Source organism: Hypanus sabinus, chromosome 19 (genome assembly GCF_030144855.1).
Source record: "Hypanus sabinus isolate sHypSab1 chromosome 19, sHypSab1.hap1, whole genome shotgun sequence".
Lineage (NCBI taxonomy): Eukaryota > Metazoa > Chordata > Chondrichthyes > Myliobatiformes > Dasyatidae > Hypanus > Hypanus sabinus.
The window spans coordinates 73,316,724-73,605,081 of record NC_082724.1 but is presented as its reverse complement, the minus strand read 5'-3'; the positions used below and the strand labels follow the sequence as shown (position 1 = coordinate 73,605,081).

At 42.6% G+C, this 288,358-nt stretch overlaps 2 protein-coding genes across 7 annotated transcripts; one reads left to right on the top strand and one right to left on the bottom strand.

Annotated features, from left to right (window-relative positions):
• The first annotated feature begins 73,118 nt into the window (after nucleotides 1–73,118).
• LOC132378059 (uncharacterized) lies at nucleotides 73,119–203,610 on the top strand. Of its 5 annotated transcripts, none has more exons than XM_059944728.1 (9): nucleotides 73,133–73,249; nucleotides 99,372–99,536; nucleotides 100,282–102,202; nucleotides 103,126–103,260; nucleotides 165,079–165,156; nucleotides 171,012–171,142; nucleotides 175,722–175,849; nucleotides 200,268–200,457; nucleotides 203,416–203,610. In XM_059944728.1, exons 3-9 carry the CDS (start codon nucleotides 100,330–100,332, stop codon nucleotides 203,524–203,526), a joined length of 2,646 nt encoding a protein of 881 aa, XP_059800711.1. In that variant the 5' UTR covers nucleotides 73,133–73,249; nucleotides 99,372–99,536; nucleotides 100,282–100,329; the 3' UTR covers nucleotides 203,527–203,610. The 5 variants fall into 5 exon arrangements, with proteins under 5 accessions (XP_059800708.1, XP_059800711.1, XP_059800709.1 ...); XM_059944727.1 differs by lacking the exon at nucleotides 73,133–73,249 and adding an exon at nucleotides 190,357–190,416; XM_059944729.1 differs by lacking the exons at nucleotides 73,133–73,249; nucleotides 165,079–165,156 and adding an exon at nucleotides 190,357–190,416.
• Nucleotides 203,611–219,014: 15,404 nt separating this feature from the next.
• LOC132378058 (protein disulfide isomerase Creld1) lies at nucleotides 219,015–271,311 on the bottom strand. Of its 2 annotated transcripts, none has more exons than XM_059944723.1 (11): nucleotides 270,500–271,311; nucleotides 268,375–268,562; nucleotides 264,923–265,005; nucleotides 258,873–258,983; nucleotides 244,973–245,064; nucleotides 242,523–242,699; nucleotides 237,207–237,302; nucleotides 233,493–233,576; nucleotides 232,749–232,844; nucleotides 221,666–221,806; nucleotides 219,015–220,222 (listed from the first exon to the last, which is right to left on the bottom strand). In XM_059944723.1, exons 2-11 carry the CDS (start codon nucleotides 268,528–268,530, stop codon nucleotides 220,005–220,007), a joined length of 1,254 nt encoding a protein of 417 aa, XP_059800706.1. In that variant the 5' UTR covers nucleotides 268,531–268,562; nucleotides 270,500–271,311; the 3' UTR covers nucleotides 219,015–220,004. The 2 variants fall into 2 exon arrangements, with proteins under 2 accessions (XP_059800706.1, XP_059800705.1); XM_059944722.1 differs by lacking the exon at nucleotides 270,500–271,311 and adding an exon at nucleotides 270,116–270,476 and having other exon boundaries at nucleotides 268,375–268,556.
• Nucleotides 271,312–288,358: the final 17,047 nt, after the last annotated feature.

Sequence of the window (288,358 nt, the reverse complement as noted above, 5' to 3'; positions counted from 1 at the left end):
CACTTGGATCTTATTTAGTCAAAACCTGAGTTTATTACTAATCTTTGCAATATACTAGTGCAAAGACCAGCATTCGTTTTTGTTGTGACTGGGGAGAAAAGGTGTATGGCTATAATCATGCTTTTAATGTAATTGTAATATTTTAACACTTAAATACTGTAACAGGCTCACTTTTTAAGAAAACTTGGTTAGTCTTGCACAACAAGAGGTTAACAAGAGGTTGCTTATCATGAATCTCAGATGAAAACTTCCAAGGACTCTCCTCTTTGGTACAAGTCTTCACTGGAGTGCTTCTGTGGTACTTTTGGAGAATGGCCCTAAGTTATTCTTTGATCATGGGCAGGGCTAATTAGTCTTGCACCTTGCAGACGGATGAGGGCTCCTTCAAGCATGCTTGGGTGTTGGTGAAGACTGGGCTGGAGCCTGGTGTTATTATTGATATCTCCCCTGGCAAAGTTTGAAACAATCAAATACTACTTTGGTACCATTGATACAGCTGAATGCTGAGACTTTATAAAGAATGTGATCACAGGGACCTCTCAGATATGTTTGCCTGTTGATGAGTGTGAAGAGAGAAGCATGCTTAATAGGCATTGGACATTACACGCTATCATTGAAAAGGGGAAGTTTGAAGGAGAATCCAAATGGGACAGTCCTACTTCTAGTGATGAATAAGTATTGAATCACAATTATGCTTTCAAAATTTTGGATACTTTTTAGCATGAACAGGTTAGTATTTCACTCAAATACACTGGTATTTGCTTGCTTAAAACTTCCATCTAATCTTCACAAATGCTCTATACTCAACCTGAAACATGAACTGCTTTTTCCCTCCAATACACCCTGACTTGTACATTAAGATGTCTAGCATCTGCAATTACTTTTTTCACTTAATGCTCTGTATCAGATTTGAGGACTTCCACTTTAATGCACACCAGTCCACATTCCTCTCTTGTTGTAGTGAAGATTTCTCCACTCCAGGCAGAATAAGAGTTGGAGATTTTTCCCTTCAACCTGATATTCTCCACTCTCTTTGCTTACATTGGCCTCTTGGCCAAATTTCTAAATCGTGGAAATGAGCTCTTTACCATTCAACATAAAATGCAGTTTGTGTGGCATTATATGTTGTGCAGCAAACTTGACCCCTTCATCCGATGTCTATGCTGATCACAGTACCCATCTCTATAAATCCCAGTTATCACGACTTGGTCTTTAGCCTTCTAGGTCTCAGTGATTCAAGTATCTGTATAAATATGGAGGCCAATCTCTTGTTTTAAAATAAACATTGATACTTTTTTTTACTGTGAGTTGTAGAATTCTGAGGTGTTGCACCAAGACTGCTGCAAAAGCCCAGAAGAAATTACCTCTGTCTGATAATGGATCGATCTACCTGTTACAGAAGGGCATTGGAAACAGTGCACGATGATAGTGTGCAGTTTAACAGTGAGTAATTGTCTTGGAAACATATTTTCTTGCAACCCCAAGACTGTTTTGGACAATGGTAATGTAAAACACTGCAAGTCCTGTTGACTGGTTCATTGGCGAGATTGACGGCAGGGGAGCTGCATGCCCTCAGTTGTAGTGAGGATGAGGTTTCATGCTGTGGGCTTGCTTGTTGCTGCCATCCAGGAGGGGAGATGTCACTGGGGATGTAGCATGGAGTCTATGGTGGGTTGGGGGCTGGCTGTTTCATTTGGCTGTATTCATGGGTGTCCGTGTCTGGTTGAATGATAATCAAACTTGAACCTGATAATTAATAAAGTTTTAAAAGTTCTGATCAGTGGCATTATCTGAATCTTGGGTTGAGGTGTTAGTGGGGACTTGCTAAACCCGAAACCAGATGAAGGTGTTACTGCTGTGGGCTTAATTTCTATGTGGAACAGCTTTCGGCATCCTACAGTTTTCAGTAAGCTGCTCTTACCAAATCTGATTGCCTAGCCCTGGTTAAGCAGCTCTCAAATTAAATATTTTGGGAAGGTAGGGATTATGATTCTACTTTCGTCATTAACTACAGACTAAAGAGGTATTTGAGGACTTTGCCAGCTAGAATAACTCCAGTTCACCTGGAGAGCAGTAACAGTGCTTCCTCCCTCTGGGATGAACGCTGGGCAAATTCATTGCATGTCTGGACTGTCTTGTATAAGACAGTCTTAGAGAGTAAGTAGATAATCACTGGATGCAATTGAACCTGACCTTTCATCTGGACAAAATTGGCAGTTTTTCTAATTTACTTGAAAGCCAAAGCCAAGAATCTAAAATGTGTTTTTGATTATAGTAGTTTGAGTTGGTTAATCATACTGTCCAATGATTAATTTTTTCAGAGGGTTTCAGATGAAAGAATGGCCTTGTTTCATACACACTGGACATTTCAACTTATGGAACTGTACATGGAGACAATTTAGCTGCTGGGATAACATTTCCAAGGGGGAAATGTTGCTCATGTTGGTTTTATATAGAGTGGTTTCAAGGGTAGTTAGCAGAAGATTTGCTAATATTGTGGAAAGTTGGTTGACTCCAAACGCTAATGTTTAATGGCAATATGAATGCTTTTGGTTTTGGGTGGGAACATTTTCCAGAGGTCAGTGACTACAGTCAGAATTAGTTCTATTGGCATAATGAATGCTTCTACTGGAATGGATGGGTGGAAGTACAATTAAAGGCCATCCATATTGCAGTGAAGAAGCAGATTTGTAAGATATCACTTTGGCCAAATGGAACGTGAAGCGTATTTCCAGTTGGATTAGTTGAAGAGAACATTGTGGAGAGGCTGGACAATGACAAGGAAGAAGAGACAGACAATGCACATGCTGTAAATCTGGAATAACAAGCACAAAACACTGAAGGAGTTTGGGTCAGACAGCATCTATGGCAGGAAATAAACTGTCAATGCTTTGAGTTGAGACCCTTTATCAGGACAGTTAATTTCCCTCCATAAATTCCACCAGTTTTGTGACTTAACAACTTTGGTCATGTTTGCATTTGTTTCTTCAAATCTACAAATCGGTCAAAATGGCTTCCTTTTACAACATATAAGATTTAAAATCAAGAATTTTAGTATGGAACTTTGGGTAAATGTTGCAATGAAATATGACAAGGAGACCACTAGTCTCAATATAGACGCAGTAACTGTCAACGTACTAATGGCACGTGCACCATTAGGAATAGTGACTAGAACAGGGGTTCTCAACCAAGGGTCCATGGACCCCTCAGTTAATGGTAAGGCTCCATGGCATAAAGGTTGGGAACCCCTGAATTAGACAGATTTGAGACAATTGCAAATAGTATAATCTTTATGAAGCCTGGACTACTGACCAAATTGCCAGGATCATGAGGAATGGTAGTAGATCAATCTAACTTCCAGACCAGCTTTGATCAAACTCCTATTCTAGCTCTGCTAATTGACTAACTGCTGTTCTCCAGTAAAGCTGCAGAGGTTGAGCGTTTATTGGATGTTTGTTGGAGCTGAGTTACCTTTTGCAACATTCTCCAGTTATGGTGCAGTGATGAAGGATGTGAAGGAGTTGCTCATCAGATGAGCACTTTTGTCAAGCTCAAGTGCTGGAGAGAAAGTACATAATGAAAGTCTGCCAGATCTCTTTCTGCTTTGCAAAAACACCATGTACAATACCGGAAATTGAGTTCAACAGATTCCATGAATAGAACTTAGAGTTAATACTTTTCAGTGACAGTTTCAAAAGTTCAGATGAAAAAGTAGTTTACCTGATCTGCATTCATTTCTCTCTACAAAGCTGCTGATGTGTTGCCAACACATATTTTTTTATTTTGTAGTAGGTCAACGTTGAAGAACAAGACCTTCATCTTAATAAAGCAAATTCAAGAATATAAGCAAAACATGCTAGAGGAAATCATGTATATAAGATAGGGTCCCATAGCTAGTTAATGCTAATTTGGTGCAGGCCAATCTTTGTGTAACTTGAAATGCTTTAGGATCTGAAGAGTCTGAAACAAGTTGCCTGATTGAAAATCAAAGTAGCCAGCACTAAGTTGAAGAGACTGGCAGTTTGCATTAAGCTCCTGAGATGCAAGTACAAACGTTTGTATTTCAGAAATGACTAATAGGAGCTCATGGTCTAAATACTATCACATTCCCTGGAAAAACTAACACAGCTGCAGTTGTTAAGGGGTGGTGTAAGTCAGGCTGACTGTTTTATGGGATGATAACAGGTTCCTGGTTTTTTTTGCTGGTAACCAGCAAAATAGTCAATGAAACATTCATCTTAATCTCATAATTGATAGTCCCTTTGAGATCATGGTGTGCTCCCTGTTTGTTGCAGCAGGCTGTGTTGGTCCAAAACCTTATTTCTCCTCCCTGTCCAAAGTGGAGTTGCACATTTATCAAGATCTTTGACACCAAGTAAATTACTTTGTGCACAAGTATGGGGAAAGCTTCTTAACTGCTGCCCATCAACTTTGAATTCCCGAGCATCATCCAAGCTAATGTTGTAACAACGATAGACAGCAATTTTTAAAATGCATTAGTGGGTGCCACAGCTGTGTAACTGATAGCATGATGTTATTACTGCTCAGGGTGTCGGATTTCAATGTCACTGGTAAGGAGGATGGAAAGGCCTACTCCATACTGTATCTCTAAAGTAAATTTATATTTTTTTACTTATGAGGATAGGTTGAGCAAACTAGAGTTTTTCTCTTTGGAGTAAAGTAGGATGGCAGGTGACTTGATAGAGATGTACAAGACACACAGACGTTTCTCGGTGTGGAAATGGCTATTATGAGACGGTGTAAATTTAAGGTGTTTGAAGGAAAGTAAAGGGGGAATGTAGCAGTTATGTTTTTATTTTACAGAGAGTGGTGGGTGCGTGAAATGCCCAGCCAGGGGTTGTGGTGGAGGCAAATACATTAGGGACACTTAAGATATTCTTAAGTAGAAAAATGGAGAGCTATGTGGGGGGGGGGGGGGGGGAGGGGGGAAGGGTTAGGTTTAAAGGGTTGGAACAACATTGTGAGCCAGAAGGCCTGTACTATGCTGCACTGTTCTATGTAAACCCATTCTGGAATTTTCTTTACAAGAAGGGAGTATTCCAGTTGCAGATAAATAGGCATCAGGCTTCAGATAACTAGGCTTCCTCATATTAAGAGAGGTGCTTAATTCTAATTCCCATTTTCAGAGTGTCAGCTGGAGATTTGTTAAGAGTGAGCTGGTGGAAAAATGGTCAAGTATTTGCTTTATAGTCATTGTTCACTCTAGTGATGTGTGGATGTCTTGTTACTGAGTACGAGTTGGATGGCCATGGTCAATTTTTGGGGTTGGGGATGGAAGGGAGGGGTTGTTAGGACATCCAGATGTGAGTTTCTTCCTCCTTTGTCCTCCAACTGGAGGAGTTAACTCTGAATTTCCATCTAGGCTTCACATGCATTGCTGTGTAAACGATAACCTCCGGGCCAATGTTCTCATTGTAATGTGTGCTGCCTGGCAACCACAAGGTAATATTATCTGTGACTAATCTTTGATGACAGACCATCTCCTCACAATGAACCACATCTGCTCAAGCAGACCAGATTGACAGAGCAGCTGTGTGAGGAAACAGCACATTACTGAATGCATTCTTTCCCAAATGCAATTAGCATTTTAGATGCTCCCATTCCTTTCCTCCCTTCCTCTCCCCTGCCCCTCCTTACTTCTAATCTCAGCTCTGTCTGTGGGCATGAGCTAATGGTTTCAAAATGTAAGTTTGCTACATAGCTGCCAGCATTCACGGAATTATGTTAGAGCAGGGGTTCAAGGATCCCTTGCTTAATGGAATAGCACCGTGGCATAAAAAAGGCTGTGACCCCCTATGTTGGAGATCTACCTGCCCCAGAGTGGCTTCCGTGATGCTTAGACTGTGCTGCAACGCACAGCTCGAACCACGTCATCAAGTTCGCCAATGACATGACCGTGGTGGGTCTCATCAGCAAGAACGATGAGTCAGCTTACAGAGAGGAGGTGCAGCGGCTAACAGACTGGTGCAGAGCCAACAACCTGTCTCTGAATGTGAGCAAAACAAAAGAGATGGTTGTTGACTTCAGGAGGGCACGGAGCGAGCACTCCCCGCTGAACATCGACGGCTCCTCGGTAGAGATCGTTAAGAGCACCTAATTTCTTGGTATTCACCTGACGGAGAATCTCACCTGTTCCCTCAACACCAGCTCCATCGCAAAGAAAGCCCAGCAGCGTCTCTACTTTCTGCGAAGGCTGAGAAAAATCCATCTCCTACCCCCCCATCCTTATCACACTCTACAGGGGTTGTATCGAGAGCATCCTGAGCAGCTGCACCACTACCTGGTTTGGAAATTGCACCATCTCGGATCGCAAGACCCTGCAGCGGATAGTGAGGTCAGCTGAGAAGATCATCAGGTTCTCTCTTCCCACCATTACAGACATTTACACCACACACTGCATCTACAAAGCAAACAGCATTGTGAAGGACCCCACACCCCTCATACAAACTCTTCTCCCTCCTGCCATCTGGGAAAAAGCACCAAAGCAATCAGGCTCTCATGACCAGACTATGTAACAGTTTCTTCCCCCAAGCCATCAGACTCCTCAATACCCAGCGTCTGGACTGACACCAACTTACTGCCCTCTACTGTGCCTATTGTCTTGTCTATTATTTATTGTAATGCCTGCACTGTTTTGTGCACTTCATGCAGTCTTGGGTCTGTAGTCTAGTGCAGTTTTGTTTTGTGTTTTTTTACGTAGTTCAGTGTAGTTTTTGTATTATTTCATGTAGCACCATGGTCCTGAAAAACGTTGTCTCATTTTTACTGTGTACTGTACCAGCAGCTATGGTCGAAGTGACAATAAAGAGTGACTAGACTAGGGTGTCTGGGACTGAGATTTCTGCCTTCTGCCCAGTTTCAGTTGGATTTGACTACATTTAGAACAACTGATCAGTTATTTAGTATTTAACATAAACCAGAATATACCAGACATAATCCAGTATTTCTTTTTAAAAGATTAACTTTATTTGTCACACATCCATCAAAACACACTGAAATGAATGAAATGTGCTGTTTGTGTCAATGACCAACACAATATGAGGATTGTACTGGGGGCAGTCCACAATTATCCGATGCCTACATAGCATACCCACAACTTGATAATCCTGACTCATACATCTTTGGAACGTAGGAGGAAACCAGAGCACCTGGAGGAAGCCCAGCATGTCATGATGAGAACATACAAGCTCCTTCCAGTCAGCAATGGGAATGGAGCCTCGCTTTGTGATGACTAGCACTGTAACATACTACTGCGCCATGTCTCCACTCTGTTGGTTATGCACCCTGTCCAATTAAAGGGAAGACTTCTCCGTAAGATGATGATGAATTTACAATATTTATAAAAGTGGGTTTAATATTTCACTACACAGTGTACTGGAGAAACAAATTATAGATAATGTTACTGTCATGTTTTGATTTGTTACTTTGTCTTTCAAACTCTCACGTAAAATCAGTTTTTCTTAAAGCTTCTGTTCCACTTGAAGTTGAAAGTAAATTTATCACCAAAGTTACAACTTTGAGATTCATTTTCTTGCAGGCATACTCAATAACTCCATAATAGACTCAATGAAAGATTGTACCAACTTGGGTGTTCAACCAGTGTGAAAGGTAATCTGTACAAATACAAAAAGAAGAAAATAATAAAAAAATAATTATCAGGAAAATGAGATGAAGAATCCTGGAATGTTAGTCCATAGATTGTGGGAACATTACAATGCAAGTGAAGTTGAGTGAAGTTATCCCCTTTGGTTCAAGAGCCTTATGGTTGAGGGGTAATAACCGTTCCTGAATCTGTTGGTGTGAGTACAGAAGCTCCCGTTCCTTCTTCCTGATGATAGGGCTCTCTGATGTTGGATGCTATTTTCCTGCAACAACATTTCATGTATATGCGCTCAAAGGTGGGGAGGGCTTTATCCATAATGGACTGGAGCCTTTGCTTCCAAAGAAGCTCAGTGGACACGCGTAGAGCAATCCTTCATCGTGTGTCTGAGCACATTAGAGCTGTACATTTCAGTTCAATACTACTCTCCACCTTTTTCCAACAATGTTTCCCTTTATTCCTCTCCTAGATTTGCTATCCTTTTCTACTCTTCGTTGTCATCTATTCTCAGGCAATCCAATTACAGACCTTTCCTTTTATATGGACAGTTGACTTTTCAGGTTGAGTCCCTTCATCAAGGATTTCAACCTGAAACACCAACTATCCATTTTCCTCCGTAGAGGCTACCTGATCACTGAGTTCCTCTAGTTCTTTACATTGCTCCAGGATCTGCAGTCTCCTGTTGCTCCTTCCATTTCATATTCATTCCTTCTTCATCCACATCTCTGTACCCAAGACATTTTCATTCTTTGACTTTTCTCCAGCTCTGCTGGCAGGTCAGCAGCTTGTTCTTCATTGCCCTATGTCATTGTATTGAAATGATCGTGCACAGTATCTACTCTGTGATATTCAGACTGATGAGAATGACAAGCATGCTAAATTGGCCCCAGCAACTTCAAACAGGCACTACTACTACGATGTCGACTCAGGCATAGGGGACCGACGATGACAGACTCTCTACTTCTTCCTCTCCCTCATCAGTGTGTTCAGTTCATCTCCATTAGCTATGCCGCTATTTTCTAGGAGCGTGTTGACCATAGTCTTGGGAGGGCGCCCAGGGTTCATCCTCCCATGTGATGACTAGGCTGGCAGGTGGCTCAGGGTGGCGTAGACAGTGCCCGCTAGTTGCAGTCTTCTGGCCTCGATTTTAGAAGAGAGCATGGGTAGGTCGTCATAGAGCTTGACGTTCGTCATGTGCTGTTGCCAACTCACGTCAAGAGCCATCCGGAATATTCGTGTATAGCAACCATCTAGTGACTTTCACATGGTCTTGGTGAGTGTCCACGTCTCGCATCCGTACGTGAGAGTGGACTCTGTGACTGCTATGAAGATCCTCCTTTAGAGACCTCTGGTCAGGTTCAACCTCCAGATTTCCTTCATGTCGTTCATAGCCCTCCACGGCAGCACCTTCCGTATCTTTATGTCCTTCTCCAAACTTGTCATTCTTGACCCAAAGTACTTGAAGTCTAAGACTTTCCTAATGGTATCATTCTTTACGGTCTTGAGAGTACCTTCATCACAGTTGAACGCCATGTACTCTGTCTTTTTAGCGTTTAGGTGAAGTCCGACTTTATTGCACTCAATTTCCACTTTTGTCAGTATCTGCTGTGCTTCCTCCATCTGGTCAGAGACCAGGACTATGTCATCTGCAAAATCGAGATCTGTGAGCATAACTGGTCTGACCCTTTTGGTTCATCCTGGTTTTATGGTAAAACCAAGCTTGTCATGATCTTTGGTAGCTTGACGTAGAACGTAATCAAGGATGATTATAAAGATGTAGGGATGATCTTTATAATTATCCTTGAACAGGTAAGAAGGAAATTAACCAAAGTTACTTCACTTCTTTTGCCTTCCAATAATCTAAAGGATGTCAGATGATACTGGGCTTGCATGTGAATTCGAGATTCACTCTTGTTTAATATAATTTCCTATACACAAGTGTAAGAACAACAAAGTAATTGTTACTCTGGATCTGATGCAACACCAAAAAGCACAAAAGATTAAAAAAAACAATAATAATAATTTTTAAGAAACACACAATAAATATAAATACATATTTAGGCACCAGCCTACCTGGCATCAAGGAAAAGGACACCAAGGAATTCTTCCATGGTTAAATAATCCAATAGCACTCATTGCCAAATCATAAACAAGAATGCCCAGCCATGAAGCAACTGAACGAGTGTCTCAGCTGAGAATAAGTTTGATTTTACTGTAAGTTCTTTCAAAACACTGGCAATGCATTTATTTATTTGTCTGCATTTAGAGATACAGCCCAAACAGACCCTTCAGCACTTTGAGCCTCACCACCCAGCAACCCTGATTTCATCCTAGCCCTGCCACGTGACAAACTACAATGACCAATTAACCTGCTGACTGGAAACCGGAAAACATACAGACTCCTTACAGATGGCATCAGAATTGAACTTGGAACTCTGATGCCCCAAGCTGTACAGTGTCATACTAACCACTATCTTACTTTAGCACCCAGTTCTTCAGGTGACGATATATCCACAGTGAAGCTAATTCCTCAGTGTTTTAGGGAGTTCGAGGATGTAGATTCAATGAAGATGAAGCACTGGCAATATATATTTCCAAGTCAGGTCACTGTAAAAAATTTTGTATGTAATATTTCAGTAGTATTTAAGTAATAGTATGTGTGTGTATAGTGAGTGATTAAGCATTCTTTGTTATTTGAATAATTAATTATGTGTTATATATAAAAGTACATGAATGACAATAGTCATCATGCCACCACACATGCATACCTCGCTTTAAGGAAAAACGAGCATACATGAGTTATTTCTTGGCACTGCTTTTTTTTTAAATCAGTCTTTATGTTTTAGAGTTACTAAACATACTGAGGATACTGTGGGTCATTCTATCCTAATGTGCTTACTGCCCTTATCTTGCTTTCCCCTGATGGAGAAGATCAATCTGGGACTTGTGGTTGAAAGAGCAGTTTGGGAATATGTAAGGCACACTATGCAATCAATCCTCAGTGCTTATCTTGATCTCTGCAACTGTACCATTAACTACATTCACAATCTGCAATCAGCCATAACACCGATTCCTCAAAGCACGACTTCCTCAACTGTACCATTAACTACATTCACAATCTGCAATCAGCCATAACACCGATTCCTCAAAGCACAACTTCCTCAACTGTACCATTAACTACATTCACAATCAGCCATAACACCGATTCCTCAAAGATTAAACAGTGTTAGAACATCCTTTCTCATTGTGGCTTAACAGACACACATTTCACAAAATGTGTTGCTGAAGCACATTGAAGTTCACCAACCAAAACTTCAGCAAACTAAGAGTGAAAAATCATAACATATTTATTAGATTATGATATCACTGCAGAGTTTATAGTCCTGACATTAAACAGTAATCGTGATTTTTTTTTGTTCTGATGCCATGTGTGAGCTTTAATAACAGTTATTTTGTTAGCTTCTTTTCTAGTCCCTGAGTGAAGAATTACTGGTTCATAACTGCTATATAAGTCTTAATTTATTTTGGATGAGATAGACTAGTGAAGTTTTATTAATTTCCCTCAAAAGGAGAGTATGAAGATTGTAATCACTTAGTTCATTCTGGAGGATTAGAAGACAGTGTGCATATCTGAGAGGGCACTGTTAAAAGACTATTCCCTTGTAGAATAATCCCCAGAGATATCAATTAATAAACATTTATTTTAAAATAATATTTGAACATGTGGTACTGATTGAACATGTCACAGACAGCAGTGAGATACAGTTTCTTTACAAACCTTATTTGTTGAAATGTTGTGTTTTAAATATGGCTGTGACAAATCCTCTGTGTATAAAAACCAACCCAATAGTTGGAGCCAGAAGCTGAAAGCACTGGAGAACTACAGCACTGAATGAAGTTCACAAGCAGTCTTAAGAAAGGAAGCAGAACAGAATTTCCCACATTGCTCTTCTGAAGATGCCACTGCCTCATTAAGGCGGCTACCTTCATGTGCAGGCAAAAGCTGGCTCTTCAGATAGGTGGAGAATCATAGCCATCTCCTACCCAAAGTCCACACTTTCAATCTTAGACCATAAGACATAGGAACATAATTAGGCTATCCGGCCATTGTCTACTCCACCATTCCATCATGGCTGATTGATTTTCCTTTCAAACCCATTCTCCTGTCTTCTCCCTGTAATCTTCGAGACTATTATTGATCAAGAACCTATCAACCACCACTTCAAAAATACCCAATGACTTGGCCTCTACAGCCGTTTGTGGCAATGAATTCCACAGATTACCACTCTTTGGCTAAAGAAGTTCCTCCATATCTCTGTTCTAAATGGACATCCCTCTATGCTGATGTTGTGCCCTCTGATCCTAGGCTCTCCCATTTTTGGAAACATCTCTGTATGGCCTTTCTATATTCAATTGGGTTCAATGATATTCTCACTCTTTGTTCCAAACTCCAGTGAGTACAAAACAGAACATAAAATCTTTCATTCCCAGGATCATCCCTGTAAACATTTGCTGGACCTCCTCAATGGCAGCAGATCTTTTCTTAGAAAATGGGCACCAAAAACTGCTCTCAATACTTCAAATGTGGCCTAACTAATGCCTTACAAAGCCTCAGCATTACATTCTTGCTTTTTTATTCTAGTCCTGTAGAAATGATTCAGCCTTTAGGGTATCTTCTTTCTTTCTTTATTTTAGAGATACAGTGTGGAATTAGTCCTTCCAGCCCTTGGAGCTGTATCACCAGCAACCCCTCACTGCTTCTGCTGTGTATTTAATATTTCAGTAATATTTTAGTAATCATATATATATAGGTTGATTAAGCATTCTTGTTTGCTTAAATAATCAATTATGAGATATATGTAAAAGTATGTTATTTGCATATGGCATCGTGCTACCACGTGGTCACCCTGCTTAGACTCAAAGCTACACCCATATTTTTGGACTCTCCTGAGTTTCTTTAAATTAGTTTAATGTTCTGAATTTAGTAAACATAACACTGTGATGAGGTATTTTAAGATGAACCTGAGACGGCTACTGACCTGTTAAATACAGCAAGACTCTTGGAATGGAATAAAACACAGCCGGAGCATCAGTGAGTAAAGTAGGCACTGCGACACACGGAGAGAGAGTCGAGCTTAAAACAAAAGCACGTGTCCTTTGGAAGGGAAGACACAATCAGGTTTTCCTGAAGGGAGTAAATGAAAGAATTCAGGTTTCATGAAGAGGAAGGAAGGATTCATGGGTTCATAAATTGTGAGTACCAGGTGATACTCATCATTAAAAAAAAATCAGAAATAGCTGGCTACATTGGAAAATTTGACAAGTTTGATTACACAACGGTAATTGGCTTATGTACACTGAGCTATTGGAACAGTATTTTGAAGCAAATGAAATAGCCAATGAGAAGTGAGTGCCAATTTTGCTGAGTGCATAGGGTTTATAGGCATACAGTTTGCTTTGAGGTTTGACTGCCACAACCAAACCATCAGAAAGGAGCTTTGCTACTTTTGTAAAAGTGATGTAGGAACACTTAGAAACAAACCCATTGTTAATTGCAGAGCACTTTAGATTTTATAAGCAGAATTAAAAGGAACAGGAATTCATTTCAGTGTTTGTGGTGGAATTGAAGAAATTGCCTGAGCACTCTCAGTTCAGAAATGGTCTTAATGGTACACTAAGAGATTGTTTTAGTTTGTGGCATCTTAAAAGGAAGCATTGAAAAATGACTCGTAATTAAAGCACCTCACATTTAAGAGCACAGTTGGAATTGATGTTTCACTGGAAACTGCGGACAGAGGTGCGAATGAGTGGCAGTCAGGAATGAAAATGACAGTGAATAAAGTTGCAGCGTCAAAACAGAAACGGGCCCGGGCCTGTAACCATTGTGGCAGGGCTCACATATAACAAGCAAATGCAGATTCATAGGCAAAACTTGCCGAAAATGCAACTAAGTAAGAAACGTACGTGTCAGGCAGACAAAAATAAATGAACCACACAGGGAAGTGAAAAAGAGCACTAATCTGCATGCTGTTGATGGAAGTTCTGACAATAATGAGAGTGACTCACGAATGTGCAGCCTTGAGATTTACAGTGCGAAAACCAACAAAAGAAAAGCAATATGGCTTATGCCTGAGGTGAATGGCAAATTAATTAAAATGGAATTGGACACTGGCTCAGCTGTTTCAGTCAGTCCACAAAGTGAGTTTGAACGGCACTTTGAATGTACTGAACTGATGCCTGCAGATGACCAGTTAAGTACATATTCTGGAGAAAAGATAACTCCTGTGGGAACGACATGCCTAACTGTGAAATACAACAAACAAAAAGCCTCATGGGGCTTGTATGTGGTAAAAACAGAAGGACAAGTATTTGTGGAGCACGATTGGCTGAGACAATCACAACTTGATTGGAGATCCATCCATAAATGGCATGCCACACCCCCTTTAATGATGTCATCTGAAAATTAATTAAGACAGGTACTGGATGATATCTGGCTGGTGGTGTATTAGCATCAGCACTGGACTATGGGGCAAGAGGTCCCGAGTTCGAATCCAGCTGGTTCCCTTGCATGGTCTCCATCCGTGTCTGGGTTGCATGTCAAGCTAGCAACCCAACCTCGTTAAAAAAAACTGGAGAGGGATGGGCTCTGCCAGGTTTCAGATGCCCAAGACACGCTGTATGATGAGCAGTCACCACACACACACACACAATGATGCCACAGCTGCCTGAATGCTGCACACTATGAATCATTGCCCACAAGAGGACAAACAGGTGCTCGTACCAGCCTCTGGTTGGAAAGCATATTGGACCATAAAAGGACCATATTATTCAAAGGGATTATAAACATGACAAAAGCACTGGTCTGACTACAGCAGTTTTTGAAGGCAACTTGCCTGAGAAAGCTTCTGATTTGTTAATCAGGCAGTTCCTTATGAAATGTGCCTTGGTCTTAATCTGGTAGAGAGTTCAAGGAGCTTCAGGAAAGTTGCAAGCGTTCAGCCTTGCATGCATTAAGGTTATTACATGAACTACAATTGGGAGACAAGAATCTGCTTGTAAAAGTAGATGCAAAGACCAAAGCCCAGGCTGATGAATGGAAGGCCGTAAAGAAAGGAGCCAATGGAGATACAAAAACAGAGGATTCATCAGAAGATGTTATGGAAGAAGAAGCCAAGTGAGAGAACAAATCATAAAGGGAGCAAGAGAAAAGAATATTCCAGTGAACAAAATGCACCTTCCCAAGATGAAGATGCACAAACTAGAAGAAGAAAAGGGAGGGAAGTGATGGAGAAGAAAGGTGTCAGAACCACTTCCTACAGTCTCGGGTCAACTCCTACAGCCGCCAAGGAGGAGGCCCCAGACCCTGCGATCGTTTCAGAGCCACAAGTCTCACCGGCCAAGCAGAGTGACTCCCTTGTCAGGAAAGACAAGCCTTCACAGCCATTAGATCTTTCGGCCTGAATGACACAATTTAAAATTTACTCCGCTGTGGGTGTCTTTATAGTAGTTGTGCTATGTAGTATACTGTGTATATAGTTGAGGCACCTTTTCTATTGAGGTGGAGTTTATAGCTAAGCAGGGAGGGTTGTTGTGTATTTAATGTTTCAGTAATATTTTAGTAATCTTGTATACATAGTGGTTGATTAATTATTCTTATGGGTTATCTGTAAAAATGCATTAATTGCATACATCATCATGCTACCATGTGATACATGCACATCTCACTTAAAATAAACTCAAAGTTACACTGTATTTTCAGTCTCCCGTGAGTCTCCTTGAATTAATTTAATATTTTGAATTTACAAAACATAACACCACCAGTTTAACACTAGCCCAATTATGGGACAATTTACAGTGACCAATTAACTTACATACCAGTGGGAGGAAACCAGGACACCTGGAGAACGTACAAACTCCTTACAGAGGATGCCAGGATTGAACTCCAGTGCCCCGAGCTGTAATAGCTTCACACTAACTGCTACGCTACACCTTTCAGCTAGGCTGAGGGATCTTTGATTTCAAGACTGTAGATCTGTCAAAGTTGCCACATAGTTGATAGCGTTAAGAAGGCATATAGTGTATTGGCCTTTGTCAGTTGGGGATCATGTTCAGGAACCACGAGGTAATATTATAGTTCTGTAAAACTCTGGTTAGACCACATTTGGAGTATTGTGTTCAGTTCTGATTGTTTCATTATAGGAGGATGTGGAAACTTAGAATACAAAGGAGATTTACCAGAATGCTGCCTGCATTAGAGAGCATATTTTATCAGGAAAGTTTGCATCAGCTAAGGCTTTTCTCTTTGGAGCAACGGAGCATGAGAGGATTCTTGATAGAGGTGTATAAGATAAGAGACATATATAGAATGGACAGGCAGCACTTTTTCCTAGGGCAGCCATGGTAATGGGGGGGGGGGTAATACAAGAGGACATACTGTTAAGATGATCTGAGGATGTCAAAGGTAGGTTAATTTATACATAGATTGGTAAGCCCTTCCGGAGGTGGTGGAAGAGGCGGGTGTATTTGAGACATTTAAGAGGTGCAAGATGGATGACTAAAAGAGGACTATGTCAGAAGAAAGGGTTAGATTGAACTTGGAATAGGTCACCAAGTCAGAGGGCCTATACCATGTTGTGCTGTTCTATATGTGTCTATTCATTTATTTTGGTAACTGATAGTAATTCTTACGTCCTGCTGCAACTCAACAAATTTCATAACAAATGTCAGTGATAATAAACATGATTCTGATGCTGTTTGAGCTTGATGAAAAGCATGTCTTCCTTCCTCCTTCAGGACTGATTACACCTCCTCCTCTCTTACATCACTTGGCATCAGCTAGCTCGGCAGAGCCTGGCAGATAACCCTGGGACCTCCTGTTGTCTCAGTTACAGAGTGAGTCAATCATCTCCGACAGGAGTGGGTAAAACAGCATGGCAAAGAAGGAATTCATAGTTCTAATTTAGCTCCTGTCACAGGGAGGCAGTGATTTAATACAATGCATTGTATAGTGATAGAATTTGTATTTATACGGTTTTGAAAAGGAAGAGCAGCTACAGGTAGTGTGCACAGAAACCTGAAAGTTGGTCACTTGCATTTGAGTCTCCATGCTCAGAAAGTAAAAACATCAAGAAGATAAGACATAGGAGTAGGAGTAGGCTATATAGTCCTTTGAACCTATGGACATTTTAAAAAAGAATGTGACAAAATTTCCTCTAAAATCAAAAGGGTTTTGGATCTGTTTCTTTTTCCATAGATGCAGCCTAACCTGCTGGGCATTGTACAAGAGAACCACAGCTACTCAGGTATGTTTTCTCAGTGCTGAACCACCACTGCCTTGCATATCTGTTCATACTCTCTGACTGAGGCAAATTTGATTCCACTAGTTGAGCTTGACCTGAAGCTAGCTGGGGTTCGTCACTCTTACAGATTTCTATAGATGGAGAGCATTGCATCGTTGTGTGTTACAGAGACTCCAATGCACAGAATTGCATCACACTTCCCATTTTTTTGCACAATTTATTTCCTTTTGCAATTTATAGTAATTTAATGTCTTAGCATTGTACGGCTGCCACAGAACCACAGATTTCATGTCAATGATAATGAATCTGATTGTGTACTTTTCTCACCATTGAGGACATCTTCAAGAGAGTGGCATCCATCATTAAGGACTCTCACCATCAGGGACATACCCTCTTCTCCTTACTACCATCCAGGAGGAGGTACAGGGGCCTGATTCAGAAACAGCTTCTTGCTCTGTCATCAGATTTCTGAGCAGTTCATGAACATCACCTCGTCGCTCCTTTCTTTTGCATGATTTATTTATTTGTGTAATTTGTGTGGAGATTCAGTAAGCCCTTGGAGTCCGTGTCCATAGGACACTCAAAGCTACTGCGCAGGTTGACAGTGTTGTTAAAAAGGCGTATGGCGTGTTGGCATTCATCAATCATGGGCCTGAGTTCAGGAGTCGTGAGGTAATGCTACAGTTATATAAGACCTTAGTTAGACTGTACTTGGAGTACTGTGCTCAGCTCTGGTCGCCTCACTATAGGAAGGATGTGGAAGCCATAGAAAGGGTGCCGAGGAGATTGATAAGGATGTTGCCTGGATTGGAGACCATGCCTTATGGGAATAGGTTGAGTGATCCTGACCTTTCTCTTTGGAGCGATAGAGACTGAGAGGTGACCTGATAGAGGTGCGTAAGATGATGAGGGGCATTGATCATGTAGATAGTCAGAGGCTCTTTCCCAGGGCTGAAATGGCTAACATGAGGTGACGTAGTTTTAAGGTGCTTGGAAGTTGGTACAGAGGAAATGTCAGAGGTAAGTTTTTCACACAAAGAGTGGTGTGTGTGTGGAATGCACTGTCAGCAACGGTAGTGGAGGAAAATACAATAGAATCTTTTAAGATCCCCTAGTTAGATAGGAGAAGATAGAAAAATAGAGGGCTATGTGCTGGGGAAATTCTGGGCAGCTTCTAGAGTAGGTTACATGGTCGGCACAACATTGTGGGTCGAAGGGCCTGTAATGTTCTGTAGATTTCTATGTTCCATGTAATTTACAGTAACTTTATTTCTTTGCACTCTATTACCACTGCAAAACAACAAATTTCACTTCAGGAATAATAGACTGATTCTAATTTGCTTTACCTTGATTTGAAGCGATTGCAGGTGTGGATGTTAAAATTGAGTGGAAAGAGAGGCAGAGGAGGTCAATAAGATATTCCTCACAACCCTCCTCCTCTTGGTTGTGGGACATTGATGGTGTTTTGTTCTCAAGACTCAAGTAAGATTCCAGTTACCAGACGCATGCAGCTGACAGCACTTTCCAGGCTCATGTTCCTCTGTAATAAAATTCCAGATGTGTGAATCTGTTCCTTGGCAGGTGGCTTACCAAAGAAAAACAAAGTTCAACTGTTGGGCAAGAGACATAGAAGCAGACATTTGTTTCACTTTTATGATTAATCATTTGTGAATTAAGTGGAATTTGGGGATTCTTCTCCATACACTCAGGAGATTAAGTTTCTCAATCCAAGCCCTTTTCATTACAGAATCTTACATTACAGGGGAGGCTGTGAAATCTCATCCTGTCACTGCAAACACACGGCCCATATGGGGGCAAGGTTAGCTGCAAACAGAGAGCAGATTTGGAGAAGAACATCCCACTGGTAGCTCTAATCAAAGGTCAAACCTGGATAATTTTGTAAAGTTATCGGGCAGTTCAGTACCCAGTTCGGGTGACGGGCTTATGTAGAAGGTGATTTATTTATTTAGCGATACAGTAGGCCTTTCTGACCCTTTCAACCACACCACTCCAACAAACCGGATCACTGGAGAATCTACACAGGCCAGTTAACCTACCCGCTACATCGTTGGACTGCGGGAGGAAACCTGAGTACCTGAGGAAAACACACGCTTCCCACAGGGAGGACAGCATTGGAATTGAACTCTCAACTCCAGAATGCTCCAGGCTGTAATATCACCATGCTAACCGCTGAGCTACCACGGGCAGTTGGGTAGTTCAGGTCTATCTAGAGAATTCCAGTCTCTCTGATTTCTGCTCTTGAGTGGAATTGCCATTTGCACGTTGGTTTTATCAGCCGATTCCTGTCTGTGATGCAAGACAAGTGAAGAGGGCCCATTAATAACCAACCTGTCCTCAGAAAGGATTCTGAGGTTTTGTCTTTTTCCCAGAAATGTGATCAATATGAAGATTCTAAATGGTATCTATTAACAGCTAATACAAGGAGACATACCTTCAGTGGCCACTTTCTTAGGTACACCTGTGAACCTCGGTACCACAAATATCTAATCAGCCAATCAGGTGGCAGCAGCTCAGTGAATAAAAGCATGCAGACACAGTCAAGATGTTCAGACCAAACATCAGAATGGGGAAGAAATGTGACCTAAGTCACTTTGACCACGGAATGAGTGCTGGTGCCAAATGGAGCGGTTCGAATACCTCAGAAACTATGTGCCTCCTGTGATTTTCATGCATAACAGTGTCTAGAGTTTACAGAGAATGATGCAAAAAGCAACAAAAAGAAAATCCAGTGAGCAGCAGTTCTATGGGGAAAAGTGTCTTAATAACAAGAGAGGTCAGAGGAGAATGGACTGATTGGTTCAAGATGACTGGAAGGCAACAGCAATTCAACATGTCAATGAAGGTTCTCAGTCATCCAGATCATTGTCTATCAATCAAGGCAACTGGATTTGCTGTGTTGTCTAGAAGGTGTTTTTCCAGTTTATAAAGTCTGAGTTGTTTGAAGGTATAGTAATCACATGAGGGTTGTTAAGTTGTGGAGGTAATGAGGGGGTCACTAACCTTATCTTTGTGTGGATGGAAGTGTGAACTGTGGGTAGAGATGTCAGGAGCTGATAGGTGGTGGTGTACCCACCCCTCTGGTCAGGGATGGGTTTTCCAGTTTGAAATAGATAAACACAAACAAAGCAACATTGTGTATGCAATGAAAACTGCACAGTATATCGCAAAAACAAAACAACCACTTCACTAACGGATGGCCCAACAAAGGAGCGTTCACCCCTCAGGTCAAGACTCGGCTGTCTATCTACACCTAAAGGACAAGGGACACTCCTTTGATGATAACAATGTGCACATTTTGGACAGGGAGGACAGGCGGTTTGAAAGAGGGGTTAAAGAAGCCATCATTGGTCAGACTGGAAAACCCATCCCTGAACAGAGGGGGTGGGGTACAACACCACCTCTCAGCTACTTACAGTGGGGTCCTGACATCTCCACCCCAGCAGGTCACACCTCCATTCATGCAAAGATAAGACTAATGACCCTCTCATTGCCTCTATGACCCTCATGTGATTGCTATGGCTTTAAACAACTCAGAGTTTATAAACTGGAAAACTATTCACCGTGGATTAGAATTAAAGAAGCCTCTCGGAATGAATGGTAAAACATCTTCTAGAGAACACAGCAAGTCCAGTTGCCTTGATTTACTACTGCTTGATAGACAGGAATTCAAATAACCACACGTTACAACAGTGGTGTGCAGAAGAGCATCTCTGAGTACACAACACATCGATCCTAGAAGTGGATGGCCTACAGTGGCAAAAGAGCACACTGAGTACCACTGCTGTATCTAATAGTGTGGCAAGCGAGTGACGAAAGGAAAGTACTGAGGTCGTTGTTTTCTCCAGGTGGAAATAGTTAATGCAAGGGAAGGTATGGAGGGATGTCTGGGGTAGGTTTTTTTTAATACAGAGTGGTAGATGCAGGGGTGATGTTGAGGGAAATGTAAGGGACCCTTATATAGGTGTATGGATGTTAGAAAAAGGAGGCTATGTAGGAGGGGTTGATCTTAGAGCAGGTTAATGAGTTGGCACAACATGGACTGAACAGTTTGTACTGTGCTGTAGTGGTCTATGTGACTTGTAGGGTGCTATTGGTAGATGGGGGAATAACAGATGCTGGATTAAATAAATTATGAAGACCATGAGTAGAAGACAATAAAACAATTACCTGGGCTTTTTTCATTGCTTACACATCTCCTTCAAAGCTGCTCAGTTTCAAACCGGTGGGAGAAAACAATGCTCCTTTTCAATGTCGAAGACACAGCCATTTCCATCTTCAGCCAGATGAACTGACAGTACTGGGGCTCCTCCACTCTCAGTCGCCTTCCTCTGCCATTACACCGTGACATTGAACCTGACATGGTGCCACTCCTGACGTTCCCAGTACTGGGGCTCCTCCACTCTCAGTCGCCTTCCTCTGCCATTACACCGTGACATTGAACCTGACATGGTGCCACACCTGATGTTCCCAGTACTGGGGCTCCTCCACTCTCAGTCGCCTTCCTCTGCCATTACACCGTGACATTGAACCTGACATGGTGCCACACCTGATGTTCCCAGTACTGGGGCTCCTCCACTCTCAGTCGCCTTCCTCTGCCATTACACCGTGACATTGAACCTGACATGGTGCCACACCTGATGTTCCCAGTACTGGGGCTCCTCCACTCTCAGTCGCCTTCCTCTGCCATTACACCGTGACATTGAACCTGACATGGTGCCACACCTGATGCTCCCAGTACTGGCTCCTCCACTCTCAGTCGCCTTCCTCTGCCATTACACCGTGACATTGAACCTGACATGGTGCCACACCTGACGTTCCCAGTACTGGCTCCTCCACTCTCAGTCGACTTCCTCTGCCATTACACCGTGACATTGAACCTGACATGGTGCCACACCTGATGCTCCCAGTACTGGGGCTCCTCCACTCTCAGTCGCCTTCCTCTGCCATTACACCGTGACATTGAACCTGACATGGTGCCACTCCTGACGTTCCCAGTACTGGGGCTCCTCCTCAGAACAGCCAAAGGTTCTTCCTCCTTAATCCTCTTGTTTACATATTTTTGTTCCATAGAGTCAGCTTTAGATGCATGGAACCTTCCTTTGCTCACATCTCCATAACCACCCTGTGCTGTCCAGTATTAGCAAAGGGAAGATTGAAGCCTTTGCTATATAACCTACTCTTTTACCTCAAACATTTTACCATTCAGACACTTAGACAGTCCAGCAAAGCACTTGCCTAACCTCCAACCTTGTTTGAAGCCTTTGATGCTGACAATGTGATCTCCACTGTAGTGGAGAAGGCAAACACAGACTGAACGAATGGTCTGTACTGTGTTCTAATATGGACCATTGTGAGGCATGGCTTGTAGGGTGCTATTGGTAGATGGGGGAATAACAGATGCTGGATTAAATAAATTATGAAGACTGTGAGTAGAAGACGATAAAACATTATTCAGCCTATAATGTTCACTCCTTCTTTTCTCTCCACTTGACCTCTGGAGTGTTCTGTATCTCTCCTCTGTCTTCATTCATCTCTTGGTACTTATACCTCAACCAAACAGGTCCTTTGTAACTAAACAAGCTTAAGGGTTTGATTCTGAGCTGTTCAAATACTGGAGGAACTCAGCAGCTCAGGCAGCATCTATGGGCATGAATAAACAGTCAACATTTCTGGCTGAGATCCTTCTTCATGACGAGAAAGGAAGGGGGAATTAAAAGGTGGGGGTGGAGAATGAGGATCAGCTAGAAGGTGAAGCCAAGTGGATGGGAAAGGTAAAGGGCTGGAGAAGAAGGAATCTGCAGAATCTCTTGTGTTTATATTCTGTGCTGTCCAACTCCATGACTCTGTGATTTGGAATCTGCTCTCCCCTCTATCCAAAAGGAAGTAGTCTTTCACACATTTCTGATAGTTACTGGTTCTCTCACCCGCACAATTTGTGTCATACTCTCTCTTGGTTTCCACCAAGATATCTCCGTTGTAGTTCCCATCCTTCTCTGAAATTGAAACATACTTGTTTTCTAACATATGCTTACTCTGATGGAAGCTCACTGACCTCAGTCATTGTTTCTCCATGGATGCTGCTTGGCTTACTGTGATTTCCCCACTTCTTCTGTTTTTACTGTAGATCAGCAGTTGTTCAATTTGACTTGGTAATGTCTGACCACTCTTGAAAGCTGCTCACCTAGTCTGAACTAGTCTGAAATGATCTGTATGGATAACATGCAAACAAAGTTTGCATGTATCTTGGTGTCTGTGACAATAATAAACTGCCTTATCAAATGGCAAAGAAAGTGGTTGAGACAGACACAATAGATCATTTCAGGAGAACTTGGAAAGGTAGATGGAGGGGAGGGGCTGAGGCGGGAAATTGGCACAAGGTGGTCACTAGGGACTGGTTGGGCCAAAGGTCCAGTGGGTTAGAAGTTCTCCTTGAGCCTGGTGGTATGTGATTTCTGGCTTTGGTGTCTTCTCTGTGGGAGAGGAGAGAGCTGATAAATGTCAGAGAAAAAATTATGAGAGCGAGAGAGAGCATTCAGCGGCCTATGTGCCTAATCCTGTCTTCAACCGCTAATTCCATGGCGCAGTATTTTAAGTATTGTTAAGATTCCAGGTAGCTAATATCAGACCCATACCCCCTTTAGGTGTAAAGAGTTTTACTCATCTGCTCTCTCAGCCCACTGTCAATTACCTTTCATGTAAAGATTAGCTTTATTTGTCACATGTACATTGAAACATGCAGTGGAATGCTTTGCTTTGCATCGACACTGAATACGGCCTGAGAAATGAGCTGGGGGCAGCCCACAGGGTCCTCAGGCTTCCAGTGCTAACATAGCATGCACATCTACGAATCTAGTTTTTGACCCTCTGCTAAGGGAAATGTTCTTCCTGAACATTAGTGGTGTTTGAGCGCACCACCTCACAAATTATCCTTTGCTCTATTTGCAGCTGCAAGCATTTTCCATTCAGAAAGCTATTCTGAGGGAGAGGGGAGAGGGTTGAGAGAGAGTGGGTGAGAGGGAGTGAGAGAGGGGAGGGAGAGAAGCAAGAGATAAGAGTGAGCGAGAAGAGAGAGAAAGAGAGATAGAAAGAAAAAGTGGGGGAAGAGAGTGAGCAGCTGTTTCTGAGAAGGCCAGAGCCCCAAGCAAAGCCTGACTCAGCCTTTGAAAGTGGAAGCACAGAAGCTGGGCAGATCACACCATGAGCAAATTAAGTCTTTGCAATCAAAGCCCATTACATTGACTGTGAAGTGTGTGCCAGGCTTCAGCAAGCACTGCCCAGCACATGGAGACCTTGCCCCTACAGAAATGCACTGTAAAACAGTTTGGGCTTTCTCAGCTGGCAGCAGCTGGGGGAGGGACTTGTCTGCTTCACATGTAGTGTCACAGGAATCTTGTACTCTCAGTCTGATGCAAGGAAGCATTTCAGCTGCTGAGCTGGTCTCCTGCTTGCACACTCCAGTTAACACACACTCTGAAATCTGGGTCAAATGTACCTGCTGTAGAAGAGAAGACAGATATAGAACTAGCTCTCCACCTCCAGGACTCTTCTGGATTCGGAAAGGGATTGTCTGTGCCTGGGGACAAGGTGAGTACATTTTAATGAAGTTCTCACTGTAATGCTTTCATTGTCATGAATGGAGCTCTGTAGAAAGCTTGTCACTGACAACTTCAGACAGTTGCTGTGGAGCCTGGAAAGCTGGTAGTGGCTGGTAAGCATGGAAACTCTTTAGCAACAAGATTACAGAGGATGTGGAACAGCAAAGGAATTAAGGGAGCTGACTAATGATTAGATGACTGAAGCTGTGAGGCAAGGCAACGCTGGAATGAGAATGTGTGATAGTGTGTAAAGCATATGTGGGTGACTATTTGTGATAGAGGAAGCTAAGGATATCTGATTGTGTTGGAGAACTAGTAAAGGTATGTAACAATGCTTACGTAACCGAGGGTATATGGTTCAATTCCATGTTTATTGTTATTCATCGTATACGTATATACAGCTAAACAAAACATTCCTCTGGGACCAAGGTGCAGTGCACAACACAGTATATTATCACATACTGCACATGGAATAATATTAACACAATATTATTAACACAGATGTACAGATTGAGATATATAACATGAAGTTATAGTTTTACTGCAACTGGCATTGTCATGAATAGTGTGTATCAGGGCATTCAGAAGCCTCCCACCCTGGGAGAAGAAGCTGTTACCCGTCTAACAGTGCTCGTTCTTATCCTGTGGCAACGCCTGCCTGATGGTGGAACATCAACGAGACCGTGGGACGGACGGGAGGGGCACTTGACAAAGTGGAGGGCTCTGCCAACACAGAACTTCTGGTTTATATCCTGGATGGTGAGGAAAGAGACTCCGATGATCTTCTCAGCAGTTCCCCTCCCCCCAATCCATTGCAGAGTCTGGTGGTCACATGCCTTGTGATTCCCATTCCCGTACTATGGTGGTGGAGGTGTGATATTTGTTATTCAACTGATAGTAGGTGGATGACAATTTCTATACACAGAACAGATGCTAATGCTGAAGTGTTAGATGGTGTCGAGGTCACCAAGGGAACGTGACTATTGCTGGATGAGTGACACTATGAAATTGCAATGGATAAAGGGGGTTTAAAGAAGGTGTGACAATCACACTGTGTCAGTCTATGAACAGACAGCAAATGATTATTTAAGATTCAAAATTGTTTATTATCAGTCTTCAGTAGTGCAAAGGATTGTCTCTCTGAATCTGATGCAGCATTAAAAGCACACAGACAGACAGACAGACATATTGTATTGATCCCAAGGGAAATAGCGTTTCATTACAACGGCACCAAGAATAGTGAAGAAATATAGCAATATAAAACCATAAATAATTAAATAATAATAAGTTAATCATGCCAAGTGGAAATGTCCAGGACCAGCCTATTGGCTCAGGGTGTCTGACACCCCAAGGGAGGAGTTGTAAAGTTTGATGGCCACAGGCAGAAATAACTTCCTATGCCACTCAGTGTTACATCTCGGTGGAATGAGTCTCTGGCTGAATGTACTCCTGTGCCTAACCAGTACATTATGGAGTGGATGGGAGTCATTGTCCAAGATGGCATGCAACTTGGACAGCATCCTCTTTTCAGACACCACCGTCAGAGAGTCCAGTTCCACGCCCACGACATCACTGGCCTTGTGAATGAGTTTGTTGATTCTGTTGGTGTCTGCTACCCTCAGCCTGCTGCCCCAGCACACAACAGCAAACATGATAGCACTGGCCACCACAGACTCGTAGAACATCCTCAGCATCATCCGGCAGATGTTAAAGGACCTCAGTCTCCTCAGGAAATAAAGACAGCTCTGACCCTTCTTGTAGACAGCCTCAGTGTTCTTTGAACAGTTGGTGGTGTGGTGGGTTAGCAGGTGGAGGTGTTGATCAGCCGGACAGTTTGGGGCAAGTAACTGTTTTTGAGTCTGGTGGTCCCGACTTTGAGGCTGTGTAGCCTCTTCCCTGATGTGAGTGGGACAAACAGTCCATGAGCAAGGTGAGAATAAAATCAAATCATGGCACCTTTAGGAAAATTTCATAACCAGTGGCTAAACAATCAATACACTACTTATACTGTATACTTTGCTGAATATTAGATAATCAACATTTTGTTTTTAATAACAAATAAATTGAATCCATATTATAAGTATAAACAGGTTCTCCAATGCTAGGGCATGTAATAGACCTTAATAACAATAATTGTGTGGCATTAATGTCTGTAATCTGGCTGTGCTGGATAACAAGGTCTCCCGCTGCCTTTATGTGCATATATATGCTGTAAATTTTCTTTATGGCTTTAATGTTGCAGAAACACATTACTCTTTGAATTCCAGCAAAAACTGGCCAAAACAGAGCCATCACTTCCAAACAGTACTTTATATTCAGGTAGACAAAAGATGTAGTGGTTCTGGCTGATTCCATGGACCATTTGCTCCTACCATTATGATTAAATGGTATGTTTAACCATTTCCATTAACTCTCCTACCATGGCTGATTCACCCCCACCAACCCCTCTCAACATTTGCAGGCCTCTCCAGATATTTTCCTTTCTTGCCCGAGTTACATATGTGCAGATAGACTTCAATCTGAGATTTGCAAAGAAAAGCTGATAAATCCTGGAACACTTCATCTTATTGCGATTTTTAATATTATAAAGAATCTTGTTTTACTGCATTTTTAATAACATTCTTTCTTAATGACTTTAAAAATGAAAATCTTTTTAAGAGATTATTGGCTTTGCATTGGGCCTCTGGAGTGTTATCTGAGGGTTAGCTCAGATTCACTTATGAGTTCATATGTAACCTAAGATCCAGTCAGTCAGCACATTTATTTGTGCTCATGTGAGTTTGTCGACGAGTATGAGGCTGTATTTTTTAAAAATTGGGGTTGAGAGGAAAAACAAATGATGGAATAGCAGAGTCTATTTGATCAGCTGAGTGGCTCAATTCCATTCCTATGTTTTATGGTCTAAAATAGTTTCCAGGTTGTGAACATCAATAAGCAGGACAGTGCTACGTTAAACGGTACACGAGGTCGTTATGGAGGGGACCATTTTCTTGGGTCTGACCACATAGGGAAGGAATGGCAGATATCCTTCTCAGAGGTATGGCACAGAAAGGAGCCATTTTGACTGTCCTTGTTGGTGAATATCTATACTAATCCCATATGTCTGTGTTAGGTCTGCATTAATGTCTAGGCTCCTAGGCGTGATTCGAGTACTCTCAATGGATACGATTCAATATTTCCGTTTCAGCCTGATACAGCAAAGAAGCACAACTGCTTCCAAGGTCAGTACAGTTAACAAAGATGTCTTGATGCATTTAAACAAACTATCGCTGCTCATGGAAACAATACGGATTGTGGTCAGATGGGCCGACGGAGGGCACCTTGGAGGAGGCGCAGGTCTAGATCGGGACTGCAAGTGCATTTAAGGAAACGTGGTTTTAAACTCCCTATACCAACTATCTCGTTGGCAAACGTGCAGTCTCTACTGAATAAAATTGATTATCCCAGAGCTAGGGTGCTGAATCAGAGGGACATTAGGAACGCCAGTATCCTTTGTTTCACAGAATCCTGGTTAACCCCTTCCATACTGGATGCAGTGATCTAAATTGATGGGTTTACTAGACACCATCAGGATAGATCTATAGAATCTCTCAAAAGCAGAGGTGGAGGTCTATGCCTCATGATCAACTCTTCTTGGTGCACAAATATATCAGTGCTGTCCCAATTCTGCTCACCAGACCTGGAACATCCAGCAGTAAAGTGCCGTCCTTTTTACCTACCATGGGAGTTCTCCGGGGTCATTCTGGTAGCAGTTTAGATGATCTGAGCAATGGGATCAACATGCATGAAACAGCACACCCTAACGCCTTCACCAACATTTTGGGAGATTTTAACTAGGCCAGTCTGAAAAAAATCGGTCAGCAATCACCATCAACAGATTACTTGCAATACTAGAGGAATCAACACACCGGACCATTGTTAGACCACCATCGAGAATGTCTACCGTGCTATTCTACGCCCTCACTTCGGGAAGTCTGATCACCTGGCTGTACTTTACTCCCTGAGTATAGGTGGAGACTGAAGACTGCAGCACCAGTAGTGAGGACCAAGGAGGTTTAGACAAGGGAAGCACAGGAGCGCCTACAGGACTGCTTTGAATCAGTGGACTGGACTGTATTCAAGGATTCATCTTTGAACTTGGATGAGTGCTGCTGTTGTTACCAACTTCATTAAAACCTGTGTGGATGTGTGTGCACACAAAGACTTTCTGTACATTCCCAAACCAAAGCCATGGATGAACCAGGAGGTACCTCGTCTGCTGAAGGCTAGGTCTGTGGCATTTAAGTCTGGCAACCCAGGCTTGTACCAGAAAACCAGGTATGATTTGCGGAGGGCTATTTCAAGGGCGAAGAGTCAATATTCAATGAGATTGGAAGTGATATCAGATGCATGACAACTCTGGCAGTGTTTGCAAGACATTACTTCCTACAAAGCGAAACCCAATAGTATGAATGGCAGACACGAGGAAATCTGCAGATGCTGGAAATTCAAACAACAACACACACAAAATGCTGGTAGAACACAGCAGGCCAGGCAGCATCTATAGGGAGAAGTGCTGTTGACGTTTTGGGCCGAGACCCTTCTTCAGGACTAACCGAGAGGAAAGATAGTAAGAGATTTGAAAGTAGTGGGGGGAGGAGGAAATGCGAAATGATAGGAGAAGACCGGAGGGGGTGGGTTGAAGCTAAGAGCTGGAAAGGTGATTGGCGAAAGTGATACAGAGCTGGAGAAGGGAAAGGATCATGGGACAGGAGGCCTCAGGAGAAAGAAAGGGGTGGAGCACCAGAGGGGGATGGAGAACAGGCAAACAACTAAATATGTCAGGGATGGGGTAAGAAGGGGAGGAGGGGCATTAACGGAAGTTAGAGAAGTCAATGTTCATGCCATCAGGTTGGAGGCTACCCAGCCGGTATATAAGGTGTTGTTCCTCCAACCTGAGTTTGGATTCATTTTGACAGTAGAGGAGGCCATGGATAGACATATCAGAATGGGAATGGGACGTGGAATTAAAATGTGTGTCCACTGGGAGATCCTGCTTTTTCTGGCGGACCGAGCGTAGGTGTTCAGAGAAACGGTCTCCCAGTCTGCGTTGGGTCTCACCAATATATAAAAGGCCACACCGGGAGCACCAGACACAGTATACCACACCAGCCGACTCACAGGTGAAGTGTCGCCTCACCTGGAAGGACTGTCTGGGGCCCTGAATGGTGGTGAGGGAGGAAGTGTAAGGGCAGGTGTAGCACTTGTTCCGTTTACAAGGATAAGTGCCAGGAGGATCGGTGGGAAGGGATGGGGGGGATGAGTGGACAAGGGAGTCGTGTAGGGAGCGATCCCTGCAAAAAGCAGAAGGGGGGGGGAGGGAAAAATGTGCTCGGTAGTAGGATCCCGTTGGAGGTGGTGGAAGTTACGGAGAATTATACGTTGGTCCTGGAGGCTGGTGGGGTGGTAGGTAAGGATAAGGGGAACCCTATCCTGAGTGGGGTGGCAGGTGGGTGGGGTGAGGGCAGATGTGTGGGAAATGGAAGAGATGCGTTTGAGAGCAGAGTTGATGGTGGACAAAGGGAAGCCCCTTTGTTTAAAAAAGGAAGACATCTCCTTCGTCCTGGAATGAAAAGCCTCATCCTGAGAGCAGATGCGGCGGAGATGGAGGAATTGTGAGAAGGAGATAGCCTTTTTGCAAGAGACAGGGTGGGAAGAGGAATAGTCCAGGTAGCTGTGAGAGTCTGTAGGCTTATAGTGGATATAAGTAGTATGAATGGCAGTTATGCTTCACTACCGGATGAACTCAACGCCTTCTATGCCTGCTTTGAAAGGGAGAACACAACTACAGCTGTGAGGATCCCTGCTGCACCTGATGACCCTGTGATCTCTGTCTCAGAGACCGATGTTAGGCTGTCTTTAAAGAGAGTGAACCCTCGGATGGCAGCAGATCCCGATGGAGTACCTGGTAAGGCTCTGAAAACCTGAGCCAACCAACTAGTGGGAGTTTTCAAGAACATTTTCAACTTCTCACTGTTAAGGGCAGAAGTTCTCACTTGCTTCAAAAAGGCAACAATTAACCCAGTGCCAAAGAAGAATAATGTGGACTGCCTTAATGACTATCTCCCAGTAGCACTCTCACATTGACAGTGATGAAATGCTTTGAGAGGTCGGTCATGACTAGACTGAACTCTTGCCTCAGCAAGGACCTGGACCCACTGCAATTTGCCTACATCACAATAGATCAACGGCAGACACATTCTCAATGGCTCTCCACATGGCTTTAGACCACCTGGACAACACAAACACCTATGCCAGGATGCTTTTCATTGACTTCAGCTAAGCATTTAATACCATCATTCCCACAATCCTGATTGAGACGTTGCAGAACCTGGGCCTCTGTACCTCCCTCTGCAATTGGATCCACGACTTCCTATGGCTGTGAAGATCCCTGCTGCACCTGGTGACCCTGTGATCTCTGTCTCAGAGGCCGATGTTAGGCTGTCTTTAAAGAGAGTGAACCCTCGCAAGGCAGAAGGTCCTGATGCAGGATCTGGTAAGGCTCTGAAAACTTGTGCCAACTAACTAACAGGAGTACTCAAGGACATTTTCAGCCTCTCTCTTCTACGGGCAGAAGTTCCCACTTGCTTCAAAAAGGCAACAATTATACCAGTGCCCTAAGAAGAATAATGTGAGCTGCCTTAATGACTATTGCCCAGTAGCACTCACATTGACAGTGATGAAATGCTTTGAGAGGTTGGTCATGACTAGACTGAACTCCTGCCTCAGCAAGGACATGGACCCACTGCAATTTGCCTATCACCACAATAGGTCAATGGCAGACGCATTCTCAATGGCTCTCCACATGGCTTTGGACCACCTGGACAACACAAACACCTACATCAGGATGCTCTTCATCGATATTTAATACTATCATTCCCACAATCCTGATTGAGACGTTGCAGAGCCTGGACCTCTGTACCTCCCTCTGCAATTGGATCCTTGACTTCCTAACCAGAAGACCACAATCTGTGTGGATTGATGCTAATATCTCCTCCTTGCTGACGATCAGCACCGGTGCACCTCAGGGGTGTGTGCTTAGCCCATTGTTCTACTCTCTCTATACCCATGACAGTGTGGCTAGGGATAGCTCAAATACCATCTATAAATTTGCTGACAATACAACCATTGTTGGTAGAATCTTAGGTGGTGACGAGAGGGCATACAGGAGTGAGATATGCCAACTAGTGGAATGGTGCCGCAGCAACAACCTGGCACTCAACATCAGTAAGATGAAAGAGCTGATTATGGACTTTAAGAAGGGTAAGACGAAGGAACACATACCAATTCCCATACAGGGATCAGAAGTGGAGAGAGTGAGCAGCTTCAAGTTCCTGGGTGTCAAGATCTCTGAGGATCTAACCTGGCCCCAAGACATTGATGTAGTCATAAAGAAGGCAAGACAGTAGCTATACTTTATTAAGAGTTTGAAGTGATTTGGCATGTCAACAAATACACTCAAAAACTTCTATAGTTGTACCATGGAGAGCATTCTGACAGGCTGCATCACTGTCTGGTATGGAGAGGCTACTGCACAGGACCAAAAGAAGCTGCAGAAGGTTGTAAATCTCGTCAGCTTCCTCTTGGGTACTAGCCTACGAAGTATAGAACATAGAATAGTACAGCACAGTACAGGCCCTTCGGCCCACAGTGTTGTGCCGACCCTCAAACCCTGCCTCCCATATAACCCCCACCCACCTTAAATTCCTCCATATACCTGTCTAGTAGTCTCTTAAACTTCACTAGTATCCAGGACATCTTCAGGGAGCGGTGTCTCAGAAAGGCAGCATCCATTATTAAAGACCTCCAGCACCCAGGACATGCCCTTTTCTCACTGTTACCATCAGGTAGGAAGTACAGAAGCCTGAAGGCACACACTCAGCGATTCAGTAACAGCTTCTTCCCCTCTGTCATCCGATTCCTAAATGGCCATTGAATCTTTGGACGCTACCTCACTTTAAAAAAAAATTACAGTATTTTTGTTTTTGCATGTTTTTAAAAATCTAATTGATATACGTAATTGATTTACTTGTTTATCTATTATTATTTTTATTTTATTTATTTTTTTCTCTGCTAGATTATGTATTACATTGAACTGCTGCTGCTAAATTAACTAATTTCATGTCACTTACTGGTGAACCCGATTCTGATTTGGGGTGGTATGTTAACATAACAGTTAGTGTAATGCTACTACTGTACTAGCAATCCAGGTTCAATTCCCCCACTGTCAGTAACAGAGTTTGTACATTCTCCACATGACCCTCTGCTCTGATTTGCTCCAGCATTCCAAATATGTACGGGTTAGTAGATTAATTGGTTACATGGGTGTAACTGTTAGGCAATTTGTTAGGCCCGTTACCATGCTATATCTCTAAATAACATAAAATAAAATTTCTATTGATTTTTAGGTGGCTTGTTGTTTAGTTAGGATTCTTATGCTGACCACTTCATCTTCTTCCTGGGAATACTTTCCTCCTGGGTGAAAGTAAGGAATCTTGCTCTGTGCGGAAATAATTCTTCACTGGGAAGATCTGTTGTAAGTAAACTGAATCAGAGCAGAATTAGTTTATTATCATTGGATATCAGTTATGAAATGTGTTGTTTTGCAGCAACAGTACAGTATAATGCATGAACAAATACTATAAATTACATTAAGAAATATATATAAAAATTATAAGATCGTGCAAAAAGAGAGCAAAAATAGTGAGGGTAGTGTTTGTGAATTCATTGTCCATTCAGAAATCTGATGGTGGAGGAGAAGAAACTATTCCTAAAATGTAGAGTGTGTGTGTCTTTAGGCTCCTGTGCCTCCTCCCTGATACTGGTTTTCTCACACAGTTCAAAAACATACTGGTCAGTAGGTTAATTGGACATTGTAAACTGTCCCGTGATTAGGCTGGAATTAAATTGGGATTGGCGGGCAGCACGGCTTTAAGGATCAGAAGGGCCTGTTCTGTGCTGTAGTGCAATAAATAAATAATATTGTAGCACTGAGAAGAGAGCATGTTCTAATGCCGATGATGGAACTGGCAGCTTGCAACCCTCTGCAGTTTTTTTCTGATCCTCTCTATACCAGACAGTGATGCAACCAGCTCTCCAAGATACATTTGTAGAAATTTGCAAGGGTCTTCGGTGATGACTAGTTAATGCAATTGTAGGCCACATCTTGGGTAATGATGAGTTGAGTACAGAGTGGAAATTAAGAACCTGGTGGCATGGTGCGAAGACAATAACCTATCACTCAACATCAGCAAGACGAAGGAATTGGTTGTTGACTTCAGAAGGAGTAGCGGACCGTATAACCCCATCTACATCGGTGGTGCGCAGGTGGAACAGGTCAAAAGCTTTAAGTTCCTCAGGGTGAATATCACAAATGACCTGACTTGGTCTAACCAAGCAGAGTCCACTGCCAAGGCCCACCAGCACCTTTACTTCCTGAGAAAACTGAAGAAATTTGGCCTGTCCCTTAAAACCTTCACTAATTCTTATAGGTGCACCATAGAAAGCATTCTTCAAGGGTGCATCACAATCTGGTATGGAAGTTATCCTGTCCAAGACTGGAAGGAGCTGCAGAAGATCGTGAACACAGCCCAGCACATCGCACAAACCAATCTTCCATCCTTGGACGCACTTTACACTACACGTTGTCGGAGCAGTGCTGCCAGGATAATCAAGGATAAGTCCCACCCAGCTAACACCCTTTTTGTCCCACTTCCCTCCGGGAGAAGGTTCAGGAGCATGAAGATACATACGGCCAGATTTGGGAACAGCTTGTTTCCAACTGTGATAAGACTGCTGAACAGATCCTGACCCTGATCTGGGCCGTACCTTCCAAATATCTGGACCTGACTTGAACTAACATGCTTTCCCTTTTCTAATTATGATTTATAATTTAAATTTTTATTATATTTACTTTGATTTGTATTTCAGGGAGCACGAAGCGCAGAAAAAAATATCACTGTGATGATTGTATGCTCTAGTTTCAATTGTTTGGTGACAATAATGTATTTGTACTTTCCTGGTTTGGTTGAACTGACAATCCCAAAAGATTAGAACTTGTTCCTGGACTTGTGGGGATTTGTATCCTACCAGAGGTGGATTAAGGACTGTGACTCCCCCCACAACCCTCTCTCACTCTACTACCACCACTCTGCCCACCCTTCCACTGAGTGCTTGGACTGACATGCTGAAAACAAGCTTTCTTGTATTTAAACCCAATTTGTTCAGCAGTTTCCAAATGGAGACACAACTACTTCAGAATTTTACCCCAACTGAAGTTGGCACCATTTTCCTGGAATATTTCTTAATAGGTGGAATGGTCCTACCAATAAACAATGTGATCATTTTGATTGTTGTAAGTCTCATGCTGGTAATGCTGTAAGTTTTAATAACTAGTTTTTTGGGTAGTGATATGGAGGACTTGTAAAGGGGATGTCATCATTGCTGTTAACCTCAAGCATAGGAATAAGTGTAGGCAAAATGAAACTTGCTATGGGTATCGTATCTGCTGCTGTGATCAATTCCCTCTTCTCAAATGGTCTGATATCACTTCTGGTCGCCTCACTATAGGAAAGGTGTGGAAGCTTTAGAGAGGGTACAGAGGAGATTTACCAGGATGCTGGCTGGATTAGAGAAAATGTCTTATGAGGAAAGATTGACTGAGGTAGTGTTTTTCACTTTGGAGCAAAGGAAGATGAGAGGTGAATTTGTAGAGGTGTGTAAGATGATAAGAGGCATAGATAAAGTGGACAGCCAGTGTGTTTTCCCTGGATGGTGATTGCTAATATGAAAGGACACATTTTAAGGTGATTGGTGGAATGTATTGAGGGATGTCAAAGGTAGATTTTTTACACAGAGAGTGGTGAGTGCAGAATGCACTGCCAAGGGTGTGGGTGGAGGCAGATGCATTAGGGACATTTAAGGGACTCTTAGATAGGTGCACTGTTGAAAGGAAAATGGAGGATTATTTGGGAGAGAAGTGTTAGTTTGATCTTGGAGTAGATTAGTGTGCTGTGCTGTTCTATGCTCCATATTCTATGAGTGTTCATTCCAAGCAGTAGCCACATCCATTGCTTACTCAGGACAATTGGCCTCAGCACTACAGCTGGTATAAGTGAAGCGATATCCCTCTTCATTTCATTGGCCCCAGCACTACAGTTGGTATAAGTGAAGAGATGTCCCCCTTCATTTCATTGTCTCAGGACAATTGGCCTCAGCACTACAGCTGGTATAAGTGAAGAGATATCCCTCTTCATTTCATTGGCCCCAGCACTACAGCTGGTATAAGTGAAGAGATGTCCCCCTTCATTTCATTGGCTCTGCATAATTCCCTATCTCCATGTTCTCTCATATTCTGTTTGATTCAAGAGTAAGGTAGGGACAACTCTTATTACGAGGGAGGGGAACAATTCCAGAAACTGGTACATATCATGATTTTTATAACATTATATGCTGCATCATCAGTGAATGAGTCAAGAAACAAGTTTTTTTTTAATTTATTCGCTTTTTCTCACACACATACTGGCTCCTGCATCAAATATTTGGATTTGGATAGTGCCTTGTGAATTCTGTATGGGTGAATTTCTGTGACCCGAATGGTCATGGTGGTTGTAGTAATGAATGGAATGTAAATCCGAAATGCTGGAGATGTACAGAAAGTATGGCAGCATTTGTGGAGAGAGAGAGAGGAGCAGAATTAATACAGTTCAATGGCTTTTCATCAAGAACAATCTAATCAGTTTTCAAATTCTATGTGAACTTTCTTTGCCCGAAGACAAATAATTCTGCTTGCTAAATATTTCCAGCAAGGGTTCTACTTCTCTTGCTCTTTGTTTAATTGATTTGTCATCCCTTCCTCCCCTATATTTATATAACTTGTGGCATTATGTGATGGATGATTCTCAGAACAGACAGTATAATTAATGTGTCTAAAATTGGAATGATGAGGTTTCAAATCGAGTCTTTGTAGAATTTAATTATTATATTCTGGTGAATCACTCCCAGGATCTAGTTTTAAGGTTTTCTGATTCTGATATTCTCCTGCCTTGGATGTGTCAGTTTGTCCACTCCCAGTCCTTGAGTTATGGCTTCCTGTCCTCTTCCTTCTCTTGCTGAGTGAGTAAGGATTTCGGTCAGCTCAGTGGAAGTGTAAGAATTCCAGCTTGTGCTCTGCTCTGAGGTCTGGTGCAGGGCATCGGTTGGCTGGGAGACTGATGAGAAAACCATGTCAAATAGTGAATTAGACAAACTAAATTGGAGCCTGTTATTGATACGAAACATAAGCATCTGTTCTGAATGGGTTAACCAGGATACATTTGTATGATGAAATCATTAGTTTACATTGTGCTAAAGATTTAACTAAGTGAAGCTAAGAGATTATCAAAGCAGTTCAGTTATCTGCAGTGTCTTCAACAAGTTGCTGCAGGAAACCTCAACGTAAAGGAGAGTGAAATGGAGCTCAGAGAGGAGCGGGAGAGGAGGGAAAGGGTAGGTGGAGGGAAGAATCAGATGAAGGGGAGAGTGATGGGGAGGGAAAAGCAAAGAAGGAAGAGAAAACTAGATGAAGGGAGGGAGGCGAGGGAATGTGAAAAAGGGAGGAAGAGAAGGAGTGTAAGGGAAGAAGGAGGAGAAGAGAGCTGAGATGAAAGGAGAGGAGAGTGAAGAAGATGTAAAACAGAGGAAAGGGATGTAGGAGGCTGAAGGAAAAGAGAGGAGGTATTTTTGGAACATTTGTACTGTAAACAAACCAGTTAATATGTTCTACCTAGAAAATCTGGTTACAAAAATAAAGAGATTATGTGTCCACATCAGAAAAGTAGATATATGTCCATCTGTCTGTTGAATAGGGATTTCCTGTTTTACTTGTGAACCCCATCTTGAATTGTTTCGAAGCATACAAGTGACATGTTCTATATTAGTGTATGGGTACACCTTTCAGGGATTGTTGAACCACTTCTTCTGCTCTCCTGCTAATTACTTATCATCATGGAGTTTAGAGTTGATCTGCTGTTTTCCTTGCTCTTTCTTGTCCCCCTCTCTCCCTCTCCACCATTGGGCACATATCCTTTGTTCTCTGCTACTGTTGGGTAGGAAATATAGAAGCCTAAAGTTGCACATCACCAGGCTCAGTTACAGCTGCTTTGCTGGAACCCTCACATTCTTGAACCGATCTGCACACGGAATACTGTGGATCACCTCTTGGACTTAACTCTAATTAAATATTCTTTTTCCACTTAGTCTTGTTTTGCACAGTTTTGTTCTTCTCTCTTGTATAATTGATAGCGTCACAGTCCTTATCTTTTATTCCCTAGTTTCCTCTATTTTCCTTTGATAGTGCCATGGTTCTGACCACTAATTTCCCAATTGCTTCTAATTTTCTTTGATGACGGCACACCTGGCTTCCATCAAGGCCGGCAGTCTAAGAACCCCGGCATTACAAACCCTAGCTGCCGGATCATTGGTTTTACCTGTGTGGTGATTAACATTTCCCAGCCACTTAGAACCATGTGTTCTAAGTTTTACTCCAGTTTCAGGGTTTACCTATGAAACCCAGTCTCTCCGTGTCTAGGCTCCTCCTGTTTGCTGTCCGATGTTCATGTCCACGTCTGCATTCTAACTAAATCTTCGTGCCTGTGTCCTGCACTTATGTTCACTTCATTCACTCATTGTAACAGAACGATCTGGTGACTATGGACCCAGCCGACACAAAGACCCTGCAACAATCCCTTGCCAGCCAGGGCTCTCTACTGGGTCTGTATGATCAACTTCTCCGGGAGGTCATGGAGAACCTACGTTCTCCGTCTGCTAATGGAATGAAAATCGGTGACCAGGTGGACCGTGTATCCACTCATCTGACCCCATCCTCTCCTGGAACTCAGTCTACTAGCACAGGCAGCCTGTAGTAGCAACCCGCTATGTGTCAGCAACACCCCTGCCAAGAGAGCCCCACATACCTGAACCAGAACACTACACTGGGGATCTGGGGAAGAGCCGGGCCTTCCTTCTGCAATGCTCCTTGGTATCTGACCAGCAGTCATCCATGTACTCCACAGATGTCAAAAGTTGCTTATATCATGAGGTTGTTGTGGGGAAGTGCCTTAGCGTGGGCTACAGCTGTCTGGGTTAATCAACCGGAGATCTGCTCTTCTTTCCCCACTTTTATCACAGAAATAAGAAAGATTTTTGATCACCCGTCTGTGGTAAAGATGCGCTAAGCATCTACACTCTCTCCGTCAGAGCTCACGCAGATGTTAGTGGCCAACTCGTGGTAGAACAAGGCATTCCAAGGGGTATTTCCAAATGGTCTCAGCGACATGGTGAAAGATGAGTTGGCGGCAAGAGATGACACCAACAGCCCGGACACCAGGTTGGACAATCGTCTCCGAGAACGCCATAGAGAAAGATCTGGTTGTCCTCAACCTTTGGCCACTCCACGGCACTCATTACCGTCTCTCATCAGCACAAGCCTTTCTTCTCCTCCTGCTCCTAGAGTAGCTCCCAGCCCGGCCATTTCCACCGCCCCGGGAGAGGAACCCGTGCAGCTGGGACGGAACGGCCTCTCTCCCGGCCATTTCCACCGCCCCGGGAGAGGAACCCGTGCAGCTGGGACGGAACGGCCTCTCTCCCGGCCATTTCCACCGCCCCGGGAGAGGAACCCGTGCAGCTGGGACGGACCCGCCTCTCTCCCGGCCATTTCCACCGCCCCGGGAGAGGAACCCGTGCAGCTGGGACAGAAACGCCTCTCTCCCGGCCATTTCCACCGCCCCGGGAGAGGAACCCGTGCAGCTGGGACGGAAACGCCTCTCTCCCGGCCATTTCCACCGCCCCGGGAGAGGAACCCGTGCAGCTGGGACGGAACGGCCTCTCTCCCGGCCATTTCCACCGCCCCGGGAGAGGAACCCGTGCAGCTGGGACGGAACCGCCTCTCTCCCGGCCATTTCCACCGCCCCGGGAGAGGAACCCATGCAGCTGGGTGGGACGGAAAGGCCTCTCTCCCGGCCATTTCCACCGCCCCGGGAGAGGAACCCGTGCAGCTGGGACGGAAACGCCTCTCTCCCGGCCATTTCCACCGCCCCGGGAGAGGAACCCGTGCAGCTGGGACGGAACGGCCTCTCTCCCGGCCATTTCCACCGCCCCGGGAGAGGAACCCGTGCAGCTGGGACGGAAACGCCTCTCTCCCGGCCATTTCCACCGCCCCGGGAGAGGAACCCGTGCAGCTGGGACGGAACGGCCTCTCCCCCGGCCATTTCCACCGCCCCGGGAGAGGAACCCGTGCAGCTGGGACGGAACGGCCTCTCTCCCGGCCATTTCCACCGCCCCGGGAGAGGAACCCGTGCAGCTGGGACAGAACGGCCTCTCTCCCGGCCATTTCCATCGCCCCGGGAGAGGAACCCGTGCAGCTGGGACGGAACCACCTCTCTCCCGGTCATTTCCACCGCCCCGGGAGAGGAACCCGTGCAGCTGGGACGGAACCGCCTCTCTCCCGGCCATTTCCACCGCCCCGGGAGAGGAACCCGTGCAGCTGGGACGGAACCGCCTCTCTCCCGGCCATTTCCACCGCCCCGGGAGAGGAACCCGTGCAGCTGGGACGGAAAGGCCTCTCTCCCGGCCATTTCCACCGCCCCGGGAGAGGAACCCGTGCAGCTGGGACGGAAAGGCCTCTCTCCCGGCCATTTCCACCGCCCCGGGAGAGGAACCCATGCAGCTGGGTGGGACGGAAAGGCCTCTCTCCCGGCCATTTCCACCGCCCCGGGAGAGGAACCCGTGCAGCTGGGACGGAACGGCCTCTCCCCCGGCCATTTCCACCGCCCCGGGAGAGGAACCCGTGCAGCTGGGACGGAACGGCCTCTCTCCCGGCCATTTCCACCGCCCCGGGAGAGGAACCCGTGCAGCTGGGACAGAACGGCCTCTCTCCCGGCCATTTCCATCGCCCCGGGAGAGGAACCCGTGCAGCTGGGACGGAACCACCTCTCTCCCGGTCATTTCCACCGCCCCGGGAGAGGAACCCGTGCAGCTGGGACGGAACCGCCTCTCTCCCGGCCATTTCCACCGCCCCGGGAGAGGAACCCGTGCAGCTGGGACGGAACCGCCTCTCTCCCGGCCATTTCCACCGCCCCGGGAGAGGAACCCGTGCAGCTGGGACGGAAAGGCCTCTCTCCCGGCCATTTCCACCGCCCCGGGAGAGGAACCCGTGCAGCTGGGACGGAAAGGCCTCTCTCCCGGCCATTTCCACCGCCCCGGGAGAGGAACCCATGCAGCTGGGTGGGACGGAAAGGCCTCTCTCCCGGCCATTTCCACCGCCCCGGGAGAGGAACCCGTGCAGCTGGGACGGAACGGCCTCTCTCCCGGCCATTTCCACCGCCCCGGGAGAGGAACCCGTGCAGCTGGGACGGAACCGCCTCTCTCCCGGTCATTTCCACCGCCCCGGGAGAGGAACCCGTGCAGCTGGGACGGAACGGCCTCTCTCCCGGCCATTTCCACCGCCCCGGGAGAGGAACCCGTGCAGCTGGGACGGACCCGCCTCTCTCCCGGCCATTTCCACTGCCCTGGGGGAGGAACCCGTGCAGCTGGGACAGAAAGGCCTCTCTCCCGGCCATTTCCACCGCCCCGGGAGAGGAACCCGTGCAGCTGGGACGGAACTGTCTTTCCCCCACTGAACGACTCAGGAGATTCAGAGTGGGAGAATGTCTCTATTGCTGCCATTGTGGCCACTTCCGTTCTGCCTGTCCCCTTCGGCCAAAAGGGAAAGCTCGCCAGTAGAAAGGGGGTCCTGATGAACCAGACAACATTCCCTTCCGTCCCCCAAACCTGGATGCAGATCCCAGCAACCTTATGTTATGATCAACAATCCCTGCCTCTGTCGGCTCTGGTGGACTCCAGTGCTGAGGGCAATCTTCTGGATAATGACATAGCTTCCTGGGCCGGAATTCCTCAGGAGCCGTTGAGAGCCCCTCTGGAAGCCCAGGCACTAGACGGTAGACTTCTGGCCTGAGTCACTCACTGCACAGCACCCCGTCTCTTATTCTCTCCGACAACCATCGGGAGCAGGTACAATTTAACCGAATTTCCTCCCCTCGAGCTCCCATAGTTCTTGGGTATCCCTGGTTGGTCCGCCATAATCCTCACATCGACTGGTCCACCGGGAAGGTAGCCAGCTGGAGCCCGTCCTGTCACTCCACTTGTCTTCAATCGGCCCTGCCCCCTGTGAAAGTCACCGCGACGTGATCTGCAGATGAGACCCCCCCCGAACTATCCAAGATTCCATCAGAGTATCACAACCTGGGACAAGTGCTTAGTAAACAACGGGCCCTTTCCCTGCCTCCACAGTGACCTCACGACTTTACTATTGACCTTCTCCCCGGGGCCCCTCTAACCGCCAATCGGCTGTATAACTTGTCCCGGCCAGAAAGGGAAGCAATGGAGGCGTACCTAAATTAATCTCTCCTGGCGGGCATTATCCAACCCTCATCCTCCCCTGTTGGTGCAGGTTTCCCCTTTGAGGGGGAAGAAAGACGGTTCACTGTGCCCCTGCATTGACTACCGAGGCCTAAATAGCATCATCATAAAGGACAAGTATCCACTGCCCCTTATCAACTCTGCTTTCGAAACACTTCACCGAGCCACCATCTTCTCCAATTTGGACCTACGAAATGCCTACCATCTGGTCAGGATAAGGGAGGGAGATGAGTGGAAAACAGCATTTAACACCCCTCTTGGTCACTTCGAATACCTGGTCATACCATTCGGCCTCACCAATGCCCCCGCCGTCTTCCAAACCCTGGTAAATGACCTTACAATGTCCTTAGAGACTTCATTAACTGTTTTGTGTTTGTCTATTTGGATGACATCTTAATCTTCTCCAGCAGTCTCCAGGAGCACACCCACAATGCCCGTCAGGTTCTGTAGATGCTTTGGGAAAACAAACTATCTGTTAAAGCTGAGAAGTGCAAGCTTCATGTCCCCTCAGTCAGCTTCTTAGGGTACACGGCGATTGAGAGCAGATCCCGAGAAGATCTGGGCAGTGGCGGAGTGGCCAAGTCCCACGACACGCAAGCAACTCCAGTGATTTCTGGGGTTTGCAAACTTATATCATCATTTCATCAGGGATTACAGCCGAGTGGCAGTGCCCCTTACTCGACTCGCCTCTCCTGCAACCCCCTTTTCACTGGGACCCCGAAGCGGACACTGCCTTCTCGGAGCTGGAGAGGCATTTCACCTCTGCTCCCATCCTGGTCCAACCAGACCCCTCTTGTCAACTCATTGTGGAGGTTGGTGCCTCCAACTCTGGGGAGGGAGTGATCCCCTCCCAATGTTCCGGCCCAGACCAAAATCTTCATCCCTGTGCTTTCTTTTCTCGCCGGCTGTTCCCCGCCAAATGGAACTACGATGTCGGGAACCGGGAGTTACTGGCAGTCAAACTTGCTTTGGAGGAGTGGAGGCACTGGCTGGAGGGAGCGGAATATCCGTTTATTGTCTGTACCGATCACAAGAACTTTGCATATATCCAAAACGCCAAATGCCTAAATTCCCGACAAACCCGTTGGGCCTTATTTTTTGGCCAGTTCAGGTTCTCAATCACCTGTCCTCTGGGGTCCAAGATCGGGAAGCCCCATGCTCTCTCCTATCAATACATTTCTGCGGAGGACCTTCCCAACCCCAAGACCATCCTTCCATCGTCCTGTGTAGTGGCTGCCCTCACCTGGGAGATTGAGGTCATAGTCAAAGAGGCCTAACGGACTCAACCTGACCTCGGTCACAGGTTCTCCAGTGGGGACACACTTCTCGTTTTGCCTGCCATCCCGGGATTGATCAGAATCTGTCACTTCTGAAGAGACATTTCTGGTGGCCCTCCATGGATGCTGACACCCGTTCCTTCGTCTCTGCCTGTTCTGTTTATGCCTCCCACCGACCACCTGCTGGATTGCTTTGTCCCCTACCCGTCCCTGGCCGCCCTGGTCTCACATTGCGTTGTATTTCGTTACTGGACTACACCCTTCACATGGGAACACTGCCATACCCACCGTGGTGGACCGCTTCTCCAAAGCTGTGCACTTCATAGCCCTTCCCAAACTCCCTACAGCCCGTGAAACAGCCGACCTTCTCATCCATCACGTCTTCCACCTTCACGGGATTCCTTAGCAATATTGTTGTAGCTTCTTCATACCATAAGCACTACCAGCAATTATGGCTACAATACACATGATCACTTCGGCCAAGTCATCTAAGGCCTGCTGCATTTCAATCAGGGGAGGGCAATAAACATTGGCTTTGCCAATGATGGCCAGATCCCACAAAAGAATAACTTTTAGAAACAATGTCTGGGTAATAGGAAATCATCTATAGTCACTTGTGCTAAGTGCACAAGTCAGTAATGGCTCTGTGTATTACTCCGGTTACATTGACTTCACTGGGCAGTCCCACATACACCAGCATGGCTATAGTGATAGACTTCCTTCCCTAGGGCACACTACTAACCTGGCTTGGATTGTAATCTTCGTAAATGATAGTAGTTTTTAAATTCCAACGTTCTTTGGCTAACTACATTTAAGATCCTTAGCTGTTGGAGTATGATTTGAATTTACATAGTTGGAAAACTTGCTTTTGTACACCATTCCATCAATCTGAATCAGAATCAGGTTGAATATCACGGCCATTTGTCGTGAAATTTGTTGTCTTGCGGCAGCAGTACATTGCAATACATAATATCTATAAGTTACAATAAGAAAAATACACACTGTATATATAAATTAAGTAGTACAAAAGAAAGCAAGGTTCATGGGCTCATTGTCTATTCAGTAAATAAAACTAAAAATGATCAATGCTGTTTGGTTATCAGCACTTTGCTGCACTTTACCTCTTTTCCTAAGTTTATTAGTTTCTCCTTTTCACATACCACCCAAATGAAATGAAAACTGTTGAATGTATTTGATAGTAGATTATTCCACCACTGCAAATTTTATTCCTGAATCAAGTCCCTGTGCATAGGCAGTCTTATCATGAAATGCATAGTGAAATATCTGTCTGCCTTGCGCACAGCTTGATCTGAACTGGTTTCCAGTGCGGTGACAAGGTTCTTAAAACAAAACAAGCATGGTTCATTTAATTTCCAAGTGGCTGCTTTTGAAATAATTCCAGCTGCCGCTTATTCCGTCATGAAAATAATTCTGTGAGGCAGGGACATGCCAGGACGCTGCCGTCAACTGCATGTGTTACACATGACTGCCTCTGCAGCAAGATAGGGCCTTATATCTTAATCTGGTCAACCTGTGAATTGACATCACAGTGTGTGCTGAAGCTGATTGTTTTGAAGTCATGTTCAGCCAAGGATAACAACAGTGCTGGGTAATGGGAAACCTTATCACCATTGTGGAAGTAAAGCTGAATATATGAAAAACTGGTTACCTCATGATAGCATCTTGTAAACTGGTGCAAGAAAGTTTTTTCTTTCCCTAAACCTGAATGAAGATTGCTTTTTCCAGTAGATTTTACACTCAATGGCCACTTTATTAAGTACAGGAATGGAACGCAATATGTTCTTCTGTGCTGTAGCCCATCCATTTCGAGGTTCGACTAGATGTGTGTTCAGAGATGGTCTTTTAGACACCACTGTTCTAACATAGTTATTTGAGTTACTGTCTCTTTCCCATCAGCCTGAACCAGTCTGGCCATTCTCCTCTGACATTTCCCACTTTTCCTACAGAACTGCCACTTGACAGATTTTTTTTGTAAACACAGAATACACTGCAGATGCTGTGGTCAAATCAACTTATAGGGCCCCTGCCCCCTCCTCCTTCAGTCCTGATGAAGGGTCTCGGCCCAAAATGTTGACTGCTCCTTTCAACGGATGCTGCCCAACCTGCTGAGTTCATCTAGCTTGTTTGTACATGCAGATTTCTTTCTGTTTTTTTTTGCATCATTCCCTGTAAACTCTTGAGACTATAGAGCGTGAAAATCCCAGGAGATCGGCAGTTTCTAAGATACTCAAAACACCCCATCTGGCACCTACAATCATTCTACGGTCAAAGTCACTTCGATTATATTTATTCTCCATTCTAATGTTTAGTCGAAACAACAAATGCAACTCTTGACAATGTCTGCATGCTTTTATGCATTGAGTTGCTGCCACATGACCAGCTGATTAGATACTTGCATTAATGGGTATGTGTACAGGTGTGCCTAATAAAGTGGCCTGGAAAGTTTGATAAGTGAGTGACATTGAGTCTGAAACAGAAATGGGGTCTTTGTTCAGTTCATTCTGAGCACCTTCCCTATCTATATACAGGTAGCTGAATAATTCTTTCATTTATGCTGGGTTAAATTATTGGACCTCTTTTCCTGATCTTCTCCAAGTGGCTTGGCTCAGTTAAAGTGGTGCTTCACAACTGCTTTATGAAGAACAACAAGGACTGGATAATTAATACCAGCTTAAGAGAAAGAGCTAGATATACTCAGCACGTCAGGCAATGTCTGCAGATAGAAAAACGAAGTGAATGGGTCTTTACAGAGAACGCTGGGCATGTTGAACGGCCTGCAGAGGTGGTGGTAGAGACAGATACATTAGGAACATTTAAGAGAAAGGTACATGTATGATGGAAAGACTTATGGGCTATGTAGGAGGGAAGGGTTAAAAGGTCAGCAAAACATCAAAGGCTGAGGGACCTGTAAACTTCTTGTAATGTTCTATGTTCCACAGTATGTTCCAAATCAGTGACCTTTTATTTAATCAGATCTTGGAAAAATTAGAAAACAAACAAGTTTCTAGTTGCAAAGAAGGGAAAGGCATGGAAACATGATATCCAGAAATCTAAAATAAAAGAGAATGCAGAAAATACTCATCAGGTGTGGAGGGTGAAAAAACAAGTTCATGCTATTGGTCAATGGACTTTCTTTCCTCAGAAGCCCAGAGGGTTAACGCATGCCTAGTCCAACAATGCCCAATTTAGGTTCATCTTCACTTAAATTTAATTTTTCTTTGCCTGAGTATTTACAACTATTTAATTCCAATGATTGTCATTCTTTTGCGCTAATCTAGTGTTTCATACAGAAGCTGGCCTTGTGGCAAATCACTTTAAACCACAATTACACACAGCATTATGTCATTTAAAAGACAAAGTAGGGGTGGTAGGCCTCTTGTTTAGCCAGAGATATTTTATTCAAATGCTCTTCTTGGCTTGGAACTAAAGTATTTTAAAACTGATTTTACAATAAGCATCTCTTTCCATTTGTGTGTCCAAATTAACGTGGCAACAGAACTATGTTGGTCAGATCAAAGACGATGTTTTGCATTTTTCAAATTATTATTCATATGTTTGGCTGGAAGTTGGAAAATTATTTGTCTCTTTAGCTGATGCAATGATGAAATTGATAAGTTTGCTGTAACTGTGGAATCTTCCAAGACTTTTATAAATGCTTTTTAACTGTAAGTTGTATTTGCTGGCCAATATTGCCAGGCACATTTTCTTATATCTACCCAATGACTTCAAGGGAAAGAACCTACACTCAGCTATATCTGATTTGCAAATATTAAATTGACATAAGATGGCCTTTAGTGGTTTGGAATGAGAGTATATTGACTGGTTGTGTCATGGGCTGGTATGGAAACACCAAAGCTCTTGAACGGAGAATCCTACAAAAAGCAGTGGATACAGCCCAGCACAAATACATGGATTGTTGTCACAGGAAAGCCCACCATCTAAGCCATGCTCTCTTCTCGCTGTTGCCATCAGGAAGGAGATACAGGAGCCTCAGAACCCACACAACCAGGTTCAGGAACAGTTGTTACCCCTCAACATTCAGGCTCTTGAACCAAAGGCAACAACTTCACTCACCCCAACACTGAACTGTTCCCACAACCTATGGACTCATTACAGGAACTCTTCATCTCATGTTCTCAATACTTAGTGCTTATTTATTTTTTATTATTTTGTTTGATTCTTTTAATGTTTATTTGTATGCAGGTATTAAAATGAATCTCAGAGTTGCATCAGATATGTACTTTGATAATAAATTTACTTTGAACCTTGATATCTCTCCCGTATATCCAGAGCTTCTGGAATATTGGAGAGATGGTGAACTCTTCAGGCTTACCAGATGCAAGCATAGAGCAGATGGTTAGAACGTTCTGCCATAAATGGACATCTACCTGGTCACATCTCTAAATAATGTTGGCAGCTAATGAAGAGAGCTATAAGGAAAGAGACATGATGCCTTCGTTCATCCCACTGGAGGCATCATGTCAACATCATGCTACTTACACACTGCATTCGGTCAGAATACAGTGACTGTTTTCTGGCCCGTATGTATCATCAGGCCAGGTAACACGTAGAACTATGAAATCTAGAAGAGTGTAGTACTGGAAATCTGAAATAAAAGGGCACCATGTTAACGAGATACTATTACTGTCTGAATGACATGGTAGCATAGTGGATAGCACGCTTTACAGTACCAGCGACCTGGGTTCAATTACCACCACTGCCTATATGTAAGGAGTGTGCGCATTCTCACCGTGGCCATGTGGGTTTCCTCCAGGTGCTCCAGTTCCCTCCCACAGTCCAAAGGTGTACCAGTTGTAGGTTAGTGGTCATTGTAAATAGTTCCGTGATTAGGCTCAGATTAAATTGGGGGATTGCTGGACGGCACAACTCGAAGGACCAGAAGGGCCTATTCTGTACGGTATCTCAATAAAATAAATAAATAAACTGCTCGCGGCATCCAGAGTTCAGAGTTCAATTCCAGGGTCCTCTGTAAAAAGTTTGTGAATTCTTCCTATGACCATGTGGGTTTCCTCCAGGTGCTCTGGTTTTCTCGCACAGTCAAAGGCATACTGGTTAGCAGGTTAAGTGATCATTGTAAGTTGTCCTGTGATTAGGCTGGAGTTAAGCTGAGACATGGCTTGCTGGTCTGGAAAGGCCTGTCCGACTCTGTATCTCAAAATAAATAAATAGCAAATACTGACCAGGTCAGGAAGCATCTGGGGAAGGGGAAATTGGTTAATGTTACCGGGTGAAGAACTTTTATCAGCAGTTTTGAAGCTCGCTGGAAGCTGATAGAGTAAATAGTATACATGGTACTGATGACAATAAATAGATTGATGATCGCAAAGGCACAACACTTATATTTATTTTAATTGCCTTTCTTCCACTTTTGGTTAGGGACCAATAGGGACTAAATTTCATCCTGAATCTCCTGTGCAACAGCATTTTTCCTTAATTTTTCTACAAAATTGTGTTTTATGATGATGTTCCTCCAACCATCAGTAGTTTCAGCTCACTTCCTCAATGCTTCCTTTACCATGCAAACTGATCTTTCTGCTTACCCATTACAAGCTGGGTATTAAGGAGAATGAGAAAGTGCTATATTCCCAAAAAGAGCCTGCAAATCCAGAGCAACACACACAAAATGCTAGAGAAAATCAGCAGACTATTGCTCAGAATTGGAAAGGAAGGGGGAAGAAGCCGGAATAAGAAGGGAAGTGGAGAGGAAGGAGGACAAGCTGGCAGGAGATGGGTGAATCCAGGTGATGGGGAAGTGGGTGGGGTGATGAGTGAGAAGCTGGTGGAGTGACAGTTGGAAAAGGTAAAGGGCTGGAGAAGAAGTCTGATTGGAGAGGATAGTGTGGAGCATGGGAGAAAAAGAAGGAGAGGCACCAGTGGAAAGTGATGCCAGGTGATGAGAAGGGGTAAGGGGGAGACAAAATTGTGGAAAGGAGGAGGCGAGAAATTACTGGGAAATAGATATTCATGCCATCAGCTGGGAGGCTCTTCAGGTGAGAGTTGCCTCATCATGACAGTAGGGGGACCCATGGACTGAAATGTTGAAATGGAAATGGGTGGTAACTAGGAAATCCCACTTTTCATGTCGGACAGAGCAAAGGTGGTCGGTGAAGCAGTGCCCCCAATCTATATCGGATCGCCCCGATTTAAAGGAAGCCACACCAGGAGCACGGGATACAGAAGGTGACCCCAACAGTGAAATGTCACCTGGAGGGACTGTTTGCAGCCCTGAATGGAGATGAGGGAGAAGGTATAAGGGCAGGTGTAGCACTTGTTGTACTTGCAGGGGTAAATACCAGGCTATGACAACCTTAAGGAACCGAGCTAGAATAAGATAAAACAATAACAAGGCAAAACAAAATGTAACAATTACCAACAAAGTGCAGTGTAGATAAAGTGCAAAATCATAACTAGGCGGATTGTAAAGCCAAGAATCAGACTTATTGTACAAGAGTCTGATAACAGTGGGGTAGAGTTTGTCCTTGAGCCTGGCGGGCACATGCTTTCAGGCTTTTGTATTTTCTACCCACTGGAAAAGGGGAGCAGAGAGAATGTCCAGGATGGGTGGGGTCCAGGACATGTGGAGATTAAATGAGCACCAGTGGCATTGTCCTGGAAAGTTTCAGATATGTGTGTGAAACAGAGTCAGCTGGGATTCACAGTGACAGAGTCACACAGCACAGGTGTAAGCTTTCCGGCCCAGCTCATCCATGCTAAGCAAGGTGATTATCTGAGCTAGACCCTGTTGCCTGTACTGGACCCATATCCCTCGAAACGTTTTCTCTCCACGGACCTATCTAAGTAATTGTACCCCTTTCTGGCAGCTTGATCCATAAACCCAACTCCCTCTGTGTGGAGAAAGTTGCTTCTCAAGTCCCTTTTTAATTTTTCCCTGCTTGCTTGAATCAGCGTCCTCTAGTTTTAGATTCGCCCTCTCTGGGGAAAAAGACTGTGACCATCCATTTTATCAAAGTCCCTCTTGGTCACCCCTGAGCTTCCTACATTCCTTGTGAAATTGTTCTACGCGCTCTCCAGCTTCAAGTGAGTGTGTGAACCATGGCCCTGGTGTGTTACCGTAAGGAATCAGCACTATTGAGCTGGGTGCCAAACCATTGGGATAGCTGAACAGCTGGACAGTGTTTTACCTGTCAGTCTAAGGTATCTGCATGTTCTAGCATTGTCCATTGTATAGGGGAGTAAACAAAGTGTATGTACTTTATTCAAGGACTCTTCACTGACCACTCTTGAAAAATTTCTGAGCATCACTGCATGCCAAAGGGCAGTCAGCCACCTTCTACAATCCATAAAGGGTGAGTTGCCTCATTCAGCGCAACAATTATTGTTCAAAACCAATATTGCAAATGGCATTGACACAATTATTTAAAGAGGGAGAATGTGCTAACATAACCTCTTGGCTAAAGCTTAAAATCGATGAACATTGATGATCATTTAGTTCATTGGTGTATAAACTCCTGCTGCAATTCACACATTACCACCACAGGCTTTAAAACTTTTTGGAACAGCCTAATGTCATGAAATGTACTGTGAACAAGTAATATTTCTTTTTCCTTTAGATTCATGCAAGTGGCTTCTAATAAACATATTCCAGAGTACATTGACAGATATGTCAACCTATCACAAGACCAGTGGCAAATTACATTCTTCCAATCTTGCTTTGGGGTAAAGTTCAACCATCTCGCTTCCCCTTGGTCCTAGCGTGAATTTCTCCTTTCTAATAGTGATTGTGTTGATGTTGGTTTTTGCAAATAATGCTTGGGAGTAAAATGATGCGTAATATTTGCTGCTAAATTAACCGCCAGTTTGCCCTTGAGCCCTAAACATGCCAAATTCAATACAGAATTTTATGACAACCTGCAGACCTCAAAGTGGTTTGGCAGCACTCCAGTGTGTTCTGAACTTCTCACTTTCTCTCTTCAGTCGTAGAACTTGGAATTTTCCCTGACACATTTGCTCACTGAGAGACAGGCCTGCTTCGAAAGGGCAAAATATGAAATGACATTGATTATTTTGCATTAGACTATCCTGGGTTGAGTTCCATCCTGTTCTAATGTAGAGTGGCACTAGCTGGTGGCAATTGCTCATTTATGATCAGACTAGCTGCTCTCAAATTTGGATCCTTTTTTGTTTTACAAAGCATCCTGAAAAAGCAATGAGGTTGAGGGAGAAGTATTGGAACTTATACAATGATTTTCATTGTCTTCATTCATTCTAGAGTTTCTGCCCTGAAACATTGACTGGTTTGCCTTCAACAGCCGGAACCTATACTGCTGTGATTTTCCAGCATTTTCTGTTTTTGAATTACTCCTGAGCATTTATAGTCAAACCAGCCCATGCTGTCAGGAAGGACTTACAGCATTTGTCAAAGCACCAGGTTCAGGAACTGCAATCACTCTCTGAGAGTGAACCCTCGCAAGGCAGAAGGTCCTGACGGAGTACCTGGTAAGGCTCTGAAAACCTGTGCCAACCAACTAGCAGGAGTACTCAAGGACATTTCCAATCTCTCACTACTAAGGGCAGAAGTTCCCACTTGCTTCAAAAAGACACCAATTATACCAGTGCCTAAGAAGAATAATGTTGACACAAAGTACACTGCAGATGCTGTGGTCAAATCAACACGTACAAACACACTGGAGGAACTCAGCAGGTCGGGCAGCATCTGTGGAAATGAGCAGTCAATGTTTCGGGCTGAGACCCTATTGACAGTGATGAAATGCTTTGAGAGGTTGGTCATGACCAGACTGAACTTCTGCCTCAGCAAGGACCTGGACCCATTGTAATTTGCCTATCACCACAATAGGTCAACAATAGATGCAATCTCAATGGCTCTCCACACGGCTTTAGACCAGCTGGACAACACAAACATCTATGTCAGGATGCTGTTCATCGACTATAGTTCAGCATTTAATACCATCATTCCCACAATCCTGATTGAGAAGTTGCAGAACCTGGGTCTCTGTACCTCCCTCTGCAATTGGATCCTCGACTTCCTAACTGGAAGACCACAGTCTGTGCGGATTGGTGATAATATCTCCTCCTCACTGACACTCAACACTGGTGCACCTCAGGGGTGTGTGCTTAGCCCACTGCTCTTCTCTCTGTATACACATGACTGTGTGGCTAGGCATAGCTCAAATACCATCTATAAATTTGCTGATGATACAACCATTGTTGGTAGAATCTCAGGTGGTGACGAAAGGGCATACAGGATGAGATATGCCAACTAGTGGAATGGTGCCGCAGCAACAACCTGGCACTCAAAGCCAGTAAGATGAAAGAGCTGATTGTGGACTTCAGGAAGGGTAAGACGAAGGAACACATACCAATCCTCACAGTTGGATCAAAGTGGAGAAAGTGAGCAGCTTCAAGTTCCTGGGTGTCAAGATCTCTGAGGATCTAACCTGGTCCCAACACATTGATGTAGTCATAAAGAAGGCAAGACAGTGGCTATACTTTATTAGGAGTTTGAGGAGATTTGGCATGTCAACAAATACACTCAAAAACTTCTATACTTCTACTGTGGAGAGCATTCTGACAGGCTGCATCACTGGCTGGTATGGAGAGGCTACTGCACAGGACCGAAAGAAGCTGCAGAAGATTCAAGATTCAAAAGCTTTATTGTCATTCTAACCGTACATCAGCTCTGCAGGGCAGAATGAGACAGTGTTTCCCAGGAGCAGTGCAATCATAACATAACAAACGCAACACTAAATAATAAACATAACAATAAATAGTAAAACACAACAACCACATGTCAGTTGAAAACAAGTTATAAGTGTCCAGTGCAAGTTAAAAATGTCCAAAGCAGAGTCAGGTCGAGCAGCTATTTAGCAGTCTGACTGCCTGTGGGAGGAAGCTGTTTCGTAGCCTTGTGGTTTTAGTTTTGATACTCCTGTAATGTTTACCTGATGGCAGAAGAACAAACAGTTCATGGAGAGGGTGTGAGGGGTCTTTAATGATGTACCGTGTCTTCTGGAGGCATCGACTCTGAAAGAGGTCTTGGACAGAAGGTAGGGAGACCCCAATAACCTTCTCTGCTCCCCTAACCACCCTCTGCAAGGCTTTTTTGTCGGCAGCACTGCAGCTGGAGAACCAGGTTGTGATGCAAAAGGTCAGCACACTCTCAACCACGCCTCTGTAGAATGTAGTTAAGATGTTAGTGGGGAGTGATGCTTGTTTAAGCTTCCTCAGAAAGTGCAATCTCTGCTGGGCTCATTTCACAATCCCAGTGGTGTTCCTGGACCAGGTGAGATTGTCCGAGGTCTGCACCCCAAGGAACTTGATGTTTTCCACTCTCTCCACTGTGGAGCCGCTGAGGGGTGTGTGCTCAGGCTGAGACCGTCTGAAATCGACAATCACCTCCTTGGTTTTGGTGACATTAAGCATCAAGTTGTTGTCACTGCACCAGCTCACTAGGTGTTTAACCTCCTCCCTGTACTTTGTTTCATCATTTTTGCTGATGAGCCCCACCATCAGCAAATTTAATGATCAGGTTCTCCTTGAATCTGGCTGCACAGTCATGTGTTAGCAGTGTAAACAGCAATGGGCTAAGCACACAGCCTTATGGGGATCCAGTCAGTGTGATGGAGTCAGAGATGTTCCTGCCAACACGAACTGACAGTGGTCTCTCTGTCAAGAAATCCAGAATCCAGCGACACATGGTAGTGTTAAGGCCAAGCAGTGACAGTTTCTCCACTAGTCTCTGCGGGATGATGGTATTGAACGCTGAACTGAAATCAATGTACAGGATTCTGGCTTAAGTGCCATTGTTGTCCAAGTGAGAGAGAACTGTGTGCAGTGTGGTGGATATTGCGTCCTCCGTAGAGCGATTTGGACGATAAGCAAACTGTAGAGGATCCAGCGATGAGGGGAGGCTGGCTATGATAGGAGGCTTGACAAGCCGTTCAAAACATTTCATCACTATGGGGGTCAGGGCAACGGGACAGTAATCATTCAGACAGGCTACAATTGATTTCTTTGCTACAGGGATGATTGTGGAGGTTTTGAAGCATCTGGGGACAATGGCTTGACTAAGGGAGATGTTGAAAATATCTGTCAGGACATCTGCTAATACATCAGCACATTCCTTGAGCACACATCCAGGGATGTTGTCGGGACCTCCCATTTTTCGTGGGTTAACCCTGGTGTGGTGAACTACATATACCTGTCTGGACACGCCCCCTGCTGACTGCTCCTGTGGCTCCTCCCACAGACGATAAAGGCGATCAAGGCCTGAGCCCGGCCTCTCATTCTCCAGGTTGTAGTATGGTGGTCAACTACTGCTTGTCCTTTCTTCCAGTCAATAAAAGCCGATATCTCGACTTCACGTCTCAGAGAGAGTTATTGATGGTGCATCAATTTTATTGACTGGAAGTTTTAAAACATGGAAAGCGTTTTACGTCCGGAAAGATTGGATTTGGACCCCCAAGACCCTGAAGCAGCTCTTGCCTTTGAAGTCTGGCTTGCATGCTTCCACTCATACTTGGAGGAGGTTTGTGCAACTGAACCCGCTGTTATGCACCGAATTCTCCTCTCGAGGGTCACCCCAAAAGTTTACTCACTTATCAGAGGCCTGCCAACCTACAAAGGGGCACTGGACGCCCTCAAAAGACAGTACCTGCAGCCGGTGAACACCGTCTACGCAAAACATCGCTTAGCTACGCGATGACAGCGGCCTACAGAGTCGAGCACCCAGTTTCTCCAAGCCCTACAGACACTCGTGCAGACTTGCGATTGCAAAACACTCACGGCGGAACAGCGTGCGGAGCTGCTAGTACGAGACACCTTCGTTACAGGAATCAGGTCAGTGTAAGTGTGCCAGCGGCTGCTGGCAAATGCTGATTTTACCTTCTGCTCGGCGATCGAGACTGCCGACATGCTGGAGGCTGCTCTGCACAACGCTGACACTGTCCAGCTGCGCAATCCCCCGCCGGTTCCGTGGACACCTCAGACCCCGCCGGTTCCTGCGAGCGAATTCGCCAACACCACTGCCAGTCACAATTCCATGAACTCCCCGAACCCGACCGCAGCTGCTGCCAGTTGCAAGCCCGCGCAGTGTTACTTCTGCGGATTTGAAAAGCACCCCCGAAAACGCTGCCCAGCCCAAGAAGCAACCTGCTCCAGCTGCGGAAAGAAGGGCCATTTCGCCAAGGTCTGTAAGTCCAAGCCACGAGCGGGGTCGGGCAGCGCTGCATGTGAGTCATGGGGGCCGCCATCTTGCATGCCTGGATGGGGCGGCCATCTTTGTCGGCGTCACCTCGCCCCACCCCCTACCCACTGGCGCTTACCGGGCACCAAGACGGCAGTTCAACTCTGGCCACTGTAACCCTCGACCAAAGCGCTCCACACCAGCTTGCAAGGTCAATGGTGGACATCCTGGTGGAGGGGCACAGGACTAGCTGCCTGCTTGACACGGGCAGCACTGAGAGTTTTATTTGACCCAGACACAGTACAACGCTGCGGACTCATGACACGGCCGGTAAGCCATGAGGGATCACTGACGCCTAGTGGGCTGACACCTCCAGTTAGGCCAGAACCAGCACAACCACCATCTCCAGTGCATCACCACTGGGACCTGTACAATCACAGCCGGTGCTACGTAGATCGCAGCGACAGATTCAACCACCTGATAGACTTAACCTGTAAATATACTTGTAAGAAACTTCGTCCCATGGGGACTCTCTTTTAAAACAAAGGGGGGGTGAATGTGGTGAACTACGTATACCTGTCTGGACACGCCCTCTGCTGACTGCTTCTGTGGCTCCTCCCACAGACCCTGGTGCAAAGGCGATTGAGGCCTGAGCCCGGTCCTCAGTCTCCAGGATGTAGTATGGTGGTCAACTACTGCTTGTTCTTTCTTCCAGTCAATAAAAGCAGATATCTCGCCTTCATGTCTCAGAGAGAGTTATTGATGGTGCATCACTTGGCAAGGTACCTCCGTGTTTGCTCTGAATCAATGATTGGAGCCGGCTGGTCAGATGGTAAGAAGGGACTGGCTCTCCCCCTTGCTGCAGTGTTTGATGCTTCGAAGTATGCAAAGAATTTGTTAAGCCTGTTAGGAAGAGAGGCATCACTGTCATCAGTTTTCTGTCTGATCTTGTAGTCTGTCAGAGCTTTAATTCCCTGCCACATCCGTCTGGTGTCACCTGTGTCACAGAAATCTCCATGTATTTTGCCTGCGTAGGCCCTTTTCCCGATCCCTAGTGAAAGCGCAGACCTGGCTGAGTGAAGCATACTCCTGTCCCCTGATCTATAGGCTGTGTCACGGGCCTTCAGTAGTGAACGCACCTCTGGTGTCATCCATGGCTTTTTATAACCATGTGGGGTGAAGGTTTTCATCACAGTGACATCCTCCGTGCATTTAGCTATGTAGCTGATTACTGCCTCCGCATACTCCTCAATGTCTGTATGGTCATCATAGGAGGCTGCTGTCTTGAATATGTCCCAGTCTGTGTGCAAAAAACAGTCTCGTAGTGCTGTGGCTGTTCCTTTTGGCCAGACCCTTATCTGTCTTTTCTCTGCTCTCACACGTTTAAGCAGTGGTTTACTGTATTGTAAATACAATAATTGAGTTGATGCTGGAGGAAGGGAAGCCCCTTTCTTTAAAGATTGTAAATCTAGTCAGCTCCATCTTGGGTACTAGCCTACAAAGTACCCAGGACATCTTTAAGGAGCGGTGTCTCAGAAAGGCAGCGTACATTATTAAGGATGTTCAGTACCCAGGGCATGGCCTTTCCTCACTGTTACCATCAGGTAGGAGATACAGAAGCCTGAAGGTACACACTCAGTGATTCAGGAACAGCTTCTTCTCCTCTGCCATCTGATTCCTAAACGGACATTGAATATTTGGACACTACCTCACTTTTTTAATATACAGTATTTCTGTTTCTGCACATTTAAAAAAATCTATTCAATATATGTAATTGATTTACTTGTTTACTTATTACTTTTTTTTCTCTGCTAGATCATGTATTGCATTGAACTGCTGCTGCTAAGTTAACACATTTCACGTCACATGCCGGTGATAATAAACCTGATTCTGATGCCTCTTACTCGTCAGACTCATGAAGCAGAGGAGATATCTTCACTCACTACATCACTGAACTCTTCCCACAATCTGTGGACTCACTTTCATCTCATGTTCTCAGAACTTATTGGTTATTTATTAATTATTATTTTGTTTGTGTTTTGGGTTTTTTTGTATTTACTGTGGATGCTTGCAAGAAAATTAATGTCAGAGTTGTAAATGCTGACATATATATACTTTGATAATAAATTCACTTTGAGCACGGCAGTCACTCTAGGCTCTCACTAGCAGAAGGTCATGACGGTAGCTCTTCCACACTTGCATACTTTCTGAGTGAAGAGGCTTCCCCTTAAGTATTTCTCTTTTCTCTTTAAGTATTTCTTAACCTATGACCCTTAGTTCTGGCGTCACCCAACCTGATGTCAATATCTGACAACACACACAGAATGCCGGTGGAACACAGCAGGCCAGGCAGTATCTATTGGAGGAATTATAGTCGACGTTTCGGGCTGAGACCCTTCATCAGGACTAACTGAAAAAAGAGATAGTAAGAGATTTGAAAGTGGGAGGAAGAGGGGGAAATCCGAACTGATAGGAGAAGACAGAAGGGGCTGGGGTGAAGCTAACAGCCGGAAAGGTGATTGGCAAAAGGGATACAGAGCTAGAGAAGAGAAAGGACCATGGGACGGGAGGCCTAGGGAGAAAGAAAGGGGGAGGGGAACACCAGAGGGAGATGGAGAACAGGCAAAGAGTGATTGTGAGAGGGACAGAGAGAGAAAAAAGAGAGGGAAAAAAGGCAGGGATAATAAATAAATAAATAAGAGCTGGGGTAAGAAGGGGAGTAGGGACATTAATGTAAGTTAGAGAAGTCAGTGTTCATGCCATCAGATTGGAGGTTACCCAGACGGAATACAAGGTGCTGTTCTCCAACCTGAGTGTGGCTTCATCTTGACAGTAGAGGAGGCCATGGATAGACATATCAGAATGGGAATGGGACGTGGAATTAAAATGTGTGGCCACTGGGAGATCCTGCTTTCTCTGGCGGACCGAGCGTAGGTGTTTAGCGAAACGGTCTCCCAGTCTGCGTCGGGTCTCACCAATATATAAAAGGCCACACCGGGAGCACCGGACACAGTGTACCACACCAGCCGACTCACAGGTGAAGTGTCGCCTCACCTGGAAGGACTGTCTGGGGCCCTGGATGGTGGTGAGGGAGGAAGTGTAAGGGCAGGTGTAGCACTTGTTCCACCTACAAGGATAAGTGCCAGGAGGGAGATCGGTGGGAAGAGATGGGGGGGGGGGGAATGAGTGGACAAGGGAGTCACATAGGGAGTGATCCCTGTGGAAAGCAGAAGTGGGGGGGAGGAGAGAAAGATGTGCTTGGTAGTGGGATCCCGTTGGAGATGTCGGAAGTTACGGAGAATTATATGTTGGACCCGGAGGCTGGTGCGGTAGTAGGTGAGGACAAGAGGAACCCTATCCCTAGTGGGGTGGCGGGTGGATGGGGTGAGGGCAGATGTGCATGAAATGGGAGAGATGCGCTTGAGAGCAGGGTTGATGCTGGAGGAAGGGAAGCCCCTTTCTTTAAAAAAAGACATCTTCTTCATCCTGGAATGAAAAGCCTCATCCTGAGAGCATCCGGTGCTCCCGGTGCGGCCTTTATATATTGGTGAGACCCGACGCAGACTGGGAGACCATTTCGCTGAACACCTACGCTCTGTCTGCCAGAGAAAGCAGGATCTCCCAGAGGCCACACATTTTAATTCCACATCCCATTCCCATTCTGATATGTCAATCCATGGCCTCCTCTACTGTCAAGATGAAGCCACACTCAGGTTGCAGGAACAACACCCTATATTCCGTCTGGGTAGCCTCCAACCCATCAGCAGATCCACTCCACTCCAGCACATCGCACAAACCAATCTTCCATCCTTGGACTCACTTTACACCACACGCTGTGGGAGCTGTGCTGCCAGGATAATCAAGGACACGACCCACCCAGCCGACACACTTTTTGTCCCTCTTCCCTCTGGGAGAAGGTTCAGGAGCTTGAAGATTCGAACGGCCAGATTTGGGAACAGCTTCTTTCCAACTGTGATAAGAGTGCTGAACAGATCCTGACCCGGATCTGGGCCGTACCTTCCAAATATCTGGACCTGACTTACACTACCATACTTCTCCTTTTCTATTTTCTAATTATGATTTATAATTTAAATTTTTATTATATTTACTTCGATTTGTACTTCAGAGAGCGCGAAGCGCAGAATCAAATATTGCTGTGAAGATTGTACGCTCTAGTATCAATTGTTTGGTGACAATAAAGTAAAGTAACCTGATGGCATGAATATTGATTTCACTAACTTCTGTTAATGCCCCTCCTCCCCTACTTATCCTATCCCTGATTTATTTATGTATTTGTTTGTTTATTTATTTATTTATTTATTTATTTATTCCCCTTTTTTCTCTCTGTCCCTCTCACAATCACTCCTTGCCTGCTCTCCATCTCCCTCTGGTGCTCCCCTCCCCCTTTCTTTCTCCCTAGTCCTCCTGTCCCATGATCCTCCCCCTTTTATCAATCACCTTTCCAGCTGTTAGCTTCACCTCACCCCCCTCCAGTCTTCTCCTATCATTTTGGATCTCCCCTTCCCACTTCCAAATCTCTATCTCTTCTTTCAGATAGTGCTGACAAAGGGTCTTGGCCCGAAACGTCAACTGTACTTCTCCCTGTAGATGCTGCCTGGCCTGCTGTGTTCCACCAGCATTTTGTGTGTGTTGTTTGAATTTCCAGCATCTGCAGATTTCCTCGTGTTAGCATCAATATCGGACTCCTAATATTTTCTCCAAAATTTATTTTAAGTTTGTCTGTGATGACACATAAGGCCCTTGTTTATGATCTTATCTATAAGAGGATATGAGAGAATATAAGAGGATGTAACCCTTCTTCAGAAATTGAAAGGTTCTGGATTATGTTGGATTAGATTATATAATTGCTAAATTCTTTGCAGTTTAACAATTAATTGTCTGCTTGTTTTTTTATATAACTACCTATATACATGTAACTGTTTAGTATATAGTATTTCCAAGTGGTCACAGTATGTGTATGCAATTGTTCAGTTACATTTGATTCTGGAAGTTTCTCTGGTGTTGCATTATTTGAATAAGGGCAACTTGATTGGCTAATTTCTTTCTACAAATTTGAATCGAATTTTTCTAATCTATCATATAAAAAGATCAGACCACTTTATTCATCTTAGTCTTTTTCTGTTCTTTGTTTTTAGCTACTAGTCTTTTGCAACCTTGTGTTTCCAATTCCTTTGTTCTGTTAACGCTTAAGAAAATGATTGGGAAGCAACAAGTTTTGTGCCTCTTTCTTGACTTCTGAAAGACCCTTGGATTAAAAATCTCAGAATCCTACGATTAATAAGGGTGTTAAAGGAGACAGGGAGAAGACAGAAGAATGGGATTGAGAGGGATGATAAATCAGTTGTGATGGGATGGTGGAGTAGACTCAATGGGCCGAATGGCCTAATCCTGCTCCTGTGTCTTCCGTGTTGCAGCAACGTGCCAGTCTAGATCAGTTTGTCTGAACCTCGAGTATACTTGTCAGTAGCTAATAATGAACTTTCACTTGCAACCTCCCATACCGGGAGCTTAGGGGGCCAAGCAGCATCTGAGAAAGGAATGCTGTATAGTTACTTCCAATGTTACTCAAACAATGCATTTAAGGCAACAAAATCACAAATTGGACAGAAGCGTAAAACTTATTTCTACATTTTAAATTACTGGTTCACCTGAGGAAAGAGGCAGCCAAAACAACAAGGGTGAACTCTGTGAAATCTTTTTATTTTCGCCAGCTTATTTCCTTCCCCTCCCTCACCTTCCTATTTTGGCTTGTGGCAGCATGGTAGCGTAGTGGTTAGTGTAACACAATTACAGCACCAGTGACTTGGGTTCAAATCACCTGCTGCTCTCTATAAGGAGCTTATATTCTCCCGTGACCACATATTTCTTCCAGGTGCTCTAGCTTCCTTCTACATTCCAAAGACAGACAGGTTAACAAATTAATTGGTCATTTGGATGTAATTGGGAGTCACAGCTCAATGGTCTGGAACGGTCTTTTACTGTGCTATAATCTCTAAATAAAATTCTTTCCACTTTTGCTGAAGAGAATCTCAGACAAAAACACCAACTGTTTAGCCTCCTTCATAGATGTTGCCTGACCTGCTGAGTTCCTCCAGCATTTTGTGTGTGTTACTCTGGATTTCCAGCATTTGCAGAATCTCTTGTGTTTATGAAAATTGCTGCCATTATAGAAACAGAAATACTCCTAGCAACAATTCTGCTTTGGTCTTATTGGTTTACCCAGTCTGAAAGAGGCAAAGCAGGAGTGGGATTGAACCCACAAATAAAATGTTGTTCTATGATGGCTATAAACAATGGATTAATGACTTTTCACCTTTGTAGTGACGGTCATGACTCACTTAATAGCACTAATGCCTCTGAGTCAGAAGGTTCTGAATCCAAAATCCACTCCAGCGCTTTGAACACAATAATTTAGACTGTCAATTTCAAGCATAATTAAAGAATACGAAGAAGCAGATTGGGGATCTCTCCTCCCAGTTACAGAAGATTTTAGAGACAGATAGGGAGTTATCGTGGTGTACAACCCAGTATTTGTTCATCAATACACTACCTAGTTAGTGGAGTTAAGTGTGTTGTGCTTTCACATTCACATGTTACATTTCAGAACTCCTGCTTCAGCTTTAAAGCTCAATAAAACAAACCTTTGCTATTAAACAAGATCTTTACAAATTTCTTGACTGTTTTGCTCTTTTACAAAACAAAATGGGATCCAACTCCATGTTTCCTTTTATGCTGAAACAAAAGATTAGTTAGTCTTGGCAATGACTGCTGTCTTCTTGTAGAAATGAAATGAACTCCAGGGAATAATCAGTTTGCTTTGAATTGCTGTGGTCTTTGAACAGCTGGCCCTCTGTGAAAACCAATTTGATCAATGATTATGCTACAGAAACAAAATGGGTATTTGGTCACCCGAGACCTCCATGTAGATATTGACACATGTTAAACAATCATCCCAACTGGCACATCTTAACTTTCAACTATTCTTGGAACGGCAAAGATCAGAAAAATCCTGGTTCATAGTGTATCCAAATGAAAATTATTGTCCTTCCATTGCTTAGTTAATGCTTTTAATTATGAATTAAATGCCTGCAACTTCGACTGAACAATTACACTGTTAGACTGTGACAATAAATAATAAATTACATGATGTTATCAGATACAGTAAGAGTTAGTGAACAAAAGGTCTCTGAATTTAATAACAAGAAGCTAAACTTGGCTAGTCATTAGTGACTGTCAGTTAGTTTAAGATATTCAACCTACTATCAGCCCAAAGTAGCATGTTTTCCCAGTCACTCATTTAAGCCTTTAATTAGCATCCATCGTGCATTTCTATCCATTTGTCTATTCAGTTAAGTGGGTGTGATTTTGAACGGGTGTGTTTTTGAAAATGTCCTTGTACAATTGCATTACTTCACCTGAATAACTTTCTGCCAACAATGTGTAGAAACTACAGTGTTACTGATAATTAAAAACCAGTTCTGGCATTTCACCTTTCACGACTCTGGACAGTCACAAAATCCCCCTCAGCCAGAGATTATGAAGTGTAGCCAAACCATCACTGACACCAGCCTATCTGCCATCAAGGATATATACAGTATACAGAGGTGCCAGAAAAGGGCCAGTGACATCATGAAGGATCCTACTCACACTGCTCATGGACTGTTTGTCCCACTCCCACCAGGGAGCAGGCTGCACTGCATCCACACCAGACTCAAAAACAGGTACTTTTCCCAAGCAGTAAGGCTGATCAACATTTCCACCCACTAATGCACCAGTCCACTCTCCCTTCCACCTCTATTTTATCATTTCTATCAGTCATCCTAATGCTAGTGTGCTAGTACTGGTGTGCCTAGTGTCACTTTATGGAGATAGAATCAATCTGTTTATGTAAGATATTTCTGAAAAGTTCCGGTTTTGGGGGACGAAAACGCTGTTTTAGTGTGGACGGAGGGTAAAAACGAAGAGAAAAAGCTTCGGTTACAGATTTATCCGGCATAGTGTGGATGTAGCATCAGTCAGCTGAAATGTTGACTATTTGTCCGTTTATGTATGCCTGACCTGCTGAGTTCCTCCAGCTTTGTGGGTGTACTGCTTTGGATTTCCAATATCTGTAGATTTTCCCTATTTATTGTTTTTTTATCATATTGTACCTTTTATGTTACATTGGGTCAGATTAACAATTATTTTGTTTGCCCTTATACTTGTGTACTGGAAATGACATTAAGCAATCCCTTCAGGTCTGTCTTCCTTCCTTCAGTTCATAATTGTTCCCCCTTCTAAGTTCTCTGTTCCCTGATATTTAGAAATAACTGGGCGGGGAAGGCTGTGGGGCCATGAGGCTTCCCTTGCTGGTGTAGATATCATAGGTGCAGTAGCAACCAAAGTATCTTGATATTGAACCTAAATACAAGAGATCCTGGAAATCCAGAGCAACACACACAAAGTGCTGGAGGAACTCAGCAGGTCAGGCTGCATTTATAGAGAGGAGGAAACAGTCAATGTTTCAGGCTGAGACCTTTCATCGGGATTTGATATTGAACCTTGCTCCTTTAGCAGATAATGTCACAGGAGTACAGCAGTTAGTGCAACGCTGTTACAGCTCACAGTGTCCAAAGGCCTACCAGGTAGGTTGATTGGTCATTGCAAATTGTCCAGTGATTAGGTTAGGGTTAAAAACGCAAACACGAAATCTGCAGATGCTGGAAATTCAAGCAACACATACAAAATGCTGGTGGAACACAGCAGACCAGGTAGCATCTATAGGAAAAAGCATTGTCGACGTTTCGGGCCGAGACCCTTCGACAGGACTAACTTAAAGAAAAGATAGTAAGAGAGTTGGGAGTGGGAGGGGGAGGGGGAGAGGGATATCTGAAATGATAGGAGAAGACAGGAGGGGGAGAGATAAAGCTAAGAGCTGGAAAGTTGATTGGCAAAAGGGATACACTGCTGGAGAAGGGAAAAGATCATGGGATGGGAGGCCTAGGGAGAAAGAAAAGGTGAGGGGAAAACCAGAGGGAGATGGAGAGTGGGCAAGGAGTGATTGTGAGAGGGACTTAGAGAGAGAAAAAAGGAAAATAATTAAGAAATAGATAGATAGATAAATAAGGGATAGGGTAAGAAGGGGCAGAGGGACATTAACAGAAGTTAGAGAAATCAATTTTCATGCCATCAGGTTGGAGGCTACCGAGATGAAATATAAGGTGTTGTTCCTCCAATCTGAGTGTGGCTTCATCTTGATAGTAGAGGAGGCCATGGATTGACATTTCAGAATAGGAATGAGATGTGGAATTAAAATGTGTGGCCACTGGGAGATCCTGCTTTCTCCGGCAAACAAAGCGTAGGTGTTCAGCGAAACGGTCTCCCAGTCTGCGTCAGGTCTCACCAATATATAAAAGGCCACACCGGGAGCACCGGACGCAGTATACCACACCAGCCGACTCACAGATGAAGTGTCGCCTCACCTGGAAGGACTGTCTGGGGCCCTGAATGGTGGTGAGGGAGGAGGTGTAAGGGCAGGTGTAGCACTTGTTCCGCTTACAAGGGTAAGTGCCAGGAGGGAGATCGATGGGAAGGAATGGGGGGGGGGGGGGGTTAGACGAATGGAGAAGGGAGTCTCTTAGGGAGCGATCCCTGCGGATAGCAGAAAGTGGGGGAGGGAAAGAATTGCTTGGTGGTGGAATCCCGCTGGAGGTTACAGAGAATTATATGTTGGACCCGGAGGTTGGTGGGGTAGTAGGTTCTGGAAGAGGGGAGGGGGGGTTGGGTTTTTTTCCTGGAATTGTGTTTTGGATTCTTAGCCAAATCTGTTGCTTGGTTACTTTATCTCAAAGGTCATTGTTAAGTTTTATTAATCATTTCAGCGATTATCCCTCTAACTTTTCTTTGAAATAGTATTGAAATGGATTATACTACTAATTTACTTAGTCTTAACGTGAAAGGGTTAAATCACCCTGTGAAACAAAATCAGATTTTTGCCTATATTAAAAAACTTAAGGTCCCAATTATTTTTTTCTTACAAGAAACTCACGTACATAACTCTGATAATTCATGCCTTTTTAGCTGATGGAGGGGATTTCACTTACACTCTTGTTTTCAGGCCAAGACTAGGGGAGTTTCGATTTTTATAGATAATACAGTTGCCTTTCTTCAACACAAGGTAGTCTCTGATACTAATGAGCATTTTGTTATAGTATCAGGGAAGTTAGCGAATAAATTAATGGTATTTGCTAATGTATATGCCCCAAATATACAAACATTGTAGGTGAACCTCGATTCTTTGAGCGGTTTTTTTTGTTTCTGCCTGATTTGAGTTTGTACTCATTGGTGATGGCAGGAGACTTTAATTGCTGATTAGATCCAGTTCTAGACCGATCATCTTCTAAACCAGCAGCATTTAATAAATCAGCTTTGTTTATTCATTCATTTCTAATGAAATGTGGTATTGTTGATGTATGGCACTTTCTACATCCAGCAGATAGAGAATATTCATTTTTCTCTCATGTTCATCATACATATTCCAGAATTGACTATTTTTTATTGATAGCCAAATAATTCCACTAGTTCGATCTTGTGAATATAAAGAGATTGCTATCTCTGATCATGCTCCTGTGCTTTTACCTTTAAATTTTCCTGGTTTTCATCAAACAGATTCTGGCATTTTAATCTAACTTTGTCATCTGACAAGGATTTTTTAAAGTTCTTGGAGAGACAAATTATTCTCTTTTTTGAAGAGAATACGGTGGAGGAGATTTCTAGCCTTGTTATATGGGATGCCTTTATGGCATATACTAGAGGACAAATCATTTCTTATACTGCAATTGTTAAGAAAAAAGCTAATAAAGAGAGAATTAATTTAGCCTATCAGCTGAAACAATTAGACCAAGAATATGCCTTGGCTTCAGATCCTGTTCTGTATAAAAGATGATTGAAATGTTACGTGCGTGGCCCCCTCCCTTTTGAGAATCGCAAGATTACTATTAAGTCAGTACAGGAGACCCAGGAAATGAGAGAAAGACATGCAGAATCCACAAAGAGTTTGGAATGTGTTTTGGCCTCCGAAAGGCGGAACCATTGATAACGGCTATTGTCTCTTGGAGACAGAATTGTGTATTGAATACTGTACGATGCATCAAAGCCCCCAGGTAATGAACCGAGGTGGGGGGTGGTGGAGGGATTGCATCATCCCAACCTGATTGACATCTGAGACACTATGAGTCAGGATAAAAGAGGGTCTGGGGAACAGCCCCTTCAGACGCACCAGAATAAATGCTAGAACTCCTGTAACAGCGAAAGCCGGTGGAAAAGCCCATGTGAGTCCTTTTCCATTTGCCTCGGAATTGGTGGGGCCTTTACCATGGAAGCACGGTTTTAGCTAACAACAAAGGAGAAATCAGTCCCCAACGACTCTCAAAGGATTGACATCATAAATGGAATGGGCAAGTTAAACCTCCGTCTTTCTCTCCAACCAAAAAGCTGCAGCTTGAATGAACTTGAGTGACTTTTATATTTCCATCGGACAATACATTATCCCCTAGACAACCATAGAGCTATTTCTTACTGATTATTATTATACCCGCACTTTTAGATTTAGTATTGACGACGTATATTATCTGTATGTTTGCATTGATATTATTTTTGTGTATTTTTATCAATAAATACTGTGAAAAATAGTACCATCAGACTTAAACAGACCTCTCTATCTTTGCTGGTAAGTGACCCAGTTACGGGGTACGTAACAGAAATTAAAACTAAATATGATCTTTAATTAACATATCCGATTGAAACTCAACTCCCAAAGGATGAAAGTCAATTTTATATTCACGGAGATAAAGCAGATAAATTATTGGCTAACGAAATTAAATCTTCTATTGCTAAGTGACAGATTAAAGAAATTTGTAAAGCTAATGGTGTCAGGACAACTGATCATTTAGAAATAATTGATACATTTAGAGAATTTTATTCTAATCGTTATAGTTCTGACCCTCCTAAAGATAATACTGTAATGAATAATTTTTAGACCGATTAAATATTCCTACACTTTCTGTGGATAACCGAAAACAGTTGGATCAACCTATTTCTCATGAAGAAATTGCTGAGGCTGTATGTTGACTACACTCAGAGAAGGCTCCAGGCCCTGATGGGTTTTCTGGTGAATTTTATATGGCTTTTTCTTCACTGCTTATACATTTATGTTCAGTCTTTTCTGATTCTTTTAAATTGGGTAGGTTGCTGCAATCTTTTTATGAAGCTTCTATTTCGCTTATCCTTAAAAAGAATAAGAACCCAACTGAATGCTCTTCATACAGACCAATCTCCTTAGTTAATGTTGATACTAAAACCCTATCTAAAGTTCTGGCTTGTAGGTTTGAAAATATCTTACCATCTATCATTTCTGACAATCAGATTGGATTTATTAGAAATCGATACTCCCATTTTAATATTCACCAGTTATTAAATGTTATCTATTCTCCTTCTAAGGAGATATCGGAATGTGTGATATCCTTAGTTGCTGAGAAGGCTTTTGATCAGGCTGAATGGCTATTTATTTAAAATTTTAGAAAAATTTAATTTTGGGCCCAATATTACTCAGTGGATTAAATTGCTTTACTTATCTCCTACTGCTCAGGTTCTTACTAATTCACAGAATTCTAACCATCTAAACTTCAACGTGGAACCAGACAAGGTTGTCCTTTGAGCCCTTTGCTCTTTGATCTGGCCTCAGAACCCTTAACTATCGCCTTTCGAGAATCAAGTGATATCACTGGTATTTTGCGGAAGGGTACTACCCACAAAGTTTCACTTTATGTGGGTGACTTATTGCCTTTTATTTCCAATGTCAAGACTTTATTACCTTATGCACTTTCTCTGCTCTCTTGTTTTAGCCAGTTTTCTGGAAATAAATTGAACCTACATAAGTGTGAACTTTTTCCTTTGATTAACTTGGTATCAACTATTACTAATCTTCCTTTTAAAATTGTAAGAAACCAATTTACTTATTTAGGTGTAACAATTACTAATTATAAATACCTATTTAAAGAAAATTTGCTTACTTTATTAAATTATGTAAAAAGAACATTATCAAATTGGTCACCTCTTTCGTTATCATTGATTGGCTGAATTAATTCTATTAAAATGAAAACACGAGGAAATCAGCAGATGCTGGAAATTCAAGCAACACACCCAAAATGCTGGTGGAACACAGCAGGCCAGGCAGCACCTATAGAAAGAAGTACAGTCGACGTTTTGGGCTGAGACTCTTCGTCGTCGACTGTACTTCTTCCTATAGATGCTGCCTGGCCTGCTGCATTCCACCAGCATTTTGTGTGTGTTGTCTATTAAAATTAGTATCTTAAAAAATTTATATACCTCTTCCAGGCCTCTTTACTCCTAAATCCTTTTTTGATTCTCTTGACTCTATTTTATCCTCTTATATATGGAAAAATAAACATCCTCGACTGAATAAAGTTCATCTCCAGAAAGTTAAAAAGAATGGAGGTTTAGCTTTACCAAATTTTAGGTTTTACTATTGGGCAGTTAATATACGGAATCTTACGTTTTGGTTATATTACATTAATCATGAGAACTATCTAGGGTGGGTTTCTTTAGAAGCTAACTCTGTTAATAAATTTACTATCATCTCTCTTTTGGGATCTTCACTTCCTTTAAGTACAATAACTGAAAATGTGGTAGTTTAACATACTTTGAGGATCTGGATACAGTTTAGAAAACACTTCGGTTTATTGAGATTTTCCCTCTCTAGTCCCATTTTTCTTAATGACTTTTTAAGTCCTCTATGACTGGTGTAGTTTTTAAACAATGGGATAGATTGGGTATTAAATGTTCCCAGGATCTGTTTGTTAGAGGAAGTCTTTCTTCGTTTGACCAACCATAAACTAAATATAGTTTACCAAAAACCCACTTTTTTTTGATATTTTCAAATTAGAGACTTTCTACAATCTCAATTATATACATTTCTTAAAAGTCCTGTTTAGAATTTATTAGATGAAATTCTTAATTTGAAATCTTTTATAATGGCTTAATATCCAATACTTACGATGTGTTGATGGGAATGAGGAATAACAAGATTTACAGACTTCAATTTCTGAAGAAACAGAATGAAATTTTTAAACGGCTTAATACTTCATTATGTGCCCGTCATTCCCTCCTACAATTTAAAGTGATCCATAGAGCTTATATGACCAAGGATAAGCAATCTCGTTTTTATATGGATATATCTCCCTACTGTGATAGGTGTAACAATGGAGAAGCTTCATTCATTCGTATGTTTTGGACATATCCAAGTCTTGAAAAATATTGGAAGGAAGTATTCCAAACTTTCTGTACTTTTTAAAGTAAATTTTAAGCCTAACCCTTTGACCGCCTTATTTGGTATTGTTGGAAGGGAAGATATCTTTTTGAAGAACATCTGACCTGCACATTCTGGCTTTTATCTCTCTCATGGCGAGGAGGGCGCTCCTGCTTAAATGGACGGATGCTGCTCCACCTAATCACGCTCAGTTGTTACGGGACGTTATGGCGTGCTTAAGTTTAGAAAAGATTCGTTGTTCAATTTCTGAATCTAACCAAGATTTTCAAAATTTGTAGGGACCATTTTTGAATTATTTTCAAAACCTTTGATTTCCTGTTAAAGCACAGATGCTGGTTAATAGCATATTTCACTAACTGATAAGTTTTTTTTCCCTTTTCTTCTTTACCAAACAGCTTCAGCTTTGGTAGTGGGTTTAGATTTTATATATATAAATTATTCATATCTCAACATGCGAATGAATCTAATCTACATAAATATAGGGTAAGGATTCCATTAATGAGATTCAAATATAATGTATTTGGTATTATATCTTTCTTTTGTTTTATAGTATGTATTTTCTTGAATTCTGTATTCTTCTATGTAGAAATTAATAAAAAATTTGAAAAAGAAAAAAATATTGAAAAATAAACTATTCACCCGCTGAACTGTAGACCCATTGATGTTGACCGGGCCGAGCCTGTCTCCATTCCTCCTGTTATCCATGATCAGCTCTTTTGTTTTTTGGACACTGAGGGAGAGGTTGTTATCCTGCACCACTGTGTCAGGGTGTCAACATCTCCTCTGTTGGCCGTCTCATTACCACTAGAAATAAGGCAGTCAGTGTTGTGTCAACTGCGAACTTGATCAGCAGATTGGAGCTGTGTGTGGCAGTACAGTCGCAAGCCTAAAAAGTCCTGGTTTTTTTCTGATTTCTAGCTTCAATGCTCGTTTTTTTCCTCCTGGAAATAACTTGAACCCTGTGGATTGTAGAGAGCTGTTTTGTGTAGTTTTTCAAATTAACATATTTAATATTAAATATACCTCTTTTATTCATCTACTATTAATAATATTATATTTTTATTTTATTTGGAGAGACGGTGTGGAACAGGATCTTCCAGCCTAATAAACAACACCACCCAGCAACCTACCAATTTAACACTCGCCTAATCACAGGACAATCTATCATGACCTATGAACCCACTAACTGATACATCTCTGGACCATGGGAGGAAATCAGAGCACCTGGAGGAAATCCATACAGTCTCGGGAAAACTCCTTAAGGATGACGCTGGAATTGAAATCTGTACTCTAGAATACTCTGAGCTGTAATAACATTGTTCCCCACGTGGTGGTTCATATTGATAGAGATTGACTTGGGTTCCTTTAAACATATCAACAGTCTCCTCAACCAAAAAAAAAATCTATTTTGAGGTCCATGCATTTAATAGGCTAATAGGCACCTAATACTCCCCCTCCGCCCTCTGCATAGGGCATGCTGCACAGGCGAACTCTCTGCAACACACTCCATCTATGCTTCCTCCACCATCTACAGAGTCGGGCATTAGGCTGAGGCCACCAACATCAAGCTCCCACCCTATCCTGGAAGATTCTGGAACTCCCTATGAATTGCATTGCTGGGATTCATCACACTTCAAGAAGATGGTTTCTTTTTGTCTTCTCCTTACCCTATTAGCCTCAGGTGGTGAAACAGCTAGTGGAGCTTCTGTTCTTGTGTTCAAAGCTGCAGGAAACATACAGAACAACAGGTAGTCAGCTGGGCTGTGTCCTTTGAGCAACTCCTAAAAGATCCAGTTGTCATCAGACATTTCTCAAGTTTCTGAAGAGAGTTTCATGAAGAAAACATGTTATTGCTGAACTCAATTCTCAGTCACAAGTGTTGTTTCGGTGTAGCTGCATGCCCTCTCTGTAAAGAACAACGATTTCCTGGATGCTCCAGCTTCCTCTAAAAATGCCTCAACTGGTCATTGTGTAAATTACCCCCTTTGTGTAGGTTTGACCATAAGACATCAGGGTGATATTAGATCACTCAGCCCATTGCTTCTGCACCACCATACCATCATGATTTATTACCCTCCTCAACTCGTTCTCCTGGCTTCTCCCTGTAACCTTTAATGTCCTGCCTAATCAAGAACCTGTCCACCTGCTCTAAATAGACCCAGTGACCTGGCCTTCACAGCCACCTGTGGCAATAATTTCCACCTGTTCACCACCTTCTGGCTAAAGAAATTCCTCCTCCAACCATGGTAGCTCAGCAGTTAGCACAATGCTTCAGGGCTACAGAGTTTGGAGTTCAGTTCTGGTGCCAGAATTTTAATGTTCTCCCTGCATCGTGGATTTCCTCCAGGTGCTCTGGTTTCCTCCCGCAGTCCATTGGCGTACTGGTTAGTAGGATGATTGGTCATTGTAAATTGCCCTGTGATTAGGCTAGGGATAAATTTGGGTTGCTGGGCAGTGAGGCTTGTTGGGCCAGAAGGGTCTGCTCTATGCTGTCTCTAAATAAAAATAAATAAATCTCTGTTCTAGATGGACGTCCCGCTATACTGAGGCTGTGCCCTCTGGACCTAGACTACCCCCCCCCCCCCCGTGATAGGAAACATCCTCTTCACATCCACTCTATCTGGGCCTAGGGTGTAGGTTGCCAGCAAATTCAAATAGGAAGTTGATGGGTGTGTGAGAAAAGAGAAAGTAAAGGGAGGGGGTATATAACTGATCTGATTGCTCCCCTGGGAAGTGGCATAGAATAGCATTCGTCTATGTCGCTATCATTTTTAAACTTGAACACAACCGTGTAGCAGATGATTTAATTTAAAAGAAACAGAGCAACATTGTTATTTTTACATGGATGAATTAAGATGGATCTAATTGCTGTTTTAAACTATGATTACCTCAAAATCCTTCACACCATCTTATTTCCCATACCTGTAAGGAAAAAAACAAGCATTTTTTGCTGTAAGAGGTATTTCTGGCAGGAACTGGAATACATTCACATAAAGCGTGTAAGGTCACCAGAAGTAACCGGCGACATGAATTGACGCACAAAGACCCCACTTGGCCTAGCAAGCAGAAGTTAAGCTCAACGTTGTAGCTTCGGAGCAGATATTATTGCCAAAAATTGTTGCAAGCAGAATAAATCTGTTCGAGCCTCAGGGTGAGCCTTAGATCTCAATCTGCATTATACTGCAGTAACTCTGTCATCACCTGTACGGTCTACAATCAGATGTTCTGTTATCCCTTGATTTTGCCTGGCAGCAGGGATTCCGTCTGGAGACTGTATTTTAGTGAAGGTTAGAGAATACGAGGCGGCATTACCTCCAGACTGCAGAGAGCCCGTGGAATAATTGAGATATTATTCGATGACAGTTCGTGCAGAGTCCCAAAAACACACCAGGTATGATTTTGCATTTATATATCTTTCATTCCTTTCTCTTTGTGGGAAAAACGTGCATGTCAAATATTTAAAGCTCTGTCTATCCAAGTATCTCATAAAATTCCTGTGGGTCTTATGTTTGCGTATAGTGGACATTCTCGCAGAATATCTAGAGCACCCTGTCACAATGTTGGGGGGTGGGGGGGTCTCATTTCGATTCTTCTCTACATTCACATTGCCACTGTGATCTGCATACCCTTTGCGAGAATTTTAGCAGCTCGTTTACTTGCTACTGGCAGTTCTGCAGCAGGGGAAAGTGTGAAGGGAATCGGGACCCCGCTAAACTTCGTGTCGAGGCATGGTTTATAAACGGACAGGTTAGATGACATTCTACGCCGCTTGCACTCCACGTCCAAGTCTGCAGTATGGCTGCTGCGGTAGATGGGTTCATTCACGGAAAAGCAATGTCATCATGAAAACCTGGCTTGTAATGAATGCAACCCTGCCTAAAAATACCATTCTCATCCGGGGTGGTGGCAACAAGATGCAAACGAAGCAATTGTTAAAAAAATGCACACGTCTGAAATATAAAAAGAATCGGAATACTCGGAAAAAACTTGGCAGGTAAGACAGCATATGTGGAAAGGGGACTAGGTCAGTGATCCTTTATCAGAACTTGTGTGCATCATTTTTCTCATTGGACAAGGTGACAACTTTGACCCCTATTAGTTAATACTTCTAATTAGTGCTGCTGGATTTGACTCCATCTCCAGCATTCAACCTGCTACCCGTATGTACTGTATATATTTCTTGGTGTTGTGAATTTGTCCGACTGTATTAACTGTCATATAATAGTTCTGGCTTTTTGGACATTAAGAAAGACTGATGACTAAATCTAACAGTCTGGTATTCTCCACCCACACTTTACAGCCTGTGCCAAATCTATTTTCATGAAGGGTGGCATGATGCTGTGGTAACTCTCCAGATAGAGTACATGGGCAAAGATGGGTGGCTTTTTTTTAGCAGTAAATACAAATCATAAACGCACACAAGCACCTCATATTCTGTTTGGATAGCCTTCAACCTGACGGCACGAACACAGATTTCTCCATTTTGCAGCATTTCTCCCCCATCCCCCTTCTCTCCTTTTCCATTTCCCACTCTGGTTCCCTTCTCTTCTCCTCACGTGTCCATCACCTCCATCTGTTACCCCTCTTTCTTCCTTTCTCCTGAGGTCCATTCTCCTCTTCCATCAGTTTCCTTCTTCATCCCTTTTGCCTTCTACCTTTCACCTGCCAGTGTCTGAGTTCAGGCCTTCTACCACACCCACCCACTTCCCCCGCCCCTTTCACCTGCCCATGTCTGAGTTCAGGCCTTCTACCACACCCACCCACCTTCCCCCGCACCCTTCACCTGCCCATGTCTGTGTTCAGGCCTACCACACCTACCCACCTTCCCCTGCACCTTTCACCTGCCAGCATCTGAGTTCGGGCCTACCACACCCATCCACTTCCCCCACACCCTTCACCTGCCCATGTCTGAGTTCAGGCCTACCACACCCACCCACCTTCCCCCGCACCTTTCACCTGCCAGTGTCTGAGTTCAGGCCTACCACACCTACCCACCTTCCCCTGCACCTTTCACCTGCCAGTGTCTGAGTTCGGGCCTACCACACCCACCCACCTTCCCCTGCACCTTTCACCTGCCAGTGCCTGAGTTCATGCCTACCACACCCACTCACCTTCCCCTGCACCTTTCACCTGCCGGTGTCTGAGTTCGGGCCTACCACACCCACTCACCTTCCCCCGCACCTTTCACCTGCCAGTGTCTGAGTTCAGGCCTACCACACCTACCCCCTTCCCCCGCACCTTTTTTCTGCCAGTTTGTGCTCCTTCCCATCCCCTACATTCTTATTCTGGCTTCTTCCCCCTTTCTTTCCAGTCCTGACGAAGGGCTTCAGCCCGAAATGTGGACTCTTTATTCTTCTCTATAGACGCTGCCTGACTTGCTGAATTCCTCCAGCAGTTTGTGTGTTTTCGATAGGTAATATTCTTGATGCCTGTTGGGGTGATGCATCACTGTGCACCTTTGCACTCTCCACTGTCTAATACAGGGAGAAAAATAAAATAAATTTTGACCAATAGCCGCATTTCTTTGCAAACATAGCTGTGCACACTCCCTCATTCCCAACTGGATATTGTTGAATCCATAGTGGAATTATTTATTTTAACCGGAGATATCCATAACCTATAATCCTGCTAATTTTCAGACATTACCCCAAGGTCAGCATCTGGCTTTATTATGTCGCTTTGCATACAAAAAGCCTTTTCAACTCTCACATAACCATCACAGGAGTGACATTCAATACATTTTTTCTGCTTTCTTAAACATTCCTGTACTTGTTCCTAGATACCACTTACTGACTTGAGGGTACAAGAATGAAACTTTATGTATGGATTTCTCTATAAGCCATATGTGGTCACCAGTCAGTCCTGGTATTTACCCTGGCCCAAATCCCAAGGTGGGAATTGGTATCACAGGACGGGCAAGGGCTCGGAGCCATGTATGGCTCTACATTATGAGTTCCCAGGAATATTCTGGAAGCTGGACTATTCTGACAGGGTGGGAGTTCTATTTCAACAGTGTTATTTTACTGTTAGCATTGGCAGACTGGTACCTTGAGCTCAATCCTGCCAGGATGGTAACCTAGCAACATGTGCGCAGCTGCATTGTGGAGACGAAGTTTGTAGTTGGAGCAGACAATGAGAAACTGATAAAGGCATCACCTCCTCATCAGAGGCAAAGATTACTCAAAAATATCATCCCTGTTCAAAGTACGGAAGAGGCTTCATATAGCGTAACAAATGCAAAATGCTGGGTGAACTTAGCAAGTCAGGCAGCAGCTATGAAAGTGAATAAACAGTCGCTGTTTCATCCTTGGGAGAATGGACAAAGAAGTGGCAGATGGAATATAGTGTAGAGAAGTGTGTGGTCGTGCAGTTTGGTAGAAGGAAGAAAGCTGTAGGCTATTTTCCAAATGGGGAGTGAATGCAGAATTTGGAGATGCAAAGGGAAATGGAAATCAGGCAGGATTCCCTAAAGGTTAACTAGAAGGTTATTATTTGTTTTATATTTTCCTTAGAGATACAGGACGCAACTGGCCCTTCTGGCAAAATGAGCCGCACTGCCCACCATTTAACCCTATCCTATTCACAGGACAATTTACAGTCACTAATTAAACTACTAACGGACAGCAATGGAATATGAGAAGGAACCGGAGCACCTGGGGGAAATCCATGGGTTCACGGGGAGGAATGTACAAACTCCATACAGACAGATGGCGCTGGAAATGAACTCTGAACTCTGAACCCTCAAGCTGTAATAGTGTGTTAACGGCTGCACTACTGTGGTGGCCTAATTGGTTATTAGTTTGAATCCGTAGAAAGGAAGACAAATGCAGTGTTAGAATTCATTTTGAGAGGATTACGTTATAAGTATACTGATATAAACCTGAGGCTTTATGAGGCATTGGTCAGATTGCATTTGTGAGCAGTTTTGGGCCCCATATCCAACAAAAGAGGTGCTGCATTGAAAAGGGTTCAGAGGAGGTTTGCGAGAAAGAGCCTGGGAATGAAAGGGTTAACATGATGAGCACTTGATGACTCTGAGCTTGTACTCATTGGAGCTTCGAAGAACAAGGGGGCTTGCACTGAAACCTACCAAGTACTGAAAGGTCTAGATAGAGTGTATGTGGAGAGGATGTTTCCAATAGTGGCAGTGCCTAGGACCAGAGCACACAGCCTCAGAATACGAGGATGCCTATTTAGAATAGAGATGAGCAGGAACTACTTTAGCTAGAGGGTGTTGAATCTGTGGAATTTATTGCAACAGATGGCTGTGGAGGCCAAGTCATTGAGTATACTGCATTTAAAGTGGAGCTTGGTATGTTCTTTATTAATAAAGATATCAAAGGCAAAAAATGGGGTTGAGAGGAAAAACAAGTCCTGGTGAAACAGACTTGATGGGCCTCCACTCACTAACTCCACCACGACTTTATTATTTCCCATCAGTCATCTTATGTACAGCTAATGTCACTTAATGGGCATACAATCAATGTATTTACCTTGTGTGTTTATACATTGTTTTTTAAATTATTATTGTGTTCTTTATCTTTCGTGCTTATTTTGTGCCGCTAATTCCTGGTCCAGAAACTGAAAAGGAAAAAAGGAGGTAAAATAGGGATAGAAAAGAAAGCATAAAAAGGTAAAATGTAAAATATTTAAAATCTGCAACAGTAACTAACAATAGACAGAATGAAATTGTAATTTGTGATCATTGATTTTTAGTATCCTTGTATAAAATCATATTATTTATTGGATTTTGGTTTATTAATCATCCATGATCACCCAGAGAATAAGACCCTATTTTTTTTAGCATGTTACACCAGACAGTCAGCCATTCTTGTCTGGTGCGTGGAGTCAGGATTGGTCTCCCTTCGGATTAACTGGGTCACGATATGAGTGTTCCTGACTCAACCCTTGTATTTTTCACGAGGCCGAGTGGCTAGCTCGACACTCAAGCCGGCACGGATGGAAAGCATGCTTGGGGTGGCCCGAACTCGGGAGCCTTCACTCCGGAGTCTGGCACTGATGCCATTGTGCCACCAGCCAGCTGGAGGCCCTATTAAAGCACTGCAAAAATTGCAAATTCTGAACTGTGATTGGAGGTCTAGCTGTGTGCAACTCTCTCTCGTGTTCATGTTTCTGACCTTCATCTCAGAAGATTGATCAGAATGTAAAGGGACATTACCCTGTTAATGGTAAGACCTGTACTAGTTTTGCTGAACAAGGAGATCTAGCATCCTGAAAATGGCTGCATTGTTTGATAGGGTGGTGAAAAAGATGTATATGTATCTGCTTTTGTTATTTGAGCCTTGGAATTCAAGAGTCAGGAAGTAATATCTCAGACAAGAGAAAATCTGCAGATGCTGGAAATTCAAACAACAACACACACAAAATGCTGGTGGAACACAGCAGGCCAGGCAGCATCGATTGGAGAAGCACTGTTGACGTTTTGGGCTGAGACCCTTCATCAGGACTAACCAAAAGGAAAGATAGTAAGAGGTTTGAAAGTAGTGGGGGGAGGGGGAAATGAGAAATGATAGGAGAAGACCGGAGGGGTTGGGATGAAGCTAAGAGCTGGAAAGGTGATTGGCGAAAGTGATACAGAGCTGGAGAAGGGAAAGGATCATGGGACGGGAGGCCTCGGGAGAGAGAAAGTGGGGGGGGGGGGGGAGCACCAGAGGGAGATGGAGAACAGGCAAACAACTAAATATGTCAGGGATGGGGTAAGAAGGGGAGGAGGGGCATTAACGGAAGTTAGAGAAGTCAATGTTCATGCCATCAGGTTGGAGGCTACCCAGCTGGTAGATAAGGTGTTGTTCCTCCAACCTGAGTTTGGATTCATCTTGACAGTAGAGGAGGCCATGGATAGACATATCAGAATGGGAATGGGACATGGAATTAAAATGTGTGGCCACTGGGAGATCCTGCTTTTTCTGGCAGACCGAGCGTAAGTGTTCAGCGAAACGGTCTCCCAGTCTGCGTCGGGTCTCACCAATATATAAAAGGCCACACCGGGAGCACCGGGTGCAGTATACCACACCAGCCGACTCACAGGTGAAATGTCGCCTCACCTGGAAGGACTGTCTGGGGCCCTGAATGGTGATGAGGGAGGAAGTGTAAGGGCAGGTGTAGCACTTGTTCCGTTTACAAGGATAAGTGCCAGGAGGGAGATCAGTGGGAAGGGATGGAGGGGGACGAGTGGACAAGGGAGTCGCGTAGGGAGCAATCCCTGCGGAAAGCAGAAAGACGAGGGGAGGGAAAGATGTGCTTGGTAGTGGGATCCTGTTGGAGGTGGCGGAAGTTACGGAGAATTATATGTTGGACGTGGAGGCTGGTGGGGTGGTAGGTGAGGACAAGGGGAACCCTATCCCGAGTGGGGTGGCGGGTGGATCTTTAGAAAAGAGTACAGTCAATGTTTTGGGCCCAGACCCTTCATCAGGACTGGAGAAAACAAGATGAGGAGTCAGACTCTTCCATAGATGCTGCCTGGCCAGCTGAGCTCCTCCAGCATTTTGTGTGTGTTGACAGGAGGTAATATCGCAGTTTTATAGAACTCTGGTTAGGCTGTATTTGGATATTGCATTTATTTCTTATTGCCCCATTATAGAAAGGAGGGTGGAGTATTTGGAGAGGGCGTAGAAGAGGTTTCCCAGGATGCTGCCTAGATTAGAGAGCTTGTGCTATGAGGAGAGGCTGGACAAACTTGGGTTGTTTTCTCTGAACAACACACACAAAATGCTGGAGGAACTCAGCAGGCCAGACAGCATCGATGGAAAAAAAGTACAGTTGCTGTTTCAGGCTGAAACCCTTCGGCAGGACTGGAGAAAAAAAAAATCTGAGGGGTAGATTTAAAGGTGGGGGATGGGGAGGAGAGCGAGAACCACCAGGTGACAGGTGAAACCTGGAGGGGGAGGGATGAAGTAAAGAGCTGGGAAGTTGATTGGTGAAAGAGACAGAAGACGGTGGAAGAAAGAAAAGGGGGGGGCACTAGAGGGAGGCGATGGGTGGGGGACAAGAATATGAGGTGAGAGAGGGAAAAGGGGATGGGTAATGGTGAAGGAAAGAGAGGTGGGGGCATTACCGGAAGTTTGAGAAATCAATGTTTATGCCATCAGGCTGGAGGCCAGATGGAATATAAGGTGTTGTTCTCCAACCTGAGTGTGGCTTCATCACTTCTACTGTCTACTCTATTTTTCCTACCCAAGTGAGAGTGAAGTACAAGGTGGTAGGTGAGCCTGAAGGGGGTAGATGAAGTAAAGAGCTGGGAAGTTGATTGGTGAAAGAGACAGAAGACCATGGAAGAAAGAAAAGGGGGCACCAGAGGGAGACGATGGGTGGGGGGGACAAGAAGATGAGGTGAGAGAGGGAAAAGGCAATGGGAAATGTGGGGGGAGGTTTGGGGTGTTACCAGAGGTTAGAGAAATCAATGTTCATGCCATCAGGTTGGAGGCTACCCCAACGGAATACAAGGTTTTCCATAGATGCTGCCTGGCCTCCTGAGTTCCTCCAGCATTTTGTGTCTGTTGTTCAGATTTCCAGCATCTGCAGATTTTCTCTTGTTTGCTTTCTCTGGAGAGGCTGAGTCTGAGGGGAGATATGATTAGTTTATAAGATTGAGATGCATAGATAGAGTAGACAACTAGCATCTTTTTCCTAGGGTCCAAATATCTAGTACTGGAGGGCATGCATTTAAGGCAAGAGCAGATAAGTTCAAAGGGGATGTACGGGATAAGATTCTTTTGCATGTTTGGAATGTGTTGCCAGGGGTGGCAGTGGAGAAAAGTACATCAAAGACATTTCAGCAGTTCTTGTATAGACACATGAGTACGCAGGAATTGGAGAGATATGGGCAGTATGTAAGGAAAAGCCATTAGTTTGACACAACATTGTGGGTTTCTGTATTGTACTTTTCTATGTAAGGGGATAAAACTGGAAGTAAGCCTCTTCGTCTCGTGTGCACAGTTACGATTCAGCGAGATCATTATCTTTTACCTTAGAGTCTCTTTTCTTTATTAGCCATATACTCTTCAAGTCTCTTAAAAGCATTTGCAAGTGTTTGTGTTCGAAAACTAGTGGCTTTTGTCACTGCTAGTTGGCAAAGCAGTAAGACAACGCAGAACTGTTTTGCTCAATGCGTTTTCACGCATTCAGGCGTGGAGATGCCAGAAATGGCTGGGAGTGATAGGGAAACAGTTTCACAACTTCAGAAAGTTAGCAATTACGAAGAATTTGAAGTTATCAATAATCATCTTGAATTTTACTATGAACGTATATATTTGGAGGATGTAGCTGTCAAAAGCATTGTATGAAGGCAGTCCATTATCTGCACTAGAGGTCATTTACAGTCAATCAAAAGAACACAACAGTATACAATGGATGAATTCCTCCAATAACTATTACAAAATGCACTGGTTCAATGTGTCCCAAGTAAATGGAATGTACTTGAGAATCCCAGCCAATTGTTTTCTTCATCCTTTAAACCCTGGCTCTCCCAAGACAAACAGCTGAGGAAAATAGTGGGTGAGATGTTATTGAGTACATCAGACAGCGAGTCTTTATTATGGATCATGGACAGCTGCATTTTTTTGCATTTGTTGATGTAGACTTATATCTATAGATAATTATAACTATGAATTTCTCTATTAATTAAGGCCAATCAGCAGAATTACTCATAATAACAGGAACGAATCTGTAATTGACTTAATTATGTCCTCAGTTAAGATACACCCATGCTCTAGGTTAAACATCATTACCATGACAGTTGTATTGTCATATCATCCTGCCAGTTGACTGGGAGGATTTTTGTGAAGGTTTCTGTAGTAGTATCTCTCCAGCACCTTACGGTAAAAAATGTAGATACTGCTCTTTTCAGAAACATGGAAGGGCAGGGTTCATCACCCTGATCATGAGGTAGTAACTGGGGACAAGAAATGGCAGACAAACTGAATAACTACTTTGCATCATCCTTCACTGGAAACACTAGCAGTATGCTGAAAGTTCAAGAGTGTCGGGGGGCAGAAGTGAGTGAAGTTGCATTGGGAAACTGAAAGGTCTGAAGGTACAGAAATAACCTGGACCACACTCCAGGGTTTTGAAAGAGGTGGCTGAAGAGATTTGGAGACATCAGTAATAATCTTTCAAGAATCACTAGTTTCTGGAATGGTTCCAGAGGACTGGAAAGTTGCATGTCACTGCATTCTTCCAGAAGGGAGAGAGGCAGAAAAAAGGAAACTATTAGCCCGTTAGTCTGGTCTCAGTGATTGGGAAGATGCTGGAGTTGATTGTTAACGATGTGGTTTTGGGTATTTGGAGGCACCTGATAAAATGGGCCAAAGTTTGCATGGTTTCCTTAAGGGGAAATCTGATGGAATTCTTTGAAGAATTAACAGGCAGGATAGACAAAGGAGAATTGGTTGATGTTTTGTATTTGGATTTTCAGAAGGTCTTTGACAAAGTGACACACATGAGGCTGCTTAACAAGTTAAGAGGCCATGGTATTACAGGAGAAATACTAGCACAGATTGGCTAACTGGCAGGAGGCAAAGAGTGTGAATAAGGGGAGCCTTTTCTGGTTGGCTGTCTGTGACAAGTAGTGTTCCTCAAGTATATACGTTGGGACCACTTCTTTTCACATTATAATTTGGAGTATTGTGAGCAGTTTTGGGCCCCTTGTCTAAGAAAGGATGTGCTGACATTGGAGAGTGCCCAGAGCAAGTTCATGAGAATGATTCTGGGAATGAAAAGGTTACCACGTGATGACCCTGGGCCTGTACTCCCTGGAATTCATACAAATGAGTGGTGATCTCGTTGAAACCTACCGAAAGTTGATAGGCTTAGAAAAAGTGAATGTGAAGAGGATATTTCCTATGGTGGGGGAGCCTAGGACCAGAGGGCACAGCTTCAGAATAGAGGGAGTCCATTTAGAATGGAGATGAGTAATTTCTTTAGCCAGAGGGAGGTGGATCTGTGGAAGTCATTTTCACAGGTAGCTGTGGAGGTCAAGTTATTGGGTATATTTAATACGGAGGTTGATAGGTTCTAGATTAGTCAGGGTATAGAAGGGTTATGGGTGAAAGCAGGAGATTGGGGATGAGAGGAAAATGGATCAGCCATGATAAAATGGCAGAGCAGACTCATTGGACCAAATGGCCTAATTCTGATGGTATATCTTATGGTCTTTATAGAACATATAACATTTCAGCACAGTACCAAGCCTTGGGTCCATGATATTGTCCCAACCTTTTGACCTACTCTAAGATCAATACAACCCTTCCCTGTTACATGGCCCTTTATTTTTCTGTTTTACCTGTGCCTATCTAAGAGTTTCTTAAATGCCTCTGAAATATCTGCTTCTACCACCACTCCTAGCAGGGAATTCCATGCTCTGACCACTCTCTGTGTAAAACAACCCCCAGTCACTTTAAAACTATACTCCTTGTATTAGCCATTTCCACCCTGAGAATATATCTCTTGCTGTCCGCTTGATCTATGTCCATTATCGTCTTGTACACCTCTATTAAGTTATTTCTCATCCTCTTTCATTCCAAATTTGCCCCCTAATTTGCCAGATTAGACCTTCCATCAGCCTTTACTTCTTTGGTCAAAGGCTTTGCTGATGCATTAAAAACAATAAATGTATTTCATCATTGATGCCTGCTTTTGCTGAGAATTGGCTGCTGACGTTTGGGAAGTTGTCCACATTTTCCAGCTTCTCACCATTGATCCTTATAGTTGGAGGACAGTGTTTCACTTTGCTGGCAGATTGCTGGAATACTTCCTGTCTTGTGATGAGCTGATGGCAACCTGGAGCTGGACCACCAAATGCACATGTACGCAAATGTCTGTGAACTGCAGTTTGGTCATTGAGATTACGTGGGTTGCCGTAGTTACCTACGAGACCTGTAGGTTAGCTTCACTCCATTGGAAATGAAGTGCAGCACTGTGGTGAGAAAGAATGCATCAGTTTTTTTCATTACTGCAGTCTTGCTTTAAACTGGAGATTGGCTCTGTTCCAGACCATAGGATCATATCTTGCACAGTGTCAAGAATCGAAGATAAAATGGAGGAGAGTTGTGTGGGCAACAATATCGTAAAGAAAGCTTCTTGTGTCCCTCATGGTTAATGGAGTTGGAAACCTTTAAGGGACTGGCATTGCTCCCAGCACTTGAGTTACTATGCAGTAAAGATCACATCCACACTGCTTATGGTCAGATGGAATCCATGACTCTTTGGCCACTGGCAGGAGACAGTAAGGTGGTCGATACCAATGTCTACTTGTGAAATTAAGTCATGGGGTCAGAGAGCACAGAAACCAGCTAATCAGCCTGCCACTACCACATCAACCATTCCCAATTACTTTAACACAATTTGCTCACACCAGGTCAATATTCTTCAGCACCTCGCCTATTTGAGTATCTATCTAAATGTCTCTTAACTTAGTGACTATGCTAAGTCTATTGTCATTGTGTTGCAGATATCAACTACTTTCTTATTGTTCAATTCTCCTTCAAACCTACCTTCTCTCACCTTAAAAACATGCTCTTGTTGTGCCTGACACCATGTTGTAGTCAGGAATTATATCTTGGGTCGAGCAGCAGCTCGAGCCTCTGACTGCATGGTGGTCGCAGCTGTGATCTTGAGCCAGTACTGCTAACCATGCAGGCGTAGCAGAGTTCCAACCATACCATTCACAGCTGCACAATGGAGACAGTGTGCTAGAGGAACTCAGCAGGCCGAACAGCATCCGGGAGGGAAGGAATTGTCAATGTGTTTGTCGAAACCCTGCATTGGGACTGAATAGAGAGGTGGGATGGACAACAGAGAGATGAGAGAGCAGTGGCAAGAGAAGAGTCCAAGCTGATTGGAGGGTTGAGGAAGGTGCAATGTGGAATGTTTGTACAATTCTTTATACTCCTTCTCTCATCTCATTTAATCTCTATTGCTCCCCCACGTGCCCTCCCCACTGCCGCTCCCTCTGTGGCCCTCCCTTGCACCCTCCCTCACCCCCTCTCTCTCTCCTCACCCCCCAGCACCTAACTCTTAACACCCCTTAAACCCTCACCCCTTGCTAGCCCGCCTCTGCCCCCTCACCCCTGCCCCCCTCTCCCCCTCCCCCTTCTCCCCTTTCCACCCTCCCCCTTCCAAAATAGGAGCACTTACAATAGAAGAAAGATTTGCAATTTACTGGGATTTAACGATAGTTCACTGGGTACAGAGAAGAGCAAATACTGTTTGAGATCCTGTGAATTCAATAGCTTTGACTGAATTTGCTTCTCAATTAAACCACAGATGACTTTGTCTTGAAGCACACAGACTAGAAAAATTTTTGAAATGGCAGTGTTGCAAGAAATGCTTCAACATAACATTATATTCACCATCATTGTTAACTGACCTACTGATTCCTCATTCCAAATTTATAGCTGCCTGTAATTTTGGGGAACTTTGGATATAAATGAACCTATTACGATCTTTTGAACCATCTCACTGAATAAATCATCTTTCACTGCCTACTTTTGTCAGAAGATACTCCTGAGTAGGCTACTCGACAGCGTGTGGGAGCTACTTCAGAGATCCGAATATTATGATGTGTTGTGTCGTTGAAAGTGCACAGGCAGATTGATGCTGTTTTTGAGCATAATGAAACTAGTTTTTCAAACACACACGTTATCAACTGATTGTATGTTTGGTGAGATCTAGTGTTAAGAAATTGGATGTTGGAGAAAAGTGGTCTACCCATGTGCCTGCAAGCAAGTTTTTCATTGTACTGTACAAAATTAAAGTTGTTTATTGTCATTGGCAGATGCAGTGAAACACTTATAGCAACGTCAGGGGCACACAATCATATAAGCAACATTCACAAAGAAAACATAAATTAAACACATTATGTTCACATTTTACAAGAAGAAATGCAATTAGAACAAGAAAAATAATTCAAGTATATGTGCAAGTGATCGAAGTTGTCGGTGTTGCTAAACTGTAGTGATTATGGCTGTGTTGGTTGGTTGAAGAACAGAACTACTGAAGGGAAGAGCTGCTTTTGAACCTGGTAGCATTGGACTTCAGTCTTTTGTATCTTGTGCCTGACAGTAACTGTGAGAAGATGGCATAAACCGGATGGTGGGGAATCTTTGTGGATGTTTGCCTCGAGTTGGTGCTTCCTGTAAGTATTCTTGTTGGTAGAGAGGAATGTGCCAGCACTAATTGGCTGACTCCACTACTCTCTGCAGGTGAAGTGAAGCTTGGTTTTGAATGCTATTTGCTTATTTTTATTGCTTGCACAATTTGTTTTATTTCTGCACATTGGCTGTTTGATGTGGTTTTGTTTTGTGACTGCCTGCAAGGTTGTATACCGTATACGTGCTTTGATAATAAATGTCCTTTGAACTTTGAACAACTTGTGTTCCTGTACCTGCAGATTGCTATACCAGACCATAGTGTAGTCATTCTGGACACTTTCAACAGTACAGTTAACTAGAGCAACTATGATAAACCAAGCCTCTGAAGAAATTAAAGATGCTGTATCTTACTGTGCCTGTATACATGACACAGAAGTGTACATAGAAACACATAATCCTGATGAGGGTATTACAAAAGAAAATACCACTCAACCTTTATGATTCCAAAGGGGACTATGGAAGAAATCTCATAAGATTCTGCTGAAGTGAGTGAAGTATTAACATTTTCTTCTTGATAAGAAATAGGTACAATGACATCAAAACAAGGACATAAAGGATTTAGAAAACATGAATATAGGATAAGTTTGTAAATAGTTAAGGCCATATGTAAATTACAGGATGGGCTAAAAAAGATGCAGATGACTTGAAGACAGACAAAATTACAGAAAAGTAAATGTTCTTTCTATTAAAAGAACTAATTTGCAAAGCTCATTAGTCATCTTTGTTATAGAAATGCTTAAAGTGCTAAAAGGTGTTTATGTGGTGCCATGAAATCCCAATTGGACATTATAAATTTTTTTCTGCCAATACACGTTCCTTGGTGGGCTTTAGGTTGTTTGTTTATGTCATCATCTGTTGAATTAGGTGATTCCAAGATCTGGGAATCTTGAAATTTAAGAGACAGGTATATGAAGGAATTTAAGGTGGGGGGTTATATGGAAGGCAGGGTTTAAGGGTCAGCACAACATTGTAGGCCAAAGGGCCTATACTGTGCTGTACTATTCTATGTTCTATGGGATTGGATGGGCAAATAGCAAGCTCTGGGAGCCACTGATCTGGGAATGGGTGAGCAGATTGCAAGCTCTGGGAGGCATAGAAGTGGAATCTAGAGATACTGGAAGTTGAAAAGGGTCAGACTATCTGGCCCTTTGAGATGGAGGTCTAATATGCAACATTATCGGTTTCCATGATTTTTGAACTTTAAGTTGGAAATGTAATGTAAACTGCTTTTGTTTCTTTGAAATGGAGCATAGCATATTTTCTAGCAATGATGTGTATGACATGTATTCACACATGCTGATGAAAGGAAGGTAGTGGAGACAGAAGAGTGAATATTAAAGTTCTGATGGTTCTTCGGGTTCAAGTTCAGGTTTAGTTGTCATTCAACCATACATGAATGCCCATGAAAACGGCCAAATGAAGCAACGTTATTACGGGGCTGGTTTGCAAAACACGGTGGCAGGAGTCATACACGCGGTCATGGGGAGAACATGGGAATATGGGAAAACTCCTTACAGACAGTGGTGGGAATTGAACCCCGGTCTCTGGTGCTGCAAAGTGATGTGCTAACCACTATGCTTCCAAGCCACCCATAGACTAGGATTTACATAATACGTATTCTGCACCCATGTCTTTCAGTCAATGGAGAATACTTAAAACGTCGTCATAGTGGAGGAGGTGTTGTCTTTGTGATAAGGGAGAACATCACAGCAGTATTTAGAGATAACATTCTTGGGGGATCATCTAATGAGACTGTAAGGTAGAACATGGGTTACCAGAGGACATGGGTTAAGGGTGAAGGGGGAAAAGTTTAAAGGGAACATTAGGGGGCTTCTTCACACACAGTGGTGGGAGTGTGGAATGAGCTGCCAGATGAAGTGGTAAATGTGGGCTCACTTTCAACATTTAAGAAAAACTTGGACAGGTACATGGATGAGAGGCATATGGAGGGATATGGTCCAGGTGCAGGTCAGTGGAGCTTGGCAGAAAAATAGTTCGGCACAGCTAAGAAGGTCCAAAAGGCCTGTTTCTTCGCTGTAATGTTCTATGGTTCTAATATAGAAACAAGAAGGGTGGCGGTGTCACCACCATGTACCACTCCCAAATAGTCAGTGGGTACTTGAGGAGCAGTTGTGGAGAGAAATTACTCTCAGTTGTATTGGTGGGAGGTTTTCTTTTCACAATATTGACTGGGCCATCCAGAGTGTTTAGGGCATGGATGAAGTGGAATTCATGAACTGTGTCTAGGAAAGTTTCCCTTGTCAATATACAAAGGGCTCTAATTAGGAATGTGCAATACAGGGCCTTTAGACTCTGGTGAAGTTCTCAGTGACTGGAAGATGGCTAAGATTGTTCTATTGCTTAAGAAGGGCTGCAAAGAACTACAGGCCAATCAGCCTAATCTCAGTAGCGGGGAAAATATTACAGGGAATTTTGAGGGAAGGGGTCTACCATCATTTGGATAGACAGCATCTGATTAGGAGGAGTCAGCGCGGCTTTGTGAGTGGAAAGTTGTGCCGATGAACCTTTTAGAGTTTTTTTGAAGAGGTAATCAAAAATATAGATGAGTGTATGGCAGTGAATACTGTCTATTTGAATTTTAGCAGGGCATTTGACAAAGTCTTGCATGGTAGGCTGGTCTGGAAGGTTTGGGTCCATGGAATCCAGGGAGTGTCAGTTCGTAGATTCAAATTGCCTCGGAGGCAGAAGGCAGAGGGTGATGGGTGAATGTTGTTTCTCAGAGTAGAGGCTGGAGGTTAGTGGTGTGCCACAAGGGATTGGTGTCGGGACCCTTGTAATTGATTATTTATATGTGAAATAATCAATGTGAATTTTGTATGTGAATGCATAAGGCTTGATCAGTAAGTTTGAAGGTGACATGAAATTAGAGATATGGTTAGTGAAGAAGGTTATGGTGGAACGGGTAATTTTGATCAGATAAGTTTGAGAAAGTGTGCAGATAGTGTAGGACGTGTACTAGAAACAGTTGGGCACTATGGAGTGTAATGGTACAGAGGGATCTAGGAATTGAAAGCAGTATCACTGGTAGCAAGGTGATGAAAAAGGCACTGTGCGCTGGCCATCATCTGTCAGGACATTGAGTAAAGATGTTGGGGCATTCTGTTGCAGTTGTGTAACTTATTTTGTGAGGTGCACAGAGTATCGTATGCAATTTTGATTATCCGTTTGTTATATGAAAGATGTGGTTAAACTGTAAAGAGTGCGGCAAATATTTATGAAGATGTTGCCAGGACTAATTGGCCAGGCTAGGTCGCTATTCATTAGAACACATGAAAATTAAGGGGCAATCTTATATTCATGTTTTAAATTATGAAAAGGATAGATGAGGTGAATAATCATAGTCTTTTCCCCAAAACAGAGGTGTGTGAAACTAGGGGGTAAGGGAAAGAAGGTTTTTAAGGGACCTAAGGGGCAACTTTTTGCACACAGAGTGGTGAGTATATGAAACAAGCAGCCAGAAGAATTGGCTGACGAGAGTGTCATAGTGTTTAAGAAGCACTTGGATAGGAACACAGAGGGGATGGACTGAGAGGTGTTTGGGCCAAAAGTAGGAAACTAGAACTATCTGAATGGGTACCATGAAGGGACTGTATCCATACTGTATTTCTTTATGACTACATGATTGACTCTTGTGTTGTCATATTGACCGTTTTCAGGTAGAAATGTCCTTGAGATATAAGTAACTAGTTAATCCTATATATTTAAATGACACTAATTGGGGTAGAAATGTTGACTCTTTGAAATAACCTCTTGTTCTTCAATTATTCCCATATATATGATCTTATTTCGAAGCCCTTTTTGGAAATACTGGCACCTCTCACACTGCACCATTCTCTCCATAATACACTTGATTGTCGGCTGAGGGTCATTCAAATCTTATCTGGGTTTTGGAAACAAGATTCTGACTCAGAGGTTAGAATGCTATGGAGTCAGAGTTGTAAAAAGGCTTTGTGTGTACCCAGTTGCTCAAGTAATTGTGTGGCTCAGTCTTTTATTGATGTTTGCAGTGGCAAGGTACCAGACTAAACATTTTAACAAAATGGAAGAGACTCCAATAAAGGAAGTGGAACAATAAACCATTCTCATTTTATTGCCCATTACTAACAAGCTATAAATGGTATGATTGGGTGGTCATATTGCGTTTGTGAGCTTATGGCAGAGACCAAAAGTCTTGTGAAAAAATGCATGCTCAGGGGGGTGTCAAAAAGATTGATGGGTTTATATTGAGTTATCATTCTTTTTGACCATCAGGGAGGAGGTACCATGGCATTAGGACAATATCTGTTAGGATGGGGAATAGCTTCCTCCCGCAGGCTGTAAGGCTGCTGAATTTCTTTCCACCACCTGAGTCTCATCACATATTCGACACCAGTAGCACTGTACTGTTTACTTTTGAACTTATATTGTATATATACCTTATTATTTGTTAATTTATTTGTGGTAGTATTACTTCATGTGCTATGTGAGTTACATGTACTGTGTTGTGCACCTTGGCCCAGAGGAACGTTGCTTTGTTTGGTGCTATGGCTGAATGACTATAAACTGAGCGTGAGCTTAAACATTCAGTTCATCCATCATCAGCTCTTGGGTGTGTCTCATTCCCTCCGTATTGCTTCAATATAATCTTTGTATTTCAGTGTAGAGCACACCCTCGTTTGCACTCCGCATCGCTGTTATTGACTAAGTAAAATGCATCCAAAACTCTGTGGCCTCTCGGTTAATGGTAAGGTTCCATGGCCTGAGAAAGGGTTGGAAACCCCTCCTCTCGGCCGGACTGAAGAGGGGCTACACTGATGGAAATGGCTATCGTATTACCAATTATACATTAAGCAAACCCCCTGCCTCACTCCAAAATAGAGACATGGAATACAGCAGAGACAATGCCCAAGTTTCAGGAACTTCACTAATGATGTTATAGTGTGCACCCATCGATGCAATAGAAAACTGGATTTGCTGTTATCTGCGGATAATCATTTGATTCTATAATCAGGACCTAGTTTCCTACTCATTTGTCCTCCTGTCACCACTATTATGTTAACAAATCCCAACCCTCCCCTCTTCTCTCCTCAGACACTACAAACCCCCTTCCCGTCCCCGATCCTAGTTTTCATCCATGCCAGGTCTTCACCCTTCCCTCTGACCTTCCCCTCTCTGAGGCAGAATGTTCTGTTCAGTAGGGGCCTCAGTGAGTTCCACGCCCACTGTAACACTGGGCTCTTCCACCTCCATCTCAGTGCCCACTTCTTTGGCAAGGACTCTCCAGACCACACTGATGACCCCTTCTCCTACTTTTAACTCTTCTCCTCTTCCTGGACACTCATACCCTGGTCTTCTGTTGGCTCTGGATCTTCGCGTTGCTAACTGTTGATGGGACATCAACCGTCTCAGCTTCACCACTCCTCTCCAATTCTGACACTCCTTCTGAATTCACTGGTCTCCACTAATCCTAACCTCACCATCAAACTCGCAGATAAAAGGGGTTGCTGTAGCAGTCTGGCGTACTGACCTTTACCTTGCTGAGGCCCGGCAACATCTCTCAGACACCTTCTCTTACTTACCCCTCAAACAAGACCCCTCTAAGGAGCACCAGGCTATTGCCTCCCACACCATCACCAACCTTATTGACTCTGGGATCTCCCATCCACTGCCACCAACCTCATAGTTCCCTCACCCCATACTTCCCATTTCTATGTCCTTCCCAAGATCCACAAACCTGCCTGTTCAGGTACATCCATTTTTTCTGCTTGTTTCTGCCCCACTAGACTTGTATCTGCAAACCTCAACTCAGTTGTTAATCCCCTGGTTCAGTCCGTTCCTGCCGACATCAGTGACACTTCACATACGCTTGATCTTTTTAATGGCTTCAAGTTTACTGGTCCCAATCATCTTATTTTCAACATGGACGTCCAGTTCCTACACAGCTCCATCTCCCATCAGGAGGGTCTCAAAGCTCTCCATTTCTTTCTGGACACCAGACCCAACCAGTTCCCTTCCACCACTGCTCTCCTCTGTCTGGTGGAACTTGTCCTCACTCTCAATAATTTCTCCTTTGGCTCCTCCCACTTCCTTCAAACAAAAGGTGTAGCCATGGGCACATGGCTATGCCTGCCTGTTTGTTGGCAATGTGGAACAGTCCGTACTCCAAGCCTATACTGGAATAACTCTCCAGCTTTTTCTACACTACATCAACGACTGCATTGGTGATGCTTTCTGTACCCATGTGGAGCTTGTCGATTTTTGCCTCCAACTTCCACCCTGTCCTCAAATTTACCTGGTCCATTTCTGACACCTACCTCCCCTTTCTCAATCCCTCTGTCTCTATATCTGGAGACAGGTTATCTACTTAAATACACCCACTGATTCTCACAGCTACCTGGACTACACCTCTTCCCACTCTGTTACTTGTAAAATGCCATCCCCTTCTCTCAATTCCTCCACCTCTGCTGGATCTGCTCTCAGAATGAGGCTTTACATTCCAGAACAAAGGAGATGTCCTCCTTCAGTGAAAGAGGCTTCCCTTCCTCCATCATCAACTCTGCCCTCACCACATCTCTTCCGTTTCACGACCGTCTGCTCTCACCCCATGCTCCTGCCACCCCACCAGGGATAGGGTTCCTCTTGTCCTCATCTACCACCCCTCCAGCCTCCACTTCCAGCACATAATTCTTCATAACTTCCATCTCCAATGGGATCCCACCACCAAGCACATCTTCCCCCACCCCCCCCCCACTTTCTGCTTTCCACAGGGATCGCTCCCTAAGTGACTCCCTTGTCCAATTGTTTCCTCCCCACTGATCTCCCACCTGGCATTTATCCTTGCAAGTGGAACAAGTGTTACACCTGCCCCTACACCTCATCCCTCATGACCATTCAGGGCACTAAACAATCCTTCCAGCTGAGGGAACCCTTCACCTGTTGGGGTCACCTTCTGTATCCACTGTTCCTCATGTGGCTTACTTTATATTGGTGAGACTCGACATAGATTGGGAGACTATTTTGCCGAGCACCTACACTCCGCCCACCAGCAAAAACAGGATCTCCCAGTGACCGGTGTCAGTCCTTGGCCTCCTCTCTTGTTGCGATGAGACCACACTCAGGTTGGAGGTGCTTAAACTTTGGGTAATGCCCACCCTCCTTCACCATTCCCATTTCCCCCCTCACCCTATCTCCTTACTTGCCCATCACCTCCCTCTGGTGCTCCTCCCCCTTTTCCTTTTCCCATGGGCATTTGTCCTCTCCTATCAAACTTCCACTTCTCTAGTCCTGTAACCCTTTAAACCAATCGACTTCCCAGCTCTTTGCTCCACCACTTCCCCCCACCCTTCCTGGTTTCACCTATCACCTTCCTCATCTTTCTTTTCTCCAGTCCTGCCGAAGGATCTTGACCTGAAACATCAACTGTACTCTTTTCCATAGATGCTGTCAGGCCTGCTGAGTTCGTCCAGCATTTTGTGTGTGTTACAGTGAAATCTGAACTGTTAATACTACTGATTGAAGGCCACAATTACTTTGGCAACTAAACCAAAGTGAATAGCTGTTGCACCCTTGAACCTGGATTCCACTTTCCTGGGTATTGCAGAAAGTCACTGTGGAAAGCTCTTGTTCCAAATCGGTTCCCCTCAAATAGATTGCTGTATTGGCTGCAACCAGCTTTCAGCAGGTTTATAGTCAATTCTACTTGGAAATATATCCATGAAATTGTGAAGTACATGCGACACAACAGGAAGATATCCATAGATTTCCAACACTTTCCTGTATATTCAGAAAAGGCCATCAACTCTTTTTTTAATTGACCTCCTCCAGCCCTTTGAGCCATGCTGCCCAGTTACCTCCAATTTAATCCTGGCCTAATCACGGGATAATTTACAATGACCGACTAACCTACCAACTGATATGTCTTTGGACCGTGGCAGGAAACCCATGTGGTCATGGGGAGAATGTACAAACTCCTTACAGGCAGCTACGGGAATTGAACCTGTGTTGCTGGAACTGTGTGGTAACCACTATGCTACCATGTCACCCCAATAAAGTTATAGAAGACTTAGATCCCACACCACCAGTTATTATCTTTAAGCCATCAGGCTTCTGAACCAGCATGGATAACTTCACTCACCTGAACACTGAACTGATTCCACCACCAATGGACTCACTGTCAAGGACTCTGTAACTCTTTTTTTCGGTATCATTTATTTACTATTTTTTATTTTTTTTTATATTTGCGCAGTTTGTCATCTTTTGCACATTAATTGTTAGTCAGTCTTTGTGCACAGTATTTCTTTGGACTATTGTGAATGCCTGCACGAAAATGAGATTGTGACATATACATCCCTTGATAATGAATTCACTTTGAGATGTTCTCCCTCCAGGAAACCTGACCCGTTATGTCTGCCTTAGAGGTAAGATCCTGGCGAGTCCATTGTTGGAGCAACAAGTTTCTCTGAGAGTTCTAGCCAATGTGATGCTGGTGAAAGGCAGAACCCAAGTAAATGAAGTGTCATCTACAGTACCTTAGACACTGATCTTTAATGCTAGTATTGACTCAGCACAAAACCACCTCCCCCACCTGTCATCCCATCTGGCTATACCCCCTTTCGTGGAAGATGCCCATACAAACATTGCAAGGCAGATGGTCCTTGCTTCATTAGGATGAGTGTGATATCTTACTCCTCATGGCCAGAGAAACTGCAGAGGATTCCTTTAAATGAGTTCCACTCCAAAGAAAGTGGCCTTGTCAATTTGACCAGATTCTGCGCATGTTGACATTGTTCTAATGGGAAATAACCAGCCTTTAAATTTGGAACTCAATGAGTTATACTCCTTGATTTTCATGTGACTTCCAGACACTTTTGTGCTTTTTTAAACTTGTGATCTCTAGGTGATGTTGCAATGTGCATTGTCTGATGACTGATTGATCAGGTAAGTGTATGCCCTTGGGTAATGGTCCTGCCATGCTTACTGCCAGTGAAGATAACTGAAATCACTTACTCCAGGCTACAGTGATTTTTAGATTGCATAGTACTGAAGTGAACACTGTTATTGGTCTGATAATCAGCCGTACACATTACCCTATATCTGCAATTTTGTTAAACAACAGTGATTATTGTTAGCAGGTTGGAATGAAGTTCACCAGCTCTCTTCAAAGAAGGTAAATTGGAAAGAATGTACATTTGGATTAATTTTGTTCCTGTCCCAGATATAGATGCATCAGTAATGAAATCTTGGGAAGTATATTTTTTAATGTCCATATTCAGTATTCAAAATAAAATTCATGCAGACAGAAACTTTGGCTGGTTGCAGTATATACACAATAGAAACTCTCTCAGAATATATCAAAGGAACAGAATAGAAGCTGATGCTGCAGAATTTAAGTTCAAGACTATACAGTACATATACACAACCATACTTATTTTTTATTGAAGTAGAAGACATTAGCTCTAGAAGGGGTGGTCACCTGGACTGGATGGTCCTCTCAGGTCTTGTGGCAGACTTTCCTCATATGCTGGATGTACAGGAAACATCTCAGTTAAGAGTATGCAACAGCAGTTATTCGTGGACAGTTGAATGTACTTGTTGAGAACAGTTCGGTGCTGATCCTGGAACCTAATTCACCAAGTTGCTCGTGCAACCGTACCTGAACTCTGGTGGAACAGTCCATGGAGTAGAGAACTATTGAACTCTAGGGATGAACTAGACTGGATTCCATCTCTGTCTGGGGAAGGTTAACATGTTGTCTATTCCTCACCACAGGAGCAGGATAGTCCATCCCTCAAGCCTGCTCTACCATCCAGAAAGATTATGGCTGGTTCAGTCTTAGTGTCAGCACCATTTTGACACTTCCCGCCCTCAACTCCCTTGCTCTGTAACTGCCTGCCATCCTTTCCCTTCAAAATATTGAATGACTCAACCTCTTCAGCTATTGGGGCTGAAGAATTCTGAAGTGCCACAACCCTCTAAGGGTGGCATGCGATGACATTCAGTTTCCAAGCTTGAATTGAGCAGGGAGGAATGCCTTCACCACCACCACCTAGTCTACACCCTGAGGCCTGTTAGAATGTTCCATCGTTCAGATGGTTGTCAATTTCCATTGACTGACAGAGTCCACACTCTCCTTTCTCAGTGGTATTTCAGGCTGAGGGCCATCTAGTGGTTCAGTCATGGAATCATACATCATAGGCTCTTTGGTCCATCGTTCAAGTTCAAGTTTAATTGTCACTCAACATACATAAACAACCATGAATATATCCAAGCGAACAGTGTTACTCCGGAGCCAAGAAGCAAAACTCAGTTCCAGCAGTCAGACACAGCAGAAGGTACATATAACGTGAAACGGAGACATCTCTTTCTCCTTTGTTAGGGAGGGAGAGAGAGAGCCCGTGATATGTCAGATACCGGGTGAACATGTCGTCCTTGGGGTACTGCAAGGCTGTGTCTGCTGTTGCTGTGCTGCACGTTTGTTTGCTCGGTGACGGGTGCCGACGTTTTATTTTGCCTGTGGGGGGAGGGGGGATCATGCTCACTGCCGCTTACGTGCGGGAGGTGGGAGCTGGGGGGGGACTTCGGGGTTCTAACATTTAACTGTCATTCATTCTTTGGGGCACTCCTCTGTTTTCACGGATGGTTGTAAAGAAAAAGCATTTCAGGATTTATATTGTATAGATTTCTCTGACATTAACTGTACCTTTGATATGATAGAAGTTAAGTACAGTCACACAAAAAATATAGACCAAGTCCCTGAATCCATGAATGTTGCAGCAGTCTGTAGCCAAACACACATTGGCTTGAGTGTACACTGGGGGGGGGGCAGTACTGACTCCAACATGGATGCCACACCTCACTGCCTCTGGCACTCTGTTGGGGGGCAGCGACTCCGCCACCTCTCTTCTTGACGGTTGTAAATAGGCAACACCGTGGCTTCATGTTTAGTCCTCACTACAACTGAAGCCACACAGCTCCCCTGCCACCTACCAATAGCCAGTGGATCAGAATTCCACACCACCTACGTCCAACAGGGTCTTGCGATCGCAGGAAAAGCAATTTAGACGATCAGTCACTGCGTATCTCCTTCACGCACTGATGCTTCTCTGTTGCTGGCAGCATCACAGGCCAAACCAATTCAGCTCCTTCGGTTTCTCTGCCAATGAGCAACTCATTGCTGGGGTAGACTTGCAGTACTTTTAGTTCTTAATGTCCACCAGGGTCTTAAGATCATAAAAAAAGGTTTAAAAAAGACAATATCACCTTTGGTTGACACCGCAGGAGCCACTGCTTCTGTGCTTGCCGGAAACCATAATGTTCATGCCAGTCATATAGACCACTCACTCCCATCACAGCACTTGGCCTGCAGCCTTCTGTGCCTCAGTGATTCAGGTGCTCCATCAGATATTTCTTCAAAGTTGTGAGAGTACTTACTAGGGCAGTGTGATCCTTCCATCAATCTATCAGACATCCGAAAGAAAAAGCATTTCAGGATGTATATTGTATACATTTCTCTGTCATTAAATGTACCTTTGAAACAGAGATTCCAGTACTTCAACAATTGGGGCAGGTGAGCTTGTGGATACATCCTTATCCGCGAGTTCCGCATGTGCGAATTCAACCAACCGCGAATCGAGAAAATCCGGAAGTGCTCTTCCAGCCCTCGTTGCTCGAGCATGTACAGACATTTTTTCTTGTCATTATTCCCTAAACAATGCAGTATAACAACTATTTTACATAGCATTTACATTGTATTAGGTATTATAAGTAATCTAGAGATGATATAAAGTATACGGGAGGATGTGTGTGGGTTATCGTGGATCGGGATCGAAAAAAAAAATTAGTTCTCTTACCAAGTAAATTGGAACAGTTACATCCGGTATTATTTAGCGTCAGTTAATCAAACATTTGTCTTTAGTATATAGTATATATTTTACCTTTCTATGCTTATAAAACACTTAAGAACATATGTTTCAGTGTTGGTCTTGGGAACGAAAGTTCCAGGGTTCGATCCAGTGACAGATTGCTTCCGAGTGCGCTCTCTATCTGTGCCGGGTTGATGTGGAGGATCAAAAACCCAAAACCCAATAATTGAACCACTGCGTTGCTCAGTAATAATTGTAGCTTTCATCAGGGCAGGCCCTTTCTTACTTTATCCTTTAAGATTGTTCTGATCGTTGACCAACTGTAGCCTGATGCTTCTCCAATGACCGATGGCGTTTCACCTCTTTCCGATCGCTTTATTATTTCCACTTTATTTTCAATCGTGATCGTGATTATTTTTGTGAACAGAAACACTGCGGATTCAGAGCACCGCTGCTGGGTCCTAACGTCCATCGCACTGAGACAGGTTAAATAAGGTCTGGGGTTCTGCTGGCTCCTAAGGTCCACCGCATTGAGACAGGTTGAATAAGGGACTTGAGCATTGGCGTTTTTTGGTATCCACGAGGGGTCCCGGAACCAATCCCTCATGGATAAGGAGGGCCGACTGTATATACTTTACCTGAGCCAGCCATGGCAGAGGCAGGCAGAATCTCAGTACAAAGAAAAACTTGGTGCTTCTGCAATGAAGCCCCCATAAAGGCACTGTGCATGCTCTTGCTCACTTTGTTTGGGGCCCTAGAGTGTGCCTGCAAATCTGCTCAATCAAATGGCGTCAGTAATAGATTGTAGAGAATGGCCAAGTTTTGGACCATGTGGAATAAAACCAGTTCTCGTGTTTAACAACCAACCAGGACATCTTTAAGAGGTGACGCCGCAAGAAGACAACATTCATCACGAAGGGCCTTCACCATCCAGGACGTACCCTCTTCTGGGTACCATAGTCTAAAGATGCACATTTAGCATTTTTCAGCCGTCAGATTTCTCCGCAGTCCATGAAAACGCATACACTACCTCACTATCTCTCTTCAATGCTGTTTATTTATTTTTATTGTAACATAGGATTTTTTTTGTGTATTACAGTGTACTGCTGCCACAAAAACAACAATTTTCTGACATATGTCGGTGCTAATAAACCTGATTCTAATTGAAATTTCTTTCAATTACTGTGAAGAAGTACTTGCCTGACTATGATTTGCTTGCTCGATCCTCCCAGTTTTTCATCCAGTCCCAAAGGCTTCCCAAGCCAAGTCCCAGTGTTTCTGTTGTAAGCCATTGGGTTGGTGTTAAAAATGGGAACTGGCAGTGAGAGGTGCAACTTGTCTCTCATTTTAGTTTGTGCTGCCACCTGAGGGCAGCTTGAAATACTCACCAGTCTGCAGGCTGACTGCTGATTGCAGTAAGAGATGCATATTACCCTTAACTTGAGTGTCTCTTTTACCCTGTGCTGCTCCTTGTCACTCCCAGCCACCTGCATTTCCTAACCCCTCCTCCCCCCCCCCATTCCTTAGCCACTCCTGATGACAAAGAGTTTGATATGAAAATATGGGAAATGAATCAAGGAAATCCAGTTGATGACCGGACAACCGCACTGTAACTGGTACCAATGTGCTGGATGCAATGTCTGTTTCAGTAAGTGGAGTCATCTTATAAACTATTTGCTTGGCCATATCCAGAAAATAGGCACACTGTCTGTAAATTTTGTCCTGCACTGACACACTTCAGTGATGTATCTTTCACCCACCCACACCTCTACTGTCTCTGTACTCATGGCTATGTGGCTAAGCACAACTCAAACGCCATCTAAAAAGTTGCCAATGACACCACTCAGATGGTAACGAAGAGGCATATAGGAGCAAAGTAGTTTGGTTTCCTCACCACCTGCTCACTTCTCATTACTACCATCAGGGAGGAGGCAGAGGAGCCCAAGGACACACACTAAAAATCTTAGGAACAGTTTTTCCCTTCTGCCATCAGATGTTTAAAAATTGTATTTTAAAAATATACCACAGATACAGGCCCTTCTGGCCCAACAAAGTACACCGTCCAGTTAAACCCATGTGACTAATTAAGCTAATAACCCTTACATTTCTGGAATGTGGGAGGGAAGTGTAGCACCCAGAGGAAACCCACGTGGTCATGGGGAGAATGTAGAAACTCCCTACATAAAGCAGCAGAAAGGAACCCAGGCCACTGGTTCTGTAATACTACCTCACCAGGTAGTATTAATTTGACACTATTTATACTTTTATTGTAATATACTTTATAAAGTAAATTTTTACAAACCAGAACGTTTCACAACATATGTCAGTGATAATATGGCTGATTTTGATTCAGATTAACTTCTAAATAACTTGGAATCTGAATGTAATTTCAGGTACTAGAAATGATTGTTTAAGACATCGGTGTAAGTTGGAAGACTAGGATGGTGATGGAGCACCCAGATGTGCAATGGACCTGGCTGCACGTTATCTTCTGTTCCAGCATAATTCAAACCACGGCCGTATCTCTTCATGCCAAAAGTGATTTATCATCTGGTGGCAATACAATTTACATTTATTCCACCAAAGCTGTTCATGTTGGGAACTCAAATCCTCCAGGCAGTTCTCCTCAATCCTTGCCAGAAATCTCCAGCAAAGTCTCCGCTCATGAGGAACCTGACCCACCTATCCACTCGGGCATGTCCCCTTTGTACCTGAGCGCATCATCGAGGGGAAATTCATCTGATTTTAGTGGTGATGATGAGGATCTGGTGTTTGATGATGAGGATCTGGTTTTCAATAGTGAGGATAATAGCAACATTGAAGAAGTCAAACAGGACATTACTGAATCTCAAGCATTTATTTTAGGAAATGGATCTGTTCCTTCAGTCATATCTGCTGATACAAATTCTTCTTCTGATTATTCTTTGTTGAAGCCATTTAATAGTACCTCAGTTTATAAATCAACCCAATCTGTTCAAAACCCCAAACATTCTCAAGGCAGTGGAACAGTGCACGACATCTCTTTTCTCCAACATTCCACAGCAACGTTTCCAAATGATGATTTATTCTTTGAGGTCAATTCTCACCATATGACTCTTCCACACACTGAAACCATGCAAACAACACCAAGACCTCTTGTAGCTCTGGGAAATATGAATCCAACATTGACTTCAGATCATTTGGTGACTGAGAAACCGTACTTTATCACTACTTCCTATGTGTCACCAGGAGAGGAAACACCTGTTCCGGAAATCAAAAGGAATCATGATCAAGTGCTTACTCCATTGGTTATTGAGTCTTCTGCAAAATGGCCTCAGGATTTTGTTTCAAAGAAACTGAGTGTGAATCACATGAGTCCAGCACCCATGCGTTCTGCTTCTCCTTTGATCACAGGGTCTAGTTATTCTGCAATGATGAGTGAAAAGTTATTAATAGTCAGCCGACCTGCTGCTGATGTTTCTGAACTACATAATCGAACAGATACATTCAGTCGAGCTAACACAATAGATGCCAATGCCCAATTCTTTGCCCAACGCGCTTCCAATAGTGTAGAACACCTTCCAAAGTTGACAACAACACCTGCTTCTGAGAGGCAGGTGAGGTGGCAAACTACTGATCGAGCTTATCCACGAGTGAAGGTCCTCAGTGCTACGGACAGGATGTCTACATCGCAATGGGTTAGAATGTCAGCATATGATACAGATAAGTTCTTACCTTCCCAGCAAACCACCCAGACATACTTCACCTCAGAACAAGGAAATGATATCTACACCAATCCAGTGGACAGCTCAGCAACGGTCATTGAGATGGTGGAAGATCCCCAGTTCCTTGATGGTCAACCAACTAATACTAAACAGGGTTCTGTAGTGAGAGGTTCTTTCCCCAATGGATTGGCCACCATCTCTCCAACAGCAAGACTGCAGCATCTGACCTTAAAAGGAAATAGAAATGTGCTGTCATCAATTGAGCCAACCAGAGTGGTCACCACAACGTACTTCTCACCATTAACGGCATGGAGACATGGCCCATCAAGAGAACCCAACTCTGCTATTGAATCGGCCAAAACAGAATCCATACCAAGTGGCCGCTACATGGCAATGCTAAAGACGAGGCCTACTGTGCTAACGCAACAGCTGACCGCAAAGATCTCAAACAAAACTAATGTTTCTGTGACCCTACCACCTCTAACACAGGGAGGGCTTGGGACCAAATCGATAAGCACCACTTTGAGTTTGCCACGGGCAACAACCAAAGTCCCTTTGCCCAGTTCCCGCCCTACAAAGGTGTCTATAGCAGAAACAACAATGAAAGGAGGTGAGCTATTGTCTTTTTTCTGTTTTTCACCAAGTTATCTGAATGAATTTAATTGGTTCTGCCTTGGTTAAGAATTTTGCAAGGATGCAATATGTGTTAAATAATGTCACACCCAGCTAGGGATAAGGTTAAGGGTAACTCACATGCAAAGATTCCAGCCCAGTCTATTGAGAAGTGGTCTGTGCTGAAATGGAAGGTACGTGTGCAGTAACAACTTTCACATTCTTGCCTTCACAAAATCACCCGTCCTACTTCTAATGTGGGAAGAGCGAGGCATTCACCAATTAATCCTTATTATGTCAAAAATTCATGCACAATCATAAACTGTGCCCCCTTGCTAAACCAGATTTTGTTTAATTATTTTGGGATGGAGGAAGGTATATATGTGTGTACTCATGAATCCAGTCTCTTCAGCTGAATTGAACCAGATTTGCTTATCTTGATCAGAAGATCTGCATCCACTTAAGTTTTGAGTTGCAAGCCTGCGGGTCCCTGGTTAGAATAATTTCAATCCAGTCTCCTGGATTGGAGGATTGTTAGATGGCCTCTGTGAAAGTATGGAAGAGGCATGAATGGAAAAGCGTTATGGATGATCCCAACAAGTATATCAAAAGGTAGATAGTTTATACCTATGGCTGAACATCCCCTTCAGCTCAATACATAGTGGAAGGAGAAAGTGCTAGTGTATTTCAGTGATTGTATATGTAGCTGAGGATTGGTGAAATTTTCTGTACATAAAGCTGTTCAGCAGGGGTGTCTCTGTGTACGTGGTGGTCATCTTCAATGGAAGACCTTTCAGCATGGACAATAAAAACAGTGAAAGCAGTTGCTGTAAATGGATGTATTATTAAATATGCAGATAGAAAATGTGCACATAATATTTCAGTTCCAGATCTCGGATCTAATTTGGGTGTTTTGCACAGGTCCTGTTAAAGTGGGTGTTAAACCTCCTTTTAAAGATACTGTGACAGAAGGAACATTGCCATCAGCTACCAGAACACCTGGAAACCATTACAATGTCATCACAACCGTGACAGCAGTGACACGCAGCCAGTCAGGTGAGAGGTTGATTCTTAATTTGCTGTAGCAGTATCTAAAGAAACAAAGCTTGTTGCTTGATACTGTTGGCAGTTCTGCTTGCTTCATTTGGAATTGGTTGAAGTATTTTTCTGTCATTATAAACAGACTTCACATATTTTGAGATCCTTCAATCAAAAAGGGTAGTTCTTCTGTTCTAGTATAAATATTGTTTACTCCAGTGATATGATTATATTTAAAATGAATTACAGAAAGCCAAAACAACCTTTACTTGGGGCTGGATTAGTGAGGTGGGGTAGTAGGTAGTAGAGGCTCTTAAAACAGTCTTGCATCGAACTTACACCTACCACCCTCCAACAATCTGCCACCTTGTACTTTGGGTAGAAGACCTGTGCTTGGAAGTAAATATTGAAGCAACACTCTTTTTATTCATTTCATAAAAATCTTTAAAGCTGCAATTTCTCTCCCTGCAAAACCTGAAAATGTGCCAAATCTTTTCCGCACAGACGATGTCTCAGTGTCTTTGCATTCTTTTTGCATGGTGTTTCACTGATAGCTGAAGACATTCTGGGATTTGTTCCATTTAGGTTTCTTTTATTCCAAGTAAGTTATAAATTATTTGAGCTGATATTCAGAGAAAGGAGGAGGAAGGGACTTGATAAGACTAATGAGATCACTGTGGAGCAAGACTGTGTGCATGAGTGAACTTAGCATTCATTTATCATTGACCTAGGGTGGTTAGATTACCTTTCAGAAGACTATCTTCCCACTTTGTTATTTGGTATATTGAACATCCAAGCTATTAGCCACAATTCCAATGTTGTTAATGAGTGAAGTTTTGCTTCTTGAGTGAAAGATTAAGAGGTGTGTGTGTGTTTTGGGGGGGCACGGACTGTGGGTGTGGGGAAAGGGTACGATGAGAGATGTTGGAGTATGTGTCCTTCATAATTTGGAGATAGTTGGAATACATTGGTTTAGGAATCAAGGTGTTTGAAGAGTAACCCCTTCCATTTCTAACTGCCAACATTTGTAGCATAAAGAAGAATTATAAAATGCAATGGATTGGTAAATTGTGATGTCTGAGTGAAATTCAACACAGGAGCTATGACATTAGTTGATCGCACACATGTTGGTCAAGGTAGAGCTATTCTGCCTAATTTTGCTTCCCAGTTCTTGGTCTGCAGTTATAATAATCACCCTGGCAGTGATTTGCCAATTCCCCCAACTCCATAAGTTTTTCTCAATTACCCTGATGTCGTAAATTAATGACCTGTAGTCATTGATGTCCAGTCTTGTCCTTTCATTTGCTGGATGATGCTACCTCACTGTTCACTGATTACAACTGCATTAAGGAGTTTGCCCAAACTCTATAGTTAAGGAGAGAGAACTTTTCCATCAGGAGCAGGCAGAGTGAGTGAGGAGAGATTTCATCAAAATGCCGGTATTCCTACATCTGTGATCAGGGCCTAATGAAGGGGCTCAGCTCAAAACATCAACTGCTTATTCTCCTGACCTGATGAGTCCCTCGAGCATTTTGTGCAGTTCTCCAGGATACCACAGTAGTGTAGCAGTTAGCATGATGATATGACAGTCCAGGGCATCAGAGTTCCAAGTTCAATTCCAACACATCCACAAGAAGTTGTATGTTCCTCCCCATGACTGTGTGGGTTTCCCCTGGGTGCTCCTGTTTCCTCCCACATTCCAAAGGTATACTGGTTAGTAGGATAATTGGTCACTGTAAATTGTCCTGTGATTTTTAGGCTAGGGTTACAGAGGTGTGTCACTCGGTGATGCAGCTCGTTGGGCTGGAAGAGCCAGTGCTGCACTGCGTCTCTAAGTAAAAATAAATAAATTAAACAGGTCACAAACAAGAGAAAATTTTCAGATGCTGGAAAGCCAAGCAACACACACAAAATTTAGGAGGAACTCAGCAGGCCAGGCAACATCTATGGAAAAAAATGTGCAGTCAATGTTTCAGACCGGAACCCTTCGACAGGACTGGAGAAAAAAAGCTGAGTAGATTTAAAAGGTTGGTTGCTCAATTAAACAGGGTTTCCTCTCCAACAGCATGACTTCCCTCATGCCATTCCCATGTGCAAATGGCAGGGGAATCTCTCCGACTTCTCCTGGAAATAATCATTCGCTGAAATGCAAGAAACCTCTGCTCTCATACATTGCGTGTCTGAGGGCTCCTGGAACAGCTGGCACATCCCTGTGTACACCCAGGGAATAAAGTGGCAATGGGAAGAGGGGGAGGGTGTGCTTGAACTCGAGAGGGAAGTACCAGGAAAATAAGAGAACCAAAAAGGAGATAATGAAGCTTTATTAAGGTGTGTGATAGTTCATCTCTTCTGCTTAGTTGTTTCAGATATGCTAGTCTAGGACAAGAATGGAGCAGAATTTCTCTCAGTTATGGTGAGAACATAAGAAATAGGCAGAAGTAACGTATGTCCGACTTTGCCACGGGTAGCCAGCAACAATGAGTTGAAGATGCGATCTGATCCACCTGGACCTTATGAATGGTGGAGCAGGCTTGAGGGGCCAAGTGGCCTATTGCTACTCCTTATTCATATGTTCAAATGTAACTCCCTTAATATCTAACTACCTCTTGATGGCTTGGTTATACTCAGTGGCTGCCTCCTTGGTAGAGAATTTCAAAGATTCACCATCTTCTGGGTAAAGAAATTTCTTCTCAACTTTCTCCTAAATGACAAATGCTTTACTTTGTCCAGACTTTTTTCTTGCCACCCACATGAAGTGAAATCTGTATTCTTGTATCTACTGTGTCAGGCCCCGTTAAAACGATATATGTTTTTTAATAAGTGGAGCCTGCGAGCAGCTTCAAACTCTGGGGAGTGTACATCTCACACAAACTCTCATGGTCCCAGAACACATCCTACACAGTCGGGAAAGCTCACCAATGCCTCTACTTTCTGAGGAGGCTGAAGAGGGCTGGACTATGCACATCCATACTCATGTCATTCTATAGATGCACTGTAGAGAACATCCTGACAAGCGGTATCACAGCAGGGTATAAGAACTGCACTGTGGCGGACAGGCATGCCCTACAGTGAGTGGCCGAAACTGCTCGATGCATCACCGGTCTACCTGGAATCAAAGCCAGAAAGGTTCTGGAAAAGGGTCAGCAACATGGTGAAGGACTGTTTGTTCCAGACCCATCAGGAAGGAGACTGCATAGCATCCACGCCAGGACCACCAGACTCAAAAATGGTTGATCAACATCTCCACCCGCTAACCCATCCGTCCACAACCCCAACCACCACATATCAGTCGCCTCATATATAGATACTCCTGCACCTGACGCCACTTCTTGGCCGTACAATTAATCTATGTATACAAGCTATCTTATGTATTTATGTTTTTTATTATTATGCTGTTCTTTATCTTGTGTGTTTTTGGTGCTGCATCAGATCTGAAATAACAATGATTCTGTTCTCCTTTACACTCATGCACTGGAAATGACATCAAACAATCTCCGTTAAAGACTACAGGCTCAGCCTGCTTAATCTCTGCTCTTGCATCAAATCCGTGGCAGCCCTTTGCTGATCTGCCTCTCACTGGTATATCCTTGATTAGATACAAGTAATTAGGAGACAAGTAGCATCCACTGTAGAGTGTGATTGTTCTCCTCTCAGTTCATCATTCAACCAGCATCACAGAAAGAACAAAATATCCTGGTGTTTATCTCATCGTGTACAAATTGGCTAAACCTGTCCAACATTATAGCACTGGATATATTCCAGGGGAAATTAATTGACAGTAAAGTTTTTTGGGCCATCCTGAGGTTGTGATGTGTACTGTATAAACACAAGACTTGCACTCTCTTTTATGTGCGTTCACTCTGCTTTTTGAGCAGAGTCTTATCTCCTTTGGATTGTCATGGTCTGGAATTTTGGAACAAAATGTAGTAGTTGTTTCTGCCTTCCATGGACCATCTGTTTTATGGAGCTCTGTACTGTAATGAGTCCAGCTTGAACCTGAATCATTGAGACTTCAGTGTTGGCTGGGTAGGTTTCCAGGGTGACCATCCATGATTGTTCTTGGCTATCCTTAAAAATCTTCTGATATCTGATACTGACTGCACTGCTTGTACATGTCAGTGAACTCAGGTATTTACCAAACATTTTCTTTTGACAAAAATGCCTTAATTATAACTTTACTAATGGTAAAGGGATCAGTGGGAAGCTAGATGTGCCAGCCTTGTTTTATGAATTTGCATGTGCTTCAAGAGAGGATTTTATTTCACTTCTTTCAGACAGACTTGGAAGTCTTCCCTTATTCAGGAAATGGCTTATACCTTTACTTGGCTAGATAATGTGCAAGCAGGCTGCAGTGAGAGTGGAAATCGTCAGAGAACCATTACAAACCCTTTCCAAATGATTTGTTATTTTAGTTAAAACAATTATAAATTTAAAATTCCTCTTTCAAGTTTTCTGCACTTGGAAAGCTTTAAAGAAACTTGTGCAAAAATAGCATAGATGTTGAAAAGGATTTAAACAGTTGGCTCATTTCCTTCCGGTGTTCCCCCCCCCCCCTTTCTTTCTTCCATGGTCTTCTGTCCTTTCCTATCGGACACCCCTTCTCATGCCCTGTGTCTCTTTCACCAGTCAACTTCCCAGCTCTTTACTTCATCCTCCCTCTTCCAGGTATCACCTATTACCTTGTGTTTCTCTCTTTCCTCCTCCACCTTTTAAATCTACTCCTCCTCTTTTTTTCCTCCGCTCCTGCCAAAGGGTCTCAGCCCAAAACAATGACTGTACTTTTTTCCATAGATGCTGCCTAGCTGCAGAGTTCCTCCAGTATTTTGTGTGTTGCTTGGATTTCCAGCATCTACAGATTTCCTCTTGTTTGACACATTTCTATCTTGTATGGGTCTATGGTGTTACGTACCCCGTAACTGGGTCACTTACCAGCAAAGCTAGAGAGGTCCGTTGAAGTCTGATGGTACTATTTTTAACAGTATTTATTGATGAAATACACAAAAATAATATCAATGCAAACATACAGATAATATACGTCGTCAATACTAAATCTAAAAGCGCAGGTATAATAATAATCAATAAGAAATAGCTCTATTGTTGTCCGATGGAAATATAAAAGTCACTCAAGTTCATTCAAGCTGCAGGCTGCAGCCATTGGTTGGAGTCAAGAGAGAGGGTTTAAACTTGCCCATTCCTTCTATGATGTCAATCCATCGAGAGTCGGTGGGGGCTGATTTCTCCTTTGTGTTAGCTAAAGCCGTGTTTCCATGGCAAGACCCACCAATTCCGAGGCAAATGGAAAAGGACGCACGTGGGCTTTTCCACCGGCTTTCGCTATTACGCTGTTACAGGAGTTCTAGCATTTCTTCTGGTGCGTCTAAAGGGGCTGTTCCCCAGACCCTCTTTTAACCCCACTCACGGGGTCTCAGATGTCACTCAGGGTGGAATGATGCCATCCCCCAACCAGCCCACGTTGCCTGAGTGCTTCCACGAAGCACAGTACTCAATACACAATTCCATCTCCAAGAGACAATGACCTGTTCCGTGGCTTTGTATCGCTGGGGGCCAGGACCTTCCAAACATCTCTCTCTCATTTCCTGGGTCTCCTGACCTGACTTAATAGCGATCTTGTGATTCTCAAAAAGGAGGGGAGCACAGGTGTAACAATGGAAATAATTTGAACCTCTACACCCAAAACTAAACAAAGAGTGGCTTTCGATGGGGTTAACTCCATTAATCTTGCATGACTTATGAGAATCTAGATAGTATAAGGAAAGTCAAATTGACTTTGCATTCTGTTAGCTTTGGGTCTCTGGGTTTGTACTCATTGGAATTTAGAAGAATGAGGGGGAATCTCATTGAAATCTATCAAATACTGAAAGGCCCGAATAGAGTGGTTGTGGAGAGAACGTTTCCTATAGTGTGCGAGTCTGACATCAGAGGGCACAGCCTCAGAATACAAGGATGTCCCTTTAGGACAGAGATGAGAAGAAAACGTCCCTTTAGCCAGGAGGTGGTGAATCTGTGGAATTCAATGCCAGAGGTGGCTTGGAGGCTGAGTCATTGGGTATATTTAAAGTGGAGGTTGTTGGGTTTTGGAATAGTAAGGACGTCAAAAATTACAGGGAGAAGACGGAGAATGGGGTTGAGAAGGATAATAAATCAGCGATGAAGGAATGGCAGAGCGGACTCGATAGGCCAAATGGCCTAATTCTGCTCTCTTGTTTTATGGTCTAATTAATTTCCGCTATTGAAAATTTAAATAATACAACACAATCAATATATTTGCTAAGATAATGTGACTCCATTCTTAACCATGAAAATAAAAAAAATGTTACAGGTGCTGGAAATCTGTAACAAAGACAGAAAATGCTGGAAAAACTCAGCAGGTCAGGCAGTATCTGTGGAAAAAGAAATAGACTACTGTTTTGGTCAATGATCTTTTATCAAAACTGGCAAATGGAGAAATACAAGCTAGTTCTCTTAATGAAAGTTACTCTCATCTCTTCTGACGAAGAGTCTCGGCCCGAAACGTCATTTAAAAACCAATTTCTCCTTATAGATGCTGCCTGGCCTGCTGTGTTCCACCAGCATTTGTGTGTGTGGTTCTCATCTCCCCTACCCAGTTCTGATAGAGTGTCACAGACCTGAAAGCTGGCTGCTGCTTTTTCTACAGATGCTACCTGACCTGTTGAATATTTCCAGCTGTGTCTGCTTTTATTCCTGACTATAGCTTGCTTTGCTTTCTTAGAATATCAGGCACACAGACCATATTGAAACCAGAGATGTTATGTGGCTGCCCTCTCTGGAATCGGAAATTTGTTCATGATGATGAAGCTTGGTAATACTCCGTTAATGCCCCTCCTCCCCTTTTTACCCATCGCTGATTTATTTCCCACCCTTTTTTTTTCTCACTCTGCCTGTTCTCCATCTCCCTCTGGTGCTCTCCTCCCCCTTTTTCTTTCTCCCTAGGCCTCCCATCCCATGATCCTTTTCCTACTCCAGCTCCGAATTCCTTTTGCCAATCAACTTCCCAGCTCTTAGCTTCATCCCTCCCCCTCCTGTCTTCTCCTATCATTTCACATTTCCCCTTCTCCCTCCTACTTTCAAATCTCTTACTATCTTTCCTTTCAGTTAGTCCTGATGAAGGGTCTCGGCCCGAAACGTCAACAGTGCTTGTTTCTATAGATGCTGCCTGGCCTGCTGTGTTCCACCAGCATTTTGTGTGTGTTGCTTGAATTTCCAGCATCTGCAGATTTCCTCGTGTTTGCTTATTGGTTATCGATTTTGTTTTGCAGAGATGAGGGGCATTTATCCTTCTCTTCAAAAAGTAGTAGCATGTCACCCTCTGCAAGAGAGCAGACGAAGCGTTGGTTTGCTAACTCAAGTGAAAGCTGATATCACCAGCAATGAATGTGACACTCTCTCAGTACTGCACCAGTTTGCCTAAAAGTAGATTGTGATTGACTGTGAAGAATGCCACTCACTCAGTCATGGCTGACACAGTGAAATTAGACGTAGGGATTATATAATTTGATATTCCAAAACCCCAGCTAACATCATCAGAAAAGGACAGCCAGAGATCTTTCTCAGACTGTTGGTGCAGAAATTGGTTTTTAAATGAAGTCCTTGATTGAAGTGAATCTTGGAAGAGATGTTAGTAGTATTGTAAACACAAGAGATTCGGCAGATGCTTCAAATGTAGAGTAACGCACAAAAATGCTAATGAATTCAGCAAGTCAGGCAACATCGATTATTATGAAGAAAGAGTTGATATTTTGGGCCAAGGCCCTTCATCAGCACCTAGGTTCAAAACGCTGACTCTTTCTTCCTCTCAGTAGATGCTGCCTGACTTGGTTTGTCGGGTGCTGAGTTGCTTAGGTATTTGACATATTGGTATAGTACACTGGTTGTGAGTGCAGGTGGCTACAGGCTGACAGTTATGAATGTTATGAGGTATCATCAAAGTTATTTGAACAAGATTGGTTGATCTTGATCACGTATGTGCTTGAACTCACGCTGATAAGTCAGTATAAAAAGAGAGTGAAAAGTATTTGTAACCGTTTGCAGGAATGTAGGGTAAATGTGGACCCTTTGCGCAGAATGGCCTATTCCTCTCTCAGACTTGTTTATCACATTATTTTTTTAAATCTGGGTGTGGATTGAAGAGAGGTGAGTTCTCCTAAAGTGTGAAATAGGTTGTTTGATCACAGCTGCCTACATCCTGGAGTGACATAGAAACATAGAAAACCTACAGCACAATACAGGCCCCAAATGCTGCTGGAACACAGCAGGCCAGGCAGCATCTATAGGGAGAAGCACTGTCAACATTTCAGGCCGAGATGGATGCTGCTTTCCCATGACAGTGTTTTGTGTAGATGAGTTCAAAGATGAGGACAGCTTTACCCATCGTGGATTGGACAGTGATGGATAGGAGATGCATTGGTTTTCCATTATTGTCACTTAGTCTAAAGCTCAGAACTCACTACCTTACAGAACCTTCAAAAGACTTCAACAGATCAGGAATGCTGATGGCCAGTGCTATCACAGGGGCTATTTATTCTGTGACAGCATTAAATGTTCAGCCTGGTTTTGCATCAACCTGCACATCCCAGTATAGCAACACACACAAATGCTGGAGGAACTCAGAGTCCAGGCTGCATCTGTGGAAAAGAGCACAGTCGATGTTTCAGCTTGAGACCCTTCGTCAAGACAGAAAGGAAGGGAAAAAGGCCAGAAGCTGGAGGAGAAGAGAAGGAGCAGAAGCTGCGAGGGGAGAGGTGAGACCAGTTGAGGGGGCAGGTGAGTGAGAGTGCGAGGCGGAATGGAGGAAGAAACTGAAAGGGGAGAGGTGAGACCAGTTGGGGGGGGGGAGGTCAGTGAGTGTGCAAGGCGGAATGGAGGAAGAAGCTGAGAGGGGAGAGGTGAGACCAGTTGGGGGGGGGAGGTCAGTGAGTGTGCGAGGCGGAATGGAGGAAAAAGCTGAGAGGGGAGAGGTGAGACCAGTTGAGGGGGGGAGGTGAGTGAGAGTGCGAGGCGGAATGGAGGAAGGAGCTGGGAGGTGAAGTGCTGAAGAAAAAGGAATCCAATAGGAGAGGATAGTAGACTATGGAAGAAATGGAAGGAAGAGGGGAATCAAAAGGAGGTGAGGAGAAGAGTAGGAATGAGAGGGTAACCATAATGAAGAATGATAAAAGAGCGAAGGGGGAGAGGGAGGGATATTACTGGAAGTTAGAGAAATCGATGTTCATGCTATCAAGTTGGAGGGTACTGAGAATGAATATGAGGAGTTTCTCCTCCAGCATGAATTGGCTTCATCGTGGCTGTACAGGAGGCCATGGATGAATCATATTCTCAGTATTATTTATTTCCTTATTAATTTATTATTATTATTTTCTTGCAGCCATTCACAGTAAATAGAAGAAGTACAGCAGAATTGATGAATAATCACTCATAATAAAGACGAACAACCAGTGTGCAAAAGACAACAAACTGCAAATACAAAAAGAAACAAAAACAAAATATTAAATAAATAAGCAATAAATATTGAAATCATGAGGTGACGAGTCCTCGAAAGTGAGTCCATAGTTGAGGAATCAGTTCAGTGATGGGGTGAGTGAAGTTATCCCCACTGGTTCAAGAGCCTGATGGTTGAGTAATAATAACGGTTCCTGAACCTGATGGTACATCCTTCCTGACAGCAGCAGCGAGAAGAGAGCATGGCCTTGATAGTTGGTTTTTATTTTAATGATACATGCTGCTTTTCTATGACAGTGCTCCTTGCAGATGAGCTCAGTGGTAGGGAGGCCTTTTCCTGTGATGGACTGGGCTGCATCCATTACTTTTTTAGGGTATTGGTGCTTTCCTACCAGGCAGTGATGCAACCAGTCAGTATATTCTCCACCATGCATCTATGGAAGTTTGATGACATGCAGGATCTAAGAAAGTTGAGGTGCTGCTGTGTCATTTCTGGGCTGAAATGGTAATGCTGAGGAATTCTCCACCTCCGATTCCCTGATGAGGACTGACTGATAGACCTCTGGTTTCTTCCTCCTGTGGTCAATAATTTGCTCTTTGGTTTTGCTGACGTTGAGTGAGAGGCTGTTGTTGTTGGACCTTTCAGCCAGATTTCCAGTCTCCTTCCCATATGCTGATTTTTCACCACCTTTGATTTGGCCTCAACGATGGTGTCATCATCAAACTTAAATAAATAAATAAATAAATAAATAAATAAATAGATATATGTGTTTAGCCTCACAGTCATAGATATAAAGCAAGTAGAGCAGGGGGCTAAACACAGTCTTGTGGTGCACCTGTGTTGATGGTGATTGTGGAGGAGATGTAGTTGTCAATCCGAACTGACTGGAGTCTGTAAGTGAGGAAATCCAGGATCCGGTTGCACCCAGAGGCCTATCTCTTACAGCTTATTGATTAATTTTGAGGGATGACGATGTTGAATGCAGCGCTGTAGTCAATGAAGAGCAATCTGATGTGTATATCTTCACTGTCCAGATTTCCCAGGGTTGAGTAAAGAGCCAATGAAATGGCATCTACAGTGTGCCTGTTTCTCTGGTAGATCCAAGTCACTCTTCAGGCAGGAGTTGATGTTTCGTCACCAACCTCTCATAGCACTTCATCACCATGGACAATAGTCAGTGAGGCAGGTTACTACGTGCTTCTTGGGCACCTGTATAACCCAACTGCAACTTCAAACTGCTGGTAGGAGGTTAAAGATTTCAATGAATGGTCCAGCCAATTGATTAGCTCAGGTCTTCAGTACTCGGCCAGGTATCCCGTCTGGGCTAGATGCTTTCTGTAGGTTCATTCCCATATCGGATGCTCTCTCAACAGCCTCTGAGACAGTATTCACAGTGTCATTGGGGACTGGGAGTTTGTGAAGAGGCCTCCATGTTTTGTCAGTCAAAGTGAGTGTAAAAGGTATTCTCATCTGGGATCAAAACCTTGTTGTCACATATTTGGCTTGGTTTTTCTTTGTAAGAGGTGACAGCATTCAAGCCCTGCCACAGCTGTTGGTCATCAGTGATTCGTTTGGTCCAGAATTTCAAAAATCTTTTGCGCACTGTTGATATTTTAAGTTGCATTTATAATATTTTCCTCGACTGATTTTCAGTCAAAATTCTTCATAGACAAACATATTTCAAAGCTAGTCAAATATGTCTCCTGAGGGGTTCACTCTCAGCCTTGGTACTGCCAGACATTACTTCACTTTGTCAGCAGCCATAGACAGAGTTAAAACAATTGGCAGCTACACAAGTCCTGTTTTTCAAAAAAATAGGGAAGCTTCCTCTACTTTCCATCATGATTCATTCACTAAGGATTTTTAACACTTTCTACATGCTTCTCTATTTCTTTAAGGAACTAAATGATTTGAAGAGCTACATTTCAATGTCTTGGAATTTACCAGTTTAGCAGCAACCCCCAACTCCCTATTGATGGTTGAGTTATGATCAGAGGGGATAACTTCACTCACCCTAACACTGAACTGTTCCCACACCCTATGAACTCTCTTTCAAGGAACCTTCATCTCATATTCTCCATATTATTGCTTATTTATTATTACTTCTTTTTATATCTGTACAGTTTATTGTCTTTTGACATTGGTTGATTGTTTTGTTGTGAGTAATTTTTCATTGATTCTATGGTATTTCTCTGTGAATGCCTGCAAGAAAATGTATCTCAGGGTTGTATATGGTACCACATATGTATTTCAGTAATAAATTCAGTTAGAGCATTGTCAGTCAAAGAAAGCCTTGTTTCTGAGCTGCAGTCTAACCTACAGTTACGTTCAGCATTTCATTTCAAATGTGCAGGACGTGTACAAATTCTAGCCTTAAGTAATCGCATGAGGCCTGATTGAATTGAATTGACATTATTACTTACATCCTTCATATACATGAGGAATAAAAATCTTTACATCACATCTGCATCTAAATGTGCAATGTGCAATTTATAGTAATTTCTAATAAATTTTATGTAAAACAGGATAGTCAATATAGCATAGAAGTACAATTGTGTCAGCATGAGTTAATCAGTCTGATGGCCTGGTGGAAGAAGCTGTCCCAGAGCCTGTTGGTCCTGGCTTTCATGCTACAGTACCGTTTTGCGGATGGTAGCAGCTGGTACAATCTGTGGTTGGGGTGACTTTGGTCCCCAATGATCCTTTGGGCTCTTTTTGCGCACCTGTCTTTGTAAATGTCCTGAATAGCAGGAAGTTCACAAATACAGATGTGCTGGGCTGTCCGCACCACTCTCTGCAGAGTCCTGAGATTGAGGGAAGTACAGATCCCATACCAGACAGTGATGCAGCCAGTCAGGATGCTCCCAATTTTGCCCCTACAGAAAATTCTTTGGATTTGGGGGCCCATACCAAATTTCTTCAACTGTCTGAGGTGAAAGAGGTGCTGTTGTGCCTTTTTCACCAAACATCTGGTATGTGCAGACCATGTGAGGTCCTCGGTGATGTTTATGCCAAGGAACTTAAAGCTGTTCACCCTCTCAACCCCAGATTCATTGCTGTCAATAGGAGTTAGCCTGTCTCCATTCCTCCTGTAATCAACAACCAGCTCCTCTGTTTTTGCAACATTGAGGGAGAGATTGTTTTCTTGACACCACTGTGTCAGGGTGATGACTTCTTCTCTGTAGGCTGCCTCATTATTGTCTGAGATAAGGCCAATCAATATAGTGCCATCAGCAAATTTAATTAGCAGATTGGAGCTGTGTTTGGAGATATAATTATGGGTATACAGAGAGTAAAGGAAGGGGCTTAGTACACAGCCCTGAGGGGCAGCTGTGTTGAGGGTCAGAGGGGCTGAGATGAGGGAGTCCACTCTTACCACCTGCAGGCGATCTGACAGGAAATCCAGGATCCAGCTACACAAGACAGGGTGAAGACCGAGGTCTCTGAGCTTCTTGTCGAGCCTGTGGGGAATTATGGTGTTGAATGCTGAACTGTAGTCCAAGAACAGAATTCTCACATAAGCATCCTTCTGCTCCAGATGTGGAAGGATGGTATGTAGAGCTGTGGCTTTTGCGTCTACTGTCAATCGGTTGTGTCGGTAGGTGAATTGTAGAAGGTCCAATGTGGGTGGTATCATGCTGCAGATGTAGGCTCTCAGAGTATTTGCTTATTATTGAGGTGAGTGTGACAGGACACCAGTCGTCCAGACATGCGCTGTAGAGATATTACTGAGATCAATAATTCTCAGGCAAATTAAATGAGCGGCTTCTGATGGGTTTAATAGTGATATCAGGAAGTTGCTGTCAGTACCCCAGTTCATCCAGAAGCTGCACTACACATCTGAGCTAGAACTGAAATAGATGAAATAATGTGAAACAGCTATATTTGGGGGATAGATGCCGACTAAACACCCCTGAAGCTGCCTTTCCATTCCAGTGTAACCCAGATTTTAATGATATGATAAACTTCATTTACTACATCATCACCTCTCCAGCATTGAAAATTAGGTTTTCATGATTCTTTCAATTTATGATTAATTGGATCTGTCACACATTCAACTTGCTGTTTCTTCCAATGAAAATTTCCCAGAGAGGATCTTCAGGAAAAAACAAGAGTGCATGGTTGCAATGAATGATCTGTATAAACAAAACAAGAATTCACTGTACCAAGGTAGATGAAAATGGGAATAATTTACCATTACAATCCTGTTGTTGTTCTGGCAATCCACAAGAGACTGACCTTGAGACCCTCTGTTGGTTGTGGGTCAACCATGATGCTGTGTCCTAGCTGTGTCCATGCACCAGGCTCTCCCTTTGTACACAGCTGATGAATCCAAAAGAAAAGCAGAGACTGATCCAGTTTGGCACCGGCAGCATCACAGGAGTTGCCTATTCAGTGTTGAATTCAGAGTAGGCTATCTTCGAGACTCCAGTTCTGGATTTTTCCTCAGGGTTTACTCCCGAAGTTTTCATCATGATTGGGTCTAGCCCAAGACAGTCGAGGTTGGAGATCAGAACTTTCCTTCTCCTGGGTAAGCTGCCAACCGAGGCAGATGAGTCCCATCTGCCCAAAGTGTCTGGTTTTAAGGTGCCAGTAACCCACCATTGCCCCTTCTCCTTTCAATAGAAACGGTTCAGCTGGGCTTAGTAGCTAAACCACACGTGAAGTTCTGGAGCTGGACTTGGTTGTCAGAGGCTATTTGAGGTGCATAGCAATGGGAGCATTTAATAGGTAGTGGGATTTTATCCACACTAACACCTTGGCTGCAACAAATTTAAGGAACAATATTACATTGAATATGTAATTATTCATAAAGTTCTGTAAAACAGAACTTACACATTATGTTAACACTTATGTTCTATTTGCAATTTCTTGTATATACAGTTCTCCTACCCATTGTCATTTCCCTTTCCTCAAAGTCACCTATTATTCCAAATTGTATATCTGTTGCCATCCTCATTGTTACTGGCTCAACAATATGTGGGAGTACTTCATTGTGCAGATTGCAAGCTTTCTGAATAGAAGTTATCACAAGGGTAGTAATGATAGGTGTTAAGTGTTAGCTCTTTTTTTGTAAAAAAAAACTGTCTCTGCAAGCAGGCTACTGGTAACAAGAAAGTGGTGGATTGGAAGAAATCAAAAGGATGCAAAAATCAGAATCAGGTTTATTATCACCGGCATATGTCATGAAATTTGTTAATTTAGCAGCAGCAGTTCAATGCAATACATAATATAGAATTAAAAAATAAATGAATTACAGTATATGTATATTGAATAGATTAAAAATGATGTAAAACAGAAAAAATATATTTAAAAAATGAAGTGGTATCCAAAGATTCAATGTCCATTTAGGAATCGGATGGTAGAGGGGAAGAAGCTGTTCCTGAATCACTGAGTGTGCGCCTTCAGGCTTCTGTACCTCCTACCTGATGGTAACGGTGAGAAAAGGGCATGCCCTGGGTGCCGGAGGTCCTTAATAATGGACACTGCCTTTCTGAGACATCACTCCCTGAAGATGTCCTGGGTACTTTGTAGGCTAGTATCCAAGATAGAGCTGACTAGATTTATGACCCACTGCAAAAACGTATTTAAATGTTTGAACTGATTCATTTTGTTGTAGTTTTCCTGAGGACAATGAACATTGGCTTCTTTATCCAGTGAAAGCTCCAATTCAAGCCTGAACATGCTTGGTTATGTTGCTTATTATCTTGTTGCTGTAATCTTGAACTTAATTGTGATGGTAACTCAATAACTACATACAAATCTATTCTAACAGGATAAGAGCTAGACTTGGGCACAAATAACAAATTTAATTGAAGGTTGTGAACAGTTCAAGTGAATTTTACCAACCTGCATGAGTCACCTTATTCTAAAACTCTTGAGTAAAGTCCAATGTGGCTGCTCTCAAGTTCTGTATCTCTATTGAATGTGCATTGATACGTCATCAAATCAGCTTAAAAAAATGATTGCCTGATCTCCTTGGAAAAAATTTCCTCAGATCCCAAATCCCTGAAATGTAATGGGGGCATGATTACATCATCATTCCGTCATAGGACACTACAGCACTGAAACAAGCCCTTTAGCCCATCTAGTCCAGACCGTAAATTCTGGTGTATAAGCCGAACCCGGAGTATAAGCAGACCCCCATTTTCAAGGTTTAAAAAGTGACTTTTTCCTGTTACCTTTGTATAAGCCGACCCCTTTTGTAGAGGTTTTTGATTTAACCAGAAAAGATCACAAGATCTCACATGCCGCTACTCAGCTTTGCTGGATCCAGGACCTGGAAATTTTGTGAACCAGTACTGCTAAGAAAACAGGCCTACACATTGTAGAGCATTATAAGTGAATTCTTAATAAGTAAATCAGGGAGGGAAATTTTGGATTAGGTTTTCAATGGAAAAGAATCCTTTGAAATGTAATCCCTGTGAAACTATTTAGCGCCCATCGTAATCTTGTTAAAACATAACATGGGGTGACGGGATCAGTACATGTACTCAGTATTGAGTTTTTGACCACCATGTACAAAAGATTAAAACAAATGCAATATGATGCTGGCTTCAAGCTGAAGGTTGCTGATTTTGCTAAAGGAACGAATAATTCTGCTGCCCCCTGATAAGAAGTTAAGTGTAAACAAGTAACAAGTGAGAGAATGGAGAAAGACAGAGGACACGCTGAGGGAAATGCCAAAGACTAAATGTGAAAACTGCAGGAAAACATGCCAGTGGCCAGAACTGGAAGAAAACATTTTAGAGTGGGGGAATCACCAGTGATTGTTCGGATACGTTGTTACCAGAGAATTGATTCGAGTTCAAGTGTTGAAATGGGACGAAAAATACCGTGAGGTCAGCACAAGGTTCAAAGCTACGTGAAGTTGTGCACCCGATTTATGAACAGACATGATCTTGTGTTGAGACAGAAAACAAAGATTGCTTAGAAAATTCCTGCGGGGTTTTGTTGTTTACATTCAAGAACAGTGCTGGATGGACGAAGCGGATAGCTTGAAGTGGGTTAAAAAGGTGTGGCGTCGACGTCCCGAACGTTTCGGGGAGGAAAAGTCGCTACTTGTCTGGGACATGTTCAAAGCGCACTTGTCAGGTGAGACAAAAGCAGCATTGAAAGCTGAAAATATGGACACTGCAGTCATCCCCGGTGGTTTGATGTCTGTTCTCCAGCCACTAGATGCGAGTTCAAACAAACCATTCAAAGAATTCATGTGTCGACAGTGGAACGAATTTGACTCAAAAACGGCCAATAAATACAACCTGCCTTCGGTCTATTCGTTTTTCCAAAGTTGGCACCCTCTGTATAAGCCGACCCCCTAATTTTAGGACCAAAATTTGGGGCCAAATTCTCGGCTGTAACACCGGAATTTACTGTATTATTCTGACTAGTGTCATCAACCTGCTCCCCATGTAGTTCAAGTTCAAGTTATCATCTAACAGCTTAAGAACATAACCAAGCAAAACAGCGTTCCTCTAGGGCTAAGGTGCAAAATGTATTACCAAGAGCACACAGCACGAATAGCACGTACAGTTATGATTTCGGGAAAAAAGAATTACCAGTTTGAAAAATAATGAGAGTATTATTGAGGTAGGGAGATGGTTTAAATTAAATTAAATTTCCTGAAAGGGAATGGAGGTAGCAGTGTATCCATAAGACATAGGAGCAGAATCAGGCCATCTGGCCCATCAAGTCTGCTCCACCATTCAATCATGGCTGATCCTTTTTTCCTATCTCCTCCTCAACCCCAGTTCCCAGCCTTCTCCCCGTAACTTTTGATGGCACATCCAACCATGAACCTATCAATCTGCATTGCATTGCATTGCATTGCATTGCATTAACTGCATTGCATTTGTGGTTTCTAAATGACAATAAACCAAAACTGAACTGAAATGCACCCAATGACCTGGCCTCCACAGCTACACATGGCAACAAATTCCACAAATTCACCACCCTTTGATTAAAGAAATTTCTCCGCATCTCTGTTTTGGAAGGGTGCCCCTCTATCCTGTGTCCCCTTGTTCTAAACTCTCCTACCATGGGAAACTTCCTTTCCACATCTTCTCTGTCGAGTCTTTTCAACCTTTGAAAGGTTTCAATGAGATCTCCCCTCATCCTTCTGAGTTCCAGCAAGTCCAGGCCCAGAGCCATGAAATGTTCCTCGTGTGATAATCCTTTCATTCCTGAAATCATCCTTGTGAACCTCCACTGGACCCACTCCAATGCCAGCACATCTTTTCTAAGATGAGATGCCTGAAACTGCTCACATTAGTCAAGGTGAGGCCTCACCAGTGCCTTATAAAGCCTCAGCATCACATCCTTGCTCTTGTATTCTAGACCTCTTGAAATGCTAGCCCCTCAGGGCTGCGTGCTCAGTCCACTGCTGACCCATGACTGTGCAGTAATACACAGCTCGAATCACATCTTCAGATTCGCTGGTGACATGACCGTGGTGGGTCTCATCTGCAAGAACGATGTGTCAGCTTACAGAGAGGAGGTGCAGCGGCTAATGGACTGGTGCAGAGCCAACAACCTGTCTCTGAATGTGAACAAAACAAAAGAGATGGTTGTTGACTTCAGGAGAGCATGGAGTGACCACTCTCCACTGAACACTGATGGCTCCTCTGTTGAGATTGTTAAGAGCAGTAAATTTCACCTGGCGGAGAATCTCACCTGGTCCCTCAACACCAGCTCCATAGCCAAGAAAGCCCAGCAGTGTCTCTACTTTCTGCGAAGGCTGAGAAAAGCCCATCTCCCACCTCCCCCACCCCCCCCCCCACCTCATCACATTCTGCAGAGGATGTATCAACAGCATTCTGAGTAGCTGCATTACTGCCTGCCACACGCTGCACCCGCAAAGCTAACAGCATTGCCAAGGATCCCACGCACCCCTCACACAAACTCTTCTCCCTCCTGCCATCTGGCAAAAGGTACCGAAGCAATCGGGCTCTCACGACCAGATTGTGTAACAGTTTCTTCCCCCAAGCCATCAAACTCCTCAGTACCCAGAGTCCAGACTGACATTGTAATGTGTCCTCTACTGTGCCTATTGTCTTGTTTATTAATTATTGTACTGTTCTGCACTGCTTTGTGTACTTTATGTAGTCCTCTGCAGCTTTGTAGTATAATGCAGTTTTTAAGTTGTTTTACATAGTCTAGTGTAGCCTTATGCTGTCTCACATAGTCTAGTGTAGTTTTGTGTTGCTTCATGTAGCACCAGGGTCCTGGAGGAATGTTGTTTTGTTTTTACTGTGTACTGTTCCAGCAGTTTATGGTTGGAATGACAATAAAAGCAACTTGAACTTGAACATGGCATTTGTCTTCCTCACCACCAACTCACCTGCAAGTTAACCTTCAGGGTGCTCTGCACAAGGACTCCCAAGACCTTCGGCATCTCAGTTTCCAGGATTTTCTCCCCATTTAGAAAATAGTCCACACATTTATTTCTACTATCAAAGTACATGACCATGCGTTTTCCAACATTGTATTTCATTTGCCACTTTCTTGCCCATTCTCCTAATCTGTCCAAGTCCTTCTGCAGCCTTCCCGTTTCCTGCACAACACCACCAGTCACTGGCAACCAACCAGAAAAGGATCCTGTTATTCCCACCGATCAGCCAATGCTTTAAACATTAGCCAGTGGCTCTCAACGTGGTGAGCAGCCTCATGTGTGGCATCTTGTCAAAGGCCTTCAGAAAGTCCAAATGCACAACATCCACTGCATCCCCTTTATCTACCCTAAATATAGTATCATCTATAGAAAGACCAGCAAACTGAGTGAACTTATGAAAAGGACAGGAAAGCCTTGATGTGCTCCAGTGCACTATGTAAATAGAAATCTTTTTTCTAATCTGCGTTTTGTAAGAGTGTAAAGCCAAGACCGTGAGGTAATCACCTTGAACTGCTGAATGTTGTCAGCTGGCGTCAGCCAAGACATGGATTCCACCTCGACAGCTGACACGGAGCATCCGTGCAAGTGGTCTGCAGCAGTCTGCAAGAAGGGCTAAGGTTTCAAGTCTTGTTTTGTGTGTCAGGAACCGAATACCTGATACTCGATATTCCCAGGAGTGGCTACATTGAAGTTGTCTCTTTGTTTTAGGAAATGTTACCTCAGGCACAAAGAAATTTTCCCTCTGGGATCAATTTCAACCCTGCTATTTTAAAGGAATGCTGAAATCTGCCAATGGGAAATCTAAAAGCTGAACAGAAAAAATCCCACTCACAAATTCAGATATGCTAAGCAGAGAATTGTTCTCCAAAAGGACCAGCAACCTTTTGCGTTTTGGACATAGTTGGGTGCAACAGTTAGCCGAAACTATTACACTAGAGTTCAATGCCAGCATCCTCTGTAAGGAATCTCTGTACCATGGAATGTGTAGGGTTTCCCTGGGTCCACCATCCAAAGATGTACCGGGTGGGTTGATTAGTCATTGTACATTATTCTGTGATTAGGTTGGTCTTAAATCAGAGTTGTCGGTGGTTGCTGTGGTGGTGTGGTTTGAAGAGCAGATTCTACGCTGTATCTCTAAATAAGTAAGTAACTTCTTCAGTTAGCTAAGTGAAACAGTACCATGATTGTTATCTACTGCAGGACAGTACTGGAAAGCCTATTCATCACTGAATTGGTATGGTCAATAAGGAGGTTACTCTGCCCATTGAGTTCATGCTGGCTCTTCATAAAGCAACCCAGTCAGTTCTAATTCTCCACTTTCTATATCAAATCCCTATTTGGATCCTTTTTGAAAGTCCTAATTTCCAGCACTCTTCCAAGCTGTGAAATCAAGATCATAACCTCTCTGCATCTTAAATTCCATTTTCAACCCATGCCCTCAACTCTTACCAGTTGCTTTGAATCTGTGTTCCCCAGTCATTTACCATTCATGTCTTTCTGTTTACTCATGCTAAACCCAACACTATCAAGTCTTTCACCCTGCCCTCAATTCAACAGGATCTGTGTGTTTTCCCCTCAATGAATCCTGCTCACACGTACAGTATGCAACCAATAGTGGAGGATTGGAGAAGAATGTAATCTTTATTTTTTCATGTTTGCCTCACTGTTGCAGGAGGGAGTCATTTTTTTATTTGCTAGTTGCTAATTGTTTCCTGAACTGACTGGCTTATTTCAGAGAGCAGCTCAAAATCAATCACTCTGGTAGATCCAGAAGTTACATATGGTTAGATTGCAAAGGATTATTTAACTTCTTTCCCCATTGTGAGGTTTTCTCCGAAGTGTACAAGACAATAGAAGGAATGGATTGAGTGGATTGCCAGAGACCTTTCCCAGGGCAGAAATGGCTAACATGAGGGTTGATTGGAGGAAATTATATATAGCCCAAGTCTCTAAGTGACATACATGTCTGTAAGTTGTTGGTGCATGAGCGTTATCAGCAGTCTGCAGGTGAAAATAGACACGCATGCATGCAATCCAGGTTGTCATCCTCTGATCAGACACTGGAGGGCAGCACTGATGGGAGGGGCGGAACCCAACCCAGCATGGACGCCATGCTAAACTGCCTCAAACATCTCCTCTCCTGGACTACTGCAACATGCAAGTCCACTGCTGGAGGTCTCATCCTCACTGCAACCAAGGCCACGTAGCTGTGTCTATCTCGCCAATAGACAGGGGAGCAGATTTGCAGCATCTTATATTATCAACATCCAACAGGATTTTACTATCACAAGAGTAACGTGCAAGACAATCCAACACTATTGGGCTGTACACTGACTGCGATGCCTTCCTGTAGCAGGCAGGAGCATGGTCCACGCCATATCCAGCTCCTGCAGCTTGTCTACCAATCAGCAGCTCACTGATTGCATGGGCCTGAATTTCTTAATGTCCAGCATTAACTTCTTTGGTTGGCCCCCGAGAGACCACTGCATCCAAACGTGCAACCATCTTACCAGAATTTACTAGAAGTTTCTATGTTCTATGTTCCCCGTGCCAGCCAGGTAGTTATGTAAATGCTCTAGGTCAGCCTTTCTCAACCTCTTTGCACTGGAGGAATGCTTGAAGTAATTTTCAGGTCTCAGGAAACCCCTGCGTAAAAATGGTATCTACAGCTCACAGTATCCTAGTGTGATCAGTAAGTTGCAGATATAATAATTCAAAAGTAATTGTCAGTGCTCTTCAGTAGAGAATGAATTTTTAATCAACCTTTCTTGAAAAAAACAGTTAAGTTTAGCTTACCTTTCTTGAAACTTCTTCCATAAATTTTAAAAACTCATAAGGCAAATATAATAAATTTCTGTTAAATAACTGGCTTACAAATGCTACAACATGACATTTATTGGATAAGTCTGTTGACTCATCAACCTGGATAGAGAAGCTGTTGCTTTTCAGTTTATCACACAAAACTTCAGCATCATGTCATCAATACGTTGAATTATCATTGAGAGTGAAACCTTCCCAATTTCTCAAACTACATCTTGTCTGACCGTTTCACATTTTATAATTTTACATGCTGGTGCTATTAGGTTCACACTGAATGTGTGACTTTTTCTTTTCTGGGTAGTAAGTTCTGTACCAAGCATGGTTACCTGCTCTCTTGCCAATGCTTATGTAAGTGCTCTGGAATCTCCAGGCTGGATAAGTGCAAAATCAACTAAGTCTTCCTCTTGTCACCTCTATTAAGTGTGTGTTGCTACAAGTGTTCATCGAATCTGCTCCCCCTTGCTAGCTAGGGAATGGCCTGTTTAAGGAGCATTTTAGCCTTCCCACTGGCTGATAATGTCAGAGTGCAGGAAGAGTGTAAGTCTAGCGTGCTGGTCTCCTTGTTGCTCTTTGGGTCACCGTACACCAGGTCACAGATGATGCCACGGAAGTAGTGCGCTGCAGTGAGAGAGGGCCCAGACACATACTTAAGAACTGTCTAACCTGAATGTTTAGTGTTTGTCTTGTCCTCTGAGTAAACGAGTACCTTCCTTATCAGTAGTGAGTGTCTTTGTCCCCTGACACTGATTTCAGACATGTCAAGGTGATAGGATTGAAAGTGGCCTATCTCTACAAGTTTGTACAGGTGATCTTTCATCTATTTTGTGATAGATTTCCTTTTATTTTAGTCTGGTTGCTGCAGCAGTCAAACTTTACTGAATACTTCACTGCCAGGTTGCTGGAGCTGGTCCAAGGCAGGCCTCAGTTAACATGGACCCACATAACTGAACTGTCTCCCAGCCTATTGAAGAATGAAATGTTAGAAACTCAAATATTTTGGCTTCATTAGTGGTTAATTTTAACATCCTTTCCTCAACTGGATTCAGGCAGCACCGAATAATGTTTTTAGATTGTTGAGGTGTCTGAGTGATTCTGGTGATTTTTTTTTGGCTCTACTGTTAATGCCTGTACGAAAATAAATTTCAAAGTAGTATATGGTAACATATACATACTTTTACTTTGAACTTTGAAGGAATTCTTAAACCCAGTTCAACCATCGTTTACAAAAGTGCATCCCTGGGTTCATCAAGGTGACTGTCTATGCATCTCCTTTTGATTTGCTTGGTTACAAAATACCTTTCTTTTCAATATTTTTATTAGTTTGTACATAGAAGAATACAGAGTACAAGAAAGTGTATATAAAAGGTCAAAAAAGATTTAAAAAAACTACCAGTTACATTATATCTGTTCATAATAACAATCTCATTACTCCGTATTCACGTAAGTTAATCAATAGTTATATTGAACTATACTAATTTATTACAAAAAAAGAATCTAAGCCCTACCAAGACCAAAGCTATTTATTAAGGAGAAAAGAAGGTAAAATACCTTCTCATATAATAAAAATTAATAATAGCCACCATCTGAGTTTAAACAATGAATTGAAGATTTTGAAAATAATTCAGAAAAGGTCCCCACAATGTTTGAAAGTCTTGACGAGATTCAGAAATTGAACAACGAATCTTCTCTAAATCTAAACACGACATCACATCACATAACCATTGAGCATGAGCAGGAGGAAAAACATTTTTCCATTTAAACAAAAGCATCCTCCTAGCTATAAGAGAGCTAAAGGCCAAAATATGTAAATCAGATGCCTTCAGCTTAATATCTTTCCTGCAACAACATCGAATAGGGCCATCAGAGGGTTAGGCTTAAAATTGACTTTAAAAAGTAAGGAAAAAGTTTGAAAAACTTCCTTCCAATTTTTTTCAAGATTTGAACAATATAGCTTACCCAAAACTCACTGTTTTAAATATTTACAAATCAGACTTTTAAAGATCTGAATTATGCACATTCCCTATAAGCTCAGGTAAGAACTTACTAGATGTAATTTTTAGATTGACATCTTTCTATAATGGTTCAATATCTAATATTTATGGTATGTTACTGGAGGTGAGGAATGTTCTTTCAGACAAAATTAAGAATCTCTGGGAACAAGATTTACAGACATCGATATCTGAGGAAACTTGGAATGAAATTTGTAAACTGGTTAATTCTTCACCGCTATGTGCTCGTCATTCCCTCATACAATTTAAGGTGGTACATGGAGCTCATGTGACTAAGGATAAGCTATCTCGTTTTTATTCGGATATATCTCCCTACTGTGACAGATGCAATAATGGAGAGGCTTCATTAATTCATATGTTTTGGTCTTGTCCGACAAAATACCTTTCAATAATTCTCCCTAGCTCTGCCTATCTACATGAAACAATTGTAAAAAATCAAGTCTAACTGAAGCTGCAATAAAATGGCACTCCCCAACGGATTGTTTGTTTTATTGATTAGTGCCAAACAAAGCAGTGGTGAGACTCACACTCAGTCACTACACAGACCATTGGAAGGTTACTCTCTCCCATTCCGAGTTGTAGCACAGAAATTTAAGTTGAAAGTTATTTTACAATGGTTTGAATTGAAACATTGCATAATAGGTTTGCAACTGTCATATTAAGTTGTAGATCTTGTGATTTGCAGGGCAGCATGGTACCGTAGCAATTAACATAATGCTTTACAGAACCAGCAATCCAGGCTCAGATCTCACCATTGCCTGTAAGACGTTTGTATGTTCTCCGCGCGACCATGTTGTTTTTCTCCAGGTGCTCTGCTTTCCTCCCGCAATCCAAAGGCGTACTGGTTAATATGTTACTGTGATTATCTCCTGAATAGGTTATCAGAGATTGCTGTCAGCCAGAAGGACCTATTCAACACTGTATCTCTAAATAAAACCTCTGAATCTCACTTGGTCTCACTCAGTCAAAGATATTCCCTTCGTTCTAGCCACCATTACCCACAACTTCTCTGCCTAGACCAACTTGTTTTTGTCTCTTTCCCAGTTGTGACAAAAGATCCGGAATCTGAAAACATTTACTGTTTCTCTTGCACAGATGCTGTCTGGCCTGCTAAAAACTTCCAGCATTTCCTGCCGTTCTTTTGAGCTTTAGAGTGTTAACCTCTCCTTCTCCTAGGCACAGCACTGCACTTCAAGTATTATCTGGTCAAAGCATTGACTACTGTAAAATGATCCTTGCTTACTCTTAATCACAGCACTGAACTTTGAAGGCTAATCTCTTTTAACTCCAGTCACAACACTGATTAGTGGAAGGCCATTTCATTCCTTCCCTTTGGCACATTTCTGAACAGCAAAGGGTTACTGTTACATCCCCAGTCAGAAAGCTCAGCACAAAGAGTTTATGTTTTCTCTGCACTCCAGCAGATGCCATATCCTTGATAAGTACTTCAACCACAGTGTTCATCTTATTTCGACTCTAGTTTGCATCTGCAAGCTGAAGTATGTCATCAGTCCAAGCATCTTCTCTTGCTGCTTATCTGACTTTAGTATCGCAAGTCTCTCCAAAAAATATTGAAGTTGTATGGTATTTTTGCCAGCCTGATCTTCCACTGGGATCGAGCATTTTTTCCGCAGTTTCTTCTATGACCCAGCAACTTTATTCTCAACTAATAATTTTTTTAAGAAATGAATATCTGTTCATATTTTAGCCAGTGAAAAATGAGTTGAAATTTTTATTTCAACTTTTCTGTAGCCTTGTATAAGACCGTGAGCTTCTCTCTGTGAGATTGCTGTTGTAGAAGTAAATTGGACAATGGGTGTTCAGTGCGTATCTGAGCTATCACAGCTAACCCAGGACTAACCACAAGAATTTAGATTCAGATTCAGTTTATTTTCATTTAAAAACCACAAATGCAAAGCAGTTAAAAAATGAGACAACGTTCCTCCAGAATGATATCACAAAAGCACATGACAAAGCAGACTACACCAGAAAATCCACATAACATTTGGCAATCCCCAATCCAGAGTCCGGAGAGGCTGCTGCGTATTAATATTGTGCTACCGTCTTAGCGCGTTTCCCAGAAAGGAGCTCCAAATCCACCAGACGAAACAAGACCAGAAACTAAATCTACAAGACCTGCACAAAACCACATAATTACAACAGTGCAAACAATACTGTAATTGATTAAAAAAACAGACCGTGGGCTCTGTAAAAATAGTCCAAAGATATTAAAAGACTATAAGTTTGAAAGAAACCACCACACAGTTTCCACAAGTCCCCAGGGTCCCGATAGACTCGTCATTTGTTGTTTCAAGGAACAAAGATTAAATAGCACAGAAACTGGCCCATCGGCCCATCTAGTCTTTATCAAACCATTTATTTGCCTAGTCCCATTGACCTGTACCCAGAACAAAGCACTCCATACCCCTCCCACCCATGTACTTATCAAAATTTCTCTTAAACGTTGAAATTGATTCTGCGTCCGGTATTGCACTGGCAGCTCAATCCACACTCTTGCCACCCTTGAGTATAGAAATTCTCCCTCATGTTTTCCTTAAACATTTCACCTTTCACCCATAACCCATGACCTTTAGTTTTAGCCTCACACAACCTCGGTGGAAAATCACAAACAAGAGGAAATCTGCAGATGCTGGTAATCACAAAATGATGGAGAACTCACCATCTGTGAAAAAGAGTAAGCAGTCGACATTTTGGGCCGAGACCCTTCTTCAGGACTGGAGGGGAAAAAATGAGGTCAGAGTAAGAAAGTGAGGGGAGGGGAGGAAGAAATACAAGGTTGTAGGTGATGTGAAACTGGGAGGGGGGAGGGGTGAAGTAAAGAGCTGGGAAGTCAATTGAGGAAAGAGATACAGGGCTGGAGAAGGGGGAATCTGATAGGAGAGGACAGAAAGCCATGTAAGAAAGGGAAGAGGGAAGAGCACCAGAGGGAGGTGATGGGCAGGTAAGGGGATGAGGTGAGAGAGGGAAAAGGGGATAGGGAATGGTGAAGTGGGGGCCTTACCGAAGTTCAAGAAATCGATGTTCATGCCATCAGTTTGCAGGCTAGCCAGACAATATAAGGTGTTGGTCCAACCTGAGTCTTGGCCTCATCGCAAAAGTAGAGGAGGCCATAGACTGATGTGTCAGAATGGGAACGAGAAGTGGAATTAAAATGGGTGACCATTTGCTTTTTCTGGTGGACAGGGCATAGGTGTTCAGTGAAGCAGTCTCCCTATCTATGTCAGGTCTCACTGATATACAGGAGGCCACACTGGGAGCACTGGATACGATAGATGACCCCAACAGACTCACAGGTGAAGTGTCACCTCACCTGGAAGGACTGTTTAGGGCCCTGAACGGTAGCAAGGGAGGAAGTGTATGTGCAGGTGTAGCACTTGTTCCGCTTGCAAGGACGAGTGCCAGGAGGTAGATGAGTGGGGAGGGACAAATGGACAAGCGAGTTGCATAGGGAGTGATCCTGCGGAAAGCGAAAAGCAGTGGTGGGGGGGGGGGGTATGAGGGAATGATGTGCTTGATGAAATCCTGTTGGAGATGGCAGAAGTTATGGAGAATTATGTACTGCATGTTCAGGCTAGTGGGGTGGTAGATGAGGCTAAGAGGAATCCTGTCCCTGGGGACAGGTGGGATGACGAGTGGATGGAGTGAGGGCAGATCAGTGTGAAATGGAAGAGATGTGATAGAGGGCAGCATTGATGGCGGAGGAAGGGAAGCCCCCTTCTTTGAAAGAGGAGGACATCTCCTTTGTTCTGGAATGTAAAGCCTCATCCTGAGAGCAGATCCAGCAGAGATGGAAGAATTGAGAGAAGGGGATGGCATTTTTACAAGTAACACAGTGGGAAGAGGTGTAGTCCAGGTAGCTATGAGACTCAATGGGCTTATAAAAGTTATCAGTGGATAAGCTGTCCCAGAGATAGAAACAGAGAAATCGAGAAAGGGGAGGGAGGTGTCAGAAATGGTGCAGGTACATTTGAGGGCAAGGTGGAAGTTGGAGAGAAAGTTAATTAAGTCCACAAGCTCCACGTGTGTACAGGAAGCAGCAGCAATGCAGTTGTCGATGTAGCGTGGGAAAAGATGGGCAGTGACAGCAGTGTAGGCTTGGAACATTTCCAAGTAGCTGATAAAAAGACAGCCATAGCTGTACCCATTCAAGTGCCGAGGACTACCCTTTTTGTCTGAAGGAAGTGGATGAGCTGAAGGAGAAATTGTGGAGAGTGAGGACCAGTTCCGCTAGATGGAGGAGAGTGGTGGTGGAGTGGAACTCATTGGGTCTGGCGTCCAGAACTTTGAGGCTGTCCACTTGGGGGACATAGGTGTACAGGGACTGGACATCCATTGTGAGAACAAGATCTTCGGGGCCAAGGAACTAGAAATCTTTGAAAAGATCAAGAGCGTGTGAAGTGTCACAGATGTAGGTAGAGAGGGACTGTACTGGGGGGATAAAACAGATATGCCGATAAGTTCAGGGGGGCAAGAACAAGCAGAAACAATGGGTCTCCCTGGACAGGCAGGTTAGTGGATCTTAGTAGGAAGTAGAAATGGGAGGCGGGGTAAGGGAGCTATGAGGTTGGTGACAATGGATGGGAGATCCCTAGAGTTAATCAGGTCACTGATGGTGTGGGAGACAATGGCCTGGTGCTCCTTAGTGGGGTCCTGTTCGATGGGTAAGTAAGCAGAGGTGTCTGACAGTTGTTGCCTGACCTGAGCAAGGTAGAAATCTGTCTGCCAGATTACTACAACATGCCCCTTATCTGCGGGTTGATCAGTGGAAAATACATGCTTGTATTTACTGTATTTATATTCCTCAGAATTTTCTATTCCTCTATCAAATCTCCTCAATTTTCTACATTCCAAGGAATAAAGTCCTAATCTATTCAACCTTTCCCAAAAATTCAGGCCCTCAAGTCCCAGCAAAATCCCTGTAAATTTTCTCTGTATTCTTTCAATCTTACTTACATCTCTCCCGTGGGTAGGTGACCTAAACTGCACACAAAGCATCGAGTTCTGCCATAACATCTTCTGCAATTTCAACATAACATGCCCACGCCTGTACTCAATACATTGATCTATTCAGGCCAGTGTGACCAAAGGTCACGTACATCAAAACACACAGTGAAATGTGTCATTTGCATTAACAACCAACACAGTCGGAGGGTTGGGGGCAGCCCGCGAGTATTGCCATGTCTCTAGTTCCAACGTACTGTGCTCACAACTTAGCAACGCATTTTTCTTTGGAATGTGGGAGAAAACTGGAGCACACGGAGGAAACCCACATTGTCACAGGGAGAACATAGAAACATAGAAAATAGGTGCAGGAGTAGGCCATTCGGCCCTTTGAGCCTGCACCGCCATTCAGTATGATCATGGCTGATCATCCAACTCAGAACCCTGTACCTGCTTTCTCTCCATACCCCCTGATCCCTTCAGCCACAAGGGCCATATCTAACTTCCTCTTAAATGTAGCCAACGAACCGGCCTCAACTGTTTCCTGTGGCAGATAATTCCACAGATTCACCACTCTCTGTGTGAAGAAGTTTTTCCTCATCTCAGTCCTAAAAGGCTTCTCCTTTATCCTTAAACTGTGACCCCTCGTTCTGGACTTCCCCAACATTGGAAACAATCTTCCTGCATCTAGAATTTTAGAATCCCTTTAGAATTTTATACATTTCAATAAGATCCCCCCTCAATCTTCTAAATTCCAGTGAGTATAAGCCTAGTCGATCCAGTCTTTCTTCATATGAAAGTCCTGCCATCCCAGGAATCAATCTGGTGAACCTTCTCTGTACTCCCTCTATGGCAAGAATGTCTTTCCTCAGATTAGGGGACCAAAACTGCACACAATATCCTAGGTGCAGTCTCACCAAGGCCTTGTACAACTGCAGTAGAACCTCACTGCTCCTGTACTCAAATCCTTTTGCTATGAATGCCAACATACCATTTGCCTTTTTCACTGCCTGCTGTACCTGCATGCCCACCTTCAATGACTGGTGTACAATGACACCCAGGTCTCGTTGCATCTCCCTTTTTCCTAATTGGCCACCGTTCAGATAATAAACTGTTTTCCTGTTCTTGCAACCAAAGTGGATAACCTCACATTTATCCACATTAAATTGCATCTGCCATGAATTTGCCCACTCACCGAACCTATTTAAGTCACCCTGCATCCTCTTAGCATCCTCCTCACAGCTAACACCGCCGCCCAGCTTCGTGTCATCTGCAAACTTGGAGATGCTGCATTTAATTCCCTCGTTTAAATCATTAATATACAATATTAATTAATATAATATAATCAATATAATTATAATTAATTATATATTATATTAATAGAATTAATATAATAAACAACTGGGGTCCCAGCACTGAGCCTTGCAGTACCCCGCTAGTCACTGCCTGCCATTCTGAAAAGGTCCCATTTACTCCCACTCTTTGTTTCCTGTCTGCCAACCAATTCTCTATCTACATCAATACTATACCTCCAATACTTTATGCTTCAAGTTTGCACACTAATCTTCTGTGTGGGACCTTGTCAAAAGCTTTTTGAAAATCTAAATATACCACATCCACTGACTCTCCCCTATCCACTCTTCTAGTTACATCTTTTTATCAGCTTTTCAGTGAGACATTTGTGCATGATCAATAATCTAATGTTCTTGAGATATTAATAAACCTTTCAGGAGGACTTTTTTTAGTTTTGACAATTAATAGATTTCCAACACCCTCCTTTGTGCCTTTGGTGTGATTCATCGAAGGCCTGGAAACAGAATGAATTTAAAGGTATGGTATGCTGATGAAAATAAAGTTGTGTAATCTTTTATGGTTTGAGCATGATCAGATATAAAAGAGTGGTGTGCTTTTACTATTCATTCATGGGATGTGGGTGTCACAGACAAGATGAAAGGCGAGATTAAGCTGGTAAAATGATTCATTTCATTCTGAGGGACTCCATTTCTGTTTTTTTTAAACTGCTTTGTGTTAGCACATCAGTTAACATAACACTGTTACAACACCAGCAACCCAGGTGAAAATTACGCTGCTGTCTGTAAGAAGTTTATATACTCCTCTGTGACCATATGGGTTTCTGCCGGTGCTGCAGTTTCCTCCCAAATTCTGAAGGTCTACAGCTATTTGGTGATTGGCTGGGTGGCATAGACTGATTGAGTTGGAAAGACTTGTTACAGGGCTGTATTTCTAAACAAATCAATATCAATCTAGTGCCAAGCAGGACAGTTTGTTTGTGGGCCTGTTATGGCTGATTTTTTTGCGATCAGCAAATTGCAGATGGGCTTGTTGTGTCCTGAGTGGAATTAGTCATGCATGAGATTGTCACAATGGAGGTACGTTGTGGGTGGACTTGTGGGAAGGTGCTGGATGTAGGTGGGGCCTGTAGACAAGGCCTGTTGTGAGGTGGTGCTTGTTGTGAGTTAATTGTGGTTGGGGTGTGTTGTGGGTCACTTGTGAGATGTTCCCAGCTTGGGAATTCATCTTTAGAGATCAGGATCTCAGACTGGGAAAACCAGAAGGGAAATTGGATATGTTTTTGGAAATGGACAGGACAGGAAAACTTACATTTAAACATGGGTTTTCCATTCCAGACAGCACAGATGGCAATGGTACAATGTTTCACTGTGGCACAGATATAAGAACTGCTGCCTCTCAGCACAAGATGCATTTAGTCCTGACCTCAGGTGCTGTCTGTGTGGAGTTTCCCCGTGTGAGAGCATGGGCTTCAGAAAAGGGTTAGAACCGAACATAAAGGAGTACAGCATACTCTCCCACTATCAACCATCATCTCTATGTCCGCTCTGTCTATGTGAGGTGTTGCCACCAGCGTATTCAGGCATGCACATGCAGATTATTCCCAGCCTTGTGGGAATCCCTAGTGAATGGTCATTAAAGCATGCTGTGAAGTGATTGATGGTTGCACCCTCATTAAAGGGTGGAGAGGCACCAGATTTTCTTGTTAATGATTCAGATGCTTAAGCCAGAGGTATCCTCTGTCTGTTGACTGCCCTGGGAGATGCTGGTAGTGATGTTTATTATAAGGCCATAAAGCAGAATTAGGCTGATGGAAACATTTTCTGCATGTGCACTCATCTAGGCCTTTCAATATTCAGTAGATTTCAATGTGATCTCTCTTCATTCTTCTAAACTCCAATGCAATCCAATATTCTATGCCTCAATAATGTAGGTTTGTTGACTGATTATTTTGCCCTTGAATTTTTGGCTACGAGATCTCTGTAATTAGAATATTTGTGTTTGACCTGTACTCTATAAATGGAGAACACATATTTTGTCTCCTCCTTGTTGACTCCCAGCAATTACATGGTATTAAGCTTTTTACACTCCTAGGTCTGAAATTTGCATTTGCAGGTTACTAGTCATTTTCACATACCTAACTGGTAATAAAGGAGACACAGGTGTCTGCAGATGTTAGAACCTGGAGAAACCTAAATCTGCTGGACGACCTCAGTGGGTTGAGCAGCGTCTATGGGGGAGAAGGAATCGTCATTGTTTGGAGTCAAGACCCTGCACCAGGTTTGGCTGTTGCTTTCCTCCCACATGCTCGGGTACTGAAGGAGTGTGGAAGAACATTTCATTCGAATCATATTACAGGTTTTATGCATGAAGTTTACCGTAAGAATTGCTAATACCCTGTGCAAACAAACATTCTGACATCCCAGTACTCATTCAGGTGCATTAACAAGTCTCCAGAACACACATTTACACCATGAGTGTGTGACGTCTTGAAATGTCTAATAGAAATCCACACACGAAATGAACAGGCGGGAAACACTCAGTAGGTCAGTAGCATTTGTAGAAAGTTCGAGTTCATGCTTAATTGTCATTCAATCATACACATCAATACAGCTAAACAAAGCAGCAGATCAGCAGTCACACACAGCATGTAGAGCACATGTAATTATGATTAGTTACAAAAAATAAACAATGATAATATACTCTGTCTCCGAGTGTCATGGCCTGTAAATTGATAGTGCATGCATATTGTCTGAAGCCATGTTTCTGCAGCAACTAGCTGCAGCAGTTTATACGGTGCAGTACAGCTGCAGAAGCTGCAGGCTTGTCTTCCACTGAGCAAACACTGGGGGGCAGCACAGGCGGCGGGGGCCAGCCCCCAACCCACCGTGGAATCTCGCGGCATCTGCCAACTCGCTAACGAAAGAAACCAAGTTAATGTTTCAGATCCAAAATGAAAGTGTGAATAAGATGCCTCCTGTAGTTAGATAGGGCTACTTTGTGAAGTCTTGTATAACCATCCTTAAGACCATGAGGGAGAGAGAGAAGTTGAAGGAAATCAGATCTGCATATTTAAAATAATTGTTATAATCCTAAGGATTTAGTTCCCTCTGATTTATGAGTTAATATCCTGTTCAGTTGAAGGGATTTTAATAGTGGGCAATAAATTCCAGACTGTTTACAGCATGCAGTCTACGTTCCCATTTCCCCTGAGGTGGGGGTAGTCTGCATAGTGCTGTGTAAGAAGATTTCTACTCACTTCCAGTTTCCTTCTTAAACACTGAGGGTGAGCGTGTACCACCTTCCTCACCCACGTTCCCTTTCTTGTTTGCAGGCGGATGGGTCACTGGACAGGGAATGAGGATGGGGTGGGATCAGTCTGCTGTCAGGAACTGAGTGCTGCTTTTGTTGGCTCCCTTTAAACAGCCATGAAAATGCAGTAGGAAGCTTAAAGAGAACCTTTCTGTCTCCTACATCTTCAGCAACCATTACACAAACAGGAGAAAATCTGCAGAAGCTGCAAATCCGAGCACCACACACACAAAATGCTGGAGGAACTCAGCAGGCCAGGCAGCACTTATGGATAAAAGTACAACCAAAACCCTTCAGCAAGACTAGAGAAAAAAAGCTGAGGGGTAGATTTGAAAGGTTGAGTGGGAGTGGAGGAGCAAAACACCAGGTGATAGGTGAAACTTGAAGAGGAAGGGATGTGGCAAAGAGCTGGCAAGTTGATTGGTGAAAGAGACAGAAGGCCATGGGAGAAACAAAAGTGTAGGCAGGGTGGGATAGAGGAGCACCAGAGGTGGGCAAGGAGATAAGATGAGGGAGGGAAAAGGGGATGCGAAATAATGAATGTGGCCACCCATTTTAATTCCACTTCCCATTCTACCATTCAGGGCCCTAAACAGTCCTTCCAGGTGTAGCAACACTTCACCTGTGAGTCTGTTGGGGTTGTATACAGTCGGCCCTCCTTATCCGCGGGTTCCACATGTGTGGATTCAACCAACCGCGGATCGGGAAAACCCGGAGGGTCTCTCTACAGCACTCGTTGTTTGAGCATGTACAGAGTATTTTTTCTTGTCATTATTCCCTAAACAATACAGTATAACAACTATTTACATAGCATTTACATTGTATTAGGTATTAAAGTAATCTAGAGATGATTTAAAGTATACGGGATGATGTGCATAGGCTACTGCAGGTTGGGAATCGAAAAAAAATGGAAGTTCTCTGAGTCGGAACAGGTACATTTGGTATTATTTAACGTCAGTTAAATGTTTGTCTTAGTCTATAGTACATATTTTACCTTTCTATGCATATAAAACACTTAAGAAACATATGTATTTCAATAATTAAACCATTGTGTTGCTTAGTAATAATTGTAGCTTTCATCGGGGCAGGGCCTTCACATGCTCCATTATTCTCAGTTTATCCTTTAAAATTATTTCGATCATTGACCTACTATAGCCTACCGCTTTTCCAACGACCAATGACATTTCACCTCTTTCTAATCACTTTATCATTTCCATTTTATTTTCAATCGTGATCATTTTCTGGAACATGGGCGGCAGGTCCTGAGTTCCACCGGGTCTTAAATTCCATTGCTCTGAGACTGGTTAAATAAGCTCCATCGCTCAGCCTATTCTCATAAGGCATGCTCCCCAATCCAGACAACATCCTTGTAAATCTCCTCTGCACCCTTTCTATGGCTTCCACATCCTTCCTGTAGTGAGGCGACCAGAACTGAGCACAGTACTCCAAGTGGGGTCTGACCAGGGTCCTATATAACTGTAACATTACCTCTCAGCTCCTAAATTGATGAAGGCCAATACACCATATGCCTTCTTAACCACAGAGTCAACCTGTGCAGCTGCTTTGAGTGTCCTATGGACTCAGACCCCAAGAGCCCTCTGATCCTCCACATTGCCAATTTTACCATTAATACTATATTCTGCCATCATATTTGACCTACCAAAATGAACCACTTCACACTTATCTGGGTTGAACTCCATCTGCCACTTCTCAGCCCTGTCTTGCATCCTATCAATGTCCCGCTGTAACCTCTGACAGCCCTCCACACTATCCACAACACCCCCAACCTTTGTGTCATCAGCAAACTTACTAACCCATCCCTCCACTTCCTCATCCAGGTCATTTATAAAAATCCGGAAGAGTAGGGTTCCCAAATTAGATCCCTGAGGCATTCCACTGGTGACCGACCTCCATGCAGAATATGACCCGTATCCGCAGGGGGGTTGGTCCCAGAGCCAATCCCCCCGCAGATAAGGAGGGCCGACAGTACCGTGTCGGTGCTCCCGGTGTGGCCTCCTCTATATCAGTGAGACCCGATGTAGTTCGGGAGACTGATTCACCAAGTATCCATGTTCTATTTTAATTCCACTTTCCATTCCCATTCCAATATTTCCATCCATGGTCTCCTCCACTGACAGGATAAGGCCACACTTAGGTTAGAGGAACAACACCTTATATTCCATTTGGGTAGCCTTCAACCTGATCACATGAACATTGATTTCTCAAACTTCCAATAATGCCTCCACCCAGCTCCTCTCCTTCACTATTTCCTATTTCCTTTTCCCTCCCTCACCTCATCTCCTTGCCCACCCATCGCCTCGCTCTAGAGTTCCTTCCCCCCCTTTTCTTTCTTCCATGGCCTTCTGTCTCTTTCACCAATCAACCTCCCAACTCTTTATTTCATCCCTCCCCCTCCAAATTTCACCTATCACCTGTGTTTCTCTCTCCCCTCCCCCACCTTTTAAATCTACTCCTCAGCTTTTCTTCTGCAGTCCTGCTGAAGGGTTTCAGCCCGAAACATCGAATGTACATTTTTCCATAGATACTGCCTGGCCTGCTGAGTTTCTCCAGCATTTTGTGTGTTGAGCAATTATTACTTGTACAAAATTTGAATTTTCTTTCAACAATATTTTTATTGTTTTTTAAATAAAGAGAACATAGTGTAAAAGAGAATTATGCAGTGCATAACAAATGTAACAAATGTACAATTCACATTTATGAAAGGGATGCACCCAGAATACAAACATTATCACCACACCCCTCCCAGTCCCCCACGCCAAGCCATCAATGCATTGGCAAAAAGGGTTAAACAGAACCTTTGTCCCCACAGAGCTGCAATGGTATAGAGAAGGTGTATTTTTCTAATACATAGGCTGTTGTATGATAACAAATCTGAGCCTGAATTTTTTTAATGGAAAATGCTGGAGGTCAGGGATTTTGGAACTTCATGTCAGAATTAAGGATTGAATAGTGGGCTGTGGACTGGACATGATGTCCCTGAGCCACTGAGCATGGGTGGGCGGGGCAGTATCCCTCCACCTGAGCAAGACTACATGCCAGGCCAAAAGAGAGGCAAAAGACAGTATGCGACATTTGGTTGGACTTAGGTGTGTGTGTCCCTCTCCAGAGTGCCGAGAAGAGCAATCAAAGGGTGAGGTTCCAGATTGTAATGAAGTATTTGGGATAGAGTTTGGAAAACATCTTTCCAGTATTTTTCCAAGCTAGAACATGTCCAGTATATGTGAATAAGGGAAGCCTCGCCCCTTTTGCATTTGTCGCAACAGGGATTAACATCTGGGTAAATGCAAGATAATTTAGTTTTAGACACATGGGCCCTGTGTACGACCTTGAGCTGTAAGAGGCAGTGGCGGGCACATAAAGAGGTTGAGTTAACTAACTTGAGGACTTCATCCCATACGTCGTCTGACTTTGAAAAATTTAAATCTTGCTCCCAGGCAGTTTTAATTTTGTCAAGAGAGGCTCGCCTCAGAGCCGTCAGCTTATCGCAGATAATACAAACCCCATTTCCAGAAAAGTTGGGATATTTTCCAAAATGCAGTAAGAACAAAAATATGTGATATGTTAATTCACGTGAACCCTTATTTAACTGACAAAAGTACAAAGAAAAGATTTTCAATAGTTTTACTGACCAACGTAATTGTATTTTGTAAATATACACAAATTTAGAATTTGATGGCTGCAACACACTCAACAAAAGTTGGGACAGAGTTAAAATAAGATTGAAAAGTGCACAGAATATTCAAGTAACACCGGTTTGGAAGACTCCACATTAATCAGGCTAATTGGTAGCAGGTGAGGTATCATGACTGGGTATAAAAGTAGCGTCCATCAAAGGCTCAGTCTTTGCAAGCAAGGATGGGTCGTGGCTCACCCCTTTGTGCCAAAATTTGTGAGAGAATTGTTAGTCAGTTCAAAAGGAACATTTCCCAATGCAAGATTGCAGAGAATTTAGGTCTTTCAATATCTACAGTACGTAATATTGTGAAAAGATTCAGAGAATTCAGAGACATCTCTGCGTAAAGGGCAAGGTTGGAAACCACTGTTGAATGCGCGTGATCTTCAAGCCCTCAGGCGGCACTGCCTAAGAAACCATCATGCTACGGTGACAATCATAGCCACCTGGGCTCGGGAGTACTTCGGAAAACCATTGTCATTTAACACAGTCCGTCACTGCATCCAGAAATGCAACTTGAAACTGTATTACGCAAGGAGGAAGCCATACATCAACTCTATGCAGAAACGCCGGTGAGTTCTCTGGGCCCGAGCTCATCTCAAATAGACCAAAAGACTGTGGAACCTTGTGCTGTGGTCAGATGAGTCCACATTTCAACTAGTTTTTGGAAAAAATGGGCGTCGAGTTCTTCGTGCCAAAGATGAAAACGACCATCCTGATTGTTATCAGTGAAAGGTGCAAAAGCCAGCATCTGTGATGGTATGGGGCTGCATCAGTGCCCACGGCATGGGTGAGTTGCATGTATGTGAAGGTACCATTGACTCTGAGGTGTATATTAGGATTTTAGAGAGACATATGTTGCCATCAAGGCGACGTCTCTTGCTGGGACGTCCATGCTTATTTCAGCAGGACAATGCCAGACCATATTCTGCACGGGTTACAACAGCGTGGCTTTGTAGACACAGAGTGTGTGTGCTTGACTGGCCTGCTGCCAGTCCAGATCTATCTCTTATTGAAAATGTATGGCACATCATGAAGAGGAGAATCAGACAATGGAGACTACGGACTGTTGAGCAGCTGAAGTCTTATATCAAGCAAGAATGGACAAAATTTCCAATTGCAAATCTACTACAATTAGTATCCTCAGTTCCAAAATGATTAAGAAGTGTTATTAAAAGGAAAGGTGATGTAACACAATGGTAAACATGCCTCTGTCCCAACTTTTGTTGAGTGTGTTGCAGCCATCAAATTCTAAATTTGTGTATATTTACAAAATACAATTAAGTTGGTCAGTAAAACTATTGAAAATCTTTTCTTTGTACTTTTGTCAGTTAAATAAAGATTCACGTGAATTAACATATCACAGATTTTTGTTTTATTGCATTTTGGAAAATATCCCAACTTTTCTGGAAATGGGGTTTGTAGATATTAGACTGTTACGCGAAGGATTCATACAGAGAAACAACGACGTTTGTGTCGGGTGTCTCAGGGAAGTTTGGTATCAGAGGGTGGATAAAATGTCTAATTTGCTAATATCTAAAGAAATGAGTGTTGGGTAGATTAAACTTTGCAGACAATTGTTCAAATGATGCAAAACAGTTGTCTAAAAAAAGATCTTTAAAGCATCTGATGCCCTCTTTCTGTACCAGTCTTGAAATGTTGTATCACGTATAGAAGGCTGGAAGAAGTGACTATGTAGAACAGGACTTGAAAGAGAGAAGCCATGGTGACCACTACGCTTTCTGAACTGAGCCATGCTCTCTGGGTGTGCCTGATGACAGGATTAGCAATTGGTTTAGATGTACGAAAAGGGAGTGTGGATCCAAGAAGTGCAGAGATGGAAACATTCTTAGTAGAGTTCAGCTCCATTGTCACCCATAATGGGCAGTCAGACTGATATTAAAATGAGACCAAAAGATGAGACAACAGATATTAGCTGCCCAGTAGTATGAGCGGAAATTCAGCAAAGCCATGCCCCAACGCTTTTAGATTTTTAAAGATGAACTTTATTCAGTCGGGGACACTTGCCCTTTCATAGGTAGGATGATATGACTGAGTCTAGCGAGTCAAAATTGCTTAGGAATGAAAATTGGTATGGATTGAAAAAGGTATAAAAATTTAGGAAGGATGTTCATTTTGACAATGTTGATTTGGCCCATCAGGGACATGGACAGGGGTGACCACTGTACTAGACTTTGTTTTTGTTTGTTTTAACAAATTAGTAAAGTTTTCCCCAAAAAGACACTTATATTTCCTTGTCACCAAGGTAAGTAAATTGGTTATTCAGTACCTTAAAAGGGAGGTTATGAAACTCTAACGTTTGTGCTACTCTATTTATTGGGAAAAGTTCACTCTTGTGTAAGTTTGTATCCAGAAAACTGGCGAAATTTGTGAAGGAGTGAGAACATGAGGGGTAAGGAGGTGATTGGGTTTGATATAAAAAGTAAAAGATCATCAGCATAAAAGGAAACTTTGTGCTCAACTCCCCCCCCCCCCCAGGTCAGGTCCGCACAACTATGGAATGCAATTGCCAGTGGCTCTATGGCCAGATCAAAAAGTAAAGGGCTTAACGGGCACCCTTGGTGGGTTCCACGTTTGAGGTTGAAGGGTTGGGATTGCTGAGAGTTGGTCAAAACAGAGGTGGTGGGATACGAATATAACAGTTTAATCCACATGATAAAACTTGGTCCGAAATCAAATTTTTCTAAAACAGCAAAGAGGTAATTCCATTCCACACAGTCGAACACTTTCTCTGCATCTAAGGAAATGACACATTCAGGGATTCCAACTGAAGGTGAGTATAAAATATTAAAGAGGTGGCGTGTGTTAAAAAAGGAGGCGGTTTTTGATGAAGCCAGTTTGGTCTTCAGAAATAATTAAGGGTAGGGTGTTCTCCAGTCTACAGGCCAAGACTTTAGCTAAAATTTTGACATCGACATTTAACAGAGAGATTGGTCTGTATGACAAGCACTCTGTTGGATCCTTGCCTCTCTTCACTAGAAGAATTATGCATGCCTTATTAAATGATACTGGTAATGTACCTTGTTTAAACGAATCAGATAGAACCAAGGTTAATTGGGGTAAGAGCGGAGACGAAAATTATTTAAAGAATTCTACAGGAAACCCATCAGGTCTTGGAGATTTACCAGTTTGCAGTGACAAGATGGCTGAGGATATTTCCTCTAATGATATTGGCTCATTCCGTCTCATTTTGAAATCAGGAGAGAATATGGGGATATTTAAGCTGTTTAAAAAAATTCTCGACTGAAATCTTATTGTTTGAGGATTCAGAAGAATAAATTCCGGAGTAAAAATTCCTGAATGTGTCATTGATTTCAGACTGACTCGAGGTGAGGCCTCCGTTTTCCATTCAAAGTTTTGTGATGACAAGATTTAAATTTTATCCAAATCTGATTCTCTGCTGTTCACGTTTCTAATATGTACAGATGAACACTACTTTTGCTTTCTGGTTGGCTGTTTTGAGTGCTGTTAGCCACGTTTCAACCAGTCTGGAGAAATGATGAACATTTAACTGGGTTATAAGCTCTGTCTGGTTAAACTTTGACAAACCTCTATAGATGCACAGTGGTCCTAACTGGTTGTGTCACAGCCTGGTATGGAAACATGACATCTTTGGGCTATTTTTACTGTGCTCATGGTCTGTTTTTTTTTATCAATTATGCTATTGTTTGCACTGTTGTAACTATGTGGTTTTGTGCAGGTCTTCGTAGCTTTAGTTTATGGTCTTGTTTGTCTGGTGGATTTGGAGCTCCTTTCCGGGAAACGCGCTAAGACGGTAGCGCGATATTAATACGCAGCAGCCTCTCCGGACTCTGGATTGGGGATTGCCAAATGTTATGTGGATTTTCTGGTGTAGTCTGTTTTGTCATATGCTTTTTGTGATATCATTCTGGGGGAACATTGTCTCATTGTTTAACTGCATTGCATTTGTGGTTCCTAAATGACAATAAACTGAATCTGAATCTGAATCTGAAAAGGCTTCAGAAAGTGGGGGGTACAGCCCAGCCAATTGTAGGCAAAGCCATTCTCACCATTGAGCACATTTCTATGGAGTGCTGCCACAGGAAAGTCACATTTTCACACCTGTGCTATTGGGCAGGAGGTACAGAAGCCTTCAGTCACCACTATCAACTGATCCTATGACCTACAGACTTGCTTTCGGGGCTCTTTACAACTCTTGTTCTCAGTGTTATGTTTTATTTGCATAGTTTGTCTTCTTTTGCAATGTGGTTGTTTGTCAAGTCATTGTTTATATTTATTTTTTGTACTTTTTTCCTCTAAGTGCCTGCCTGAAATGAATCTCAAGGCAGTATCTGGCAACATATATACTTTGATAATAAATTTATTTTGAACTTTGAATTAGTCCATTTTTACCAATTCATACCAGTTTAAATGAGATGTGAATGTGGCAGTCATGCTGCTGACGGAGAAGCTGAATTAATGAGTTTTGGTTTGATAATATAACTGAAACTTTCTTCCAACAATGCACATACTGGGAGATGTTTTAACAGGCATCATTCCCCTCTTACCCTCCAGACCGACTCTCATACAATAACAGAATGGTGGAGCTGACTCAATGGGTTGAATGGACTAATTCTGCTCTAATTTCTTATGGTCTATAACACACCAACTCAGCCTATATTATAACTGAATCTGCAATCTTCTCGCACCAGCTTGAATTAAAACTGCTGTTAACAGAAAGAAAGTACTCAGGGATGGTAGTTCTAAAAGTGAAAGCTTTCAAGTTCATGATGCTAGCACAGAACCCAACCATTGGCTTCATCTGCTGACCAATTGTAGATGGATTTTCATTACATTTATCTTAAAATGATTCATAATCTCATTAATGCGCTGTAATTTCATGGTCCCAAGCTATGCATTAATTCAGAAACAGAATCAGGTTTCATATCACTGGAATATTAGGTCTTTATTCTTTGGAGCGTAGAAGGTTGAGGGGGAACTTGATAGAAGTATTTAAAGTTATGAGGGGGATAGATAGAGTTGACATGGAAAGACTTTTTCCATTGAGAGTAGGGGAGATCCTAACAAGAGGACATGATTTGAGAGTTGAGGGGCAAAAGTTTAGGGGTAATATGAGGGGGAACTTCTTTACTCAGAGAGTGGTAGCTGTGTGGAACGAGCTTCCAGTAGAAGTGGTAGAGGCAGGTTTGATTTTGTCATTTATAAAAAATTGGATAGGTATGTGGACAGGAAGGGAATGGAGGGTTATGGGCTGAGTGCAGGTAAGTGGGACTAGGTGAGAATAAGTGTTCAGCACGGACTAGAAGGGCCGAGATGACCTGTTTCTGTGCTGTAATTGTTATATGGTTAATATGGTGCAAAATTTGTTTTGCAGCAGCAGTTCATTGCCATCCATAATTATAATAAGAAATGTATTTAATAAAAAGAAAATTAATTAAGGAAAAAATATTGAGATAATGTTTTTGGGTTCATGGTCTATTCAGAACTTTGATGGCAGAAGGAAAGAAGCTGTTCCTGAAACATTGAGTGTGTGTCTTCAGGTTCTTGTACTTCCTCCTTGATATCAGCAATGTAAAGGGGACGTGTCCTGGGTACTAATGTGGAAACTGTCATTGACCAGGTGGAAATACACAGTAGGCTTGGAAATGTGTCATCTGACAGACCTGTTCCGTAGTTTTTAATTAAATCATGGGAGAGCCAGCATTTATAGCCCATCTCCTAACTATCTGAGAAGCAGCAGCAATTAGAGACATCTTCTTGAAAGGCTTCTGCAGATCTGGATTTAGCGGTATCTTGACAAAGGTCTGAAATTTTGTAAAGTCAAAATAAAAAACAAAATGATTAAACCTCACTGCATTTTGAATCGGCATCATTTTGCCCAAATGGATAACATAACACAAGCACATGTAATTGACACTATTTAAAATCTGTTCACTCCAAGCACAGTGTGGTGTCTAGTAGCCACACAATTACACACGACAGATGCTAGTTTGAAACTGTTTAGCAACAGTCTCCTGTCCCAATTAAGTGGCATAGTGTCCCAAAGAAGTGAAGGGAATTTCAGCTATTTTCTCAATTAGTTTCTATTCTTTATGAGTTCTCCCAAATAGGCAGCTGCTTGTACTAACCAATGATCCAATTAACCGGAATTCACTGGTGATACTTCTTTAACAGCAAGCAGAAGCTCTCAATTACAGAAGATGAAGAATCTTGGCCCAAAATGTTGACTGTCTTTTTCCTTCCATAGATACTGTCTGACCTGCTGAGTTCCTCTACCATTCTCAATTACTAGTCCAGTATTATGTCCAGTACTATGATTCTACCATGCCTCTTTTAAAATGCAGCTTTTAGAGCCCCTGTGCTCAGCTAACTTGTTTAGAATAGGTACAGTGTACTTCATCAATTGATATGGGGGAGGAAGTGAAAACATTATCCAGGTTTTCAGTAAATAGTTATAAACTACGTATTTATCAAAGTGATTTTGATAGTTTACAAAATATTTCAGATCTATTTGTTGATGTACTGGGAGTAAACAGACCAAAATAATGTGCTACACTTAGTCAATATTCTTCGGCATTTTAGCTTTGAGAACGGGATCATCCCTGCCACTTTAATGTTGCAGTTAGCATGACACTCAGGGGTTCGGAGTTCATTTCCGGCGTCCTCTGTAGGCAAGTTTGTACATTACTTTCCGTGTGCACGTGGGTCTCCTCCGAGTGCTCTGGTTTCCTTTCACAATCTAAAGATGTACCGGTTAATAGGTTAATTGGTCATTATAAATAGTCCCACAATTAGGCTGGGGTTGTTGTCTATTTATCTCTAAATAAATAAAGAAAGGCCATGGCTCTCAGTGACCCTCTCAATAATATCACTGATGTTCTCTTTTACAGGGAATGACACTCAAACACCGACAATGAAAATAGCTTCCAATACTTCGACTGGTGTCAACACAACTTCTCCCAAAGGACAGGACACTCGCAATGGGCCGGGACGGAAATGGATAATACCTAACAATGCCCAAATGCCAAATCACACTGTAGACTCCAAGATGGCTACTGGCAATCATTCCGATAAAATTAGCTCCCATTTCGAACTCTGCTCCACACTGGACAGGGACTGTGCATTTAATAAAACATTCACCCAGTGGAAACAGATGAAACAGACTTTGGGATTTGCTTGGGAAATGCACATTTATGGAGCAGGAGTACTCTTTGTTATCCTCATAGTAATATCACTAATTAATTTGATTGGCTCTCCAATTTTGGCCATTCCAGACCTTCATTATCTCATGGCAGCTAATGCCATGCTATTTGCATTGGCCCTCTTAAGAGCAGTGTACTTGTTCCTTGATCCGTATGGCAGCAAGTTCAGACTTCCCCTGATAAGTGGTTTGATGCTGTACAACATCACATTTCCCCTCCTCATCACTACTTTTGGCATTCTGACACTGCTCTTACTGAAGATGGGGGATCTTCAGATGCTCTCCTCAAAATTCCAGAACCCCACCACCCTGTCCATGATTGCTGCTGTCCACTTCATTGTGTTGATAAGTGGAGATCTTCTTTACCTCCTGGTGAATCCCGCTGTGAACGTGGTCCTGCATGTCTTTTCTGTCTCGTGGGCTTCTTTTCTGATCACTGCCTTCTTCCTCAGCTACCGCAAGCTCCAGAGTCATTCTGAAGCCACTGTGCAGCAGATTCAGAAGCCAGTCATTGGTAATGAGGAACCAGTCGAGCCACAGAATCATGGAAGAACATTAAAGCAGCTTTTACTCTCCACGAAGGTGATGGCGATCAGTGCTGCTTTTGGGTTTCTCTGTTGCGCTTTTCATGTCTATGCCACGCTTTGGAATTATGGACTATTAGGAGAGAAGGGCCAGTTCTATTGGGCATGGTGGTTCGTTCAGTTCTGGTATCGGAGTTTTGAGATTGCAATGTCTTTTGCCATGAGTTTCGTGGCCTCGTATGCCTTCTGCCAGCAACATGCCAGGCCTGACCACACCTGCTGGAGGAAAATTGTTCAATATTTCCACCAGTATAGGAAAAATGAAGTGCCAGAGTACCCAAACAATTGCTTTGACTGGTCTTCTGGGGCCCAGGACAGGATAACGGGCAATGATATCTTCAAGAACCTTATACATAACCGGCCTGAGTCCATGCCTCTTAAAACAATTAATGGAACTAATCAAGAAAAACCTGCCAAGAGTTACTATAACAACAATGGTTCAATCATCTCACTGGACCACAGACCCAAGATTCCAGTTCTGGGACCCAAATCTCACAATCTGCTGCTGGGCCGCTCATTTACCAGTATCTGCATTGAGAAAGAGTCTTCTGTGTCTCTCAATGAGTTTGACCTACGCCCACCTTCACCCATCAACCTCAGCCGAAGCATCGATGAAGCACTTTTCAGAGAACACATAGTCAGAGACAGCCTGTTTAATGATTCTGGTCTTCAGTGTCCCAGCCACATGACCATAGAAGACTCCCGCTCTTCTCTGAGAGTGCACAAGGTGTCTGATCAGGGTAATGTTACAGTGGTTCCACTGGATTTTAGGCGTCGCAATAGTGACCCCGACTATTTGCACAGTGTGGCCAAGAGCAGCTCGCTAAGCAACAACCAAACAGATACGTCAAAGCAGTCAGTCCAGGATATCGACAGCAACCAAGCTTCCAGCAGACTGCACAGGTCTGCATCAGGAAGTTCCGTGGACAGCATTTCCAGGACATCATTTGGAATCCACTGGTACACATGGACACGTGAGCGTTCTTCAGAGGAGAGTGCCCCATCTGCCGATCCAGTCAGTGAGAGTCTTCTCTCTCAAGACAATCCTGAGGTAAATTCAAATACTGAAGACTTCGATCTTGAAGCAAAGAAGAGCTTTATAGATGTCAGGGTGACTGATGATGTCAGTCTTTCCAGTGACACAATTGAACTTTAATACTTGGGTGGAGATGTGATTTCTTTAATAATGTGGGAGGAAAGGAGCAGATCTGCTGGAGGAATAAGGTAACTGGTGTTATCAGTGATGAAAGGCTCATGGTTACCATCACTGGCTGAAAGAAGTGCAGGGAGGAGCAGCCAAGAATTGAAATTTGACTAACGTTTCAATGTGTGGCTGTGAAACCCATTACTTACAAGTTGGCACCAAACCTACTTCTCCGATTTATTAATGTACTATCTTACAAAACTCTCCTCACCTCAACTGCAGTTCATCCTGACAATAAACAGTGGGGTGTTTGCACTTCATTGAGCTGGGGTGAGAATAATACCAATCTAAAAACATGCTGAAACTATGTTATTTACTAGATGTTTTTTTGTGAGTTGGAAACCAAACCAATAATGATTATGCTCTGCAAATTAAATACTTTGCACTTTTTCAATTTGTCAGAGAGATCAATATACCAGATTTTCTATGGACACAGTAATATTGCCCTGGGAACACATCAGGAGACCAGCCCATTTACCAACGGTCACCTTATTTATATATTCCGTAGTACAAGCCTCACCATCAACACTCTCCTTGAAGAATTTCTTTTTGAAGAGCAAGAATATATACTAAAACACAAGTCAGGTAGAGACAGAGGCACTCTAGTTTTCCATAGAGAGAGAGAAAGCGAATGAAAGGCAGAAAGGAATAACAGTAGCTTTACACAAACTGGAATTGGAATCCATTCCATTTTCAATTGTCAGATTTCAGAAGCAAATGGAAACACCTACAGATCTTTGCTTTGAAGGAATCACCCAGTTTGCAATCCAGTGTTTATTCAGCTTCCTTGTATTCACCTGTCATTAATTTGCTCACAGAAAATCTGAAATGAATCTTCTAAAGTCTGTTTCCCTAGATGAAATTTTAGTTGCAAATGTAAGTCATTTGTGTTTTACATACGCCGTGAATTATTTTCAGTGGATGGGACGACTCCTCACAAATTCCTGCCTTCATTTTTTAAAAAAGTCCATGGAAAGTAACTTTTCATCCTTTGTCTTGTCAATGATTTTAGCACATTTTGCCTTGCTTATTCACATGCAGCTTCAACCAGGACCTATTGTGCCAGCATATAATATATTGTGAAGAGACTGAGAAAGTCCATTGGTTAAGGAAGCAGAATGAGAACTGAGCAGGAGAAGAAAGAATCTCAGAAGCCAATCACTGACATTAATCCAATAGTTTTATTTGCCCAAAGTGAGCTCACTCGTTTTAGATCATGTAACTTCTTCTTTCTTCTTCTTCGGCTGTCCGTCGGATTCGATGTTGACTGCGCTGAGAGTTTAGTCTCTGCAGGCACGTTTATGGGCCACAAGACCAGCATTGGATCGGCACTGTCTCCCACATCGACACCATCCAGAAACTCTACTCCAACACACCTTGCACAGTAATAAGACAGACGGTGTCGTGCCCCCACCATACAGTCTCTCTGGGCTTCCAGACCTGATGCTGAGTGGTGCACAGGAGTGTAGCAGACTTAGCGGATACGGAAGCTGCCCCGCAGTGACAACTAACTAGTCTAGTGATGCCATCCGTTGACCAGCACTCCGGTTCCTCCGCGTGCCACCAAGGTGGCCGTACATTGACCCTTTTGGATTCATCTGCCACAGACACCATCAGACGTCCTGCTGCCAGCATCCTCGTTGGGTGCAGCCTTTGCCTGAAGAGGCATAGCCTACAAAGTAGCAAAGGCATGCTTACCTCCTTGACTTAGCCAGCCACGATCCTACTACTAGATCTAGTCTAGTAGTGTACCGATGGAACATCACCTTCACGGCTAGGTTAGACCCGCCAGAGAACGAATCTCTGCCGTACTCCGCTGATGTTCAGCCAGTGTCACTCCTACGCCACAGTGAGGCGCCAAGGTAGGATTTTGTAGAAGATCATGTCATCTGTAAGGAGTCCTTCCCATGGAACATGTAAATTTTCTCCAGTTTCCTCCCACAGTCCAAAGATGTATCATGTACCTTGGACCATTATTGAGCACATCATATGGATTCCATTCCATTTAGCCATTTTATTTATTTATTTTGAGAAATGGGTTCTTCCAGCCCTTCAAGCTGCACTGCCGAGCAACCACGATTTAACCCTAGCCAAATGACAATTTGCCAATTAACCTACTAACAGATACATCTTCGGACTGTGGGAGGAAACTGGAGAAAATCCCTATGTTCCATAGGAAGGACTCCTTACAGGTGACATCGGAATTGAACTCCAAGCGCCACTGCCCCGAGCTGTAATACTGTCATGCTAATCACTACGCTACCATTATATTTTGGGTTTCAGTATGAGATGAAAAATGTTGGACACAAAATTCAAACTGGCCAACTATCAGATTATGGGATCTGAGCTCTCGTAAGGAATTCATTGGCTTTGTTCAGGATCAGTCGGATTCCCTGCTCCAACCTGTTCCAGCCAACTACCTCTCTACGTCTGTGACTAGATTGATAACAATTAGCTCCAAGCACAGGAAACGTCCCTGTTGCTGTCCTCAGTCGCCCTACAAAATACAGACAATCATGTTGAAGAGACAATCATCTAAAAGCATTGCTGCATCATTTGAGCATCAGCGTATAATATCACAAATGTGACATTTAAAAAAATGGAAACATAGTATAATTGCATTGCTGAAGAATCCATAATATCAATGGATAGAGATAACCACATTCGTGGTGTCAAATGCCATTCACAGAGGGAGAGTTAATGAGAGATGTTTCCAGGAAATACCTGCAGAAGCTGATAAATAACCCCACTGCTTCTCCGATTTCTTCAAAGAAGATTGAAGACTTTTCTCCAGCCTTCCCTTGAAAATAAACATAATGGAAAACTTAAGTGAGGACAGCATAGCAAATCTTTACTAGTAACCATGACTTATTTTTCAAACATACCTTCACAGTTTTAAACAAAAATAATGTTTGCAAGAATCCCAATCTCTGGGAAAAGTAAGTTACAGTATTTTCAAAACAGCAATATCATAGCTTACAACTATGGCCTTGTAAAAATACTGCTTACCATTTTCTTCCCTTTGAAGCACAGTATTGTATTTATATGACCACATGGTTCCATCTTTTACATACACCATTGCAGCAAGATGGATGGAGAAGCAACTCCTTTTCTAAAGGCTCCCTTGAATAGACCTCTTCGCTAAGAAAATAAACATGCACTAGCTAAAGCTCAGCACCTTCTCCATGCAGGGAGTTGCTTGATGGACTTTCACAGCTGCAGTATACATGCCAGCACCTGCAGTTGGAAGCGAAGAGTGGCATCGGCCGCAGAAACTGGTCTGTGATGCAAGAGGAACTAATATTGTCATTCAGGGGAGGTGGTGGTGTGGATGCATGGAAGGAAGTGCATGAATATGCATAACTGTATAGGGAATAATGAATGCATGGTTTTGAATCAGCAGGACAGACAGCATTTATGATGAGATAATCAAAATTAATGTCTGTTTCTCTCAGGAAAAGGCGGTGGTACAGTGATGCAACAGGTAATAGCACACAGCTCCAAGTTAAAATCTGACCCTCTGTGCTGTCCGTGTGGGGTTTGCACGTTCTCCCTGTAACCAGGTAGTCCAGTTCACCGGTTTCCAGAAACTCCGTAGCTATTCTAGTCTCTCACTTCTCAAAGGCAGGCTGGTATATTAACTGGTAAGTGGCAGGAGAATCAGAGATGGTGGGGATGAGAGAGGGAATAGAAGGGACGGAATGAGACTGACAGGAGTCCTCTGATTTGATGGGAATTGTAGCAAAAATTGCTGAGCTGAAATGTCAAATCCATTTGTATATTCTCACAAGCATCCTTACAATTGGCATGATAGGTTTATTAAGATTTGATAGTGTTAATAGATAAAATGCTTAAGTATCTTGATGTTTCTCCCTCTATAGATGCTGTCTGCCTTGCTGGATATTTGCAACGTTTACTGCTTTATTTTGGATTCACAGTATGTTCTTTTTGAATTAACAGGGAGACTGATGTTGGTGATGGGGTGCGACTGTTTGACTTGATAGGGTGGTGATAACAGAAATGACATGCATATTAAAGTGAAGGTAATGGAGAGTATGCATCCACGAAGCCTTTAAGTTTGGGGTTGTTTGTGTTTGGAAGACAAAGAAGAAAGCAGCTTCTTGCAAATATCTTTTTGGAACTGCAGGTCATCTTTAACATGTCCTGCTCCTCCTCCTTAAGCCCGTCACCTTTACTGGGGCATAGGCTGCCAACAGCAGCTCGACAGAGGCTTCTGTCCTGGACCAGTTTTTCAAGTCATCCCCAGATATGGCTTACTGAATGATCCTTCCTCTCCCAGTGATGAGGTCTTTGGTGCTTCTGTTGGTGTTTCTGCAGCTCTGGATTTTTATGGGATGGGTTTGCTAGCCCCGTGCCCAAACCTCCTATCACAGACGGGTTTGGGCTGTTCACGGTGGAGTTCTGACATGTCCTTGCAAGATTAATAATATTTTGTGATATTCAACTGTCTAAGATTAAAAACTGTACCTAAGTACTATTGTTTATGAATATTTCTTCTGTACCCTCTCACGAGCACCCTTGCAATTGGCATGCTAAGTTTATTAAGGCTTAATAGTGTCAATAGGTAAAGTATTTCAGTGTCTTGATGTTTAAACCAGCAAGCAATTATTTGAAGTCTACTGAAGGGATTCATCAAGATGATAGATGAGAAATGTCAAACACAAATCAGTAATGTCATTGTCTCCTAGCATAAGTCCTTTTTTTAAAATAAGATCATTTTCTTAAGGAGCCTGTCCTTTTCCAAAAGAATAATGTTCACATTGAAAGAAAGGACACCATTTTAACTTCATTATTCCTATTACAGTCTTTTGGCTAAACTGATCAAGCAGACCTTAATCTCCTGTGGCTTTCAATTGCATAAAATACTGCTGGTAAATTAAACATGCGGTATCTCTCTGTTTCCTTTACTTTAAGCTTATTGCTCACAGATTTGATGGGTGGATGTTGCTAGTAGCTCCCGATATGGGTCGAAAGCAGGCCAGTCAATGTGTTAGTTATTGTGAATAAGCCTCAGTCATAGACTGGGAGCCACATGACTGCCATTGCAGATAATACTGACATTAAAACTGAGCTTCCGGACTCGTGTAAAGATGTGATCTGGACCCCGGAAACTCCATTAAAGAGGGATTATTGACTTGGAATTGTCTACAATGTTTAATTTTACTAGCACTAATGTATATTTTCATGCCTTTCTGATGGCATTACTGTGTGTGGCATTCTGTGCGATGCACTTTGTACAGCTGATGCACAGTGGTCATTGTCAAAATCTCCTGTAATGATTCTCTATTGCCTTTGTTGTTTTATAGCAAATTTACAAGACAGTAAAAGTATACTTTTTTACGTTTTGTTCACAAAATAAATGTTTTTGCTGGTTGTGCAGCCTCTTTCTCCTTCTAATGTGCAGGTTATAATAGATGTGAACATGCTGTTCTAAAATGGATGAGGTGTGTATCTCCTGCTATCTACAATGGCTTGCAGTCTCTCCATTCAGGCTGGAATTTCTAAGGTGCTAGCAAACTTTCTCTACCTGTTAGAGTTATGCTGCTGCAACCCCTCTTGGGTAAACTGACAGCACCAATCAGTGAAAACCTCAGTTTTGCAAGGTGGGAATTGTTTCACTTTTCATAAGTAGGAGCAGGGGTAGGCCACCTGCTCCATTCAGCTAGCTGAACCTCCTCTGCCATTTCATAAAATCACCGCTGATCTGGTTGTGGACTCTGTTCTATCTTCTGCCTTTTCCCTAGAACACTTAATTCCCAATGCAGAAAAAATAATGAGGTATTCTCTACTGCTTCCTTGGCAAGAGAATTCCACGCTACTCTCTAAGAAAGGCAGCTTGTCCTTAGCTCCATCCTAAATCTATTGTCCTGAATCTTGAATCCCCTAGTTCTATTCTCACCTGCCAGTGGGAACAATTTTCCTGCCTCTATCTTATCCATTCCTTTCATAGTTTTATATAGTTCTAAAAGATCTCTTCTCATTCTTCTGAATTTCAGCGTGCATAACTCAATCAACTTAGTCTCTCCTCATAGGCTAACCTCCTCATTTCTTCATCTCTTTTGAGGTTGCCCGTGAGAAAATGAATCTCAGGGTTGTACATAGTGACAGTCCGGATGAAGGGTCTTAACCTGAAACATCGACTGTCCATTTCTCTCCATGGAGAATATCTGACCCACTAAGTTCCCCCAGTGCCTTTGTGTGTTGCTCTACATTTTCTGATCTTGATTTCTATTCAGATAGACAAATGTATGTAGATTTTTTTCTGGCTTTTGATTTTCTCTTCAATCAGAAAGAACAGCCACACTTCTTTCAAGTACACTGGTGAATTGGCTCAACCCATCTCAAGGTGTGGATCAGACAGAAGCATTAGGGCCAGGTGCCTAGTTTGACCAAAGACATTAACCTTTACACATGTAAAGGTGGACAGTGGTGCAGCCAACAGTGCTGCTGGCCCACCAATGACTCGGGTTCAATCCAAAGCTCTGATGCTGTTCATGTGGAGTTTTCATGTTCTTCCTGTGACTATGTGGGTCTTCCCAGGTGCTCTGCTTTCCTACAAACACCCTAAAGGTGTGCAGTCTGCCCAGGTAAGTGGCTACTGTGAATTATCTTCATATGTAGCAGAGTGGTAAAATTCAGGGGGAGGTCAATGAGAATGAGGTGAGAATAAAAATGGGATTAGAGTTCATGGGTGCTTGATGGTTCATGTGAAATTTATGATCTGAAGAGCCATCTTCTCTGCTGCGTGAACCAATGACTCACTGAGGAGAGAGGTGCAAAGGCAATTAGTTACTCAGTGTGTTGTGGGCATGCTATGATGGCACCAGAAGTGTGGTGATATTTGTGTTCACACCAGCATATCTTGACACAAACAATGCATTTCACTGTATGTCTCGATGCAGATGTTGACAAATAAAACTAATCTTTCATCAGAGAAATTGTGGAGTGGTATTCAGAAATGGAGTCCAGCTGGATGAGGCAGTGGAAACAATCTGAAGGAAACAAGAGTTTCAGGAGGAGACAATGCTGACAAACAGAAAGGGACTGATGAACCTGGGAATTCCTTGAAAGTGGCATCTTCTATTCTAACCCTCTATTTAGGGTCACAAATAGAGCTTTCAGTATAATGACCTTCCTAAGTCAAGGCACTTCAGGAGTTGGGATTTTGTGTTAAAGTTGTATAAGATGTGGGTGTGGTCAAATTTTGAGCACTATATGCTGTTCCTGTCACCTACCCATAGGGAAGATATCAATAAGCTTGAACGAGTTCAGAGAAATTTTACAAGGATGGTGCTGGAAATTGAGCACCTGAGTTATCGGGAAAGATTGAATAGGGTAGGACTTTATTCCCTGGAGCAGAGGAGAATGAGGAGACATCTTATAGAGGTATACAAAACTATGAAGGGTATCAGTAGAATGAATGCATACAGGCTTTTTCTCCTGAGGTTGGATAGGAGTAGAACTGGAGGTCAGAGGTTTATGGTTAAAGGTGAAATACATAAGGAAAAATTGAGGGGCAGTTTCTTCAATCAGATGGTAGAAGAGATAGAAGCGAGGTGATCTGTAACAGTTAAGAGAAATTTGGATAGGAACATAAATGAGGGAGGATTGGTCCAGGTTCAGATAGGTTAGACCAGGCAGAAGACTAGAGTGGCACAGAATAGATGAGCCAATAGGCCTGTTTCTGTGCAGTGGTACAATATGTTTGCTGCTGACAGGAATGATTGCATTTCAGCTGATGCCTACAATAATATGAGGCCTGCCAGGAAATGTTTAACATTTGATAGCCACATCTGTGGAGAGGTAATCCTGAGACCGCCAGTGGAGCAGCTAAGTACCAGGATTGAGTAAACAAACATGGCAAGTACCCTCTGATTTCCAGCAATTTACACAGCTGAAGTCTCATTCCCTCAGGAAAAGACTTAAGCCAAAAAACCCCAAAAGAAATAATCATTGGAATTGAAGTCTGATCTTTATGCTCTTTCAACTTCATTCTTTTACTACAAAGCAAAGAACAGACTGAATAAAATAATGCATAGAGAAAATTCTCACCCATACTCTTCAAAAATAAAAATAGAGAATACTAGTGGAAATAATCAGAAGGTCTGGCAGCATCTATGAAGAGAAACAGAATCAATGTTTCTGGTCAATGACCCTTCATCAGAACATCATCTGCGGCTTTTGGCTTTTCAATACATGTCAGAAACTGTCCATTATTAATCAAAGGCTGTTTGGTGCAGATGATTATTTGAAAATAAGACCTGCTAAGAGAGACTTGCATTTATACATTCCCAAACCATTTTTAAGTCGTAGCAGTATTGAATTTCATAACCTGGAATGGAGGGAAGGGGAAATGTTGCCAATAAGATGAAGGAAAGAAGGGTAGTGTTGCTAATCTGCTTGTTCTATCCTTGTACGGCATTTTATGTTCTGTATGCATCTTCTCTTTTCTCTGCCTGTGGTCTTCAATCCTTCTCTTTTATTTCCCCACTCAGTCACCACTTTATTAAGTACACCTGTACAACCTCGATTTAGTACAAATATCTAATTGGCCAATCATGTGGCAGCAACTCAGTGTATAAAAGCATGCAGACATAAGCATGCATATGGGCATCACTGAGTAGCAGTGGAAAGAAGGCCATAATTGGGAGCTTAAAATCAGATGACGTACTTGTATTTGAAGGACAGGCAGTAAGGCATAGGTGGTGGTGTGGCTCTGTTGGTAAGAGATTGAATTACATCTTTAGAAAGAGGGGACATAGGGTCAGAGAATGTTGAGTCTTTCTGGGTGGAGCTAAGAAATGCCAAGGGTAAAAAATATGGGAATCATATATGTTGGCCTCCAAATAGTAGCCAAGATGTGGAGTTGACTTTGCAAAGGGAGCTGGAAAAGTATATAATAAGAGTAATGACATAATTGTAATGGGGTACTTTAATATGCAAGGGGATTGGTAAAATTATCTTAGTGTCAGATTACAAGAGAGGGAATTTGTTGAATGCCTGTGAGATGGCTTTTTAGAGCAGCTTGTGCTCGAGCCTGCTCGGTGGGGGTGGGGGAAGCTATCTTAGATTGGGTGTTGGATTAGGCACAGTATAGATACATCCCACCGAAGAAGTTGTTCTCAAATGCCAGGGGTAGGCAAGTGTGGCTGACAAAAGAAGTTAAAGACTGCAGAACAACCAAGGAAGAGGCATATAAGGCAACAAAAGTGAGTGGGAAGTTGGATTATTGGGAAGCTCTTAAAATCTAACAAAAGGCAGCTAAAAAGCTATAAAAAAAAAGGAAAAGATGAAATATGAGGACAGACTAGCTAATAATAAAGCAGGATACCAAAAGTTTTTTCAGTTATATAAAGAGTAAAAGAGAGGTGAGAGTTGACATTAGACCACTGGAAAATGATGCTGGTGAGGTAGTAATAGGGGACAAAGAAATGACAGATGAACTCAATGGGTACTTTGCATCTGTCTTCACTGTGGAAGACACTAGCAGTGTGCCAGAGGTCCGTGAGTGTCAGGAAGCAGGAGTGAGTGCCATTGCCATTACAAAGGAAAAAGTTTTAGGCAAGTTCAAAGGTCTTTAGGTGGGCCTGATGGGCCACATACCAGAGTCCTGAGAGAGGTTGCTGAAGAAATAACGGATCCATTGGTCATGATCTTTCAAGCATCACTTGATTCTGGAATGGTCCCGCAGGGCTGGACGATTGCAAATATCACTCCACTCTTTAGAAGGGAGGAAGGCAAAAGAAAGGAAATTATGGGCCAGTTAGCCTAAGCTCAGTGGTTGGGAAAGTGTTGAGTTCATTATTAAGGATGAGGTTTCAGGTACTTGGAGCCTAATGATAAAAGAAATCAAAGTCAGCATGGTTTCTGTAAAGGGAAATCTTGTCTGAAAAATCTGTTAAGAGTTCTTCGAGGAACTAACAAGCAGGGTGGACAAAGGAGAGGCGGTGGATGTCATTTATTTTATTTTCAGAAGGCGTTTGATAAGGTGCCACACATGAGGCTGCTTAAATTCTATGGAGTTAAGGCAAGGTACTGGCATGCATAACAGATTGGCTGACTGGCAGGAGGCAGCGAGTGGGAATAAAAGGGGTATTTTCTTGTGGGCTGCTGGTGGCTAGTGTTGTTCCTCAGGGGTCACCACTAATGGTATTGGGACCACTACATTTCACATTGTTAGTCAGTGATTTGGATAATGGAAATGATGGCTTTGTGACAAGTTTGCGGATGATACGAAGATAAGTGGAGGGGTGGGTAGTGCTGAGGAGGCAATGCGATTTCAGCGGAACTTGGACAAATGGGTAAAAAATTGGCAGATGGAATACAGTGTTGGGAAATGTATGATAATGCATTTTGGTAAAAGGAACAATAGGGTAGACTATTATCTAAATGGGGAGAAAATTCAAACATCAGAGGTGCAGAGGGACTTCTGCACGGCTCCTAGAAGGTTAATTTACAGGTTGAGTCTTGTAAAGAAGGCAAATGCAATGTTGGCATTTCAGGGGACTAGAATATAAAAGTAAGGAGATAAAGGATCAGCATTATCAGATACTACTCAACTGCACCGTAGTGTAGGCCTCTGTTAGTCTCAGCGCAAGCCTGGGCAAGGTTTTTTTTTAATGGAAGACCAGCAGTTGCTCAAGCTGCAAGTCTCCCCTCTCCATGCCACCGATGTTGTCCAAGGGAAGGGCACTAGGACCCAAACAGCTTGGTACTGGTGTTGTCGCAGTGCAATGTGTGGTTGAGTGCCTTGCTCAAGGACACACACGCAGCCTCAGCCAAGGCTCAAACTAGCAACCTTCAGATCACTAGACAAACACCTTAACCACTTGGCCACGCGCCAACAGGCGTCTACCGCACTAGGTGTACTATCAACAGTTTTGGGCCCATGCCTCAGAAAGGATGTGTTGTCATTGGAGAGAGTCCAGAGGAGATTCACAAGGATGATTCCAGGAATGAAGAGGTTAACATATGAGGAGTGTATGGCAACTTTAGGCTTGTACTCACTGGAATTTTGAAGAATGCATGGGGATCTCATTGAAAGCTACTGGATGTTGAAAGGACTGGATAGGGTGGAGGTGGAAAGAGTATTTCCTATGTTAGGGGTATCCAGAACTGGAGGGCACAACCTCAAAATTGAGGGATGACTTTTCAGAGCAGACATAAGGAGGAATTATTTTAGTCAGAGAGAAGTGGTTCTGTGGAATTATCTGCCATAGACTGCAGTGGAGGTGCAGTCCATGGGTATATTTAAGACAGAAGTTGATCGTTTCTTGATCGGTCAGGGCATCAAAGGATATGGCGAGAAGGCAAGTGTATGGGGTTGAGTGGAATGCGGGATTAGTCACGATGGAATGGCAGACTCAATTGGCCAAATGGCCTAATTCCGCTCCTATGTCTGATGATCTTGTGGTTTTATAAGACCATAAGGTATAGAAACAAATTAAGCCATTCAGCCCAACAAGTCTGCTCAGCCATTTCATCATGTCTGATCCATTATTCCCCTCAGCCCCAAACACCTGCCTTCTCCCTGTATTCCATTCATGCCATGACTAATCAATAGCCTATCAACCTCTGCCTTAAATATTCATAAAGACTTTATCTCTACAACTGCCTGTGTCAATGAATTCCACAGATTCACTATTCTCTGGCTAAAGAATTTCCTCCTCATCTCCATTCTAAAAGGATGTGCCTCTGTTCTCTGGTTGTGTCCGCTGGTCCTAGAAGCTCCCACCACAGGAAACATTCTTTCCATATCCACTCTACCAAGACCATTCGATGAGTCACCCCTCATCCTTCTGAATTCTAGTGAATACAGAACCAGCAAACAATCTTTATATGACAAGCCATTTTTGTGTAGCTCCTGTGAATTCTCTCCAATGTCAGCACATACTTTCTAAGATAAGTGGTTCAAAACTGCTCATAATACTCCAAGTAAGGCCCACCAATGCCTTATAAAGTCTCAGCATTATGTCCTTGCTTTTGTATTCTAGTACTCGTGAAATGAATACTAACATTTCATTTGCCTTACTCACCATTGACTCAACCTGCAAATTAACTTTTAGGGAATCATGCACAAGAACTCCCAAGTCCCTTTGTGTTTCATATTTTTGAATTTTCTCTCCATTTAGAAAATAGTCTATCCTTTTATTTCTTCTTCAAAAGTACATGACCATACACTTCTTGACACTATATTTCATCTTCTGCTTCTTTGCCCATTCTTCTAATCTCTCTAAGTCCTTCTATAGCCTCTCTATTTCCTCAAAACTTCCTGCACCTTCACCTATCTTTGCAACAAAACCATCAATCCCATCATCCAAGTCAATGACATATAATGTAAAAATAATTGGTCTCAACACAGACCCCTGTGGAACACCACTAGTCACTGGCAGCCAACTAGACAAGGCTTCCTTTATTCCCACTCTTTGCCTCCTGCAAATCAGCCACTGCTTTATCCATGCTAGTATCTTTCCTAAATTACCATGGGCTCTTATTAAGCAGCTTCATATGTGGCACCTTGTCAGAAGTCTTCTGAAAATCCAAGTACACAACATCAACTGATTCTCCTTTGTCTATCCTGCTTGCTATTTCCTCAAAGAATTCCAACAGATTTGTCAGGCAAGATTTTGCCTTGAGCAAACCATGCTGAATATGGCCTATTTTATCATGCGGCTCCAAATATCCTGAAACCTCATGCTTAACAATCAACATCTTCCAACATCTTCCCAACCACTGAGGTCAGACTAACTGGCCTATAATTTCCTCTCTTCTGCCTCGGGCATTGGCAATTTTCCAGTCTTCGGGAACCATTCCAGAAACTAGTGATTCTTGAAAGATCATTTCTATTGCCTCTTCTTTCAGAACCCTAGGGTGTAAACCATCTGGTCCTGGAGACCTATCTACCTTCTGACCTTTCAGTTTCCCAAGACCCTTCTCCCCAGTAATGGCAACTTCACTCACTTCTAACCCTTGACACTTTGGAACCATACTGAGTTTTCCTCAGTAAAGATTGATGCAAAATACTTATTCAGATCATCCGCCATTTCCTTGTACCCTATTACTACCTCTCCAGCATCGTTTTCTAGTGATCCAACATTCACTCTCTTCTCTCTTTTTACACTTTATATATTTTGGAGGAAATTTTTGGTATCATATTTAATATTATTGGCTAGTTTATTTTTGTGTTTTATCTCTTCCTCCTTAATGACTTCTTTAGTTGCCTTCTGTTGGTTTTTAAAAGCTTCCCAACCCTCTAACTTTCCACTAAATTTTAGTCTTTAATTATATGCCCTCTTTTTGGCTTTTCTGTTGGCCTTCTCTTGTTAGTCACCTTGGCTTCAGAATACCTTTTCCTCTTTGGGATGTAGACATCCTGTGCCATCTGAATTACTTCCAGAAATGCCAGCCATTGCTGCTCCACAGTCATCCCTACCACCATCCTTTTCCAATCGATTCTGACCAACTCCTCTCTCAGTCATGCCTCTGTAATACCCTTTACTCCACTGTAATACTGACTTTAGCTTCTCCTTCACAAATTTCAGGGTGAACTCAATCATATTATCATCATTCGTCTGTAAGGGTTCATTTGCCTTAAGCTCTCTCATCAATTCAGGTTCATTGCACAACACCCAATCCAGAATAGTTGATCCCCCTGTAGGCTCAACCACGAGCTGCTCTAAAAAGCCATCTCATAGGCATTCCAGAAATACCCCTCTTGCCATCTGGAACCAAACTGATTTTCCCAATCTACCTGCATATTTAAATCTCCAATGACTATTGTGACATGTCTTTTTTGGCATGTATTTCCTATCTCCTGTTGTAATTTTAGATCACATTCTTACTACTTACATGGTCAAGTGGTTCAGTTGTTGTTAAGACCAAACATCAGAATAGGGAAGAACGTGAGCTATGTAACTTTGACCATGGGATAATTGTTGGTGCCAGATTGGATAGTTTGAGTATCTCAGAAACTGCTGATCTCCTGAATAGTGTGAAAAACAAAAATATGTTCAGTGATTGGCAGTGGGTGAAAATGCCTTGTTAATGAGGAGAGGTCAGGGGAAACTGGTTCAAGCTGACAGGAAGTAAACAAATAACCTCACGTTACAGCAATGTTGTGCAGAAAAGCCACATGTCAAACCTTGAGGTGGATGGGCCACAGCAGCAGAAGCCAGATTATGAAGCCCTATAGGGAAAACAAGGGAACTTTTGTTTTGCTCACAGAGTGATGAGAATGTGGAATTGATTACCATGGGAGGTGGCTGAAAGAAATAGAGTAGATGTATTTGAGAGGTTGAACATTTAATGCTGACACAAAATAAGCAGTGGCCATCAGCATTCCTGATCTGTTGTAGTCTTTAAAAGATGCTCTCTCAGTCTGTAAGGTAGGGAGTTCTAAGTAACAGAGCATTTCCTCTCCAACACAGCCCTACCTCTGAGCACATTTACACAGAGCGCTGATGCAGGAAAGCAGCATCCATCAGCGGCCCCCACCATCCAGTCCATGCTCGCCTCTTGTGCTGCCAATAGACAGGAGGTGCAGGAGCCCTAGGTCCCATACCGTCAGGTACAGGGGTCGTTATTGTGCTTCAAACATCAGCCCCCAGAACCAGTGTGGATAACTTTATTCACCACAGTGCTGACCTGATCACTGAGCACAGCCTATGCACTCACTTCCAAGGACTCTTCAAATCATGTTCTCAGTAATAAGTATTTACTCATTATTATTACTATCATCAGTGGTTTTGTATTTGTCTTTTGCATATTGGTTGCTTGATCATCTTTGTTGTGTGTAGTTTTTCATTGATTCTATTGCATTTCTTTGTCCTGCTGTGAGCACCTGCAAGAAGATGAATGTCATGGTGGTTACCTGGTGACAGAGATGCCCAGTGGCCACCTTATCGGGTAGAGGAGTGGAACCCACTGTGGTCTTCTGCTGCTGTAGCTCTGTGCACACCACTGTTGTAACACATGATTATTTGAGTTACTGTTGCCTTCCTGTCAGCTCGAACCAGTCTGGCCATTCTCCTCTGATGTCTCTCATTAACAAAGCATTTTTGCCCACAGAATTGCCACTCATTGAATTTAAAAAACAATTTCTACCATTCTCTGTGAACTCTGGAAACTGTTGTGTGTGAAAATCCCAGGAGATCAGCAGTTTCTGAGATACTCAAATGACTCCGTCCAGCATCAATAATCAAGTTCAAAGTCACTTAGATCACAATTGTTCCCCATTCTGATGTTTGACCTGAACAACAACGGAACCTCTTGACCAGGTCTGCATGCTTTTGTGCATTGAGTTGTTGCCACGTGATTGCATACTTTAATGGTAAATTTACTTGGAACTTTAAAAAAATTACAATAGTCCTCCTGTTCATTTCCACGTTGTGATCTAATTATTCTGAGTATTCCAGTCAGTTCCTTGCCGCTTGTATTTGCATTTCGGAACACTCTATGCAGGGTTCTTCATTCTGTGCAACTGCTGATTTGTTCTTTTCCACCGTTACTCTGCTCTGTTTTCCCCTCTGAATTTTTTTTTTACCTTTTTGATCTTTGTTTCTCTCTCGTATGTGTTTTATATCTATTCTCTGTATTTTACTTATCAGGTTCTCCTTTCTCTTTTATGGTGGTTTTCCTCTACTCGCTGTTGAGTTCCCCATGACTGCTTTCAACAGTACTTCCTCACCTGCCTTTCTTTCTGTTACAATTTCTCAGCTATCCCCCCCTTGTTTTGTTGCGGCACCAGGTATTTATCCCCTGTACTTCGTTCTGCTTGTGTGTGTGTGTGTGTTTTTGTTTTTTTTGCTATGTGTCTAACTGGGTTGCCTCTGTTTATTGAAATTTCAGTGTCAATTTCAGTCTCCAGAGCAGCGGCCAGTCACGTGCCACAACACAGGCTGCTCGCCATGCCGGATCTAGGCTCCAGTAAGTAGCAAACTTTCCCAAACTCTGCAAAAGTGCGCATAAGTCAATATCAGGAGCGTGTAACACTTTTATTATTTTATATCTTCATCGTCTTTGGAGAACGGAATAGCAACAAGTGGAATTTACTCCTTGGATTTCGAATCCCTCGCTACATCTGAGGTTCAACCATTCTCCCCCTACCCGACGAAGGCAGGATCGGTTCAGTTATATTTATATCAAGCATTGGGACTTGTGTTGCTTGTGGGTTTGGGAAATTCGAGAAAGAAATAAGAGATACAAAAAGAACCAAATCTGGGGTGGGAGGGACTTTTAGTAATCGCGCCTTTTTTGTTAGTACAAGTTTTGAATATTGCTTTGAGCGCGTTTGGCTTTCCAATTGCTGGCAGATAACGTTAACAAGGAGATTTTGTGTACTCATCCACCCACAGCTCGGGGGACAACAGATCAGTTCTCGTCAGTCATTCTGCAACCACTGTTTATATTATTTTCCCAGCGCCGGCGGATGAGATTGGATCTGCTGAAACTATTTACACTTTGCGCTGTTTCTTTACTTTTCACACCATCAGCTCTCACGTCTCAACACCATCAAATTTTATGACAATCCTGTCTATCCTCTGCCCTGCCCTGTTCCTTGCCAGCTTTCCCTTGCCCTTTCTAATTCCCTATCCATCTCCCTCCCACACATCTCTGCTCTCCCTCATCGTGTGGTGAAAACTGCCCAGCCGGTGGGTTATCGGCGCCCTATTGCCCGCAATTGAGAACATCTACCATAAACGCTGCCTGGGCAGGACGAAAAGCGTTATCAAGGATGCATCTCACCCTAACCATGGACTTTTTACTCTCCTCCCATCCGGTAGGTGTTACAGGAGCCTCCACTCCCGCACCAGCAGGCACAGGAAGAGCTTCCTCCCTGAGGCTGTGACCCTGCAGAACCTCACATCACAGCGCTGAGTAGTATTGCACCCATATTGTACTGTCCCAGTGCTTTTATATTTGTGTGCTGTAGCGCTTACTTATGATTCGAGGTTATTTTGTAAATAACTCTATTCTTTGCATTTCTGGTTAGATGCTAACTGCATTTCATTGGCTTTGTATCTGTACTCGGCACGATGACAGAAGAGTCTAAATCTCTCTACCACTCTCCCTCTCCCAACCCTGAATCTCACCACTCTCCGTATTCCCTTGTTTCATCTTCAGCTCATCTCCTCAAAACATTCGTAATATTTTTTTCCAAACTGTTGAATAGAATATGTTAAGTACATTAGAGGGAGTGGACAATCCTTAGTGGAGCATCTCATGAAAGAGCACCCCTCTAGTGTGCTGAACCCTTTAAGCACATCTACACGGAGCGCTATCACGGGAAAGCAGCATCTATCATCAGGGACCCCCACCATCCAGGCCCTGCTTTTCCTACCCTCTGAGCCGCACCTCCCAGCAATTCCCCGATTTAATCCCAGCCTAACCACGGGATAATGCACAGTGACCAAATAACCTAGCAACCGGAACGTCTTTGGAAACCCACGTGATGGTCGGACGAACTTACGAACTCCGGCAGGAACTGAACCCGGGTTGCTGGCACCACAATCATAAAGTTCAAGTTTAAGTTTCATTCAACCATACATTTTATTTATTTTTGTATTTTCATAGTTTGTTGTCTTTTGGGAATTGGATGTTTGTTCTGTTGGGTGTCGTCTTTCATTGATATATTGTGTTTCTTGTATTTACTGTGAATGCCCGCAAGAAAATGAATCTCGGGGTTGTATATAGTGACATATATGTACCTCATTATAATTTTATTTTAACTTGACTTTGAAGTATCAGAATAATTATCCCTCTCTCTCCTTCACAGTGCTGGTGCCTCTGACCTTGGAACATCTCATCCCCCTTTAGTTCCTCCTGTCTCTGGGTCTGGTCAGAAAGATGGTCGTGCTGGGTGGAATCTCATTGAAACATATCACATACTGATAACCCTGTAGGAGAGTCTAGGTTCCAAGGTCACAGCCTCAGAATTGAAGGGATGTCCCTTGAAAGCAAATGAAAAGGAAATTTCTTCAGCCTGAGGGTGGTGAATTTATCAAATTCTTTGCCACTGAGGGCTGAGGAGGACAAGTGATTGAGTGCATTTAGGAAGGGATTGATATGTTTTTGGTTGGTAAAGGGGTTAAGTATTGCAGCTAAAAAGAGGGAGACTGACAATAAAAATATCAGCCATGATTGAATGGTAGCACAGACTCGATGGGCTAAATGGCCTAATTCTGGGCTTTTTTTGTTTTATGGTTTCACCAGTATAGAAGAGATGCAATCAACATCAAAACCACCTGATTATTAAACTCACTGGAAACAAAATTGTTTCCACTTCCCTGTCTCAGTCTCCTCACTCTCTCTCTCTCTCTCTCTCTCTCTCTCTCTCTCTCTCTCTCTCTTGCTCTCTTCCTCTCTCACTCTCCCTCTCTCATATCCTACTGCGGAATATTATGTTCCCACTTGTTACCTTCCATTGTGACAGTGTTGTTGTTTTTGCAACTCAAAATGTTCACAAAACACAAACATGTTTAAAGGTTATTTGTTTTTTTATCTTTAAAAGATTCAGTTTTGTTTTGAAATTTTACCTATATCCATCCCCTTGTTAAATGGCTAAACAAAAGAAGGGTGTTCTGCACCAAAGAACCCTTAAATTTTTGTCGCTAATTCTGAACAGTACCAATAACACAGTTTCCAAGTGTACACAGAGTTGCTGTTGGTGCTGTACAACATAGTGAAACATTGACAGTCCCTCAATGCCAGAACTATTCGTCCTCCAATATATCTGAGGCAGTCCATTTATTAATGCTGCTACTGTTGGAATACGCCTCTTGCAGGCTTAAGTAAACCTTCTCTCTAGTTACCAGTAACAGTTCTGTTGTTAGGAATCCCTTATTAAATTAACCAGCCGAGGGTGTCTACAATGGCTGTTGTGTGGGAGAAAGAGTGGTGGAATAAAGACATGCCAGTACTGTACACCCGGATGGTTGTGGGTTTTCCAATAATATTCCTCATATGTAACAGATAAGACAATAAACATTATACATTCAGTAGCCACTTTATTAAGGACATCTGTACAGTTGCTCATTAATGTGTATATATATATAAAATCAGCCAATCATATGGCTACAAATCATTGCATAAAAGCATGCAGACGTGGTCAAGAGGTTCAGTTGTTGTTCAGACTAAACATCGGAATGGGGAAGAAACTTTGACCGTGTTGGTGCCAGTTCTGAGTGTCTCAGACACTGCTGATCTCCTGGGATTTTCACACTCGACAACCTCTAGACTAGAGTTTACAGAAAATGGTGCAAAAAAACAACAAAAACATCCAGTGAGTTGCAGTTTTGTAGGTGAAAACACTTCATTAGTAAGAGAGGTCTGAGGAGAATGGCCAAAATGGAAGGTGATGGTAACTCAACAACGCATTACAGCCGTGGAGTGCAGAAGAGCAGCTCAGAATGCTCAGCACACTGAACTGTCTACAGACACAGAAGGCCCCTGTACCTGGTAAAGTGCCTTTGACTGTATATTAACAGATTAACCAAGGCAGGAAAACCTGATGAACTGATGTGGTATTTTGACTATTTCATTAGCAAGTTTAATAACTGTATAGAAATAGGAAACAAGACAATACGAGCAGGGATGGGTCACGTGACCCCTCAAGCTTGCCTCGATATTCTGTATGATCATGGCTGGTCTTCCACAGGTCTTAGCATCTTTTCTGTGCTCATTCCCCATTGCTCTCAATTCCCTGATCTTTGAAAATGAATTCTACACATCCTCTTTAAATATCCACGGTGACCTAGCCTCCGAAACCCCCGGGAGAAAATTTCAAACACATACCACTCTCCATGAGAAATTCCAAAGCACCTCAGTTTCTTAATGATTCCCGTAGGGTGGTCTGTATGTGGAATGAACTGCCAGAAGAAGTGGTTAAGGCTTTTTAAAGACGCTTGGAGAGGTGCGTGGATTGGAAAGGTTAAATGGGAACTAGGCCAAATGGAAAAAGCTTAGAGGGGAATCTAAATCACAAACAAGAGAAAATCTGCAGATATTGGAAATCCAAGCAACACACTCAAAATGCTGGAGGAACTCAGCAGGCCAGGCAGAATCTATGATAAAGAGTGCAGTCGACATTTCAGCTGAGATCCTTCAGCAGGAAGAAGCCATTCCTGAAATGTTGAGTGTCTGTCTTCAGGCTCCTGAACCTTCTCCCTGATGGTAGCAATGAGAAGAGGGTATGACCTGGGTGATGGGTATCCTTAATGTTGTATGCCAGCATTTTGAAGCATCTCCTTTTGAAGGTATCCTGAATGCTGGGGAAGTTGGTCCCTATGATGGAGCTGACTGAATTTCCAACTTCCTGCATTATTTTCCAGATCCATGCAATGAGCAATGCATATGGAATTATATTCTTTAAGCAGATTACAAGGCGTATTTCTGTTCATTAGCTCCACAGGAGTTAAGCTATAGTAAAATTGGTAAATTGGATTAGTAAGTATGCCGATGATACTAAGGTAGGAGGTGTTGTGGATAATGAGGTGGATTTTCAAAGCTTGCAGGGAGATTTATGCCGGTTAGAAGAATGGGCTGAACGTTGGCAGATGGAGTTTAATGCTGAGAAGTGTGGGGTTCTACATTTTGGCAGGAATAATCCAAATAGAACATACAGGGTAAATGATAGGGCATTGAGGAATGCAGAGGAACAGAGAGATCTAGGAATAACAGTGCATAGTTCCCTGAAGGTGGAGTCTCATGTAGATAGGGTGGTGAAGAAGGCTTTTGGAACGCTGGCCTTTATAAATCAAAGCATTGAGTACAGAAGTTGGAATGTAATGTTAAAATTGTACAAGGCATTGGTAAGGCCAAATTTAGAATATTGTGTGCAGTTCTGGTCACCGAATTATAGGAAAGATATCAATAAATTAGAGAGAGTGCAGAGACGATTTACTAGGATGTTACCTGGGTTTCAGCACTTAAGTTACAGAGAAAGGCTGAACAAGTTAGGTCTCTATTCATTGGAGCGTAGAAGGTTGAGGGGGGATTTGATCAAGGTATTTAAAATTTTGAGAGGGATAGATAGAGTTGACGTGAATAGGCTGTTTCCATTGAGAGTAGGGGAGATTCAAATGAGAGGACATGATTTGAGAGTTAGGGGGCAGAAGTTTAAGGGAAATACGAGGGGGTATTTCTTTATTCAGAGAGTGATAGCTGTGTGGAATGAGCTTCCTGTAGAAGTAGTAGAGGCCAGTTCAGTTGTGTCATTTAAGGTAAAATTGGATAGGTATATGGACAGGAAAGGAGTGGAGGGTTATGGGCTGAGTGTGGGTAGGTGGGACTAGGTGAGAATAAGAGTTCGGCATGGACTAGGAGGGCCAAGATGGCCTGTTTCCGTGCTGTGATTGTTATATGTTATGTTAAAAGAGTCCATCTACGGGCTGGGATGGGAAACAACCAATCACAATGATGTCTCAGTGGGCTGCTGGTGTGTCTACTACCAATTATAAGACCGTAACACATAGGAGCAGAATTAGGCCATTCAGCCCATCGAATCTGCTCCAACGTTCCATCATGGCTGATCCCGGATCCCACTCAACCCCATACACCTGCCTTCTTGTCATATCCTTTGACGTCCTGACTAATCAGGAAACCATCAACTTCCACTTTAAATACACCCACAGACTTGACCTCCAGCACAGTCTGAGGCAGAGCATTCCACCGATTCTGGCTTAAAAAATCCCTCCTTGCCTTTGTTCTAAAAGGTTGCCCCTCAATTTTGAGTCAGTGCCCTATTTCTGGTTATTGATTTGACACTGGCCTTTCTCCCATAGAGCGGATGTCGTTGCCATGCACGCCCCTGGGTGCCAGTGGAAAAATCAATGCTGCACAGAGAAGCTTCACTGTGACACCTTTATTCCTTCCAAAAGTGAGCCAGGCGTCCATCCCACTCTCTGTCAATCAGGTAAGCATCTTATGAACTGCCTAAAATGTTAAGAAGGCAATTACAACTTTGTGGATTTGTTCATTTTACAGCTGAGCATTGACTATGGTAATTGCCTAGTTGTTATAGCCCAGCAGTGATGAAAGGTCTCGGCCTCAAACATCAGCTGTTTATTCCTCTCCACTTGTTCAGTTCCTCCAGCAGTTTGTGTCTGTTACCCAGTTCTTATTGTTGCACTTTGTACTACTTTAAAATTTTCATTTGATTTAGTTCCTATGTTAATTAATGGATAATTCTGGCAAACCATTTCTCTTGGATTTCTCTAAATTTCTCGGGTTATTTCTTCAGCAGTTTGAACGGGGCATAACTGCACAAGCGTGTGGAGACCGGCCAGTGAGAACAGCGGGTAGAGTTTAAAAAGAAGACAGACTTACAGAGTGTGTGTCGGAGGAGTGGGCAACGGAGTAGTGGGAGACAGAGTAGGTAGGCTAGTCTTTGGAGCAATGGGGCTCAGGCAGTAGGGGGTCGAGGCCAGGTAGGTTATCTGTTTAAAATAAAGACAGAAAGTATGTGTGTGAGGCCGGTTTTCCGTGCTCAAGTGTCCGATGTGGGAGGTCCTAGAGACTCCTGGCTTCCCGGATGGCCATATCTGCGTCAGGTGTGTCAAGTTGCAGCTCCTGAGGGACCACGTCAGGGAAATGAAGATGCAGCTTGATGACCTTTGTCTGGTCAGGGAGAGTGAGGAGCTGATAGAGAGGAGCTACATGTAGGTTGTCACACCGGGGCCTCGGGAGACAGATAAGTGCGTAGCAGTCAGGAGAGGGGAGGGCAGGAAGCAGGTGCAAGAGAGTACCCCTGTGGCTGTCCCCCTTAACAATAAGTACTCATGCTTAAGTACTTTGGGGGGGACAGCCTACCTGGGGGAAGCAACAGTGGCTGCACCTCTGGCACAGGGTCTGGCCCTGTGGCTCAGAAGGGTAGGGAAAGGAAGAGGATGGCAGCAGTGATAGGGGACTCTATAGTTAGGGGATCAGACTGGCAATTCTGTGGATGCAGGAAAGAAACACAGATGGTAGTTTGCCTCCCAAGTGCCAGGGTCCGGGATGTTTCTGGTCATGTCCATTATGTTTTAAAGTAGGAAGGAGAACAGCCAGAGGTCATGGTTCATATTGGTACCAAGGACATAGGTAAGAAAAGGGAGGAAGTCCTGAAAACAGACTCCCAGGGTGTTAGGAAAGAAGTTGAGAATCAGGACCTCAAAGGCAGTAATCATGGGATTACTGCCTGTGCCACACGACAGTGAGTATAGGAATAGAATGAGGTGGAGGATAAATTCTTGGCTGAGGGATTGGAGCAGGGGGCAGAGATTCAAATTTCTGGATCATTGGGACCTCTTCTGGGGCAGGTGTGACCTGTACAAAAAGGACGGGTTGCACTTGAATCCATGGGGGACTAATATCCTGGTGGGAAGGTTTGCTAAGGCTATTGGGGAGCGTTTAAACTGGAATTGCTGGGGGGTGGGAACTGAACTGAAGTGACAGAGGAAAGGGAGAATGGCTCACAAATAGAGAAAGCTTATAGACAGTACGAAAGGGAGGATAGGCAGGTGATAGAGAAGGGACACACTCAGACCAATTGTTTGAGATGTATCTAATTTAATGCGAGAAGTATTATGAGTAAAGCGGATGAGCTTAGAGCGTGGATCAGCACTTGGAGCTATGATGTGGTGGCCATTACAGAGACTTGGATGGTGCAGGGGCAGGAATGGCTACTTCAAGTGCCAGGCTTTAGACATTTCAGAAAGGACAGGGAGGGAGGCAAAAGAGGTGGGGGCGTGGCAGTGTTGACCAGGGATAGTGTCACGGCTGCAGAAAAGGAGGAAGTCATGGAGGGGTTGTCTATGGAGACTTAATGAATACTTTGCTTCAGTATTCACTACGAAAAAGGATCTTGGTGATTGTAGGGATGACTTGCAGCGGACTGAAAAGCTTGAGAATGTAGATATTAAGAAAGAGGATGTGCTGGAGCTTTTGGAAAGCATCAAGTTGGATAAGTCACCGGGACCAGATGAGATGTACCCCAGGCTACTGTGGGAAGCAAGGAAGGATATTGCTGCGCCTCTGGCAATGATCTTTGCATCATCAATGAGGGTGGGAGAGATTCTGGAGGATTGGAGGGTTGCGGATGTTGTTCCATTATTCAAGAAAGGGATTAGAGATAGTCCAGGAAATTATAGATCAGTGAGTCTTACTTCAGTCATTGGTAAGTTGATGGAGAAGATCCTGAGAGGCAGGATTTATGAACATTTGGAGAGGTAGAATATGATTAGGAATAGTCAGCATGGATTTGTCAAAGGCAGGTCATGCCTTATGAGCCTGACTGAATTTTTTGAGATGTGACTGAATACATTGATGAAGGTAGAGCCATAGATGTCGTGTATATGGATTTCAGCAAGGCATTTGATAAGGTAACCCATGCAAAGCTTACTGAGAAAGTAAGGAGGCATGGAATCCAAGGAGACATTGCTTTGTGGATCCAGGACTGGCTTGCCCACAGAAGGCAAAGAGTGGAGATAGTTAAAGTGACTCACTAGAGTCAGGAACTAGGGGCTGTGCAACAGTTAGCTTTGTAGAAAGTACCAAAAATTCTATGGGAATAAACTACTTTTACACCAAGAATTGTAGGGGGATTAGTTCAGGTTTAGAGTTCTAAAGGGTAAAGTTTCTTTCAGAGCTTTCAAAAGGGGTCTATGGAAAGTGACGCTGGACCATTCTTAAATGGAACTAGTATGGAGTTGTTGGACCTTCCTCTGTACAGATATTCTTTGTTTCTGTGACTGGGAAAGAGAGAAAACATGTAGAGACCCTAATTCTTGCAGCATAGAGTCTGGTTCCAGCTCCTTGTATTGAAAACTGGGGCTTAATTGGATATGGTGCGTACACTGCAACCACAGTCAGATAGCAGTTCCACACCATTCTCTCTCATTCTTCCCTCTCTATTCTCCAGCCTTTCTCTTTTTCTTTCTCTCTCTCTCCCTCTCCCTCCCTCCCTCTGTCCCTCACACCCACAATTTTAAAAACGTTCTCATTTAAAATACTTAATTGTTATGTCATAATACAATAAAATCTACAGTAATTAATGATTTTTAAATATAATTGCATGATAGTTTTCAATAATTCAGTAGGCCAAGTTATGAAATTATAATGCTAAAGTTGTTGGTAATATTGCATTAAATTGTGTAGTGATGTTATAGTGATAGATATGATGATAATACTTTTTGGAGATACTTAAAAACAAACTGGTTGAAGGTTTTACTATTCTTTTATTTAATTGTTCCTTATTTGGAAATTTTCTATTTGAATCAAAGCCATATCTCTTAAAGTCTGGAAATCTTTCTTTAGGTTCTTACAGGTTTGAAAGCTCTTGTATGCGAGTTGAGTGCAAAACAGTTTGCCAGATATTCACTTTAGGTCACAGGTAGTGACAATGCAAGGGCTGGAGAGGCTTTGATAATGATTTTGTATTCAAGATATATTCAAGATTGTTTAATGTTATTTCCAGTACACAAGTGTAAAGGACAGTGAAAAATTTGTTACTCTGAATCTGTTGCAGCACAAAAAGATAAAGTACAGAATAAATATAAATACCATAAAGTATAGGAGCAGATTTAAGCCATTTGGGCTTTGAATCTGCTCCATCATTTCAGATGGCTGATTTATTATCCCTTTCAATCCCATTCTCCTACCTTCTCCCCATAACCCTTGATGCCTTGTCTAATCAAACTCTGCTTGCAATGTACTCAAGGTACATAAGACAGCTTAAATCCGTAGATTGATTGTGTGTCGATATAGTGATGCTAGGCATAGGAGTGCCTTTATAACCCAGACATGGTAATCACTCTGGTGAAACCAGCTGGCATTGACCTTGTACACTTAGATTTTACATATTATCTTCCACTCTCGGCTGTCATTTGGAAATTCCATTTTGTTTCTTTTACTCTTTAAATTTCTGTTTTTAATGTTGAAAAAAAACTTATGTTGACAGCATTAATGGCAACCTAGGCAATGTTTTATATGAAACACAGAATCATTGTAGCACATACAAAATTCCTTTGGCTGAATGCTAATCCCATTTCCAAATTTGTAGCTTTCTATGCATTAGTGATTAAAGTGTTTGCTTAACTGGTTCTTAAATGTGAGATCATTCATCTTTACCATCCACTCAGACAGGACATTCCAGATTCTTAGCAACTGCATCTTTCCCGAAACATATGTCCTTCGTAGGTACCTTTGAGATTCTGCAGATGCTGGAAATCCAGACCAACACAAAAAATGGAAGAACTCAGCAGGTCAGGCAGCATCTGTGGAGGGGAATAAGCAGTCGATGTCTTGGTCCAAAATGTTATTCTCCACAGATGCTGCCTGACCTGCTGAGTTCCGCCAGTATTCCGTGTGTGTTGTCCTTTATAGATACCTTTGTTTTGAGAAAAGCTCTCTGCTACTCTTGGTAAGAGAATGGTATAGTTGGCACAATAAAACATTTTGTTGGAATAAAGGTCTCTGCTTGAAGGACTGATTATATGGTCTTTTGTCATTAATAGCATGGTCCGCGTATTAATCCTCTACACCCACCCGGGATGAAGAGACGCACGGTCAGTCTAGAAACCTTTGCAGCTCACCACCATAATCAACAAAGAGCTCTGGTAATGCGACAGAAGGAGTATAACAGGTAGGCAAAAATAAAACACACAGATAATTAAATATCAGTACATAATTTAACAATCGAGGCTTTCCACAAAAGAAAATTAATGATATAGTACAGGATTAGTTGAAAGCAATCAGAAACTCCAACATTCCTAAATTCAAAGATGTTTGCTGCTTGGGGGCATCTTATTGCCTCAGTCAGGTTAGTGGGAACAATTTGTTTCCATTGAAAGGAACAAAGAACCACAAACAGAAATAACCACAAAAACAAACAAGGTTGTACTGTACCTAGAGAGGAATAAGAGCTTAAAATTTGCCATTTGTAATGTTAGTGAATGCATGTTTGACATGTTCACTTGACATTCATTTCTCTTGTTTTTGTAAAGGTGGTACTAATGTATTTGTTCTGAATACATAAAAGAGCACGCAAACAAATTTCAAATAAACACACACAAAATGCTGGAGGAACTCAGCAGGTCAGGCAGCATGCATGGAAATGAACAAACTATTGACATTTTGGGCCAAGACTCTTCAGGACTGTATGTCATATCAAATAAACATGTTGAACTTTGATAAAATTCTTTTAGGTTGCTGGGATAAGAGGGGATACTTGGGTTTATTATTTGAATGGTTTTTCATAAATTCTATTGTACTTCTTTTTTCCCATGAATGCCTGCAAGAAAGTGAATCTCAGAGTAGTATATGGTGACATGTACTGTGCGAACTTTGATAATAAATTTACTTTATCTTTGGAAAATTGCAAATGTCACTCCATTCTTTAAGAAAGGAAGAAGAGAAATTATAAAAATTTAAAAATTATGAAAAGAAATTGTAGACAAGTTTGTCTGACCCCAATGGTTGGGAAGATGTTGGAGTCAGTTGTTAAGAATGAGGTTATGGAATTTTTGGTGACACAGGACAAGATAGGACAACATCAGCATGGTTTTCTTAAGGGAAAATCTTGATTGTCGAACCTGTTGGAATTCTTTGAGGAGATTACAAGTAGGATGGATAAAGGGGATGCAGTGGATGTTGTATATTTGGACCTTCAGAAGGTGCCACACATGAGGCTGCTTACCAATTTAAGAGCTCCTGGTACTGTAGGGAAGTTAATGGCGTTTAGACCATTGACTGAATGGTAGGAGGCAGCGAGTGGGAATAAAAGGATCCCCTTCTCATTGGCTGCCAGTGACGAGTGGTGTTCCGCAGGGGTCGGTGTTGAGATCACTTCTTTTTATGCTGTATGTCAATGATTTAGATGATGGAATTGGTAGCTTTGTTGCCAAGTTTGCAGATGCTGTGAAGATTGGTGGAGGGGCAGGAAGTGTTTAGGAAACAGGGAGGGCACAGAATGACTTAGACAGATTAGAGAATGGGTAAGAAAATGGCAAATGAAATACAGTATTGGAAAATGCACTTTGGTAATAGAAATAAATGTGCAGGCTATTTTCTAAATGGGGAGAAAATCCAAAAATCTAGATGCAAAGGGACTTGTGCAGAACACCCTAAAGATAAACTTGTACGTTGAGTCAGTGATGTGGAAGGCCAATGCGATGCTAGCATTCATTTCAAGAAATCTAGAATACAAGAGCAGAGATGTGTTGCTAAGGCTTTATAAAACACTGGTGAATAGTTTTGGGCTCCTCACCTAAGATGTGCTGGCATTGTAGAGAGTTCAGAGGATGTTCACAAGGATGATTCTGGGAATGAAAGGGTTAACATATGAGGACTATTTGATGGCTCTGGTCTGTACTCACTGGAATTTAGAAGGATGAAAGGGGAATCTCATTGAAACCTTTCGAATACTGAAAGGCCTAGACGTAGTAGATTTGGGAAGGATGTTCCCATGGTGGGGGAGTCTAGGACAAGAGGGCACAGCCTCAGGACAGAGGTGCGTCCATTTAAAACAGAGATGGGGAGAAATTTCTTTAGCCAGAGGGTGGTGAATTTGTGGAATTTATTACCACAGGCAGCTGTGGAGATCGTTAGGTATATTTAAGGCAGAGATTGCCAGGTTCTTAATTGGACATGCCATCAACGGTTAGGGGGCGAAGGCCAGGGAGTGGGGTTGAAGAGGGGAAAAAGGATCAGCCATGATAAATGATGGAGCAGACTCGATGGGCCAAATGGCCTAATTCTGCTTCTATGTCTTATGGGCTTTGACTTTGACCAGGGCAGATATGATTCATTAAAGCAAGAAAGCTGGTAGCTTTATAATTCGGTAGATTTTAAGTTAACCATGAATGTGCCACTACAGCTGAACTCCTGCTGTAGTTGCAGAATCTCGGACACATCACTGCGCAGGGTGAGCATGCTGCCCAGTTGTTACCTCAGTGAACTTCCAGCACCTGATTGAGATGCACATGGAAGCTGGGCTGTAGCTCTCCTCCAAAGGTTCCCTCATCTTGAACCTCAAAGTTAGGCTCCAGTTTCCTTTTCCAACAACTCCCATTGGACTTCCAGACGACCACCTTACTTAACTGTGAATGGTTTCTGGACAAAAGAGCACTTTCATGCTGGTGGCACTTAAAAGTCAGGTGAAAGTATGGATTCAGTGGTGTCCTGGTTTAGGGATTACTTGTCAGTTGTCTTGTAACACAAGTTTCATTCCGTATAAGTGAGAACACACAACACCGAGCACAGCAAAGGAACAGGCCAGTCAGCCCATAAAGTGTTCACCGAATAGAATACTGAAATATGCTAAATGTCTCCTGCCTGCACATGGTCCATATTCTTTCATTTGCTGCATATCCAAAGGTCTCGTGAATGCATTACTGTATCTTAAGCATCACTATAGTATCTAAATGCCAATATTGTAAGTTTGGAAAGTGACAGGAAATGGCACAAATCTGGAATATTAGCATTTTGCATTAAACAAAGAAGTGGCAAATTACACTGATCACGAGATTATCATGAATAAACTTGTGAAACTATCCACAGCAAATTTTATTCATATAGCATTTCTGACAGAGGAAGAACTGAAAGATGTTCTGAATAGTCATTGCCTTTTCAAAAGCTTGAAATATGAAACATGTTGGGGTAACTGACTCATGACTCATTGACAAAAGACAGTATTTGTGTGAACAACACTGAAATTTTTTATTGGTGTAAAACACCCCCGCCATTATTGAAATGAAAGGAAACTTATTTTCTTTCCCCAGCAAATTCTTCAGCAGGTTACAATGCCCATATTTTGAGACAGTATGTAACATCACTAAATGAATCTCCAGGCTATGTTGCTTGGATACAGTTGCTGTGAAAAAAGGTTTTGAACGTCAACTGTCAACATGATCTTTTATTAGCCCACAGCTCTATTTAACAAAGAATTCTCTTGCGTGGGCCATGTGTGGCAAAGTAACTTTAATAACAAACACACTTCCTCTTCAACATATTGGTGCTCCTTGTACAGAATGCCAGGCAACCGCTGACTCTGCGTGGTTGGTGGGTAAAGCACCTTGGTTCTTATGTTCAGATGCGTGCCTCTCTTTGCTTCCATTTGAATTTGAAAATATTTAAATCTACTATGAGAGGTAGAAATCTCTGTGTTATGACTCCATCGCAGTGTACAGAAATGTGAATTTATGAGTCTAATGGCTTGTAGAAAGAAGCTGTCTCGTAGACTGCTGGTCCTGGCTTTAATGCTGCCGTTGCGTATGGCAGACAGAACAGCTGAAACAGTTTATGGTCAGGGTAACTTGTGTCCCTGCTGATCTTCCAGGCCTTCTTTCTGCACCTCCTCCTGTAAACGTACTCAGTGGAGGGAAGTTCACATCTACAGATGGACTGGACTGTCCATAGCACTCACTGCAGTACCCAGTGGACAAGGTTGGAGCAGTTCCCGTACCAGCCAGTCAGTATGAAGTCAATGGTGCCCCTGTAGAAGTCCTGAAGATTTTGGGGCTCATACTGAACTTCTTCAGTCGCCTGAGGTGGAAGAGATGCTGTTGCACTTTTTTTTTGCCACAAAGCCCGTGTGTACAGTCCAGGGGGGGATCTTCAGTGATGTGTATATCGACAAATTTGAAACCACTCACCCTCTCAACTGCAGAGCAAGCCTGTCTCCATTCCTCCTGTAATCCACGGTCAGCTCTTTTGATTTTTGGACACTGAGGGAGAGGTTGTTATCCTGCACCACTGTGTCAGGGTGTCAACCTCTCCTCTGTAGGCTGTCTCACTACTGCTAGAAATAAGGCCAAGCAAAGTCACCTCATCTGTGAGTTTGATCTCCAGATTGGAGCTGTGTGTGGCAGCACAGTCATGGGTGTAAAAGGAGTAGAGAAGGGGACTCAGAATACAACCCTGGTGGTCACCGATGTTGAAGGTCAGAGGGACAGAGGTGAGGGACCCATCCTTCCCACCTGTCGGCGATCCAACAGGAAGTCTAGGATCCGGCTACACAAGGCGGGGTGCAGGCTGAGGTCTCTGAGTATCCTGTCAAGTCTCAAGGGAATTATGGTGTTGAATGCTGAACCGTAGTCCAGGAACAGCATTCTAATGAATGTTCTCCAGGTGAGTGAGGGTGGTGTGTAGTGCTGGGGCCACGGTGGCATCGGTAGACTGGTTCTGTCAGTAAGCAAATTGTAGAGGGTCCAGTGTGGGTGGTACCATGCTGTATATGTAGTCTTTAACCAGACTCCCAAAGCATTTGCCTGTATTTGAGATGAATGTGACAAGGTACCAATCATTTAAGTATGCTACCTTGCTTTTCTTAGATGCAGGGACAATGATGGATGATTTGGAGCAGGAGGGCACTACACACTGGGAGAGTTAGAGATGATATATGTCCATAAACACACCAGCCAGCTGTTCAGCCCACACTTTGAAGACGTGCCCTGAGATGTCATTTGTCCTTTTTGCCTTGCGACTGTTAAGACACGTTGGAGTGTTCTACGTACCTCAGCTTCAGAGATGACAAAAAAGCAGGTCTCATCGACAGCTCTTCTCAGGGGTTCAGACTTATCAACCTCGAATTGAGCATAAAGAGCATTTAGTTTGTTTGGGAGCGAGGCAGCAATATTGGCTGTACTGTTATGTTTCCTCTTGAAGTCCATGATTGTGTGCAGTCCTTGTCATATGCTGTGTATTTATCTCCTCGTAAAGACAATGTGAAGTCTTTGTACATAATGCTACTCCATGCTTACGTTCAGTGGCCACTTTATCACATACCTCCTGTACCTAATAAAGTCACCTCTGATTGTATGCTTGTGGTCTTCTGCTGCTATAGCTCATCCGCATCAAGGTTCAATGCATTGTGCATTCAGAGCTGCTCTTCTGCATACCACTGTTGTAACGTGTGGTTATTTAAGTTACTGTTGCCTTGACCCACTCTGGCCATTCTCCTCTGACCTCTCAAGGCATCTTCGCCCACAGAACTGCCGCTCACTGGATTTTTAAAAAATTTATTCTTTTTGCACCATTCTTTATAAACCCTTAAGAGTTTTGTGTGTAAAAATCCAAGGAGATCATCAGTTTCTGAGATACATAGCCACCAACAATCATTCCACGATCAAAGTCACTTAGATCATATTTCTTCCAATTCTGATGTTTGGTCTGAACCTCTTGACCATGTCTGTGTGCTTTTATGCATTGAGTTGCAGCCACATGATTGGCTGATTAATGAGCAGGTTTACAAATGTATCTAACTCAGTGTGCATAATACAGCTCAGGTTATTTTATGTTGTTGGAAAGCCCCCTGTGACAGTTCTATATCAGTGGAATACGTAACTTATCCTGATACTTGGGTCTTCTGGCCAATATTTTTGTCTCAACCAAACACAGAATCGGATTATCCAAGCATTACTGAGTTGAAGTTTGTGAGACTCTTTTTGTGTTCAAGTTGTCACTCTTGCAGCTGCCAACATTTCAGTTGATGAATCTGAATCAGGTTTATTTTCATTGACATACAGTATGTTGTGAAATTTGTTGCTTTGCAATACCGGAATAGTGCTATATATATAAAAAATTACTATAGTTCACAATTGTAAGTAAGTAAGTAAATAAATAAATAAATGGTGTGGAAATGAAATATTGAGGCATTCTCCAAGGGTTTGTGGACCATTCATAAATCTGATGGCAAGAAGGAAAGAAGCTGTTCTTAAAATGTTGAGAGTGTGTATTCAGTTTCCTGTACTCCTCCTGACGGTAGCATTGAGAAGAGGGCATGTCCCAGATGGTGAAGGTCTTTAATGATGGATGCTATCTTCTCGAGGCACTGCCCTGTCTTCAGTGGTGGGAGACTAGTGCCCATGATCGAGCTGGCATAAACTTCTGCAGCTTTTTCAAATCCTGCCATTGTAGCCATGTGGTGTTACAACCAGTCTGTGGTACATCGTTGAAAATTTTCTAGTCTTCGGTGTGTTACGAACCCCGTAACTGGGTCACTTACCAGCAAAGATAGAGAGGTCCGTTGAAGTCTGATGGTACTGTTTTTAACAGTATTTATTAGTAAAAATACACAAAAATAATATCAATGCAAACATACAGATAATATACGTCGTCAATACTAAATCTAAAAGAGCAGGTACAATAATAATCAATAAGAAATAAGCTCTATCGTTGTCTAGGGGATAATGTATTGTCCGATGTAAAGTCACTCAGTTCATTCAGGCTGCAGCCTTTTGTTGGAGTCAAGAGAGATTTTTAGAAACTTGCCAGCTTCTCCTTTTTATGATTTCGATCCTTCGAGAGTTCCGTTGGTGTAGCTGGTCCTTTAGCTAAAGCCGTTCTTCCGTGGTGAGGCCCCAATCCCAGGCAAAGGGAAAGGACGCACGTGAGCCCCCCCCCCCACCACCGGCTGTCGCTACTAAACGCTGTCACGGGATTTCTAGCGTTTCTCCTGGTGCGTCTGAAGGGGTTGTTCCCCAGACCCTCTTTTATCCTTACTCAGGATGTCCCAGACGTCAATCAGGTTGGGATGATGCAATCTCTCAACCAGCCCACTCTGGTCATCCCCCTGAGGGCTTCAATGAATAGTACAGTACGCAATACACAATTCCGTCTCCAAGAGACAATAGCCGTTATCAATGGTTCCGCCTTGCTGAGGCCAGGACACATTCCAAACCCTTGTGGATTCTCTCTCATTTCCTGGGTCCCAGACCTGAATTAATGGCGATCTTGCGATTCTCAAAAAGGAGGGGGCGACTTTGTACCCTTCGGCCCTTCAGAGTTGTGGCACATTCGTAACAGGTGGCATACCACATCTTCTTAAATTCCTAATGAAGTTGGTGTGCCTTCTTCACAGTTGTTGGGCCCAGGATAGATTGTTTGAGATGTTGAATCTGTGCTCATTCAGTTGGAAAAGCACCTGTACTGAAAACAGAAATGGCATGGAATTACGCTGGGTAGGTGACTTCAGTGCCAACGGGTTTGCGGTACGAGTATCGATAACCTGGCTGACTCCTGAAGGACATACAAAAACACAAGAGCAGGAATAAGTCACCTGTAGCCTGCCCTCTAGTTACTTGTGTCAGGCTGTGCTTTCTTTACAGTGTGAAAGGGTGATGATTTGTCCTTGTGCGCTGTGTATATTTTCAAGTTAAGATTCCCTGGCCTATACAAGCATAACACTGCCTTTTTAAGTTTTCTTTGCTCAGCTTTCCTTAATAGTGCAATTGATAGGAGAAGTAGACAAATATACTGACATTTTTAGAGCAGTGGGATTTATTTTAAAAGCATTGAATTTTCACATTACGTTTTTCATTGAATGCAGCTTTCAAATGCTAATGTAACATTACTGACTTAGTGCCACTTGATAGTACAATTGTTGAACTGGTGTTTTGGAGGAGCAGAGATGTACTGACAACAAGAGAGCTCTTTAGCTTCTCTGCATTGCATGCTGAAGTGCAAGGCAAACACTGCCATCCAGGCCACAGGCCAGCATTGAAACTGATGGTGTTGATTTCCATACCCTGATCACTGGAGCACATTTTCAAGAGCTTGAACGTTGTCATTTGTCCACTCTGAATACGTAAAAGGGCAGGAAAAGGAACCCCAAATGAGCACATTGAGCTTTCCTCTGACAACTCTGAGTTCATTAAAAGTACATGGGGAATCTACAGAGTACAGTAAAAATCACCAAGAGAATCACCGGGGTCTCCCTACCCTCATCTGTGACATTTACTGGGAGCATTATATACAAAGGGCTCAAAGCATTGCTGAGGATCCCTACCTCCCATTCCACAATCTCTTTGACCCACTGCCATCAGGAAGGAGGTACAGAGGCATCAGGACTAAGATTGCCAGACTGGGTAGCAGCTTCTCCCCTCAGGCTGTGAGACTAATGAATACCCTGACATCACCATGTCTCGTCACTAGGACAGCCAGCTGTTTCCTGTTTACTTGTGCTGCCCATTTCACATGCATTCTGGATTATAATTTATTAACTTATTTGTGGTAATACTTTGTCTTTAGTGCTGTGTGTTGTGACGGTATGGTGGTCCGGAGGAACATCGTTTCATTCGGTTGTATGTGTACATACATTCAGATGACCATAAACTTCAGCTTGAACCTGACTAACAAGAGGAATCTCAGGAATCCAAGGGCATGGGAGCATGAATTGAAAACAGGACATTTCACCGATATTCTCTACTCCAATCCTGCTCAGGGTGGGATGGAGAATTACTCGTAATTATGCAGTCCTTTTCTGAATCATTGCAAATGCATTTATAAAACCAGAAAGGATGCCAAGTTTGTGAACCCTTGCCACAAAACACAGATTTATGACATGGATGAAAGCCATATGCAGTAAATCAAAACTTATTAGTGATTAACTATTATATTTTTCTGATCTTTTCTGATGTATTCATTCTGTCTTCAGCTATTCCAGGGTTATTGATTGATTGAGGTACAGAGCAGAATAGGCCTTTCCCGCCCTTAGAGCCACATCACCCAGCAACCCCCTGATTTAATCCCAGCTTAATCTCAGGACAATTTACAATGACCAATTAACATACCAACCGGTATGTCTTTGGACTGTGGGAGGAAACCAGAGCACCCAGAAGAAACCTAGGTGGTCACAGAGGGAACATACTAACTCAAGAAAAGTGGTCTCAGTCATAATTACTTTAGTTTTATTAACAACTGAATATAGATTTAAATGTGGTACCTTGCTGAGCAATAACCCTTATATTTGAATTATATTTCTGTGCCTATTTGTGGTAACATAAAGACAGTTAAAACTTTCAGATTATTTGAGGTGGTAGAGGCATTCTGCTGCAGAGTTTCAAACGAAAGCATTGACAGTCCCTTGCCCCTCAGATGCAGCTCGACCTGCTACTTGAATTCCTCCAGCAGACTGTTACTCTAGATTCCAGCATCAGCAGTCCCTTGTGTCTCCTAGGCAACGTTCTGTTTGGTTGGTAGTCAAGCTAAAGATGTTACAGATTGAGTGGCAGCAAAGGCAAAAAATCCTGTGACAATAGCAGTGCTTTTACAAAATACTGTGTATTTTTTAAAATGCAGGTGTAAGTGAACTCTTTATTGTGGGCAGGAGTTCCCTCTGGTGGTCCTCTCTCATGCTGCGGTTATGTGAAGGAAATTTGCCAGATTAGCAGTGTTGAACTGGTGTAGTCTAATTTGTCGAAGCGAAGGTCCATGTTTCCTACTAGCAGCAAGTTTCAGATCTTCGTCAAGCTGTTAATGGAGATGTTGCATGAAGCTTTGTATTTCTCTGCAGGTGTCTTCAATAGCTCAATTTAACAATTCCATTATTCCAAATGGGGTGCTGGATTCCTCTACAAAGGAGCTGACATGGACCCAGTGGATTGAGTGTGGTATGGTGCCTTTAAATGCCATACTGCTGACCGGCCATGTATCCTTGAACTGCTGAGGGGGTCCCACAATGGCATTTGGCAAGGGTTTGAATCCAGCAGCAGCAGAAGAATGAATACTTTCAAGCTATTGGACCTGAAGGGGTGATGATGTTTCCATGATGTTGCTGCTGTTGACTTTGTGAAAGTCCTGGGGTCCTATCAAAGAGAAGTGGCAGCAAGCTTAATAAATTGTTGCAGTGGATTCTCCATGTTTGAGGCCTGGAGTTCGAGGTCCCATCATCAGCTAGTCTGGGGGTCAGTGCCAAAGTCTGAAGGCCAGTTGCTGACCGGAAGTTAGGAAGTCAAAGGCTGAAGACTTGAGAATGGAGACTGGAGGCCCGAAGGCCTGCCCTGGGGTTGGAGAACTATCTGTGCGTGTGTGTGTGGGAGGGAGGAAAGCAGTTGGTTTTGCTGTTGTTGTTTTGTTGTTCGTTCTGTTCTGTGTTATTCTGCTCAGCATTGTGGACCTTTCATATTGGTGCTGGTAACACCTGACATCCTTAGGTTGTGTTGGTTGTTTACGCAAACAACACATTTCACTGTATGTTTTGATGTACATGTGATAAATAAATGAATGTGAATCCAGGCAGATTTACAAGCAGCAGCCACAGAGGTGCACATTACCTCTAGTGCCAATGTTGTGTTGTGGACACCATTAAACTTCTGGAATGCATTGCTGCTGCACCCATCCAGGAGAGTGTTCCTGGCTTCAGCCCTACCACAAGTTAAGCCGTAGGTGGAGGAGTCACTCAGTGCAGAGATGGCAGTCTCCGGCCTACCAGGCCGGAGAGCAGCTGCTGAATGGTTGCACCAGTCCTAAGTTATGAGTCATGTTGCTGATTGATAGAATAACAGGAATTTTTCTTATTTTTTAGAGATGTGGCATGGTAACAGGCTTTTCCGGCCTAACAAGTCTGCGCCACCTACCAACACTAACATCCTTGGAATGTGGAAAGAAACCAGAACTCCTGAGGAAACCCAATTTTCATTCTCTTTTTATCCCCAAGCCTAAATGGGCAATCAATTTTGGGTGAGATGAAATCTATCCTACAATTTGCATTCATCTTATGGATAAGGAACCAGACGATGAGATGTCAGTGCCAGTGACACAATCATGTTCACTGGTTCAGGCACATGTGTCTCTAGCATTATAGTAAAGCAGTAAACGGCAGAAATATTCAGCAGGTCAGGCAGCGCCTGCGGAGAGAGAAAAACACTGGGTATTTCAGGCCTACGACCCTTCAAAAAGTTAAGATGAAAAATTATCAACTTCAGGCTTTTTCTCTTAGAATCTAAGGAGCATGAGAGGTGACTTTATAGAGGTGTATAAGATGGTAAGAGACACAGATAGAGTGGACAGCCATCTCCTTTTCCCCAGAGTAGCAGTGGTTAATAGAGGTATGATGGCATGATAGTTAGCACAATGCTTTACAGTACCAGTGACCCGGGTCAGTTCACGCTCTCTGCCTGTAAGAAATTTGTATGTTCTCCCTGTTACTGCCTGGGTTTCCTCTGGCCGCTGCAGTTCCCTGCCACAGTCCAAATGTGTACGGGTTGGTAGGCTAATTGGCCATTGTAAATGGTCCCATGATTGGGCTCGAGTTAAATTGGGGAGGTGTCTGGGCAGCATGGCTCAAAGAGCTGGAAGGGCCTATTCTGCACAATACCTCAATAACATTTTTAAAAATAATAATTTTGAGGTGATTGGAGGAAAGTACACAGGGGATTGTCAGAGGTAGGGTCCATACTCAGAGAGTATTACATGCATGGAACACATTTTCAGAGTGGTGGTAGAGGCATTTCAGTGACTTTCAGACAAGCTCATGGATGATAGAAAACTGGAAGACTATGTGGGAGGGAAGGGTTAGATGGATTTTGAAATAGGTTAAAATTTGGCACATTCATGGGCAGAAAGGCACGTAGTGTGCTAACCTGTTCTATGTACTAAACAATAACAGTTTCTCTCTTTACAAATGATCAGTCACCTGCCATGTACTTTCTCAATTTTCCGTTTTCTTAGTTCTTTTTTAATTTGCTTTTCTCTAGCGCAGTGGCTGACATCTGGTCAGGGTCTAAGACCTTTGCTTTGTACCAATGTATTTAGGATATTCCACTGAGTGAACTGATTTTTTTAATTGGAAATCAGCATGTGGGCATCAGCCAGAAAAGATCTCGGCAAAGACTAAACCAGTCTGCCACCAGAGTAAGGCAATGAAGCCAAACGCAGCTACCTTTGGGCAGGAGAGGTATAGAAGCCAGGAGTCTCACACCACCAGGCCCAAGCAGTTCAAAGTTCAAAGCAAATTTATTATCAAAGTATGTATATGTCACTATATATTACCCTGAGATTCATTTTCTTGTGGGCATTCACAGTAAATCCAAAGAAACACAACTGAATCAATGAAAAACTACACACAAAGATAAACAATCAATGTGCAAAAGACAAAGGATTGTGCAAATACAAAAGGAAAAACAAAATAATAATAATGGATAAATAAGTAATAAATAATATTCCAACATAAGTTGTAGAGTCATTGAAAGCGAGCCTAAATGAGGAATCGGTTCAGCTACTTTCTTCAACCATTCAGCTTTTGAACCAAGTAGCACTATCTTAGTTACTAGAGTTTACAGTGCCTTAAAAAGTATTCACCCCCCCCCCCCCCCCACTGGAAGTTTTCATGTTTTATTGTTTTACAACATTAAATCACAGTAGATCTAATTTGGCTTTTTTGACATTGATCAAAAGAGACTCTTCCGTGTCAAAGTGAAAACACATCTTTACAAAGTGATCTAAATTAATTGCAAATGTAAAACACAAAATCATTGATTGCATAAGTGTTCACCACCACCCTCCCCCACTTTAAAATAACACACAAATCATCACTGGTGCAACCATTTGGTTTTAGAAGTCACATAGCTAGTTAAATGGAGATCTGTTTTTGGAGACCTGTGTGCAGTCAAGGTGCTTCAATTGATTGTAGTAAGAATACACCTGGATCTGGAAAGTCCAACTGCTGGTGAGTCAGTATCCTGACAAAAACTACACCATGAAGACAAAAGAACACTCCAAGCAACTCCATGAGGAGGTTATTGAAAAGTACAGGTCAGGGGATGGATACAAAAAAAATTCCAAGTCACTGAATATCCCTTGGAGTACAGTTAAGTAAATCATCAAGAACTGGAAAGAAATTGGCACAGCTGTAGATCTGCCTGGAGCAGGCTGTCCTTACAAACTGAGTGGGCGTGCAAGAATGGGACTTGTGAGGGAAGTCACCAAGAGCCCTATGACAACTCTGGAGGAGTTACAAGTTTCAGTTGCTGAGATGGGAGAGACTGTGCATACAACAACTGTTGCCCGGGTGCTTCACCAGTCGCAGCTGTATGGGAAGTGGCAAAGAGAAAGCCACTGTCAAAAAAACTCTCATGAAATCTCAGCTAGAGTTTGCCGGAAGGCATGTGGGAGTCTCTGAAGTCAGCTGGAAGTTTCTGATTAAACCAAAATTGAGCTTTTTGGCCATCAGGCTAACACTATGTTTGGCAAAAGTCAAATACCTACACGTCAGCAAAAACATACAATCCCTATCATGAAGCATGGTGGTGGCTGCATCATGCTGTGGGGGTGCTTCAGTGTAGCAGGCCTTGAAAGGCTTGTGAAGGCAGAGGATAAATTGAATGCAGCAAAATACAGGGAAATCCTGGAGGAAAGCTTGATGCAGTCTGCAAGGAAACTGCACCTTGGGAGAAGATTTATTTTCCAGCAAGACAATGACCCCAAGCTTGAAGCCAAAGCTACACAGGAATGGCTTAAAAACAATACAGTTAATGCCTGGAGTGGCCAAGTCAGAGTCCAGACCTCAATCCCATTGAGAATTTGTGGCAGGACTTGAAAAGGGCTGTAATTGTTGCCAAAGGTGTATGCTGAATATCGACCTGAAGCAGGTGAATACTTATGCAATCAATTGTTTTGTGTTTTATATTTGTAATTAATTTAGATCTGTTTTCAATTTGACATGGTAGAGTTTTTCTATTGATCAGTGTCAATAAGGCCAAATTAAATCCACTGTGATTCAATATTGTAAAACAATAAAACATGAAAACTTGCAAGGGGTGGGGGTGAATACTTTTAAAAGGCACTGTTAGCAACTCTATGACTACTTTGTATTAAAATTAACATTTTAGTCCTAATTGTGTTCTTATAAAAATGTCTTTAATGTATGTTTTTCTTGTGAATATGATGCTATTGACTGTATCTGTGATACTGTTGTAAGTTTCAAATACACCTGAGCATGTAATAATAAACCAGACTTTAATTTTACTCCCATTTATTGTTTGTGGGACCAGTTAGCTGCCTCTGATCTGCAATATTTGGTGATAAAGAAGAAATTGGCTCTATTTCTCACTTCATTGGATGTATATCTAATTATAAGACCAATGCTGCTAAGAGTCATGGAGCAGTACAGGACAGAAACAGGCCCTTCAGGCTGTACCACCTATGCTGAGCTGTTACCCTGCCTAGTCCCGGTGACCCACATGTGGATCGTAGCAGTCCATCCTCCCATCCATACTCATCAAAGCTTTGCAATGGAATCTGCATCCACTATTTCTGCTGACCCCTCATTCCCACAGAAAGCCTTTCAGTGCTATTGATGAACATGGTTGATTCAACATGTACACTTGATTTTCTTGAAGGTGATCAATTGACCATTATATTGTTGCTTTGTAGGTATCATCAGAGCTGGCAGCGCCCATTTTATGGTTCTTTGGCTGAGAAGGAGGAGTATAGGTAAGGGAATACAAGGCAGTCTGTAGGAGGCTTCTGTCTGATGTAACGGGTTGGAACGCATTGAGACCAGCTTGCACCTCATTCACATCTTGAGAATCACACTTACCTTTTCTGCCCAGATGCCCCAAATGTCCTGCCAGCCTCCTTGCTGCAGCCATTTCATGACACAGAGCAGATAATGATCCATGACTTGGTGGTGGCAAGTGAGGTCCCATCCACAAGAAGGTATGACAGCCTTCATAATCAGAATCAGATTTATTATTACTGGCACATGGCATTAAATCTGTTGCTTTGGCAGCAGTACAATGCAAAACATAAAAATTACTAAATTACCACAAAGATATATAAAAAATACATAATGTAAAAAGAGAGCAAGATAGTGAGGTAGTGCTAATGGGTTCATGGATCGTTTAGAAATCTGATGGCAAAAGGAAGAAGCTGTTCCTAAAATGCTGAGTGTGCATCTTCAAGCCCATGCACCTCCTCTGAGTGGTATTAATGAGAAGAGGGCATGTTCTGGATGGAGAGGGTCCTTCACGATGGATGCCGCCTTCTTGAACGTGTTCTCGATGCTGGGGAGGCTGTGGCCATGATGGAGCGGCTGAGCTTACAGCCCTCTGCAGCTGCTCCAATCCAGGCAGTGATGCAACCAATCAGAATACACCTGCAGAAATGTCCTCGTAGCTTATGGTGACAAATTTCCTCAAACTCCTAATGAACTCCTAGTGAAATATAGCCTCTGGTGTCACTTCGTATTGCATCAATATTTTGTAGCCAATGCTGGAGAAAGGTTTTCCCTACTGCTTCTAAATGAAGAAATTAAAACACAAATAAATAAATATTTTAAGGCTACATTCAAATCATGAAAATTAAAATGTGATTAAAACCATAGGAGAAAAGAGCAGAATTAGGCCATTCAGCCCATCAAGTCTGTTCCACCGGTTCATCGTGGCTGATCCATTTTCCTTCTCAACCCCATTCTCCTGCCTTTCACACCCTGACTAATCAAGAGCTATTAACCTCTGGCTTAAATCCACCCAATGACAGCTGGCTGTGGCAAAAAATTCCACAGGTTCACCATCCTCTGGCTAAAGAAAATTTTCCTCATTTCTGTTCTAAATGGATGTCCCTGTATTCTGAGGCTGTGTCCTCTGGTCCTAGACTCCCCCACTGTAGGAAACATCCTGTCCACATTCACTCTATCAAGGCGAGGGCTTCCCAAACTTTTTTATGCCATTGACCAATACCATTAAGCAAGGAGTCCGTGGACACCAGGTAGGGAACCTCTGATAGGTTTCAATGAGATCCCTCATACTTCTAAATTCCAGTGAGTACAGGCCTCATACGATAATCCTCCTCGTATGATAACCATTTCATTCCCAGAATCATTCTCATGAGGATCCTCTGAACTCTCTCCAATGTCAGCAGATCCCTTCTTAGATCAGGAACCCAAAACTATTCACAATACTCCAAATGAGGCCTCACCAGTGCCTTAGTATAAAGCCTCAGTATTACATCCTTGCTTTTATATTCTAGTCCTCTCGAAATGAATGCTAACATTCATTTGCCTTCTTCATCACTGGCTCAACCTGCAATTTAACCTTTAGGGCTCCCAATGGGCTTCCCAATAGTCTATTGGATTTTTGAAATTTCTCCCTGTTTGGAAAACAGCCTATGCTTTCATTCCTGCTGCCAAAGTATGTGCCTATACACCTCCAGGTACTGAGTTTCATCTGCCACTTCTTTGCCCATTCTTCTAATCTGTCTATGTCCTTCTGTACCCCCCCCCCCATTTCCCAACACTACTCGCCCTTCCATCTACCTTTGTATTGTTCGCAAATTTGGCCACAAAGCCATCAATTCTGTCATCCAAATCATTGACATATAACATAAAAAGAAGCGGTCCCAATATGACCACTGCAGAACACCAATAGTCACTGGCAGCCATCAAGAAAAGGCTCCCTTTGTTGCCACTCACTGCCTCCTGCCAATCAGGCAATCCTCTATCCATGCCAATATCTTTACTGTAATACCATGAGCTCTTATCTTGCTAAGCAGCCTTATGTGTGTCACCTTTTGAAAATCCAAGTCCACAACTTCCACTGGTTCTCTTTCATCTATCTTGCTTGTTATTTCCTCAAAGAGTTTCAGCAAATTTGTTAAGCAAGATTTCCCCTTAAGAAAACCATGCTGACTTTAGTCTATTTTATCATATATCTCCAAATACCTTGATACCTCATTCTTAACAATCAACTCCAACCTCTTCCCAATCTACCTGCATATTTTAATCGCCCATGACTATTGTAACTTTGCCCTTTTGACATGCAATTTCTATCACCCATTGTAATTTCTAGTCCACATCCCAGCTACATTTGCTATTTTTAGTCTCCACAACCCTGCCTGAATCTGTTGATTCGTGAAAGAATATTACTAATGCCTCCACAACTTCTTCAGCTACCTCTTTTGAAACACTGGTGTGCAGTCCACCTGGTCCGGTGTCATTTTCCAGTGCTCTGATATCCATATGCATCTCTCTTTTACTCGTTATATATCTGAAACTACTTCATGTATTATTTTTGATATTATCGGCTAGCTTACCTTCATATTTTACCTTTTCCATCCTTACAGCTTTTTAGTTGCCTTCTATTGGTTTTTAAAAGCTTTCCAATCCACTAACTTCTCACTAATATTTGCTCAATTATATGCCCTTTCTTTAGCTTTTGTTTTTGACTTCACAGTTGCATCATCTGGCCTTTAGAATACTCTTTCTTCTTTTGGATGTCTCCATCCTGCACCTTCCAGACAGCCATTGCTGTTCTGCCATCATCCCTGCTAGTGATCCCTTCCAGTCAACTTTGGCCAGCTCCTCCCTCATGCCTCTGTAATTCCCTTTACTCCACTGTAATAATGATGCATCTGAATTTAGCTTCTCCCTCTCAAATTGCAGGTGAATTCTATCAATTATGATCACTATCTCCTGGGAGTTTCTTTACCTAATCAAATCCAGTTTATTACACAACACCTAATCCAGAATATCCTTTCTTCGAGTAAGCTAAACCACAAGCTGCTCTAAAAACAGGCATTCTACAAATTCTCTCTCTTGGAATTCAGAACCAGCCTGATTTTCCCAATCTACCTGCATATTGAAATCACCCATGACTATTGTAACATTACCCTTTTGACATGCATTTTTCTATCACCCATTGTAATTTGTAGCCCACATCCTAGCTACTGTTGGGAGTCCTGTATATAACTCCCATCAAGGTCTTTTTGCCCTTGCAGTTTCTTAACTCTACCCACAAGGGTTCTACACATTCCAATCATATGTCACCTCTAATAAGTTGATTTCATTTTTTACCGACAGAGTGCCGCAACCCCTTTGCCTGCTTGTCCTTTATATGTGGTGTGTCCTTGGTTGTTAAGCTTCCAATATGATCTTCTTTCAACTATAACTCAGTGTTGCCCACAGCGCCATACTGTCCAATCTCTAATTGTGCTACAAGATTATCTACCTTATTCCGTATACTGTGTGCATTTGGTCCTGTATTCGGCATCGTTTTCAATTCTGTCCCCACGTTACGTTTTAACCCACGCACTGACTGCAACTTTGCTCTTTCATCTGCCTGTCCTTCCAGATAGTCTCACTACGCACTGCATCTATTGGATACCAACGGCCCCATCCTGAGCCCTTTCACTCTAGTTCCGAACTCTCTGTCACATTAGTTTAAAACCTCCCCTAAAGCACTAACAAACCTGCCCACAAGAATATAGTTCCTCCTCTGATTCAGGTGTAGCCCATCCTTTTCGTACAGGTCACAATTTCCCCAGAAGAAATCCCAGTGATCCAGAAATCTGAAGCTCTGTCCCCTGCACCAATTCTTCAGCCACACAATCACCTGCAAAGTCATCCTCAGGCATGTGGCACAGAAGGCAATCCAGAGGTTACTATCTGAAGGTCTTGCTTAACACCTTAAAATCTCCCTTAAGGACCTCCTTTCTTTTCCGACCTAATGTTATGTAAAGCCTAACTTTTGTTTATTGTGAGGTGGTTCATTTTAGTAGGTCAAATATGATGGCAGAATATAGCATTAATGATAAGGCTCTTGGCAGTGTGGAGGACCAGTGGGATCTTAGTGTCTGAGTCCATAGGACACTCAAAGCTGCTACACAGGTTGACTCAATGGTTAAGTAGGCATACGGTGCATTGGCCATCATCAATTGTGGGATTGAGTTTAGGAGCCGAGAGGTAATATTGCAGCTTTGTGGGACCCTGGTCAGACCCCACTTGGAGTACTGTGCTCAGTTCTGGTCTCCTCACTACAGGAAGGACGTGGAAACCATAGAAAGGGTGCAGAGGAGATTTACAAGGATGTTGCCTGAATTGGGGAGCATACCTTATGAGAATAGGTTGAGTGAACTCGGCCTTTTCTCCTTGGAGTGACAGAGGATGAGAGGTGACCCGATAGAGGTGTACAAGACAATGAGAGGCATTCATCGTGTGGATAGTCAGAGGCTTTTTACCAGGGCTGAAATGGCTAGCATGAGAGGGGATAGCTTTAAGGTGCTTGGAGATAAGTTCAGAGGAGATGTCAGGGGTAAGTTTTTTTACGCAGAGAGTGATGAGTGCAGTGACGGTGGTGGAGGTGGATACGATAGGGTCTTTTAAGGATAGGTATGTGGAGCTTAGAAAAATAGAGAGCTATGGGTAAACCTAGGTAGTTCTAAGGTAAGGACATGTTCAGCACAGCTTTGTGGGCCAAAGGGCCTGTATTGTGAGGCAAGTTTTCTAAGGTCAGTGATTTCATTTGATGTACAGCCATGGCCGAGGGCCCCCTGAGCTCAATACAGCGATGGTCAGTGCTGCAGTCTGTGGTGTCAGAGGTGCAACTGACCTTCAGCCCCTTCCGTGCTACAATGTGTAGACATCTAGAATCTAGCAACAAGCACCCAGAATAGCTGGCTCACTGTTAGTGTAGTCCCACTAAGTACGTACTATTTCTACATGGTTTCAAAATCCTTCATATGCCTCCCCTTCTCGGATAAAACTGATCAAGAAACATCATCTTGACCCACTGAGAATAGTCAGAACTCAAAGTAAATTTATTATCAAACTACACATACAGTATGGCACCTTGTGATTCATTTTCTTGTGGGCATTCACAGTAAATACAAGAAAAGCACCAGAAAGACCACACCCAGCAGGACTGACAGATAGGCACTGTACCAAAAAAAGCAACAGACTGCAAATACAGAAAGAAAAAGAAAGTAACAAATAAATAAAAAAATAGCAATAAGTATTGAGAGTTACACACGCAAAATGCTGGAGGAACTCGGTAGGCCAGGCAGCATCTATGGAAAAGAGTACAGTCAACTTTTCGGGCCAAGACCCTTCATCAGGACCTGAACTGCACTCTTTTCCTTAGATGCTGCCTGGCCTGCTGAGTTCCTCCAGCATATTGTGTGTGTTGCTTGAATATTCAGCATCTGCAGATTTTCTCTTGTTTGTGATAAATATAGAGAACATGAGATGAAGAGCTTATAGATTGTGTGCATGGGTTCTGACTTGTGGGTCAGAATGTGTGGACTCCAGCAGTAATGTAGGTTTGCTCAGTGAAGTATAGCACCTGCACTGCACTGGAGATTCATCTGTCCATTCTGATGGTCAGAAGCTTATGGATGGAGAACACCTTACTCAACATGGCCCTTAAGTATCACAAAACTTTTATCCCATATTATACAAACTTTCTGCAACACTTACTCTCAAAATAACAGCAATTAACATTCTCATTTTTGCTTGGTTACTTTTCGCGGTAGATAGTTGAGGACAAAAGACAGAGCTTCTGATATTTGATCCAATGAGGAGATCATTTATTTTACTTATGAAAGGTGTCTATACTGTTTCTATCTCTTCCATTGAAAGAGGGATGTCTTGAATTCTAATGTGTTTAATCAAAGATTCTTTCAGAAATCAGGCAAGAGGCACAAACCTGGTTGCTTCATGGTTGTTTTATTAAGAGCTGATACAAAAATGAGAACAGGAACAGGCAGTGATATGTATTATTTGAGAGAGACCAAAGAACTACGATGGTGCCTAACATGCAACAGCTATTTTATACCACAGAGATAAGAAGAATGCCATTCAATTCTATAGATAAGAATTAACCAGTTAGAAAGTACTTATTCAATACTGCAGTATCAATAACCAATAAGAAAGCACTTATTCAAGTAATGAAGAACAAAGACATTTTTAGAGATTTCCAGAGTTGTACATTTTATAGCTGCTAGAGGTATATCAAACAACTTAAATTACAAGTACACAATTAATTGTAAAACTGCAAGAAAATAATAATTAAACAGTCCAATCTAAGAATTAAACAGTCAGGTCCAGACAGTAAAGCAGCTGCCTCACAACTACAGCACCTGGGTTCAATCCCAACTTCTACTGCTCTTCTGTGTGGTGCTTGCACAGTCTCACCAGCACCTTTCTGGGCTTACTCCAGATGCTCGGGTTTCTACCCAAATGCCAAAAATGTGCAAGTTGCTAGGTTGCCCTACGTATGTAGGAGAGCATTAGAACCTAGTGGTGGTGAGTTGGCAGGAGAGTCGGTTGAAGAAACTGATGGGAATATTGGGGGGGGGGGCAGTTAAAAATGCTAAGAATGTAGGTGGTCGGTTTCAGTGGCCCATTGAGTTGCTGAATGACTGTTTCTATACAAGACTCTTTAGTCTCTTTAAAGAAAGGGTGCACTTTGCAAAATAGTAATTATATATAATCACTATATAGATAGTAACAGGAATATTTATATAAATTTGGGCAGGTGGGGCTTATCAGCCGTGGTTAGCAGCTCATCTAGGAGAAAGAAAACTTTGACCTCAAACCACTGCTGATTTGTAGCTATGGTGGGATGCAAACGTTTGGGCACCCCTGGTCAAAATTTCTGTTACTGTGAATAGCTAAGTGAGTAAAAGATGACCTGATTTCCAAAAGGCATAAAGCTAAAGATGACACATTTCTTTAATATTTTAAGCAAAATTACTTTTTTTATTTCCATCTTTTACAGTTTCAGAATAACAAAAAAGGAAAAGGGCCCAAAGCAAAAGTTTGGGCACCCTGCATGGTCAGTACTTAGTAACACCCCCTTTGGCAAGTATCACAGCTTGTAAACACTTTCTGTAGCCAGATAAGAGTCTTTCAGTTCTTGTTTGGGGGATTTTCGTCCATTCTTCCTTGCAAAAGGCTTCTAGTTCTGTGAGATTCTTGGGCCGTCTTGCATAGACTGCTCTTTTGAGGCCTATCCACAGATTTTCAATGATGTTTAGGTCAGGGGACTGTGAGGGCCACGGCAAAACCTTCAGCTTGCACCTCTTGAGATAGTCCATTGTGAATTTTGAGGTGTGTTTAGGATCATTATCCTGTTGTAGAAGCCATCTTCAGCTGTCAGCCATCTTTCATCTTCACCTTTTTTTTTACAGATGGTGTGAAGTTTGCTTCCAGAATTTGCTGGTATTTAATTGAATCCATTCTTCCCTTTACCAGTGAAATGTTCCCCGTGCCACTGGCTGCAACACAAGCCCAAAGCATGATTGATCCACCCCCGTGCTTAACAGTTGGAGAGGTGTTCCTTTCATGAAATTCTGCACCCTTTTTTTCTCCAAACATACCTTTGCTCATTGCGGCCAAAACATTCTATTTTAACTTCATCAGTCCACAGGACTTGTTTCCAAAATGCATCAGGCTTGTTTAGATGTTCCTTTGCAAACTTCTGACACTGAATTTTGTGGTGAGGATGCAGGAAAGGTTTTTCTCTGATGACTCGTCCATGAAGGTCATTTTTGTGCAGGTGCTGCTGCACAATAGAACAGTGCACCACCCACTCCAGAGTCTGCTAAATCTTCCTGAAGGTCTTTTGCAGTCAAACAGAGGTTTTGATTTGCCTTTCTAGCAATCCTATGAGCAATTCCCTCAAAACGTTTTCTTGGTCTTCCAGACCTCAATTTGACCTCCACCGTTCCTGTTAACTGCCATTTCTTAATTACATTACAAACTGAGGAAACAGCTACCTGAAAACGCTTTGCTATCTTCTTATAGTTGTCTCCTGCTTTGTGGGCATCATTTATTTTAATTTTCAGAGTGCTAGGCAGCTGCTTAGAGGAGCCCATGGCTGCTGATTGTTTGGACAAGGTTTGAGGAGTCAGGGTATTTTTAAACCTTTGAAATTTGCATTACCTGGCCTTTCCTAACGATGACTGTGAACAAGCCATAGCCCTAACAAGCTAATTAAGGTCTGAGACCTTGGTAAAAGTTATCTGAGAGCTCAAATCTCTTGGAGTGCCCAAACTTTCGCATGGTGCTCCTTTTCTTTTCCCCCCACTCTAAAATTGTACAAAACAAAATTAATACACTAATCTTGCTTAAAATGAGGAAAAGAATGTTTCATCTTTAACTTTATGACTTCTGGATGTCTGTTCAACTTCTACTCACTTAACTATTCACAGTAACAGAAATTTTGACCAGGGATGCTCGAGCTTTTACATGCCACTGTATACCCCCTTATAGGGAAGGCTTTGGGAGTAAACCCTGAGGAAAAATCCGTAGCTGGAGTCCCTAAGGCAGTCTTGTCTTGAGTTCCACGCTGACTGACAACTCCTGTGACTGCACTGCTGCCAAATTGTATCAGTTTCTGTTGTTCCTATGGACTCATCAGTTGCGTGGAGAGGGAGAGTCTGCTACGTGGGTAACAGCTTGCTCTCCATATCGCTGCCCTGGCTTGCAAACTCATTTGTGTATCATGTAGACAGCTCGGACATAACATCCATGATTGAAACCACACAATGGAGGGCCTCATTACTACTAGCAGAAAAAGTATTAGTATATAAATAACAATAACAGTAAAAATTGTGAAATTGATTCTACGACCTACAGACACTTCTCAAGGACTCTTTACAACTCGTATTCTCAGTAACAGAAGAGATTTTACAGGTGCTGGAAATCCAGAGCAACTTACGCTAAATGCTGGAGGAACGCAGTAGCTGAAGCAGCTATGGAGGGGAATAAACTGTCGATGTGTTGGGCTGAGAGCCTTCATCAGGACTAGCTAAAGTTCATATAAAGTTCCCCTCCATAGCTGCTGCTTCACCTGCTGATTTCTTCCAGCTTCTTGTTTGTGTTGTCATGTTCCCAGTATTATTTTTATTTCTACAGTTTGTCTTCTTTTGCACAGTTTGTCTGCCTTTGTTAATATTCTTCATAAAATTCTATGTATTTATTTTCTTCCTTGTAAATGGCAGCAAGAAAACAAATCTCAAGACAATATATGGTGATGTACAATATGTACTTAGACAATAAATTTGCTTTGGATTTTGAACTTCCTAATAATAGTCGAAACCAATGAAATGCAACTTAATTATTTTGTTGATGGAGATATCAACAAGTGAGAGATCTGTACTATTAATAGTCAAGTCAAGTCGAGTCACTTTTATTGTCATTTTGACCATAACTGCTGGTACAGTACACAGTAAAAATGAGACAACATTTTTCAGGACCATGGTGCTACATGACACAGTACAAAAACTAGACTGAACTATGTAAGAAACGACACAGAGAAAGCTACACTAGACTACAGACCTACACAGGACTACGTAAAGTGCACAAAAACAGTGCAGGTATTACAATAAATAATAAACAGGATGGTAGGGCAAGGTGTCAGTCCAGGCTCTGGGTATTGAGGAGTGTGATGGCTTGGGGGAAGAAACTGTTACATAGTCTGGTTGTGAGAACCCGAATGCTTCAGTTGCGGAATAGAAATTGCCAACAAGCTAATGATACCTCTTTCCATAATTGCTTGTTCAAGGCACGAGATCAGACAGCTGCTGAAGTGGCAAATGAATCAACGGTGGGAGGCGCAGCGTTTCGCCCTGTTCAAGCGTGCCAAGGAAGGAGAGGAAGCGCGCGAAGCAGAAAGACAGGCTGTTCTTCAGGACCTCGAAAAGCAGAGTGCACGCTTTCGCTTTCTTCAAGCATTTCGTGATGAAAACAAGAAGGTGAGAGAAGCATATCACAGACAAACACTTGCCTCCAAACCATATAGAACCTGCACTCAGTGGCCACTTTATTAGGTAGAATACACCTGCTCGTTAATGCAATATCTAATCAGACAATAACGTGGCAGCAACTCAATGCATAAAAGCATGGTCAAGAGGATCAGTTATTGTTCAGGGAAAGAAATGTGACCTTGGAATGACTGTTGATACCAGACGGGGTGGTTTGAGTATCTCAGAAACTGCTGATCTCCTGGGGTTTTCAGACACAACATCCTCTAAAATTTACAGAGAGTGGTGCAAAAAACAAAAATACAGTGAATGGCAGTTCTGTAGGTGAAAATACCTTGTTCAGGAGAAAGGTCAGAGAATGGCCATATTGATTCAAGCTGACAGGAAGGCAACAGAAACTCAAGTAACCACACGTGAGAATAAGGCAGTTTCTGAATTCATACACATCTAATCTTGTAGTGAATGGGCTATAGCAGCTGAGGACAACATTGGGTTCTTCACCAAACAGAAAACACACATGCCTTATTTTCACAATATACAGCAAATGTTGCACTGAAAATCCGAGGAAACCCACGCCATCATGGGAAGAACGTACAATCTCCTTATGGACAGCGGCAGGAATTGACCCCAGGTCGCTGGTACTGCAAAGCAATGTGCTAACTACTACAGTACCCTGCCGCTCTAAATGCCATTGTAAAATCCATTTGTTGAATTTGCAATGAATGAATGGCCTGCTTTCTGACAAATTAAGATTGATTGTTTGTACCTGGCTTGGGTTTTATATATTATACTGTATGTGTCTTATGGGTTGCCAGTACTGCAAAGCAATGTTGGGGGCATAAAACAAATCTTCTGATCTACTCACTTTATACTTATAATGGTGAGGCTAGTCATAGCTCCAATGCCATATTTAAGTTAACACAAAGTACACTGCAGATGCTGTGGTCAAATCAACACGTACAAACAAGCTGGATGAACTCCGCAGCATTCCTTGAAAGGAGCAGTCAACATATTATCCTCCGCAACTTCCACCACCTTCAACAGGACCCCACCACTAAGTACATCTTTCCCTCTCTACTCCTCTCTGCTTTTCGCAGGGATCGTTCCCTCTGCAATTGCCTGGTCTACACGTCCCTCCCCACAGATCTCTCACCTGGCACTTATCTCTGCAAGCGTAAGTGCTACACCTGTCCCTACACCTCCTCTCTTACCACCATTCAGGGCCCAAACAGTCCTTCCAGGTGAGGCAACACTTCACTTGTGAGTCTGTTGGGGCAAATCTATTGCATCCGGTGCTCCCAGTGTGACCTCCTCTACATCGGCGAGACCTGACACAGATTGGGGGACCGCTTCGTCGAGCACCTCCGCTCCGTCCGCCACAACAGACAGGATCTCCCGGTTGCCACCCACTTCAACTCTGCTTCACATTCCCATTCAGATATGTCCATACCTGGCCTCCTCTACTGCCATGATGAGGCTAAACTTGGGTTGGAGGAGCAACACCTCGTATACCGTCTGGGTAGTCTCCAGCCCCTTGGTACGAACATCGAATTCTCCAACTTCCGGTAATTCCCTCCCTCTCCCTTCCACCATCCCACTTTCACTCTGTCTCCTCTTCCAGCTGCCTATCACCTCTCATGATTCTGCCTTCTTCTACCACCCATAGTGCTTTCCCCTTTCATTCCTTCTTCACCTCTTCTACCTATCCCCTCCCCCACCCCTTGATCTTTCCTCTGATTGGTTTTTCACCTGCACCTACCAGCCTCCCCCCCACCTTCTTTATAGGGCCCCTGCCCCCTCCTTCTTCAGTCCTGACGAAGGATCTCAGCCCAAAACATTGACTGCTCATTTCCACGGATGCTGCCCGACCTGCTGAGTTCCTCCAGCTTGTTTGTACGTGTTGATTTGCCAGATTTAAGTTTTCTGACGACAGCACTGTCATTGGTGGCAAAGGTAACAAATCAGAGTATAGGAGCGAGATTTAAAGTCTGGCTTAGTGGTGCCACAATAAAACCTTTGACTCATATCAGCAAGACCAAGGAGCTGATTTTTGACTTCAGGAAGAGGAAACTGGAAGTCCCTGAGCTAGCTCTCATCGGGCGATCAGAGATGGAGAAGGTAATGAACTTTAAGTTCCTTGGTATTATCATTTCAGAGGATCTGTCCTGGTCCAGCACATAAGTGCCATTATGAAGAAAGCATAACAGCATATCTACACAGAACACTGTCACAAGAAGACAGTATCCATCATCAAGAATCTTCATCATCTAGCCCATGCACTCTTCTCACTGCTGCCATCAGGAAGAAGGAACAAGAGCCTCAGGACCCACATCACTAGGTTCAGGAACAACTATTATCCTTCGACCATCAGGCTTTTGAACCAGAATGAATAAAGTCACTCACCCCATCACTGAACCGATTCCACAGCCTATGGACTTACTTTAAAGGACTCTTCATTCTCATTTGCTCAATATTTTTTTGCTTATTTATTATTATTTCTTTTTTTCTTTCTTTTTGTATGTGTAGAGTTTGTTTTCCTTAGCACATTATTTGACCATCTTGTTGGGTACTGTCTTTCATTGATTCTATTGTATTTACTGTGAATGCCTGCAAGAAAATGAATCCCAGATTTGTATATAGTGACATATGTACTTTGATAATAAATTTACTTTGACCTTTGAATGACTTCACTCAGGGGGTGGTGTGAATGTGGAAGTGGTGGATGGGAGCTCAATTGCAACATTTAAAAGTTTGCATAGGTATATTAATGGGAGCAGTATAGAGGGTATGGTCCAGGTATGGGTAGATGGGACTAGGCAGCAAAACAGGTTGGCACAGAATAGCTCAGCCAAAGGACCTGTTGTTCTATAATGTTAAGCACTTTCAGTTATTGAACTTCTTCTCAACACCGTATAAATCTGTCAATCTCTTTTTGATTATTCCTCTTAGCTTATGGAAATGCAGTGGAAGGAGAGAAGATTAGCAAAATCCATGGATTGTCTACGAGAGCGTGAAATGCTGCAATACAATCCCATCAACTGGAGCGGTACACTAAAATAGATTTCGACTCTTAAAGCTATCTACATTGCTCAGAGATGCACAAAAGGCTGCCCTTATTGCTTAATAAAGTTGTTTCTCAATTAATGTGGTGCAGTATCTTCAGTCGTTCTGTCACTAATCTCCCAACCCATCCCTCCTCTTGGAGATACAGTCACATGCATGCATTGTGTCTCAAGACTTTGGGCACGGGCCATATGTTTTTGACGCGGACCATTTCAGTAGGCTGGCTTGCTGTGAGGATAAAGCTAATGAAAGCAAAAGGGAGAATAGACATACTTCAATTTTCCCTCTATCACTCTCCATTAGGTCATTTGTAGATTTTCTTTTATCACATCAGAAAGAGTTATAGCATTCAAATTATTATAATTTGCACAGTGCACATCTGTAAAGATCTTTTTTACTCTTCATGTATATAAAGGATGTAAGAAAGAGAGGCTCCCACCCTCTCTCAGTGAAGCAAATATCTGTGTTTTATTAAAAAAAGATAAAGACGAAACGGACCCTGGAAGCTATAGGCCCATTGCACTACTAAATTACGATCTGAAAATAATTACAGGAGTGTTAGCAAATCGGCTCGGTAAGCATATAGTAAATATCATTCACCCGGACCAAACGGGATTTATCCCGGGCAGGTACTCCTTTTGTAATGTCCACAGAATTCTCAATATTTTGTATGCCGATTATGGGAAAAATGATAGAGCTGCTATACTGTCTCTAGATGCACACAAGGCATTTGATATGATAGAGTGGTCCTATCTAATTGCAAAACTCAGGAAATTTGGATTCAGCGACACTTTTATAGAATTGGTTAAAATATTATATACCAATCCAAACTCCTCCATTTTCACAAATAGGGATAAATCCAATCTGTTCTCCCTGCAATGTGTTGTTCGCCAAGGGGACCCATTGTCCCACCTGCTGCTTAACATAACGCTGGAGCCACTGGCAATTGGCATTAGGGGCCACCCACATATTAAAGGTATTAAGTTGGGCAGTATTAGGACCCGTGTGACCCTGCATGCGGACAACCTCCTTATTTGTCTAGCCGACCCAGCGGTCTCTATTCCCATCCTACTGAATATATAATTCCTTTGGGAGCATTTCTGGCTATACCATAAATTGGGGGAAGAGTGAATTCATGCCCTTAGTGGATCAATTTACTGAAGACTTTCTGAAAATATTGCCTTTTAGAGTAGAGAAGGACTGTTTCACCTATTTGGGGATTAAACTGACTAAGAACCCAAAGCATCTTTACAAATTTATCTTTACAGAATCCTCAGAACAAATATCGAGTCCTGGAGGATACTGCCCTTATCTACGATTGGACGGGTAAATGCGATCAAAATGGTGACCCTACCCAGGTTTCTATATCTTTTTCAAAACCTGCCTATATACTTAAATGCATCCTTTTTTAAGAAACTATCATATTGCCCTTCGTGTGGGGCTATATAACACACAGGATATCTAAGGCTCACCTACACAAACCTCTTAAGAAGGGCGGTCTTGGTCTGTCAATTTTCAAACATTACTATTGGGCAGCTAACTCCAGGGCTCTTACACACTGGAAACGTGGAAGTGCTGAGACCAAAGAAAATCCTTCATGGCTACAGCTGGAAGCCTCTGTTGTTAAATATTCTTCACTTCCTGCTCTTCTGCTTTCCACTTATGCCTCAACAGACAAGCTAATCCAACAGAACTTTACCTTAAAGAATTCTTTACAAATATTAAAACAGATAAAAGTGGCTCACCAAATTCCCAGTGTTTCCATACATGCTCCCACTTGTCAAAATCACTCATTTAAGCCTGGACAATTAGATGGGGTGTTTGCAGTCTGGAGAGAGAAGGGGATCAAAACTTCCTTAGATCTGTACATCGATGGCCAATTTGCATCATTCACACAATTAAGCACTAAGTTTAACCTTCCAAATTCACAGTTTTTTTGCTATCTCCAAGTTAGATACTAGACACTATGTTAAGGAAAAGTGCCCACACTTCGAGCCTATTTCCACCACCCATCCCTTCCTTGAAAACCTCTTGCTCCCTCCAGACTCCAAACAGTTAATATCAAAATTTGTGAATTGCTTTACTCCTTTGGTTTCTACAGACTTTATTAGGGAAGCCTGGGCTAGAGACTTGAACACAGAGATATCAGCGGAACTTTGGGAGGAGGCAATGTCCCGGGTTCACTGTTGTTCTATTAATTCACGCTACAGGTTAATCCAGTACAAGGTGATGCATAGATTGCATTATTCAAAAACAAAACTGAATGCGACAAGTGCCGCTCTGCTGAGGGCTCACTAGCACATCTTTTCTGGTTTTGCCCTACATTATACAACTTCTGGACTGCAATTTTCCAGTGGCTCTCAAAAGCCTATTCTAGAGACATTCAGCCCAATCACGACCTCACCATCTTTGGATTTTCTGTAGAGATTCTTGAGTTGCCGCACGACATGCAGATTGCCCTGCATCTAGGAATGGTGGTGGCTAAGAAACTTATTCTTCTGATCTGGAAGTCTACTACTCCACCTACCTTTGCACACTGGCTCAGGAAGATGTTGTCTATTATATAAATGGAAAGACTACGTCTGCAGAAACCCAATACACAGAATATATCTGAGAGAATACGGGGACCTTTCTTGGCTCAGTGTCATATTACCTCACATACATAGTGACCTTGACCTGTCTTCTCTCATGAGTGGGCGTGATGCCAAACCAGATTCCCTTATTTATTTTATTTTACATTGCTTCCGTGATAACACTATTATGTCAACTTTTTCTTGGAAGTCTATTAATGTAATCTTGTAAATTGGCAGCCTTTTTGTTTTTGATTTGTTTTGTCTGTCCTCCACCTGGAGCTGCATCTCCTTTGTATTGTTTTGTACGTCAATATTGTTTTGTCTTTCTAAAACTGAAAATTGTAAATAAAGTATTTAAAAAAATAAAGTCAATTCAATTCAATTTTTTAAAAATAAAAGCATCATTGCTTGAAATTATTTCAGTGTAAGCACATTGTAAAACCTGGAGAGAAACACAGGTCAATAGGCTCATCTTCAATATTTCTTTGCACTGAATACCAGATTCACAAAGTCAATTATATATAAAATTAAGTATACATCATTCTGAAGAAGGGTCTTGGCCTGAAACATCAACTCTTTATTCCTCTCTATAGCTGATGTCTGCCCTGCTGAATTGCTCCAGCATTTTGCGCATGTTACTGATAATTATTGGCTAAAACATCCTACCTCTATACATGATTTTAGTAAGAACCCTAATAGAGTTTAGAAGCATTGCTACTGGAGACAACTTTCAAACAAGATGTTAACTAAAACACTGCTTAAGCAGGAAAGTCTTTTCTAACATCTGAGCAACTACTGTCAGTAAGAAACTATTGCATCAGTTCCAGTTTAAAATCCCAGTACAAAGACTTAAACACAAAAACCTGGAAACCTTAGTATATTGAGGGAGGGCTTCACTATTGGAGTTGAGATATTAAAACTAATGAACCAACTCTAGTGGCCGCAAAAGAGCCCACAACACTATTTTGACAATGAACAGCAGGGATTCTAGCTTAACATTTGTGATCTCCATCAATGTTGCCAAAAAAAAAGTCATCTAGGTCATTTTTACGTGGCTGTTTGTGGAAACCAGTTACTAAGATTTATTTGACATTCATCACACTTCAGGATTGCTTCACTGGCCATAATGTACAGTGGGATGATGTAAGAAAAATGCACTGTATAAAAACCATAGCTTACTATAATCCAATAGTACCAACATGGAATTACATACTGCTTACAGTACTAACCATAGCTCCACATTGATTTAATTCCAACATGATTCTATTTAATAACACCGAGGCCCTGCGTTGCTTGGGGTTGACCATGACATTGCATTACAGCTGTCTACATGATGCACAAGACAGGTAGTACAACATGGAGAGCAAGCAATTACTCATGTGGCAGGCTCCCCCTCTCCATGCTGTTGATGAATTCAAACTGAAACAGTTTGGCACCAGTGGCATAGCAAGAGTTGCCAGTCAGCATTGAACTCAATGCAGGACTGCCATAGGGACTCCAGCTTCTGATTTTCCCCTCAGAGTTTACTCCTGAAGCCTTGCCCATGAGTGGGTCTAGCACAATGCAGTGAACTTTTCCTTCTCTTAGACAAGCTGCAACCACAGCCAATGAGCTATCTGCCTGAAGTGACTGATTTTAAGGTGCCAGTAACCTGCCATTGCCCCTCCTCCTGTCAGTAGAAAATGGTTCTGCCAAGCTTAGTAGCTAAGCCACATTTGAATACCAGGAGTTGGACTTAGTAGTCAGAGGCTAATTGAGACACCCACTATTAGAATTTAATCGATAGTGGGAGCTTATCTGCACCACCTCCTCCAACGAGACAACCTTGAGGAATCAAATGACACTATCCTCAACTGTTCTTCATCCTATCTCCCTTTCATTTACCAATCATCTCCAAAATAAAACTATGCTAAATACATGAAGGGCTCATTGGAAATTCCCATTTAATCACATGTTAAACAAGTGAAACATAGAAAAGTGCCCAAACAGGCCCTTCATCATGCTATCCTATGAACTTGTGTGGCACTTTCAGTGAGCTAGGGCCCAGGGGTCAGCAACCTTTACCACTGAAAGAGCCACTTGGACCCGTTTCCCACAGAAAAGAAAACACTGGGAGCCGCAAAACCCGTTTGACATTTAAAATGAAATAACACTGCATACAACGTTTTGTTTTGCCTTTATGCTATGTATAAACAAACTATAATGTGTTGCATTTATGAAATTGATGAACTCCTGCAGAGAAAACGAAATTACATTTCTGCATGCAACAAAAACATTTTGAACTCCAAAAAAAAGACGTTGGGTTGAAGGTTACTTTTAAGTAAAATACTCAACGTCTATTTGAGTCCTTGTATTTATGAAAAACGCCAAACTTAAATTTGCCGCCAGCAGCAAACCAAAAATAATGTCAGCCAGCTGTCAACCTGAAAAATAAAAGGACTATTTCACTGAACAATGAAAACATATGAATATACGTAAAATATTAGGCAATTAAAATATTTATCATACTTGGTCAGGTTGACTCACACCTGACAATGCAGTCGTATTCAGTAGGGATGGATCGATGCTTAGGGGAGTGACCGGGAAGGATAATGTGTTTTTTTTCCTCTCTGAACTCACAGAAGCGTTTCCCAAACGATGTTTGCATTGCGATGATTGCAGAATGTAAATACTCCGAATTTAACATGTCGTGACCTTGTTTGAACTCTCTCAAATTGGGGAAGTGAGACAATGTGCCTTTCTGTAAATCTCTGGCAAGCAACGTCAACTTGCGCTCGAATGCCAAAACATCCTCCAACATGTGCAGGGCTGTACGTCCTTTCCCCTGAAGAGCTGTGTTCAGCGTGTTCAGGTGCGCTGTCATGTCTACCATGAAGTGTAGCTTTTCCAGCCACTCTGGCTGTTCCAGCTCAGGAAAGGTGAGCCCTTTGCTGCCCAGGAAAGTTTTCACTTCTTCCAGACACGCGACAAAGCGTTTCAGCACCTCCCCTCTGGACAGCCAGCGATTAAAAACACGTTGTAGCGCAGTCAGTAAACTGCAGTCAAAGATAGCTTTATTCAAACTAAACAGCCTTGCTTTTAAGCCTCCCTCAACCCGCCCCCCATGGGCGCGGATGCTGCAAAAGACACGTACTCACAAACCCCCGTAGGCTATCTCCCTTAGCCTGAACGCTGGCTAATTGTGAGCCGGTTCGGATGTGTCAGAAAATGGGTCGCCACAACGTCTTATTTAGATTGTACAAGATCACCATAATCTTCAAATTTAGAATTACATTTCAAAAACTAACAAACATTTTAATTAAAATACATTTTAATTAAATACTGACCAATTATTTCCCAAAGCAACAGGGAGCCGCAGCACAGACGTAAAAGAGGCACATGTGGCTCCGGAGCTGCGGGTTGCCGACCCCCGATTGGATCTAAAGATCCCCCTGCATAACAATACAGCTAAAGGTCCTGACATTAACTGTGTACTTTCACTTTACATTTGCAAAATGCAAACACCTCACCTGCCCAGATTAAAGTGCATCAGCAATTGCAGACAAAAAGGTGTTAATTGGTTTTGCAAAGTATTGTGATGTTCTGAAGCTGTACCATAGAAATGCAATTCCTTCCAGCACATGCAACTCAGTATTGTCATCATGCAGAGGGATGACCATATACACAAGCAGCTTGCTGTTCTTCACAGTTGCTACACAGCAGTAAATAGTGTTACAGTTTGAGCAGAAACTGCATGAGTAATTTTCTTTCCAATAGAAGCTAAGATAAGAAATGTTACTTAATTCTGCAAGAACAGGCATGCAAATTCCTACACCTCCACCATCTATCACCATTGGGATATGGTGAGAAAACAGGAGAACGGGGCTGAGAGGAAAATTGGATCAGCCGTGATGAAATGGCGCAGCAGACTCAGCGGGTTAAATAACCCAATTCTGCTCCTATATCATATGGCCTTATCAAATTTCCATACTAATGGCTTCATTGTGATCAGAGCCTTACTTAGTTTGTGAACAAATAACCTGCCTCCAGGAGGAAAGTGAAGAGTGAAGATTTGGGCCAACTGAAGCAGAGGTTATAACAATGGCAGCTTTAGCTGTGTCACTGTGTTTCACCAGAATCACAGAATTCATCATGAGGAAAATGTATCTGAAATTCAAAATGAACTCTACATTGACAAGTGTGCACACACAAGGCATCCAGAAACATTGGCAAATCTCAGTGCTGGAAATGCTACATTGAAATCAAGACAAATGAAACAGCTTATTTGCTAACGGTGCCTGGATATCCTATATGACCCAGTGATGAACTGCAACTTTTTTTTGAGAAGCTGAGCCCCGCAGTAGCTAGTAAAGTTCTGAATCATTGTCTTTGACCTTCTTGGAGGCAGTAGCTTATGCACAAAGATTTGAACATAAAGATGCTCCTGTAGAATGTGACAGCAATATTGGTGGCCTTCAAAAATTTAAAACCCAAATGCATTCTTCCTGAAGACCACATAGGATAGGTTGAGCATAATTTTGCACTTTGCATCTGAATTAGATCAAAAAAAAACTCCAGGTAGAAATGGATGTAATATGCAGAGTTTGTTTTCAGCATCATGCAGCAGAGTTGAAAATACAAATTAAAGGCTTGTATTTCCACCATAAGGAAACCTGACATCCACATTCATCCGTTACAGCTTATTGTTCAAAATACACAGCTGAGCTCATTGGCAGCCACAAGAAGAACATTAGTTCACCTGTAATGGGAATGCAAGTATTTAGCATTTTTATTGCGGTCAATTTTTGAAAATTTACATCAAGAAATTGGAAATTTAAGTTCTCAATCTTTAGCTGTGCTCAAAGTTTTCACAATATAAAGTCTTGTGCTATTAATATATAACTCAAAAGGCACAAGATGTCTCACGTTTAAAAACGATCAGAACTTTCACTGCCAATTTCCTCATCAGCCATTTGAAATGCATTTTTGAAGGGAGCCAATTACATCAGTCATGGAAGCATGAAGCATGAGTCAGCACTTCCACTTAACCCAGGTGATTGACAATGTTGACCCAAGATACTGCAAATGCTGGAATCTGGAGCAACTTTCTTCCCAGCAATGCTCAACAGGCTGAGGCCTTCCAGTGCATTAATTGACAATGTTGTTAGCAATTACACCTCTTTGGATGGAGGTTGCTGTAGTTATGCACGAATACCATCTCCATCCAAGGCTTCTCATAAAGGATGACCGTACAGCTATAATAATTTTCCTTCATGATTCATTCATTTGCTATTTGGGCGCCATGGTAGCATAGCAGTTAGCATGATGCTACTCGAGCTCAGGGCGTCCTCTGTAAAGAGCTTGTAAGTTCTCCCTCTGGAAAGCAGGCATTTTAGATCACAAGGCACAAGCGCAAACGTAGGTCATTCAACCATTGAGCCTGCTCTGCCATTTCATCATGGCTGAGCAATTTCCCTCTCAACTCCATTCTCCTGCCTTCTCCTTTTAACCTTTCATGCCCTAACTAATCAAGAACTTACAGCCTCCACTTTAGATACACCAAATGACCTGGTCTTCACAGCCACCTGGGGCAATAAATTCCACAGATTCACCACCATCTGGCAAAAGAAATTCCTCATCTCCATTCAAAATGGACGCTCCTCTACTGAGACTGTGCCCTCTGGTCCCAGACTCCCCCACTATAGGAAACATCCTCTCCACATCCACTCTATCTGTGTCCTCTGGTCCTAGACTCCCCCACTATAGGAAACATCCTCTCCACATCCACTCTATCTGTGCCCTCTGGTCCCAGACTCCCCCACTATAGGAAACATCCTCTCCACATCCACTCTTTCTAGGTCTTTCAACATTCGATGTTTCAATGAGATTCCCTTCAGCCTTCTAAATTCCAGTGAATAAAGATCCAAAGCCATCAATTGCTTGTCATGCAGTAAGACATTAATTCCCAGAATCATTCTTATGAACCTCCTCTGAACCCACTCCAATGTCAGCACATCCTTTCCTAAATAGGGGGTCCAAAACTGCATATAATACTTCAAGTGAGGCCTCACCAATGTCTTATAATTGACTTCATATAGTCTCTTAAATTACACTAGTGTATCTGCCTCCACCACTGACTCAGGCAGTGTATTCCATGCACCAACCACTCTCTGAGTGAAAAACCTTCCTCTCATATCCTCCTTGAACTTTCCTCCCCTTACTTTAAAGCCACATCCTCTTGTATTAAGCAGTGGCGCCCTGGGGAAGAGGCACTGGCTGTCCACTCTATCTATTCCTCTTAATATCTTGTATACCTCTATCATGTCTTCTCTCATCCTCCTTCTCTCTAAAGAGTAAAGCCCTAGCTCCCTTAATCTCTGATCATAATGCATACTCTCTAAACCAGGCAGCATCCTGGTAAATCTCCTCTGTACCCTTTCCAATGCTTCCACATCCTTCCTATAGTGAGGCGACCAGAACTGGACACAGTACTCCAAGTGTGGTCTAACCAGAATTTTAAAGAGCTGCATCATTACATCATGACTCTTAAACTCTATCCCTCGATTTATGGAAGCTAACACCCCATAAGCTTTCTTAACTACCCTATCTACCTGTGAGGCAACTTTCAGGGATCTGTGGACATGTACCCCCAGATCACTCTAGACTACCAAGTATCCTGCCATTTACTTTGTACTCTGCCTTGGAGTTTGTCCTTCTGAAGTGTACCACCTCACACTTCTCCTGGTTGAACTCCATCTGCCACTTCTCAGCCCACTTCTGCATCCTATCAATGTCTCGCATCACTGTGCTGTCTATCCTACCTTCTAATCAATTTTGGCCAGCTCTGCTCTCATGCCACTCTTTACTCCACTGTAATACCAATACATCTGACATTAGCTTCTTCCTCTGAAATTGCAGGGTGAAGTCTATCATATTATGATCACTGACTCCCAAGTGTTCCTTTATCTTAAGCTCCCTAATCAAATCCAGTTCATTATTCAACACACAATCGAGAATAGCTGATCCCTTAATAGGCTCAACCACAAGTTACTCCAAAAAGTCATCTTGTAGGCTTCCCACAAATTCCATCTCCTGGGATCCAACACCAACATGATTTTCCCAACTTAGCTGCATATTGAATTCTCCCATGAGCATCATAACATTGCCTTTTTGACATGCTTCTTCTATCACCCACTGTAATCTGTAGCTCACATTGTGGCCACAAACGCACATACAACCCCCATCAGGGTCCTTTTACCTTGTAGATTCTTAACTCTACCCACAAGGATTCTACATCTTATAATTCAATGTCACATCTTTACCATAGCATTGGAGAAGGATAGGAGCAGACAAGTTAGGAAAACATTTAATTGGAGTAAGGGGAAATATGAGGCTATCAGGCAGGAACTTAAAAGTATAAATTCAGAGCAGATGTTCGCAGGGAAATGTATGGCAGAAATGTGGCAAATGTTCAGGGGGTATTTGTGTAGCATCCTGCATAGGTACACTCCAATGAAACAGGGAAAGGATGGTAGGGTACAGAAACCATGGTGTACAAAGGCTGTAGAAAATCCAGTCAAGAAGAAAAGCTTATGAAAGGTTCAAAAAAACTAGGTAATGATAGAGATCTAGAAGATCATGAGGCTAGCTGGAAGGAGCTTAAGAATGAAATTAGGAGAGCCAGAAAGGGCCATGAGAAGGCCTTGACAGACAGGATTAAGGAAAACACCAAGGCATTCTACAAGTATGTGAAGAGCAAGAGGATAAGTCATGGGAGAATAAGACCAATCAAGTGTGACAGTGGAAAAGTGTGCATGGAACCAGAAGAGGTAGCAGAAGTACTTAATGAATACTTTGCTTCAGTATTCGCAATGGAAAAGGACTTTGGCAATTGTAGGGATGACTTACAATGGACTGAAAAGCTTGAACATGTAGATATTAAGAAAGGGGATGTGCTGGAGCTTTTGGAAAGCATCAAGTTGGTACATGAAGCTTACAAAAATAGAGGGCTATGGGAAACCCTAGGTAGTTCAGTATGGCATTGAGGGCTGAAGGGCCTGTATTGTACTGTAGGTTTTCTACGTTTCTATGACCTGTAGAGCTCTAGAGCTGTATCTCTAAAATATTTTATTTTGTTCACTCAACCTATTCTCATAAGGCATGCTCCCCAATACAGGCAACATCCTTGTAAATCTCCTCTATAGTCTCCACATCCTTCCTGTAGTGAGATGATCAGAACTGAGCACAGTACTCCAAGTGGGGTCTGACCAGGGTCCTATAAAGCTGCAATATTACCTCTTGGCTCTTAAACTCAATCCCACAGTTGATGAAGGCCAATGCACCGTATGCCTTCTTAAACGCACAGTCAACCTGCGCAGCACTTTGATACCATTAATACCATATTCTGCCATCATATTTGACCTACTGAAATGAACCACTGCACACTTATCTGGGTTGAACTCCATCTGCCACTTCTCAAACCCAAAGGGTTTCTACAGTTATATTAATAGCAAAAGGATAGTGAGGGGTAAAATTGGTCCCTTAGAGAATCAGAGTGGACAGCTATGTGTGGAGCCAAAAGAGATGGGGGAGATTTTGAACAATTTCTTTTCTTTGGTATTCACTAAGGAGAAGGATATTGAATTGTGTAAGGTAAGGGAAACAAGTAGGGTAGTTATAGAAACTATGAAGATTAAAGAAGAGGAAGTACTGAAGCTTTTAAAGAATTTAAAAGTGGTTAAGTCTCCGGTTCCTGACAGGATATTCCCTAGGATCTTGAGGGAAGTTAGAGTAGAAATAGCAGGGGCTCTGACAGAAAGATTTCAAATGTCATTAGAAACGGGGATGGTGCCGGAGGATTGGCGTATTGCTCATGTGGTTCCATTGTTTAAAAAGGGTTCTAAGAGTAAACCTAGCAATTATAGGCCTGTATGTCTGATGTCAGTAGTGGGTAATTTAATGGGAAGTATTCTTAGAGATGGTATATATAATTATCTGGATAGACAGGGCCTGATTAGAAATAATCAACATGGATTTGTGCATGGAAGGTTATGTTTGACAAATTTTATTGAATTTTTTGAAGAGGTTACTAGGAAAGTTGACGAGGGTAAAGCAGTGGATGTTGCCTATATGGACTTTGGTAAGGCCTTTGACAAGGCTCCACACGCAAGTTTAGTTAGGAAGGTTCAATCGTTAGGTATTAATATTGAAGTAATGGATTCAACAGTGGCTGGATGGGAGATGACAGAGAGTAGTGGTGGATAACTGTTTGTCAGGTTGGAGGCCGGTGACTAGTGGTGTGCCTCAGGGATCCATACTGGGTCCAATGTTGTTTGTCATATACATTAATGATCTGGATGATGGGGTGGTAAATTGGATTAGTAAGTATGCAGATGATACTAAGATAGGTGGTGTTGTGGATAATGAAGTAGGTTTTCAAAGCTTTCAGAGAGATTTAGGCCAGTTAGAAGAGTGGGCTGAGCGATGGCAGATGAAGTATAATGCTGATAAGTGTGAGGTGCTACATTTTGGTAGGAACAATTAGAATAGGACGAACATGGTAAATGGTAGGGCATTGAAGAATGCAGTAGAACAGAGTGATCTAGGAATAATGGTGCATAGTTCCCTGAAGGTGGAATCTCACGTGGATAGGGTGGTGAAGAAAGCTTTTGGTATGCTGGCCTTTATAAATCAGAGCATTGAGTATAGGAATTGGTATGTAATGTTAAAATTGTACAAGGCATTGGTGAGACCAAATTTGGAGTATTGTGTACAGTTCTGGTCACTGAATTATAGGAAAGATGTCAACAAAATAGAGAGAGTACAGAGGAGACTTACTAGAATGTTACCTGGGTTTCAGCACCTAAGTTACAGAGAAAGGTCTTTATTCTTTGGAGCATAGAAGGTAGAGGGGGACCTTGATAGAGTTATTTAAAATTATGAGGGGGATAGATAGAGTTGACATGGATAGGCTTTTTCCATTGAGAATAAGGGAGATTCAAACAAGAGGACATGATTTGAGAGTTAAGGGGCAAAAGTTTAGGGGTAACACGAGGGGGAACTTCTTTACTCAGAGAGTGGTATCTGTGTGGAACAAGCTTCCAGAAGAAGTGGTAGAGGCAGGTTTGATTGTCATTTTTAAAAAAATTGAATAGGTATATGGACAGGAAAGGAATGGAGAGTTATGGGCTGAGTGCAGGTTGGTGGGACTAGGTGAGAGTAAGCGTTCGGCATGGACTAGAAGGGCCAAGATGGTCTCTTTCCGTGCTGTAATTGTTATAAGGTTATATATTTAATCCACTGTTCTCCAGCACAGACTGCTTCTTGCTATGAAAGTATGAAGCAGTGTTTCACTCCAATATGAATGACACCAGAGCTTTTGGGGACAAAAGAAAACAAGCATCACAATCTTGATGATATATAGCACAAAGTGTTGATTTCATTTTTCAATAGAATTTCAGTGCTAGCAGCTCCAGGTGTTTGAACAACATTCCATTTTGCTGTATTTTACAACATTCCGTTTCATATGAACTCATCCCACTACTAAAAAAGGCGTTCGAGAGTCCTGCCGAAGGTTTTTGGCTCGAAACATCGACTGTACTCTTTTCCCTAGATGTGTCTGGCCTACTGTGTTCCTCCAGCATTTTGTATATGTACCTAGAGCATGCCTTTTTTTAAAAAAAGTGGGATAAGCTCAAATTTAATTAAAATAAACAATTTCCAACCTTGTTCACCAAAAGGTCTACATTATGACATTATCTACATTGTTAACCAATATTGATCAGAGTTGATTTCAAACCCAACTGGGAAACTTCCAAAGTTGGGATTGTATTTCAGTAGTTCCCAATGATGAACCTGGATACATTACAAATGGTTGAATCATCAAATCAAATGCTGCAGATCACTTTGCATTGAACTTAATTAAGTCAGTTCTTATCTCTGATATTCAAATATTGTATGTTTATAGGAAAATACCAGGGAAATGAATGTCAGTGTCATATGCCAAATCAGAATCTGAGATGTTAACCACCAGTTTATCTAGCTAGCTCTAACAAGTAGTGTGCAACATAATTATGCACACAATTATAGATTGACTAACTGGAAATAAAAATTCAGGAAGTACAAACTGCAATATTCAAGGCTTATTGTCTTTAAATATACATTTTAATAACCTTTGTTGAAAATAGAAAGTTGCATCAAGCAGTCCAATGACATGTGATATGTCCTAGAATTCTGATGTAAACAGTATATTTTCAGAATGGATAGTCATGGGCCAAACTAGATCAGCTCTACTGACAGGGCGTGATCTTATTTTATCTTCACAAATAAACAAAGGCAATATCAGTGCAGATACAAAAGGCAATTTCAGTGCAGATACTTCCAACAACAGTTGTAACAGCTGCAATTAGGGTGCATATGTTTAACTATAAAACAACAGCACTAACTTTTGAGATCAAACATTAAAATAAAATATTACAGGTCTTATTTCCTTAAAAATAGGGAAAATAAATAATTAGAGCTTGTAGACCAACTCTATCACATAATCCTTGCGTTATTCGTTTGAATCAAAAATGAAGAAAAGTTCACTAAAATAGAACTTCGGTAATAGTTTTAACAAGGGGGCCCGTTAACAGAATTTAATATGCATCTCAATGATAAAACAATCTTTTGATTACGATCCCTCAATTTACCAATGTAAGAGAGCACACCAACATCCTATTAAAATGTATTTAGAATAATCAATTATGTTAGAAGATAACAAAAGGTAGACTTCAAAATCCTACAAGGATTTTGCTGTATCGCAGTATTAAACAAAAGATTTTGCAAACAAATCACATTAAATCTGATACAAATAAAATACAACAAAAATACAACACAGGAAATCAGAAATAAAACCTGCTGAAGATACAGAACAAATATGGGTGAAGAGATGAAAAATCATTGGTGACTTTTGTTGAGCACAAAAATAAAAGCTCTTTGCCCTTTTTCAGAAAATTAACTAAACTTTTCCCTTCACAGTTAATGATTGACATATCCATCATTTCATTTCTGATTATATCATAACTTATTTTCTGAGAATAAAACTTACAACACATTATCCCCAAATGACCATCAAGGCAGCGATAAAGACATAAATATAAAGCTATGAAATCTATATCTTGATGATACAAACCCAAGGAAATGACGTATGCATTCCTACAATTATGCATTATACCAAGTGACACAGTTGAGTGTCCTGAACCTATCTAATTTAGCTTTATATTGTGTGCAGAGTTACTGATTCTGCAGCCCATAGCTTGGGGAAATTACCACACAAAAAAAAAACAAATCAACCAAGTTGGTCTTGATATTCACTTGCCCTGCTGACCATCATCGAGTCATTTCCCCACAGTGGAATAGTTCACAAAGACTTATTCTCCACACATTACAAAGCTTTTAGGATCCATGAACTTTTAACCCAATAAGCCAGTTGCAATGGAGACATTACATAGAAAAGCAATAACACATTTAAATCAATGTTTAGGTAATAGAGAGATTAAATTATTTACAAAATCTGTAACAGTAAAACCAAAGCCTTTTTCAGTGCAAGGGTCAATCCCAGTTTATAGCAGCTCTGCCAGTTTTATTTAATGGATTAATATCAGAGAGAGACGATAGATAGAACTCCGAAAATACTCACTATTACAATTTCAACAGAGGCAATGATGATGCCAGTTTGCTTTTTTTGACCAAGCTTTCCAGATATGCTTTAAAAATATGCACACATTTTCCTCCAAAGAGAGCATCATACATTTCTTATTCAGTGTTAAACCCAATTGAGTCTGGCATGTTGCCCTTTCCATTTTAAAATTACAAGGTTACTTGTGTTCTCGCCTAGAAGGCAAGTACAATACAACATAATCATCTGTTTGTAAGATGGCTATTTAGCTTCACAGATGGTGTTAACAGATTCACCCCTTCCAACTGAATGACTTAAGGCCAATTCAGATTTTATCCTCTTCCTTTATTTGTTAGATAGCTAGTCATTACCTACCACATCATACTAATACTAACACTCAAATCCTGCAAACCCAACTGATACCTGTTGCTTAATCAGCATTTCAAAACTTAAGTTTTCATAACATGATCACTTCAGTGGGTTAAGGAAACAAATAAGTTACTAATAGAACATGATATCAACTGTGTGAGTTATCTTCTAACCAGTCCTCCATCAAAAAACCAAGGAACATATTGTTTTGCTAGTACAAAAACTTCAATGAGACCTGTATTCATTTAGTGCCTGACATTGATTATGTATTCAACTCCCATGTATTTAATATGACTTTTAACAGGAGAAGAAAATGCTTGAATGGGACCTCTAGGCTCAATCCAGTAGTCATAAACTTAAAGACATACAGAGTGGCATCAGATAATTAGCCAGCCCACTGTCAGTCAAGGAGTGAAAATTAGACACCAATAAGTTTATTTAACAAATCCATGGTCTACTTGACTGTACTTGGGCTAGTTTTCCAAAAATAATATGTTTTATAATTGGAAGCATGACTTACTTGAAAAGTAACTGAAATTTCTTCTCTGATAACTAAGCTTGTGGACCAAGCCCATGCAGCAGCATTTTGCAATAAATTAGTGGATTACTCAGAAAGTTACATCATTGTAAAATTTACCTAACCTCAGCATTCATGAAAAAGTACAAGCATGAGGGTTGTACTGACAGGGACACCTCACCATGCCTTCTGTTTTCAAACATGCAGTTTATGTTGAATTCATTATTGATAGATTGATATTTTATCCATAATTTCAAATTGTATTCTCAACCACCGGCTCTTCTAAAGCAGTCCACTGGGTAATAAGACAGTTTTTTTTTTGAGTCAACTATTACCACAGATAATTGTCTGATTGATTTTTCTTAAGTTATATTCCACATTATTTTCCTTTAAGAAATCCATCCACAAGACGGTCTGATTTCTCTGATAACCAGTACCCAGCAGTTGCTGCAATAGCTCCAATGAAGATAGAGGTGAAGACCATGTCTCCCTTTGCTGCAAGTGTTGCTAGCGCACATATGATGACACCAAAGAACATTTGCTGTAGGACTACCATCTCATCCTCAGTAACGTTGTCAAAGAGACCTTCTTCAGGGACTGCCATTTGAAGAAATGAAGAAAATACATTTAGTTCAAATTATTTTCTATTTCTTGCTTTATCCAGTTTCTCTTAGGCCTTGGTTCCCAGGGCTAACATGTTTAATATTAGATGGCACGCACTGAAGACGAGACGGGGTGGGTTCAAGGGAGATGCAATGGGAACGTTTTTTTTCCCCCACTCAGAGTCATGGATGCCTGGAATGCGCTGCCAGATATGATAGAGGCAAGTACATTTAGAGACCTTTAAGAGACATTTAGATAGGCACACTGATGTAAGGAAGATGAAAAGTATAGACGTGGTGTAGTTAGGAGGGATTAGTGTTTGGTGTTTATGATTTGCTTTTTTAGCTGGTTCAGCACAACACTGTGGGACAGATGGCCTGTTCCTGTGTGTACCATTCTATGACCCATGTCTTAAGTAGGCAAGATCAATGGGCTGAACTGCCTAATTCTACTCCAATATCTTATGGTCTAAATATTGAGTTGTTTATTGCCACATGTACCATTTCCATGAATGCACTTGAAGGAACTGTGTGACTACCATTTCATTCATAATTTGGTAGTTAGTAGTGAGGTAACGGCACTCATTGCTGATCTTAGGAAAAAGAACATGAGACAACAAAAATTATGTGGATTTTAATGTCTGTGTTAGGAGATATTGGTTATTAATGATTCTGTGGTACATGACAATTGTGATGCCATCAAGCAGACTGACCAGCCAGCCACATTAAATAATTAAGGATAATAAAAGGAAATAACAACACTTAAATAAGAATGGGATGTAAATGACAACAAAGGCAAAATATAGAATAATAAACTTATAGAAAACTAAAAACTTCACAATTTTGCAAGAATGTTGAAGGAATTTAAAAAAGTAGTAAGTTCAGTAGTGCAAAATAGTTTTGATCATTTTTAATAAAGTTTTATGTTTCTGTTGAGTATGCTACTGCATATACAGATGAATACTGCAATAATGAGACAAATGCCACAACCAGTGACCCAAATGAAGCAGTCAGGAAATCACTGGAAACAACTTTATGTATCCCCCTTTCAAACTCTGCAAGATATTTTTCCTTATAAAAAGGAGTTCGCATACCATTATTCTTGTTGCAAATTAAGAGCATTGATTATTGTGAAATAGACCATTTCCAACTGTTTTGTGCCAATACCAGCAAAAAGTTTGCCAAGGTTATGGATAAGTGTAGGATGATTGCCTTCTGCTTTATTTTTTAATCTGGTGAAGCGCACCTTTCCCTTTAGTTATCGATCTATGTGGATTTCTGGTACTTATTTCAATTAAAAGGTTTTCAACATTATTGATCGATGTTATGAGCTAACAAATTGAAAATTTGCTCTGCTGAAATGTTTAGAAAGGAATTTCTGCTATTGTAGTTTAGAATAAATTTGATTACTTTGGATCAAGAGAAAGGTAAAACTTACGAGACAGCTTGTCCTCAACACAAACACCGTTTTGTTTAGAATATCCCTCAATGCATCCACAAATATAGCTGCCATCTGTGTTTTTACACTCTTCATGTGCACCATTACAGATTGGTTTCTCACTGTTGCACTCATCGATATCTGCACAAAAAGATGTAAATTAACTGTTTAGATTGACTTATCCAGCTTCTAAAATGTCAAATCATTCCAGCTAAAATCAAATTTCTCTTTTTTGTAATTTTTTTTATTAAAGTTCATCATCAAACTTTCCATAAGATGTATTTCAGACATTGTACATATATCATATAATCATATGTATCACAAATCTCCACAAAGTGTTTATCTGAGGTATACACTCATAGAAAAGAGTGGAAAGAAAAAAACAAGCAAAGGGAAAGAACTATGTACAAGTAGGGAGTGATCTTTTTTTTAAACAACAGATTCATTGGTTTGTGAGAATAAAATCAGGCCTATGAGGCATTATGTAGTTAAACCATTTTCCCCAGTATGAATCAAATTGTTCCAGCTTATGATTAACAGATGCTGTTATCTTCTCCATTTTGTAAATGTTCATTGTAATTTCCATCCATGTATTTAAAGTTGGGCTCTCCTGTGATAACCATTTCCTAGTAAGAGTCTTTTTACCAGCTACCAACTGTATATTCATTAAATATTTATCTCTTTTCAACCATTCTTGACGTGTATATCCAAAACATATGGTGGTCTTGCACTCCAAGGGTATTTCACATTTAAAGATGTCTTGTAGGGCATTGTGTATCCCCCTCCAATAGTTTTTGATAACAGGGCAGTCCCAAAAAATATGATAATAATTTGCATTTTGATTTCCACAATTTCTCCAGCAAACAGAGAGGTTACTATCATAATGGGATTTCTGAGAGGGTGTAATAAAATATCTCATCAAGTTTTTCCAACCAAACTCCCTCCATTTCTGTGAAATGGTACACTTCCATTGATATCTCCATATTGTTGTCCATTCTTCCTCAGATATAATTATCCTTCCTTCCTTCTCTCATTTTGTTCTAATGTATGAAGTCGAATGTGTTTTAAGATTTGACAACCCCTTATACATGCTTGAAATGATTCTACTACCATAATCTGAATTATATACTTTTCTAAAGAGCTCTATCAAGCATGTATCTGCCTTGGTTACATTTTTGTATCTTATTAACATATTGTCGCATCTGTAAATACTGATAAAAATCTTGTTTTTCTAGTAAGTGTTTCTCTTTAAGCATTTCAAAACTGAACAGTGTTCCTTCTTTCATTATGTTGCAAAGAACTGTTATTCCTTTAGCTGTCCAGTCCTTAAATCTAGCATCCAATTTATTTGGTGTAAAATCCAAGTCATATGCACACACCATTTACGAATTGCAATATCTCCCTCTAGATTATATTCTTTTATAGTAGTTTTCCATATTTTAAGAGTCAATTTCACCCATGGGTTATCAATAGTATTTATGTACCTTTGCACGTTGTTATCAGTCAAAATTGCTTGTATGGGGATGGGAAGTACCCACTCTTCAATGTTTTTCCATTGAGCATCATATGATGGGTTGCACCAACATATCACAGCTCTCAACTGTGCTGCAAAATAATAATCTCTAAGAGAAGGTCGGCCCCATCACCCTTTTCCTTTGCTAATTGCAAAGTTTTGAGATGAACTCTAGGTCTTTTACCCTGCCAAATATACCTTGATAGCATCTTGTTCCATTCATTGAATTGATTTTGATTAATCTCTATTGGTAGGGTCTGAAAGAGATATAACAGTATGGGCAGTATATTCATTTTAATAGACTCAATCCTTGAACTGAGACTGAAAAAAAGACTCAGGTTCCATCTTGCCACATCTTCCTTAATTTTTTTATATAAAGGCTGATAATTACATTCTGATAATTTTGCCAAATCTTTTGGCATAATGATGCCCAAATATTTGAAAGATTCTGTGTGCCTTGCCCAGGGGTATCAACTTTCAATTTCTCTTGGTGGGCTATAGTAATATGAAAGTAATTAGGTTTTATCTATGTTGATCTTGTATCCTGATAATTGACCATATTGTTCAAAAGATTGCATCAATTTAGGTAAAGAGTATGTTGGTTGCCCTAGATAGATCAAAATGTCATCCGCATAACAAGCCAATTTATGGTCCGTCCCTTTAATAGTAACCCCCCTGATATCTTCATTTTGTCTGATGTATTGAGCTAATTGTTCCAGATATAACGTGAAGAGTAGCGATGACCATGCGCAACCCTGTCTCGTGCCCCTTTCTAGGGTAAGAGTATTTGATAAATATCCATTGATTTTAATCCTAGCAGTAGGATTGTCATATAGTGTCTGTATAGTTTTAATAATTGTGTCTTGGAAACCAAATCTATGTAAAACTCTGTAAAGAAAATTCCAATTAACCAAATCAAATGCTTTTAAAGCATCTAAGCTTATCACTATTGCTTCGATTTTATTTTTTTGTATATGATCCATAATGTGAAGTGTCCTTCGTATATTGTCTTGTGTCTGGCGTTGTCGTATAAAACTTGTCTGATCGTTACATATCAGTATGGGTAGAAACTCCTCTAATCGTTTGGCCATGATGGAGGTAAATAACCTATAACCTACCATAGATTCCAGACTACAGAGCACACCTGATTAAAAGCCGCACGCTCTAATTTTAGAAAGAAAATCAATTTTGTACTTGTACAAGCCGCACCGGATTTTAAGCCGCAGGTGTCCCACGTTGTAATATGAGATATTTACACAGAAAGATATTACACGTGAGGATTTTTTAACTTTTAATTAAATCCGTATGGTAACATAAACAAATATATATTGCAAATGCTTTTTTTCGAACAGTGCCTGTAACACAGCTACTTTTAAATATACATACGTATCGGTAACACACAAATTACGTTGCATATACTTTTTTACTGAACAGTGCACGAACAACATTCCAATATCTCCTAACGACTGGTAAAAAAATATCTATACTGCAGCCTACCAGGAAAAGTTATTGATCGCCTTCTTCATCTTCCTCCTGTGCACTAAAACCATCAAAGTCCTCTTCTTCAGTGTCCGAATTGAATAACCTCAGGATCTCGTCACTCACTTCAGTCTCTTAGTTGTCGCTCTCACTTGAGCGCACGCGGTCCTCTTCATCATGCAGCAGTCCAGCCTTTCGAAACCCGTTGGTGATGGTGGATGTTGTGACACGGCTCCACGCATTTAGGATCCACTGGCAGACTTAAGTTAAAGATGCTCTTCGCATGCGTCCTGTTTTGGTAAAGGATTTCTCGCCGCTCGTCATCCAAGCCTCCCACTCAACGCGCAGCGCCACTTTAAATGCCCGGTTCACGCTGATGTCCAGTGGCTGCAAATACTTCATGGTGCCCCCAGGAATCACAGCTGGAATTGAGTTTGTACTCTTGATGGCAGCTTTCACTGAACTTTCATTGTTAGCCGCTTAAAAATCACCATCGGTGGAAGCTTTAGTCCGGATGCTGTGCAGCTCAGAACACAAGTAAAATGCATTCTCTCATGGCCACTTGTTTTCAGTGTGATGGACGAGTCACCTTTTTTATTAACAGCCCGAGTGAGAGGCAGGTCAAACGTCAAAGGTACTTCATCCATATTTATGATATCATCTGGCCCGATGGAATCCTCCGCTATCTTTGTTTGAGTGAATGTGCGGAAGTTAGCAAGCTTTTCCTCGTGGTCGGGAGGGAGCTGCTGACACAGAGTCGTGCGTACCCTGACGGACAGGCCTTTTCGTCTCATAAATCTAAAACACCACGATGGCCCACCTCTAAAATCTTCGATTTTCATTTTGGTGGCGATTGCTTTAGCCTTCAGTCTGATCTACATGGTGGAAACACCGTGGCCGCCTGCTCTCTGTGTGTTAACCCAGTCTTCAAGAAAGTTTTCAAGTTCGGGCCATCTGCTATGATTACCTCTGAAAGCTTTTGTCGTCTTTTTGCATTGACTCAGTTCTTCACGCTGGCGTCTCCACATCGATTCATTTATGCCAAGATTATGTGCAGCAGCTCGATTTCCTTCTTCAACCGCCAGATTGATCGCCTTTAACTTAAAAGCTGCATCATATGCTTTTCTTCGAGTGTTTTCCATGTTGATGAGGGTGAGTACAAATGACTGATTTACAATAATTTAATTGTGAAAGTGCGCTTGATTTATCGTACAATTTCATTGGACCTCTGTGAACTACTCATCAATTTTATTGGTCTACTGTTACGAGGCAAAATGTTTTTGGCGGCATGAAAAAAAAACATGCATCAGCCGCACCGTAGTATAGGCCGCAGTGTTGCCACAGTGTTCAAAGCGTGGGAAAAAAGTAGCGGCTTATAGTCTGGAATTTACGGTACATTAAGAATGGATATTGGTCTAAATGACCCACATTCCATTTTATCCTTCCCTTCTTTCGATATAGCCGAGATTATCACTTCCTTCCAAATGGGTGGCATTTGTGCCTTTTTTTAAGAGCCCAGTTCAGTATGGGGAGTAAAACAGGAATTAACTCATTTCTAAATTCTTTGTACCACTCTGCCGTATACCCATCTGATCCTGGTGACTTGCTTAATTTAAGCCTAGTAATTGCGGCTTTTAATTCAACTTCAGTTATGTCAGCAGTCCATATAACCATATAACAATCACAGCACGGAAACAGGCCATCTTGGCCCTCCTAGTCTGTGCCGAACCCTTAATCTCACCTAGTCCCACCTACCCGCACTCAGCCCATAACCCTCCACTCCTTTCCTGTCCATATACCTATCCAATTTTACCTTAAATGACACAACTGAACTGGCCTCTACTACTTCTACAGGAAGCTCATTCCACACAGCTATCACTCTCTGAATAAAGAAATACCCCCTCGTATTTCCCTTAAACTTCTGCCCCCTAACTCTCAAATCATGTCCTCTCATTTGAATCTCCCCTACTCTCAATGGAAACAGCCTGTTCATGTCAACTCTATCTATCCCTCTCAAAATTTTAAATACCTCGATCAAATCCCCCCGCAACCTTCTACGCTCCAATGAATAGAGACCTAACTTGTTCAACCTTTCTCTGTAACTTAATTGCTGAAACCCAGGTAACATCCTAGTAAATCGTCTCTGCACTCTCTCTAATTTATTGATATCTTTCCTATAATTTGGTGACCAGAACTGCACACAATATTCCAAATTTGGCCTTACCAATGCCTTGTACAACTTTAGCATTACATCCCAACTTCTGTACTCAATGCTTTGATTTATAAAGGCCAGCGTTCCAAAAGCCCTCTTCACCACCCTATCTACATGAGACTCCACTTTCAGGGAACTATGCACAGTTATTCCTAGATCTCTCTGTTCCTCTGCATTCCTCAATGCCCTACCATTTACTCTGTATGTTCTATTTGGATTAATCCTGCCAAAATGTAGAACCTCACACTTCTCAGCATTAAACTCCATCTGCCAACGTTCAGCCCATTCTTCTAACCGGCATAAAATCTCCCTGCAAGCTTTGAAAATCCACCTCATTATCCACAACACCTCCTACCTTAGTATCATCGGCATACTTACTAATCCAATTTACCACCCCATCATCCAGATCATTTATGTAAATTACAAACAACATTGGGCCCAAAACAGATCCCTGAGGCACCCCGCTAGTCACCAGCCTCCATCCCGATAAACAATTATCCACCACTACTCTCTGGCATCTCCCATCTAGCCACTGTTGAATCCATTTTATTACTCCAGCATTAATACCTAACGACTGAGCCTTCTTAACTAACCTTCCATGTGGAACTTTGTCAAAGGCTTTGCTGAAGTCCATATAGACTACATCCACTGCCTTACCCTCGTCAACATTCCTCGTAACTTCAAAAAATTCAATAAGGTTTGTCAAACATGACCTTCCACGCACAAATCCATGCTGGCTACTTCTAATCAGATCCCATCTATCCAGATAATTATAAATACTATTTCTAAGAATACTTTCCATTAATTTACCCACCACTGATGTCAAACTGACAGGTCTATAATTGCTAGGCTTCCTTCTAGAACCCTTTTTAAACAATGGAACCACATGAGCAATACACCAATCCTCCGGCACAATCCCCGTTTCTAATGACGTATTAAAGATCTCCGTCAGAGCTCCTGCTATTTCTACACAAACTTCCCTCAAGGTCCTGAGGAATATCCTGTCAGGACCCGGAGATTTATCCACTTTTAAATTTCTTAAAAGCGCCAGTACCTCCACCTCTTTAATTGTCATAGGTTCCATAACTTCTTTACTTGTTTCCCACACCTTAGACAATTCAATATCCTTCTCCTTAGTGAATATCGAAGAGAAGAAATCATTCAAAATCTCTCCCATCTCCTTCGGTTCCACACATAGCTGACCACTCTGATTCTCTAAGGGGCCAATTTTATCCCTCACTATCCTCTTGCTTTTAATATAGCTGTAGAAACCTTTCGGATTTACTTTCACCTTATGTGTCAAACCAACCTCGTATCTTCTTTTAGCTTTTCTAATCTCTTTCTTAAGATTCCTTTTACATTCTTTATATTCCTCGAGCAATTCCTTTACTCCATGCTGCCTATATCTATTGTAGACATCCCTCTTTTTCTGAACCAAATTTCTAATATCCCTTGAAAATCGTGGTGCTCTCAAACCTTTAACCTTTCCTTTCACCCTAACAGGAACATAAAGATTCTGTACCCTCATAATTTCACCCTTAAATGACCTCCATTTCTCTATTACATCCTTCCCATAAAACAACTTGACCCAATCCACTCTCTCTAAATCCCTTCGCATCCCCTCAAAGTTAGCCTTTCTCCAATCAAAAATCTCAACTCTAGGTCCAGTCCTGTCCTTCTCCATAATTATATTGAAGCTAATGCTATTGTGATCACTGGACCCGAAGTGCTCCCCAACACATACATCTGTCAGCTGACCTATTGCATTCCCTAACAGGAGATCCAACACTGCCCCATCTCTAGTCGGTACTTCTATGTATTGTTGCAAAAAACTATCCTGCACACATTTCACAAACTCTAAACCATCCAGCCCTTTTACAGAATGAGCTTCCCAGTCTACGTGTCATCCTTCTATTTTGTTCTTCGCTTAAAGTGGCTAACTAGAGAATTCAAGAAGGTGTCAATTTGGGTTATGCTTCCCCCTGGAACTTTGGAATATAGAGTTTTGCAAAACACTTCGAAAGCTTCTTGAATTTCACTTAGCTTATTTTTTTTTAATCATTTTTGTTCTTGGATCCCCTAATTCTATGAATTATATTTTCTGCCATCTTTTTTTTTCAGTTTCCACGCCAGTATTTTCATAGATTTCAATCCACTTTCATAATGTCTGTTTCAGAAACATTAAGTTTTTCCTGATTTCGCGTAGTCAAATTATTTATTTCATTCCTAATTCTTTTAATTTCTCCTAATGTATCCTGTGCCAAATTCAATTTGTTTTTTCTCTAGTTCCTTCAGCCTATTTTGTAATTCCTCTAATGTTTTATTCCTTATTTTTTTCTTATATGAAGATATCGCTATAATTTTCACTCTTAAGACTGCCTTCAGAGTATCCCATAAAATGGGAGGTGGAACCTCTCTATTATCATTAAATTCCAAGTACAGACCAATTTCTTTTTTAATTTGTTCCTTAAAATACGGATCATTGAGTAGACTTGAATTTAGTTTCCAAATAGTATTCTTTGGTTGTAGGTCAAAATCAACAGATAGATATATAGGTGCATGGTCACTTACATCTATTGTCCCAATTCCACAGGTGTTTATTTTGTCTTTGTCTTTTCCAAATGTTATGCAATACTCTATTCTTGTATATACAGAATGCGGAGCAGAATAATGAGTATAATCCCTTCTGTGAGGGAACAGGTCCCTCCATATATCAATTAAACCAACATCCTCAAAAAGTGTATTAACTTTCTTATGTAAAGACTTTGTTTCATAGGTTTTTCTATTGGAAGAGTCTAACTTCGGTTGTAATTGTAAATGTAAGTCTCCCCCACGTATCAGGAGACCTTCTGTTTCCGTTACCATAATATCAGTAATTTTCTGAAAGAAACCAATATCACTTCCTGGGGGTGCGTATATATTCAATAGAGTAACTGAATTGCTGTCTATGTTCCCCCTTACCAGAATATATCTGCCCTCTTTATCACCAATTTTGAATACTTTTTCAAAATTTAGCTTACTTGAGATAAGAATAGCAACTCCTCTCATATGTCCTGATTTATATGAGGAGAAAAACAGATTAGTGAAGCCCATTCTCTTTAGTTTTTTATGCTCATTATCACTTAAATGAGTTTCCTGTAAATATACTACATGGGCTTGTTCTTTTTTCATTTTGGATAAAATTCTCTTATGTTTGATTGGATTTAATTGCCCATTGACATTAAAAGAAATGAATTTTACCTTGTCCTTAGCCATCTGTATTTATCTGTCAATGTATCATTGAAATTAGAATAAAACTTAATCGATCTACTCCTTGAACAAATAAGAACTAAGAAATGGAAATAATAACAAAAATGGCAACGAACGTGTGACTCCAAGGCTAAGGTCTCTAGTAGATGACCCTGCGTTGAGCTAGAGGAAATGTCTAGCTGTGGGAGATAACCCCTCCTACTTGTGAGTTGAGGGCCCCCATTGCAGTATTCATAAAAGTCAGTGAACAAAAGATTTCCCTGTGTACTCCTCTTATATATACAAACCCCATTTCCAGAAAAGTTAGGATATTTTCCAAAATGCAATAAAAACAAAAATCTGTGATATGTTAATTCATGTGAACCTTTATTTAACTGACAAAAGTACAAAGAAAAGATTTTTGATAGCTTTACGGACCAACTTAATTATATTTTGTAAATATACACAAATTTAGAATTTGATGGCTGCAACACACTCAACAAAAGTTGGGACAGAGGCATGTTTACCATTGTATTACATCACCTTTCCTTTTAATAACACTTCTTAATTGTTTTGGAACTGAGGATACTAATTGTAGTAGATTTGCAATTGGAAATTTTGCCCAGTCTTGTTTGATATAAGACTTCAGCTGCTCACCAGTCCATGGTCTCCATTGCCTGATTCTCTTCTTCATGATGCGCCATACATTTTCAATAGGAAACAGATCTGGACTGGCAGCAGGCCAGTCAAGCACACGCACTCTGTGTCTACAAAGCCAAACTGTTGTAGTCCATGCAGAATGTGGTCTGGCATTGTCCTGCTGAAATAAGCATGGATGTCCCAGGAAGAGACGTCGCCTTGATGGCAACATATGTCTCTCTAAAATCCTAATAAACGCCTCAGAGTCAATGGTACCTTCATGTACATGCAACTCACTCATACCATGGGCACTGATGCACCTCCATACCATCACAGATGCTGGCTTTTCACCTTATGCTGATAACAATCAGGATGGTCGTTCTCATCTTTGGCACGGAGAACTCGACTCCCATTTTTTCCGAAAACTCGCTGAAACGTGGACTCATTTGACCACAGCACATGGTTCCAAAGTCTTTCGGTCCATCTGAGATGAGCTCGGGCCCAGAGAACGCACCAGCATTTCTGCATTGAGTTGGTGTATGGCTTCCTCCTTGCGTAATACAGTTTCAAGTGATCTTCCCTCTAGGTCAAGCAGTTTACCTTCTTGGTGATGTAATATTTTTATTGTCTTACTCAGTATCCGTTCCACGTTTTGAACGCGATCTTCCACCTTCTCGAGTCTCTGCTACCGCTATTTTTTGATTAACGCTGGTGAGCTCTGACTTAATATCACTGAGCTGCTGCTTTATATCTTTCTGGACCTCTATTATTTCTTTCAGGATTTCGAACATATTCGCTGCTTCACCTGAGCAAGGCCCAGCGTCCTCCTCGCTAGCACACAGTCGGGTAGGAGAGCCACTCGCTGCACTCTCGGACACAGGCTCCACAGTGTCGCTTTTTTTATTTCCATTCCTTTTCCCCATTCTTGCCCCTCTTTTCAGTTCAAATATTTTTTGAAAAATATATTAGTTGATGGGTTAACGGGGCTTAATACACGTTTTTCCAGAGGAGCTAGTGACTTAAGCTGCCATTCTCGACGATGACATCACTGGAAACCCTAAAATCAAATTTCAGTACTGTACAACTTCCTTTATGTTGTTACCCTCACATTTTAAACTGCTGCAGCTACTGGGATAATGATCATTTTTGGTCTGCTCCTTTCATTAACTGTGGTTGAGGTAACCAACTATTACACAACCTGTACTTAGTTTATCAAACAGGAACAACCAATGCTACCAACTTCACAGAGCTATTTTAAATTCTGTGCTGCTACTCAGCGACAAGAGTTGCAACACCTTTAACTAAGCTGAGCAAGTTGCCCAACTTTCTTTTATATATACACAGAAATGAGAAAACGATACTATGCATTGAAAAGTCTTGTTCAAGCATGAAAAGGGGCCAGAAGTAATAACTCGGGATTCCTTCAAATTTCATTTTCATCTATGATACAGCTATTAAAAAAGTAATGCTTACTTGCATCTTAAACTTAACAAATGATTTCTATCATACAGGATAAAGCCATCCGTAGCAGTTGTCTGCAGAGTTATTAGCATTTGGCCCTCATCTCCTGTACTTCTAAGTGATCTATTGGAAGCTATATGATGAAGGCATTGAGTCAGAGTTAAAAATGGGGAAATAGGCCCCAAAAACCAAATGGTTCATGCCAACCAAGGAATCTATTCATGCTAGTCATATTTGCCCAGGTTTGGCCCATAATCCTCTAAACCATTCCTATACATGAACCCATCCAAATGTCCTTTAAAGATGTAATGATACCCATCTACCACTTTTGCTAGCAGTTCATTTTAGTGTGCATGAAAAGCTTGCTTCATTTTTTCCCTTTAAACTTTTTCCCTCCGAGGTAGAACATTGGACTAGCAAAGAATTCCCGAATCTGATGCTGGATCAGATTGCTGCTGGCTCCTCTGATAGACTTCTCTAACTTACTGGACCTTCTGAACCTCTTCATGCTTCCTAATAGACCTGCACAAATACTAGAATGCTGTACTTACCCAGACACTTGGCTCCCTCCATCCGATAGCCTTTATTACACTTCTTACACCTACTGGGTCCAGCTCCCATGCAGGTCAAACAGGCTTTGTCACAACCTGGAATTAGAACAAGGGTACCATTTAAAAAAAAGAGAACATTACACTGCATTATTCAAGAAGTGCTAAGTTAATAACTGAATACATCAGATATTTATTTAGTTTTCATTGCAATTCTCTCAGACTCTGGAAGTTGATCCAGCACTGATGAACGGAAGATTAGGAGCAGAAAAGGATGACCTAATGGATTTAATAAAATTATATGGCAAAACTGACATTTTGATTATTTTATTTAGAGTTACAGACAGGATAGGTCCTTCCAGCCCTTCAAGCCACACCCCTCAGCAACACTTGACTTAACCCTAGCGTAATCACAGGACAATTTACAATGACCAATTAACCTACTAAACAGTACATCTTTGGTCCAAGAAGAAAACCCATGTATTACACAGGGAGGGTGTATAGACTCCATGCAGATGACATTGGAATTGAACTCCGAACTCCAACACCCCAAGTTGTAATACACCATGCTGTTCACTGTGCTACCGGGCACCACATGAGGGTCACATATTCTTGTCTGAGATCACTAAAATGTTTAGGTCAATCATGTGAGAATTATCTGTAGCAGCAGTAAGATTACACAGCAAAATCAAACAGCAGTTGGTAAAATTATTTAATAGGTATCACAGAGCCAAGAAGAACACTGACCTCTGCAGTCATAGGAGCCTTCTGTGTTCACACAATACTGACCAGCCTTGCAGCTCCGTAGCTCTGTGTCACACTCATCAACATCTGAATGTCAAGAAAGAGCAACGTATTAGGCTTCTTTTGAAATTAAAGGAATTAAAAAATGTTTTACAAATTGGGTTTAGACACCTCATGTGGATTTCTGGGCACATTTCTGAGAATCTTCAATTTCCTAGCTTAGGTTTGCACCATAATGTTTACCATGCACAAATATAGCCTATTAGTAATAATCACTTACTGTGCCTTGAAAAAGTATTCAGACCCCACAACTATTTTAACATTTTATTGTCTTGTTTTCTAAATTTAAAATATATTGACATAGGATTTTTGAGCTAATCAACAAAACATTGTGCATCATGTCAAATCAAAAGAAAAATTACAAAACCTGTCAAAAATTTTCTAAAAGTTTTTTAAAAAATCTTGAGGCTGAAGAAATATTCATCCCCTCTGTAATTACTATACTAACTTTCCTCGGATGCAATACCGCACATTACCTTACTAACTCACCTGGATGTAGAAAATTGGAGGATCACCTGAGTAAATACTCCCCTCACTGTAAGGTCAAATAGTATGGCAGACTATAAATGGACCAAATCAAAATGAATCTAAAGAGCATTCCAGACAAGTCAGGGAAATGATAACAGAGAAGCACAAATCTGGGGAAGGATATACAGACCATCTCAAAGGCACTGAACATACCTTGAAGCTTAATGCAGTTCATTGCAAAAGTGGAAAAAAATTTCATCTTGTCTAGGTGAGGCCACCCCTCTAAACATAATAGCCTCTCTTACAATTGCCAATCTTCTCTGGTAACTGTGACGCCAACAGTCGCTCTGAATACACTGCAGGAGTCAGAGGCTGCAACTGGAGATAAAGTTCACGGCTCCACGATCTCAAAGACCTTGCACAAAAAGGGTATTTATGGATGAATGGCAAGGAGGAAACCCTGGCTTGATGGAAAAAAAAGCATTACCTAAAAGATACTGTAAAGATATGGAAGAAGATTTTGTGGTCGGGTAACACAAAAGTGGAACATTTTGACTTCAACACCAAGTGATATGTGTGGCATAAATACTGCACATCACCCAAATAACACCATCCGCACTAGAAAGTATGGTGCAGATGGCATCATACTATGAGGATGCTTTTCAACAGCAGGCACTGGAAATCTGGTCAGGATTGATGGGAAGATGAATCCTGCTTAATACAGAGAGATCCGGGATAAAAGCTTGCTAGCATCTGCCAGAAGCCTTAAACTGGAAAGGATGTTTGACTTTCAGCATGACAACAAGCCAATGCATACTGCCAGAGCATTCAGGCTTCAACTATAGAAAATTGATGTCCTTGAGTGGCCCAGGGTCCCGACCTTAACCCAATCAAATACCTCTGGCAAGACCGCAAGATTGCTGTTCACCGTCACTCGCTATCTAACCTGGCACAGTTTGAACAATTTTGCAAGGAGGAATGGACAAATCTTGCTCCATCACATTGTGCAAAGATAATAGAGGCTTATCCAAAAAGGTTATTGGCTATAAAAAATGCAAGAGGTGGTTCAACTAAGTACTGAGCAAAGGGGGATGAATACTTTTGAACTGTTGATATTTCAATTTTTGAATTTTTATTTTTTCATGCTTTACAATTTTCCCTCTTTGAGCTCTACTGTAGAAAAAAAAGCATGTGATTCACAAATAAAAATTCTGTGTTAAATGGATCAAAGTCCTGCTTGTAATACTCATTTATATGAACAAAGGGTTGGGGCTGAATACTTTTACAAGGTACTGTATAATGTGCTGTAAACAGTCAGGAATTCAAACAGAACCAGATATTTATAGGATAGGAGGTAGTGAACTAACTCATTATGCTAGTGCTTTTTTTGAGAAATAAGATTACTTAATACAAATTCTGTTCTGTCCCACAACCCCAAATCAATTCTTCAAATGCTTAACTATACTTCCCTTCAAAGATGCAGCAGCATTTTTCCCCAAGTGGCTAAGAGACACAAGTTGCAACTGCAGGAATCCAAACAGAACATCTTGTCTGATACTTGTTGATAACAGCCTTCAAAGACTTGCGATGAGTAGACACAAGGATGGGTGGCAGATGAAATTTATTGTTACATTCGGTTGGGAGAATTAGAAGAGGATTATCAATTGGAGACCACAATTCTAAAAGACCGTAACATACAGGAGCAGAATTAGGCCTTATGGCCTATCGAGTCTTCCCCATTCCATCACTGCTGATTTATTATCCCTCTCAACTCCATTCTTCTGCATTCTCCCCGTAACTTTTGATGCCATGACCATCAAGAACCTATCAACTGTCGCTTTAAGTATACTCAATGACTTAATCTCCACAGCCTTCAGCTGAAATGAACTCCACAGATTCACCATGGTTTAATTTCTTGCAGGCACTCACAGCAAACACAAAAAAAACACAACTGAATCAATGAAAAACTACAAACAAGGACATGAAACCAATTTGACATAGACAACAAATTGCATTGCACCTTAGACATTCTCAAATTTTAGATGCACATCAATCAACTGGTTTGTTCTAATCCATTTTCATTGTTACACCTGCAAACAGATATGTCAAACAGGAATTTCCCTTCTGTGAAAACTCTGAGTTTGACAATCATTTTAAGAGTGTCACCAATTCTTTGATCTGCAATTCCACCCTTCTCCACACAGAGAAGCACAGAGAAGTTTTTGGGTAGGAAGGACAGATCTGGGACTGACAATCCAAATGATTTACTGAAAATGGCAGGTTAAATTAAGAAAGTGGTCAAAAGAGTGTGATATCCTGGATCTTATTAATAAATACTTACAGGAACAAGGTAGTAATGATGAAAATTTATAGGACACTGATTTCAGCCACAATTGCAGAACTCTGCCCAGTTCTGGGTACTACAATTTAGGGAAGATCTCAAGTGCTTAAAGGAATGCACAAGGCAGAAATTATTTCTGGGATGAGAGAATTTAATTGCAGTGTGTATATAAACTGTACTAGATAAGTTGGAGTTGTTCTGCTTGAAAAACAAGAGGTTGCATGGCAGCCTAACAGGGGTTTTTCTTTAAATCAAGGAGGATATAGAGAAGATATTCCCTTTCGCAGAGGGGGCAAAGAATGAAAACAATTAGCAAAAGAACAAAACCTAACAGGAGACTTTCAAAGTGCTCAAGCATTCAATTGAAGTGCTCAAAATGGAACTAGATGTTTTTAAATGAACAAAGGCTGTATTTTTGGGAGAGGAGCAGGGAACAGCACTAGCCTGTAAATACTGATCTTCTATTAGCAGTGTGGAAATGCAGAGCTCTGGACAAAAACTTAAAATTACAACTTCCACTATTTTACATTGTGCTTAACTGTATGAAGTGTGGTGTTGTGTATCTTAAGTTTACGAAGTTCCTCATGGAAAATAAACTGAATTGAAGATAAACTACTTACCCGATTGTCAGTTCAGGGATATTTGTGCTCTGCCACTGGATTCATTGTTGTCAAAGGGCAAAGCAGAACAGAAGGAGCAAGGTAACTTCTTTTTCAGCAATTTAACTAACAAATTAAATGTTTTGGAATAGTTACTAGCCCCACCCCACTTTTTATGCTGTCAATTCAAATTCATCAGGATGCTACATTTAGCCTTCAAGCACGAGAATCCCAAGGATAAGTGATTACCTAAGCATTTGTCTTCATGAAAGAACCAACCAACTCTGCATTCTTGACATTTATAGTCCTCAGGACCTGTGCACTTCTTGCAGGATTTGTAGCATTCTGGAATACAGCAAGCAACAGAACACATTATTGGTTAGCCTTTAACCAGGCCTCGTTAAGACACAAATGGTGAGCATTAAATTAACACAAAAAACTGCTGAATAGAGCACAACGCATACTGAGAGTGAAATATGCTCTGATATCTAGACGATGCCACTTATAAAATTGTGCTAGTTTCATCTGTGCTGCTTCAGGTGTCACGGGCTACAAATAATTAGATATGATGCACTTTAACTAAATTTCCAGATTACATAAATGGGATTATTTTACTGTCTTAAAACTCACAGGTTTGTACAACAGTGAGAAATGTAAATTGTGTATAATAGTCACATGGCATTTCATAAAAGTCCACCAAATAGAGGGAGGAAAAATAAGAGAGGGTTTGAAATAGCCAATGGGCCAAATTGTTAAAGCAAGCAACATTTATGACAAACTTACTTTGAGCTTTGAAATTTGCATTAGTACAAGGGTACAATTCAAGGAATAGTTCCATCTTTGAGAAAGTAAAAAAGGATGGCAAAGAATGGCTTGACTAACAAAAGATGGTATCAGCAAAGGAACAAGGCTCAATGAGCTCTGGAAACTAGTAGGTGACCAGTGAGATCAAAGGGAAAAAGTGTTTCAACTATCAAATTAGGAGAGAGAGAACAACCATTAAAAAAAAACAAGGCTAACAAGACAGGGCAGGAGGAAGAGAACCATGTCAAACCATAATCACTAAAATCATGATTTGTCACCTTTGTTAAGTACTGCTATTTTGGATTGGATGCAACCAAATTACAGATGGCCTCCATTTTTCAAACATTTGCTTTGTGACACCTTGCTGTTATGAAAGACCTACATTAGTTACTTGTTTTCTCTAACAGACGTGTTTTTACTGTTATGAAAAAGGCAGCGCGCTCCCCGAGCAGCCAAGCTCCTCCCCCGGAACTGCATTCTACCCGCCATAGCTTAAACGCGTGCCTGTGAGCATCTGTGCTTTATGTCGATTTATTTTGTGCATCCGTCAGCAAGGGGAGTTCTAAGGTATCGGAAAAACCTAAGAGCTCGTAAGGGTGTTACTCTTAGCGTAAAACTAGACATAATTAAGCGTTTCGATTGTGGTGAACAAAGTAAGGACAACGTCCACACGTTGAACTGGCCTGCGTCCACCATTCACACTACAGTATTTATACGCAGAGAGAAAGAATCTTGAAAGCTGATGATGTTACTGTTGGTTCTGCTCATAGCAAAGTGTTCTCTCTTAGTCGGCATCCAATAATAGATAAAATGGAAAGACTATTGCTTAAGTGGATTGATGGGTGTACAAAGAGTGGTGTTCTGTTAAATTATCTTATACTTAAGGAGAAATTAGTCAGTCTTTTTAATAAGCTGAAACAGAAAGCACTGGACGATGGTGATGAAAGTGTTGTGAAAGTGGAATTTAAAGGTAGTCATGGGTGGTTTGATCGGTTTCTGAGGCGTGGTCAGCTTCATAGCTTAAAGTTTACTGGAGAGAGTCCTTCAGCTGATACTGAAGCTGCCGAAAAGTTCCCAGCAGAACTGAAGAAAATAATTACAGAAGGTGGTTATTTGTATAAGCAAGTGTTTAACTGTGACAAAACTGCAATTTATTGGAAAAAGTTGCCGAGCACGCCAACCTCCGACGACTCAGCCTAACACACCATCATCAGTGTGCTTGCTGTCTTCCCAATTCCGGTGAGTGAAACTACACCATACATAGATTATTTCTACTTTATTTTTTAATTTTTTTTGCTCAGCATAACAAAACATTCAATTTCCAGATTCATTTACATTTCTTCCCCTCACTAATATCAGCTATCAGAACATCAGAACACTTCCATCAAAATATAGACATCACCACAACATCCTATACAAAAGCCTTTATTAGTATAGCAGACAGGTTGACATCTACATACTGCAGAAAAGGTTGTCATGTTTTATGAAAACTATTTGCTTTTGAGTGTACCATGCATGTCAAAAAGTCCAAAGGAAGGTATTCCATGATTAATTTAAGCCAAACATAAAGTCCAGGGGCCTTATTGGATATCCAACAAAGTAAAGTGTTCTTCCTCACACAAAAAGTTAGGATGTTAAAAAGTTTTTTCTGATGTGCATACGACTGCTGGGTAAGCCTAAGAGAAAAGGCACCGGGTCCAGTTCAAGCTCCATCTTCAGAATCTTTTCCATTTCACCCAAAATATCACTCCAGTATGCCTGAAGTTTGGGACAAGTCCAAAACCAGTGGGTGAAAGTTCCAGTATTTACTTTACATTTAGAACACATTGGAGAAACCACTGCCTTAAATTTTGAGAGATGATCTGGAGTCAGATGGGCTCTATGCAGAATTTTGAGTTGTAATGCTTCAGTTCTATTACAAACTGAAATCTTCTTTGCATTATCACAGATGTCTTCCCATGTTTCAGCTGTAATTTCTACTCCCAGCTCTTCCTCCCAGACCCTTCCCAGCTGCTCAGCCTCTCCACAAGAACATTCCCTCAGGATGCTGTAAAAAGTACTAATGGAGACTTTACCCTTAGAACAAAACACCCTCTTTTCTATGTCAGATCTATAGAAATCAGTTAACAATAATGTTTTTTTCTGTATATAATCTCTTATCTGAAAGAAATGAAAAAGATCCTTGTTGGGTATGTTAAATTTCTGTACTATTTGACTAAAAGACATCATCATTCCTTCATCAAACAAATCTCCTAGATGGAAAATATGCTTAGAAATCCATAGTTTAAATCCAGAATCCATTATGCCAGGCTGAAAACCTGGACTGCCGGTTATTGGAGTCAAGGGTGATATTTTTGCTGCGTTGCCCTCAATTTGTCGCACACCCTCCAAGCCTTGACTGTATTAATTGTTATTGGATTGCAACAATATTCCTTAAATAGTTTCATCTTATTGAGGAAAAGCAAATTAATAAGAGGGCATTTTGCTTGTGACGCTTCAATGTCTAGCCAAATTGAGGAGGGGTCCCTGCAAACCCAGTCAATCACACAAGATAGAAAGGAACATAATTGATATTTTTTGATGTCTGGAAAATCCAGGCCCCCTAGACTACTGGGAAACTGTAACTTAGACATTTTAATACAGGGTCTTTTTTTTTGTTCCAGGTGAAAGGAACAAACCAGCCATTTATTTTTTTCACGTATTTGTTGGGTAAAAATGACTGGAATTATTCATATTGGGTAGGGCAGATGAGGAAGAACGTTCATTTTGATCAAAGATATTCGGCCAAGCCGAGAAATGGGAAGAGTTCTCCATCTTTCAAGATCCTGTTTGATTTTGTCAAATAACTGTGTAAAGTTAGCTTTCAACAATTGATCAAATGTAGGTGTGATAAATATGCTTAAGTAAACAAAACCTGTCTGTGACCATTTAAAGGGGAAAACACCCTGAGTGTCAGGTACCTGCTGCAGGTTCCCCAGAGGCATAGCCTCTGATTTAGTAAAGTTGATTTTATAACCTGAAAAGGCGCTAAATTGAATTGATGCATTGTATAAGGTGGTGCACTGATATAGCAGGGTTTGATAAGAAAATTAGAACATCCGCATACAGTGTAATTTTATGTGACTTTAGTCCTATGCCTGGAGCAGATATTTTGGGGTCTCACCAAATAGCCTCAGCCAATGGCTCGATCACCACTGTGAAAAGTAGTGATGATAAAGGGCAGCCCTGCTGGCTACCCCTCAGAATACTAAAATTATCCGACCTAATAACATTAGAGAGAATTGCAGCTGAAGAGTCATTGTAAAGAACCTTCATCCACTTAATAAAATTATTGCCCAAACCAAATCGTTCTAAAGTGGGGGGGGGGAAGATACGACCATTTGACACGATCAAAGGCCTTTTCTGCATCTGAGGAAAAAACAAGCTGTCCACTGCCTGTTGCTGACATGCCTGAATCACATTAAGTAATCTTCTGATATTGTTAGATGAACATTATTTCTACTTTATATAGGCTGTGTATTTTTATGTGTTATTTGGTATGATTTGGCAGCTTCATAGCTTAAAGGTTACTGGAGAGAGTACTTCCGGTGAGACTGCTTCCTCTAAGTAGTGATTATACGCTACGCTAGACAGTGCTGCAATAATTGCAGAAAAGTATTTCTACTTTATATAGGTTGTGTATTTATCATATCATTCCTGCTTTTACTATGTGTTACTATTATTTTAGGTTTTGTGTTATATAGCATGATTTTGTAGGTTATTTTTTGGGTCTGGGAATGGTCACAAATTTTTCCCATATTAATAAATGGTAATTGCTTATTCACTTTACAACATTCCGGCTTATGAACCGTTTCATAGGAACGTTCTACCTTTGGATAGCGGAGGAAACTTGTAATGCATTCATCTTATAACCAATTTGTCTACAACCTGAGTGGTTTGTTGTTGTCACAAATGAGTCTCTAAAATTAGGCAATTTTCATATTTCCAATGCTGGTCAATGCAGACTGTAATTATCAAAATGTAAAGGCTCAAGGCTTGAGGGTGCAGAGCAGATAAAAGTGGTTCCAGCAATAAGGGATTTACATTTAGAACAGACTAGAAAATCTACAATTATGCTCTTTAGAGCATAGCTGTTTTTGACATTTGACAAAAGATACAAAAGTCTTAAAATTTAAAATAAAATAAAATCAAAAATTCAATCATGACTGTCAATAGTGAACTGGATACATATTTGAAGTATATAAAAATATGGGGAACGGTGGGGGGGGGGGGGGGGAGAAATGGTACTTACTAGCTAGTTTAACAAGAACATGTTCAAACAATGTGTCAAATGACCACCTTTAGTCCTGTAATAAATCCAAGATTCTACATCTCAGAAATGGGAACTTAAAACAGAGCATCTAGCCCAAACCTTCCCTACTTCAGCGTGATCCAGGTTAAAAAGGAAGGCAGAACAACAGATGAATGGAAAAAAAAAGTATCTGTTCTGTGGGGAAAAAAGAATCAGTAGGGAAGGATATGCATGCATTCTTTTTTACTTATAGCATATTGTAGAAGATCTGATCTCAAAAAGGATCTTCAATGCCCGCTGGTGCTTTTGAAACCAAATTCCAGAAGGAATCACTCACAGAGGAAAAAAAATAGGAGGAACAGAACACTTAAAACAAACCTAATTAATCCCTCTACTGTCACCAGTGATCATAGTTTACAAAGATTATTTTTGTGTTGAAGTTACCAGAGTAATGGGCATGCATCTCTTACCTTTACATACCAAGTGGCTATCATTCCTTAACTCTTCAAAGTATCCATCAGCACACTCCATACATATAGAACCTGCATAGCCTTGATTACAATTACACAGACCAGTCCCAGTCCGTGTTCCATCACCATCACATTGACCATATCCACTGCAGGGCTTTGTTGATCCACCTGCACATGCTACAAAATATGAAATAATTATCTTCTCAAAAGAATGGCTACCTACTAAGTAACAACTTGCATTTATACAATACCCTTGACATTGTGGAATAAGAGGAGCATTACGTGGTAAAATGTGATACTAAATTATGTAAGTTGGAAAAATATTAGACAGGTGACTGAATAAGCTTTTAACACATTTAAAAGCAGGAGAGAGAAGTTGTTTTCTTTGGGGAATTTAAATCCTATGTGGCTTAACCTGATATTAACAGCCTAGGTAACTAAAGAGACAACATCCAGTAACAAGTAAAGCAAATTCAGAGTGCAGAAATCATTGCTTGTGTGGTTGGAGTAACAAGTATGCAAGATCAGACAAAAGAAATTGCTGTGGAAATGAAAATAAACATTTACCTTTTCAAGAGCTAGCACAGACACTGGACATAATGGCTTGCTTCTGAACTGTACAATGTAATAACCTAAATTTCACATTTACCATCTTGAGAGCTAGTTACTGGAGATCAAGAACTACCTTAATATTATTCACTTCGGTATAGCACTCATACTTCTGTCCTGTCCTGTAGAGAGCATCTGACTTATGCTTTGGAATAAGATGTGCCTGGTTAAACAAAATGTGTGGTTTACAGGAAGAGCAAAATGCCAAAGTTTTAGATTTGGAGAGAAGTTCTACATTTTCTATATGCATAGAAATAGTTTTCTTTGAAACACTGTTCGGGTCTCTGGTGCTTTGATACTAATGACTATGTGATTATCATTTGGCAAAGAATTCTTCAATTTGGTAAAGCGTTATAGATCTGCTATGACATTATTTTGGATGGTGGGCAATAAGGAGAAGTGGTTGGGTTGCTGTCCTTTGATCTACTTTTCAACAATACATAAACCCATCAGACTCGCTGAGGAACTGGAATTCCTTATTTAGGAGTGTTATCAGCTGCAAAACTGCCACAAGTGTAACACAGAGGGCCCAACATACTCCTGGCTTTCTTGATTTCCTTTTCTATCCTAAGTGGGGCTAGAGCTAATGAAATCAAGAAATGTAAACTGGATTAAATATATAGTCTCTCAAGCTTTCTGTCACTTAAGTGAGATTATGACCAACACTCCTGCTCAATCCTCTCCATCTCCAATCACTTAATGACAAAATCTAGCCCTGACTAACTCAATGACTGAACATTTGAAACTAACTATAGCGAATTTAGTTATTTATAACTTAAAATCGCCATCACCTACATGGACAATCTTGTTAACTCCTCTAATCCGCAGAGTGGGAGCCGAGAAGTCCAGGGTTGCTTATTCTAATTTTCACTTTAGTTACCACAAACAAGTTGTTGCAATAGAATAGGCAAAGTCAGACATTGTTTCATGGCAAAGTACAGAGGTAAAGTAAAAATGCAGCCCTAGTAATAAGATTATAACAAATAATTCTCTCAAAATTCTAAAATTAGAAAGTGAAATCAGTAAGTCTAAATAGCTGATTCTATACATACAGCTGTCCCCCCGTTTTTCGAACGTTTGCTTTACGATAGCTTGCTGTTATGAAAGACCTGCATTAGGACCTGTTTTCGCTAACCAAAGAGGATTTTAGCTTTTACGAAAAAAAGACGCCTGCTTTATACGTGTTTACCCCGAGAAAGACTACAATGACCGTGAAGCCTTGTGTGAGCAGTTGTTTGCACATGTGTGTACGTGCATATGCATGTACGCACTTTTTTCTCTCCAAATCGATTTTGGCTTGCTGTCTTCCTGATTTTTATAAGTGAAACTACACCGTACATACAATATTTCTACTTTATATAGGGTAATTATCATATCATTCTGCTTTTACTATATGTTAGTGTTATTTTAGGATTTATGTGTTATTTGGCAGGTTATTTTTTGGGTCCGGGTACGCGCAAAAATTTTTCCCATATAAATTAATGGTAATTGCTCCTTAGTCTTACAACATTTCAGTTTACAAATGGTTTCATATGAACGCTCTACCTTCGGATTGCAGGGGAAACCTGTATATGAACTCAGTGTACATCAATATTAAGGCATATGTCGATTGGTTGTCTCGTTAATAAACAGAAAACACCATTATACTGCATTTAGAAAAAACAAGTAACCAATACAAAGGATCACCATAGATTGAACTCTGGTAGTACAACTTAATTCTGCTTTCCATAAGTAGGCCCCCCAAAAGGCCTATACTAAATAGCACTAAAAAAAAGTTGGTGCGCATAATGGCAGAGGTACCAGTATCAATTTCTTGCTATTTGTTAGCCAAATATACTCACGTAGACATTCAGATCCAAAGGTCCCAGCAGAACAGCATACTTTGATGGTATCCATACAAAGCCACTGGAACAGATCTGGCTGCTCCTCCTGCCTGCAAGATGTTGAAATAGAGGATCAGCATGTTGTGAATGTGAGCATATAGAATCCTCTCGCTTTTATGCTCAATTCAGCTCGCTTACAACTCCGAAAACCATAAGACACAAGGGCAGAATGAGGCCATTCAGCCCATTAAGTCTGTTCCACCATTCCATCATGGCTGATTTATGATTCTTCTCAACCTCATTCTCCTGCCTTCTCCCTATAACCTTTGATGCCTTGATTAATCAAGAACCTATCAACTATTGCCTTAAGTATACCAAATGGCTCAGCCTGCACAGCCATCTGTGGCAATGAATTCCACCGATTCACCACCCTCTGGCTAACGAAAATTTTCTTCTTCCCTGTTCTAAGTGGATGCTCTGAGGTTGTGCCTTCTGGTCCTAGACTCCCATACCATAGGAAACATCCTATCTATCTAGGCCTTTCAACAACTGATAGGTTTCGATGAGATACCCAACCCCCCATTCTTCTAAACTCCAGTAAGTGAAGGCCCAGAGCCATCAAACACTACTCATACGTTAAGCCTTTCATTCCTGGGATCATTCTTGTGAACCTCCTCTGGACCTTCAGCAATAACAGCACATCTTTTCTGAGATAAGGGCCCAAAACTGCTCACAATAAACAAAGTACAGTTTGACTAGTGCCTTACAAAACCTCAGAATTACATCTTTGCTTTTGTATTTTAGTCGTCTCAAAATGAATGCCTACCACTAACTCAATCTGCAAGTTAACCTTTAGGGAACCCTGCACAAGGAGCCAACCAGAGAAAGGCCCCTTTTATTTTCATTCTTTGCCTCCTGCCAGTCAGCCAACCTTCTATCCATGCTAGTATCTTTCTTATAATACCATGGGCCTTCTATGGGCACCTTATCAAAGGCATTCTGAAAATCCAAATAACCAACATCCACTGATTCTCTGTCTGTTGTTTCTTCAAAGAATTCCAACAAATTTGTCAGGCAAGATTTTACCTTAAGGAAACCATGCTTTAATTTCGCCTATTTTGTCATGTGCCTTCAAGTACCCCAATACTTCACCCTTAATAATAGACTCCAACATCTTTACAACCCAAGTCAGGTTAACTGGCCTATTGTAATATATTTAACATTTCAGTGATATTTTTGAGTAATATTGTAAATATGTTGTTTGATTAAGCTATTTTTAAACTTAATTAATTGCATTTGAGGAATTGTATACAGAATTAAAATGGCTAAAAACTTGACTAATTTGTTTCAACTGACTTGTGAAAATAATGTTGGAAGATAACTAATGAACAAAGGAGTGCTTGTGCACAAGAAAGCTGTTTTGTGTAACCACTTTATCAATTGCCTGGCAACAATCTGTACTATGTGACAACGAATGTTTAACAAGCAGACCCAGACAGTGCTTGGGGCTCACTTGATTGCAGATTTTCCCAGACTCCATGAGCAGGGGCTCTGTGGAATCAACTGAGATGCAAGCTTGCTATAAACAGTATGTAATTTTAAGTAAACTGCGTTTGTCAATTATTCCATGGATCTGAACCTAAAGCCCTCTGGTAGAGGGGTAGATCGACATCTTGCTGCAGCAGCAAGCAGGATCCCAATATGTACTAGACTCCTCACCAAAACTGAAGAAGTGGATGGACGGATCATTGGGGTGAGTCAGAGATAAATGGGCCCATTAGGTAAGTTTTAACCTTGGTTCATTTCAGCTCTCTGATAACTCTGTTTATTCCCTCATTTTGGTGGGGAAAATCCTCTGGCAGGACCCATAGGGAATAAAAAGGAGACAGGTGGTTCGAGTCCCCGGGAAGAAGAGATGGGTGGTTTGAGACCCCTCGGAATAACTGAGAAGTTCAAGTCTTCTAATAAGTCAAGACGGGTGGTTTGAGTCCCCCGGAATATGATGGGTGTGCACTTAGATGAATGAGAAGTTCAAGTCTTCTTGTCTAAACATTTGAGAAAAGACAATTTGATGTCAATTTAATATGGCAGGCAGAACAGGGAAAGAGTATGGTGGTCTGACTGGTCTATGGCACCAACAGTCAGAGATAGATGAAAGAAAGAAATTAAGTTGTTGGACCGATATCGCTAAGCGAAGAGGGATAAATGTACGTGAAAAAAGAGGCAATCATAGGATTTGGCAGCGATTTGTGAAGAATGGGATAAGGGACAGAAACAGACAAAGGAGATGGGGAAAGAATTGTATCTGAATCAAAATATACTGACTATGGAAGAACGAATAACGGAAAAAGGAAACTGAAAATAAAAATAATTCTGGGGTACCCCGCCTCTATCCAGACGATTCCCCAAACAATACTGATGATGATGATTGGGACCTATTGTAAAGTGACCTAATAATCCTGCCGTACTATCCACTGCTGCATTGGCGCCTGTTTTGTCACGCCCTGGTGTCTCAGTCACCAACTCAACAGTTATTGCATCGCCACTGACCAACGTAGTTCCTCCAGAACGGTTGGGAAGCCCAATAGCCATTTCTACCTGCACGCACAATCAGATTGGACCTTTCCCAGACTAGACACCTGAACAAGGGCCATTGGTTTTACCGGGACCGGTACAGGCTCAATATCAATTGCCCATGAGGACCATTCCCAATCCACAAGCTGGAGTGGTGGGACAAACAACTACTATACAAAACCATAAGCTCTGGACTCCTTCTGAACTCTGTGGTATACTGAATGCTGCCCCTGACAAAAAGGTCAACCACTTAGGGTTCTGCAATTATTTAAGAACTGTTTTAACTATTTATTCTGCTAACTCCCAAGATCTGTTACCCCTGGCAATGGCCGCCCTTACTCCTACAGATCAGACATGATTCAACACTCGGCTCAGACATGGCAACCATGACCAGTTAATCGCGAATGGGCAAACCGAACTGCAGACAATTGAAAATATAGTGGATGCCTTGCCCCACGATCTGGTCCCCTCCATAGATGTAACTAAGGTAGATTGTAACGCCAGGGAAGCTGAAACTCTGATGATTTCCTAGAACACTTTTAATGCTGTTTAATCTGCACAATCTGCTGTATGCAGTAGGGAACTAGTCACCACTGTACTATGCTTTCCTCCTCCAAGCCCTGCCCAGCAAGGTGGCTGACAAGGTTAATGTCAACAATATGAACTGGTCAAAATCCACTCAAGCTTCAGAAAGCCATTTAAGATTGGTTAACAGTTCCCAAAGACAAAGTATTTCTAGGAAAGCTGTAAATCAGATAAAGACGTTCATTATTTATCATTGTAGCTGTATTAACAATCTGTGGCCTTGTCAGAAAGTGTCATAGTTCAGTCTTTTAAAGTAAACTACAGAGGCTATCTAAAGGGAAAAGTTCATTTAAATTTTAGCACATAACATTTCAGTGGGCAGCTAGAGCAATCTTTTATATTTTAATATTTGTTTTCTTTCCTTGTGAGGAAAGATTGATCTTTGATTTTGTCCAATTCTGAATAAATATAAGGTCACTACATTATACTTTAAAAAATCTAGTTTGTCAGAAAAAAAGATTTAATTGTTTTTAAACAGGTTTTGCTATCAAATGTGGCAGCAATGTAGTACAGATGTTAATAGACCAGAAGGTACTAGATTCAGCCCTCGACCTATGCTAATTAACCCCTATTGTTAATACACTATGCCAACTCACGTGCATAAATTCCTGGGCCTTGTCAATTTCTGCCCCATTTGGATTACCGATGTTGCCCTGCACACCAAATTCATCACCCCTTATTCCTCACCCAAATGCAAGACTCCCTTTCAACTCTCAGAGCAGGCCCAACAGGATTTTGCTTACCTCAAACAAGCCCTGATATCGCACCCCTCCTTAGGTCAGCACCTTTATTGATTGCCGTTTTGCACTCTGTGACAATCAAGGACCGGATGTGCCACTGCTGTCCTTTCCCCAGAGCCACAGGGATTGACAATAACCTGTCGCCTACTTTTCCAAGAAACTCTGTTTACATCCCTGCACTCAAATTCTCCCTGCAGTACATGATATGGTTCTGGCCATGAGTAGCATTGACTTGCACCAGCCAGTGGACATACTCATCTTTCATGACATAGTCGCCCTGATGAACATACAGCAAACTCAGGGCCTTACGCAGACTCACTGCACTAAATAGGAGGTCCTCCTACAGAACCCCCTTCTCCAATTTCCCCGTTCTACCATGAATCCAGCCATCTTTTTAGAATACCCATCTGAATGTCTAGATTCACTGCCCCATGATGGTGCAACAATAAATCACCAATTGACAGAAGTCCGACCTGACGTGTCTGACATTCCCCTCGCTAACCTGGACTTAGTCTTCTATGTTGATGGAAGCTCCTTTATAGACAACCAAGGCTAGCACTGTGCAGGCTATGCAGTTGTTTCTGACATAGAAACCATGGAGTTCATTTCCTTTCTTCCTCCTCATTTAGCGCAGCAAGCTGAACTCTTTGCACTCGCCATCTTAGCCGCTGAGAAACTGGCCAATATTTTTACAGGCTCCGGATAAGCCTTTGGAGTCGCTCATGACTTCGGCCAACTTTGGAAAGCTAGGGGTTATGTCACCTCCTCTGGTAGACCCATCACTAATAAAATTTACATCGACAACCTTTTGTCCGCTGTCTTCCTTCACAATTGGCCATTGTTAAATGTTCTGCACACACTAAAGGTACTACTGAGATAGACAGAGTTGACTCAGCTGCTAAACAAGCTGCCCTTAACAGACCACTGATTGGTCCCCAAATGACAAATTGCCAGGAAAAAACTGAATCCCCTGTATCCAAATCAAAGGGTATACCTGGAATTGAGGATGTGTGTTTTAGACAGAGATGCCTTTGAAAAAGAGAATGCCACCTGGGAATCGGCTGGATGTTTTTACTCTGGCTTACTCCTACCTGTCAGGTCTGCGTACCTGAAACTATACTAGGCTCTATTGTAGATTTTGTACATACCAATGCTCACCTTGGCAAGGAGGGAATGGTAAGGCAATGTTTGGAACTATGGGGTGGAGCCTAGACCTAAAGAAAGTAGCAGAGAATGTTGCCAGATAATGTCTGATAGGCCAAGAACATAATCCACGAAAAGGTACCCCTTGCCCAAAGGGATATATCCAGTTGCGAAGATACTTTTTCTGCCAAGGACAACTCAATTTTCTCAATTGTATTGAATTACCATGCGTGCACTGTTATAAATACTGTCGTGTGATTCTTGATGTTTTAGTAAATGGATTGAAGCATATCCCACCACAGTTAACAAAGCCGATATCTTGGTACATATTTTGTTGAAAGAAATCATAGCCAGATTTGAGGTACTGGAGCAAGCTGTATCTGACAACGGCCCTCATTTTGTGGGCGAGATCAATACCCAACTATGCCAGGCTCTGGGTATTAAACAGACTGCAGGCTGTCAGCCTGACTGAAAAGGCTAACAGGACGCTGAAAAACAAATTGGCTAAACTGGGACAAGAAACCGGTCAAAATTGGCTCAACTGCTACCAATAGTCATGTCCCAGGTGAGAACTCATTATCAGACCAAACATGGTCTGTCAGGAGCCGAAATAGTATATGGCAGACTGTTAATAATCCCCTGGAAGGCTGCCTTGTTGATCCCAAAATTACCTGAGATGTACCTGAATCAAATGTCAAATTAAATTGTAGGGTATATCCTGGCACTAATCAAATCTCTCCAGGTCTTGCATTCGCAGGGAAGGAGACCCACTGGGAAGGAGAGGAACTGGAAAATGAACATCGAGTTTGCCCAGGAGACTTTGTTCTCGTAAAGAACCATCTTAAAATGAAGCTTGAGCCTCACTGGAAAGGACCCTACCAAGTGTTACTGACCACTCCGACAGCAAACTACAAGGACTTCCAAAATGGACAGATCTAGGTCACGTCAAACGTGTGCATTCATGACTAAGCTATTACTGTCTATACTTGTAATTTTAAGCACTTGTATTGTTGCAACCAAGCCAAACACTTCCTGTTGCTTTGCTATAGTTTTGCTGGGAAAACCAACTCATTTGCCTGCTGGGTATATGCAGTGATTTCTCCCCATGGGAAGACAGGGGTTCCCCTATTAGTCATTCAGCCAAACAGTAGTGAACAACAGTCAGTGTGGGCCTTTTCTAATGACACTCAGACTGCGAGGCCCAAAATTGCACTAGTGATGCGTTTGGAGACTGTGGGTGCCACTGCATTCGTCCCCTGGAAAAGGCCATTTGATGGGGAGGTCAGACCTCATGGCCCTCCACCATTGCCAGATCTGACCAACTAGCCAATACTATCTGCTACTGTAATTTTGAAGGTAAGGGGACTTACTTTCTGGACAACAGCACTTGAGCCATTTATACAATGGCTAAACTACCATGCCCCCTGAACGGAACTCAGTGGGTTTGTGGTTATAGGACCTACTTGTGGCTCCCAGGAGAGACAGCTAGTCAATGGGACACCCAACAAGAGAGCAGAAATTGGCTGTTCCTGGCTTACCTTGTACCCCATAGGTGAACGCTAAAAACCCTGGACCAGAACCCTTCTCTCCTATGGCAGAAGTGAGGACTCTCACAACCAGAGTGCTTCTGGATGACAGCTTTCCCCTTCTAGGGGGCAGCTCGCAATTCAGGGGAAATCATCAACTAGCCGCAGTTTCAGAAGAGATGGCCAATAGTATCACTAAGGCCATGGATGGCATCCGGGATCAGGTGAGGACCATTACCACTGAAATGATGGCCTATGACAGACCGTTTTGTAGACTCCATTTTGTTCTGGCTGAAAAATGAGGTGCATGTGCCATTTATAGGACAGGAGTGCTGTACCTACATCCCAGATGAATCACAGAACATTATCTCTCTCTCCATTCACGTTCAAAAGGAGGTAAATAAAATCTGGAAAAATCAGGGCCGACCTACATGGCTTTAGTTCAAAAGGGGGATGGTGGCCCTTCAGTGGCATCTTTGCCGGATGGAGCGGTATACTACTACATTACACCATCATCATCGCAGCAGTACTCATACATATTGCACTTCTGCGATGTTTCTGGCCCCTTGTCAGCTGGAGCTTTTGCCCTATACCCACGGGGATATTTATACAAAAGAGTCTCCCTAAGAGGAAGGGAACCTCAGAGACAGGTGCAAATGATGAGGATGGAGACTGCGACAATGCAGAAAGCTCTCCTTATGGAATTCTCCTGGTGGTAGGGATGGTGAGGTCTTCAGAAGCAATGGATGAATGGATGTTAATGCTTCCAACTCCTCTTCAATCTCCATGCAGCTTACCATCATAGTAGCAATGAGGTCCAAATGAGGGAGGCAAACCAACTTTAATGGACCTACACTAAATTTTCCCCATAATAAAAGCACTGTGTAATAATTAAAATCACTACTCCATAGCCACCTTCACTCGCATCAGTAAAATGATGTAACTATGCAACAGTAACTTCTCTAAAATCCAAAGGTTTCAAACATCTAGCTACCTTGAAGTCTTCCAGCTGGCCAAGTTCTTCCAACCAACTTGTCCGCTCATGAGAATGATGTTGAAATTGCATCATCCCAACCAAGCCCTGTCTTGTAGGATCTTCTTATCAGATAACACCACTGGACTCAAGATTCCTAAAGCATCGTAGATGTAACTAACTGTGGAGAGGATCCCCTTCTGGTAAAGCAGTCTATCCTGGTCCGTGATCTTAAACTTGAAAGCATTAGGCTGAACACACCATTCCCAACTAGTACTCTCTCCACTAAAGGAATATCTTGATCCAAATCCAAATCCTTCATTGTTCTTCTGGTAAAACAGATAGCACACAATGTCTGCTGCTTATCCACTTTGTGAGCTGAAAACAATTTTTAGCACAAATGGATACAAGATCATGATACAGAGGCACCCTTCTTCCTCAGAGAACTCTAGTACTAGACAGTAGTCAACATATCAGCAATGCAAAACGGTATCCACTGTCTTGCAGCTGAACTGCTCTTAGTTATCTTCTGTGCACTTCCCAAGGATGAAATGGGCACAACCGAGTGATAAATTGCTCCAAAAAGATGTAACACCATTCTAAAGCTCACCATATGTTAGCTGTGGCTGAGGTCATCATCAGGCCACCAGAGAAACACGAGTAAGTCTGCAGCTTCTACAGGCACCTTAACCTGGTGAAACAGATTCAATATCTGCCATAATCACCACTGGACTGGTACTGTTCTGAATCTGGTTATGACTCCAATTAAAGAACTAGTAAGATCAGGTCCCTGTAACAACTGAGCATCAAGTGATATTCCCTGAACGGATGCTCCACAGTCAAACACAACATGAAGTTTCCCTTATCTGGGGTAATAAACACCATGATGTTGAAAATAACAGACTTTCCCATCACTGTGTTCCAGATCCGCTCTTCCAGCATAACTTTGGTAGGAGATGACGTCTTTCATGGAAGTTGTACAGTCAATATGAAATGACAAATCTGTCTTGAATCTCAGCCATAGATTCAGAAGTCACTGCTCAGTAATCTTCCTGTTATTAGGCATATTAACATCCATCTTTCTCAAAGATAATCTAATCTGGTAGTGACGTTCGATCAGTTTTGCAGAACTTGTGGTCTTCTCTTGACAAACCAGGTTGTTCCTCTCGACTACATTCAAGGAAATCTGTTTTGAATTGCTGCCGCCAAAGCTCACCCAAGCTCAAATCTGAAATCCTGTTAATTGTTAGCTTGGACCGAGCATAGTCTCTTCCACCACCATGGTCTCTTTTAGATGGTCCATTAACAGTCCAACTCAGCAATGTTCTGATTGCATAGTGTCCATCATTAATATTGCTAATCACTTGCAAAGACTCCAAAACTTCAGGCACATTCATGTCTATCAGCAGCTCAATTGCTGGCAAATGAATAAGCTTCAGGCGAGACCATTCCCTGACAATGAATGCTCCCTTTGTGGACAGACATACTTTCCTACACATACATATTAGGCAATTCACAGTAGTTTACACTATCTAAGCCAGCCATTTCCAATCTTGAAACTACATAGCTACTCACAACCATCTCCTGACCCATAGTGTGTAAGAGAATTGGTGTTCTTCTTCCTGTCTGGTTGGGTTTGTTCATGAGGCTCACGGTACAGAACACTACATTACTTCCTTGATCTAGGATAGCAAAAGTAACCACTGTCTTTTTTACCCTTTCTAGACTCCACCTGAACTAGAATTAAAGAAAGTTTACAGTCATGATCACTAGCCCCTGTAAGGCCATTAGTTACCAGGGCATTCCTCACTGCTGTGTTAGATTTTTTTTCATGTCTTGTTTCAAATCTACATCCTTTTCACCAGAGTGAATATAAAGAATGCTGGGATGCTTGCAACTATGCACCTTGCATTAAAAGTGCTTCCTATAATCCTCACTGATGTGTCCCGTAAACAAACAACCAAAGCAGATACTATTTTCTTTTAGGAGAGCAATCTTCTCATTATGAAGATTTTTTTTCTCCAGCTGAAAGCATGAATCCAAATATGTTCACAGTGGCAGAAGAGAAATTCTGACAAGGGTCAGGCTGACAAGACTATTGGTCAGAAAGAACTACAGTATACAAATCAGTGAATTAGAATGAATCAAGGACAGTGAAAGCAGACAGACCAACTGTCTTTGCTCTTGCTGTGTGCTTTTGGATGGTGGCTGCCATTTTACAAAGACACTCTGTTCTTCATTTTGTGAGTTTACATTGTTTGGATTGATCAATGCTTTAAAGATGCAATGTTTCAGGTAATCTGCTGGACTAGAGATCATTTCCAAACAAGAAGTTACTTGTGAGCTGTTCTTTGATTGGATATAACATGCAGGTTTTTGACTGCTGGGGTCTGTATTTGTTCTGCGTGATTCCAGCTGGTTGCTGATCGAGAACAGCTATAAATTACCGATTGTCACTTGCTGGAAAGAGGGCTATAAGTGGATGCTGGCCTGGAGCAGAGCCAATAAAAAGGTACTAAAGATCAGACACACAACCTACAGCCAATGACACTGGAATGCAATATTTGAATTGGTAAGGAATAAATATAAAAGCAGACACTTCACGTGTGCTGGCGAAAGTAAATCTGTAGGTGACCAACTATCGTGGATGTGAGAAGCCTCAGACATGTGTAGATTCGAAATGGGACTACGAAGAACATGTGGCCAGCAGCAGAAACTCCTTTCTTAACTGGTATTAGATTTTCTGTTCTTTCACTGTTCATGGAACGTCAGGAGTTGAGACAATAAAGGTACCTGTCGGTAAATACAGATCCTCTTTGTGCCTCCTTGATTATTATTACAAGGGTGATTCTTGTAATAAGACCATTTCCCTTCCATTAGTTCCAGGTTTTAGCTGTACTTTACAGTTGCCACAGTAGTGGCAAAGCTGCTTCCTTTAGCTTCAGAATGAAATTATTCAAATATAACACTTTCCATTTATCCCCAAGTATATAGGTCAATTTCTTTACTACAATTATATTAGCAGGCATGTCCAGCTCACACATGTCCTGCACTTCCTCCTTGATATTACAACAGATTCTAAGAAAAAGACTTGAAGATCTTTCACGTCTTCTGATTTGATATGCGGTCAAAAAAGAGCCTTTTCCGTGTAGGCTCCTTTTTTATTCCGTGTCCTTAGGGCTTCCAATGCACAATTTAAAACACGAGTATCACCATACTGTAATTTGATGTCCTTAGAAGCACCTTGTGCTATTGAATATGGCACAGGTTCAAAGTGCCTCCTTAGTGCAGGCTAAGAGTGAACACATTGAACTTGCAGTCCAAAATCATGGCTCAGCTATTTGAGAAACAAGGGTACCCAGATTGACATCGAGTATGTTGGATTTCCTCTACGTCATGTCAACATAGGAACTCATACCATAGAACTGTCTTGCTGGAGCACCCTTAGCACCCACAGCACTTGAAGACTTCAGCACTTTAGCTGTCTTGGCTGTAATCTTTTCCTCCCAATTTAAGCTGTTCAAACTTTCCTTGTATCTGCTGCTTTCCTCTCCAAAGTTTCTGTGTTTCCTCCAAAGCTGTTCTTCCATGTGTTTCTCTTGGTCTTCCAAAGCATGTTTATCCCTCAGTATCTGTTGCCTTGTGCATAACTCAGCTAAATCAGCTTCTGTTCCAATATGTGCCTAATAATCAGACACACGGATGCTGAGTGCACATTAGATGCATTGTCTTCAGGATATACGTCATCCTGAAAATAATCAGCTTTATACATTGGCAGGGTTTGCTCTGTGGCTCGATAAATATTTTCAATTGCTCCAGCAACTTGACCTTCAACATCACATGTTTGTTTCAGCCATTGTTCAGCCACAGCTGTGATTGTGTCAAGAGGAGTCTGAATATATACAAACTGAAAGCTTTGCAAATCTTGCTGAGATAGGCATTGAAGACAACACATTATGTTGCCTCGCAACTACTACAAAGATTTTTCAAATCATCCAAATGAAGCTGCACCTGCAGAAATTTTGCTTTTCTCCTAATTATCAATATTAAATCATTAATCTTCTAAACAATTTTTCTATATTCCTTTCGAACACTGTCAATTTTACTTGCCAATGCTTTCCCAGCAAGTTTAATTTCTCCTTTAGTCCTGATTTCAAGGTCACTGTTTCCAGCTTCACTCATATTGTTTTCCTAAGTGCATGAACCAGACAAAACAACAGCATTCAATTCAGAAGTTGGCAATCAAGATATTAAAGCAGTTCATCAGAACCAAGCACCAAACACTTAGGCAAACACCAGACTATAGAGGTTTCGACCAGTGATAACCATTCCGAGCTGTACTCCAACCCCAAACACACGATTCAGTAAAAGGACGTTACTTGCCACAAGCTGCTTCTGGCTGCGGTGTTTCTAATTTCACCAACACGTCTGAATGCTGATGTCCATTTGGTATAACTGATGAAATCTTTTGTTGACAAAATGTAGCAGCAACTCCAACAAACCAGCGCCACCACTGATGATCCCACGGGGTAGATATCTTTGTATGACACACTCTCCAATCAATCCAATAATAATACTCCACAAAGTTGAAGAAATGTATTTGATGCTTTATTAGCAACTAGCAAAACATATAACTTTGAAGAGATGAAACTTACAAAACTATAACTAGTGATGCTAAATGTACTTAAGCAAACTTAAGTGAAGTTAGTAGAGTTGGGTGATTTTAAATGAAATTACACAAACTTAAGGTTACTTAAACAAAAGATATGACATCAACAATCCCCAGCTCAAGCTGCCCAGAATAAAACATATGTAACTTACTCCCTTCACTTTTACCACACCCAACCTCATGACTAACGATCATAATAAACAAAGTAAACGTGCAACACAGAATACAATGAAAATAGAAAATAGAAACAAAGTTCCTGATTCAGTGCTAGTGTGGTGTGTTCTGCAAACATTGCTCACTGTAGGAGCTCACCATATCATAATGCAGCACACTCCACAACCAACAACTCACCAGCTCTGCTGTTCCTTGACATTCCTTGCACTCAGGCCTGGATCTCCTCAAACTCGACCTTAGAAGGAGTATGCAGGACAAACAACTGAAACAAACTGAGGGCTAATCAAACCAGGAGCTTTGATGTTTCACTCCTGGATAAGCAGTCCTGGTAAGGGACTAGAGGTGATTAAAAGAGGGTCTTGTTAAAATTAATGGTAGAACTGGACCCCTCTCCATAACAGTGGAGATTGCATCTGATGTCATCTGGAGACAATCTATCAATCAGTTGAGGAGAGCAGAGTCAATTGTTGGACAAGAAAGGTGTCTAGAGCTGTCAGAACCACTTCCTGCAGTCCCAGAGTCAACTCCTACAACCACCACAGATGAGGTCCTGGAACCTGAGATTGAATCATATCCACAGGTCCCACCTGCCAAGCAGAGTGACCTGCCTTCTCAGGAAAGATGTTAACCCACAAGAGTACGAAATCCTCCACAGCGACTAAATCTTAAAGCCCATATTGGATCATTTAAAATGTACTATGCTGTTTATGTCTATATAATAGTTGTATTATATATTATACCGTGTATACAGAAAGCATTCTATATCAAGTGACAGTGTACAACTAAGCATGGAGTGTTGTGCATTCAACATTTCAGTAATATTTGAGTAGCACTAAATATATTAAGCATTCTTTGTGTTTCACATTATTGATTACAAATTATAATTAAAGTTTGAATAGCAATTACACCACTATGCACCTCACGGAAGTAAAAATAGAGTAGACACACACTTCCCAGCTCATGTTTTTTTTTTCTTTCACTTAGTTTTGAAGTTACAAAACAAAGCACCTATAATTTCCTTCCTTCTGTGTCCCTGCCTTCTTAAAGGGTGGAGTGACTTCTGCAAGTTTCCAGTCTTCTGGAACCATTCCAGAATCTAGTGATTCTTGAAAACCATTACTAATGCTTCCACAATCTCTTCAGTTAACTGTTTCAGAACCCTGTGATGTAGTCCATCTGACTTATCTATCTTCAGACCCTTCAGCTTCCCAAGTCCATTATCCACTTTTGTCTGTTACTCTATACATCTTAAAAAAAACTTTTATCCTCAAATATTATAAGCTAGCTTCCTTTCATATTTTCTGTTTTTAATGACTTTTTAAGTTGACTTTTGTTGGTTTTTAAAAGCTTCTCAATTCTCTACCTTCCTGCTTTTTTTTTTGAAATATTAAGAGTGATTATCTTATTGATAAGTACATTGAGAGCAAGAGCTCATTCCAGATGTTTAAAAATTGTTGCACTACATTACTCAACATCAAGATAAAAGATAGAAAAGGACACTGCAGAGGGCAGGAAGATAAACTAAAGCACTTACTTTGTGAACCACCAATTTTCAATGTGCTCTTCACTTTGCTCCACCATCTGATTACAATCAAAATTCATGCTTTCACAGAGCATCTCGATGATCTCTAGAAGACGAGTCTCACTGAATGCAAAATTGAGAAGTAACAAATTATAATAGGTGTATTGACACAATAATTATGAGATAAACATGCAAGGTAGGCTTTTAGCCAAAAAGATCCCACAGATCTCCAAATGCAAGCAATCATTTCAATTCTTGGATTTCTGTCTGTACTTTCCAATTAGAAATGCCATCCATATTCTTGTATGTTTATTAATGTTTGCACATAGAGCTGCCCCGTAACAGATCAGGCCTCAACATCAGAGTACAAAGTATACGTGTACAATATACAGTCTTGAGATTTGTCTACTTACAGGCAGCCACAAAACAAAGATACCCAATAAAACCCATTTATAAGACAGCTACCATCAAACACCCTGAAAAATAAAAACACAAATCGTGCAAACAATAGAAGCAAACAAGTAACATTCAGGACCGAAATACAGAAAAGTGCAACAACAGCCACGAAGTTATTTCATCACTGGAGCTAATCCAGGAGCCTGTTAGTTGTAGGCCATTGCCATAGTTCAGCACAGAGACAAATAAACCTTGTGGTGCTGCAAGCTGAATACGGACCCGTCCCTCACCTTTGGCCCCAATACCCTGACATTTTCAAACTGGCCCAGCACTTAAATTGGCCAAACCACATTCCATTCCTCATTCTTGGACCCAGACCCCGACATTCCTATGTGCTGTTAGGCCCAGGACCCACCGTCTCAATTTTGCCCATACTCCACCTTTCCAATTCGGCTTAGAGCATCAATCGGTCAAACCTCGGCTTCACGTACAAGTCTTTCAAATGCTCCAACCTAGAGGAACTGTATAACAACAAAAGCCTCAAGGCCAGACTGGACTGGATGTTCTGCAGATCAGATTAAGCTGAGTGTGACAATTTATCTCAGGCTATGCAATTTGGTTAGCCCTGGTGGACATCTCAAACGATCAGAAAATCTATTCACTGTTTCCAAACGGCTCCAAGAATCACACATTTAATTTCTAAATTAATGAAAACTCTAGTAGTAGATCAAGTAACACAAAACATTTCCCTTTTTAAATGGAAGTTGGTTGTCCTGATTAGACTAGATTGCCCAGTATGGCTGATGTAAACCCAAGGGGAGAGATGCAAAGCATAACCAGCCCTACTGATCAGGATACTACACAATCCATTATTGTTAACTTAATTTCAAGTAATTCTATCTTTTCCAGAATGTTTGCATTCTTATTTTCCTCATCACCAATATGCACAGCCCTTAATGTAATCAATTACTGTATCACATGAGTTGTTAAGTAACTGATGCAGCACTAGATGTGAAGCACCTTGAGAGCAGGGCATCAAAATTTCAGCTAGTGTGCCACAAAGTTTTAAATAGATGAATAATAAAGTTAAGCAAAGTCACACAGTTATTATAAAGTGGATAATGTTGGTCAATCAACATTTTAAGAAAAAGCAGTTTCATTTCTCTGCAGAAAAAGAACTATTTTAAAGAAATATTCCAAAGTTCAAAGTACACTTATGCTACCATATACTACCTTGAGATTAATTTTTCTTGCAGGTATTTACAGGAAGAAAAGCAATACAATAGAATTTGCAAAAAGAAACTATACATAATTGGGATGATGTTTTTTGTAGGGAAATGTACTATGGACATATGGTCGACGTTTATGGATATCTTGCAGGATGTTAGGGATAAATTTGTCCTGGTGAGGAAGATAAAGAATGGTAGGGTGAAGGAACCATGGGTGACAAGTGAAGTGGAAAATCTAGTCAGATGGAAGAAGGCAGCATACATGAGGTTTTGGAAGCAAGGATCAGATGGGTCTATTGAGGAATATAGGGTAGCAAGAAAGGAGCTTAAGAAGGGGCTGAGAAGAGCAAGAAGGGGGCATGAGAAGGCCTTGGCGAGTAGGGTAAAGGAAAACCCCAAGGCAGTCTTCAATTAAGTGAAGAACAAAAGGATGACAGGAGTGACGGTAGGACCGAATAGAGACAAAAGTGGGAAGATGTGCCTGGAGGCTGTGGAAGTGAGCAAGGTCCTCAATGAATACTTCTCTTTGGTATTCACCAGTGAGAGGGAACTTGATGACGGTGAGGACAATATGAGTGAGGTTGATGTTCTGGAGCATGTTAATATTAAGGGAGAGGAGGTGTTGGAGTTGTTAAAATACATTAAGACGGATAAGTCCCCGAGGCCTGACGAAATATTCCCCAGGCTGCTCCACAAGGCAAGGGAACAGATTGCTGAGCTTCTGGCTAGGATCTTTATGTCCTCGTTGTCCACGGGAATGGTACCAGAGGATTGGAGGGAGGCGAATGTTGTCCACTTGCTCAAAAAAGGTAGTAGGGATAGTCCAGGTAATTATAGACCAGTGAGCCTTATGTCTGTGGTGGGAAAGCTGTTCAAAAAGATTCTTAGAGATAGGATCTATGGACATTTAGAGAATCATGGTCTGATCAGGGACAGTCAGCATGGCTTTGTGAAGGGCAGATCGTGCCTAACAAGCCTGATAGAGTACTTTGAGGAGGTGACCAGGCAAATAGATGCGGATAGTGCAATGGATGTGATCTACATGGATTTTAGTAAGGCATTTGACAAGGTTCCACATGGTAGGCTTATTCAGAAAGTCCGAAGGCATGGGATCCATGGAAGTTTGGCCAGGTGGATTCAGAATTGGCTTGCCTGCAGAAGGCAGAGGGTCGTGGTGGAGGGAGTACATTCAGATCAGAGGTTTGTGACTAGTGGTGTCCCACAAGGATCTGTTCTGGGACCTCTACTTTTTGTGATTTTTATCAACGACCTGGATGTGGGGGTAGAAGGGTGGGTTAGCAAGTTTGCAGACAACACAAAGGTTGGTGGTGTTGTAGATAGTGTAGAGGATTGTCGAAGATTGCAGAGAGACATTGATAGGATGCAGAAGTGGGCTGAGAAGTGGCAGATGGAGTTCAACCCGGAGAAGTGTGAGGTGGTACACTTTGGAAGGACAAACTTCATGGCAGAGTACACAGTAAATAGCAGGATACTTGGTAGTGTGGAGGAGCAGAGGGATCTGGGGGTACATGTCCACAGATCCCTGAAAGTTACCTCACAGGTAGATAGGGTAGTTAAGAAAGCTTATGGGGTGTTAGCTTTCATAAGTCGAGGGATAGAGTTTAAGAGTCGTGATGTAATGATGCAGCTCTATAAAACTCTAATTAGGCCACACTTAGAGTACTGTGTCCAGTTCTGGTCGCCTCACTATAGGAAGGATGTGGAAGCATTGGAAAGGGTACAGAGGAGATTTATCAGGATGCTGCCTGGTTTAGAGAGTATGGATTATGATCAGAGATTAAGGGAGCTAGGGCTTTACTCTTTGGAGAGAAGGAGGATGAAAGGAGACATGATAGAGGTGTACAAGATATTAAGAGGAATAGGTAGAGTGGACAGCCAGCGCCTCTTCCCCAGGGCACCACTGCTCAGTACAAGAGGACATGGCTTTAAGGTAAGGGGTGGGAAGTTCAAGGGGGATATTAGAGGAAGGTTTTTCACTCAGAGAGTGGTTGGTGCGTGGAATGCACTGCCTGAGTCAGTGGTGGAGGCAGATACACTAGTGAAGTTTAAGAGACTACTAGACAGGTATATGGAGGAATTTAAGATGGAGGGTTATATGGGAGGCAGGGTTTGAAGGTTGGCACAACATTGTGGGCCGAAAGTCCTGTAATGTGCTGTACTATTCCATGTTCTATGTTTTATAAACAGATAAAGATTGACAAGCAATGAGCAAAAAACAAACTGTGCAAATAAAAACTAATAATGAGAACACAAGTTGTGAAGAATCCTTGAAAGTGGGTCTGTAGTTCATAGAAACAGAATCATGTTTAATATCACTAGCATATGTCAAAAATCAGATGATAGAGGGGAAGAAACTATCCCTGAATAATTGAGTATGTGCCTTTGGGCTCCTGTACCTCCTCCCTGATGGTGGCATTGAGAAGAGGGCACATCCTGGGTGATGGGGATCCTTAACAATGGATGCCATGTTTTTGCGGCATGCTTCCTAAAGATGTCCTGGATGCTATGGAGGCTAGTGCCCACAAGAGAAATGATTGAGTTCACAACTTTCTGCAGCTTCTTGCAATCCCATGCAGTGCCCCCCCATACCAGATGTGATGCAGCCAGTTGGAATGCTCTCCACAGTACATCTGGAGAAACTTGGATGTGTCATTGGTGACATACCAAACTTCCTCAAACTCCTAATAAAATATAGGCATTGTCATGCCTTCTTTGTAACTGCATAGATATACTGGGCCCAGGAAAGATTCTCAGAGATGTTGACACCCTGGAACTTGACACTACTCACTCTTTCCACTTCTGATCCCTTTAATGAAGACTGGGGTGCGTCCCCTGTCTTACACTTTCTGGAGTCCGCAATCAGTTCTTCTGTCTTACTGATGCTGAGTGCAGGTCTGTTGCTGTCAAAGCTGATACATCTTGCTCCTGTACACCTTTTCATCACCATCAGAAATTCTGCCAACAATATTTGGCTCACCAGCAAATTTATAGATGGCATTTGAGCTGTGACTGGCCACACAGTTGTGGTGCAAAGAGAGTAGAGCCATGGGCTAAGGACACATTCTTGAAGGGCACCAGCATTATCAGCAAGATAGAGATGTTATATCTGAACCACACAGACTGTGGCCTTCCAGTTACAGAGGGAGATACTAAGGCCCAGGTTTTGGAGCTTTTCAATCAGACCTGTAGGAATGATTGTTTGAAACACTGATCTATAGTCAATAAACAGCAGCCTGACACAAGTATTTGTATTGTCAAGGTGATCCAAGATCTCATGAAGAGCCAATGACATCACATCTGCTGTGACCCACTGTGGTGCTAGGCAAATTGCAGGGGGTCCAGATCCTTGCTGAGACAGAAAATGATTCTAGCCCTAAACAACCTGTCAAAGCACTTCATCACCATACTTCATCCAGCTACTGAACGAGCATTGATAAGGCAGCTCACTCTGTTCTTCTTCAGCAGATTGTTGTTCTTTTAAAGCAGAAGAAAACTTCTGATTGTAGCAATGAGAGACTGAAAATGTCTTTGCACGCACCTGTCAGTTGGTTGGCAGAGGTTTTCAAAGCCCTATCAGGTACCCTGTCAGGGCCTGTCGCCTTGTGCAGGTTCACCCTCTTAAAAGACATTCTGACGTCAGGTTCTGAGATAGCGATGACAAGGTCACTAGATAATGCAGGAATCATCATAGCCTAGTTTTATTCTCCCTTTCAAAGTGTGTGTAAAAAGTGTTGAGCTCATCTGGGCGTGAAGCAGCACAGCCATTCATGATGTTAGTTTTCAGTTTATAGGAAAGTAATGGCCTGTAAACCTTGCCAAAGTTGAAGTGCATCCAATTCAACCTTTTACCCTCGTTCTGAAATCTTCCTTTGCTCTTGAGATAGTCCTCCATAATTTGTACCTGGCCTTCCTGTTTCACCAGACTTAAATGCCATAGATCTAGCCCTCAGCAGACTACAAACCTCGTGGTTCATCCATGGCTTTTAATTTGGGTATGTACAGTATATTCTCATGGGTACACACTAATCCACACAGATTTTAAGGAAGTTGGTGACAACTGCGTACTGATTCAAACTTGAATCAGTTCAGAGTAGTGGCAACTGATACATCTATGCTGATTCAGTAACTTCATGGTTTAAAGATAATAAGTGTTTCTGAATCTGGTGGTGTGGGTCCCAAGGCAGCTATACCTCTTGCCCAATTGTAGTAGAGAGAAGAGGGTATCCTGCATGTTTGGCCACAAATGAAGGCAGCAAAGATAAATGTTCCATTACAACATGGAAGTTACTAAGAAAACCTTGTAACTTACCACTTAAATTTTGGATCAAGATTCCTATAAAGGAAATGGCCTACCAATATGCAGAGAGTTCTCCCACAATGTATACTATACATGGATAAGTAACCATTATCTCTTACCTGATTTCATACTTTGCCAAATTTTTCTTCTCCCAGTCACTGTTCCCACCACCAAAATTCTTGTTTGCGGTTTTCTCCATTCCCTGACAAACAAAAATTTTATTTATTTATAATAAATCTGAGTCATACTTTCTTTTTTGTTACCATAACCAAATATCCGAATCTGAATCTCTCAAAGGTAGTCATAGCCAAAGGGTGGCAGTGGGGAGAAGCTCCCACTGCTAAATAAATCTTCTTCATGGCACGTGTCTCAAACAGTCTCCGACAACCAAGTCCATCTCCTGGCCTTCACATGTGGCTTAGTTCTTATGCCCGGTGGAGCTGACAGGAGAAGGGGCAAAAGCAGGCCACTGGCTCCTTAAAACCAGTTGCTCCGGGCAGATGGTGCTCATTAACTGCGGACTGTAGCTCATCTAGGAGAAGGAAAACTTCGATTTCAAACCTCTGCTGCCCTACGGCTATACCTGCTTACGGGAAAGGCTAAGGGAGTAAATCCCAAGGAAAAATCCGGAGTCGGAGTCCCGAAGGCGACTGACTCTGTACCCGGCACCGGCACGGCAACTCCTGTGATGCTGCTGGCACCAAACCGTATCGACTCTCGTCGTTCCTTTGGACCCATCGTCAGCATGGAGAGGGGGGTCCCACTGCACGGGCAACAGACGGATCTCCGTATCAACTCTGCCCTGGCTTGCGCCCTGGAGAGATCACAACCGGTGTCTACCAGAGGTGCAGTATCCATGGTCGATCACAACCGACGGAGGCCAAACACAAGAAAATTATTGTAATACATAATCGGTCATCGCTTGTGCTGAGAGTATAGGAATTAATGTTTCAAGCTCTTTCATCGGAACTAGAGGTTTAAATCAAAATCAGTTTTATATTGCAGAGAAAGGGGGTAAGAACAGAGAGAGTAAAAGGAAAGGCTCATGATTGAAATGGTAAGCAGGTTTTGATTGTCAAGTTGCGGTGATGCTGGCTAAAAGGCTGGAGTAAAGACTAGTGAATAACGAAAGTTATAATGGGAAGAGATAATGAAAACTGAAGCTTCCTGTAGAGAGAAAAAGTACTGAATGCTGGAAACACATGAGTAAAATAATTTCAAAAAATTTCAGATGAAGTGCCACTGTTGAGCCTGGAAGAGTAAACGCGGAGGTCAAACTGGGAATGGAATGGTGAACTAAACTGTCAGGTGAATGGAAGTATTGGGTCATCTCATAGACAGAGTAGAAACATCAGGCAAGGTGACCATTGATCTGTGTTTGATTTCACAGCTATAGAGGAGATTACATCATTAGAACTGAATTCAGTATTCCTATACAAACAAATCACTGCTTCTGTTTTGGTCTTGGGGTGTAAAAATAGATTTTTAATTTGGAGATGCAGCACAGTAAAAGGCCCTTCTGGCCCAATGAACCTGCACCACCCAATTATACCAAGCGACCAATTAACCTGTGCGCCTTTGCAATGCTGGAGGAAACCAGAGCACATGGAGGAAATCCATGCATTCACAGGGAGAGTGTACAAGTAGTGAGAATCAAACGCTGGTTGCTGCTGATGTAAAGTGATGCACCAACTGCTACACTACCATACCGCCTCAAGGTGTTACAGTTCCGATGGCTGCATGAAAAGATGCCGTGAGAATAGGGGTGCACTGATGATGATGGGAGAATGAAGCAGGGTGCACTGGAGAGAATGAGCTCTTTAGAACACTGAAAGGGTAATGTACGCCTCGAGGTGGCATTGTGTAGAGTTGTAGGAGTTTAGTTTGATCCACTGAGCATGGTTACTAGAAAATGAAAGATGAGAAGAATGAGAAGAAGAGATCAGAAATATGAGAATTGGAACATGGTTGAGACACCATTTAACAAGAAGGGTAAGGGAAAGCTCAGCCTTTTTTCCTTGGAGCAACAGAGGATGAGAAGTGACCTGATAGAGATGTATAAGATGAGAGGCATTGATCGTGTGGATAGTCAGAGGCTTTTTCCCAGGGCTGGAATGACTAGCACGAGAGGGCACAGTTTTAAGGTGCTTGGAAGCAGGTACAGAGGAGATGTCACAGGTAAGTATTTTTTATATAAACACAGAGATTAGTGAGTGCATGGAATGGGCTGCCGGTGACGATGGTGGAGGTGGATACGATAGGGTCTTTTGAGAGACTCCTGGACAGGTACATGGAGCTCAGAAAAATAGAGGGCTGTGGGTAACCCTAGGTCTTTTCAAAGGTAAGGACATGTTTGGCACAAATTTGTGGACTAAAAGGCCTGTACTGTAATGTAGGTTTTCTATGTTTCTAAAAGAAAAGAAGCAAATCTGTTAGTATGGAAGACATCATTAGAACAGATGCCGGCTGATTTTCTTGCCCACTCACATATTGTTCTCCAGCTTGTTGAAACAACTTTAAACAATTTCAGTTTTGCCTATCTAGAAGGCAAGAACATTTGTGACCTTTAAGGGTCATTATGATAAACTAAAAATTCTAGCCAGTGGTGAGAATCAGGGAGCAAGAATCACAATATCTTGTGAAGGAGATGTCGTCAAAATCAACTAGAATTAACTAGTTTAAAAATGAAAATGCAGTTTCTTCCATTTTCAACTCAGCAATTAAGAAAGTGCTCACTATTAATGTTATCCAATCAGACTTGTGTTAAAACACAGAACACAAAATACCAACAAGGTCACCCTATTGTTGAAGTGCACATTATTATCAAAGCAGAGTGAAAATCTCTAGCTCACTTCACACAGTCTGACATTTGCATTTGGATTTCTGATCACTGCAGCAACACAAAGATACGGGAAAATATTCCAATATATTTGAGAAAATAAAACCATTACAACCTTTATTTTAACCTCAATATTTAAAAATGGGTCAAAAGTAAATAGCCAATTGAATACTGTTTCCATTCTGCAAAATAAAATCATTTGAAATTCATTTAACACCATTAGCCTCTGAACAATTTGCATTCATAAAGCTTTAGGATCATAGGATGAATAATGTGCAGAGGTAAAAAAAAAAGGCTTGGGAGCAAAACAGACATTGGAACTAGCTGACTGGACCACAGCCACATAAATGCTTCAATGACCATTTTACAGATACCATCTTAAATATTCTCATCTTTGTTAACCCTTTCTATGGTCCCTCTCACTCCACTGCTGTATTCCCCCCCCCCCCCCCAAAACTCTGGTCTTATCAACATCCTCAAATAATCAATCCAACATTAGCAATCATAACCAAATGCAATGCCTCACAATTTCTTCCCTGAACCTTTCTACTTCTCACATTCCTCCTTTATATAGTGTTTCTTAAGATCCACTTGTCTTGCTTTTAATCATTCACAGTAATGTGTCACTCGTTCTGTTTGGTAACATGGCCAGTACTGCCCCAGAATGTTTCAGAATTTTAACATGTTGCTACTAGCCCCCATTGATAGGTTTCTCAGATGCAGCCTCCTTACCTTTCTGAAGTTCTCAACAATATGACGGCAAATTTGACAGGAGTTCTGTTCTGGGGCAGCAAACTCCACAAGTAGCAGAGTTATGATCGAGCAGAAGAACTGCCAATGGGCTGGGGAGATGAATAGCCTGTGACTCAGCAGCCAAGAGATCCTCATTATGAATTTGAAAGTATCCGCTATCCCTGGAAAATAGAATTGTATTTTAAAAAAGGGAAAACAAAAACATTTTATCATAAACACAAGAAAGGATGACAAAGGGTCTCCGTCTGAAACATCCACTGAACCTCTTCCTATAAATGCTGCCTGGCCTGCTGTGTTCCACCAGCATTTTGTGTGTGTTACATTGTATTATAGTTTACTACTTCTGCCCATTTGCTGCCATATAAAAAAATGGAAATGCAGAAGTGAAGGATTAGTTTAAATAGTCATTCTTCATCTTTCATTTTCTTTCCATTATTCATTAGGAAAATAACACAACAATTTGTTAAAATTGTTTGTATTTACTGATTAGCAAGAGGAAAAGTTATCAACAATACAGGACACTAAAGAAGTGCCACATAGATCCAGTGCTGAATGATGCACAAATATAAAACCCTGTTCAAATATTTTGTCAAAATAAATGTGACAATTCCTGGAAACAGCATATAGAAGATATGAAATATTCATTTTAGAAACATAGAAAACCTACAGCACAATGCAGTCTCTTCGGCCCACAAAGTTATGCCGAACATGTCTCTACCTTAGAAATTACTAGACTTACCCATAGCCCTCTATTTTTCTAAGCTCCATGTACCTATCCAAAAGTCTCTTAAAAGACCTCTATCGTATCGGCCTCCACCACCATTGCCAGCAGCCCATTCCACACACTCACCACTCTGAGTAAAAAACTTACCCCGACACCTCCTCTGTACCTACTCCCCCAGCACTTTAAATATGTGTCCTCTTGTGTCAACCATTTCAGCCCAAAAAAAGTCTCTGACTATCCACACAAACAATTCCTCTCATCATCTTGTACACCTCTATCAGGTCACCTCTCAGCCTCCAAACAATCTTCTAACATTTGATGTGTTGGAGAAGGACTGATAGTCTGAGTGCTATGACTGAGAAGGAAGTCTGAAGTTCTATTCCACCAGGTTCAAGAGCAGCTACTTCCATTCACCCTTTTGATTCTGGAACCAAAAGATTGTAGAAAATGCCGATGTATCACGTGCTTTGTTGCAAGGTTTGTATTGCACCTGAGTGTACTTGTACACATGACAATAAACTTGACTTTGAAGTTAATATTTACAGTATAAAATTATGACGATATAAATTTTATGTATCTTTATACATAAAAAATTATTTCATGAAAAGAGGTGTGCATATGCAACACTAATTTGCCTCCTCATCTACAAAACGAAATTAAGTTTGAATACTCGATGCTTGCTGGCAAAAAAACCCACTAAAAGTTGGCACAACCGGGGAAATAAAAAGCAAACAACTTAACCGACATCTCAACCAACAGCAACAGCAGACAGATGCTACATTTTGCATTACCTGCAAAGTGACCACCTATAAGTAATTCACAAAGCTTTCAAGAATAAACCTCCCATATCACTACCACCATCTAGAACTATAGCAACAGCAGGTGTGTGGGTACGCAGAACCCTGCAGCTCTCCTACAAGTCACTCATTATGTTAACTTGGAAATATGATCATCCATCCTTGATGGCCATCGACGAAAAGCCCTGGGACTGCTTACCTGAAAAGCTCACTGCTACCTTCTCGAAGACAGCTACTGATGTATCTTAAGAGCCTGGTCTTGCAAACAATGCCCACATCCAATGAGTCTCTAGAGACAAAACTAAGGACATGCATAATAGACATACAGTATTCCAGCGTGAATAGTGACTACTAAGACATGCACAAAAACATGCTTGTGGCTTTTAGGAAAACGCAAAGCTCTCTGCAGAAATTAACCCCCCACCCATTGTATCACACCTCCCCAGTACTTTGACCGCCCCAAAATCCAACCCGTCTCGCCCTCAACAGGTGCAGAGATGGACAGCTGTCGGTGTCCCGGCTGGAGCAGGGGTAGCTGAGGGAACAGCCGCCGGGGACGGTGACACACTCATACTCACCTGAAGGTGTGTTAGTGGCGAAGGAAACACTTGGGCAAGTGAATCGAGGCCTGTGCCACGGACAACCGGCAGCAGCCAGCGCCCGGCGCCGGCCCGAGCAAGGTAACGGGCGGCCTGGTAGCGTTGCAGCCTCTCACCGACTGCTCTTCTCCCTCACCCAAGGCCTTCGTTATTTTTTGTTAAATAAATTCTGAATTTTATTTGTATTTTTCTCTAAAATAACAAATTTGCCCGCAGACGACCCCCCTCCCCGTTTTCAATCTCAATCTCCGTCTGATTGGTTCAGTGGGCTTTTCTTGCCCCGCCCTCCTGGAAGAGGACCAATCGGATTGTGCCGCACGGTTGGGTGCAGAGAGTGAGCCCGACAGCGCGGCCCCGCCCCTGTACTGAAGCGTGCCCGCGCACGCTGTCGGGGGCGCGCTTGGGGGGGGTCAGCTTTTTCGGAGGCCGGTGAAGTGGTTGGGATGAATGGCTTTAACTGGAAGTGAAATGAGGAAAGGCCACAGCTGCATTTTGGGACTGTCCCTAACTGTTTTCGAAGAAAGTCTGTTAATGGTTGGGTTTGTGCAATATTGATGGAGTCTCATATTTGTTTGTGCTGAATAACCCCATTGGAAAGTTGAAAGTGATTGCAGTAAAACTGATTGGAATTGGTATTGGTTTATTGTTGCTGCATATACCAAGACAGTGAAAGCTTTTTGTTTTGTGTACCATCTGGACAGATCGTACCATACAACAACACACACAAAATGCTGGTGGAACACAGCAGGCCAGGCAGCATCTATAGGGAGAAGCGCTGTCGACGTTTTGGGTCGAGACCCTTCGTCAGGACTAACTGAAAGGAAAGATAGTAAGAGATTTGAAAGTAGTGGGGGGAGGGGGTAATGGGAAATGATAGGAGAAGACCGGAGGGGGTGGGATGAAGCTAAGAGCTGGAAAGGTGATTGGCAAAAGTGATACAGAGCTGGAGAAGGGAAAGGATCATGGGACGGGAGGCCTCAGGAGAAAGAAAGAGGGAGGGGAGCAGCAGAGGGGGATGGAGAACATGCAGAGTGATGGGCAGAGAGAGAGGAAAAATCCAAACAACTAAATATGTCAGGGATGGGGTAAGAAGGGGAGGAGGGGCTTTAATGGAAGTTAGAGAAGTCAATGTTCATGCCATCAGGTTGGAGGCTACCCAGCCAGTATATAAGGTGTTGTTCTTCCAACATGAGTTTGGATTCATTTTGACAGTGGAGGAGGCCATGGATAGACATATTGGAATGGGAATGGGACGTGGAATTAAAATGTGTGGCCACTGGGAGATCCTACTTTCTCTGGCAGACTGAGCATAGGTGTTCAGTGAAACGGTCTCCCAGTCTGCGTCAGGTCTCATCAATATATAAAAGGCCACACCGGGAGCACCGGACGCAGTATACCACACCAGCCGACTCACAGGTGAAGTGTTGCCTCACCTGGAAGGACACTCTGGGGCCCTGAATGGTGGTGAGGGAGGAAGTGTAAGGGCAGGTGTAGCACTTGTTCCATTTACAAGGATAAGTGCCAGGAGGATCGGTGGGAAGGGATGGGGGGGGGGATGAGTGGACAAGGGAGTCGCGTAGGGAGTGATCCCTGCGAAAAGCAGAAAAGGGGGGGGGAGGGAAAATGTGCTTGGTAGTGGGATCCCATTGGAGGTGGCAGAAGTTACGGAGAATTATACATTGGACCTGGAGGCTGGTGGGGTGGTAGGTAAGGACAAGGGGAACCCTATCCCGAGTGGGGTGGCGGGTGGATGGGGTGAGGGCAGATGTGCGGGAAATGGGAGTTGATGGTGGACAAAGGGAAGCCCCTTTGTTTAAAAAAGGAAGACATCTCCTCCGTCCTGGAATGAAAAGCCTCATCCTGAGAGCAGATGCATCAGAGACAGAGGAATTGTGAGAAGGGGATAGCATTTTTGCAAGAGACAGGGTGGGAAGAGGAATAGTCCAAGTAGTTGTGAGAGTCTGTAGGCTTATAGTAGATATCAGTAGATAGGCCGACTCCAGAGATGGAGACAAAAAGATCAAGAAAGGGGAGGGAGGTATTGGAAATGGACCAGGTAAATTTGAGGGCAGGGTGAAAGTTGGAGGCAAAGTTAATGAAGTCAACGAGCTCAGCATGTGTGCAGGAGGCAGCATCAATGCAGTCGTTGATGTAGCGAAGGAAAAGAGGGGGATGAAGGGTCTCGGCCCGAAACATTGACTGCCCTTTTCCATGGATACTGGTTGGCTCCACCGGCGTTTTACTTGAGATGCTTTGGATTTCAGCACCTGTAGATTGTGACCCTGCAGGTGCATCCACTCTCTCACCTCAGCACCAACCCGGCTCTGTTACTGTGGCCTGCAGCATCAGGTACCTGGACTCCTACAGCGCTGAATCAGCTCCGTGGCTGTGGACTCACTTTCTGCAGCTCATGTTCTGTGTGTTATTTGTTTACTTTTTCAATTATTTGCACGTTGTTCTTCTTTCACACATTGGATGCATGCCTGTCTTTGTGGTGCAGGGTTTTTCACTGATTCCAATGTGTTTTGTAGCTGCCTGCAAGAAGATGAATCACAAGGTTGAAAATGAACTTTGAATGAAGCTATAGACCAATCGTAGACGAAGTTCTGTTGTTAAAACTAGAGAACCGAGATTTGCCGTAGGGGGTTGAGAGATGGTCTGAGGGAGATGTTTACAATGCAGAGAGTGGTAGGTTGGCCAAGTCAAAGGTGGTGACAAATCAGCATATAGGAAGGAGATTGAAAATGTGGCTGAGTGGTGCCACAACAACAACCTCGCACTCATCAAGGGATCAGAGGTGGAGATGGTTAACAACTTTAAATTCTTCGTTGTTATCATTTCAAAGGACCTGTCCTGGGCCCAACACATAAGTGCAATTATGAAGAAAGCACAGCAGTGCCTCTACTAATTAGAATTTGTGAAGATTCGGCAGGACATCTAAAACTTTGACAAACTTCTATTGATATGTGGTGGAGAGTTTATTGACTGGATACATCAGGCCTGGTAAGGAAACACCAATGCCCTTGAACAGAAAATCCTTCAAAAAGTACTGGATACAGCTCAGTATATCATGGGCAAAGTCCTCCCCACCACTGAGTGCATCTACACATTGTGCTGTTGCAGGAAAGCATTATCCATCATCAAGGCCCCCACCATGCTCTCTTCTCTTTGCTGCCATCAGGAAGAAAGTACAGGAGCTTTAAGACCCATGTCACCGGGTTCAGGAACAGTTATAATACCTCAACCATTAGGCTCTTGAACCAGAGAGTTAATTTCACTCAACTTCACTTGCCCAATTACCAAAATGTTCCCACAACCTTTGGACTCACTTTCAAGGATTCTTCATCTCTAGTTCTCAACATTTATTGCTTATTTGTTTATTTATTCATTTTGTATTTGGACAGTTTGTCGGTCCTGTTGGTGCAATCTTTCATTGATTCCGTTGTGTTTCTTGGATTTACTGTGTATGACTGCAAGGAAATGAATCTCAGGTTTGTATATGGTGACATATATGTACTTCGATGATAAATTTATTTTAAACTTTGAATACTTGGAATACATAGCCTGAAAAAATGGTGGAAGCAGAATTGGTTATGGCAAGAAGTGACTAGATGAGCACTTGAACCAGCTAGGCATTGAAAACTTCGGACCAAGAGCAGTCAAATATGATTAATGTTGAAGTGTGCCTAATAGTCAGTGTGGATGAGGTGGGTTGAAATGTTGATTCCATGCTGTATGACTCAGCAATACAGTTGAAGAGTGACAATTAATGAATTAATTCTTATTTTCATTCATTCTCTCCCTCCACCGAACGCTGATCTCAACATTATCAAGGCTGTCTGGGATTACCTGGAGAGACAGAGGAAAGCAAGACAGCCAGACTGCACGCTGTGACAAGTTCTCCAACAACCTAGCAGCCAAGTTTCTTAAAAAAAAATTGCATGGCAGTTTATTTAAGATGCAGTTTTAAAGGCAAAGAGTGGTTACACCAAATATTGATTTCGGTTTGTTTTTTTGCTGTTTACCTCTCTTTATAGTAATTTTTTGATATCTAGAAACTTTTCATTTCATTATTTTTGAAAGCATCTTTGCTTTACACAATTTTTTACACCTGCCTAAGACTTTTGCACAGGACGGTCTCTCTCTATATATATATATTGATTACAAACAGAAACTGCCTGTCTTTTCATGATAAGACAACACTTTCACCCCAGGAATTAGCCTGGTGAATCTTCTTTTAGACCTCTTCCAATGCTACTGTATCATTTTTCTGTAAGGAGACAAATCTGAGCAACAGTATTCCAGGTGTGGCCTCACCAACATCCTGTACAAGTATTACAAAATCTCCATTATTTTTAACCTTCATCCCCTTCACAATAAAAAGCCAATACACTACTGGCCTTGTTTGATCTGCATGCTAACGTTTGTGATTCATGCACTAAATACCCAGATCCCTCCAAACTTCACTCATTTGTAGTATACTATATAAAATATCCATATTTTGATTCCCCTTACCGAAGTTCACCCTTCCCCACGTTAAACTCCATCTGACAGATTTTCACCCAGTTGATCAATCTCTATCCCACTGCAGAATCAGAATGTCTTTATCACAGCATGCCCTTCTACCTAGCTTTGTATCATTGACACACTTGGAAACTTAGTTTTATTCCTTCTCCAGGTAATTCATACAAATAGTGTACAATTGAGGGTGAAGAGCCTATCACTCCAGCTTGGACAGAGCTATTTGTTCCAACTTTTTGTTTTCTATGTAATAGACATTATTCACTCATGCTGAAACACTTCCTCCATAACCTTGGGCTTTTAACTTATGTTATCAACCTCTTACATAACACCTTGTCAAGCACCTTTTGGAAATTTAACAACACACACACACACTTTGATGTGTATTCTGGCATAACACGTGGTTGCCCCAGTGACGGAGGCAAATTCTCCCTGTGTGGCCTTTAAACTCAAGAGGCTTGAATTTTCCACACTGCCTTTAAACTTACAGACCTCTCTCTCCTGCACCTCTGTTAAACTTATAGGCGTGTATTTTACACACTACCTTTAAGCACAAGGGCCAGTGTCTCACAAGCTATGTTTAAACTCATGGAGCCTGTCGCTCTTTCTTCCTTTAAACTCGTGGAGTCTCTATCTTATTAACTCCACAGGGTCCATTTTTTTTTGTTTTTAAATTTTTTTTATTGAGTTTTCAAATGATTACAGAAGAAAAAAATATCTACCCTTCCCCCCCTCCCCTCTAACATCCCTATAGAAGTAAAGAAAAAGAAGAAAAAAGAAAGAGTGCCTGGATATCGGAAGATCCCCACATGCTCCACGGAGTTCATAATAACTTTAGTATATATATTTATTTATTTCCCCAAATAACCAATTATTTCATCTTCAGAGCACCTATATATTTAATCCTATCTTTTGTAAATAAGGGTGCCAAATTTTCAAAAATGTTTCATATTTATCTCTTAAATTATAAGTAATTTTTTCAAGTGGAAGACAGCTGGAAATTTCATTCTTCCAACGATCTATACTTAAGTATGAATCTGATTTCCAAGTAACTGCAATAGCCTTTTTGGCTACTGCCAGTGCAATTTTTATGAATTCTTTCTGATATTTATTCAATTTGGGTTTTGGTTTTATCCCTTCGATATCACCTAATAAAAATAATATTGGGTTATGCGGAAGTTGTGTTCCAGTAAAACTCTTAAATGTGTCCAAAGAAGTTGAGTTTTAGAATAAGACCAAGTAGAATGTAAAAAAATACCAATTTCTTGGTTACATCGGAAACACTGATCAGATAAATTTGGGTTTATTTATTTTTTGTGGTGTAATATATAATTGATGTAAAAAATTATACTGCACTAATCTTAACCGGACATTTATTGTATTTGTCATATTGTCAAGACATAGTCTTGACCAACTTGTTTCTTCAATTTTAATATTCAAGTTAGTTTCCCATTTTTGTCTTGACTTATGCATTCCTTGTTCAATTGCCTGTTTTTGAATCAAACTATACATACAAGAAATAAATTTTTTAGTTTTTCCTTTTTGAATTAAAGTTTCTATTTCATTAGATTTTGGCAGTAACATTGACCCAATTTTTCTCTTAAATAAGCCCTTAATTGGAAGTAACAAAAAAAGTGTTGTTTGATATTTTTATTCTTTAATTGATCAAATGACATTAATATACCTCCTTCAAAACAATCTTCTATATATCTAATCCCTTTTTGAAACCAATTATATAAAAGTTGATTATCCATTGTAAAATGTCTATTTTGAATTAAAGATCTCTTTGCTAATGAAGAATTTCTTACTTCATCATCGACATTTATTGTATTCCATAAATCAATCAAATGTTTTAATATAGGAGATTCTTTGTTTTCCCGTATCCATTTAGATTCCCATTTATATATAAAATCTTCTGGTGTATTTTCTCCTATCTTATCTAGTTCTATTCTAATCTATGCCGGTCTATCTTTATCAAAAAAAGATGCAATAAATCTAACTTGATTTGCTTTATAATAATTCTTAAAATTTGGAAGTTGTAACTCTCCTAGATCAAATTTCCATGTCAATTTTTCCAATGATATTCTTGACATCTTACCTTTCCAAAGGAACTTCCTCATATTTATTTAACTCTTGAAAAAACTTCTGGGGTAGTTGTATTGGCAGTGATTGCAATAAGTATTGTAATCTAGGGAATATATTCATTTTTACGGTATTTACTCTACCTACTAATGTTATTGGTAATAACATCCATTTATCAAGATCTTCTTGAATTTTTTTGAATAATGGTAAATAATTTAAGTAATATAAGTTCTTTATATCGTTATCAACTCTTATACCTAAATATCTTATACCGTTTATCGGCCATCTAAATTGAGTTATTAATTGACATTGACTATAATCTCCTTTAGTAAGAGGTAAGATTTCAATTTTATCCCAATTTATTTTGTAGCCTGATATTTTCCCATATTCTTCTAATCTAGAGGATAATTTACGCAACGAGTACAATGGGTTTGTTAAATAAAGCAGAACATCATCAGCAAATAAGTTAATCTTGTGTTATATAACCATATAACAATCACAGCACGGAAACAGGCCATCTTGGCCCTCCTAGTCCGTGCCGAACCCTTAATCTCACCTAGTCCCACCTACCCGCACTCAGCCCATAACCCTCCACTCCTTTCCTGTCCATATACCTATCCAATTTTACCTTAAATGACACAACTGAACTGGCTTCTACTACTTCTACAGGAAGCTCATTCCACACAGCTATCACTCTTTGAGTAAAGAAATACCCCCTCGTGTTTCCCTTAAACATCTGCCCCCTAACTCTCAAATCATGTCCTCTAGTTTGAATCTCCCCTACTCTCAATGGAAACAGCCTGTTCATGTCAACTCTATCTATCCCTCTCAAAATTTTAAATACCTTGATCAAATCCCCCCTCAACCTTCTACGCTCCAATGAATAGAGACCTAACTTGTTCAACCTTTCTCTGTAACTTAATTGCTGAAACCCAGGTAACATCCTAGTAAATCGTCTCTGCACTCTCTCTAATTTATTGATATCTTTCCTATAATTTGGTGACCAGAACTGCACACAATATTCCAAATTTGGCCTTACCAATGCCTTGTACAACTTTAGCATTACATCCCAACTTCTGTACTCAATGCTTTGATTTATAAAGGCCAGCGTTCCAAAAGCCCTCTTCACCACCCTATCTACATGAGACTCCACTTTCAGGGAACTATGCACAGTTATTCCTAGATCTCTCTGTTCCTCTGCATTCCTCAATGCCCTACCATTTACTCTGTATGTTCTATTTGGATTAATCCTGCCAAAATGTAGAACCTCACACTTCTCAGCATTAAACTCCATCTGCCAACGTTCAGCCCATTCTTCTAACCGGCATAAAATCTCCCTGCAAGCTTTGAAAATCCACCTCATTATCCACAACACCTCCTACCTTAGTATCATCGGCATACTTACTAATCCAATTTACCACCCCATCATCCAGATCATTTATGTATATTACAAACAACATTGGGCCCAAAGCAGATCCCTGAGGCACCCCGCTAGTCACCGGCCTCCATCCCGATAAACAATTATCCACCACTACTCTCTGGCATCTCCCATCTAGCCACTGTTGAATCCATTTTATTACTCCAGCATTAATACCTAACGACTGAACCTTCTTAACTAACCTTCCATGTGGAACTTTGTCAAAGGCTTTGCTGAAGTCCATATAGACTACATCCACTGCCTTACCCTCGTCAACATTCCTCGTAACTTCGTCAAAAAATTCAATAAGGTTTGTCAAACATGACCTTCCACGCACAAATCCATGCTGGCTACTTCTAATCAGATCCCGTCTATCCAGATAATTATAAATACTATTTCTAAGAATACTTCCCATTAATTTACCCACCACTGATGTCAAACTAACAGGTCTATAATTGCTAGGCTTCCTTCTAGAACCCTTTTTAAACAATGGAACCACATGACCAATACGCCAATCCTCCGGCAAAATCCCCGTTTCTAATGACATATTAAAGATCTCCGTCAGAGCTCCTGCTATTTCTACACAAACTTCCCTCAAGGTCCTGGGGAAGATCCTGTCAGGACCCGGAGATTTATCCACTTTTAAATTTCTTAAAAGCGCCAGTACCTCCACCTCTTTAATTGTCATAGGTTCCATAACTTCCTTACTTGTTTCCCACACCTTAGACAATTCAATATCCTTCTCCTTAGCGCATACCGAAGAGAAGAAATCATTCAAAATCTCTCCCATCTCCTTCGGTTCCACACATAGCTGACCTCTCTGATTCTCTAAGGGGCCAATTTTATACCTCACTATCCTCTTGCTTTTAATATAACTGTAGAAACCATTCGGATTTACTTTCACCTTATTTGCCAAACCAATCTCGTATCTTCTTTTAGCTTTTCTAATCTCTTTCTTAAGGTTCGTTTTACATTCTTTATATTCCTTGAGCAATTCCTTTACTCCATGCTGCCTATATCTATTGTAGACATCCCTCTTTTTCTGAACCAAATTTCTAATATCCCTTGAAAACCATGGTGCTCTCAAACCTTTAACCTTTCCTTTCACCCTAACAGGAACATAAAGATTCTGTACCCTCATAATTTAACCCTTAAATGACCTCCATTTCTCTATTACATCCTTCCCATATAACAACTTGACCCAATCCACTCTCTCTAAATCCCTTCGCATCCCCTCGTGTTCCTCCTGGTTAACTCTGAAACCCTCAATATCTGGGTCCATTCTAATTAATTCAGCTAATGGTTCTATCGCCAACACGAATAAAGCAGGTGGTAATGGACAAAGGGTCCATTTCTTGAATCACATTAAATTTACAGTCCCATGCCTCACCCACTGCCTCGAAACCTACAGACCCATGCCTCACCCACTGCCTCGAAACCTACAGTCCCATGCCTCACCCACTGCCTCGAACCCTACAGTCCCATGCCTCACCCACTGCCTCGAACCCTACAGACCCATGTCTCACCCACTGCCTCGAACCCTACAGTCCCATGCCTCACCCACTGCCTCGAACCCTACAGTCCCATGCCCCACCCACTGCCTCGAACCCTACAGACCCATGCCTCACCCACGGCCTCAAACCCTACAGTCCCATGCCAAACCCACGGCCTCAAACCCTACAGTCCCATGCCTCACCCACTGCCTCGAACCCTACAGTCCCATGCCTCACCCACGGCCTCAAACCCTACGGTCCCATGCCTCACCCACTGCCTCGAACCTTACAGACCCATGCCTCACCCACTGCCTCGAACCCTACAGTCCCATGCCTCACCCACTGCCTCGAACCCTACAAACCCATGCCTCACCCACTGCCTCGAACCCAACAGTCCCATGCCTCAACCACTGCCTCGAACCCTACGGTCCCATGCCTCACCCACTGCCTGGAACCCTACAGTCGCATGCCTCACCTACTGCCTCGAAACCTACACTCACATGCCTCACCCACTGCCTCGAACCTTACCTACCCATGCCTCACCCACTGCCTCGATCCCTACAGACCCATGCATCACCCACTGCCTCAAACCCTAAAGTCCCATTCCTCACCAACTGCCTCGAACCCTACAGTCCCATGCCTCACCCTCTGCCTCGTACCTTACAGACCCATCCCTCACCCACTGACTCGAATCCTACGGTCCCATGCCTCACCCACTGCCACGAACCCTACGGTCCCATGACTCACCCACTGCCTCGAACCCTACAGTCCCATGACTCACCCACTGCCTCGAACCCTACAGTCCCATGACTCACCCACTGCCTCGAACCCTACAGTCCCATGACTCACCCACTGCCTCGAACCCTACTGTCCCATGCCTCAACCACTGCTCGAACATTACAGACCCATGCCTCACCCACTGCCTCGAACCGTACGGTCCCATACCTCACCCACTGCCTCAAACCCTACTGTCCCATGCCTCACCCACTGCCTTCAACCCTACAGACCCATGCCTCACCCACTGCCTCGAACCCTACGGTCCCATGCCTCACCCACTGCCTCGAACCCTACAGTCCCATGACTCACCCACTGCCTCGAACCCTACTGACCCATGCCTCACCGACTGCCTCAAACGCTACAGTCCCATGCCTCACCCACTGCATCGACCCCTACAGTCCCATGCCTCAGACACTGCCTCGAACATTACAGACCCATGCCTCACCCACTGCCTAGATCCCTACAGACCCATGCCTCACCCACTGCCTCGAACAATACAGACCCATGCCTCACCCACTGCCTCGCACCCTACGGACCCATGCCTCACCCACTGCCTCAAACATTGCAGACCCATGGCTCACCTACTGCCTCGAACACTACGGACCCATGCCTCACCCTCTGCCTCGAACCCTACGGACCCATGCCTCACCCACTGCCTCTAACCCTACTGTCCCATGCCTCACCCAATGCCTCGAACCCTACAGACCCTTCCCTCACCCACTGCCTCAAACCCTACAGTCCCATGCCTCATCCATGCCTCGAACTCTACAGACCCATGCCTGACCCACTGCCTCGAACATTACAGTCCCATGCCTCACCCACTGCCTCGAAAACTACGGACCCATGCCTCACCCACTGCCTCGAACCCTACGGTCCCATGCCTAACCCACTGCCTCGAACATTACAGTCGCATGCCTCACCCACTGCCTCGAACCCTACAGACACATCCCTCACCGACTGTCTCGAACCCTACAGGCCCCTGCCTCACCCACTGCCTCGAACATTACAGTCCGATGCCTCACCCACTGTCTCGAACATTACAGACCCATGCCTCCCACTGACTCGAACTGAACAGTCTCATTCCTCACCCACTGCCTCGAACCATACAGACCCATGCCTCACCCACTGCCTCGAACCCTACAGTCCCATGCCTCATGCACTGCCTCGAACCCTACAGTCCCATGCCTCACTGCCTCGAACCCTACGCACGCATGCCTCACCGACTGCCTCGAACCCTACTGTCCCATGCCTCACCCACTGCCTCGAACCCTACAGACCCATGCCTCACCCACTGCCTCGAACATTACGGTCCCATGCCTCACCCACTGCCTCAAACCCTAAAGTCCCATTCCTCACCAACTGCCTCGAACCCTACAGTCCCATGCCTCACCCTCTGCCTCGTACCTTACAGACCCATCCCTCACCCACTGACTCGAATCCTACGGTCCCATGCCTCACCCACTGCCACGAACCCTACGGTCCCATGCATCAGCCACTGCCTCGAACCCTACAGTCCGATGCCTCACCCACTGCCTCGAACATTACAGTCCCATGCCTCACTCACTGCCTCGAACCCTGCGGTCCCATGCATCACCCACTGCCTCGAACACTAGTCCCATGCCTCACCCACTGCCTCGAACCCTACGGTCCCATGCCTCACCCACTGCTCGAACATTACAGACACATGCCTCACCAACTGCCTCGAACCGTACGGTCCCATGCCTCACCCACTGCCTCGAACCCTACAGATCCATTCCTCACACACTGCCTCGAACCCTACAGTCCCATGCCTCACCCTCTGCGTCGAACCTTACGGACCCATCCCTCACCCATTGCCTCGAATCCTGCGGTCCCATGCCTCACCCACTGCCTCGAACCTTACAGACCCATGACTCACCCACAGCCTCGAACATTACAGACCCATGCCTCACCCACTGCCTCGAACCCTACTGTACCATGCCTCTCCCACTGCCTCGAACCCTACGGACCCATGCCTCACCCACTGCCGCGAACCCTACAGTCCCATGCCTCACCCACTGCCTCGAACATTACAGCCCCATGCCTCACCCACTGCCTCGAACCTTACAGACCCATGCCTCAACCACTGCCTCGAACCCTACGGACCCATGCCTCACCCACTGCCTCGAACATTACGGTCCCATGCCTCACACACTGCCTCGAACCCTATGGTCCCATGCATCACCCACTGCCTCGAACCCTACAGTCCCATGCCTCACCCACTCCCTCGAACCCTACAGTCCCATGCCACGCCCACTGCCTCGAACCCTACTGTCCCATGCCTCACCCACTGCCTCGAACCCTACAGTCCCATGCCTCACCCACTGTCTCGAATATAACAGACCCATGCCACACTCACTGCCTCGATCCCTACAGAACCATGCCTCACCCACTGCCTCGAACCCTACAGTCCCATGCCTCACCCACTGCCTCGAACCCTACAGTCGCATGCCTCACTCACTGCCTCAAACATTACAGACCCATGGCTCACCTACTGCCTCGAACACTACGGACCCATGCCTCACCCACTGCCTCGAACCCAACAGAACCATGCCTCAACCACTGCCTCGAACCCTACGTTCCCATCCCTCATCCACTGCCTCGAACCCTACAGTCCCATGCCGCACTGCCTCGAACCCTACGGTCCCATGCCTCACCCACTGCCTTGAGCCCTACAGTCACATGCCTCTCCCACTGCCTCGAACCCTACTGTCCCATGCCTCACCCACTGCCTCGAACCTTACAGCCCCATGCCTCACCCACTGCCTCGAACCCTACGGTCCCATACCTCACCCACTGCCTCGATCCCTAAAGTACCATGCCTCACCCACTGCCTCGAACCCTACGGTCCCATGCCTCTCCCACTGCGTCGAATATTACAGACCCATGCCTCACCCACTGCCTCGATCCCTACAGACCCATGCCTAACCCACTGCCTCGAACCCTACAGTCCCATGCCTCCCCCACTGCCTCGAACCCTACAGTCCCATGCCTCACCCACTGCCTCAAACATTACGGTCCCATGCCTCACCCACTGCCTCGAACCCTACAGTCCCATGCATCACTGCCTTGAACCCTACAGTCCCATGCCTCACCCACTGCCTGGAACCCAACAGAACCTTGCCTCACCCACTGCCTCGAACCCTACAGTCCCATGCCTCTCCCACTGCCTCGAATATTACAGACCCATGCCTCACCCACTGCCTCGATCCCTACAGACCCATGTCTAACCCACTGCCTCGAACCCTACAGTCCCATGCCTCACCCACTGCCTGGAACCCAACAGAACCTTGCCTCACCCACTGCCTCGAACCCTACAGTCCCATGCCTCTCCCACTGCCTCGAATATTACAGACCCATGCCTCACCCACTGCCTCGAACCCTACAGACCCATGTCTCACCCACTGCCTCGAACCCTACAGACCCATGCCTCACCCACTGCCTCGAACCCTACAGACCCATGCCTCACCCACTGCCTCGAACCCTACAGACCCATGCCTCACCCACTGCCTCGAACCCTACAGACCCATGCCTCACCCACTGCTCGAACATTACAGACACATGCCTCACCAACTGCCTCGAACCGTACGGTCCCATGCCTCACCCACTGCCTCGAACCCTACAGACCCATTCCTCACACACTGCCTCGAACCCTACAGTCCCATGCCTCACCCTCTGCGTCGAACCTTACGGACCCATCCCTCACCCATTGCCTCGAATCCTGCGGTCCCATGCCTCACCCACTGCCTCGAACCTTACAGCCCCATGCCTCACCCACTGCCTCGAACCCTACGGTCCCATACCTCACCCACTGCCTCGATCCCTACAGTACCATGCCTCACCCACTGCCTCGAACCCTACGGTCCCATGCCTCTCCCACTGCGTCGAATATTACAGACCCATGCCTCACCCACTGCCTCGATCCCTACAGACCCATGCCTAACCCACTGCCTCGAACCCTACAGTCCCATGCCTCCCCCACTGCCTCGAACCCTACAGTCCCATGCCTCACCAACTGCCTCAAACATTACGGTCCCATGCCTCACCCACTGCCTCGAACCCTACAGTCCCATGCATCACTGCCTTGAACCCTACAGTCCCATGCCTCACCCACTGCCTGGAACCCAACAGAACCTTGCCTCACCCACTGCCTCGAACCCTACAGTCCCATGCCTCTCCCACTGCCTCGAATATTACAGACCCATGCCTCACCCACTGCCTCGATCCCTACAGACCCATGTCTAACCCACTGCCTCGAACCCTACAGTCCCATGCCTCACCCACTGCCTGGAACCCAACAGAACCTTGCCTCCCACTGCCTCGAACCATACAGACCCATGCCTCACCCACTGCCTCGAACCCTACAGTCCCATGCCTCATGCACTGCCTCGAACCCTACAGTCCCATGCCTCACTGCCTCGAACCCTACGCACGCATGCCTCACCGACTGCCTCGAACCCTACTGTCCCATGCCTCACCCACTGCCTCGAACCCTACAGACCCATGCCTCACCCACTGCCTCGAACATTACGGTCCCATGCCTCACCCACTGCCTCAAACCCTAAAGTCCCATTCCTCACCAACTGCCTCGAACCCTACAGTCCCATGCCTCACCCTCTGCCTCGTACCTTACAGACCCATCCCTCACCCACTGCCTCGAATCCTACGGTCCCATGCCTCACCCACTGCCACGAACCCTACGGTCCCATGCATCAGCCACTGCCTCGAACCCTACAGTCCGATGCCTCACCCACTGCCTCGAACATTACAGTCCCATGCCTCACTCACTGCCTCGAACCCTGCGGTCCCATGCATCACCCACTGCCTCGAACACTAGTCCCATGCCTCACCCACTGCCTCGAACCCTACGGTCCCATGCCTCACCCACTGCTCGAACATTACAGACACATGCCTCACCAACTGCCTCGAACCGTACGGTCCCATGCCTCACCCACTGCCTCGAACCCTACAGATCCATTCCTCACACACTGCCTCGAACCCTACAGTCCCATGCCTCACCCTCTGCGTCGAACCTTACGGACCCATCCCACACCCATTGCCTCGAATCCTGCGGTCCCATGCCTCACCCACTGCCTCGAACCTTACAGACCCATGACTCACCCACAGCCTCGAACATTACAGACCCATGCCTCACCCACTGCCTCGAACCCTACTGTACCATGCCTCTCCCACTGCCTCGAACCCTACGGACCCATGCCTCACCCACTGCCGCGAACCGTACAGTCCCATGCCTCACCCACTGCCTCGAACAATACAGCCCCATGCCTCACCCACTGCCTCGAACCCTACGGTCCCATGCCTCTCCCACTGCGTCGAATATTACAGACCCATGCCTCACCCACTGCCTCGATCCCTACAGACCCATGCCTAACCCACTGCCTTGAACCCTACAGTCCCATGCCTCCCCCACTGCCTCGAACCCTACAGTCCCATGCCTCACCCACTGCCTCAAACATTACGGTCCCATGCCTCACCCACTGCCTCGAACCCTACAGTCCCATGCATCACTGCCTTGAACCCTACAGTCCCATGCCTCACCCACTGCCTGGAACCCAACAGAACCTTGCCTCACCCACTGCCTCGAACCCTACAGTCCCATGCCTCTCCCACTGCCTCGAATATTACAGACCCATGCCTCACCCACTGCCTCGATCCCTACAGACCCATGTCTAACCCACTGCCTCGAACCCTACAGTCCCATGCCTCACCCACTGCCTGGAACCCAACAGAACCTTGCCTCACCCACTGCCTCGAACCCTACAGTCCCATGCCTCTCCCACTGCCTCGAATATTACAGACCCATGCCTCACCCACTGCCTCGAACCCTACAGACCCATGTCTCACCCACTGCCTCGAACCCTAAAGTCCCATTCCTCACCAACTGCCTCGAACCCTACAGTCCCATGCCTCACCCTCTGCCTCGTACCTTACAGACCCATCCCTCACCCACTGCCTCGAATCCTACGGTCCCATGCCTCACCCACTGCCACGAACCCTACGGTCCCATGCATCAGCCACTGCCTCGAACCCTACAGTCCGATGCCTCACCCACTGCCTCGAACATTACAGTCCCATGCCTCACTCACTGCCTCGAACCCTGCGGTCCCATGCATCACCCACTGCCTCGAACACTAGTCCCATGCCTCACCCACTGCCTCGAACCCTACGGTCCCATGCCTCACCCACTGCTCGAACATTACAGACACATGCCTCACCAACTGCCTCGAACCGTACGGTCCCATGCCTCACCCACTGCCTCGAACCCTACAGATCCATTCCTCACACACTGCCTCGAACCCTACAGTCCCATGCCTCACCCTCTGCGTCGAACCTTACGGACCCATCCCACACCCATTGCCTCGAATCCTGCGGTCCCATGCCTCACCCACTGCCTCGAACCTTACAGACCCATGACTCACCCACAGCCTCGAACATTACAGACCCATGCCTCACCCACTGCCTCGAACCCTACTGTACCATGCCTCTCCCACTGCCTCGAACCCTACGGACCCATGCCTCACCCACTGCCGCGAACCGTACAGTCCCATGCCTCACCCACTGCCTCGAACAATACAGCCCCATGCCTCACCCACTGCCTCGAACCCTACGGTCCCATGCCTCTCCCACTGCGTCGAATATTACAGACCCATGCCTCACCCACTGCCTCGATCCCTACAGACCCATGCCTAACCCACTGCCTCGAACCCTACAGTCCCATGCCTCCCCCACTGCCTCGAACCCTACAGTCCCATGCCTCACCCACTGCCTCAAACATTACGGTCCCATGCCTCACCCACTGCCTCGAACCCTACAGTCCCATGCATCACTGCCTTGAACCCTACAGTCCCATGCCTCACCCACTGCCTGGAACCCAACAGAACCTTGCCTCACCCACTGCCTCGAACCCTACAGTCCCATGCCTCTCCCACTGCCTCGAATATTACAGACCCATGCCTCACCCACTGCCTCGATCCCTACAGACCCATGTCTAACCCACTGCCTCGAACCCTACAGTCCCATGCCTCACCCACTGCCTGGAACCCAACAGAACCTTGCCTCACCCACTGCCTCGAACCCTACAGTCCCATGCCTCTCCCACTGCCTCGAATATTACAGACCCATGCCTCACCCACTGCCTCGAACCCTACAGACCCATGTCTCACCCACTGCCTCGAACCCTACAGACCCATGCCTCACCCACTGCCTCGAACCCTACAGACCCATGCCTCACCCACTGCCTCGAACCCTACAGACCCATGCCTCACCCACTGCCTCGAACCCTACAGACCCATGCCTCACCCACTGCTCGAACATTACAGACACATGCCTCACCAACTGCCTCGAACCGTACGGTCCCATGCCTCACCCACTGCCTCGAACCCTACAGTCCCATGCCTCACCCTCTGCGTCGAACCTTACGGACACATCCCTCACCCATTGCCTCGAATCCTGCGGTCCCATGCCTCACCCACTGCCTCGAACCTTACAGCCCCATGCCTCACCCACTGCCTCGA

Bases quoted from the DNA above. Each gene is read 5' to 3' on its own strand.
- LOC132378059 (XM_059944725.1), top strand. From the start codon at position 100,330: ATGGTGATGGAGCACCCAGATGTGCAATGGACCTGGCTGCACGTTATC. The intron at 102,203-103,125 runs GTGAGCTATTGT...TGTTTTGCACAG, and splicing joins AGAAACAACAATGAAAGGAG to GTCCTGTTAAAGTGGGTGTT. The intron at 103,261-147,112 runs GTGAGAGGTTGA...TCTCTTTTACAG, and splicing joins AGTGACACGCAGCCAGTCAG to GGAATGACACTCAAACACCG.
- LOC132378058 (XM_059944723.1), bottom strand. From the start codon at position 268,530: ATGAGGATCTCTTGGCTGCTGAGTCACAGGCTATTCATCTCCCCAGCC. The intron at 237,303-242,522 runs GTAAGAGATGCA...GCTGTATTCCAG, and splicing joins TAGCCACTTGGTATGTAAAG to AATGCTACAAATCCTGCAAG. The intron at 221,807-232,748 runs GTAAGTACAGCA...CTTTTTGTGCAG, and splicing joins GGAGGGAGCCAAGTGTCTGG to ATATCGATGAGTGCAACAGT.